This window comes from Schistocerca serialis, chromosome 9, assembly GCF_023864345.2.
Source record: "Schistocerca serialis cubense isolate TAMUIC-IGC-003099 chromosome 9, iqSchSeri2.2, whole genome shotgun sequence".
Lineage (NCBI taxonomy): Eukaryota > Metazoa > Arthropoda > Insecta > Orthoptera > Acrididae > Schistocerca > Schistocerca serialis.
Genome location: NC_064646.1, coordinates 469,633,999 through 469,922,356, shown reverse-complemented (window position 1 = coordinate 469,922,356; position 288,358 = coordinate 469,633,999). Strand labels below are relative to the sequence as shown.

The 288,358-nt window shown below is 40.3% G+C and overlaps 3 protein-coding genes across 6 annotated transcripts; all 3 read left to right on the top strand.

Moving 5' to 3' along the window:
* The first annotated feature begins 13,136 nt into the window (after window positions 1-13,136).
* Window positions 13,137-73,368, top strand: LOC126418884 (uncharacterized). The gene is made up of 2 exons (XM_050085891.1): window positions 13,137-13,514; window positions 73,181-73,368. The coding sequence occupies exon 1, from the start codon at window positions 13,141-13,143 to the stop codon at window positions 13,504-13,506; it is 366 nt and encodes a 121-aa protein (XP_049941848.1). The 5' UTR covers window positions 13,137-13,140; the 3' UTR covers window positions 13,507-13,514; window positions 73,181-73,368.
* On the top strand, window positions 38,661-69,916 carry LOC126419716 (mucin-7-like). Its single transcript, XM_050086897.1, has 2 exons — window positions 38,661-39,023; window positions 69,605-69,916. Exons 1-2 carry the CDS (start codon window positions 38,661-38,663, stop codon window positions 69,914-69,916), a joined length of 675 nt encoding a protein of 224 aa, XP_049942854.1.
* A 62,081-nt stretch (window positions 73,369-135,449) lies between the features above and the next one.
* On the top strand, window positions 135,450-279,143 carry LOC126418510 (phosphorylase b kinase gamma catalytic chain, skeletal muscle/heart isoform). Of its 4 annotated transcripts, XM_050085307.1 has the most exons (12): window positions 135,484-135,520; window positions 135,683-135,780; window positions 135,891-136,066; window positions 160,732-160,852; window positions 187,758-187,921; window positions 189,979-190,069; window positions 219,002-219,031; window positions 219,117-219,223; window positions 235,902-235,999; window positions 237,250-237,321; window positions 248,984-249,142; window positions 275,413-279,143. In XM_050085307.1, exons 2-12 carry the CDS (start codon window positions 135,689-135,691, stop codon window positions 275,545-275,547), a joined length of 1,245 nt encoding a protein of 414 aa, XP_049941264.1. In that variant the 5' UTR covers window positions 135,484-135,520; window positions 135,683-135,688; the 3' UTR covers window positions 275,548-279,143. The 4 variants fall into 4 exon arrangements, with proteins under 4 accessions (XP_049941263.1, XP_049941262.1, XP_049941265.1 ...); XM_050085306.1 differs by lacking the exon at window positions 189,979-190,069 and adding an exon at window positions 198,691-198,781 and having other exon boundaries at window positions 135,450-135,780; XM_050085305.1 differs by having other exon boundaries at window positions 135,452-135,780.
* Window positions 279,144-288,358: the final 9,215 nt, after the last annotated feature.

Sequence of the window (288,358 nt, the reverse complement as noted above, 5' to 3'; positions counted from 1 at the left end):
GTGTCAATGATAGCAATGTGCGGCTTTGGGTTCTTCTCTCTCATAATGAAGGAAATTGTGGTGTTAATCTCACCGTGTGCGATAGAGCTCGGAGTGGGCGGCCGCGTACGAGAACCAACGACAGTCATAACAATCGAGCTGATGAGGTCATCAGAGAACATCTTCGGATAACACAGAGACAGCCCTCAGGCTAGCGTGGCATATAACGAGGGCGTGTACAGGCCACACCTGCAGAACAGTGGCACACGAAACTGTGCGCACGGTAGGTGCCTCGAATGCTCACTCCCGTCATAGAACGGAGAAGGCTCGACATCTGCCAACAATTTCTTTTGCTTTTGAGCCTGAGAGTGACTGGTTCCTTCACAACACTGTAACAGCTGATGAAAGTTGCATGCACCATTTTGACCCAGAAAATCAGAAAGCATCAATGGAGTTACGCCATAAAGTATGTCCGACGCCAAAAATACACTCCTGGAAATGGAAAAAAGAACACATTGACACCGGTGTGTCAGACCCACCATACTTGCTCCGGACACTGCGAGAGGGCTGTACAAGCAATGATCACACGCACGGCACAGCGGACACACCAGGAACCGCGGTGTTGGCCGTCGAATGGCGCTAGCTGCGCAGCATTTGTGCACCGCTGCCGTCAGTGTCAGCCAGTTTGCCGTGGCATACGGAGCTCCATCGCAGTCTTTAACACTGGTAGCATGCCGCGACAGCGTGGACGTGAACCGTATGTGCAGTTGACGGACTTTGAGCGAGGGCGTATAGTGGGCATGCGGGAGGCCGGGTGGACGTACCGCCGAATTGCTCAACACGTGGGGCGTGAGGTCTCCACAGTACATCGATGTTGTCGCCAGTGGTCGGCGGAAGGTGCACGTGCCCGTCGACCTGGGACCGGACCGCAGCGACGCACGGATGCACGCCAAGACCGTAGGACCCTACGCAGTGCCGTAGGGGACCGCACCGCCACTTCCCAGCAAATTAGGGACACTGTTGCTCCTGGGGTATCGGCGAGGACCATTCGCAACCGTCTCCATGAAGCTGGGCTACTGTCTCGCACACCGTTAGGCCGTCTTCCGCTCACGCCCCAACATCGTGCAGCCCGCCTCCAGTGGTGTCGCGACAGGCGTGAATGGAGGGACGAATGGAGACGTGTCGTCTTCAGCGATGAGAGTCGCTTCTGCCTTGGTGCCAATGATGGTCGTATGCGTGTTTGGCGCCGTGCAGGTGAGCGCCACAATCAGGACTGCATACGACCGAGGCACACAGGGCCAACACCCGGCATCATGGTGTGGGGAGCGATCTCCTACACTGGCCGTACACCACTGGTGATCGTCGAGGGGACACTGAATAGTGCACGGTACATCCAAACCGTCATCGAACCCATCGTTCTACCATTCCTAGACCGGCAAGGGAACTTGCTGTTCCAACAGGACAATGCACGTCCGCATGTATCCCGTGCCACCCAACGTGCTCTAGAAGGTGTAAGTCAACTACCCTGGCCAGCAAGATCTCCGGATCTGTCCCCCATTGAGCATGTTTGGGACTGGATGAAGCGTCGTCTCACGCGGTCTGCACGTCCAGCACGAACGCTGGTCCAACTGAGGCGCCAGGTGGAAGTGGCATGGCAAGCCGTTCCACAGGACTACATCCAGCATCTCTACGATCGTCTCCATGGGAGAATAGCAGCCTGCATTGCTGCGAAAGGTGGATATACACTGTACTAGTGCCGACATTGTGCATGCTCTGTTGCCTGCGTCTATGTGCCTGTGGTTCTGTCAGTGTGATCATGTGATGTATCTGACCCCAGGAATGTGTCAATAAAGTTTCCCTTTCCTGGGACAATGAATTCACGGTGTTCTTATTTCAGTTTCCAGGAGTGTAGTTCAACACCACGCCATCAGCAGACAAAGCCATGCTTACACAGTTCTGGGACGTTCAAGGAATGGTAAGTTTGAAATTCGTGCCTAAAGGCACCACCTTAAACTCTGCAAGGTACTGCGAGAGCCTCAGGAAACTGAGAGTTCCTCCACACACGGAGCACCCTGTCCTTCAGTATGACAATGCTACAACACGCTCCAGCGCTGCGACATTTGTAACAGTTTGATGCCTTTGGTTCATTGTCATCGGCCGTTCTCCATACAGTCCCGGCTCGCCCCGTCCGATTTTCATCTGTTTCCAAAACTTAAAGAAAACCTTCGAGGACTTCACATCCATAGTGCCGAACCGGGGCAGGCGGAGATGAGGTTGTGGCTCCGTCGACACAGTCAAACATTCTACAGCGACGGTGTCAACAAAGAGGTCTCTCGTTAGATTCAGATTTTTTACTTGCCGTTGACCACATGCAGTAGAACAGACTATTCAGTGGTTGCAAGTTACAGTTTCAATCACAGTATTAAAATTAATGTTCACATTACATATACAAATGAAGTATCTTATATACATCTATAGTCTTAACAATTAATATCGACATTGCCCATATCGCAGAACTCTTTTATACTGAAACAATGATTTTTTTGCTAGCCAGTCATAGAATTTGAATTTTTTAAATAGCAATGATCGATCAGCGAGAGGAAACTTGTTAAAAATTTTGAGGACATTCACTTTATGAGATTTTCCTGTTATTGCTGTCCTGTGCCTTAGAATGTCAATGTTTGCCTTATTTCTAGTATCATGATCGTGAATTGTTTCCCTGGTGACACACTCTTTAATGTCGTTCTTGACAAAGCGTGGAGATTCACCGTTGCTAGCATCCAAAGCCCGATAAAAAGAGGGTGGCAGTGCCCTTTCGAACCAGTCTTGTATATTACACTGGCAATTTTTTTTTTAGTTTCAAAATATTACTGATATGACGACAATGTCCCAATATGAGTAGACCATACGATGTATGTGACTGAAAGAGTGCAAAATATATCATACGGAGGTAATTATTACTGCTACATCTCTCAGTTTCCACATGAGGTAGAACACTCGTGAGATCTTTTTACGGACTCGGTTCATATGCTCTTCCCAACTGAGTTTGGCATCAATATATGTTTCCAAGAGTTTGACATATTTAATATGTACATTCTCAGACAGTCCTAAAATAAGCTTTTGTGTTTTGTCTGGATTACAAACAAATTCATTGCTTGTAAACCAGTTTGACGCAAAATCAAGAGGTTCTTGCGTAATCTTATCAAGAGTTGGCATGTCGTGATGGGAAGTCACTGAAGTTCTGTCATCAGCATTGTTAAATAACCGACTGTGATACACAAAGGGACAAGTCATGACAGCCACATTGAAAACCAAGCAACCAAGGACAGAAATGTGTGGAACACCTGTACCAATTTCTGCAAAAGGGGAATGTCTATTTCAAATTGAAACAAACTGTCTTCTGTTGTTTAGGTACAAAGCAATTACTCTTAATGTAGATTTTTGTACGCGATAGTACTCTAATTTTGTTAGCAATATGTTAAAAGGACTGCAGTCAAATGTTTTACTTGCATAGGCCACATAATACGAGTCACACTATCTTCCTATTTTCCAAAGCTGTTAATGTCCGATAGACAATTTCCATAACAGCTGCAGTGGTATTTTTATGCGGCCGAAATCCGTACTGATTGTTGCAAAGGACTCACTGAATGTACCTGAGTGATTCAAATACTTCTGAGGACGTTGTTGTTGTGGTCTGATGCAGCTCTCCATGCTACCCTATCCTGAAAGCCTCTTCATCTCGTTTCGTGTTATCGCGCAATAGGGGTGAGAGTGTCACTGATATGATACGCAAGTTAGGGTGGCAATCACGGAAACAAAGGCGGTTTTCTTTGCGGCGAGATCTATTTACGAAATTTCAATCACCAACTTTCTCTTCCGAATGCGAAAATACACTCCTGGAAATGGAAAAAAGAACACATTGACACCGGTGTGTCAGACCCACCATACTTGCTCCGGACACTGCGAGAGGGCTGTACAAGCAATGATCACACGCACGGCACGGCGGACACACCAGGAACCGCGGTGTTGGCCGTCGAATGGCGCTAGCTGCGCAGCATTTGTGCACCGCCGCCGTCAGTGTCAGCCAGTTTGCCGTGGCATACGGAGCTCCATCGCAGTCTTTAACACTGGTAGCATGCCGCGACAGCGTGGACGTGAACCGTATGTGCAGTTGACGGACTTTGAGCGAGGGCGTATAGTGGGCATGCGGGAGGCCGGGTGGACGTACCGCCGAATTGCTCAACACGTGGGGCGTGAGGTCTCCACAGTACATCGATGTTGTCGCCAGTGGTCGGCGGAAGGTGCACGTGTCCGTCGACCTGGGACCGGACCGCAGCGACGCACGGATGCACGCCAAGACCGTAGGATCCTACGCAGTGCCGTAGGGGACCGCACCGCCACTTCCCAGCAAATTAGGGACACTGTTGCTCCTGGGGTATCGGCGAGGACCATTCGCAACCGTCTCCATGAAGCTGGGCTACGGTCCCGCACACCGTCAGGCCGTCTCCCGCTCACGCCCCAACATCGTGCAGCCCGCCTCCAGTGGTGTCGCGACAGGCGTGAATGGAGGGACGAATGGAGACGTGTCGTCTTCAGCGATGAGAGTCGCTTCTGCCTTGGTGCCAATGATGGTCGTATGCGTGTTTGGCGCCGTGCAGGTGAGCGCCACAATCAGGACTGCATACGACCGAGGCACACAGGGCCAACACCCGGCATCATGGTGTGGGGAGCGATCTCCTACACTGGCCGTACACCACTGGTGATCGTCGAGGGGACACTGAATAGTGCACGGTACATCCAAACCGTCATCGAACCCATCGTTCTACCATTCCTAGACCGGCAAGGGAACTTGCTGTTCCAACAGGACAATGCACATCCGCATGTATCCCGTGCCACCCAACGTGCTCTAGAAGGTGTACGTCAACTACCCTGGCCAGCAAGATCTCCGGATCTGTCCCCCATTGAGCATGTTTGGGACTGGATGAAGCGTCGTCTGACGCGGTCTGCACGTCCAGCACGAACGCTGGTCCAACTGAGGCGCCAGGTGGAAATGGCATGGCAAGCCGTTCCACAGGACTACATCCAGCATCTCTACGATCGTCTATATGGGAGAATAGCAGCCTGCATTGCTGCGAAAGGTGGATATACACTGTACTAGTGCCGACATTGTGCATGCTCTGTTGCCTGTGTCTATGTGCCTGTGGTTCTGTCAGTGTGATCATGTGATGTATCTGACCCCAGGAATGTGTCAATAAAGTTTCCCCTTCCTGGGACAATGAATTCACGGTGTTCTTATTTCAATTTCCAGGAGTGTATTTTGTTGACAACCATAGGGAGATATGATCGTCATAATAAAATAAGAGAAATCAGAGCTCGAACAGAAAGATTTAGGTGTTCCTTTTTGCCACGCGTCGTTCGAGAGTGAAATGGTAGAAAAGTAGTATGAAAATGGTTCGATGAACCCTCTGCCAGGCACTTAAGTGTGAATTGCAAAGTAACCACGTAGATGTAGATGTAGGTGTAGATAACTACTGCAACCTACATCCCTCTAAATCTGCTTAGTGTATTCATCTCTTGGTCTCCCTCTACGAGTTTTACCCTTCGCACTTCCCTTCAATACAAAATTGGTGATCCCTTCATGCCTCAGAACGAGTCCTACCAACTGATCCCTTCTTGTAGTCAAGTTGCGTCACAAATTCCTCTTCTCCACAATTCTATTCAGTACCTCCACAGCATTCTTCTGTAGCACCACATTTCGAAAGCTTCTATTCTCTTCTTATCTAAACTAGTTATCTTCCATGTTTCACTTCCATAATGGCTACATTCCACACAAATACTTTCAGGAAACACTTCCTGGCACATAAATCTATATTCGATGTTAACAAATTTCTTTTCTTCAGAAACGCTTTCCTTGCCATAGCCACTCTACATTTTATATCCTCTCTACTTCGACAGTTATAAGTTATTTTGCTTCCCAAATAGCAAAACTAATTCAGTTCTGTAAGTGTCTCCTTTTCTAATCTGACTCCCTCAACATCACCTGATTTAGTTTGACTATATTACATTATCTTCAGTTTGCTTTTGTTGATGTTCATCTTACATTCTCCTTTCAAGACACTGTCCATTCCGTTCAGCTGCTCTTCCAGGTCCTTTGCTGCCTCTGACAGAATTACACTGTCGCCGGCAAACCTCAAACTTTTTGTTTCTTCTCCATGGGTTTAATTCCTATTCGGAATTTTTCTTTTGTTTCCTTCACTGCTTATTCAATGTACAGATTGAATAACATCGGGGATAGGCTACAGCCACTGCTTCCCTTTCATGCCCCTCGACTCTTATAACTGCCATCTGGTTTCTGTTCAAATTGTAAACAGCCTTTCGCTCCCTGTATTTAACCCCTGCCAGCTTCAGAATTTGAAAGAGAGTATTCCAGTCAACATTGCCAAAAGCTTCCTCTAAGTGTACAATTGCTAGAAATTTAGGTTTGCCTTTCCTTAACCTGTCTTCTAAGATTACGCGTAGGGTCAGTATTGCCTCGGGTGTTCAATTTCTACGGAATCCAAACTGATCTTCAAGAGGTCGGCTTCTACAAATTTTTCCATTTGTGTGTAAGGAATTCGTGTTAGTACTTTGCAGCCGTGACTTGTTAACCTTCTTCTTGAAGTCTGAGGGTATTTCGTCTGTCTCATACATCTTGCTCACCAGATGGGAGAGTTTGGTCATGGCTGCCTCTCCCAAGGCTATCAGTAATTCTAATGGAATATTGTCTACTCCGAGGACCTTGTTTCGATCTAGGTCTTTCAGTGCTCTGCCAGATTCTTCACGCAATATCATATCTCCCACTTCATCTTCATCTGCGTCCTCTTCCATTTTCATAATATTGTCCGCAAGTACATCGCTCTTGTATTGACCCTCTAATATACACTTCTGTTTTCCCTTCTCTGCTTAGGAGTGGTTTCCCATGTGATCTCTTGATATTCTTAAAGGTGGTTCTCTTTTCTCCAAAGGTCTCTTCAATTTTCGTATAGTCGGTATCTAGTGATACATGCTTCTACATCCTTCCTGCTTAGCCATTTTGCACTTCCTGTCGATCTCATTTTTGAGACGTTTGTATTCCTTTTCGCCTGCTTCATTTACTGCATATTTATATTTTCCCATTTCATCAAGTAAATTCAGTATTCTGTTATCCATAAATCTCCACTAGCCATGGATTTCTTCTGATGATACTATCGCAGTATATTCTGGTCGATAAGCCGGCTCGGGTGGCCGAGCGGTTCTAGGCGCTACAGTATTGAACCGCGCGACCGCTACAGTCGCAGGTTCGAATCCTGCCTCGGGCATGGATGTGTGTGATGTCCTTAGGTTAGTTAGGTTTAAGTAGTTCTAAGTTCTAGGGGACTGATGACCTCAGAAGTTAAGTCCCATAGTGCTCAGAGCCATTTGAACCATTTTTTTCTGTTCGGTAATTCTGGGGGAGATGTTTATCACCCTTTTTGACTACGGGGATAAATTTTGAGATTTAGAGTGAATCCGGAGAAACACTATACTCCAAAAATTTATTAAAAATAAAACTAACTGGCTTACTTTTCGAATGACGTGTTCGTTTAACTACATAATTAGATATCAAGTGGCAGTCAATACTTTTGGAGTTCGACAATTTGGAAACTGTTTCACGCTTCTCATGGGGCGTGATTTCATCCTAATGAATCGAAAGCCCTCCACACGTCTGAGGAACAAGGCGAGCCCTTGTAGCTGTGTCTGTGACCTTAATTTAGTCTCCGAGTTCTCTGACTGATGTGACAATGTAGTCTTACAATTCTCCTGGATAAAGCAGTTTGGCATACCCTGTCGGAAGAATTATCTTGTCTGATGATATGCAGCACTTTCTATGTACCTTCCACATGCTTATTTTTGGCTTATGTAAGATTACGGGAACCCCTTGAGTGCAAGGTTGCAATTTCAATCTTTAGTAACGCTCATTTAAAGTGTTGTTGTTTACAATTATGACAGGAAAAGTAATAGCTACTAATTACTCACAATGCTAATCACGAAGGCGACCGAAAATTAGTGCTTGTGAGGTGAAGAGGTCAACTTTTAATGGGATGTGTGTATTACACTTCAGAAAATGAACATCGTCGACATTCAAGAAGTGTTCGAAATAAACCATTAACTTGAACCATAAACACCGAATGAAAAATGGCACGCCACAGTGATCACAAAAGGTCACACATTCAAGATCGAAGGCGAACTCCCTGAGAGTTACAAACCGTACAGGACGTTCAACTAGGTATCCACTCTTAAAGGATGCGTACAGAATCATATCGGTGTATGGGATGATGACAGCTGATGGACTATGACGGAATTCAACCGATTGTGAAACAATCTGTCGTGGAGCTTATAGTGAAACTGGCTGTCCTTTAAGGTGAAGATGCAGATAATGCGATAATATGTTTTATAGGCACAGAACAAACAAACATCCAAGGACTGGACGTGGAACCATTTACCGCCTAGTGGTAGTTTCGTTGTCCTTCTTCCTCTCTCTGTAGATTCCCACGACAGTAGCTCGTGAATGTCAGACCAGCTTCTCCGTTTTCGAAGTATTCGTTCACAGGCTCTGTGTAATAATAATCTGCCCTTTCTCGAAGTCGCTTATCTCAATGGATTTCCCCATTTGCAGCCCACATGTTCGCTAGGTTGATCCCCCGTCCGTGTCTGCTCCTCTTCCACGCTTTTGTTCCGGCGTCACGTGTCCACAACGCCACCACAAGGCGGCATCCAGCGTAGCGGTGGGTAGCGGTGATAACCTTCTAGCAGGTCAGTGTGTACTATAACGCCAGACACTCTAGGAGCTCGGGAATGACCTCCTTTAAATAGAAACTAATGACCTCAACAGGGCCCGAATACAGCAAGGCATATTAAACAATTTTTTTTTAAATTTGAAACCTTAAAACAAAATTACAGCTAAAATAGTGAATTCACATCTCACACTTCATTTGTTGGAGGCGTAAAAGCGCTTCTACAATCGTCTCAGCGCCTCATAATCAAGTCAGCTTTGCGGAGAAACCTTGAGACAGCCGTATACACTACATGCTCAAACAGACTGGTTGTTACTCTACGTGAGCTACCATGTTACGTTAAACACGTATCATTCGGCCACTGCAGTAAAACCGCAACCTAGAATAATTTTAATTTCATGCTGATATTTAAAAGAAGTAATACACCGTGATGAATCACCCATTAAACATGCATTAACGGATAAGGCCACATTAGTCGGGTTGTAGAGCCGACATGGCAACCAAAGCCAGCCGTAATATGAAAATTCATCCCACTAATATACTTGGACTCAGGCTAGAATTTACGACATGAATTCATGACTCGTGACTCAGACATACATGAGAATTACAATTTGAACTTCCTCTGAACACCAAGCTGAGTTATCAAAATGCCATGAGGGAAAAAGATGGCAAGTGTGAATAAGTACAAAATTACAGCCAGGGCACTTGACATCAGTTGCAAGCCAGTAAGATAATGAAAATTCGTACTCACGGCATGTCAGAGCAAAGGTTCCAGTACACGATTTGAAAGTCTCACAGAAACAAAATTTAACCACAGGAAAGCCACTGCAATCTACCATCATGGAGACGAGAATAGCCACGAATCGAACGCAACAGGAAAACACCCGTCCGCCATGGTGGATACATACGCCTCTGACAGCCCGGTACCTGCCTCGTAACCAACTCCACTCTCCTCCAAGATGCCAAACGATGAATACAAAATTTCTTCTGGCCGCGGTGTTGAGAGATTTTTCCCCCTATTGCACCGACAGACCGGACGCCACCAGAAAAGTTGTTTTTGATTCAGCTCCACAGCACGTACTGCCGAGACCAAAGACAACCGAAACCCAGGTTCGCTACGGTCCCCCCGAACGGAGCCACATTTGTTTCAAAGCCCTGCGGTCAGAGAGGAGAAATGCATACCAGAGTCGATGTGGATCGGCTGTTACCTTTCTAATACTTTTACGTCTAAGATAAGCATTGTAATCCAAATGTATTAGTCTATTCTGACCTCCCATCCTGTAATTACTGATTTAAATTAATTATTTAAATTCTGTCTTTGATGATTTGAAAGACATATACTTCGTCCTTCGCAGCACTCTGACCAAACAAGGTTGGAAGTTCAGAAATGTTGATTGATCAAAATAATTAGTACTTAGCTGGTGAAATTCCTCTTCGTTTCTTCTCGTGGTTCATGTCTAGGTGTATTCTTTCTCGCTTTCGTGTAGAAAATTGACCAAATATTTGGATATCCAGGGGTTCGCAGGTTTGATCTTGCTGTACCTATTCTAATCAAAACAGCAAACATGTTTCAGTTTTCAGTTTTTTTGATATATTCTTGAAATTATTCCACAAGTTTTAAATGACACTTTTCCCCTGCGGTTCGGAATTATAAAAAGATACTTTTTAGCACTGTTATTTAGACACAATGGGTTACATTCGCCCAACTTTGACCACATGCCGCCGTACACAACTTCTCTCGGCAAACTACTCCCACAGCCACTAACTTACTCGTACTTTACCCACCTTTTGTAGTCCATAAGTTGTTAAACACAAAGATAACAACATACTGGTCAAGGATTATTAAATTTCTTAGTGCTTACATAGGTCTCTGACATTTACGTTCAAAATAGCCGAGACATATTTTTATAAGAAGTGTTTACAGAATTAATGACAATTAACAAAGGGTACTGCAAAATAAGCGAAAGAACATTTTGTGTCGGAAATTACACTTTGTACAGAGAACATGACGTAGTCAGACCAGTTTCATTACACTATTGGCAATTTATCTGGGCCGGCTGGAGTGGCCATTCGGTTGTAGGCGCTACAGTCTGGAACCGCGCGACCGCTACGGTCGCAGGTTCGAATCCTGCCTCGGGCATGGATGTATGTGATGTCCTTAGGTTAGTTAGGTTTAAGTAGTTCTAAGTTCTAGAGGACTGATGACCTCCGATGTTAAGTCCCATAGTGCTCAGAGCCATTTGAGGTATCGATTTATCTGGTAATAAATATTCGACCAGTCGCTTTTTACGATTTATTCAATCACGAATATATTTTCTGGTCACTGCAGGCTAATCAGCAAATGGATCTGACGATGAGACTGCAGGATCTCTCAAACATGTTCTTGGTTGAATAAATCGTAGAAAAGCGACTGGTTACATATTTATAACCAGATAACATGCCAATTTAAATTACATTCGGACTTCGTCAAGTACAGTGGATATAGTGTCATTACACTATGTTGAGGAATAAATGAGCTGATGTGAAGAGTAAAGGTGTAGAATGTTAATAACGTTTCTTTTGTTTAAGAATGTACAAGAGCTTTCACGTAAAAAATTAGGAGCCGTCACTCTTCAGCACGCCTCGCGCGCCCGCCCCGGATCGAATCCGCCCGGTGGATTAACGACGAGGGCCGGTGTGCCGGCCAGCCTGGATGTGGTTTTTAGGCGGTTTTCCACATCCCCCTAGGTGAACACCGGGCTGGTCCGCACGTCCCGCCTCAGTTACACGGCTCGCAGACATCTTAACAATTTTGCACTGTTCCATGGATTACACAAGTCGCAGCCGCGAGGGATTAGCCGAGCGGTCTGAGGCGCTGCAGTCATGGACTGTGCGGCTGGTCCCGGCGGAGGTTCGAGTCCTCCCTCGGGCATGGGTGTGTGTGTTTGTCCTTAGGATAATTTAGGTTAAGTAGTGTGTAAGCTTAGGGACTGATGACCTTAGCAGTTAAGTCCCATACGATTTCACACATAATAATATTACACTAGTCGCAGAGTTGGGGTACACTAATTCCTTCCCCGGGAGGGGGGGAGGGGGGTATGGGGTGGCGGCAGGAAGGGCATCCGGCCACCCCTTCAACTAATATCTACATCTACATCTAGATCCATACTCCGCTAGCCACCTGACGGTGTGTGGCGGAGGGTACCTTGAGTACCTCTATCGGTTCTCCCTTCTATTCCAGTCTCGTATTGTTCGTGGAAAGAAGGATTGTCGGTATGCCTCTGTGTGGTCTCTAATCTCTCTGATTCTATCCTCATGGTCTCTTCGCGAGATATACGTAGGAGGGAGCAATACACTGCTTCACTCCTCGGTGAAGGTATGTTCTCGAAACTTTAACAAAAGCCCGTACTGAGCTACTGAGCGTCTCTCTTGCCGAGTCTTCCACTGGAGTTTATCTATCATCTCCGTAACGCTTTCGCGATTACTAAATGATCCTGTAACGAAGCGCGCTGCTCTTCGTTGGATCTTCTCTATATCTTCTATCAACCCAATCTGGTACGGATCCCACACCGGTGAGCAGTATTCAAGCAGTGGGAGAACAACTGTACTGTAACCTACTTCCTTTGTTTTTGGACTGCATTTTCTTAGGATTTTTCCAATTAATCTGTCTGGCATCTGCTTTACCGACGATTAATTTTATACGGTCATTCCATTTTAAATCACTCCTAATGCGTACTCCCAGATAATTTATGGAATTAACTGCTTCCAGTTGCTGACCTGCTGTATTGTAGCTAAATGATAAATGATCTTCATTTCTATGTATTGGCAGCACATTACACTTGTCTATATCGAGATTCAATTGCCATTCCCTGCACCATGCGTCAATTCGCTGCAGATCCTCCTGCATTTCAGTACAATTTTCCATTGTTACAACCTCTCGATATACCACAGCATCATCCGCAAAAAGCCTCAGTGAACTCTGGTGTTACGCACAAGGTCATTTACATTTATTGTGAATAGCGACGGTCGTACGACACTCCCGTGCGGCACACCTGAAATCACTCTTACTTCGGAAGACTTCTCTCCATTGAGAATGACATGCTGCGTTCTGTTATTTAGGAACATTGCCACATCCGATTAACCGTGGTGACCGTGCGTCTCAGCGGGACAGACGGCACAAGCTAAAGAAAGACTCTTGAGCATGCCTCGCCGCCTGCTGTAGCCTCTTCGGCGACGCGACGTCAGACCGTAATCTCGGTTGTGTGCTTCCGTGCAGCAGGAAGCCCGCCCCACCAGCGCGGCAGGCAGCCTCCGCGGCGACTGACGCAACGCGCTGTGGCCAGGAACTGGCGGCGTGGCTGCCGCCGGCCGGGCAGTACCGGTTGCAGCCATGCCGCTCGTCCTCGTCCTCGCCTTCACCTGTGCGCTGCTCCTCTGGTCTCCGGTCCCCGGCGAGCTGTCCCCACAGCACCCAGCCGAGCAGACTGGCCCCTCCGAGCCCGGGGAGCGCGCCGCCAGAAACGGCCGAATCGTGTACGCCGGCGTGCCTGACTCGGCCGGCGCTCCAGCCGGCAGGCGCTCGGACAGCTGGTACAGAGTGGACGAGGCGGGGCTCCGGGGGGTCCACCTGCTGTACGACGGAGATTTCCTGATGCCTGCTGACGACGCAGACACACCGGGCGAGCCGCGGCGCTTCTCCGTGCCGGAGCAGTGGCTGACCGTGCCCGATATGGAGCAACCCCCGCCTGACGTCTGACCGCGGCGGTGAGTACCTATCCTGGGTCACACTGTGATGTAACAAAATAAAAGTGATGTTGTTATTCCATCGAAAAGTTTGAATTTGAGATTTCGCTTACTGTTTTATCAATCACAATTGGCGTAAGAATCGTGGATTGACCATTGTCATAAAATATTGCATTATGAGATGTGAATAGTTTTTACTTGCAGTTTCGCGTGGCTTGAAGCAGCCACAGCTAGCGTGCTATTGATTAAGAAATTGCATTATCGTCTTTCTAATTACTTCATGATCGTAGGTACGATCATACCCGATTGTGAAGTTATTGTTATGACAAAACAGTTTCCTAAGGGACCAGAAAGTTCTTAAGGGCGCAAAAACAACTGTAACATCACACAAAAGGGAAATTCAATATTAAAGCTGATGCAAGAAGACGATAAAACAGTTTTCTTTTTATCAATGTAGCACGCACATTCGGCTGCTGATCTTGGTGTCTGTAATCTTAGCAAAATGCATAGTTAAAATGAAAATAATACTGAGGAGATAATAGGAATAAGCACTGCTAAATGATTCAGTATTCCCAGAACAACTATTTATTATAACTAAAACATATATCGGTAGATTTTTATGTCCGTTTCATGTCCATTGAGCGCTCTTTTATACACCCATTGTCCTCTTTCAGTCGCTCGTGCGTCGTCACGATAAGTTATAACAGTTCTTCTTTCCACACTCCACTCAAACTTACACGGAACACGTTTTTATTTATTTAGTAAAAAATTAGATCAGACAGTCACAAATCTGCGTCCGTCTTACTTAAGAAAAATAGTACAAGTGTTTTAGCGCTCAAGGCTTCATTTGTTCTCCAGCGAGCAAAATAGTGAAGGATCGCATATCTATCCGTATTTTTCTGTTTATATTGCCGCCCAAAGACGACGAATTACATCATTTAGGAAATTCCACCATCGCTATGCAACGCCTTATTATAAAAAATGGTTCAAATGGCTCTGACCACTATGGGACTTAACATCTCAGGTCATCAGTCCCCTAGAACTTAGAACTACTTAAACCTAACTAACCTAAGGACATCACACACATCCATGCCCGAGGCAGGATTCGAAACTGCGACCGTAGCAGTCGCTCGGTTCCAGACTGTAGCGCCTAGAACCGCACGGTCACTCTGGCCGGCCGTCTGGTGTGCTCCAACTTAAACCCCGTGACTGTTGGCAAAACGTGGCGGGATTTCAAATCAGCTGTCTGACATCCTATGTCTGTATCGTATTTTACCCACATTTCTCAATTGACTGCCAAACGCTTCCAACAAAAATTACTTTTTTATTTGCGAAAAATTATGCCAGAACTACATTTGACCTGGGTTTGTGCACAGTACCATTTATAAAATCTAACAAATACATCGAACGCCACTCTGGTGGGCAGCGGGACGAAATTATTACAAACTATCAATTAAAGTAAAATGTCATTAAAATTCTTTTAAACAGTAAGAGTGGGCTCGTGTCAAAACTTTAAACATTAGATTCGCCGCGTTTTGATCTCTAGTCACTTATAAAAGAAAATGGTATAGGGGAATTATGTCAACAGTAGGTGCCAAAATTGTCGACTTTAGGAGCAGGTCCATTTTAGAGTATCAATTTTAGGTGCACTTCAAAGGTTCAGCTCCCACTATTTTTACAAAAGTTTTAACTATCACTTTAAAAAAAAACCGTAACGTGCTACAGTTCATTCTAATACAATATTTTACTAACTCGCAGTTATCACACACATTCTAACAACTTTCAGACTTACAGGCATTGGAAGCACAGATTTCAGAAGACGAGGCATCATCTAACGAAGCTTAGGCCTCTTCGATTTCATATGCTCCGGAAAATCAAAAAGTGTCGGGATAGCATCACTACTTAGCCAATTCCCTCCAGTCTTAGCCCTATAAAAACATCAGGATTAAAATTGACAGACACTGTAAATATAAATTATAAATATACATTGTAAATAATAACTAACCTATCAAAACACTTCTCCGCAAAGTGCTTCGAGCAAAGGCGCGTATGTGCAGATGGCTTAAAGTTTATCCGTTTCAGGTCCTGTATCCAAAGCTGCCTTCGGTTTTCATCCTTAGGGAAACTATGAGTAGGAACGAGAAACAGTTATACTTACTTCTGTAACCGAATTATCACAGATACTTTCCAAAATGTAATATGAGTCTGACTTTACAGGCATCACTCTCAACGCTTTAATTTACGTGATACTCTATTTCAAGTGTAAAAAACATATAAAAGTCACTTCAGCAGATTTCAATAAACACAACTGCACTATCATAGAAACACTTACACGTGAAATGTAATGCCATTTCCCCCGACAAAACGCTGAGCACAGCCATAAGCGCAACACGAAACAACCATGTTTCGCCAACATTCGCGTGTCTTCAGCCCAGAGATGTTGGAGCCACGAAAATGACGTCAGGGCCAGTCTATTATATTTATGGTCGAAGTTTGGCGCGCTGTTTGGATCGCTACCGCCCTCTGGCTCGAGGTGGAGCAAGTGTACGGTCGCGGGGGAGTAGGGACTGGGCGGTGACCGAGAGAGGTGGTGGCGCGAGCGGGGCCCTGCTGTTGGGGGTCGTCAACTGCTCGCCACGTGCTTTGGCCGACCTCTTGGCTGTCAGGGGCTAAGTCTGCCTTACCCGCATGGACGTGGCTTATGAAGCTTAGAAGCCGTGGTGCAGGAGATCAGCGCGTGGGACCGTATGTCTTCTTATCGGCCGTTGAAAGCACTGGCAGCGGTTGGCTCTGACGAGCATTTGGAAGTACCACGTGTTCCCGGCGCTGGGGTGGGGGGGAGAAGTTGAGTACTGTTTTTATGTAACAGAGTTTGTTATATATATATATATATATATATATATATATATATATATATATATATATATACGTATATAAGAGAAGGTTTTCCAAGTTCTAGTGAAGTGTATGAGTTTCTCCACCAGTGGTTTTGTTGGGATCGTCCCACCACAGTTTTCGTTTGCCTGTCCGCGGGAATGTGGTAATTGCTTCTTGGTGGGGCCGTTTTTCATTCACACCTCGATTGGATGATTTAGGGTCGGTGTCGCGGGTCTCTCTAGTTCGAAGTCTGTGCAGGCACAGCCGTTGCTACATCTTCTGGTTTTGGGGAGGAGGCGGTTTGTAATGGAAGTTTTGGAGCTGATCTGCCATGGCCCTGTAGACCACCAGTAACTATTCCAACTATTGTGATCTGGGCCCCTTTACACGTGTCACTCCCTCACCGAGCTAACGAAAAAAATTTTTTTAGGAACTGCATTTAATGTGAAGGTTTTTGTGCTGGCTTATTCACGTTCATCCTGTAACAAATATAAGTTATGTAACTGGCGGGAGACAACTATTTTTGCTCAGTACAAGCTAGGTACTTAAAGTTTTTTTGGAATTGTTCCCTTATTGATATAACAAGTTTACAATCTTCTTATTGTTAATGTCAAACCTTGAAATATCCTTTACATAGAGATATATATATATATATATATATATATATATATATATATATATATATATATATATATATACAAAGTTAAAATCACATTACTGGCAAGTCGTTAATTTCATACTTGGTAATCTCCTTTTCATAATGAAAATTGTTTTGAAATTATTTTTTTGAAACTTCCTGGCAGATTAAAACTGTGTGCCCGACCGAGACTCGAACTCGGGACCTCTTTGCCTTTCGCGGGCAAGTGCTCTACCATCCGAGCTACCGAAGCACGACTCACGCCCGGTCTCACAGCTTTACTTCTGCCAGTACCTCGTCTCCTACCTTCCAAACTTGCAAACTTCCGAGTTCGAGTCTCGGTCGGGCACACAGTTTTAATCTGCCAGGAAGTTTCATATCAGCGCACACTCCGCTGCAGAGTGAAAATCTCATTCTGGAAACATCCCCCAGGCTGTGGCTAAGCCATGTCTCCGCAGTATCCTTTCTTTCAGGAGTGCTAGTTCTGCAAGGTTCGCAGGAGAGCTTCTGTAAAGTTTGGAAGGCAGGAGACGAGGTACTGGCAGAAGTAAAGCTGTGAGACCGGGCGTAAGTCGTGCTTCGGTAGCTCGGATGGTAGAGCACTTGCCCGCGAAAGGCAAAGGTCCCGAGTTCGAGTCTCGGTCGGGCACACAGTTTTAATCTGCCAGGAAGTTTCATATCAGCGCACACTCCGCTGCAGAGTGAAAATCTCATTCTGGAATTATTTTTTTGTTTTTAAACAAATGCCACACTTAAAAATTTATTATTGAGAAAGTTTTAAAATAAAAAGGTATCTTTAGCAGTGTGTGTTATTTCACCAGCACCTCCTGGCCCCTACTTCCACGATAACGTTTTGGAATAACGTATGTACTTGAGCTGTTTGTGAACTGCCCTAATTGACGGTTCATAGATCCTCCCCAGTAGATTCTCAGAACAAAAGAACATTCTCTGAGAAAGTTCTCAGCTTCGTACGAACAAAAAATTCGAAGCTAATTCCTCTTCACTACCTCCCCTTCTTGTTGAGCAGGCTCTTCGTGTGTGTCATTTGCCGTGTCCGGCACACGACGGACGCGTAATGTTACATTTCATTCAGCTCTCTCAAACAGCCAAACTATTCAGTGTACAGTTAAGAGAAATAGCATACCGTGATTAATCGTCCATTAAGCATGTATTAACGAATAAGGCCACATTAGTCGGTTTGGATAATTTAGTGCCGACATGGCAAACCAAAGCTGACCCAAATATGAAATGTGATTCCACTCTAGTACTTGGACTCACGCTAGAATTTACGCCATTAGTTCCTGACCCGTGCCTCAGAGCTGGCATCAGTGTATTCCGGAAGAGTTGCACTGCGTTTCGATTTTACTTTTATGTGCAGCAACAAATTATTAAGACGATTACGGACGGTTTACGAAAACGAGTTTTCTTGCGATGTTACCGAATTTTCGATTTCCCGCAAACTTTTTTGTTGCTGAAGTTCGGTGAACACTTTACGCGAACATAATCTTAAGATTACATGATATTTTCGTCTTCTACAAACCGGAATTCTGTCAGAGTTTTCTAATGTGAGATAATTTTGGTTAAATACGGTGCATAATGGTCTGCTAGCGTGTCAAGTAAGTAAGCGGTCGCTCGTGCGCCTCGTTTCGAGAAATAGATCGCTAGGTTTGTAGTAGATCAGTTACTAATTTTTCCGATCCACCTGCTTATTTCTAACCTAACAAATGAGTACATGGCCCAGGATTTACTGAACCACCTTCGAGCTATTTCCCTACTCTTCCACTCTCGAATCGCGCGCGTGAAGACATGATGATGAACATCTCGAAATGTCAGTGTCATAGTTGTTTCGTGTGTACCTAAGTATACTCACACATTTCAAGAAACTTAGGTCTGCTAAATGGTAGCAAAGATGATTTAATTTTCACTCCATTTGAAAAATAGCCCCCTTTTCTTTCATGATATTCTGGAAGGAAGCTTGCCAGGCAAATAATATTTTTATCGTTAAACCTGCATAAACTTCTACAGTTTCTCTCTTCATTACTTCTTCGGGATACGTATATCCTTTTTGCCTTCAAAGCAACATAAATTCTGCCATTACTACCAAGAAGTCGGTAAAATTTAACCTCAGCAGAACTCACTCAGTTCGGAGTATGCTACAGAAGTCATTTCAAAAAATTTAGGATGTTCTTCGCTTTTGAGAAGCTCCTCTAGTTTTATTCATACGAAAGCGGAGACTGTTCTTTGTTTTGTGAAACTTGCCCATCCCTTTTACTCGCGCTGAGAACTTTCTGGGCGAAGCATATTCTCCGATTCGCTTTATTCATGAGAAAGTGAGAATGTTCTCCGAGATTTCGAGTATAAAGTACACTCTCCGTTTTATTCATACATCCTGTCTCCCACGACGCTCAGATCTGTTACTCTGCTTCGTTTATACAGCCAGATACAATGCGATTTGACACGGATTTTGGTAAACAAAGACATAATTTGATACAATAACAATACACAGAGCATTACAAAATTACTCACACATATTCCAGTATAGCGGAAGCTCGTTTATCCGGATAACACGGAAATTCAGAAAACTAGATCGCCAGTCATCCACCCGCAGAAATAAGATTTTCCAGTGTCCTTTTCATATAGTCAGCAGCGGAGTAATTGCTGACAGGTTTTCACCAGTCTGCATCTACATTTACGTGACTACTCTGCAATTCACAATTATGTGCATGGCCCAGGATTCACTGAACCACCTTCGAGCTTTTTCTCTACTATTCCACTCTCGAAACGCGCGCGGGAAAAACGAACACTTCCATCTTTCCGTGCGAGCTCTGATTTCTGTTACTTTATTGGGATGATCACTTCTCCCTATGTAGCTGGGCGCCAACAAAATACGTTTGCATTCGAAGGAGAAAGTTGACTGAAAACCCGTGAAAATATGTCGCCGCAGCGAAAAACTGCTTTGTCTTAATGACTGACAGCCAAAGCCACTTATCGTATCCGTGGCACTCTCTCCCTTATTTCGCAATAATACAAAAGAGCTGCCCTTCTTTGAAAGTTTTGGATGTCCTTAGTGCAGGCAGTCTCTTAAAACACACCTTCTACGAGTTCTGCCACAAAATGCAATCTTTCGGCACCTTTCCCCAAAACATTACGTATATGATCGTTCCGATTTCAGTAATTCATAACGGTAATCACTAAGTATTTGACTGCATGACAACCTCTAAAGTTATCTGATTTATAGTCTAGCCGAAATTCAACGGATTCCTTTTAGTACTCATGTGGATGACTTCACACTTCTCATTATTTACATTCAATTGCCATGTTTCACACGATACAGATATCTTCTCTAAATCATTTGGCAATTGGTTTTGATCATCTGATCACTTAGAAAACAGTAAATGACAGCATCATCTGCGCACTGTAAGAAGGCTGCTCATATTGTCTCCTAAATTGTTTATGTAGATCAGGAACAGCAGTGAGCCTGCACACTTCCTGTTGAAAGCCAGGACGCTTTTTTGCTTGATGACTTTCCGTCGAGTACTACGAACTGTGACCTTTCTGACAGATCATGAATCCAGAAGCACAACCGAGGCGATACTCCATAGGTATGCAATTTGATTTGAAGTAGCTTTCGAGGAATAGTACCAAAGCCCTCCTGAAAATCTAGAAATATGGAATCAATTTGAGATCCACTGTCGGTAGCAGTCATTACTTCGTGCGAATAAGGAGCTAGTTGTGTTTCGTAAGAACAATGTTTTCCGAATCCGTGCTGACTATTTGTCAACTAATCGTTTTGTCAGAGGTAATTCATAAGTTAGATAACAGTATATGCGCCAAAACCCTGCTGGAAATCGACGTTGTCGATTGGTTATCGAAACTGGTCTGTAATGCAGAAAATTACTCCTATTTTCTTTCTTGGATATTGGCGACACCTGTGCAACTTCCCGTATTTAGATATAGATCTTTCGTCGAGCCAGCGCTTGTACGTGATAGCTAAATATGGAGCTACTACATCAGCATACTTTAATTGCTATACTTGCTTTTATTGTGCGATTTAAGTTAGTTCATTATTCCGAGGATATCTTCTCGTAAATTATTCATGTTGGCAGCCGTTCTCCATTCGCATTCTAGACAATTCACTTCGTCGTCTTTGGAAAAGGAATTTCGGAAAACAGTGTTTAGTAACTCACCTTTAGTGGCCCTGTATCAGTAACATTGCTTTGCGTATTCTGTATTAATATGAAAAATCGTTTTGCTTTATCACCTTAAAAAATGTTACATTCCGTTCTTTTAAAGCGTATTTTACTTAATATACAGTTTCATAATGCTCATGCATCTTCCACGCTGCCGTAACGACAAGGAAATGCAGAATTATCCAGGAGTATTACTCCTACATAATTCTCACACCACTGCAAAGGGAAGTGATATAAATATTAGTGTCAGTGCTGTTGTTAAACAACTGAAACCCCTAAAATTTAACAAATTTTAAGACCCAATGGAAGCCTTATCACATTCGATATAAGATTTCCGAGTTAGCCCCCTTTTGACCATAATATATCACAGGCCCCTCGAACAAAAAATGATGCCAGTGGCTGGAGGCAACCACAGAGGACGACCATCTACAAGAAGTGAACGATTTCACCATTCACTGACAGCTGACATATTCCATGTCGACTTTTTCCCACTTTGTAGCCAACTGTTAAATTAGTATCAATGCTAGAAAGTTTCTTGTTTAGCTTCGTAGCTTTTTCCTCCAATATCAGGCCTGAAATCAGAACGGCGTTCTCCCTCCTTGTAGTAAACCACACGAAAAGTGAGTCACCTGGCCATTGATTCTTTGCTCTTGTGCTTGTCCCTCCGTTCTCTAAACTGCCCTTCCTCATAATTTTGAAACAAGAGTCTTCAATTTCTTTCCGCTTATTCTTCTATTATGACACTGTGAAGTTCCAACACCAAATTCAGCCACAATATTTTTCAACAATTGCCTTCTTCATCCGTCCTATGGAGTGCATCTAACCTTTTATCCATGGACACCACTATCTTCTTTCTCTTCGATGTCATTTAACACTCAGAACAAATGGTGTCACTACACTACTGTACAACTCAATGTTAACGTTTTAAGCGACAGCAAGCCAGGATCCGTCAAAGGCTGAGTTTAAATGTAATGACTGTCTTCATCAATCGTTGTCAGTATTACTTCCTGAGTATCCAACAATTTGCAGTTACTGTATTTATAAAACCGACCCAGATTAATGACGACTGGGTAAACGATGTTCCAACGCATGTACAGTAGAAATTAAATGTTGTAAGGCACAGAGTAGAAAAACCACAACATTTTATTCAATAGTAATAACATAAATCCAAGAAAAATAATAAAGGTGAGGAATACAATAACAGAATCAGAAAAAATTGGATGATTACAGACATTAACATTTACTTGTAAATGATGAGAAATCATTCTTTTCTTGTAAGATTCAACAGCTAAGAGTCCACACAGAATAAAGTGGCAGGCAGGCGCTGAAGGGAAAGTGCCGAGCACTGGAGGGGAAGTGCAGCTCTAAACTGAAGCTCTAAACTCACATTTTTTGTAAACATTAAGTAGAGCGCCTCCACGCCTACACTTGTATGGTGATCATTCAAAAAGATCTATTGAAACGTCCCCTTAGAAAAATTAATAAATTACTGTGCTGATAAACCTCTTACATTATTTGATTTTCAAACAGCTGAGCAGAACTGAACGTACTCAGACATTTCGCTCTTTAACTATTCTGATCAACACTAAACTGACACACGATATTTTTAGCGCAACGCAATCTGACTTTCAATAATCCCTACAAAAGAATGGCCCTGACTAATATTAACCTATTCACAAATCACTTACCTCACAAAAATCTTCGTTACTCGAATTACTACAATACAGCGAGCGCCACTACTGCCAGCTAAATAAAAGATTCAAACTACTGAAGGCACCAACTACTGATAGGCATAGTTAGCAAACGAAAGATTTTGATACCTTAATACCTTAATAGTGCTCAAAAGTCATAATATATATAGCAGTTCAGGACATCCAGTCTTACAAATTTACTGATTCTGATGGACACACGTCCAGATCATCCGCTCTCAAAACTCCGCCATTTCTCTCCCCACATCCACCACTGCTGGCGGCTCACCTCCAACTGCGCAACGCTACGCGCTGTTAACAGCCAACTGCCCAACACTACAACAGCAAATTCCAACAATGCAAACCAGCCACAGACTTCACACAGCACAGCCAGTGATTTTCATACAGAGCGTTAGGTGACGTTACCAACATAAAAACCTAAACAGCCTACTTACACTTTCATCTCTGCTTTGGCTGGTATACAAAAAGAATTCTGCTGAAAATGCAATAAAAGCAGTGATTTATCTTCGTATGACTGGTTAACAATCTATAACTTTCAGAAAAGCGACAAGAGTGGCGAATTTTGAGTAAAACCTACACGAATTTTCTATCATTTCCACGTTAAAATATACTTCTTTTGCTAGACCTCAGCAAAGGTTACACTGTGTCACCTCACTAACATGTTGTGCAGAAGCAGTTGTGAAGAAATTCTGAAACAGTGGTCTATCAAGTTTATTCAGTAATTAACTGAGGAAAAACAAGGGCAGTAGCTTATGAAAAAGCACACTCTCGATACAAAAATAAATGTGCAATGTCTTCACTTGCAGAGTTCCAAAATCCATAGCATTTCTCGTTTCACCAGCTATCGATGATTCTTAAAAATTACATCATTTCGTAAAAAAATCTGTATTTAGTGAAATAACGCCGTAGGTAATGAAGTTTTGCACAATAACTGTATGGCAAAATACTCTCCTCTTTATGTGCTAATATTTCCCAATGAGTCTTTTCAGTATCTCAAACTGTTTATGACATATAAGGAATGATGTGGATCTCTGCGACTCACCATCACAAATGAGTGTTCTACATCAGATCAGTTTTCTCGATACTGGTGACAGATAGAGACTTCCATACAAATCTAAAGAAAACTTCAGTATGTTAGCTAAATTTCATTCACAGCAACATATTATGTAATATGCGCCAACCGCAAAATCATAGCGATTCCTATTTTTCATTGCAATTTTTTTCGAATTTCGCTCAGTGTCTTACTTCTATGAAAATATAACAACAACTATGGCCATTAACGAAATGATGGGCACATCATCACGAAGCCCACGTATAAAGCTGTAAATACGGCAAAAATCAAATTGTTTTACAGAATAGTTTCTGTAAAATCGTTTGAGAAAGACTGCAGGGCATATGCCTCGATTCCATAATCGCCAGCCGGCCGGAAGGGGGCAAACACTTGGCGGGCTCTCCTCCCGAAGAAACGAATGCACTCGCCCAGCACCTTCGACGTAAATTGGTCAGCACGCGTCGGCCACCGTACCCTGCGCGGACTTTATTCATTGCATTTCACCCAAGTAATCATTTATCTACCAGAAGCAGTTTAACATTAAATACCTGGAAATTGTATCCTTGAACACAGTTATTTTCTTGACTTCTTTCTGAACCGTTTCGTACAGTCCAATAGGCAGGATGTTGGTACGTTTTTATGCAATGACTCTACTTACTTTTTTACATATGCATCCACATCTGTACTCCGCGAGCTACGTTACGGTGCGTGGTGGAGGATACTTTGTGTATCACTGTTACTTCCTTATTTTGCTCTTCCTGTCGCGAAAGATCCGTGACAATAACTATTGCTGATAAGCCTCCGTGAGAGCACAAACTTCTTAAATGTTACCTTAACGGTCTTTTCGCAAGATACGCGTAGGATGAAGCAATATATTTGTTCCCTCTTCTGGTACGCTCTCGGAACTTTAGCAGTGGGCCAGATTATGATACAGAACGCCTCTCTTGCAGCGTGTGCCCCTAGAGGTAACTGAGCATCTCCGTGACGCTTCCACCCTTATTAAATGAACCTGTAACGAAATGCACTGCTCTTCTTTGGATCTTCTTTATTTCCTCTGTCAACCCTAACTGGTGTGGGTCCTTTTGTGTATGGTCTACATTTCCTGAGGAGTCTTCCAATGAATCTTAGTCTGGCATCTGCCTAACATGCAATTAGTTTTATGCAGTCACTCAGTACGTGTACTCCTAGATATTTCAAGGTTGTGACTGCTTCAATTAGTTACATGTTCCATAGATGTTTTGAACGATTCTGAAACGAGCCACTTTACATGTATACATGATTAGCGTTAACGTTGATGACCACGTTATTTTTTAGTCTTACTCGTGTCACTAAAAATCCAGGTCCTTTTTTTTCTAATCGACAACTATTAAACAAAAATTCGTCGAGTTGTCCAGGAGAAATGATTTTAGGTTCGATTTAAAACTTGGTTTGCTACCTGTTAGACATTTTATGATACTGGGCAACACATCATAACTTTATGTTACTGCATATTGAACTCCCTTCTGAGCCATTGATAGCTTTAATTATGGGTAAAAAAATCATTTATTCTTCAAGTGTTGTACATATGGATATCATTATATATATATATATATATATATATATATATATATGGTGAATTTAAAATACCCAACATGAACACCCCATATTATCGTTACTGCACGCTTCTGCGCAATCTGTACTTTCTTTCTAAGTAATGAGTTACCCCAAAAAATTATTCCATAGCACATTACTGAGTAAAAATATCCAAAATATGTCAGTTCGTTTGTTTGTAAGACTAGCAATTATATAAAGAGGAAAAATAGGTGAACTGAATTGTTCGAGAAGCTCAGTAATATGCTTCTTCCATTTCATTTTTTCACCAAAATGTACACCCAAAAATTTGGTCCATTTACTGACTCCTTTTCATGTGCTACATCAGTTGTTGATATATTTATTCTGCAGTATTCAATATAGTGTGTTTTTTTGTTTAAGTAGTTGCCCATTTTCAGAGAACCACCTAAAATTGTTTGTAAAACTTCACTAAATACCGCGTCTGTTACTTTTTCTCTAATGGGATTTATTATGACATTAGCATCATCCGCAAAAAGTACCAAGTCTGCCTGTTAAATGTTAAGTGGATGGTCATTCACATATGTAAGGAATAGGAGTGAACCAAAACTGGAACCCTGTAGGACTCCCTTTCTGATTTCTGCACAGTCATTAAAATTTTCTACCTTTTCAACATTGACTGAATTATTCATCACAACTGTTTGCATTCTCTTTGTTAAATATAATTCATACCAGCAGCGTGTAAAGCTCTCAATCCCACAGAATTAAATTTATCTAACAGTGTATCTTGATTTACACAATCAACCACAGGGATCACAAAAAATACTAACTGGCGATATATTATTATTTAAGGCTTATAGTATTTGGTTGGTGAATGTGAAAACTTTATTCTCAGCTGACTAACCCTTTTTGAATGGAAACTGTGATATGCTGATTGAATTGTTCCTACTTAAAAGAAAGACTCTTCGTAAGTCCATTACTTTTTCGAATATTTTAAAAAAACATGTCAGTAAGAGACACCTTTCTTATAAAGAGGCTTGACAATGGCATATTTCAACACGTTTGGAGAAATTCTTTGTGCCAGTGATGCATTACATATGTTGTTGAGGATATTACTTATTAAGTTACAACAACGTTCCATAATTTTGTTTGAAATTCTGTCAACACCATGTGTGAGCTCTTGTTTCTTAGAATTTTTGTTATTCTATTAATTTCACTAACGGATCTTAGTGGTACATCTAGTTACATTCAGTTTTGAGAAATGATATGTTTCGTATCTTCTCTTGCTACTTCAACTGAACCAATTAATCCTACTTTTGCTGCTGCATTTAGAAAGATATTGTTATAAGTACTTGCAGCTTGTGAATTACCAATCACAACATTGTCACCCAGTGATTATTGTTCTGCAGTCGTGTACTCATCCAATAAGGGTTCTGTCTGCTTGTTTATGTGCAATAACTACTCAACTGCCAATCCCTGCAACAAGCGCCGATCCTCTGCAGGGTTTTACTGCATTTCACTCCATTTTCTTTTAGCGTTGCGACTTCTCTGTAAACAACAGCACCATCTGCGAAAAGCCTCATGGAAGTTCCGACGTCATCCACCAGCTCATGTATATATACACTATGTGATCAAATGTATTCGGACACCTGGTCGAAAATTACTTAGAAGTTCGTGGCGCCCTCCATCGGTAAGGCTGGAATTCGATATGGTGTTGGCCCACTATTAGCCTAGATGGCAGCTACCACTATCACAAGCATACGTTCAATCAGGTGCTGGAAGGGGTCTTGGGGAATGACAGCCCATTCTTCACTGAGTGCTGCGCTGAGGAGAGGTATCGATGTCGGTCGGTGAGGCCTGGCACGAAGTCGGTGTTCCAAAACATCCCAAAGGCGTATTATAGTATTCAGGTCAGGACTCTGTGCAGGCCAGTCCATTACAGGCATGTTATTGCCGTGTAACTACTCCGCCATAGACCATTCATTATGAACAGGTGCTCAATCGTGTTGAAAGATGCGATCACCATTCCAGAATTGCTCTTCAACAATGGGAAGCAAGAAGGTACTTAAAACATCAATTTAGGCCTGTGCTGTGATAGTGTCAAGGAGCTGTTTCCCCGCAAGTCGATGGATTCACTGCCTCCCAACTGGATGATGAAGAAGGACTCGGAAATCATCAGACCACGCAACGCTCTGCCACAACGTCAGTGTCCAGTACCGATGGTCACGTGCTCATTTCAGTTGAAGCTGCTGATGTCGTTTTAGATTAGATTAGTTTTTCGTTCCATAGATCCGTGCTGAGGAGATCCTCATGGATGTGGAACACGTTATTTTTTTAAGCTGAAATAACAATACTAATAGTATGAATATATACTATACATCATTTGTTTCTATTAAAAAATTCGTCAATGGAGTAGAAGGAGTTGGCCACTAGTAAGTCTTTCAGGCTCCTTTTAAACTGATCTTTATTTGTAACTAAATTTTTTATGTTTGCTGGCAAATTATTGAAGATGAGTGTTCCTGAGTAGTGGACTCCTTTTTGAACTAAACATTGGCACACGCACGTGTCGTCGGCTGCGGAGGCCAATAGTTAGGAGTGTTCAGTGCACTGTGTGTTTTGGCACACATGTACCTTATCCAGCATATAGTTCCGCCACAGTTTGCCGTTGGTTCTGTTTTAGCAGTTTGCCCAACCTACGATGTGTGACATCTGTAATGAAGGGTCGCCACCTAACCCCTCCTCCCACCCCCCACCCCCACCCCTCCCGTCTGAATGTGGTTTCGCCACGTGTTCGTGTTGATGACACTTACGACAGTACTCCTCGAAGACCCAACAAGTCGTGCAGTTTCCGAAATGCTCATGCCAAGCCTCCCGTTCGTCACAATCTGCCATCGGTCAAACTCAGATAGATAGCTCGCCTTCACCATTCTACACACGGACAGCACGCCCACTGATACTACATGCTCCATGCTTGTGGCCGACTAGCAGTCATTTCTGATCAGGTTGCGTTGCTATCGCCTGGACGAGTTTATATCGAATATACGTCGTACGTCATGATGTTCTGCTGATCAGTCAATACACAGTTTCTAACTTTAATACTTAACTTTTTGTATTAAATCTTGCACATAAGATTATATCTCTTAATGAATAAATTGTGACAACATTTTAAATTTATTAAATTATATCAATAATTATATGGAGTACTGAAAATTCAATTTTTGTTTTCCCTTGGTGCATTAGACAGGAAAGCAGCAAATGGGTCTGGGTACCATACACCAAGATTGTCTCCTGATTATAGATTACTTGGAGCATAGAGAAAAAAGATGATTAAAGATGTATTGGGGCTGCACCTGTTGTGTACGAATGCAGGGGGAAATGGCCACTGTCTGCAAACAGTTGGAAGCTGTGCTGGCCACGGTCCACAGGCTTCAGACTGCTGCCCTGGGCTGCAGTGGCTTTGTGGCACCTGAGTGGAATGCCTTGGCACCTACGAGGCCTGTGATTCCTGATGCTGCTGCGCCTTCCGATTTACAATCACGGCCAGTCGACAGTTGCCTGAAGGTGATTGGTGAACAGTGGCTTGTTCGTGAATCTCTGGACAGAAGGCAAAAGTGGATTCCAGTTGCATGGGTGTCCCTTTACATCTTAACAACAGGTTTGAGGTACTTCCAAAAGTACATCTGAGCCAGCACGAGACGCCTCGCCTGTTCACATGCCCTGTCCATTTTAGCTGACAGTCTATATTCATCCCCAAGAATTTGCTGTCCGTTACACAATCAAGTACCTCATTGTTTACTTTCAGTGTCTTTTTTACATTTAGAGTTACTTTATTCTTTAGCAACCATTTGCAGATGTCTCTGAGAGCTTAATTGGATTTTTCTATTAAGGGGCTCTGGAAAGGCTCAAAATCATGAAAAGTTCAATTTTTACTTTTTTGCGTTTTATGAATCTGCAGACTATTACCTTTTAATAGATATATAATTTATTCAATTCCAAAGACTACAACTATTTTTAAATTTTTTTTGAAATGTGTTCTACATGGGCGTGACCCACTGTGGCGCTGTTAAACTGCTGTCAAATGGTGTTATTATTAACGTCCGTGTTCATCAGGTACATTTTAGTGATGTGAGATAAAGTATGTGTTGTGGCTAACCTGTGATGGTTCAATATATATCGCTGGTGTGATTGTCGATTGTTTCATGTTTATTTACTCTGTCATTATCTCGAAAATATTCGTAATTAATTCTGTTTCTTGAGTCTCTGTTTTATTGAAGTATAATAATGAGTAAAAGTAAAGTTATTAGAAATCCTCTGAAGGCTTTTAAGAAAATGAGAAATGTTGGAAAGCCAAAGGTATGTGTTATTACTGTAAACAATAAAGACGATAACCAAGTGAGTGAACCTAACCTCTCAAGTACACCTGCCCATAGCAGTCAAAGTGGGAAAGAAAATACTTCACAGAAGAAGCTTGGTTCAATGAGTGAAAACTATGAATGTTTTATGGGCGAATCGGATGTGAATGAAATATTTAATATGTCGGTTCTCAAAGGAATTTTTTCAAACTGTGTAAGATGTATTCATTGTAGTGAAGTTGGTCTGGAACTCTCCATAATAAAGCACGTAGGACTTGCTAGTGAAATACAACTGAAATGTGATAAGTGTTCATACATGACCACCTTTTGGAACAGTGTTGCAGTAACTGCAACTGAAGAAAATGGTAGCAAAATCTACGAACACAACAACGAGCGATGCTTGCTTTAGACAAGGAACGCCTTCGGGCTGCAGACAGGGCTGTAAAGAGTCTAGAAATACAAGCAAGAGTAAACAGGAGGAGGAACAAGAGGAAGCTGGAGGAGGAGTTTGCAGAGGACGAAGATAATCCATCCTATGGACCTGGAATGCAACTAAAAAGTTAATCCAATCTTTGTCGCTCGATTCCCAAAACTTTTATTTTCTCATAATAATTACATGTTTTCTAAGGATCTTCCAAACATATTTGTTTCAAACTTTCAGTAAATGTTACACAGTACCTTCTGCATAATTTAACACAGCCTTTTTCCAAAAAAACTGTATATTTTTGAATATATAAATAAAAAATTGCAAAAAAATGTTGTGAATTTTCATTACAATTGAAAAAAAATCATCTTTAATAACTGAACTAAAATTTTGTAAAATCCCTGTGTTAAGTTGTAGCCCATATTCCAATAAATAATCTATAAAAAGTTCAACTTCCTACCTCAAATACTTTGTGAGGAAAGATGTAATTTATAAGCGTTATTTTAACATTGCAAGTATAGGGCATTCCAGAGCCCCTTAACAGTGTTGAGCTTTTGTCTGTAATCACTACAGTGCTGTCATCACAGCAAACAGTATTTTTTTCCCCATGCGTGACATTCTGTGGGAAATCAATTATATACCAGGTGATCAAAAAGTCAGTTTAAATTTGAAAACTGAATAAATCACGGAATAATGTTGATAGAGAGATATAAATTGACACACATGCTTGGAATGACATGGGGTTTGATAAGAACCAAAGAAATACAAACGTTCAAAAAATGTCCGACAGATGGCGCTTCATCTGATCAGAATAGCAATAATTAGCATAACAAAGTAAGACAAAGCAAAGATGATGTTCTTTACATGAAATGCTCAATATGTGCACCATCATTCCTCAACAATAGCTGTAGCCAAGGAATAATGTTGTGAACAGCACTGTAAAGCATGTCCGGAGTTATGGTGAGGCATTGGCGTCGGATGTTGTCATTCAGTATCCCTAGAGATGTCGGTCGATCACGATACACTTGCAACTTCAGGTAATCCCAAAGCCAGTAATCGCATGGACTGAGGTCTGGGGACCTGGGAGGCCAGGCATGATGAAAGTGGCAGCTGAGCACACGACCATCACCAAACGATGCGCGCAAGAGATCTTTCACGCGTCTAGCAATACTTTTTTTCTAATAGAACCCCATGTCATTCCAAGCATGTGTGTCAATTTTTACCTCTCTATCTACATTATTCCGTGGTTTATTAAATTTTCAAATTTATACTGACTTTTTGATCACCCTGTATATAAGGACGAGGATTGGGCCCAGTACACTTCCCCGAGGGACACCTATATTAGTATATATTGGATCAGATAAGTGTTTTACCTCCATATGTGAGATTTCAACTCTTTGCACCCTGTTTTCCAGGTATGATTTAAACCGTCACTTTGCTGTACCCCTTATTCCTAATAGTTCTAATTTGTGTAATAAAATTCTGTATTCAACTGTGTCAAAAGCCTTTGATAAATCCAACAACATGCCTGTTGCTGTCTAATGCTTCTAGTATGACTTTGGTAAACTGTGCTATAGCTGTCTGTGAACTTTTAGTGGGCCTGAAACCAAATTGTTCATTGCAGGGAAGGTTAAATTTCTCTAGGTAATTCATTAGTCTGTTTTCCATTGTGGTTTCTATTATTTTGAAAATACGAGATAACAAGGAAACTGGTCTGTGGTTTTCTACATTTTTTGCATCACCATTTTTTAGTACTGGTATTACTTTTGCTTGTTTCAGGTATTCAGGAAAGCAGCCAGATCTGAAAGATTCATTAATTATGTGGTGTCACCGCCAGACACCACACTTGCTAGGTGGTAGCCTTTAAATCGGCCATGGTCCGTTAGTATACGTCGGACCCGCGTGTCACCACTATCAGTGATTGCAGACCGAGCACCGCCACACGGCAGGTCTAGAGAGACTTCCTAGCACTCGCCCCAGTTGTACAGCTGACTTTGCTAGCGATGGTTCACTGACAAAATACGCTCTCATTTGCCGAGACGATAGTTAGCATAACCTTCAGCTACGTCATTTTCTACGACCTAGCAAGGCGACATTCTCAGTTGCTATTGATATTGTAAATAATGTAGAGACTAGAGCTACATTCAACATTAATGGATTAAAGTTAGGTATTCCACCATCTGCGTCCGTTTTTCTAAGTTCTAATTTCCTTGTCCTGTTCCAGACCTCACGCCAGCCTGCGTGAGCTTAAACGCGTGCCTTTCCGCTTCCTCTAACATTAGTGGGTTGGCTCTCCTGCCAATCCACAACAAATTATAATTGTTAATGGGATTTTTATGTTGTGTATATATTTCTTTAGCACACTGCCTGGGATCTCATCTAACCCTGTGGATTTTTTATTCTTTAGATGGTGTATCACCTGTGCCACCTCTCGCTCTGTTGCTGGAAAGAGCACCATTGAGTGTGGTAGCTAGTCCTGTTGGCACAGAACATATGTGTATGGAAATTTCTCTTGCAATTTCTTAGCAATCCCACCAAAGTATTCATTCACAAAGTTTGCTAGTTCCTTTGGGTTACTGGTTTCAACATCTTTGCTTTTAATCTGTTTCCAGATGTTTTTGTCCATCATTTTCTGCCTTCTGTTTAATTATGTTCCAGATTGCTTTACTTTTGTTATCTGCCTTCAGTAATGTTTTGCCCTTTGTAAGTTTTTGCTGCGAGCAATACTTTTCTATAAGTTCCCCTGTAATTTATGTAGAACTCTAAAAAAGCTGGGTCAGTCTGGCTGATTTTGATGGATGCGAGATACCTTAGGGTTTTGTAGGATTTTTTGATGATATCTCTGGTCACCCATTTATTTTTGTTTGTTGCTCCAATTGAATGCAATGTTTTGGGGAATGCTTTCTCAAATTTTAGTTTAAATATTGTCATGAATTTATTAAACATTTTGTTTCTCTATACACTTCCTACCACCCTTTATATTGTAACTAAGTTGATAAATGACATAGGTTTGATTCTGAGAAGACCCTCTTGCATGCATTCAATTTAGCAGACTTTTCTACACAAATATTTGCTTTTAATATCTGATAGAGATGATCTGATAGGCCTAGATTTTGAACAAGTGGCAGTGCTTTCTTTCTATGTCTGTTACTACATGATCTATTACTGAGGAAGATTGTATGGTCACTCTAGTTGGATAGTTAATGAGTGATGTTATGCCACAGCTGCAGAGAATGTTCAAGTAGGTACTACTAACATCTGATTTCATTCTGTTTATGTTCAAATCCCCACATATGAGAATGTTCATTTTTGGACAAGTTACCTTTTCTAAGCTCTGTTTCAGTTTTGAGAAAAAAATGTCCATATTACTGCTGGGGATCTATATATACAAAATACAATTAATTTTTTTGACAAGCTGTTTTCTGTTTCTTCAACTGCAGATAGTTCAAGATGTTTGTTTTCACTTAATGCTATAAGATCTTTTCTAATTTTAAATGTTATGCCTTTTTTCACATAAATACATATGGAAATTCTGTTATAAGAACAGGCCATGTCATAAAATGTTAATGCAAACTATATAATTTCATTTTCCTTACACCAGTGTTCAGTAATACACACAATGGTACTGTCTAGATTTTGCAATCCTAATCCTAGTTGTTGAACTTTATTCTTTAGGGACTGTGTATTTTGGTGAAATAGAGCTAAAAATTTGGTTCTATTTATCAAGGTGGTTTCCTCCTCTTTGTGCCTGATGTTAAAAGGTCTGTCAGGTGGGATGGAGGCACTATTTTTCACCTGCTTGTTACACTACACCTTTCACCTACAGCTATTTCCTCTTCTTCTGCTGGTGGTGTTTCTGTGTCTTCTACTGTTGGTGCTGTTCTTGTGAGTACAGGTGAGCATGCAGTTATTTCCTCTTCTTCTGTTGTTGGTGTTTCTATTTCTACTACTGTTGTTGTTGTTGTTCCTCTGGGTGCAGTTGGGCCTTCAGTGACAGCTTCCATGTCTTCTGGATTATCTGGTACATAAGGATTTTGCAGGCCTACAATTGTCTTAGCTAGGGATGGTTCTTTGCACACTTTTTCTTCTGATAGCACTGCAGTAGTGTTACAGCTCTCATTTATATGATTAAAACTCTCTAGAAACAATTTAATTCTCCAACTGAGTAATGTTTTGCCCTTTTTATTCACATGCATGCCATGTGCTGTGAAATGCTTTTCTTCCAGATCATTTATGCTGAGGAAAGAAGCATTTGGACTGGACTGACAGATCTGCCTGTAAGCCATGTTGGCCTTTTGGATCTCTTTTTTTACAATAGAGGATTCTACTAGGTCTTGTCTATGTGGTAGGCCTACCACAATCACCTTTTGATCATCTATTTTATGTTTCTCTTTGAACAAAAATGGTTCAAATGGCTCTGAGTACTATGGGACTTAACTTCTGAGGTCATCAGTCCCCCAGAACTTAGAACTACGTAAACCTAACTAACCTAAGGACATCAAACATATCCACGCCCGAGGCAGGATTCGAACCTGCGACTGTAGAGGTCATGCTCTCCTAGAATAGTGGTGCTGCATCTTTAGGATATATGAGTGTCATTTCCATTTTACTGAAGTTATTTTTAGACTGATCTCAGATACTCCATTGCACTGTTTCTGAACCTAATAACTCCAGGCTGCCAGTAACAGAAACTAAGTACTTGTTTAAGAGGTTCACAACACTACATGCACTTGTTACCAATTTCTCATTTGTTTTTAGAACTACCCATTCCTCTTCCTTCTTGGCCACATCTGTCTCTGTGTTCACTATGTCCCACATAGTTTTCATTTTGTCGCCTGATGTAATTATCTTTTTTTCATAATAAAGCTGCTTAGATTTCTGGATTACTTGCTTCAATATTTTGCAGTGTTCTTTGTAATGTACTACAACACTAACATCAGAGCTCTTCCTGGGTAGTAAATACAGTCTCCTTTTTGTTCCATGTGATGTCTTTATTCCTTGTGTAATCATTTATTTTTAGACTTTTGTTCGATTTGATTTACCTGCAGAGGAAAAGAGTTTTCAAAAGAGGAAATAACTTTATTAATGAATGCTTTGTATTTTCCATTTGAGTTAGAAGTGCTGTGAACATCTATCCAGTTCAAGTCTTTGAACAATACCCTAAAAATTTCTGACTGATTTATTACACTTCTGAGCTCAGATTTAATGGATTTTTTATCCTGATAAGTTTCAACATTTACACAAGATGCTACATGTCATGATCAAATAGATCATTTACTATGGGTTCTGTGAAATGAGTTTTTTCCCTAGATTTGTCTACAGAGACATTATCAATAGCACTTACAGAGCATTTAAATGCCCTGGTTGCAAAGTTCACATTAGGAATTAAATTGAATGACAGTCTGACTGCAATAATAGTTTGCTGACAGAGCTGTTCAATAAATTCACCTTAAAATCACTATTGTTGTTGTTATGGTCTTCAGTCCAGAGTCTGGTTTGATGCAGCTCTCCATGCTACCCTGTCCAGTGCAGCCTTCATCTCTAAGTAACTACAGCAACCTACGTCCTAAATCTGCTTAGTGTATTCATCCCTTGGTCTCCTCCTACGATTTTTACCCTCCATGCTTCCCTCCAATACTAAATTGGTGATCCCTTGATGCCTCAGAACATGCCCTACAAACTGATCCCTCCTTCTAGTCAAGTTGTGCCACAAATTCCTCTTCTCCACAACTCTATTCAGTACCTCCTTATTATTTATGTGATGCACCCATCTAATCTTCAGCATTATTCTGTAGCACCCCATTTTGAAAGCTTCTATTCTCTTCTTGTCTAATTTATTTATCGTCCATGTTTCACTTCCATATATGACTACACTCCATACAAATACTTTCAGAAAACACTTCCTGACACACAAATCTATACTTGATGTTAAGAAATTTCACTTCTGCAGAAATGCTTTCCTTGCCATTGCCAGCCTACATTTTATATCCTCTCTATGTTGACCAACAGTTATTTTGCTCCCAAAATAGCAAAACTCATCTACTTTAAATGTCTCATTTCCTAATCTAATTCTCTCAGCATCATCTGATTTAATGGGACTACATTCCATTATCCTCATTTTGTTTTTGTTGATGTTCATCTTAAAGACTCCTTTCAAGACACTGTCAATTCTGTTCAACTGCTCTACCAGGTCCTTTGCTGTCTCTGACAGAATTACTAGCAAGCACTATATCATTGTTTTTTACTGTCAGATGGGACAACAGGGCTTCCAGGCATTTTATGAAGAGATATTTACTATTACAAAGGACTTCTTATCAAACACTACTTTTGTTGCACAAGCTTGTAAGTGCTGCTCTGAGGAAAATTTATTAATATCAATATTCTTCAAATCAAAACAGTTTCTGACAAATGTGGCAACTCATCCTTTCTCCATATTTTCTCTATGGAAGAAAGAAGTGAACTTGAGTCCTGTAACATTTAACATACATATACCAGTGGTCACATAATGTTCAGAGAGGCACATTATGTCAACCGGCTTGCTCATCTCAAATTCTTCAACACAAATAAGCAACTCATTAAGCTTACCTCTTAGTCCTTGGATATTCTGATGTAACAAGTATAACTGATTTTGTGCTCTGGCTTGTCTACAACTGGATGAACTTAATTTTTTTTCAGTATTTACAGTTTCAATCAGAAGCTCTTTGCATGAATTGTGTAGATTAAAATTTGCTTCCTGGGTGCCTTTTTTATCAGCGTGAATGTTGTTTTCATCCTGCTTCAGAACATCTTTTGTTTCTACCCTCCGTACCCTAAAAAACTGCTGTTCTGTCACCTGTAACCACTGGTACTTTACCACCCCCTCCCCCCACCCCACTCCAACACACACACACACACACACACACACACACACACACACACACACACACACAGTTTTCCCTTCCCTTTCCTGTTGAGGTGAAGGCTATGTCCAGTATAGTCCCTCCTACAAACACACTGATATGAGACCCCATACCTGATCTATGCAATCATTCAAACTCTAAATTGACTCTCCTAGCAGAAGAATTTAAATGAAGCTGGTCATGGTGCCTCAGAACAGACACAAGCCCAACACCAATATGTCTTGTTGCTGAAGCTACCTTTACCAGGTCACCCTCAACTGAATAATTATAGGATCCCTGTCTAATCTGTTGCCCAGCCCATCCACTATTACCATAATGTCTTCCTTTGTGCAGCCTTTGCAAAGTGAACCTACATCATATATCACCTGACCCAGACTTGCACTAGGTTTAAAAAAGCTTTTGACGTGGTAACCTGATTATAGTTCATTCTGCAACAACTGGCCAACACTTCTACCATGTTAAATACCTAATAACAAAACTTTCTTCTTTTTCTTCTTCATAACTTTTTCTGACTTCTCAAACACTTTTTGAAAATTTGTTGTGTCCTGTCTACTCCTAAATCTACTTGTAACTCATCATTTTAACTGTGACAACAGATCAAACCTATTTTCCACACTGACAACAACACTGTCAGAGAAAGTCCTGTTCCTATTTCTTCTATAGCCTTATGCTACTTCCCACCTCTCTTTTCCCATCTCCTACATTAACCTTTCCAGATCTTGTTTTGCCTTTTGTAGTTCTGCCCAAAGGGCAGCAATCTTCTCCTCCTTTTCCGCTATCTTCCTATCTCTACAGCAGATCCTACACAACCAATGAGCCTTGTTTATTTTCCCAATTCTAATGCTGCTACAGTCACCCACATGAAAGAAACTGCAACAACCCTCACACCACACCCCGGAACTAACAATTCTATGGAAAGTCATACACTTCTCAATCATGGGAAACAAATTTTAGCAAAGACATGAGGGTATAACTTCCATGATACTAAGAATGAATGGCAGAAATTAAAAACTGTAATGGATGACAGAGACTGAAATCCAACAAATAATTGAGGCTGCAATATGTAAATTTTTTTGGAGATGAAGAGGCTGCCACAGGAGAATAATTTTTGGTGAGTCACATCAAACCAACCAAAAGACTGATGATTCAAAAACTGTTACCATTAGGCAATTACAGCAACAATGATTATTTCTAGTGAAGTACAAAGGGTAGCTAAAATCAGAAGAAAGATTTACATGTTCAGTAAGATATGAGGTAACAGTCATGTCATATCTCACACAGAAACTCAAAACATTTATGGCTGGGCATAAGTAGCTAAAATACATATGGGACAAGTCAAAAAGAACATTTGACCAAGCACTGGATAGGTATGTACCTAGATGTTTTTATTGTTAATATTAATAACATTGGACGCAGATTCCGCACTACTCATGGACTGCACTTAAATGGCCTTGGGAAGCAACTTGTTACATTAAAGCTAATGGAAATTATTAAGAGACTGCAACACTTACCAACATCATCAGCAGGGGTACCTGTATCATCACCACAGAAAGTATCTCCAGGAATGACTAATGCAGAATCAGATACAGTAACAGAAAATGCAGCAGAAGTACCTAAAGCTGCAATACTAACAGCAGTAGAATTGACAGCAGCATCAGAAGAACCACCATCAGTGACAGCAGAAGTAGCTCCTCTAGCAACAACACCATCTCCTTCACTACCAGCAGCAGCAGAAGAAACACCATCAGCAACGGCAGAAGCAGCTCCTCCAGCAGTAGAACCAGTTACTATAGCAGCAGCACCATCTCCCACACCAGCAGTAGCAGAACCAACTGCTTTACCAGTTACTTACTTGACTTTACTTTTTCGTGTCCGGAAACTACAATTTGTTTGCCCAATATTGGGCAATGTCCAATGCTTCTTCTTTAGCCAGCCATAGATCGTCGAGGGTGCATCTGTGCGGGCAGGCTGGGCATTGTAGGAGATGTTCCATGTCCTGTCGAGTGCCGCAGTCGTATTTGTCGTCATTTTCGTCCAACAAACCCCATTTGATCAGACTAGATTTCACAGGAGCCACCCCAGTTCTGATGCGGTTAAGCATTCTCCAGGTTTTCCAATCACCAGAAACGCCGCTTGGTGGGTCCTCTCTTAGTGGATAGTAGATGGGGGGCTCATCTAAGGCGCAACTTAGGAAACGGCGTCTGGATTTGAGTCTGCTGGGGCCACACTCTAGGCCAAATATTGAGTGACGAGCATCAAAGGTTTGTTTTAGCTTCTCAGTATGTTCATGGGCTTTCCTACGTGAGTCAGGGTTTGTGAAACCTGCGGCCCTGTAAAGATTTTCTATGGGGGTAGGTTTCATGCAGCCTGTCACTATCCTGCATGTTTCATTCAGGCTAATATCTACCTTTTTTGCGTGGGTGGATCTGCAACATACCGGGCAGGCATATTTGGCAGTTGAGAAGAACAAAGCTTGGGCTGAAGTTCTGACCACGGTAGGTTTGGCACCCCATTTGCTGTTGGACAGCTTTCTTATTAGGGAATTTCGTGCTTCTACTTTTTTGCGTGTTTTTTCGCAATGATATTTGTATGTCAATGTTCTGTCCAGTACGACGCCAAGGTAGGTGGGAGTATCTGTGTGTTCTAGTAATGTCCCATCCCAGGTAACATTGAGCCTGTACTTTGCCTGCCTCGAGTTCAGATGGAATGCACTCACTTGAGTTTTGGAGGGGTTGGGTTTTAGAGAATTCTTTTTGTAGTAGGTTGATATTATAGAAAGGGCGGTTTCTAGTTTCTCCTCGATGGCTTCAAACCTGTTGCCTTGAACTGTTATTGCCAGGTCGTCTGCATATACAAAAGTTTTGGTTTTGTCTGGAGTTGGTTGGTCATTTTTATATATGTATTTGTATTGTATTGTATTGTATTTATTGGTCCAGTAAATCTTACATGTACAGTACAGCACATCAGATATTGGACAGGTCAAAGTATATCTTATAATTAAAACACTTTAGAAACTAGAAAATTATGTTCACAAAATTTTACAGCACTTCATATACTGGGCAAGTCGATGTGTAAGTTATAATTAAACCACATTAGAAACTTGAAGTTTACGACTGAATACATGTATAAGCCAATATTAACGATTAAAGTATTTGCATGATCCTCACTTAAGCTCTAAGGATTTTTGAGGAACTCTTCTACACTATGAACTGACATGTACACTAGAGAATTACATTCACAGAATTTTACTTCATATACTGGGCAAGTCGCTATACAACTTATACTTGAACCCCATTATAAACTTGAGAATTACATCTGAATGTATTTATAGGCCAATATTAATGGTTACAGTATTTGCATAATCATCACTTAGACTCTCGAGGATTTTGGAGGAACTCTTCCACACTATAAAAGCAGTGTGTCAACAGATATTCTTTTAATGCTGCTTTAAAATTTTTTACATCTGTCATTACTTTAATTTCTCTTGGCAATTTATTGTAGATAATTTTTCCATGGTGTAATGTTCCTTTTTGGCACAAACTGGTTTTTGTATGGAGTACATGAAAGTCAGTTTTCTGTCTTGTATTATGATGATGAACATTTTCATTTTTGGGGAGGATACTAGGATTTGTTATTGTATATTTCTTTATAAACATTGCACTTTCAAATAGGAAAATACATGGAAGGATTGGCGCCAACACGCTCCCTTGGGCAAGCCCATTTTTCTGATTCCGCCATCGACTTTTTTTCCCCTCAAGCATTACGAAGAACTGTCTATTTTGGAGCAGGGATTCGATTATCTTGACTAGGTGGTAGTCTTTCAGGGTCTCGTAGATTTTATGCAGTAGTGTCCGGTGATGTACTGTATCATAGGCGGAACTTAGGTCGACTAGTGCCAGCCTGGTGATTAGTTTATTCTCAAACCCATCCTCGATATGTTCCGTCAATGCTAGAATTTGACTGGTACAGGACTTTCCAGGTCTAAAGCCTGCTTGGTGTGGAATTAGCTTCGAGTCAACGATCTTCTCTATTCTGTTGAGGATCAATCTTTCATAGAGCTTAAACAGATGGCAGAGAAGGGTTATGGGTCAATAGCTCTTCGGAGACTCTGGGTCCTTCCCAGGTTTAAGGAGAGCCACCACTTTTGACTTCCTCCACAGTTTCGGGATTTGAAAGGTTTCACGGCACACGTTAAAAAGTCCAAGTATCCAGTCCCTGGCGCCAAGGTCGAAGTTTTTAATCTGTTCCATGCAAATATCATCAAACCCAGCGGCTTTCCCATTCTTCATGGTATTTATGCCATTGTTCAACTCTCTCATGCTAAATGGTTTCTGGAAGTTGGTGTTTTCTGTTGGCAGTAGGCGTGTGATTTTAGTTTTCTGACGTTTGGAGTTGAACTTGCCGTTTAGAAGGAGTTGGTTGGCCACCTGGTTTGGAGTTACGTTGGCCGGGGGCTTGCTTAGCCTTGGGTCACCATCCAGTTTCTTAATCAGGCTCCAGGCTATTTTGCTACTGTGGGACTTATCCATTCTTTCTAGGGTTGCTATCCACTACTTCTCGCGGCCTCGCTGAGGGCTGACATTAAAGCTGTGCCACAGGTGATGGTTTCGTCACTGAATGGGTCTTCCGCGAACAATACTTGATACTTCTCCAGGATGTCCTTTGAGGCATTTGAGAGCCCTGGGATATAGTGTTGTCTGCAACCCCTAGGAATATATTGTCTAGATACCTTTCGCAGAGTCTCAACAAAGGTAAGGTAATTATTTGGTGTTGGGGTCAGACTGGCTAATTCCTCATCCAGCACTTGGGAATATTCTGACCACCTAGCCTTTTTAAAGTTGAATCTCCTACGGAAAGGTATTTTGGTTGTTTTGATTGTTGAGTAGACTTGGATTCCAATAGGTTGATGTTGTGTCTTTGGGATTGCATCATATACTCTTTTGCAGCAGGTGTCGTAGATGTTCCGGCTGACGAAGCAAATATCGGGATTGTAACCTCGCTTCCAAATTTAGCTGTTGAAGGAGCAGGGGAGCTTGGGGTCGTGGAGAAGTGAGAGGTTATTTGCCTCAGCCCATTGTTCTAGCAGCTGACCATTGGCGTCTGTCTCATCATAGCCCCAGGTGGTACTGTAACTGTTAAAGTCGCCCACAACGAAGTGTGTCCTTTGGTTGTTGAAGCTTTCTGGCGTTGAAGTGTATAAGTTCTGGCCGGGGGGTTTATATACGGAGCATATTGTAAATGATCCACTCTCTATCGCTAACACTTCAATGTTGTTGGTGGTTGTCTTACTCGTGGGAGAGAGCAGCATCTCGGGTCTGGTAAATATTGCACTCCCATACCTTCTGTGAGGTGCTTCTACTGCCAAGCGCATTCCTTTGATATTGGGTCTGTTTGCTGTTTCATCTCTATGCGTTTCCTGCAGGCACAGTACGTACCACTTTTCTGATCGGCATAGTTGCGATATTACATCCTCCTTATTCTTGGTGATTCCCTCGACGTTCAGGCTGACGATCATCAGGGTTGGCCCTGAAGAGGACCTGTTTTTGTTTTTGGCTTTTGATTGCATTGGTTTCCGGTGGTGGAAGGTTTTGCCGTTGTCCCATTGGGCAACGTTTCCGGGGAGCGCCGGCATTTTACTTTCTTCTATGTAGCATGTAAGTAAAATGCACACGTGGAGGCACCTTCCTTGCTCCCCTGCTTTACCAGTAATAGCAGGAACAACTCCTCCACCAGCAGCAACTAGACCAACTTCTCCACCAGCAGAAACAGAACCAACTCCTCCTCCATCTTCAGGGTTAGCAGAAAAGAATAGACCAGTCACAGTAAGTAAAGTGTCATCTGGAGGTCTCACGATGAAGTGGACCAAATGATTTGGGAAAACATGTTCGTATAAAACTTGTTGACAGTGAAGTGAAACAAATTCTAACCGTGTTTCAAGCAGACCCAAAAATTTACCAAAGAGAAATGAAGATTTTTTATGGATTATTCCAAGGAAGTCCGACAGCCACCTAACATAGATTCCAGGGCTGGAAAAACAATTTATGCACTTAAATGTCAGGTCTCTGAAAAATAAAGTTGATGAGCTTGGTATACTATTAAAAAGTAACAAAATGAGTTTATGTATAAACAAACATTGGTTAAAGAAAGAAGATATAAAACTGTATGTACTATCAGATTTCATATTAGCTACATACTACTACAGACCCAGTGAGTCTTATGGGGGTCATCCATATATGTTAGCAATGATCCAGACGTAAGGTTTGCTGTTCTTGAAGTTAGTGACTTACGCATTAAAGGTGTTTTTGAAGCAGCTGCTTTGATTATACATAGTGCACAGCTCATAACTGTTTCTTTATATCACACTCCTGAAAGTAATGTAGAACAATTTATAGAATGTTTAGAAAAACTTGCAATCAGTATACAAAAGTATACCAAATACAAAATATTAATTGGGATCTAAACATAGACATTAGGAAAATGACAGCCAGAAATGTTAACGTAGCATATATTTTAAGATCCCATAATCTCTTTTGTGCTAATGAAAGTTCTACAAGGCATTTCTCCTATCTTAACAATCAATAACAAATGTATACAAATGTGATTTTGAACAAGACTTATTTAATGTCGATTACCTGTCAGACCATAGAGGTATATGGGTGAAACTAATTACTGAAAAACTAAAAGACCAGGAACAAACTCTGTGTGAGAGACTATTTACAGATAGAAATATTAGTAAGTATAGAAAAGTCTATAGGTTGGAATACTGTTATACATTCCTCCCAAAATGTGGATGAAGCCTTCAGCACATTCCAAAAAAAAAAAAGAGACAGAAAGAGAGAGAATCGTGAAACCTAGCCACTCAACTTTACAGAAGTGGTTTTCACCTCAATTACAAAAACTGAGACTATTGGTAACTTCTTGCCACGATAGTAAAAAAGGGAGCAGTACTAAAGAAACATACAAAAACCTGAAAAGAAAATACAGATCTGAAATTAAAACAGCCAAGTGTAAGGCAAATGGTGATTTCATTTAAAAAATCACACAATAAATGTAAGGCTGCATGGAAAGTAATAAAAGCAGAGCTAGGTATGGATAAAAACTAAAGGCAACACAAATGCTGCTAACATCACTGCTGATGATTTCAATCATTTTTTTGTCAACTCTGCCAAACTTAGCCTCTCAGCTCAGGGTAACCAGAATGCCAGTTCTACACATACAACTATTTCTCACCACATATCTGGCAGAAATTTTCAAGAAAACATTACAAACATAGTCAGTTTGTAAATGGAGAGAAGTACAAGTAATTGATATAATTGAAGCAACATCTAAATTAGGATACCCCAGATCTGAAGATGTTTATGGCCTGTCTAACTTTGTAATTAAAAAAATTGTAGATCTCATATCATATCCTCTTTGCATACTGATAAACTGGATGCTCTCTAGTAGACACTTTCCAGAATGTCTCAAAAAGACAATTGTCATACCATTTTACAAAAAGGGTGACAAGTCCTGTATCAATAATTACAGACCAATTTCACTAGTGCCTATTCTCTCAAAAATAACAGAATATTGCATACTGCAGTAAATACGCATACACCTATCAGATAATAATATATTAAATGATTCTCAGAATGGATTTAGATCAAATTTATCAACAGTCAAAGCAGTTGAAAACCTTATCTCTTTTGTACTAAGCTCATACAATTCAGAATTATCTGCTGAAGCCATTCTAATTGACTTGAAGTGAGGCTCTTGACTCAGTTAACCACAAATTATTATTAGATAAACTGTGTTGCTATGGAATCAAACACTTGGAACTATCACTAATTGAATCATACCTCATCAATAGAAAACAAATTGTAAAGCATAATGCCCTAAAGTCACAGACTCTAAGTATAAAACGGGGTGTTCCTCAGGGCTCAGTGCTTGTCCCTCTACTATTTATATAATTTGTAAATGACTTTCCGAGTAACTTACCCTGTAAATCTGTTTTCTATGCTGACAAAACAACATTAGGTAATTCTGAAAATGATATAAACAAATTGAAGGAGGAAAGTGATGAATTTCTCAAAATATCTAATTTCTGGTTTAAAGCTGACGAGTTAACTATGAACCATTAAAAAACTGTCAAGATAATCTTAAGTCTATCAAACAGTAACACTGAGTTAAATTACTAGGAATACATGTTGACTCGAAATTAATGTGGGACACACATACAGATTATGTATGTCGAAAGCTATCTCGAGTTATCTACCTACTAGCCAAACTGCACACATGTGTTACACAAGATTTATTACTTCACTCATCCTATGCCTTCTTTCACTGCCATCTACAATATGGCATTCTTTTATGGGGTAACTCCCCAGGAACTAAAAAAATTTTCACTTCGCAAAAAAAGCAGTTAGACGTCTTTATGAAATAATTGACAACAAGACCTCATGTAGACGGTATTTTAAAGACTTAAAAATTCTCACAGTCCCATCTCTTTACATATATTGTTGCCTACCCTACACTATAAGGAAATCTGTTCATCAACACAATACTCGACAAACAAATATGATTGATATACCCACAACCAGGCTTTAAAAAAATCCAATCTAGCTATGAATACATAGGCATAAAGTTATTCAACACTTTACCTGTACACCCTCAATTAATTTCACTGGATATTTTCAAAACTAGAACCAAAATGTGGATGAAGAAAAATACTTTCTATGGATAGAAGAATTTCAGAATAGCTGTAAAGATGACCTAATTTATTGACAAATTAAGGCTTACTGTTATGTATAGATATGGGTGTAGAGGCAGCTATAAGCTAATAGGATACAACACTTCTATATGTTTTACCAAGTAATATTTTGTTATATGAAACATAATGTACAAATAACTATAATTCTTCTGATGACATCGACAGCATGTTAATGCTGAAAGACAAATAAAATAAATAAATAAAAGAACAGTTCATCATGGGAGTGACTCCCCATAGCCTACAGTCACTGCAAAATAACTTCTAAGGAAACAGTGACTACTGCAAAGAAATAAAAACAATGCATAGGGCTATGGAGAGTCAGATGTTGAATGAAACACATTTAGCTGTCAAGAGGCCAATATGTGAAGTCTTCAGTAACTACTGTAGCACAAGATTATCAAAAGATATCTCACAAACCCACAGGACCTCTGCTTGTCAATGTCAAGTAAGTGTGCATGCACTCTTGGATGACTGAGGAACTGAATTTGAAGGTTGCAAAACAAAAGTAGAAATGATTAATTCCATTGTCAAATGTTTCTTTACTATGGAATATGGACAATTACTGCTTCACTTTACTTCTCATAGCACTTCAAAGATGGATGATATGTGAGAGCTAATCAGCAAAGACTGAGATTGATTTTTTTCACAGATGTTTGTTACTCCATTACACTGTTAGCATGATCTTTTTCAAACTGCTCTTCCCCTACTTGAATGCACTTTCTAAAATGTCTCTGTTAGTGGTATGGTGATATATGGTGATAATCATAGCCCCTTAATTCAGCCAGGTAGGAAAACTGGGAAGTGCTGGACCAGTGGGGATTTTACATGCTTCATGCACCAGTAGGACACAAATTTATTCTATTCAGTTTCAGTCACATAGCAGTGAATTAGGATTTTTTTTATTAATCAAAAGGCCAAGCAATGAGACTCTAATTTAAAATTCAATGCCAATTTAAAACAAATTACAGAAAATTTAAAGTTAACTGTAACCCAACATGATTAATATTCTTTAAGGCAAGACATGCCCTATATAAGCCATAGAATGAAATAAGGGTAAAGTCATAATAAAGGTAGACATATATCAAAATTACAGTACCAGAACAGACTGGAAGGACCTTAATTACCAAACAGAATTGCTGAGAGTAAAACATCATTTGAACTTGATTGATTACAAAATACTAAAACCACACTTAAAACAATTTAATGCCAATATCTACATCAGATAATTTTAAACCCAGAAACACACAAGATTTAACACTTTTTTCAGTAATACAAGAATAAGTAATTTACAATAGATTAATGAATTTGTTTGGATCCCAACATACACCAAAATTTACTTAAGGTGAAGACCACAAACTAACTACAAGCTAACAGATACAAATTCAGAATTATTCTATGTATAAACTTGAACAGGAACATTAAGTATTGTGGCTGTAGTTGGAGGAAACAGTGCAAAAGACAGACAGCAGCATTGGGACCAATCCTGGGTAACACGTACTAGCAATGGAGTACAAAAGATTATTAATAACAGTTTCCAGCAGCACAGATGATTTAAATTAGACAGAATCCAACACATAGCCATGTATCAAATATGCAACTGTTATGGTAGAATTAATTAATGTGAACTATTACCAAAAGCCATGACAATTAACTGCTTTTCTTAATAACTTAACCAATAGATTTAAATAATCAGCTACAAATGTTTTAAAAAAATACTTTCAGCCATAAATCTGTAATATCACAATTTTTCCCTTTCTTCGCAAACCATGAAAGCAGCCACAAGTACACTTGCATGACATTCAAAGCTCATATGTACACACATTAGTCCATAGCTGTTAGGGGAGAACAAATGCATCCTGGAAGTGATTAAATTTACCTGAGCCACTTAAACAGAACAGACACACTATGTAGTTTCTTAGATAGCATAGGCCTTTAGCATTAGACTCAAGGAAACCAGAACAACCAAAAAAAATTATAAACAGGCCAATAAAATAGCAAAACTGACACACATTGTGACATGAAAAATTACAAATCCATGGTAACTAGTAATACTAAACATTTCACTGCACTTACAATTGAAAATTGCATGACCAACCATTTACTTTAAAAATCAGAAGTATTAGTGGGAGGCAGACAAGAGCAGGTAATGCATACACTGATGGAAACTGCCAAATAATTCCCGATTCAATCTTGTTGGGCAAAATTCATCAAAAGAACATAAATTAGCCTAGGCAAGTCCGTAGGATAAGACAACATCAGAGAAGGTGGGGTGGCTTTAATAGCTTCATGCTGAATGGTATTAACCACACATTTAAGCCGAAGGATAGAACTGTCCGACTTCTTCTGGGCCTTAGCATGGAAGATGATAAACGTTGATTTAAGGTTCCTCTTAACCCTCTTGGCAAATGATCCCTGTGAAGAATAAGTTGTAATTCTAACAAACTGAATGCCATTTTGAAAAGATTGTTGCTAGCCAAGCTCTTAGGTGGACCAAAAACAAAATATCTTAGATAGATGTTGACTGGTCAAACCAGCAGCGATTCCACAACTAGGAATCAACCAAGTAAAATGGGTAAATACATCTACTACCACAAGAATATAATGATACCCATTCCTGTAATGAGAGAGGGGACCTACATAATCAATATAATTTTTGTCCACAGGGCAATCTTCGTGAGTAGAATGCAGAAAACACCTCCGAGAATTGGTATTAGGGTTGGCTATTTTGCATTTTTCGCACTCCCCCACCAAATACCGAACATCCTTATACAAGTCATGTCATGTAACATGTTCCCTAATCTCAAAAAATTGTTTTATACAGTCCCAAGTAACTCCCTGTAATGGAGTTATGACAATAATGGAACACAGCAGGTATTAATTCACTAGGGCGATAAATCTTTAATCCCTTCCCTTGGCTATCCTTACAACAAACAATGCCATTGTTCAGAGCATAATCATTAACCTGCTCTCCCTTTTGCAAGCAGCAGTTAATAGGTCAAGTAACTGGGTCTTGGTCTTGCTTAAGTTTAAGATGAGCAAATAACTCTGGAACTTCCAAGAGTACGGCTCCCGTATGCCCGTCTTTATGAACAACGTCCCCTGTATCATTAGGGTCATGTTCTTCAATCATTCTGCTAAGTGCATCAGCAACTTATCAGTGGCTTTAATGTGCCTACTTGTGAACTTAAATGCAGGTACATGGACAGCTCAACAGACAATTCTTCCCATTTTTCTGGGCCAGCCCAGAACCCAGCTTAATACCTGATTATCTGTTTCAACTGAAACTTCCTATGCTCTAAATAAAATTTGAAGTTCTCTAGGGTGAAGAGAACAGTGAGCACTTCCCATCCATATACCAAATAAGGAATTCCTAAAATGGGATGGTTATACAGAGCTTCCTTAATGGCTTCAAAGGAAGGTTGTTGGCTTTTACAAGCAAAGACTTCTCCTTTCTTACATAACTTACTAAGCAAAATTTGGGTCAAGTTTCTGAAAAAAATTGGCCACACCAGTAAACCTGGCTATGTCCTTCTTATTCTTAGGTTTATAAGGTGGTGGAAAGTTATGCAGATTATGTATACATCATTAATCTATTCTGATTCCATCAGCCCAAAAAGGAAACCTGCAGTCTAGTTAGGTTGACATTATGTGGCTTGGCTGTAAGACCTGCCTCCCTAAAACAAAGTAACACTTTGCTGAATATGAACCACATGTACATCAAAGCTCACGCTGTAGACAACAACATCATGCAGGTAATTGCAGGTGTACTTAAATTTAGCGTCTCTGAGAACATTATCTAACAAGCGAGACAACACCTTGGCCCCAGTGGAAAGCCCAAATGGAACATGATTAAACTTGTAAAGATTCCAATTGGTACACAAGGAGTTACATGTTTGCAGTCTTCAGTTAAGGGTATCTGATAATAAACTTGGTTCAGATCTAAAACTTCTATATGCCCCTATTCTCTATGCTCCAATCTCTAATAGAATTGAAGTGCACGCAAAAGCTAGTGATTCCCTTGCTAAGCACCTGAGCAAACACAATGTTTACCATGCCGCTGTAGTTGGCAATGGCATATGATGATGGCAGCATGTTTATGTTGTGCGGACATATAAACCGCAATACTACTCTGGCATTGACTGTATCAGCAGTCAGAAACTGCCCTGAGGCTTTTTATGTGAAAAACTGTGTCTCTGCCTAGCTAAATTACTGGCAATGTCCACTCACTCTGGTTTAGCGATGTGTACATCTCTGCTCTTTTTAATTGTTCCACAGAATGTTACTAACTTGGGTTGAGATCCACAATCTCCAGTCCAGAGATGTTACGAGATTTTCAAACCCTGTGAATGCAAGTGTTCACTAAAAAGCTCATCAATCTAGGCCAATAGGACAGCAAGTGTTCATTCTACACATGGCTGTGGTCTGAAGAGACCACTCTCCCTTCTATCTATGGCTCTCTTCTCCCCAACAAGACCATACTGTGTATCATTTTTGTTTCCCCACTGTACCTTTTGTTCATACCCTATTACAAGTTGTAGTGGCCAATGCTGATTGTGGTACAACTTGCCTCATTTCTGAACCCAATGAGGCTTGAGGAGCTTATTGGGGGTGGAAACTATTTTCCTTCTGGCCTACAGCATTCATGTTTCACTCCTATCCTCTAACGGTCCACCCCTACATGAGCTGCCCATGTGCAACCTCATATTCTCCATACCTTCAACAAGTGATATGCAAGTATTTGTTAAAAATATTGGTGCTTTCCACTGTGGCCTGTTTTCTGCTTTTCTGCTTTGAAAAAGGAAACATAGTGACAATGTTTTTTGTGATTTTCAAAGACATCCCATTGTGATTCTGAAAGCATTCCTTTCTTAGAAGCTTTTCCAGGCATCAGGAGTGGTCTTTCTACATGTGTTCTGTCCAGTCATATCTGACCCACTGTTAACTTTATTTTGTGCAACTCAACATTTTTTGTAAATGCGAATTCCATGTATTGGTCCTATAAGAGCTGCCATGTGGACCCCTAGTATTCAAAGATGTTTCTTTCCATTCCATGCAGGTGTGAGTCAGAGAAGCTCACTTAATGGCCTATTGTTAGCTGTGCAGTGTCATAAACGACCAGCTTCGAGCTGTGCTAATGGTGCCTGTTTCCCCACTGCAAAGGGTCGGCTTTTTTATGGCCCCTGCCAAAATTTGTTGCATGTCCTACTTCTCTTAATGATTGGGAAATCCCCACATCCACTTCAGTTCAAAGTGATTGTGATACTATGTGACATGCAAAGTAGGGAATGCTTGCTAGTTTTGAGTTCATGTTGGCCGTGTATGAATGATTACTCTCTGTACTATGCAAATTATTATCACTTTACTTGATGTAGGGCATGCATGGTATCAAATCCCTTGGCTTGATCAGTAAATTATATTTCTATGTTTAAAATAGTATGTTGAGCAAAGATCAATACATACGCAGGGACAAAACTTGAAATAAAACATGTTAAGCCCATAATCGAGAACAGACCCAGTACAGCATATAAAATGCACCCCAAAAGTAAATTAACAGTGAGACTATCAACTACTAACAGATTAATGGGCCATGAAAACCCAGGACTCTAAGTTTCCCCCACATTTCACCTATCAGACGTAACATTTGCCCATTGACAGGACAACATCCTTGATCTGAAGCACACAAGGAGGACAGCTTGCAAATGGTATGAAACTTGAGATACAATTGATAATCAAGCAAGGAAAAGGTACTACCAGAGGCAAGAAGAGCAGGTGGTTTAGGGGTGTTACCCACACCCGTGTTCTTCCGGTACCAACTGCTTGGACATGGACCCCACTTGGTCGCACAATCATGGTGGTTTTGTTGCAGCATTCGTCAGCCAACTGCATTTATTCAATAGAGTCAATCACATGATCAAATACAGCCAGGGAGGTGGGTTCAGTGGAGAAGGTCTTCCAGTTTCATCCACCAAAGAATATTATGAACAGTGTCTAACTCTGTGACCGGAAGCTCTAAGGCAGACATGGTGGTGTGAAAACTCTCAATATAATCAGCTAAGTTCTCATCAATAGATTGCACATCCCAAAAATATTTATACTCAAGCTTTCCTTCAATTCAAGAAGGTAATTTAAGCTGTATCATTCTTTCCCTGACTGCACTTAATAAAGTTTCATTTGAGAATACCCCAGAAAAAATCCTAGTTAACAACCCCCAAGTTGACATGTTGTTGTTGTTGTGGTCTTCAGTCCTGAGACTGGTTTGATGCAGCTCTCCATGCTACTCTATCCTGTGCAAGCTTTTTCATCTCCCAGTACCTACTGCAACCTACATCCTTCTGAATCTGCTTAGTGTATTCATCTCTTGGTCTCCCTCTACGATTTTTACCCTCCACGCTGCCCTCCAATACTAAATTGGTGATCCCTTGATGCCTCAGAACATGTCCTACCAACCGATCCCTTCTTCTGGTCAAGTTGCGCCACAAACTTCTCTTCTCCCCAATCCTATTCAATACTTCCTCATTAGTTATGTGATCTACCCATCTAATCTTCAGCATTCTTCTGTAGCACCACATTTCGAAAGCTTCTATTCTCTTCTTGTCCAGAATATTTATCGTCCATGTTTCACTTCCATACATGGCTACACTCCATACAAATACTTTCAGAAATGACTTCCTGACACTTAAATCAATACTGGATGTTAACAAATTTCTCTTCTTCACAAACGCTTTCCTTGCCATTGCCAGCCTACATTTTATATCCTCTCTACTTTGACCATCATCAGTTATTTTGCTCCCCAAATAGCAAAACTCCTTTACTACTTTAAGTGCCTCATTTCCTAATCTAATTCCCTCAGCATCACCCGACGTAATTAGACTACATTCCATTATCCTTGTTTTGCTTTTGTTGATGTTCATCTTATATCCTCCTTTCAAGACACTGTCCATTCCATTCAACTGCTCTTCCAAGTCCTTTGCTGTCTCTGACAGAATTACAATGTCATCGGCGAACCTCAAGGTTTTTATTTCTTCTCCATGAATTTTAATACCTACTCCGAATTTTTCTTTTGTTTCCTTTACTGCTTGCTCAATATACAGATTGAACAACATCGGGGAGAGGCTACAACCCTGTCTTACTCCCTTCCCAACCACTGCTTCCCTTTCATGTCCCTCGACTCTTATAACTGCCATCTGGTTTCTGTACAAATTGTAAATAGCCTTTCGCTCCCTGTATTTTACCCCTGCCATCTTTAGAATTTGAAAGAGAGTATTCCAGTCAACATTGTCAAAAGCTTTCTCTAAGTCTACAAATGCTAGAAACGTAGGTTTGCCTTTCCTTAATCTTTCTTCTAAGATAAGTCGTAAGGTCAGTATTGCCTCACGTGTTCCAGTGTTTCTACGGAATCCAAACTGATCTTCCCCGAGGTTGGCTTCTACTAGTTTTTCCATTCGTCTGTAAAGAATTCGTGTTAGTATTTTGCAGCTGTGACTTATTAAGCTGATAGTTCGGTAATTTTCACATCTGTCAATACCTGCTTTCTTTGGGATTGGAATTATTATATTCTTCTTGAAGTCTGAGGGTATTTCGCCTGTCTCATACATCTTCCTCACCAGATGGTAGAGTTTTGTCAGGACTGGCTCTCCCACGGCCGTCAGTAGTTCCAATGGAATATTGTCTACTCCGGGGGCTTTGTTTCGACTCAGGTCTTTCAGTGCTCTGTCAAACTCTTCACGCAGTATCATATCTCCCATTTCATCTTCATCTACATCCTCTTCCATTTCCATAATATTGTCCTCAAGTACATCGCCCTTGTATAGACCCTCTATATACTCCTTCCACCTTTCTGCTTTCCCTTCTTTGCTCAGAACTGGGTTTCCATCTGAGCTCTTGATAGTCATACAAGTCGTTCTCTTATCTCCAAAGGTCTCTTTAATTTTCCTGTAGGCGGTATCTATCTTACCCCTAGTGAGATAGGCCTCTACATCCTTACATTTGTCCTCTAGCCATCCCTGCTTAGCCATTTTGCACTTCCTGTCGATCTCATTTTTGAGACGTTTGTATTCCTTTTTGCCTGTTTCACTTACTGCATTTTTATATTTTCTCCTTTCATCAATTAAATTCAATATTTCTTCTGTTACCCAAGGATTTCTACTAGCCCTCGTCTTTTTACCTATTTGATCCTCTGCTGCCTTCACTACTTCATCCCTCAAAGCTACCCATTCTTCTTCTACTGTATTTATTTCCCCCATTCCTGTCAATTGTTCCCTTATGCTCTCCCTGAATCTCTGTACAACCTCTGGTTCTTTTAGTTTATCCAGGTCCCATCTCCTTAAATTCCCACCTTTTTGCAGTTTCTTCAGTTTTAATCTACAGGTCATAACCAATAGATTGTGGTCAGAGTCCACATCTGCCCCTGGAAATGTCTTACAATTTAAAACCTGGTTCCTAAATCTCTGTCTTACCATTATATAATCTATCTGATACCTTTTAGTATCTCCAGGGTTCTTCCATGTATACAACCTTCTTTCATGATTCTTAAACCAAGTGTTAGTTATGATTATGTTGTGCTCTGTGCAAAATTCTACCAGGCGGCTTCCTCTTTCATTTCTGTCCCCCAATCCATATTCACCTACTATGTTTCCTTCTCTCCCTTTTCCTACACTCGAATTCCAGTCACCCATGACTATTAAATTTTCGTCTCCCTTCACAATCTGAATAATTTCTTTTATTTCATCATACATTTCTTCAATTTCTTCGTCATCTGCAGAGCTAGTTGGCATATAAACTTGTACTACTGTAGTAGGTGTGGGCTTCGTATCTATCTTGACCACAATAATGCGTTCACTATGCTGTTTGTAGTAGCTTACCCGCATTCCTATTTTCCTATTCGTTATTAAACCTACTCCTGCATTACCCCTATTTGATTTTGTGTTTATAACCCTGTAGTCACCTGACCAAAAGTCTTGTTCCTCCTGCCACCGAACTTCACTAATTCCCACTATATCTAACTTTAACCTATCCATTTCCCTTTTTAAATTTTCTAACCTACCTGCCCGATTAAGGGATCTGACATTCCACGCTCCGATCCGTAGAACGCCAGTTTTCTTTCTCCTGATAACGACATCCTCTTGAGTAGTCCCCGCCCGGAGATCCGAATGGGGGACTATTTTACCTCTGGAATATTTTACCCAAGAGGACGCCATCATCATGTAATCATACAGTAAAGCTGCATGCCCTCGGGAAAAATTACGGCTGTAGTTTCCCCTTGCTTTCAGCCGTTCGCAGTACCGGGACGGCAATGCCGTTTTGGTTATTGTTACAAGGCCAGCTCAGTCAATCATCCAGACTGTTGCCCTTGCAACTACTGAAAAGGCTGCTGCCCCTCTTCAGGAACCACACGTTTGTCTGGCCTCTCAACAGATACCCCTCCGTTGTGGTTGCACCTACGGTACGGCTATGTGTATCGCTGAGGCACGCAAGCCTCCCCACCAACGGCAAGGTCCATGGTTCATGGGAGGCAAGTTGACATATAATAACTAAATAATTATTTTTTTTTGTGAACCATCTAATGCATTTGCACAATATTCAAATCAGACACTTAACCGCAAAAAACTCTCAAGCTGGCTAAGTTGCTCTACCGAAAGTTCAGTGATCCTTCTGAATAGCCGAACCAAAAGATTCGGTAATTTAGAACATTCCTTACCAACAGACCCTGATCCTGAACAGCACTTCCTTCCTCTTCTAATCCAAGAACACAAACCTTAACTAGCAATTTTTTAATTTGGCTAAGCATTTGTTCCACTGAACTACCCTGCTTGGCTGTTAGCTCTAATTGTTTTAAGTCAAACATTCAGTTACTCCAGTGGGCCAGCTGCACTTCCACCCAACACCACTGTATATGGCTAGGCTGATTCTCATTAGGAAAGACAATATTTTGAGCAAGTTCTAAAAGTGCTGAAGATCAAAAAATAATAGCTGAATCCATCTCACCAATACTGTCAGGTGTAATGTTCACCAGGTGTTCAGTAGCAAGATGTAAACATACTGCTAATTCATTTAAGTTCCCGTGAGCTACCTGGCAACATACTTTTAACTCATATTTGAGTTGCTCGTGGCAAAGCAGAGCTATTCCAGGATGTGTGCGAGTGTCTGTAGTACAATATTATTTACCTGAAACAGTACAATGTTATTGTTATGGTCTTCAGTCCTGAGACTGGTTTGATACAGCTCTCCATGCTACTCTATCCCAGTACCTACTGCAACCTACATCCTTCTGAATCTGCTTAGTGTATTCATCTCTTGGTATCCCTCTACAATTTTTACCCTCCACGCTGGCCTACAATGCTAAATTTGTGATCCCTTGATGCCTCAGAACGTGTCCTATCAACCAGTCCCTTCTTCTTGTGCCACAAACTCCTCTTCTCCCCAATTCTATTCATACCGCCTCGTTAGTTATGTGATCCACCCATCTAATCTTCAGCATTCATCTGTAGCATCACATTTCCAAAGCTTCTATTCTCTTCTTGTCGAAACTATTTACCATCCATGTTTCACTTCCATACATGGCTACACTCCACACAAATACTTTCAGAAACCACTTCCTGACACTTAAATCTATACTCGATGTTAACAAATTTTCTTCTTCAGAAATGCTTTCCTTGCCATTGCCAGTCTACATTTTATATCCCCTCTACTTTGACCATCATCAGTTATTTTGCTCCCCAAATAGCAAAACTCCTTTACTACTTTAAGTGTCTCATTTCCTAATCTAATTCCCTCAGCATCACCTGACTTAATTCGACTACATTCCATTATCCTCCTTTTGCTTTTGTTGATGTTCATCTTATATCTTCCTTTCACGACACTGTCCATTCTGTTCAACTGCTCTTCCAAGTCCTTTGCTGTCTCTGACAGAATTACAATGTCATCGGGGAACCTCAAAGGTTTTATTTCTTCTCCATGGATCTTAATACCTACTCCGAATTTTTCTTTTGTTTCCTTTACTGCTTGCTCAATATCCAGATTGAATAACATCGGGGCTAAAAAGGGCCATCACAGAAGTTGAGAAGGAAAACATAGGTACAAAGAAGGTAGCTGCGAAGAAACCATGGGTAACAGAAGAAATACTTCAGTTGATTGATGAAAGGAGGAAGTACAAACATGTTCCGGGAAAATCAGGAATACCGAAATACAAGTCGCTGAGGAATGAAATAAATAGGAAGTGCAGGGAAGCTAAGATGAAATGGCTGCAGGAAAAATGTGAAGACATCGAAAAAGATATGATTGTCGGAAGGACAGACTCAGCATACAGGAAAATCAAAACAACCTTTGGTGACATTAAAAGCAACGGTGGTATCATTAAGAGTGCAACGGGAATTCCACTGTTAAATGCAGAGGAGAGAGCAAATAGGTGGAAAGAATACATTGAAAGCCTCTATGAGGGTGAAGATTTGTCTGATGTGATAGAAGAAGAAACAGGAGTCGATTTAGAAGAGATAGGGGATCCAGTATTAGAATCGGAATTTAAAAGAGCTTTGGAGGACTTACGGTCGAATAAGGCAGAAGGGATGGATAACATTCCATCAGAATTTCTAAAATCATTGGGGGAAGTGGCAACAAAATGACTATTCACGTTGGTGTGTAGAATATATGAGTCTGGCGATATACCATCTGACTTTCGGAAAAGCATCATCCACACAATTCCGAAGACGGCAAGCGCTGACAAGTGCGAGAACTATCGCACAATCAGCTTAACAGCTCTTGCATCGAAGCTGCTTACAAGAATAATATACAGAAGAATGGAAAAGAAAATTGAGAATGCGCTAGGTGACGATCAGTTTGGCTTTAGGAAAAGTAAAGGGACGAGAGAGGCAATTCTGATGTTACGGCTAATAATGGAAGCAAGGCTAACGAAAAATCAAGACACTTTCATAGGATTTGTCGACCTGAAAAAAGCATTCAACAATATAAAATGGTGCAAGCTGTTCGAGATTCTGAAAAAAGTAGGGGTAAGCTATAGGGAGAGACGGGTCATATACAATATGTACAACAACCAAGAAGGAATAATAAGAGTGGATGATCAAGAACGAAGTGCTCGTATTAAGAAGTGTGTAAGAGAAGGCTGTAGCCTTTCACCCCTACTCTTCAATCTGTACATCAGGGAAGCAATGATGGAAATAAAAGAAAGGTTCAGGAGTGGAATTAAAATACAAGGTGAAAGGATATCAATGATACGATTCGCTAATGACATTGCTATCCTGAGTGAAAGTGAAGAAGAATTAAATGATCTGCTGAATGGAATGAACAGTCTAATGAGTACACAGTATGGTTTGAGAGTAAATCGAAGGAAGACAAAGGTAATGAGAAGTAGTTGAAATGAAAACAGCGAGAAACTTAACATCAGGATTGATGGTCACGAAGACAATGAAGTTAAGGAATTCTGCTACCTAGGCAGTAAAATAACCAATGACGGATGGAGCAAGGAGGACATGAAAAGCAAACTCACTATGGCAAAAAAGGCATTTCTGGCCAAGAGAAGTCTACTAATATCAAATACCGGCCTTAATTTGAGGAAGAAATTTCTGAGGATGTACGTCTGGAGTACAGCACTGTATGGTAGTGAAACATGGACTGTGGGAAAACCAGAACAGAAGAGAATCGAAGCATTTGAGATGTGGTGCTATAGACGAATGTTGAAAATTGGGTGGACTGATAAGGTAAGGAATGAGGAGGTTCTACGCAGAATCAGAGAGGAAAGGAATATGTGGAAAACACTGATAAGGAGAAGGGACAGGATGATAGGACATCTGCTAAGACATGAGGGAATGACTTCCATGGTACTAGAGGGAGCTGTAGAGGGCAAAAACTGTAGAGGAAGACAGAGATTGGAATACATCAAGCAAATAACTGAGGACGTAGGTTGCAAGTGCTAACCTGAGATGAAGAGGTTAGCACAGGAAAGGAATTCATGGCGGGCCCCATCAAACCAGTCAGTAGACCGATGAAGAAAAAAAAAAAACACATCAGGTAGAGGCTACAACTCTGTCTCACTCCCTTCCCAACCACTGCTTCCCTCCCTTTCATGCCCCTCAACTCTTATAACTGCCATCTGGTTTCTGTTCACATTGTGAATAGCCTTTTGCTCCCTGTATTTTACCCCTGCCACCTTTAGAATTTGAAAGAGAGTATTCCAGTCAACATTGTCAAAAGCTTTTTCTAAGTCTACAAATGCTAGAAATGTAGGTTTGCCTTTCCTCAATCTTTCTTCTAAAATAAGTTGTAAGGTCAGTATTGCCTCACGTGTTCCAAACTGCTCTTCCGTGAGGTCAGCTTCTATCAGTTTTTCCATTCGTCTGTAAAGAATTCGCATTAGTATTTTGCAGCTGTGACTTATTAAACTGATAGTTTGGGAATTTTCACATCTGTCAACACCTGCTTTCTTTTGGATTGGAATTATTATATTCTTCTTGAAGTCTGAGGGTATTTTGCCTGTCTCATACATCTTGCTCACCAGATGGTAGAGTTTTGTCAGGACTGGTTTTCCCAAGGCCGTCAGTAGTAATAGAATGTTGTCTACTCCCAGGGCCTTGTTTTGACTCAGGTCTTTCAGTGCTCTGTCAAACTCCTCACGCAGTATCGTATCTCCCATTTCATCTTCATCTACATCCTCTTCCATTTCCATAATATTATCTTCAAGTACATCACCCTTGTATAGACCCCCTACTTACTCCTTCCACCTTTCTGCTCTCTCGTCTTTGCTTAGGACTGCATTTCCATCTGAGCTCTTGATATTCATACAAGTGTTTCTCTTTCCTCCAAAGGTCTCTTTAATTTTCCTGTAGGCAGTATCTATCTTACCACTAGTGAGATAAGCGTCTACATCCTTACATTTGTCCTCTAGCCATCCCTGCTTAGCCATTTTGCACTTCCTGTCGATCTCATTTTTGAGACGTTTGTATTCCATTTTGCCTGCTTCATTTACTGCATTTTTATATTTTCTCCTTTCATCAATTAAATTCAATATTTCTTCTGTTACCCAAGGATTTCTAGTAGCCCTCGTCTTTTTACCTACTTGGTCCTCTGCTGCCTTCACTACTTCATCCCTCAGAGCTACCCATTCTTCTTCTACTGTATTTCTTTCCCCCATTCCTGTCAACTGTTCACTTATGCTCTCCCTGAAACTCTGTACAAACCTCTCATTCTGTCAGTTTATCCAGGTCCCATCTCCTTAAATTCCCACCTTTTTGTAGTTTCTTCAGTTTTAATCTACAGTTCATAACCAATAGATTGTGGTCAGAGTCCACATCTGCCCCTGGAAATGTCTTACAATTTAAAACCTGGTTTCCTAAATCTCTGTCTTATCATTATATAATCTATCCGGTACCTTCTAGTATCTCCAGGATTCTTCCATGTATACAACCTTCTTTTATGATTCTTAAACCAAGTGTTAGCTATGATTAAGTTATGCTCTGTGCAAAATTGTACCAGACATTTCCCTCTTTCATTTCTTACCCCCAATCCATATTCACCTATTATGTTTCCTTCTCTCCCTTTTCATACTCTCGAATTCCAGTCATTCATGACTATTAAATTTTTGTCTCCCAACAGTACAATAATTAATACAAATTCTGAGAAAAGAAAAAGGCCATTGAATGGAGGTGCTTCAGCATAAAATTTTTGCACCAAGCACAACCACACTCTGTGCAAACCAGTTTATATGGTGATAATCATGACCTCTTAGCTCAACCAGGTTGGAAAACCAGGAAGAGGGAGAGGGTGTGTGAGGGAGAGGGTGTGTGTGGGAGAGGGTGTGTGAGGGAGAGGGTGTTTGAGTGAGAGGGTGTTTGAGGGAGAGGGTGTGTGAGGAAGTGGGTGTGTAAGGGAGAGGGAGAGGGTGTGTGAGGGAGAGGGAGAGGATGTGTGAGGGTGTGTGAGGGATAGGGAGAGGGTGTGTGAGGAAGAGGGTGTGTGAGGGAGAGGGGGAGGGAGAGGGGAAGGGAGAGGGAGAGAGTGTGTGAGTGAGAGATAGAGAGTGTGAGTGAGAGAGAGAGAGTGTGTGAGTGAGAGAGAGAGAGAGATCTATTTTTGGCAAAGACCTCATTGGCTGAAAGGATATTTGAGATAGTCTTTTTGTTGTGCCTATTCTGTGACTCAGTATCTCCACTATATGGTAACTAGCAACTCTCCTTTTCATAATATTGTAGCTTACACTCATTTGTATCCTATATATTTTAACATTTTCAGACCTGATTTTTTCTGGACAAAGGAAAATTTTTCTTTATGTGGTAATGCTCTTCAGTGATTTTTTAATTATCTTAGATGCAAGATTTATACAAAAATAAGTAGCCATTTTCAAAGCATACTTTGTACACTTGGCTTCATTTTATGGGCTGAAATAACTAATTATGAAGTATTCTCTATTGTAATAAATAATAAAATATACACTCCATAATTACCATACAAAATAAGAATAACAGTATTCAATTATGCAGCAGAATGTAGCAAACCAACCATATCAGTGTATTCTAGTGGTTAAAACTGCTGCACAGTGCTTCATTCAGTTACCGATATTTTCATAGTGATGCCTAACAGTTAGCAGGACTTGCACGGTATGAAGAGGCTGAACACTCACAAATGTATACCTTGGGTTTCCTCTGGAAGAAAATGCTTCTGTTGCAGCTAAGGCACAGTAAACATTAATGTACACAATTGTAGCTAGAGGATATGAAAGGGTTAAATGCTTATTGTGCCCTAACTATGTTCTTCACTCTAGATGTCTTTTGCTCTTTAGCCTCTCCCCTCCCCTGTGTCTCTCCTTATTTACAGTTTTGTTATTTACTTTGATTACTAATTACATAGCTGTAGACACTTCTTACTAAGTCTACTTTTGATAAGATTATACCTTCTCTAAGAGATCTGTACACTTATTCACACAACATTGTGGACATTCACCATATCATTTTAAATGTTTGTCCTATGTGTCTTGACAGCAGTCTATGCTCGATGGATTTAAATTATAGCCACTATGTTTTGTCATTTTATTTTATGGTATACAGTTTTTCCAAAAGAATTTTATGTATTATGGAAAATACTTCCGGTAATGCAGAGATTGTATTTGATGCCCATCATTGGTTTTGACATTTTTAAATACACATTTCAGCTCACTTTGTTATAATCCTCACTCTGGGGTCCTGCCCCCTCCTCCACCTCGCTCCTCCCCCCAACCACTTCCTCTCCATATTGCCTTTCTTTCCCCTAACCCTTTTCCTTACCCTCCCTCCCCTCTCCCTTCAGATTATCCAGAAGTCTATCTTTCAGTGGTACATTTTTTCAACTTTTTAAAATTCTGATTGTGGTTTATGCTCAAGTGTGGTGTCTTTGCCACAGTTTGGTTAGTGCTATGTAGGCTACAATGTAATTCTATGACAAAGTACTAACATTTTCATGCCGTATGGCAATTATATCTTACCCACTCTGGATCTGTAAGTTAGACTTTAGTATTACATTGTATTTTATTTGTGTAAATAAGCACACTTACAAAACATATGTATGTGCCACATATGTTGTACTGGTAGATAGGACAGCTTGGCTGTGGAAGTGGAAGGGTAGTAGACAACATAGACAGACAACAGTATTCACAATTACAAGCACCCAAGCTTTCATGATCTTCCTGCAATAAAGGCTCTTAACAAATCTCAATTAAGCAAGGACATAAACTTGGTTACAAACATATGTTAACCTTCAACCAGTGAATAACCCCAATAAAGAATTACCAGGCAATAAAACATAGATAAAGGACTGCTTTACAAGAATGCGTAAATTAAGTAAAATCATGAAAGCTAAATTACAAATTTTATGTTAAGCTTCAACAGGTGAATAACCCTAATAAAGAATTCTCATTTAAATAAAACATAGATATGAAAATGCCTTACCAAAATGCTTGAATTGTGTAAAATCATGCAAAGCTGAGTTACAACTTTTCTCACAAACTACTTAGGAATTTACAGCAAATAAACAAGTTTGATCTGTTTAACCAGAAGGTAACTCCCAAGTCCAAGCGACCGAAGCCACTCAGAGCGGACGACCACCCCAACACTGGTCATCAACCGACATCGTCACGGCCCAGTGGCCACCGTGCTAAAACAGACTAATGTTTCGGTAAGCGACCGACAGCAACACAGGAGTAACAGTGACTGAAAGTCGGCGTACGCCTTACAAAACACGGCACACCCTGAAGCGGGAGCAGGCACAGCTGACTAGCGGCCATACAACCGCGAGCAAACAAATCTCACGCTGCCCGTACTAATGCGACAAGATGCCACATGCAAAGCAGCAACCATGCCTACCCCTTGACCACAGAATGTGCCCTGTCTCCTTGTCTATGGTAATACAATTTATAGCACACAAGAAATGATTTAATAATGGCATTAGTTCAACGCAAGATCAGTTAACAGTTAGGTCCAGTGAAGATTTACCAACGGGTTTACCTTCAAACCAGTTTCCAGACCACAGGTGGAAATTAGTAAACTTGGCATAAGTTTCCACCAGACCAATAAACAAGAAATCAAATTAAACAAATGCCAAAAGTACAGTCATGATACGCAAGCCCTTCAAGACCTTGCTATCTTACTCACAGGTATCATCAACGGTGAAACATACACAAATGAATGACAAGAAATTCACCATTGAAAGCAAAAAAACAACACACCACAAAGGTTAAATTAATTAATTTGCAGATGAGCCAGTCACTGAAAGCTCAGTTCCACAAGATTAGGACTAACCTCACTCGGCAGCAATACATTTGTGTGCGTGATAACTAGGTTGCCCAAACAGGACTCCAAAACCCAAAACAACAGGTCACATGTTAGCTGTCTTGTTCTCAGATACTAGGCACCACCGGGCTAAGACAATCACGACAAAAAAAAATCTCTGAAATTACAGCTGCCTGCAGCAAAATAAATGAGTCAGGGTGCATGAACATAAAGCACAAGCCACTGTTCCAGCCGGAGCGTAACCTTTTCAATGTACATATGGACAGAACAACACATGTGGGCATAAAGGGAGCAGCAGATGCATACCAAGCAAACTATACTGCGCCAAAATACGACCCACGTCACGTCCACAAGCCGGAGCACTGCTCCCGGAGCTGGTGTCTGCTCGCTGGACTGCCACAACTCTCTGTCCCCCGGAAAGCGATGCTGACTGCCACCTTGCTGAACGCTCCCTTCTAGGCCGTGCACAACAACTCTTCTCTTGTTGCCTCAGAGTGCGGCCGCAATGTCCGTTCTCCCCTGCTGTCCACCCTGACTCCCGTACTCGCACTCACTCCCTCGTTAGGACCCGTTCCGACAGGAGGCGCTCGCGATCGCACATAGTGCCAACCTCAACCAGAGGAGTAATCGATAGCGCCTTGCACCCGAGAGCTGCGCCGCGGCTCATATGTTATGTAGTCATCTTGTACACTGACTGTTATTAACATTGTGATCTGCTATGAAAACAACCTTTCCTGAAATAAAAAAAATCACAACTCAAAAAAAATGTCACCTCTGCTAGATTTCCCAGTAGTTGCCAACTCCATTAGCATCATTTGTTAATTAACTGTAACAACACACAGATATGCACCCACTTCATTTACAGCTATTTTTGATGGACATTTTCCTGGTGTATATTGGTATATGCTGGTTGTGATATTCTATCAGTTTATGCTTTGTATTCATATTTAGTGTAAACATGTGTTTGTATATATTGTAATTTTGGCTTTTGTACTAAGGTTGGTTTGAGAATGGGCACTGCCTGAAACTAGTCACTGACTAATTAAATATCCATTTTAGTTGCAACTCAGGCTGTCTCTTTTGCATCACACCTTACTTTTCTTGAGCACTGTTTCAATGTTCTCAAATCAAATGTCCCAAAGCTTTGCCATTAGTGATGGGAAAAAAAATAAAATCACAGGATGCAAGATCAGAACTATATGGCAGAAGCAGTACACAGGTAATGTTGGATTGAACCAGGAACTGCATGACTTGATTTACGACACAAGGCCATCCACTGTCATAATAAAGTCACCATCTAGTCCAAGAAAGTTCTGGTCACTTCCTTGCAGCATGTTCCGTGAGTTTAGCCAATAGTGACGTATAGTATGCTGGTGTAACAGTAGTGTGAGGGGTGGGGGTGGGGGGGCGGGGGGGGGGGGGGGAGGGGGGAATTGCATGATGGTAAATCATTTCATAGCAGTCAAATAATGAGATCACCATCACTTTCCCTACAGATGGGACAACTTCTATCTTTTTTGATGTTGGAGAACCTGGCAATTTCCACAATGTGCTGACTTGTTTTCCTTCAATATCATAATGATGTAGTCATGACTCATTACTGGTGATAATTGATTCCAGAAATGCGTCCCGTCCATCAGCAAAGTGACACAGCAGCTCATAACTGTCTTCATTCACACAGCCTTTTGTTGGGAGTCAACAGATGTGGCACCCAGTGTGCACAAACATGGGTCATAGGGAGATGATCATGCACAGTCATAAAGACACTGCCATATGAAATTCTCAGCAATTCACTGAGGTTATGAAATGTTATCTGCTGATCCTCATGGACAATTACAGCTGTTGTTTTCATGTTGTGTTCAATCACAACAGAAGCTGAAACACCAGGCACACCTTGCTGAACACAGACAAGTCAGTCTTCTTTTAAGTTCTTGAAGCACCTAAACACTGCTGCAGCTTTTCGTATGTTTCAGTGACTGTGTGGTTTAAATAAACACAGAATTTTATTGTGTCATACTGCTCCTCTCATGTTACCTCCATTGTCTGGAATATGAAATGCAAAGAGCTTCTACAAAATAGAGCATTAGTACCAATCTACTGATACTTGAGCACTGCCACTTATGGACGTTATAAATTAAAACCCACTCTTTCAAATACTCGTGTTATAGATGAGAAAATATCATGGAAGCCACAGTCAGTCTCAGTCTTTGTTGATCAGAGCTTATAGATATTAGCATCAGTCATGTTGTGAAAGAACAAAAATCAATAAAATAAAACAAAGCTCCAGGGTCTGTTTAGAGTTCCTGTCAAATTGTGTCCAGAATTTGTGGCTGAGTTAGACCCAATTTTAACCCTACATCCCTTGAACAAAAAACTGTTCCCAGTGATTAGAAGAAATCCAAGTCACACTTGTCTACTAAAAGGATAGGAAACTGATTCACAAAACATAGCTCATTGATGTCCATCTGTTTTAGAATCCTACAATGGAAAATCCAGGATGGAATGCAACAATATTATGAGAAGGAAAGTTACTACTCACCATATAGTAGAGATGCTGAGATGCAGATAGGCACAACAAAAAGACTCTGACAATTATAGCTTTCAGCCATTAACGCCTTCGTGAACAAGACACACACACACACACACACACACACACACACACACACACACACACACTCAAGCAAATGCAACTCACACACACAACTGCAGTCTCCAGCAACTAAAATCACACTGCGAGCAGCAGCACCAGTGCATGATGGAAGTGGCAACTGGGTGGGAGTAAGGAGGAGGCTGGGGCAGGCAGGGGGAGGGATAGTATGGTGGGGGTGGTGGACAGTGAAGTGCTGCAGGTTAGATAAAGGGCAGGGGAGAGGTGGGGAGGGGGAAGTAGTGAAAAAGGAGAGAAATAAGAAGACTGGCTGTGGTGGTGGAATGATGGCTGTGTAGTGTTGGAATGATAACAGGGAAGGGGCTGGATGGGTGAGGACAATGACTGACGAAGGTTGAGGCCAGGGATGCAGGGATGTATTGCAGGGAAAGCTCATCCCTGCGCAGTTCAGAAAAGCTGGTGTTGGTGGGAAGGACCCATATGGCACAGGCTGTGAAGCAGTCATTGAAATGTAGGATGTTTGGCAGCTTGTTCAGCAACAGGGTGATCCACTTGTTCTTGGCCACAGTTTGTCGGTGGCCATTCATGTGGACAGAAAGCTTGTTGGTTGTCATGCCTACATAGAATACAGCACAATGGTTGCAGCTTAGCTTGTAGACCACATGACTGGTTTCACATGTAGCCCTGCCTTTGATGGGATAGGTGATGTTAGTGACTGGACTGGAGTAGGTGGTGGTGGGAGGATATATGGGACAGGTCTTGCATCTAGGTCTATTATAGGGGTACAAGCCACGATGTAAGGGATTGGGAGCAGGGGTTGTGTAAGGATGGGTGAGTATATTGTGTGAGTTCGGTGGACGGTGGAATATCACTGTGGGGGGGGTGGGCAGGAGAGTAGGCAGGACATTTCTCATTTCAGGGCACTGAAGCCTTCACTGACCATAATTATCCTCCCAACCTTGTACACAACAAAATCTCCCATGCCTTATCTTTCCAGTCTCCCACCACCCCACAAAGTCCCACTGTCTGGCCACAGAGGAGCATTCCCCTCATAACTCAGTACCACCCAGGACTGGGGCAACTGAATTATATTCTCCGCCGGCATTTCAGTTACTTCCCATTGTGCCCTGTGTCAAGATGTATGCAAGATTAATAGTCAAATGACAGCCTACTCACCACTCAAACTGACAAGCTGTCAACCCTGACATGATCACCTGCATAATATCACTGAATTATCGAGTGTTCACGAGGGAGATTTACAAAATGACTGGTACTTCAGCTACTACTAATCCCACCGTGTTGTGACTGGCTATAAGCTGCATGGCTACCACCTTTCTAGTCACACAGTCTGGCTTCATGGTTTGCACAGGTGAAGGCCAGTTCTTTCTATTCTAGAATTTTGGGAGACACTACCAAGAGTGTGCTGCTAGTAAGTTAGTTAGAGCAGCGGTACACCACAGAGGATCTCAGACCACAGTGCTCTATTAGTGCCATTACCTTGTGTTAGCCCAAAGAACACAAATAGGAAAATCAGAGATTTTAGAAAAGAAAATGTAGAAATGTTTGTCAATAAATTCAGCCTCATCTCATGGTCATTTACTGCTCAGTCCTCAGTAAAAGAAAATTTCATTAAGTTTCTGGAGGCCTTCTTGATGGTTTCAGTTAATGCTTTCCTTTCAATAAATGCTTTCCTGACACACTCATGAAGGGATCAAGGATAACAAGGAGTACTCAGATTTCAAGCATGAGAACAAGAGAACTACATATGAAGGCAAAAGTCAGTCCAGGCTCAGAACTCTTCAGCTATGTAAGGCAATATAAAAAAATCTTTGATAAAGTAGTCAGACATGCCAAAAAATTGGCACACTGATTATGGTGCCTTGGTGGCCAAGTCAGATCTACTGAAGCAGCAGATCAGCAAACCATTATCTTGTTGCGACTCAAGCAATGTCAGAGGCCAGCAACAATACCGCCAATGCTCACACAGCAGATCGTCAATGACCTCTTTTGAACTATGTCTGGTCAGTAAGGTATCTGTTGGTATCACCAAAAATTCAGTGAGCAAGCACACAGATGGACAAACCTGTGCAATTACCCAAATGCCGCTGGCAGGTGGAAGTAGATGCTTCCTCCTATTGTTGGTCAGTGTCTCCAAGCATGTTTGTTAGTGATTGGCAGTCTGGCTGGAAATATTTAATAGGCACTGGATCCTAATTGTGTATTTATCCACTGAGAATGTTGCACAAAAGACGACTGCCTATATCATTCTCTCTGGCCATGGTGAATAACTCAGTGAAACCAACATACGGTACTCTGCAACTAGAATTAATTTTGGGTTTGCATCGAGTTTTCACATGGGATTTCATCGTCATGGACATCACTGAACCCATTATTGGAGCAAACTTCCTTGCCTATTATACCCTACTGCTAGACATGAAGAACATGCACCTGGTTGATAACACCACTGGCCTGACTGCATCTGGTTTTCAACAAGATGCAGCTGTACATGCTGCCAAACTGGTTAAAGTCATGGACAAAGAGTACATTGAGTAGTTGCATGGATTTCCAGCCTTGACACAACCACCTGGCATGCCTAAGAAGGTGCTGCTGAACACCGTTCACTATATCAAGGCAAATGACAGGCTCCCCACATCTTGTAGACCATGACATTTGACTCTGAACTGGCTGGCAATTGCAAATGCAGAGTTTGACAGTACAGTCCATGAGGGAATCATATGCCCATCAAACAATCCCTGGTCACCCCTGTTATATCTAATCCTGAAGAAATGTGGTGTGTGGAGTTCGTGTGATGACCATAGAGCTCTTAACATGAGAATAATACCAGACAGATACTCTGTGCTGTTGTTGCATGATTACAATTATGTATTGAATGGTGTCAATATCTTCAGTGTAGTAGCCTATGCTAAAGCATATGTGCAGATACCCACAGTGGAACAGGATATCCCAAAGACTGCTGTGATTACTCCTTTTTTGCTGTTTGAGAACATGTTTATAATGTTTGGTCTCTGGAACATATACAAACCTGGCAAAGGTTTATTGACTCAGTGCTACAAGGTCTGTCATTTTGCTTAGCCTGCCTTGATGACATCCAGAATTTTTTGGACCCATCAAAGTAGTATCATCAACATTTAGTAGAAGTATTCAGATGGCTGGAATGACTCAGTGTGATCCTCAATGCAGTTAAATGTATCTTCAGCCAGACACAGGTGGATTTCCTGGGATACAGAATATCACCTGTGGGATTGCTACCACTACATGAGAAGGTGGAAGCTTTTTTGCAGATTGCACACTCAAGCACCACCAAACAATTGCCCTGGTTCCTGGACATGTTGAACTTCTTCCACCGCAACCTGCCACCCTCAACTGAGCAACAAGAGCCATTAACTGCAGTCCTCTTTGGCCCAATGAGTAAAGGCAACTCAGTCATAACAGGGGCTGATGGTATGAGCTTGGCATTTGAAGCAGCCAAGAAGAGCATCACAAACACTGCACTGTTCATGTACACCAACCCAAATGCATCCTTGCCACGGGTAGTTGATGCTAGTCAATTGGTTACTGGCATGGTGTTACAGCAACAGTGTGGTGATGTGTGACAGCCACTACTGTTCTTCTCACACAAGTTGTCACACTTGCAACAGAAATAGAATATTTTAGCCATGTATGAAGCTATTAAATACTTCAAATGCCATGTGGCATTCAAGCCTCAGCTGGAAGCCAGAGACATTATCATCTAAATTGATCACAAACTGTTGACATATGTCTTTCATCAGAACTACATGAGCTGTTCACTGAGGCAGCAAAACGAGCTCATGTTCACTCTCTGGTCTTAACAATGTGGTGGCCAAATGTCTCTCTTGGGTCGGCAGGATCTCCAGCATGATCAGCTACACTAATCTTGCCAAAGCACAACAAACAGACCTGGAACTACTAACAGCAACATCATCAGCACTAGACCTCAATTGACATTCCCACAACCAATGATGAACTACATTGTGACATGTCCACATACAAACCTCATCCTTTCCTACAAACCATATCCAGAAGAAACACATTCATGACTTTACACAAATTGAGTCATCTTGGTGTACAATCTATGACCCGTCTGGTGACAAATTATTATGTATGATCATGGATGCAAAAGACTGCCATGATTGGGTGAGAAGTTGTATTAAATATCAACACAGCAAGATTCACTGACACATACACACACCTGTAGCGAACTTTCCAAACATGACTGTCCACTTCAACCACATTGACACCATCATCATAGGGCCACTACCACTATCTAATGGCCAATGTTACATACTCACACTGATAGACCATTTCAACTGCTGGCCAGAAGTTGCATTGCTAGACAATATTTCAGTAGAAACATTGGTCTTTGCTTATGTGTCACACTGGATATCATAATTCAGCTGCTGCTACTCATCACAATGGACCATGGACAGCAATTTCAGTTTGATCTGTTCACCCAACTCACAAAATTTTGTGGCACAGCGCACCAGAATATGATGAACTACCACCCAGGCAGCAGGCAGATGACTGAGATATGGTACATTCATTTCAAGCAGCATTGATGTGCCATGACACCAAGTGTACTAAGACCCTTCCCATGATGCTACTAGGCCTCATGAACATTTATAAATTGGACTTAGATGCTTCATTGGTTGAGCTGGTGTATGACAAGAAGTTTCATCTACCAGGTGAATTTGTGGACTCGACACTTTGCCACTACTGGACCGAGATCAGCCCAACCTTTCCTATCAGCTCAGAGACAACATAACCTAGTTCTGCCACACATCAACCTTCCAGACAAGGAACAACCTCTACCTTTGTGAATGAGGACCTCCGTACCTGTCCCCATGTCATGCCACACACAGAGTGCATCAAAATGTCTCAACAGCTTCCATACACAAACCCACATTACACACATGCAATGAGGAAAAATATTTGACATTTTGATTAATGAGAAACTGACCACAGTTTCCACTGACAGGATCAAACTGGCACACATGTCTCAAGAAGCACTCCCATCAGAAGTTCCATGGCTCCAGTCTCATCCAACAGCTGTTCCATCACCAACATCACTGTCAACAGTGCCAACTCCAGCACGAGCGAATCTATCAGCAGTACACAAAACAAATTCTGGTTGACACATCCATTTTCCATCCCACTTTTTGGATAGTGCTCTGCTTTCACCAGGAGGACTGATGTAGTGACCTTCTGCTGGTACGGAGTGTTGTGTCACATACACCATGTGCATGTGTTTACAAACAATGTTCTGTCAAACATTACGAGCCAGACACAGGAGGCATTGTGTTTTATATATGTTTTTCTTTCATGTATTCTTTCATTTATGGTTTTAATGGTTTTGTACCTTCCATGCCTAGTTATTAGTGCATAGATATGGGATAATTTGTGTGTACGGTTTGTTGAGGATTAATGTGAAGTGGTGACTTGTATCCTTAGAAGCTACCATATTTCTTCACCATTTCTCCTGTGGCTGCATGTGGTAAAGTTTGTTAATGATTTCATGAATAAGTTTTTCATGTAGCCCAGTTTCCAGTTTCACTTTGTTGAGATACACACAGGATTAAATCACTGAACAACAGTCTACCCAGCTCATACTGAGAGATCTATTAAATAGAATGTACAGAGTATTGCTCACAGAATATGGATTGAGAGTAAATTGAAGAATGAAGAAACTAATGAGGAGTAACGGAAATGACATAAGTGACGGACTTAAAATCAAGGTAGGAACACTAAACAAAGAGAAGGAATCTTGCTACCTTGTGACAAAATAATGAATGATGGATGAAACAAAAGATATATGAAGCTACTAGAACACACAAGGTGGACATTCCTCATTAAAGGAAGCCTCAGATTGAAGAAGACATTTCTGGAAATATATGTCTGAAGAATGCCACCGTACGGAAGTGAATCTTGGACTATGGGAAAACCAGAAAAGTAAAGAACTGAAACAATTGAGAGGTAGTGTTACAAAAGCATTCTGGATGGATAACACAAGAAATGAGGAGTTTCTCTGCAGAATCAGGAAGAAAAGGAAAACATGGATGGCACTGACAAGGAGAAAGGACAGCATGACGGGACATGTGTTATTATATTCCATGGTGCTCGTACTAGAAGGAATTTTAGGGGAAGACAGAGATTTGAATACATTCAAAAAACAATCAATGATGTAGCCAAGAACACCTTTACTTTATAGAAAAATAATTAGAAGCACCTATATATACTGTACATGCACTTTAAGTTATTACCGTCACTGTAAATGCCCTAGATTTTGAATTGCAGAATTTGCACCAAGTGAGCTGGGAACTTCCCATCAAACTGTTCATTAACTTTGTTATCAACTCCATAATTTTAGCTTCCATATTTTCTGCCTTATTGAAATGCATGTAATAATTCTAGTTTTAAGAACACTGATTGTTCATCTATACATAGTGTTCTTTAGCTCTCATTGTGAAGGTAAACCTTCAGGGACATGCACTGAAACCAAGTTCTTAAATCACTGGTAATCTTGCAAAAACTGAAGCCACAATTAAAGTCATGTCCCTGTTAGGAGCCACTACATATGATTAATTTGGAAACAATAATATTTTTTGAAGATTGTTCAACTACTTTTAGTGACCTAGTATGTACTTCATTTTTCCCCACTTTGAAATTTTCATCCCAACTTGTACAGAATTCCCTTAATACAAAACTGCTGAGACATTCAACCTTAATCTCACCTTCGTTTACTACCCACTGTGGATGCTCCATGTATCTATTTCTCAAGTGTACTCATTTTTGTGAGTTTCTGTACCTGAAAGTTAATTCTTTGGTCTTCTTTGTTGCAGCACAGTGATACATAATCAACATATGTGAAGAGGTAGCATGACACAGAGCCAATGTATCCAAGGTGACAACATGACAACTGTAAAAAGAAGAACAAAAGGGTTTAGAGATATATGAAACATAAAGAACATAAAAAGCTGTACTAACATTTTCCTTGATCCAATAAAAAAAATTGTTAAATATTACAAAAATTTACAGTTTTTCAGCCATGCAAAAATCCCTCTCCTAAACTTTTAACATTTTCTTCTTAATTAAGACTCACCAGTTAAAGATGAAATTTTCATTAAATGTACACAATAAATGTGGTACTATCAGCCAGAGATTTCATTAAAATACCCCAATACAGTGTCACCTAACATTTAAGCTCAAATAGGCAATTTTTCAGTAACTGTCCATTTCACAGAAATATAAAAGATGTTTCATAGTTAATTCTATGCTATGTATATTTATTAAACTATTAATATGAATACGACTAAAGCAGACAACTTCACATTTCCACCACTACTTGTGTTCACACTTCCTGTTAATTAGAGTATACAGCATTTACATCTAGATCTACACCTATACTCTGCAAACCACTGTGAAGTTCATGTCAGATGATATATCCCATTGTATCAGTTATTAGGGTTTCTTCCTGTTCCATTCATGTATAGGAAGAATGAGTGTTTGAATGCCTCTGATCTTATCCTCATGACCCCTATGTGGAGCTGTAGTATATGCCTAGTATAATCATGTAAACCTGGTTCTTGAAACTTTGTTGACAGACTTTCTCAGGATAGTTTACATTTATCTTCAAAAGTCTTCCAGTTCAGCTGCTTTACTATCTCTGTGACACTCTCCCACAGATCAGACCTGTGGCCATTCATACTGCCCTTCTCTGTATACAATTGATATCCTCTGTTAGTCCTATTTGATATAGATCTCACATACCTGAGCAACATTCTAGATCTGGTTGCATGAGTGATTTGTAAGCAATTGCCATTGTAAAATAATCTACCAATAAACCAAAGTATACCACCTGCTTAACCCTCAACTGAACCTTTGTGATCATTCCATTTCATATCCCTACAAAAGGTTACATCAGGTATTTGTAAGAGTTGGCTGATTCCAACAGTGCCTAACTGATATTATAGTCATAGGATGCTGTGTTTTTTTGTTTTGTGAAGTGCACCATTTTACATTTCTGACCATATAAAGCAAGTAGGCAATCTTTGCACCACTTTGAAATCTTATCATGATCTGACTAAATATTTATGCTGCTTCTTGTAGACAGTACTTCATTATAGATAACTGCATTGTCTGCAAAAATTCTCAGGTTGCTATTAATATTGTCTGCAAGGTCATTAATGTATGACCCAAACAGCAAGGGTCCACACACAATTCCCTGGGGCACACCTGAAGTTACTTCTACATCTAACAATGACTCTCCATTCAAGATAACATGCTGCATTGTCCCTATCAAAAAGTCCTCAATCCAGACACAAATTTCACTTGATACTGCATACGAACATACTATTTCCAATAAGCATAGGTGTCGTACTGAGTCAAATACTTTTCAGAAATCAAGAAATACTGCATCTGACTGCCTTGATTCAAAGCTTTCAGTATATCATGTGAGAAAATTATGAGTTGGGTTTCATATGATCAGTGTTTTCGCAATCTATACTGGCTGGCATTAAGGAAGTCATTCCGTTCAAGATACCTCTATGTTTGAGCTCCAAATATCTTCTGAGATTCTACAACAAATCAATGTCAAGGATATTGGATGGTAGTTTTGTGGATCATTTCTCCAGGTGTGACCTGTGCTTTTTTCCATGAACTGGACATGTGTTTTTTTATTTTTATTTTTGTGAGGGATCTACAATAGATCATAGCACTAGATATAGCACTGTCATTTTAGAGACAGGCAAATGAAGGTCAAGAAGAAATTGCTTCAGTAAAGTGAAGTGACATTCTACTTTCTCACATGCAGTGCCAGTCATATGGTACTTGCTTTTCCCAAATGGAAGATGTTTTTCTCTGTCATTATTTCCTCAAATTGTTTGAGATAGTCTGTAAACTACATTTTTACTATGAGCCCATGTATTACTGATATGATTCCAGAAAATTCACTTTGTGGTGTCTACAATGTTATTTTATTTATATACTTACAGGCACTGTCTTCACTTATTGCTCAAACACAGGCTGCCCAAAGGGTCATTCCACATGCAATAATTCAAGGTTTCGTAACCCTCTATCTCATATTTTCATAAAACTTTGCACATTTGCTTATACTTATAACATAGGAAGTTCTGCAAAAATTTTCTGGTCTCAGATTATAACTTTATTTTATATTGAATTTTAAATGTAGTGGTATTCTGATAACTGGGCTCTGCAAGAATATCAGAATATCAGAAGCACATACTTAACAGACACATAATTTTTTGATTTCAGAAAAATTGCAAGGATGTGGAAAAATACTTATATCACATATCTGTAACCTGCTGGGAACCTCATTTTGATCTTAAATAAAGCCCTAGATTGTAAGCTTTCTAATAAAATAAAAATTTTCATGCACCTTCTACTAATTGACACACACATTTGGACACAAAATACCTTTTGCTGTGATCAAAAAGGGTCATTTCAAGTAAGTCCACCCACTTCCAGTCTCACTGGGCAAAGGTGGCAAATTAGCATATTTAAGTATAACTCATTCTAGGCAGACAGGTTAATTTTAAGAGTGAAAATTTATTTCCTTTCATTTGATTAATTTAGTAATTTTTAAAGACTGTTATAATACATTGGATTTGTGTGTTCAGACAATCACATGCTCATGGTGATAAAGTGTTCATAGACAACAGTAGCTTGTTTGAAACCCTTATAGGCATGAAAAAAATGAAACAATTGCTGAAATTCATTGTTGAGAATAACTGGCATGTAACTATTAGTGTATCTGGCCTCAGTTTCCCTTTGTATTTCTGTGAGACAGGTCATACCTGTTTGTGGTGCGGTCCTTATCATTCTGCTCATATAAAGTATGTTTTAAGTGAATTAGTGTTCAGTTAATTGCAATCAAAAATGAGAATTCATACACTGTTGGAAATTTACAGAAAACACCGTATCATTTGACAACCTGTACCCTAGTAAAAACTCTACAAAAAATAAAAGAGCTGAGTGAAGACCAACAAGATATTGCTGTGATCCAATACAAGCTTTCGACAATATCAATAAAGTGCTACTATATGTAGACATCATAGATACTATTATATAAAAGTTTTTGAAAGTCATCAAAGAACTTGTTGTGACCTTTCAAAAAACACGTACAAACATTTTAAAATCTTTGAGCTCAGTTTGCTTGTCTTTGTCAAAAACATTAAGTGCTAGAAGAATGTATGTAAAATAGGCCAAAAACTGTGTACAACATGTCATAAGATTTCTGAATAGAAAACTGACATCAATGATAAAAATTAAAGTGACACAGATGACATATAGGTGACATTTCATGAATCAGTGCTAAAAAGTCAAAGTACTGAGGATGCAAATAAAACGTTACATGATTTGGGGTGCTCTCCCTCAAAACTTCACTCCAAATCTCAGGAAGGCTTCATATGGTTAAAGAAAGATAGAAAAAGTGAAGCATGTTTTGGAAAGAAAAGTGTGAGGGGCATTAGATTGCTGCATTGAGGATTCTGACCATAGAGAAGAGAAATTTGATGATGGAATTGTTAAAAAAGCCAAAGATTTTGATGCCATAATATTGTTAATGAAAGAAAAGGTGACTAGTGTAATGGTACTAGAAAAAATTCAAATTTTAACTTTACCTCCACCCTCTTGGCCAAAAGAAAACATAATGTCAGAATTCAGTGTTAGTGAATATGTGGTTTGACAAGCAAGGAAACTGAAAACAAAAACAGGTATTTAATCAATTCCTAACCCGAAAATGGGGAAAGTTATTGCTGATGAAGTGGTAATGATTGTCACTGATATCTACCAAAATGATGAATATACTAAAATGTTACCAGGAGCAAAAAAAAAAGTTAGCATTTAGAAGAATGTTTATATGCAAAAAACACTCATCCTTTACAACTTCAGAGAAATGCACTCTTGTTTTAAATGGGAGAATCCAAACATTAACATTGGTCTTTTGTTCACTAAGCCTGAAGTGGTGTATTTTAGCTGATGCTGCCAGCACTCATTCAGTGTGTGTGTGTGTGTGTGTGTGTGTGTGTGTGTGTGTCGGTGTGTGTGTTATCCACCAAAATGTAAAACTGCTTTTGGATGCAGAACACATTGAAGAAACATACAAAGAACTTATAAAATTTCTTGTATGTGGCTCTGAAAACTGCGACTGCATGTTTAATCACTGTGATAAACATCCCAGTGATGACAAATTGTCAGAATTATTAAAACAGAAATAAACTTACAAAGATGCTGATGATAAAATTGAGTTCAGCGGGTGGATAATCACAGATCATCAGGCAGAGCTGGTAAAACAGTCTGCAACTGTTGATAAATACATAGACTTGTTGGTAATTAAATTACAGGTACTTAAACCACACTCATTTAAATCTAAGTGTCAGTCAAAATCTTTGAAAAAATTGAAAGAAAATCTAACCCCAGAAAAACCAATTCTATTAATGGACTTTGCTGAAAACTACACTTTTGTAGTTCAGAATGAAATTCAGAGTTACCACTGACAAGAAGCAGCTGTACAATCCATCCTGTGTGTGTTTATGTGGTAAATACTCCACAAGTAAATTGGCAATACTGAACCACTGCTTTATAAGTGATGGTACAGAACATGATGTAGGATTTGTAAATGCTGTCCAGAAAGAAATGGTTAAGTGGCTGGCAGAGCATTACTCACAAGTGAAGAAAGTGTGTTATTTCACTGATGAATGTGCTGCTCAATATAAGAATAGAGAAAGGTTTAAAAATTTGTGTGAGCACAAAACTGATTTTTCTATTGATGCTGAGCATTCCTTTTTTGCTATTATTCATGGTAAATATGTGTGCAATCATTTGGGAGGAACTATCAAATGTATATTGAGACGAGCTACTCTTCAACTACCAGATGATTCACAAATAACAGCTGCATCTGGTGTTTATGATTTCTGCAAAGCTAATACTGACATATGTTTTTTCACTTCTTAGACAAAGTCAATGAAGACTTCCTATGCAGGAATCCCAACAAGAGATTTTCGACAACCTGCACAATACCAGGTTCCAGGAATTTTCACAATTACAAACCTCCTTCTTGTGATTCCTTAGAGATCAGGAGAGTAGCTTCTTCTGAAAAGCCCTCTTTGATTTTTTCATTAAATGAAAATACTCCACAATGAACATGCACTCATCCTCAATAAAATTCTTTTGTAGCAGCTGTATATTATGCCAGATGGTACTTTGCCTTCATCAGAAATGTCTGTGGTGAAGAAGGAGACATTGAACTATTTTTTCTCCACCCACCTGGACCAGCAGTGTCATTCTTTTGGCGTGTGAAGAAAGATTGTTTTGTGCCTTTGGAAAACATTTTACGTGTTGTTGGTGTATTTAAATCAACATCATTAGGCAGAAAGAATTACTTTAATAAATGTGCTTTCATCATTCATCCAAGCCTCATGCCTCAGTAGTGTGTTAACATTTTGCGGTGTGCAGTTGCAGCTGTAGTAGTTATAAAGCTAAGTACGGACAAAGTACTGACATTACAAAACAAGTACTGACAAAGTTATTTGCGCACTGTTATACAGTAATCAAATTTAATAGTTTTCACTGATGTTTTGTGCTGTTTATGGCAAAATAATGATTTAATAAACTTCTGGAAATGTTTGCTCACTGTATTTTTCTGAGTTTTCTTTGCATTGAAATTATTTAGTAAGTTTTGTGCTTTACTTTTCAGCCAACATTTCACATTGTTTCTTATGAAATATTTCAGTAAAATTTTCATTCAGTGATTTAACTTCATTGAGTGTTCCAGTGGCTACTTGAATTTTTGGTTTTAGTTAATAATTTTGTTAAGTTTTGTTGGTATTGATATTAGTTGTGGTCGTAGCTGTGTTGGAAAAGTACCTGAGCTTCAAACACTGATAGAAAGCACTGAAGCTGAAATCGTTATAGGAACAGAAAGCTGGCTAAAACCGGAGATAAATTCTGCCAAAATTTTTACGGAGGCACAAACCATGTTCAGAAAGAATAGATTAAATAAAGTAGGTGGTGGTGTGTTTGTGTCTGTTGATAGTAGTTTATCTTGTTGTGAAGTTGAAATAGATAGTTCCTGCAAATTACTATGGGTAAAGGTTATACTCAACAGCCATTGTTGTTGTGATCTTCAGTCCTGAGACTGGTTTTATGCAGCTCTCCATGCTAATCTATTCTGTGCAAGCTTCTAAATCTCCCAGTACTTACTGCAACCAACACCCTTCTGAATGTGCTTAGGGTATTCATCTCTTGGTCTCCCTCTACGATTTTTACCCTCCACACTGCCCTCCAATGCTAAATTGGTGATCCCTTGATGCCTCAAAACATGTCCTACCAACCGATTCCTTCTTCTAGTCAAGTTGTGCCACAAACTCCTCTTCTCCCCAATTCTGTTCAATAACTCCTGGTTAGATATGTGATCTACCCATCTAATCTTCAGCATTCTTCTGTAGCACCACATTTTGAAAGCTTCTATTCTCTTCTTGTCCAAACTATTTATCACCCATGTTTCACTTCCATACATGGCTAAACTCCATACAAATACATTCAGAAACGACTTCCTGACATTTAAATCTATACTCGATGTTAACAAATTTCTCTTCTTCAGAAACGCTTTCCTTGCCATTGCCAGTCTACATTTTATATCTTCTCTACTTTGACCATCATCAGTTATTTTGCTCCCCAAATAGCAGAACTCCTTTACTACTTTAAGTGTCTCATTTTTTAATCTAATTCCCTCAGCATCACCCGACTTAATTTGACTACATTCCATTATCCTCCATTTGCTTTTGTTGATGTTCATTTTATATCCTCCTTTAAGACACTATCCATTCTGTTCAGCTGCTCTTCCAGGTCCTTTGCTCTCTCTGAGAGAATTGCAATGTCATGGGGGAACCTCAAAGTTTTTACTTCTTCTCCATGGATTTTAATATCTACTCTGAATTTTTCTATTGTTTCCTTTACTGCTTGCTCAATATACAGATTGAATAACATTGGGGAAGGCTACAACCCCGTCTCACTTCCTTCCCACTCACTGCTTCCCTTTCATGCCCCTCGACTCTTTATAACTGCCATCTTATTTCTGTACAAATTGTAAATAGGCTTTCGCTCCCTGTATTTTACCCCTGCCACCATTAGAGTTTTAAAGAGAGTATTCCAGTCAACATTGTCAAAAGCTTTCTCTAAGTCTACAAATGCTAGAAATGTAGGTTTGCCTTTCCTTAATCTTTCTTCTAAGATAAGTCGTAAGGTCAGTATTGCGTCACGTGTTCCAATATTTCTACGGAATCCAAATTGATCTTCCCCATGATTGGCTTCTACCAGTTTTTCCGTTCTAATGTAAAGAATTCATGTTAGTATTTTACATCTGTGACTTATTAAACTGATAGTTCAGTAATTTACACATCTGTCAACCCCTGCTTTCTTTGGGATTGGAATTATTATATTCTTCTTGAAGTCTGAGGGTATTTCACCTGTCTCATACATCTTGCTCACCAGATGGTAGAGTTTTGTCAGGACTGGCTCTCCCATGGCTGTCAGTAGTTCTAATGGAATGTTGTCTACTCCCGGGGCCTTCTTTTGTCTCAGGTCTTTCAGTGCTCTGTCAAACTCTTCACGCAGCATAGTATCTCACATTTCATCTTCATCTACATCCTCTTCCATTTCCACAATATTATCCTCAAGTACATCACCCTTGTATAGACCCCCTACTTACTCCTTCCACCTTTCTGCTCTCTCTTCTTTGCTTAGGACTGCATTTCCATCTGAGCTCTTGATATTCATACAAGTGGTTCTCTTTTCTCCAAAGGTCTCTTTAATTTTCCTGTAGGCAGTATCTGTCTTACCCCTAGTGAGATAAGCGTCTACATCCTTACATTTGTCGTCTAGCCATCCCTGCTTAGTCATTTTACACTTCCTGCCGATCTCATTTTTGAGACGTTTGTATTCCATTTTGCCTGCTTCATTTACTGCATTTTTATATTTTCTCCTTTCATCAATTAAATTCAATATTTCTTCTGTTACCCAAGGATTTCTAGTAGCCCTCGTCTTTTTACCTACTTGATCCTCTGCTGCCTTCACTACTTCATCCCTCAGAGCTACCCATTCTTCTTCTACTGTATTTCTTTCCCCCATTCCTGTCAACTGTTCCCTTATGCTCTCCCTGAAACTCTGTACAAACCTCTTGTTCTGTCAGTTTATCCAGGTCCCATCTCCTTAAATTCCCACCTTTTTGCAGTTTCTTCAGTTTTAATGTATATTGTGGTCAGAGTCCACATCTGCCCCTGGAAATGTCTTACAATTTAAAACCTGGTTTCCTAAATCTCTGACTTACCATTATATATTCTATCTGATACCTTTTAGTATCTCCAGGATTCTTCCATGTATACAACCTTCTTTTATGATTCTTGAACCAAGTGTTAGCTATGATTAAGTTATGCTCTGTGCAAAATTCCACCACATGTCTTCCTCTTTCATTTCTTACCCCCAACCCATATTCACCTTCTATGTTTCCATCCCTCCCTTTTCCTACTCTCGAATTCCAGCCACCCACGACTATTAAATTTTCATCTCCCTTTGCTACCTGAATAGTTTCTTTTATCTCATCATAAATTTCGTCAATTTCAGCCATACCAAAATAATATTGGCTCCTTCTACTGACCCCCTGACTCAGATGATATAATAGCTGAATGGTTCAAAGAAAACTTGAATCTTGTTATAAATAAGTACCCCACTCATACAGTTACAATTGGTGGAGACTTCAATCTACCCTCAATTTGTTGGCGAAAATACATGTTCAATGCCGGTGGAAACAGAAAACATCTTCCAAAATTGTACTAAATGCTTTCTCTGAGAATTACTTTGAACAATTAGTTCATGAGCCCACACAAATTGTAAATAGTTGTGAAAACACACTTGATCTCTTAGCCACAAATAATCCTGACCTAATAGAGAGTGTCATGGCGGATACAGGGATTAGCTAACACAAGGTCATTGTAGTGAGGCTCAAAACCATATCAACCAAAACCACTAAAAATAAATGCAAAATATATCTATTTAAAACAGCAGATAAAAATTCGTGTGATGCCTTTCTAAGAGAGAGTCTCCATTAATTCCAAGTTAATTATGTAAGTGTAGACCAGATATGGTTCAAATTCAAAGATACAGTATCGACAGCAATAGATAGATTCATACCACATAAGTTAATAAGAGACGGGACTGATCCACCATGGTATACAAAACATGTCAGAACACTGTTGCAGAAGCAACAAAAAAAGCATGCCACATTCAGAAGAACGCAAAATCCCCAAGTTTCAAGGAAGCTCAGAATTTAGTGTGGACCTCAATGCAAGATGCTATTAATAGTTTCCACAATGAAACATTGTCTCAAAATATGGTAGAAAGCCCAAAGAGATTCTGGTCATATGTAAACTACAACAGTGGCAAAAAGCAGTCAATTCTGTCACTGCACGATAGCAATGGAAATGTTACCGATGATGGTGCCACTAAAGCAGAGTTACTAAATACAGTTTTCTGTAACTCCTTCATGAAAGAAAATGAAGTAAACATTCTAGGATTCGAAACCAGAACAGGTGTTAGAATGAGTGACATAAAAGTAGATCTCTTAGGTGTTGCAAAACAGCTCAAATCACTTAAGAAAGGCAAGTCTTCCGGTCCAGATGGCATATCAATCAGGTTCCTTTCAGGGTATGCAGACACAATAGTGCCTTTCTTAGCAATCATATGCAACTTCTCACTTGGCAAAAGATCTGTTCCTAAAGACTGGAAAGTAGCACAGGTTACACCAATATTCAAGAAAGTAAACAGGAGTAACCCATTGAATTACAGACCCATATCACTGACCTCAATTTGCAGTAGGATTTTGGAGCATATACCGTACTTGAACATTATGAATCAGAAGTGATATCTGGCGTTCCACAAAGTAGTGTCATAGGCCCTCTGCTGTTCCTGATTCACATAAATGATCTAGGTGATAATCTGAGCAGCCCCCTTAGGTTGTTTGTAGATGACTCTGTGATTTAATATCTAGTAAAATCATCAGACAATCAATTCCAATTACAAAATGATCTAAAGAGAATTTATGTATGGTGCAAAAAGTGGCAATTGGCACTAAACAAAGAAAAGTGTGAGGTCATCCACATGGGTACTAAAATAAATACAGTAAATATTGGGTATATGATAAATCACACAAATCTAAGGGCTGCCAATTCAACTAAATACCTAGGAATTACAATTACGAGTAACTTAAATTGGAAAGACCACATAGATAATATTGTGGGGAAGGTGAAACAAAGACTTCGCTTTGTGGGCAGAACACTTAGAGGATATGACAAACCCACTAAAGAGACAGCCTACATTACACTTGTCTGACCACTGCTGGAATATTGCTGCATGGTATGGGATCCTTACCAGGTAGGACATTGATGGAGGACATCGAAAAAGTGCAAAGAAGGGCAGTTTCTTTCATGTTATTGTGCAATAGGGGTGAGAGTGTCACTGATAGATATGCGAGTTGGGGTGGGAGTCACTGAAACAAAGGCAGTTTTCTTTGCGGCGAGATCTATTTACGAAATTTCAATCACCAACTTTCTCTTCCGAATGCAAAAATATTTTGTTGATCACACCTACATAGGGAGAAATGATCATCATAATAAAATAATAGAAATCAGAGCTCGAACGGAAAGATTTAGGTGTTCCTTTTCCCCATGCGCTATTCAAGAGTGGAATGGTAGAGAAGTAGTATGAAAATGGTTCGATGAACCCTCTGCCAGGCACTTAAGTGTGAAATGCAGAGTAACCATGTAGATGTAGGTAGTAATATTAATACAAGTAGTTGCTTTCTTAAATTTTGAGACCACTATTGTTACTTCTGTAAATAGTTCTACTGGTGAAACTCAACTTAAGTAACGTAGACGTATAGTTTGTTTTCAGTAACTGTAAAATTTTACCATGAGTGAGAAGTAAGTGCTCTGTTGTAGGTTTGTGAGCAGTGGGTTACAGTGTGGGACTTGTTCAAAGTATTTTCATTTAGGAGAATGCAGTGGGGAAGCCAGTGGACATTCTAGTGAGATCTCTCCTGGGAATGCAAAATCTGTAGTAGGAATAAGTTGATACAGGAGTAGGAGTGTAAGATCTGTGCCCCTCAGGTGCGGTTACAACACACAAAGGAGGGACTAGATAGATTGAGGAGGGTGAAGGATGCTGGGGAATGGGAACTGACAGCTGGCAAGAAGGCAGCTAGGAGGTGGAGGTATTCAGATAGTCATACTTTGCATATAAGCAACAGATTTGACCAACTGTCAGAGTTGAGTGGGGAGGAGCTTGTTGTAGTTGTTGGTGTAGGGAACATGCAGCAGTCCTCAGCAGTTAGGAGACCCAGGTCAGTTGCAGAAAGAAGAAGGTTCTGCTGCTAGGTAGTTTGCACAGTAGAGGTGTTGGCCACCAGTTGCAGGAAGTGTTGGGGAGTGAGTACCAGGTCACCAGCATTGTGAAGCCTAGTGCAAGGTTGGCTCAGGTGACTGACAGCATAGGGGATTTATGTAGGAATTTTACAAAGGAGGAGCAGGTGGTGATAGTGGGTGGAGCAAGGAACAGTCTTGATAGGGACAGGGAATATGATGTTGGTGGTGACCTGGTAAAGATAGCTAGTCAAACTGGTGGCACTAACGTGCATTTCATGCAACTGTTTCAGCATCATGATTGTCCTTATCTTAATGCGGCTGATAGGTGCTTTAACATGGAGCTGGAGAAGGCACTAATGGCAGAGGGCATGAGTCACATTTCAGTCATGCCAGTTGAGTCTATCAGTAGATAAGGTTTCACTAGGCATGCACTGCACCTCAATAGGTTTGGGAAGGGGAGGTTATCAAAGCTTGTAGGTGACAGTGTAGTGGGTGGTGGTGTGATCACTCATGGAAAAATTACTGCAGCAGTTGGTGTTAGCACTGCACCTTTTTAGATTGAAGTCAGCTGATAGGTATACCCGCTTAAAGGAAGTCTCTCTAACTGTTCATAGACCTATCACAGAACTGCAATGAACAGATATTTGAATGATGTGCAGGGGCAGATGAATTTAGTGAAACTAAACTTCTAGTTGTTATTGTTTGTAGGTCCCCTAACTCTGACTTCAGAGCATTTCTGCTCAAGCTAAAGAGGGTTCTTGATTCACTTTGTAGGAAGCACCAGAAATTAGTTATATGTGGTGACTTCAATATAAATTTTGTATTTGATGGTGCAAGGAAAAGGATGTTGGTAGATCTTCTAAATTTGTATGATCTGATGCATACTGTGTTTTTTCCAACTAGGGTGCAGGGGAACAGTAGCACAGCCATAGACAATATATTTATTCAGTCTTCATTACTAGATGGGCATTCTGTTAGTTAAAGGGTGAATGGCCTTTCAGACCATGATGCACAAATTTTAACACAAAAACGGTTTTGTACTCAAACAAATGTCACATGTAATCACAAACTGTGTAGGAAAGTTAATCCAACAGCAATAGAGAGTTTTTTAAACCTTTTCAAGGAACAGGAGTGGCAGGATGTTTATAGTGCTGATAACATAGATGATAAGTATAATGCTTTCCTTAACACATTTCTCATGCTCTTTGAGAGTTGCTTTACATCAGAACATTCTAAACGGGGTACTAGCAGTAAAAGGTAGCCCAGGTGGCTGACTAGTCGGATAAGGATATCATTAGAACAAAGTGGGAATTATATCAAAATGTTAGAAGTAGTCACAATCAAGCTACAGTAGCCCATTACAAACAGTATTGTAAGGTGCTTAAAAATGTTGTTAGGAAGGCAAAGAGTATGTGGTATGCACATATAATAGCTAATTCGCAGAATGAAATTAAACCATGTGGTCAGTTGTGAAAGAAGTGTCTGGTCAGCAGCACAAGGTAAATGATATAAAGTCAGTTGGTAGTAAAAATATTTCTTTTACTTGTAAATCAAATGTATGACAATGTTTAACAATCATTTTCTGAGCGTTGCTGGTGAATTAAATAAAAATTTAGTTTACAGGAAATCATATAATTCTCTTGGCAAATGCCTTCCTGTGATACAGGCTAAGGGGAGATTAAGTTAATAATTAAATCACTGAAGACTAAGGACTCTCATGGTTATGATGGAGTGCCTAGCAGAATATTAAAGTACTGAGCTGCACATGTTAGCTCTGTATTTAGCCATATTTGAAATTTTAACTTTAGGAATGGTCAGTTCACTGAACAATTAAAGCACTCAGTGTAAAGCCACTTTATAAAAAGGGAGAAAGGGATAATGTAGACAACTTTAGACCTATTTCTATGCCATCATTGTTTGCTAACGTTATTGAAAAGGCTGTGTATGTAAGAATAATTGATCATTTTATATCACACAATTTGCTATCAAATGTACAGTTTGGCTTTAGAAGTCATTTTACAACTGAAAATACTATATTCTCTTTTCTCTGTGAGGTTCTGGATGGGTTAAACAATAGGTTTTGAACACTAGGCATACTTTTTGATTTAACTAAGGCGTTTGATTGTGTTGATCACAAAATATTGCTCCAGAAGTTGGACCATTATGGAATACGGGGAGTAGCTCACAATTGGTTCACCTCTTACCTTAGAAACAGGCAGCAAAAGGTCATTATTCACAATGTTGAGAATGGCTGTGATGTGGGGTCTGAGTGGGGTACGGTCAAGTGGGGGAGAGGGGGCTGGTGCCCTGGGGATCAGTGTTGGGGCCACTCCTGTTCCTTATTTATATAAATGATATGCCCTCTAGTATTATGGGCAACTCTAAAATATTTCTTTTCACTGATGACACTAGCTTGGTAGTAAAGGATGTTTGGTGCAACACTGGCTTGGTTTCAAATAGTGCAGTCCATGACATAAGTTCACGGCTTGTAGAAAATAAATTAATGCTAAATCACAGTATGCCTCCGTTTTTACAGTTTCTAACACACAATTCAACAAAACCTGACATTTTAATTTCACAGAATGGGCATATGATTAGTGAAACTGAGCAGTTCAAATTTCCAGCTGTTCAGGTATATAGTAAACTGTTGTGGAAAGCCCACATTCAGGATCTTGTTCAGAGTCTTAATGCTGCTATATTTACTATTCAAATGGTATCTGAAGTGAGTGATCATTCAGCATGAAAATTAGTCTACTTTGTGTATTTTCATTCGCTTATGTCATGTGGTATTATATTTTGGGTAACTCTTCCCATCCTTAAAGGATATTTTTGGCTCAGAAATTGGTGGTTTGGGCAATAAATGGTGTAAGTTCACAAACCTCTTGTTGACCCCTGTTCGTAAGCCTGGGTATTTTGACATTGGCCTCTCAATGCAAATATTTCTTACTGTCATTTCGTGTTAACAGTATTATCTTATTCCCAAGAATAAGCAGCTTTCACTCAGTTAATACTCGGCAGAAATCAAACCTGCATTTGGACTGAACTTCCTTAACTCTGGTGCAGAAAGGTGTGCAGTATACAGCTGCATCCATCTTCAATAAGCTACCACTAGAATTCAAAAATCTTAGCTGTAATGCACATGCTTTCAAATCAAAACTTAAGAGTTTCCTCATGGATCACTCCTTCTATTCTGTCGAGGAGTTCCTTGAAAATTAAGCTGATTCTTGTTGTATTGTTTATCATGTTTACTTAAACTTACGGCTTTTTTTCTGGGTTCATGAACATTTTATTTTTATCTCTTATTATTTTCCTTTTGTAATTTCATGTACTGATATGTTCCATGGCCTTGGAGATTTGCTCCTCAATTTGGTGTTACAGAACTTGATGTGTAAATAAGTAAATAAATAAATAAATATGAAGTTAACAGAATATAATTTGTCACAGTGGATTAAAAACAGAGATGCTCTTGAGAAGTTTCATTGATAATTTCAGCGAGCTTCACTGCTGGACATATACATTTTAAATTAACATTAGTGTGGTTAGAATAATTGTTGAAACTTCCTGGCAGATTAAAACTGTGTGCCCGACCGAGGCTCGAACTCGGGACCTTTGCCTTCCGCGGGCAAGTGCTCTACCATCTGAGCTACCGAAGCACGACTCACGTCCGGTACTCACAGCTTTATTTCTGCCAGTATCTCGTCTCCTACCTTCCAAACTTTACAGAAGCTCTCCTGCGAACGTGCTTCGGTAGCTCAGATGGTAGAGCACTTGCCTGCGAAAGGCAAAGGTCCCGAGTTCGAGCCTCGGTCGGGCACACAGTTTTAATCTGCCAGGAAGTTTCATATCAGCGCACACTCCGCTGCAGAGTGAAAATCTCATTCTAGAATAATTGTTGTTTAAACATGCTAATTTGACATCCTAAGTAAAGTTAACCCATGTAATGAAAATGTTTTAATTAAATTTGTAACTTTTGGTTCAGTACTTTCATGAGGCAGCGTTACTATAGGCTGTCAGTTTACATAATCTGATTTGAATGATCTTCTGAACGATGATGTGGTATATGTTAAGTGAACATCCAACGTCTGTCAAAGCTCAGGGTGCTTCTTCTTTTTTTCTTTTTTAAAAATAATATCATTGTTTTGATATAAATCTTGTATCAGCTGCTAGAAAGTGTTTTACCACAAGAGCTTAAGTTGATTTTCTATATTCCCGTAAGTCAAGGACAGTTATTAACTTTTTTTTCCAATAAAGATACATACCTTCTGTGACATCTGGGGAAACATGACAGTGATGTGTCAAAAGTAAGATACTTTTTGTTCTTATTATTATGGTTACTACTATTTTTGTTTGAAGTAATGCACTCCAAATGACAAACTTCAGTTGTGGCATTTATGTTTGTAAAACATTTTTCCATTTTTTCCCCTCAAACTAGATGAAGTATGTGGGGAAATTCTGCATTGTCTATTGCTATGCAGAAAGTAGCAAGCAGAAAAAGTTTCATGAAAATCTGAAGCAGTGGGTGTCAGGTATGGATTTTATTATATTGTATTGTATTGTATTGAACTGGGGACCTAGAAATGACAGAGAGGCTTCAACCCCACCATAGCCTCAGTGGTCAACAACCGCACAACAGGCTACAACAGTCCACTCATCCCACTGCTGCCCCACACCGAACCCAGGGCTAATGTACAGTTCGGCCCCCAGTGGACCCCTCTGGGAACATCTCACACCAGACGAGTGTAACCCCAATGTTTGTGTGGTAGAGTAATTATGGTGTACGCATACGTGGAGAAAGTGTTTGCGCAGCAATCACCGACATAGCGTAACTGAGGTGGAATAAGGGGAACCAGCCCGCATTTGCCGAGGCAGATGGAAACCCACCTTAAAAACCATCCACAGACTGGCTGGCACACCTGGCCTTGATACTAATCTGCCAGGCGGATTTGTGCCAGGGACTGGCATGCCTTCCCACCTGGAAAGCAGTGTGTTAGACTGCATGGCTAACGGGTGGTCTTTGGATGATCTTACTTAGATTTTTTTTCATCAAAACACAAGGTATTGTGATTTCAAATTTATTTGTGTGTCCATTCATAGAAAACCCACTAATAATTTTATTTTATTAAAATGCGTATTGTCTTGGGAATTATTTAAGACCAATTATAAGTTCCTGCTAGGTTGGAGAAATGTGGTATAAGTAATTTTCAATGTGTCTGTACTTTTTCCAGAAACTGGAATGTGACACATGTTAAATGTTTTTGTAGGGTGCTTTGTGACTTTACTGCTTAAATATTAATGTCTATAAAGTACGCGCTTCTCTTAACTTACAAAAAAAATTCCAAATCGAGGGTTTCACAAACAACTGAGTTTTGGACATTTGTGTAGGTAAGTACCATTTTGCATTGACATTCTTGCAGAGCCCAGTTATCAAAATATCACTACATTTAAAATTCTATATAAAAAAAGTTGTAGTTTGAGAGCAAAAAGATTTTGCACAAATTGTTATGTCATAGGTATAAGCAAATGTGCAAAGTTTCATGAAAATCTGAGATGATGCGTGATTTGATGTGGAATGACCTTACTTTCATTTGTCCAAGTAGCATTTATATGTAACTGTAATCAAGCACATAATTTTTTATCTTTATTGTTTGTACCTATTCTCATGAAGTTAAGAGAGGAGGTGTAAAATATGTCCACAGCCCAAAGCAAATCCTTGTATTTGTCTATGGAGAATAAAACAAATAAACACCATCCAAACAGGCCTTGAAGGCCCAATAGTACCAACCGGCCACCGTGTCATTCTCAGCCCTTAAGCATCACTGGATGCGGATAGAGAGGGTCATGTAGTCAGCACACAACTCTCCCAGTGACCCTATGGAAAATAAATAAACAAATAAGTATGCTTTACATGGTTTATTGTATTGTATGTTGTTTAAGTTTCTTTTTTGCACTGAATAATATTATAATTGTTTATGAGAGAGGATTGAGAGAGCAGTCATGCTCACAGAGTTTCAATGAAGTCCACAATATATGACATTGTCCCCAGAACTGGCCAGGGCTCTCTGGTTCCAAGCCAAATAGGACACTTGACCAAGAGACTTCAAAAGTACTGTTACAAGATGGGTTGTGACTTCTTGGCCTTGAGAACTGAAGGTACCCACTAAATTCACTAAATTGGTCATGGGCGCACTACCCTTAGAGGCTGCTACCCAGGCAGCAGGCTGTGTGTGAGTTACACGAGGTTTTTTTTAGCTTAGATGACTCTCCATCCAGTTCAGACAATGATACCTCTAATGTATTAGTGTAAGAGTCAAAGATATGATGCCACACAAGTAAAAATTAAAATCCTAGTTATCAACAGCTAAAGAAATCACAACAAAGACGCAGAGTTTGACGTTATCTTAAAAAGTATATGAGCTCATAATACTATGTACAGAGACCTGGTTGAAGCTCCAACTGGCAGCAGTGAGAAAGTTAGGCTCCATCTAAGGGTTCCTTCTATTGACCATCTGCCTCAACCTCAAATATATCTGAAAACTAGAAAAACTTACAAATTGGTACCTGCTATACACAACATTACCCTATTATTTTGTCATATTATAAGAGATTTTAAGCATCCAGTAACTCACTGGAATGAATACAGCTTTGTAAGTGGAGCGTCTAATAAGATATCCTGTAAAATAATACTAAATTATTCCTCAATAAAATACTTGGAACAAACTATTTGGAAAACTGCTAATTATGGAAATAAATTAGAACTAATTGCAACAAATGGACCTGACTGCTTTGAGGATTGACAATTTGAGGCAGGGTAAATAGTTTTCTGTCTTAGATCTGAGGAGTGAGTATCATCAGATAGAGGCACGCCCAGAGGACCCTCAGAAAACAGTGTTCTCCATCCCCTGGGGCCATTTTCAGAATCACAGAATGTCATTTGGGTTGAAAAATGCTACATCAGCATTTCACCATTTGTTGGATGAAATGCTGAGGGCTTTGAAATCTTGCCAGTGCATGGTGTACCTAGATGATGAATCATTTTTGTGAAGGATATGGCAGAGCATATGCCAAGTTTGTGAGAGGTTTTTAGAAGATTATAAGCAGCAAATTTAACATTAAATGTGGAAAAATGTTGCTTTGCATCAGAAGAAGTTACTTATTTAGGGCATGTTATTAGCAGTGAAATGGATCTGTATGTATAGGAATTTCTGATTCTTATTATACTGAGGAGTTACAGTATATTTTGGGTCTAGGGAATTATTACAGAAAATTCATAAAAAGGTCTGTAGATATAGCTGGACCACTTACATGACAGTTAAAGAAGGGGGCAAAGTTCAAATGGACAGTGGAATGCTGAGATGAGTTTGAAGAGTTAAAGAGTTCATTGACATCAAGTACAGTACTAATTTTTCTGGACTACAAGATAGAGTTTATTTTGTCAATTGATGCTTCAGCCAGGCTACAGGGTGAGTTCTCAGTCAAGTAGTAAATGGAGAGGATCAGCTGGTAGCATACACCTGTACACAGTTGAACAGAGCAAAGAAAAATTACTCTAAAACAGAAAAACAGATGCTTAGACTGATATATGGAACCATGTATTTCAGGTCTTACGTGTATGGAAAGAGATTTAAAGTAGTCAGACCATGCAGCCCTTAAATGGTTGTTGAGGCTTAAAGACAGGCTGGCTATGTGGGTAACAGGTTAAGTGAATTTGGGTATGGTACACACAAGCTTGGTACGAGAGACGCAAATGTGGGTAGTTTAAGCCAAACAGTGCAGTGATACAGACAATGGCAAGCAACACAACAGGCAGATCTGGAATGTAAATAGTATGAGCAGCAGCCATACTCGCTGTGTGGGATGGCTTACTGGATACGACAACAAGGTCGGCACTGCCTGTGGTAGTGCCAGTGCCAGCAAAGCAGCAAAGCTGAAAGAGGAAGAGCTGAAGAAAGTGCGTGACCATTTATTGTTAGGATGGGGGGGGGGGGGGGGGTTGTATAACAATGAACAGGTGAGTATCAGAATGCTACTGGTGGAAGTCTTGAAAAGAAGATATGGATCAGCCTGTAAGCGATTATAAGCAATGTGTGCAATGGGTAAAAATGAGCCATAAGTTAATACCATTGCAGAGGTTACCAGGTGCAATGGGACCTTCTAAAATGGTTGGGATGGACATCATTGGGCCATTCAATAAGACCACTTTGAGTGGATTAGCATTAGTCATTTTTCTAGACTGAGGAAATGACTGCAATCTCTAACCAACAGGCAGCAATGGTAGCACAAAAATTGGTCAACAGCTGGGTGCTCAAATTTGGAGTGCCAGAAACTATGATCACTGATCAAGGGACAAGCTTTATGTTTGATTTGTTAATGCAGTTGTGTACTATGCTAAATGTTAAGATGCTAAGGATGAGTCCATTCCATCCTCAGGCTAATGGCAGGATGAAGAGTGTACATTTCACAATCAAAATGATGTAGAGTCATGCATGGGTGTACACCATAATGATTAGGATGCACATTTATCTTTCACTGTGAGTGGATATAATTCAAAAGTCCATTCTGTGACAGGGTTATCACCATATGAGGTAGTTGGAGATAGATTGTGGGAGGTGCATGCTGTCATTGTTTGACAAAATAAGGCCAAGAAATGGCAGGGACAGAGAGTCCATTAAGGATTTTACTAAAAAGGTGAGGGAAATTTGGAAGCATCTTCAGGGAGCAAACACCAGAGCCCTGAACAAAAACAGTTGTGGGGGTGTCATGTAGGCAGATTACCACAGTATAAAACTGGTCAGTGGGTAATGTACCAAACTCGTACATTCCAAAGGGTAAGACCAAGAAACCTGTAACTCATTATCAAGGGCCAAATCAGATAGTTCAGACAACATTGCTGATAAACAACAAGCTTCAGTTTCCTACTCATTCAACTATTGTGCAAGTGGGGCATCTGAAGACATTTCGAGGTGCTCCCTATATGTTGATACAGTTGTCATCATCCTTTGAGGGTAGGAGTTTGGACAGTAAGAAGAAGGGGAAGTGTGGAAACCTTGCATGACCTGTACAGGAAATTCCATATTGATTAGAGTGGGCATCACGTATCTTGGCGGGTGGTGGGGGAGTTTTGCGCAGCCAACTGACAGGTGTGGCAGTATAGCCACACTATGCGTTACTGCTCCGTTCGACTGTCGGCTACTGACCGTCGCACACTGAATTACGCGTGCATGCAGGAAAGGTGATGAGCGCAATAATACCTATACACCTTTGTGAGAAAGGCATTGTCAAAGAATTGTCTGCCTTTAAAATATGGAGTTGTATAAAATGTGTAAAAATAAAAAAGCTATTAACATTGGCAAGAATAATAGACAGTCTTGCATTGTTTATTGTGTCTGTTGATCAACAGAAAAATACTGTGTTGAGTAACTGGGAAAACTGCTGCACATTAATTTATCTTTCCTATTCTAACTCAGAAAATACAATCTTTTTGTGCTGCCTTGAAAAATAAAATTTGAAAAGCAGAAGGAACCTTGTGAAAAAATGTATACCTACTGATACTCAAATGATTTTTATAATACACGTAAAATGTTTTGCAATGTGTGTGAGTACTGGGAAAAATTGCAGCTCATACTGAAGTATTTCTGTCTCCCTTTCAAACCCAGAGAATACGTTCACCATGTGATGGCTTGCCATCTGTAGTCAAAATTATTTATTTGGATTGCAGGGGAAATATTCACACATGTGCAATTTTTACATGCCAGTTTTTTAAGTGACCTAAGCAACCATCTGATCAGTCTACATGTAGAGAATCTTTTTGGCTCATAGCTTAAACAATCATATTTCATAAAATATAAAAAGAGCCGTCATACGTTAAAAATCATTAAAAGAACCAAAGGCACTTTTGTTTCTAGTCACCTCACTTACAACAAATAATTTATAGTTGTTGATACTGTGTCTATTGTACATTGTTATTGTCATACATAATATAAAACAAGTTTCCATGTGCTGTTTGTTGGGACTAATTTTCGGGAAAGCAAAGATAATTTCTTTTTCAAAAATGAAGACAGCAGTCCGACTAGCAGAAATACAAATGAAATTTTACATATTTTGATGGATAATTCAATAAGAAAATTGACGAGTCTAATCACTGAAGACAACCTTTTTTTATAATTACTTTACCAGCCAGGCAAATCTATACTCAAGTTACACAATATAGGCTTATGATTTACAATGTATGTTTAAATGCTTACCACAGCATTGTAGTACTGTCACAGGTATCCCAAAACATCGTCTTCATCCTCGCTGTCTGATAAAGATGAATCCGAAATGTGAAGATTAATTATGAAAGGTTCCATCAGCAAGTCTCTGTTGATTTCCTTTTGAAAATATTCTTCCTGGAGTGTTTCCAAATGTCTGACACAGTTTGCCCATGCAGATATGCTTATTTTGTCCACTGATTCATGTGTGAGTCTTTCCACATCAGCAATTTGGAAGGTGCTGTTTCTTTCTGAGATATGGGCTTTAACTTGCACCCATAACAGCTCAATGGGATTGTAGTGGCAGTGATATGGTGGTTACTCTGATTACTCAGTGACCATGCTGTCTTGCCAGTTCATCTATCTCGTAAGTGTGGTACTTAGGCTTGTATGCATTTACGAGCATGAGTAACTCTGCCCTGGTCTGGAGCGCTGTGTGAGGAATTCCATTAGCTGACAACCATGAAATAATTTCATCCTTCCTGGTATTTGGAGTAGGAGTCTTATTCACTTGTACAGAGTGCATGCTTGCATTGTCCATGACAGTAACAGAACTCTCTGTCATGTACAGAAGTAGCTGGTGCACAAACCACCGCTTGAAGACAGCATAGGTCATTTCAGAGTGATAGTCATCTGATTCCTTCATCTTCGATGCTTTAAATAATAATTTACTCTCTGGTATGAGGCCTGTCTCTGCAGAACAAGGGGAAGCACAATAAGGCATCTCCCTTTTCCCACAGGAACCTTCTTTTCACCAACATTGTCAATTGTCTTCCAGCACATTGGTCTTGAATGGTTCTGGTGAACGTATGTTTCATTGAGATAAGAAATACCTGATTTTCCTGCATGTTTTATCTCTTGCATTTCTCTCAAGAACACAGTTCTTGCTGCTACAATGTCGCTTCTCTTTAAGAGCAGTTTTCTTCTGTCATTGCTCTTTCTGTATTTAAATCCCATCTCCCTCAATATTATGAGCATGGTAGATTTGCTGTCATTGAAACTTTCGGTTTCTTTCATGTAGGAACAAAATTTATATGCCATAGTATATTCACATTGGCTATACATGTTGAATAATTTGTGCCATAACACATTCTTGCTGAAATCATCGAGATCACTTACGAATGTCTTTCGATTTCAGCACTTACCAGGCGACTTAAAAATAGGCGATTCGTTCCCCTCAGTAGATACTTTGGCTTCACTGGTGATCCATTGTACAGTTCTCAAACTGATACCACATGCCTCAGCTGTTCACTCTTGGCACTTGGCAACACTGGGCAATGCTTTTTTGTCAGCTGCGGCTGCCGCTTCCAGCTCCCGTCTAAAGAACTGGTACATGCAGAATATTATTTCTCTCGCCTGCCTGTGTAATACTGGATGAGATTTGCTGTTGCCACCCATATTACCACAATGCCTTGCAATAACTTCTGAAAAAGCACCATACACAATGCTAAAACCAGACGTAAACTTACTCCGCACAGAATGGCATTAAATCTGGCACTCGCTATGGCTGACTGACTCCTATTGGTTGGCAGGTCATGTGGCTTCCTTGCTACTGTGCATCCAGTCCTCACCCACCAAGTTACATGACTCCCACTGGCGGGAATAGTTTACATTTGGGTGAGAGTGTATGTGTTATTTAGAGGCATAAGGAGGCTGAGGCTGGGGGTAGTTCTCGTGATATATGTAAGATTACATTTTTATGGTCATTTGTAAGTTAGGTGTTTTAGGATTGAGTTATCTTCTGTATGTGTATGTAACAGCAGAGCTCTTGAAGGGGGGAGGGAGGTGATGTGAGTTCCCTGTTCCAAAGTTGCCATGGTTTGAAGTAAAACATGAGTGGAGTCTTTACCTTAGCAGTGTTGCACCTCTTCAGCAGGAGTGGAGTGGGGGACACTGCTAGTACTACCATTGGAAACTGGCATACTTTTTACAAGACAAGAGAATGCTGTGCTCACAAGCCATCATCAGACACTGAGCGAATGAGTTAGCACAGTACATAGCACACTGGGCTTGCATTCAGAAGGACGACAGTTCAAACCCGCGTCCGGCCACCAAGATCTAGATTTTCTGTGATTTCCCTAAATCGCTCCAAGCAAATGCCAGCATGGTTGCTTTGAAAGGGCATGGCTGATTTCCTTCCATGACCTTGAGACAATCTGAGCTTGTGCTCAGTCTCTAATGACCTCAATGTCATTGGGATATTAAAACCAATCTTCCTTACTTCCTTCTGCCTTCATTGGGCACTGACACTGACTATGAACTTCAGGGAAATTAGTTCAAGTAAGAGCACAGAACTTATTGCAGAAGATTGTGGTGGTCACACAGTGTCACTAAGCAAACTTGAACATTGTCAGAAGGAGAGGGTTACCCTTTCCCTGACCTGGGCGATGTATACGGGTACGGGCACTTGTGAGGTGCAGTTGCAGTTAGATAAAGCAGAAACCTGGAGCCACAATCTTGTTGCAGTTGAGTTTGTATAAGGTCCTTTCTGTAAACAGTACCAAAGTGGAAGTAGCAAACTGCTACGAGCAAGCTAAGTTCGTGGAAGCTGCAAGTTTAGATCTGCATGGGAGTGGAAGACTTATTAACTGGCCAGACTGTGACATAACAGTGCATACATTTCACCTGTTAGCCTCTGTTACAAAGGAAGAAAAAACTGAACATAATACAGCCATAGTTGATCTGGCTGGAGAAATCACTAGCAATCCTTCCAGTGAAAAATGTGTCCTACTTGTACAAAAAATTGGATTCTAGACCGATCCTGTCCTTAAACTGGCTAGTAGACACATGAGAGGAGCTTGTTTCAATAGAGAAAATGTTTTCATGTGTTCAGTAACATGGGGAGGAGCAACAGGACATGATCAAGACCATACACATCACAACCATGGGCACCTTGTTGACACTGTTCCTCTCACTCAGCAATGCATTTCTGAGCTAGCACTATGCTGTTGTGAGTGGGCAGTGCCAGTGACACATACGTCCACTGAATTCCTCTAGGTGGCCATGATTACTGGGTTAGTGTTGAAGCTGTTTTGCACAGCATTCATGTACCTCAGGTGGAGGGTTGCTCACCAGTGTGATCCTCCAGTACATACAAGAGAAGGTACAACAAGTGCAAAAGTTGTAGATGCAGTTGATTGTGATTCAAAGGACAAAAAACTTTGAATAACGTTGAAGTGGTCGAATGTTATGGTATGAGACATAATTAGGGCCCAAGAAAGGGTATTCACATAATTGTCAGTTAATGTTTTGGAGGGGCTAATGGTCTAAGGACCATTGTGGCCAATGCACTGGAAAATGTAGGAGGAATGTGCCCTACTTTCAGAGCTTTGTTGCCTATTAAGAGGAAAAACTGTAAAATAACCTATGTCATAGCTCTGTGGTGAAGTTTCGCATTAGAGACTGGTCACAGGATCAGATCTGGGATCCGTGTCTTCCTGAAGAGAGGAAGTATGTAAAACCATCACTAAATTTTGGACATTACTGAATTAAAGTAATTCTGTTGCAACCCTGTGTGAGGCAAGCAGGCAGGCACAGATGTGCTGATATGCAATTACACAAGCAAGTCTGTTTGTACTCTGCACAGTGGTTGGGTTGTGCCATGCAGTCATAGTGGCATTGCAGAAAGGCCACACAATGACAGGTTGGCCTACGGTATATTTCCACACTGTCGGGACACAGAGGTGTCGATCTGTAGGTGCATAGAAGTAGTGTAACATCACAACAGTGGTGATACTAAATGCTCTAAATACCCTCTGTTTCTACAACAGTTATGCGCAGTCTGGCAGCACTCTCCACAATATGGGGTCCAGGTCAGTCACCGACAAGCTACGGGCCAGCCAGCAAGTGATGCCAGTCTGGGCAGGCAACTCCACCAGACTAGCTCACGATTCTAAGTCATCCCATGGATTAAAGTGACAATGGGAAGCCATACCGCAGGTGGCACAGCAACACTTAACTTCTGCCTCAGAGGACAGTGCTTCACAGCTAGGGCAGTAGTTCCGTCATCCATCTGAACCAGGGCAAGCTTCTAACCCACTGCTCACTCAGGGCCACATAGTGCCAGCTCAGGCTTGCATTGCTTAGTGAGGTAAACACTGTCAGCACAGCAGGACACGGATGTCAAATGGCCATCCCACTGCCACTACCTTCCATCGTCGTTGGTATCACTGGAGGACCACGAGCCTACAGAGGGCATCACAGCACTCTGGTATCAAATCTGAGAAGAATAAAATATGTTGTATGTTGCAGTGGAGTTTTCCTAGCCACCCCTGATTGGCACCATCACCTCTGGAGTCCACCATTCCACCACTTCTATACCATAGCAGCCACACTCACCGTGGGTTGCTATACAGGGGTCAGACTTAATAGTGGTGTCATCTTATTGAATCACATAATAATTTTGTTTAACTGTAGGTTAAATGTCAAATGAACTATTTGGTTGATACGATGTATAATCACGGTATAGTTTACCGAGTTTCATGTAAATTTCCCAGGTTTGTAATTTTCCTAATTTCTTAATTTCTTGGTTATTATCTTATGCTTTATCTGGATCAGAAACATTAAGGCAACAAAAGTGTCATATCAGAACTAGGAATTAAACAAAATGAAAAATTCAAATAACAAAAGTATTCCAGGCCATAGAAAACTGTAGTTACAAATAATTTATTAGTTAATGCCTTTTCAGAAAAACTAAAGAGTTTACTGGAAAGAGTTTTTGTATGAGCTGTTTTATTTTGGAAATTAACAGTTATTAGCTAATAGCACTTTCACGATCACATGACATGGGAATGTTGTCAATTACCGATTGCTCTCACAAGCAAAGGTTTTATGTAACACTAAATGAATCATTTTGATTAGCATAGCTTAAATGAACTATCAAATATTAACCATTAATGGAATATGGCCTAAATAAGAATTTGAATATTTTATGTAGATGTGGCATATTAACTACCAGCAAATTATAAGAAACAAAAAAAATTGTTTACAGAGTAGAATGGTAGTAAATGAAGTGATTCTGTCTTGTTACATTTCAGGCAGACACTCATAGATGATGCAGAAACTGAAACTAGCAAAGCAAATGAAGATAAAGTGAATACCATTTTTTAATGTCCCTTTGCAAAGAAAGACACAAAAGTATTGCTCCTGATTAAGTCAAATATTCACATTTTAGTCCAAGCTGCTATCGATGGCAGTCGTGTTTGTGAGGTGTACTTGCTTGTGTGAACCAAGTGGTGTGTTTCCTTTTCTGATGAAGACTTGGCTGAAAGCTAATATGTAAATGTCTTTTGTGCTTGTCCTGTCATCTTTATGGTGGGTAGCAATCTACCTTTTCCTTGTATTGCTGGTATTCCAACCTGGAGTTTCCATTGCTTGATTCTGACCTGTAAAGATAAGTGATATAGATATCAGTATCAGCAGCTTTGAGAAACAACTGAAATCATTAAAACTGAACAAGGCTCAAGTGCCCAATGGAGCCCCAGTCATATTCTGTACACAACTCCCATTTTGACCATAATATACTGAAGATCTTTCAAACAAAGAACTGTGCCTAGTTTTTGGAAGACAGTACAATTCACATGCATGTACAAGAAAGGTAGCAGAAGTGATCCACAAAACTATTGTCCAGTTTCATTGTTGCCTGTCTATTGCAGTTCATATCCTGAGCTCATACATAATTAGGTATCTCGAACAGACTCATCTCTTCCATGCCAACCAGAACAGTTTCTAAAAACATCAGTCAAGCAAAACCTAAATTGCATTGTCCTTACATGACATCCTGAAAGCTGTAAATTGAGGCAATCAAGAGGACTGTTTTTTCTTGACTTCCAAAATGTATCTGACATGGTGTCACAGTAATATTTACTGACAAAAGTACAGTCATATGAGGTAAATACATGTGTAAATGCCAAACAGAATTTGTGGCTGTACTGAGGATTTGTTGGTAGGGAGGACATAGCATGTTGTCTTGGACAGAGGGACATCAACAGATCTAGAAGTAAATTCATGTGTTCACCAGGGAGGTGTATTGCAACATTCCAAAGGGGAGCGGGAGAGGGGGGGGGGGGGGCAAAGGATATGTAGCTACTTTCAGCTAACCAGCAAGAATTGGGCGAGTGCACAACATAAGAAAATTGTTAGAGGACTCATCTACATATGGATTTGGTTGTACACTGTTACATTATGCTCATACATAAGTGTCTTAAGTTTGCCAGGTGACCTTAAGACACAGTCAGTGGATAATACTTGTATATAACATGTATAATTGTTATTCAGTGATTCAAGGTAACAATCCCTCATGATACTAATGTAGGCTTACCACATGTTTGAATGTTTATAGATGTTTTATTATTTCTAGCAAAGTGAGCAGAGCAGTTGCAGGCAATCTCAAAGCATTGTAAAGTGCATTCAAATCTCCTTGCAAAAAATGGTTCACTAAGAAAATTTGGTCACAAAACTTTCTCACATTCACAGTTTATAACTCTCTAAATCACCCACCAGTACACTGAAAACAATTAATTTCTAAACAACTAAATACGTAAATGTGCCTAACTCAAACATATCCAAACACATGTGACATTCTGCCCACATAATTGACGTTATCCCAACAACTTCCACCAGCAAAAGACCACAATCCTCTGCCCTTAGTTGTATCACATGACACCACTTGCTCAAGAAAATAGATGTTCTTTTGATCACCCTATATACACTATGTGATCAAAAGTATCTGGACAAATGGCTAAAAATGACTTACAAGTTTGTAGCACCCTCCATAGGTAATGCTGGAATTCAATATTGTGTTGGCCCACCCTTAGCCTTGATGACAGCTTCCACTCTCATGGGCATACATTCAGTCAGGTGCTGGAAGGTTTCTTGGGGAATGGCAGCCCATTCTTCACAGAGTGCTGCACTGAGGAAAGGTATCGATGTAAGTCGATGAGGCCTGGCATGAAGTCAGCGTTCCAATAAATCCCAAAGGTGTTCTATAGGATGCAGGTCAGGACTCTGTGCAGGCCAGTCCATTAAGGGATGTTATTGTCATGTAACCACTCCATCACAGGCCATGAATTAGGAACAGGAGTTCGATCATGTTGAAAGATGTAATTGCCATCCCCAAATTGCTCTTCAACAGTGGGAAGGAAGAAAGTGCTTGAAACATCAATGTAGGCTCATGCTGTGATAGTGTCATGCAAAATAACAAGGGACACAAGCCCCCTCCATGAAAAACATGACCACACCACAACACCTCTGCCTCCGAATTTTTTTATTGGCACTGCACATGCCGGCAGATGATGTTCACTGAGCATTCGCCATACCCACACCCTGCCATCAGATTGCCACATTGTGCACTGTGATTCATCACTCCACACAATGTTTTTCCACTGTTCAATTGTCCAATGTTTACACTCCTTACACCAAGTGAGGCATTGTTTGGCATTTACCGGCATGATGTATGGCTTATGAGCAGATGCTTGACCATGAAATCCAAGTTTTCTCACCTCCTGCCTAACTGTCATAGTACTTGCGGTGGATCCTGATGCAGTTTGTAATTCCTGTATGATGGTCTGGATAGATGTCTGCCTGTTACACATTACGGCCCTCTTCAACTGGCGTGGGCCTTATTCTTAAGCAAGTGCTAGTATTTCATTCATTGCAAGACCACCTACCACCTCCCAAGATGCTTTTGCAGATGCTGCTCCTGTCTACCTGCAGTGTCTGACAGAGAGTTTGATGGATATGAGACAGACTGCTTTCAAATGCAGTGTATTCTTGAAGATTTGCCTATTGCTACTCATGCAATAGACCAGTCTATGGAGTGAGAGCTACTATTTTGTAAGGTATAATCTATTTAATGCGGGTGGGTGTGGCATTTGCCAAAAGGATCAGACTAAGTTTTTTAATTTTTTTTCACTGCGTTGTGCACCCAGTGGGCCTGTCATCCAGTTACTGCACTGGTCACACTGGGAACTGTGCCATCACATTCATTGGCCAGATATTAGCCAGTACCACATGTGCTCAGGATCAGGCTGCTGTAATACAACAGTTCTCACCTTGAGCAAAGCCTGAGCACCCCTGAGGGTGAGTACGTACTCATGAGCAATGAGTTGGTCAGAGTTGGTTGCTCTCTCAAATTTTCCATATGTAGCTCAGATGGCTCTATCACTACAAACAGTATGGTGCAGGCCCCGAACAATATTTTTACTGATGAGGAAGCACTCCACATAATAGCTTGTATTAACTGCTACACTTTATCTTCTCAATGCAAAAAGCATGCCTAATCTAAAAGGACGCAAAATCTTCAAGATTGGTAATCTTTTACAGAAGCTCAAAATTTAGTGTGGACATCAATGCAAGTTGCTTATAATAGTTTTCACAATGAAACTCTATCTCAAAAGCTGCCACAAAATCTAAAGAGATTCTGGTCATATATAAAGTATGCTAGCAGCAAGACAGCCAATGCCTCTCTGCATGATAGCAATGAAAATACTATTGATGACAGTGCTGTGAAAGCAGAGTTACTAAACACAGCCTTTCAAAATTCCTTCATCAAAGAACATGAAGTAAATATTCCAGAACTTGAACCAAGGACAGCTGCTGACATAAGTAATTTAGAAGTAGATATCCTTGGAGTAGTGAAGCAGTGTAAATCTCTTAATAAAAGCAAGTCCTCTGGTCCAGACTGTACACCAGTTAGATTCCTTTCAGAGTATGCTGATGCAATAGTTCCATACTTAACAATCATATACAACCGTTTGCTTGATGAAAGATCTGTACCCGAAGACTAGATAGTTGCACAAGTGACACCAGTATTCAAGAAAAGTAGTAGCAGTAATCCATTACATTACAGGCCCATATCTTTAATGTCAATATGCAATAGGATTTGGAACATATATTGTGTCTGGCCATTATGAATTACCTTGAAGAGAACAGTCTGCTGACATATAGTCAATGCAGATTTAGAAAACACTGTTCTTATAAAACACAAGTAGCTCTTTACACACATGAAGTGTTGAGTGCTATTGACAAGGGATTTCAAATTGATTCTGTATTTCTAGATTTCCAAAAGGCTTTTGAAATTGTATCACACAAGTGGCTTATAATGAATGTTATGGAATATCATCTCAGTTATGTGACTGGATTCATGATTTCCTGTCAGAGAGGTCACAGTTTGTTATAACTGATGGAAAGTCATTGAGTAAAACAGAAGTGATTTCTGGCATTCTCCAAGGTAGTTTTATAGGCCCTCTGCTGTTCCTTATCTATATAAACAATTTAGGAGACAATCTGAGCAGCCGCTATAGGTTGTTTTCAGATGATGCTGCCATTTATCAGCTAGTAATGTCATCAGATGATTTAGAAAAGATATCTGAATGGTACAAAAACTGACAATTGATCCTAAATAATGAAAAGTATGAGGTCATCCACATGAGTGCAAAAAAGGAATCTGTTAAACTTCAGTTATATGATAAATCAGTCTAATATAAAGGACATAAATTCAACTAAATACCCAGGAATTACAATTATAAACAATTCAAATTGGAAAGAACACATAGAAAATGTTGAGGGAAGGCAAATCAAAGACTGTGTTTTATTGGCAGAACACTTAGAAAATGTGACAGATCTAATAAAGAGATTGCCTACACTACCCTCGTCCGTCCTCTTTTGGAGTACTGCTACATGGTCTAGGATCCTTAACAGATAAGATTAATGGAGCATATTGAGAAACTTCAAAGATAAGCAACATGTTTTGTACTATTGCAAAATAGGGGAGAGAATGTCACATACGTGATACAGGATTTGGGATGGACACCATTAAAACAAAGGCATTTTTCGTTGCTGCAGAACGTTCTCACAAAGTTTCAATTACCAACTTTCTCCTCCAAATGCAAAAATATTTTATTGACACCAACCTCCATATGGACAAATGATCATCATATAAAAATAAGGGAAATCAGAGCTTGCACGAAAAGATATAGATTTTCATTTTCTCTGCACACTGTTTGAGAATGGAATAATAGTGAATTATTGTGAAGGTGGTTTGATGAACCCTCTGCCAGGCACTTAATTGTGATTTGCAGAGTATCCATGTAAATGTAGATGAATCTTTGAGGACTTCTGCAAATGTAATGATATTCAGAACCTGCCCACTGCTCTGCTCCACCCAACATCTGCTTCCAAAATTAAGTTACTGGTGAAGACATTCAAAACTCAGATCATAAAGGCAGTACTAATGACAACAGCTGAGGAAGCTCTGGCTGGCCTCCGCACAATGTGCGAGTACATCCCTGCACGCCTGCCAAGCTGCTGGATGGGTGCAGGCATGGCATTCTTTCCAAACGCTGCATCCGACCCAGAGCCCATATCTGTATTTGCTGCCTCACACATCTGAGCTCATATGCTTGCCGTACCTCATACTGAACACAGGATGGACTTGCTGACCTGTGGGTGTGCCAGATGTCTGAAGATGCAGCCAAACTGAATTGGTTGATCCATTACTATAATAAGCTAGAGTCGTGACAATGACAGGATTCCACACACACTCAAATGTCAACACACATCTCCAGTATCGTCTTCAGCACCCACCGTGCAAGGTCACTGTCAGTGATATCTAATAATCTCAAGTGAACACCTAATATAGATTAGAGACAGTCATCAACTGCCCTGCATATTGCTCCCATAGAAACTGTTAAGACAAAATTAGATTAATTATAGTGCATACAGAGGCATTTATGCAGACATTCTTCCCACATTCAATGTGCAACTGGAACAGTACAAAGTGTTTTCTCTCATGAACTGTACAATGGTTTGCTGAATACACATGTAAATATAACTTTAGATATGTCAGTGAGAAGTCCTGGGCAAGTCTATTATCAAAGAATAATAAGTATCAAAACTTGGCAACTTGTTTATCCAAATGTGGCAGCAGAATTCAGATGCCAGGTTCACAGACTATAGCCAAAAGAGAATCTGCAATCTGTAAATGGAGAATGGAAGACTTTAAAAACAGGCAATGGTAGGAAAAGCAGATAAATTATGTACACATCAAATTAATAGTAGAAACCTAAACAAATGAGGTGGAGCAGACGTTAAAAGTTCTGCTTTCAGTAAACGGATCCTGGCTTCCCGTACTGCAGCAAATGGCCATCGCAGGTAGAAAGAGGAGAACCACACTGGAAATGACCATGGAGAAGCCCTCGGATGTTGGCGCGCCAGGTACATATAGTCTGCGCCCGTGAGCTTGGCTCCAGTTCACCACTGGCAATGGAGGGTCAAGCTTTGACAATGCCAGCCACTCGTGCTGGTGAAAGTAAAATCATTAGATAAATTTCAGTTGAAGAACCCGAGACAGAAGCCAATAGGCAGTTTGTCATTATTCCAAGTGTAAAACATAGGCACTGACACAACTGAAGTTTAGTGCTCAGTGTACTTCCATACTGTTCAAGCTGTCACAATCTGTGCTTTGTTTTATGAATTATACTCTAGTGTCAAATAAATATTTCTGTTCCTCTGTGTCATATATGTGTAGTTATAAAAAACAGATAAAGTGAAGTTTGAAGTGACTGCTGCTAGTGGCACTGGTAAAATACCAGTTACAGCCAACTGAAAGTACAGTGTGGGTCTAAAGTCTTTGTACAATTAACGATATTTATTTTACAAAAGCTGTATAACTTAGAAATCTGTGGTTTGTGACAAATTAAAGAATAAATCACCATGCTTGTGTTGTTGTTGCTGCTGTGGTCTTCAGTCCAGAGACTGGTTCAATGCAGCTCTCCATGCTTCTCTTTCCTGTGCAAGCTTCTTCATCTCCAAGTACCTACTGCAGCCTACATCCTTCTGAAACTGCTTAATGTCACTAATTCCCACTATACCTCCATTTACCTTTTTAAATTTTCTAACCTACCTGAACAATTAAGGGATCTGACATTCCACACTCTGATCCGCAGAATGCCAGTTTTGTTTCTCCTGATAATGACATCCTCCTGAGTAGCGCCGCCTGAGATCCGAATGGGAGACTATTTTACTCCGGAATATTTTACCCAAGAGGACGCCACCATTATTTAACCATACAGTGAAGCTGCATGCCCTTGTGAAAAATTACAGCTGTAGTTTCCCCTTGCTTTTATCCATTCACATTACCAGCACAGCAAGGCTGTTTTGATTAATGTTACAAGGGCAGATCAGTCAGTCACCCAGACTTTTGCCGCTGCAACTGCTGATAAGGCTGCTGTCCCTCTTCAGGAACCACACATCAGTCTGGCCTCAGGCCAATAAACTTCAACATGAGCACCATTTGTCACTTGAAGCATGTGTTGTCAATATTCAGTTTCACAGCATACATTTGTTGTTGTAACACCAGCAGCAGCATCTGTCATCCTTCTTCTTAATGTATCCAGAACAAGTACTTGTACCTTATTCCTTATGAAGCCCCACAAAAATAAATCTGAACACATTATGCCTGGTGATCTCGGAGGCCAGGCAGTGGGACCATCACTTTCAATCAATGTCAGGAAAAGCTGCTCAGTAAGTTCCATCATCTGGTTGTAGTAAGTGTCTTCTGGACTTTATATGCATGCAGGTACTATCTGTTGTGTAGAATTCTTCACAGTGTGCTCTTAGGAATCTCTAAATCATGAGATGTGTTTCAAATAGATTTGGAAGGGCTTCATAAGAATGACTGTTGCACTTTGTTCACTGACCGAAGGTCACACTGTTTGCAGAATATCTAACATACTGCCAGTCTGTTTAAACTCCATGCCCCATACAACAGTACTTCTTCTATCAGGTGCTTCTGTTCCTTATAGTCCTTGAAATTGGAAGTTTTATCTTGTGATACCACAGAACCCCATTGTGCCTTCTCCTAATATCATGCCATTTTATAAAAGCAGCAATTGTAGTGCTCTATACTCAGCTTCTAACTGCAACAAAGATATGCAAACAGACCTGATGATTTATTCTTCCACTTTTCACAAACCACACATTTGTAAGTTTCCTAGTTTTTGTAATATAACTATTGATAATTGCACAAAGACTTTAGGCCCACCCTGTATATAGGGTGCAAAAAAAGTGCTGCAGTTTATAATAGCCCTTGGCCCACACTAGCTGGTAAGAGTCATGAATTGATCAGCTGATCAGTTCAGTGACCTGCCTGTGGTTATTAGTTTAAAGTTAATAGATGTCATGAGGTTGTGTGTTTTGCCCGTGTGAGTGAAATATTTATTCCTCGACTTAGTGTTGCTCCATGGCAAGAGAAAAAAAGTAAGAAAATCAGAATGTGACGGGACTTTGTAATGAGACAGGATAACGAGAGGACATGTATGAAATGTGTGCAATGATACAGTCATTGTTAGCTGACATATTGCATAATTTCAAACAATGGAAAATTCAGGATGGAATGTAACAATATTGCGAGAAGGAAAGTTGCCACTCACCATATGGCGGACATGCTGAGTCGCAGATAGGCACAACAAAAAGATTTTCACACTTAAAGCTTTCGCACGCAGACATGCGCACAACACACACACACACACACACTCACACACACATACACACTCTCTCTCTCTCTCTCTCTCTCTCTCTCTCTCTCTCTCTCTCTCTCTCTCTCCCACAAATGCAACTCACACACACGCAACTGCACTCTCCAGCTTGAGTGTAGTTTCAGTTGCCTGAGACTGCAGTTTTATGTGTGAGTTGCGTATGTGTGTGTGTGGGGGGGTGGGGGGGGGGGGCAGGATGCGCTCGCATACGTGTGTCTATTGTTGAGAAAAGCCATTGGCTGAAAGCTTTAAGTGTGAAAATCTTTTTGTTGTGCCTATCTGCAACCCAGCATCTCTGCTATATGATAAGCGGCAACTTTCCTTCTCATAATACTGTACAATTAGTGTTTTTTGAGATTCACAAGCGATATGTAACATTAATGTGGAGTTTAGTAATGGCTATAATACAGTCTGTTGCACTTCAAAAGTAACTGCACATACTTAATTTTGGTCAAAGGATTCTGTGATGAACTGTTATTTACTACAAGCTTATATAGGACTTTGCACATTTGGTGGTCAATGTTTGCTGTAGAACCTGCTACAGTAACATGGACAAATGCATAGAGAAAGTTTTCTCTGCTAAAATGAACTCTTTTCACTCACAGATGATCATTGAATAACCAAATGCGAATGGCAGTGTTCCAATTTGAGAAGATCATATGGAAGTTTTCTTTCTCTTACATTTCAAGAATTTTACAGGCAACTGTTGGAGTCAGCGGCTGTTTGTACACAATGAGAGTAACTTGTATACTTGTACGAAATTATGTACACTGTGGGAGCAGTCGATGCCACTTAGGATATTGTCCTTCACAGACATACAAACAGAGACATTACACACACTAGTTCAGTAACAACAAGTTTAATATTACCAGCTTCAAACATTAATTTCTTCTTTTGAGCAGTAATATTATAAAATTTGCAACTGTGACAGGACCTACAAGGAGTGGAACATAGACACTGTCAACTATTTTATGATCAAAAACAAATTAATGCATGATCATTCAGCTATATGAATTTATGGTAGCTATTGTGATTTGTTGTGATAAATGTGTATTTTATGTTATGTATATATACTAATGTTGTGCTTTGTATAAGTTCATGTATGACTGATGGTATCATTCTATATGAGCTACATCCGACATCAGACAGCCACAACAACATGGACCCATCACATATGAACTTCGTGTGGTTCTGCAATGCAGTAAAGGCAAGCACAAGAATCATGTGGTAACTCATTGCACATGTTAGTCTGGTCTTTGTAGATAATGGCTGGGATAGGAATAGTTGTAGATTTAGTTATTATATGTTTTAGTATATGCAGAGTGATAAGTGATTTTTTTTTATGTGTTCACAATTGTGGAGAGACATTCTGGGATATAGAATCTGATGTGTATTTTTGTGGGGTAAAGCTGAATTGTGTCCAGAGTAAAGTAATTAAAAGAATAGTGAACAATTGAATTCTTGTGGTTAAAACCAGATAACAGTTTAAAATGCAGAGGGAACAGGAAGCGAATGTGCAGTTCAGTGGTGGTGAACAAAACCCACGGCAAACGGTAGATGCTGGCCAAGGAGAAGCCAAAGATCCTACGGCTGAGCCCTTAAATGAAATGAAACTTTTTATGACTACTGTAGCTAGTTTAGCTGCAGAAAAGTCTCACATGTCTGCTATTCAAGCGAATATTTCAACAACAATTGAAAATTTAGCTTCAGAACAGTCTTACATATCTGATACGCAAGCAAATATTTCAACAACAGTTGAGAATTTATCTTTGGAACAGTCTCACATATCTGCTACACAAGCAAATATTTCAACAACAGTTGAAAATTTAGCTTCAGAACAGTCCAACATGTCTGATACTCAGACAAAACTGTTTGCTGAGCAAGTGAACATGTCAGCTGCGCATGCAGATATTTCTGCAAATGTAGAAACCATAGCTGTGGAACAGGCAAATATGATGACTAAAGTAACAAATCTGACCACCTCTGTGAGCAGTTCAGTTACAGAACAGGCAGAGTTAGCCGAGAAAGTAAAGGGTACAACCAATAAAGTGAACAAACTGCCCACAAGGGAGGATTTTGTTAAAGTGTTAGCTGATGTCAGTACCCTGACAAATGAACAGACAGAAATCAGGAAAGAAATAAATAGTATGAAGCAAACCCACAAACAATTTCCAATCAAAATAAGCAGAGTAAACAGTCAAAATGAAACCATGTGGGGAAGACAACAAATGGTAGAAGTAGAGGTACAAAATCTGCCCACAACAGTAAAGATATTAGGATCTGGATGTCGAGGTCAAATGGAACAAAAGTTGCAAGAAAAAAACACAGCAGTTTAAGCAACAATTAGACGAGTGGGTAGTGGATAAGGAACAGCAGGTGATATTGCCTGTTAATAAAAGTATCAAGGAAGCTGTAGAGAATATAGTGAGTGAAGGCCTACCGTTACTTCGCCAAATAGATCTAGAGTTGAAGGAGGTTCACGAGCAGATAGGATTGAGTTCTAAAGTTGGAAAGGAGAAGTTACACAGAATTTGCAAATGTGCACTCAGAGGATAGAAGAACTGTGGGGGGCAGCTACTGAAGAAATAAAGGAAGCCAGCCCAGGGCTAAAGGTAGAAATCAGGGCTCGATGTATAGTTATGGGAGTGGGGGGGATGACCAGTACCCAGATACAAGCCCAAATGAACAAATGTATGGAAATATGTTAGCTACGAGTGATTATACCAGATCTGTCATGGAAGAGAAAATGTTAAAACACGCAATTCCAAATATTTTTTCCGGAAAAGAAGATATTAAATCCTGTCATATTTGTCAGATGATTCAGAGGAGTGTTACTACAGGCTCAGTCTGATCGACAGAAAATCGAATATGTATCATGATACATCCAAGGCGATGGTAGTCTGTGGGTGACTCACATAATAGACAAGTGTCACACCTACGAAGGATTGGAGAAGCCATTCCTCAATAGATATCAGTCAAGAGGTATTCAGAAGAGATTGAAGAAGAAAGTACATAACCCAGAACCTTTCTCTTGCTGAAACAGGAACTTAGGAGATGCTTTGAAAAATATTTGAATAAATCAAGATATTGGGATCAACCGATAGATCACAAAAGTGTGATAATGATCATTAAAGCTCGGCTTCTGATGGAGATCAGGGAAAAACTGCTGCATGTTTCAGAAAATAATCTGGAAGAATTCATGTCTGCAGTAGATTCAATTGACAGGACAAATGGATAATTTTCATCAAACCAATACAAATAATGGTTACAACAATGGAGAAAACTGTATGGAACAGCAGAATAATGGAAGAAATTATGAGCCAAACAGAAACAGACAGAGGCGATTTGAAAGGAGGTACAATCCTGTAAATGATAACCATAGAAATCAAGGACAAAGTAATCAAACCATATACAAGGTGAGGCCAAGGCCAACAAATAATCAAGCCCGGTGAGAACAACCATCAGTCATAGTCAAAGCAACTGATGACAACAACGAACTGGCTAGACCGAGCAATTTAAACTGAAGCTGACCGGATTACACCCCAGAGGTTTGGTCGATAAAAGAGTACTGGGGAGCAAGCAATCACCTGTAAACTGTTTTAGATACAATGACGAAATGAGGATCATTGAGGAGTTAATGGAAGCCATAATCCTGAGGAACAAGTTTCTAATAAAGTGCCAATATCAGCAATCCATGCCGAAATATTAGATATACCTATCAGAGTAATCTTGGAGATCAGAGCTTCAATAAATGTGATCTCCAACTAATTATTTAAACAGCTATCCCAGAGGACAGATTTACCGATATTGCCAATACGAAACTGTAAGATCATTAGAGCCTTAGGTACCCGCTCACAACCAGCCCTGGTACAAACTTTGCTAGATGTAAGAATAGGAAATACACTGATTAGAAGCATCTTCCTAGTAATTCAAAAACTAATAGAAGATTTTATCATATGATTGGAGGCTATGGGGGAGAAGGACTTAAAAATAGTCTTCTTGTCCAGTAATGTCAGTTTTTGTGATAATGGGGAAATGGCACAAGTTAATCTGATCATGGAAGGGTGGAGCATTGGAAATTAGTGTCCTGGGCATGGTATTAAGCTCATTAGAAAAGAAAGGTGATATAAACATACAGAAGAAGTAAAGGAAAGCAAGATACTTGGGATAGCAGTATGGAAGGAAAGGCAAGGGAAGCTGATGGACTGGAAGACGAACAAAATGATTAGTTGGTAGAGCTTTTGGAGAAATATATCCATGTTTTTGAAGAAAGGCCAGGAATTATTGAGGGATTTACGTGCAATTTGGAGGTGTTTCCTCATGAGAAGTATTGTAATAAATCATATCAAATTCCTTGGAGATTGAAGTAATCAGTAAGTGAAGAAATAAACAGGATGATAAACTTGGACCAGATAGAACCATCAGCCAGTACATATTGCAGTCCGCTGTTAGTTGTACCCAAACCAGGTGGAAAAGGAAGATTAGTATTGGGTGCAAGAGTCATCAATACAAAGCAAGCTCGATTGAGTGGGTTTTTTGTGAGCTACATTGATTTATGAGGACATACTGTCTGAACAGACAAACACCGTGGGTAGAATATATGGAAGAGTTTGAAGACATTGTAAATAATTTACTGCATACCTCAACGGGTTTCACACCAGACAAATTGATGTTTCAAAAGGAAGAAAGGAATGAGTGGGTGAACAGTCTACCAAAGGTGCCACATAGTAAGCCCACTTGGGAAGAAAAGATTAAGTTGGCTTTAGTGAACATGGCCAAAAATGCCAGAAAGAGAAAGGTAAAATACGACAATAAGTTAAGGAAGATAGAGTGTTGTTGCACACTTATCTATAGGCATCTTTATTGAAGAAGAGGGACAAGAAATGGCAATTGTTATTTGTTGGACTGTTTGAAACAATAAGGATTCCACATCCTGGGGCATATCTGTTGGCCTACCCAGTGACAGGAAAGGTGAAGGGACTCTATCCTCACCATGATATTAAAGAGTACTACGCAAAGTGAAAAGTAGAATTAGTCCAGTCTCTACTAAAGATTGTATATATTAAGGAGATTTTATTTCATAGAGTTTTTATGTGTAGGTGGGTTTAGTTAAGTAAGTGTACTGATATTTGTTTTCAGCGGAACCACAGAAAGAGAGCTGATGCTGATTATATACTTTTATTTGTGTATGAATAACTTTTGTGTTTATTTCAAGAATGAATTTTAATTTTGTATGTGTTCATGTTCTCAATTAAGTATAAAGTGTAATGTAGTTCATGAGTGATAGTGTCAGTACTTACTGGAAGCAAATATTTTATGGAAATGAGTCCAAGTAGCTCTGGACATTGAACTTCACACATTTGTAGTGAAGTATGTTAAAGTAGAATAATTTTTGTGGAGATACTAGACAACAAACAGCAGAGGTGTGCATGTCATCTTGTGGTTGGCTTTACTACAGTTAGGTGGACTTTTGCTATATAACCAAATTTTCAGTGTCATATAAAAGGTAAACTAATGGTGACTGGGCTGAGTTATGTTAGATTTGGATGCTAGCGAGAAATTACCATGTATTGGTGGTTAAATGTTTGTATTACTTGAGCAAAATGGACTTCCAATGAAGCAAGCAAAGTAATATGACATTGTAAATAAGGGAACATATGACTGATTACATTATGTATGAAGTTATCAAAATATAAGTGCAGTGTAATTGTGTGTGCCCACGGACAACCTGTGACTGTTGATAGGGTACAATCAGTGCACCATAATTAGGAATATTATGAGAATTCATATCATGTTGAGATTGATCCATGGTGTAATTCAATGAAAATAGGATATAAAACCAGTGACAATTAACAGAAGTACTAGAAATGTGAAAGAATGGTGAAAAGTGAACAAAGAAAAGCTCGATCCGAGTCTATCATGCCAGTGCAGAAACATGTTAGCATGCCAGTCTACCAACAATTTCAGGGCCAAGAATAAATTCAGAGTATGGGGTCAGAAGGCTCAGACTTGTCATTCTGTTTCATGCCCACCACATCCCATTCCTGATCCTGATACAAGCCCGTAACCCCCTGGTCTTCTACGAGAGACAACCCAATCCTGATTCATCGACTATGCATCCCAGTAGCAGTCATGGGGGAGAGAGTCATCATTCAAGACCAGCCTGCCCTGCAGCACCCAGCTTCCCTGCGAGATCGACCAACATCTCATAGCTTCTCTGCAGTAACTAATTTTGAAAAACTGAACATGAAGATTGTAATTTAAATTTACAAATTTCAGTCAAAAGTACCAAAATGCAAAATGGAATTTGGAAACCATGCTGACTGACCTCACTCCTGGTTTTCCATGGTTTCCCTTGGAGGCTTTGCCCAGATGGGGAGGTCCAAAACATAAAATGGCCAAGGCCCTACCAACTGCCTATTGTCAACAGTGATTGGTAAGCACAGTACAACCTGGAATAAAGATAGTTATGTACAGCTAATACAGAGTGGGTTCGCAAAAAGTTGTAAACAAAATTTTGCTCACAGGGGAAGCCATATAATATCCCTTGGCCTGTACTAGCCGGTAGGAGTCATGAATCAATCAGCTGATTGGTTCAACAACCTTCCTATTGTTATTGATTTAAACTTAATATACATTGCAAGGTGGGGTGTTTCGCCTACACGAGCGAAATATTTACTCCTTGACTTAGTATTGCTCCATGGTGGGCAAAGAAAAGTAAGAAAATTGGAATATGATGTGACTATGTTACAAGACAGGATAATGAGAGGACATGTACAAAGTGTGTGCAATGAAACAGTCATTGTTAGCCACCATACTGTATAATTTGTGTTTTTTGAGATTCACAAGCAATATGTAATATTAATGTTACTAAAGTAACAACCACAATAAAGTATGTTGCATTTCAAAGGTAAACGCACATATTTAATTTTGATCTAAGGATTCTGTGATGAACTGTTATGTACTACAAGCTTGTATAGGACTTTGAACATTTGGTGGTTGATGTTTGCTGTAGAACCTGCTTCAGTAACATGGGCTGCTAAAACGAACTCATTTCACTCACAGACAATCATCAAGTGACCAAATGTGAATGGCAGTGTTCCAATCTGAGAAGACTTGACAAGATCCTATAGAAGTTTTCTTCCTCTTACATTTCAAGAACTTTACAGGCAACCATCGGAGTTGGCAGCTGCTTCTACACCACGAGAGTTACTTGTATACATGAACACAATTATGTACGCTGTGGGAGTTTGTCCTTCACAGACATACAAACTGTGACATTACACACACTAGGTCAACAACAATGAGTTTAATATTAGCAGCTTAAAACATTAATTTCTTCTTTTGAACAGTAATATTTTAACTTGGTGGTTGGTATTCGATTCCTCATGTCAGTCCAAGACAAAAGTGTGTCTAGCAAAACCTAGTCCCACCAATAGATTTAAAAGAAATGCTATTTAAAAAGCAAGACACTGGCAAAGTTGTAACTGCATGCAGTGTGACCAAGAATGGGTAGCATGAACTACGCACTGTGCCAGAGCTACACCATTAGCTAAGTGTGATGAAGCTACGCCATGGGGATGATATGCAGACTCACCAATGTTCAAGTCACATTTGTGCTAGACCTTTCTTTTTCAGTTAAAGTATCAAATTGTATCAAATTTATACTTTTTCAATGCAGTATATTGTGTGTTTCTTTCTGTTATTGTTACCTTTATTTAAATATTAAGACATAACATGAAATTCTTACAGATGTAAACAATCACATTGTTTTTCCATGAAACAAATAAAGTCAGTAGAAAATAATAGCGGATACAGTAATGTCATCTGTGTCCAATGAGGAATAATAAACACAATAGGTACGCTACATTATATTGCATATATTACTATGCACAATAATTCCATTCCGTATGTCTGATGTCCAGGATTATCTTCACAGAGCCAGTATGCACATGTGCGAGCAATGTTTGCTTTAGAGATGTTCAAAATGACCACCTTGCATTTGCAAGCACTTCACCACTTACTGGATCATACTTTTCTGGACCACATCCAACATACCTGCGTGCACCATTGGCAAAATGGCATGCAAGCTATTAAGTCGTGTTCATCCATGAGTGGAGTGCTATAAACTTCTTCATTTAAGTGTTCCCATAAATAAAAACCTAGTGGATTAAGGTCTGAGGAATATGAAAGCCAGAACATTGTACCTCCAGAGCCAATCCATTTCCCTGGAAATGTTTCAATTAAATAGCTATGCACATACATTCCAAAACGTGGCAATGCACCATCATTCTGAAACCATTATTGTTGCCAAACACCAAGAGACACATTTTTTATTACATCTGTCAAAGAATGGTAAAGAAATTTAGGATACAGGGGTACATTCAACTTTTCCAGCCATAGATAGAGGCCTAAAGCACTCCTCACACAATTCCAAGCCACAAGTTTATGCCAAAGTGTGACTGAAAGCCTTGTTTATATGGATGACATGTGGGTTGTGTTCCAACCAACAATGGCTATTGTGGAGGTTGAAAATATTGACATGAGTGAAGCTAGATTTGTCACTCCATATCAAATTATTTATAAAATTTTTATTATATTCCACTTGGTACAAAAGCCATTCACAAAACTGTATTCATCGAATCGGGTCTTCCGGTGACTGGTGTTAACGTGTAATGATATGGGTGCAGTTCATCATCATGCAACAGTTCACAGTCTTTGAAATATCTGTAACTGCCTTGCAATATCAGAGGTACTTCGCTGAGGTAATTGGTGAACGATTTCAAGAATCATGTCTGCTGTCTGTGGAGTGCGTCTAGTCATTCGTTCGTTGACTTCTGTCCTTTACTTGTGGATGAAGATTATTAGTTACTCAAATGTGTTGCTCCAAACAATGAAAAACGGTCTTATAAGGCTGGCACCTTTGACGGCACCGTGAAGCATATGCATAACCATAAGCAGCAGCTTGGTTATTGGATGCACCCAGCACCAAAAGCATATTGACATATGCATCATTTATCTACTCCATCAGGAAGTTGCTCTGCATGAGCTTGAGATTACTAGTTGTGATTGTGCTCTGTGTGGTTAGTAGACACATGCATGCAGTTTAATGAATACCATGGTCATGTGATAAGCTACTGTCATATGACGAAATGATGTCCTACTTATAAATGACAATAACAGGGAATGGACACGTAAAAAATAAAAAAGGAACATGATGGGGATTTGAACCATAGCCCCATGGTGGATATGGGTTAGATGCCCCCGTCAGTCTACTCTGTGAGCTGCTCGTACAATGACTGGTGTGGTAGCGCATGGTGATACATGCTCCTCTGTACATTCTGATGTGCTGCATGATGTGACTGTGTTGCCAGCTCCTCTTTTCCATACATGTGTTTTCAAAATGCATCTCATCTGATTTTGATACATAATTTTTTGTTTGGGATGAGGAATTGCATACTGACCTCCAAGTGCAACATTTTTTCTTGACCCTATATCTATATAAAATTACAGAAAATAAAAAAAAACATAGTGTATGTTAGAGGATGTAGAATGGAATAACTTTTATTTATTTCTAAAATATGGCATAAAATCTACTTCTGCATCTGTACTCGACACGGGCGCCACCTAAACTATGAAGGGAGAAAGTTTGTTTGCGATCGTGTCAATGAAATAATTAAAGAAAGACTCACATGGAATAAAACGATCTACGAAAGTAGCGGTTTGAGTAATACCTGGAATGTACATCATTTTTTAGTATAAAAGTCTGTGAACCGGTGGGTAATAAACCTCCTGTACTTGAACTAGCTGCTAAAAGCGACATTCGAATGAGAGAGTGTTCTCAGACAATAAACAATAAAGATAAATCTGTTACTGTGATGCAAACGAACATTCGCTGCATTAGGAACAAAGTATTACAATTAGAACATTTGTGCAGTATTGAAAACGTTGATGTTGTTTGTATCTCAGAACATTGGCTGACAGACGATCAAGTACAATATTTTGTTCCTCAGGGGTATGCTGTTGGAGACATTATGTGTAGAAGTGAAAGAAAGAATGGAGGTGCCCTAATATTTGTTAAAGATAGTATAATGTTTACTAAAATAGATGTTAGCTCTTACTGTGCAGAACTAGATGGAGAATTTAGCTGTATAAGACTAAACGTAGAGAATACCATAATTGTTAGCTTATATAGATCACCAGGAGGAAATGTAAATACATTTTTCGAAAGATTTGAGCTGCTTATGAGGAAAATACTAAAATCTAACATAAAACTAATTATCTGTGGCGATTTCAACATTGAAATGGCCAACAGTGATGAACATGTTACTAGAACGTTTTTTAATATCTTAAGATCACTAAATTTACAATGTACAAATTACACACCAACACAGGATAAGGCGTGCTTAGATAATATTATAGTAAATTTTTCTAGAGATATGTACGACGTCAGACTTGCCAGTGGAGCCCTAGCTGATCATGAACCATTGATTTTAACATTCTCCTGTGATCAGTTGCCTAAATCAGACAAATCAATCAGAATCAAGTCTAATGCCACATGGGTAAGAGGGCAGAAAGATGAATATATTAATTTATTTATTGACAGAATATCTTATGTTAACTGGGACTTTGTATACAACACACAACCTGGAAAGGGTGCTGGTGAAATGGTGTTTAACAAATTCCTGGAAATACTCATAGAGTTATGGTACTCCTGCTCACCATTAATCAAAAGTAACCCTAAACATAAACAGAAAAACAAACAGCTAAAATGGTATACAGATGAGCTAGCTCTCACTAGGGAGGAGATGCTCAGACTGTACAGAATATATAAAAATTCTTGTAAAGAAGGACCTGAGCTAGATAATACTTCTTATAGAGCTTATCTAAAATGTAAAAAAATCTACAAAGACAAACTGTCCTTGGCCAAAAAACAAGCATGTGAACATTACATTGAAAGTGCTCCCAACAAATGTAAAGCAGCATGGGATATCATCAACCAATATAATTCACAAACCCATACACAAGATGCAATGCTGGTCCCAGAAGAAGTAAATAATTACTTCCTAACCTCAGTGAGTGAGCTGAAAAACAAAATCAAGCAAAATGGCACTTGTGCACTAGATCATCTTTGTGCTGTGCCCCATAGTATGTATACTTTCCACTGGAATGTTGTCACCCCAGAGGATATTGTAAAAGCTGTGGCAAGGTTCACCAACTCCAAAAGCATGGACTGTTATTGGTTTTCTAATTATCTAATGAAAAAAATAATACACCTTATCTGTCAACCTCTTTCTTTTATTTTTAATATTTGTTTAGAATCTGGAGTTTTCCCAGATGCACTCAAAACTGCTAAAGTAATACCGGTCTTTAAAAAGGGAGATAAGCATCTGCCCCAAAACTATCGACCAGTTTCTATTGTCCCAATTTTTTCTAAAGTTTTTGAATATGTAATGTACAGTCAACTAAATAACTATTTTGATAAGCATGATCTCCTCTCCAACAGACAATTTGCATATCAGCATGGTAAAAACACCACTACTGCTGTCACTGAAGTTGTTAACCAGGTGTTAACTGCATTCGAAAATAAGGATCTAGTGTCAGTCGTACTGTGCGATCTTAGCAAAGCCTTCGACTGCATACCATCTAACACCCTACTTGCAAAACTGGAATTTTATGGCATACACAAACCATCTTTGGATGTAATCGAATCATACTTAAGTAACAGGAGACAGTATGTATCAATTAAAAATAGATGCTCCTCACTGAAGGAAGTTCGGACCGGAGTGCCTCAGGGCTCGGTCCTAGGTCCTTTTCTGTTTATCATTGCAATTAATGACTTACCTTACCATGTAGGAGCAAGTTCAGTTGTGTGTTATGCAGATGATACAACGTTGCTCAATACACACCATGACACAACAGAACTGCATCAGGCAACACAGGAAAAACTAGAACTAGTAATGGATTGGTTTTCTTCTAATGAACTCCTGTGTAATCCTGATAAAACACAAGAGCTAATTCTGGGTTTAACTACAGATGTTGAAAGCAAATCAATAAAATTATTAGGATTCCACATTGACTCAAAATTAAACTGGGAGGAACACATTAGCCATATCTGCAAGAGAATAGCAAGAGTGTGTTATCTCATCTGGAGACTGACAGATATAGTCACTGATGAGTATCTAAAGGTGGTATATTTTGGCCTCTTTCAGTCACACATTTCCTACGGCATATTGTTATGGGGACATTCTTGCTTTGTCAGTGAAATTCTGAAAATTCAAAAAAAAGTAATTAGAATAATAAGCAAAGCTAAGCCCAAGGAACACTGCCATCCCCTCTTTATCAAGCACATGATATTAACTGTGGTGAATCTATACATCTACACAGCCCTGCTTTATGTCAAAAGCAACTTAAATGAGTTCGAGACCAGAGAGAACATACATCCCCACAACACCAGAGGCAAACTGGACTTTGACATACCAAGACACAGACTCACAAAGACTGCAAACTCACACAAAATAATGAGTTTAAAACTCTTCAATAAACTTCCAGCATCTGCTCGGTCACTGACCAATAATATTTTCAAACGTAAGGTTTATGACTGGCTTCTCAAACACCCATTTTATAAGATAACAGAATATTTTGAAATAAGCATTGACATTAGTATATAAGAATATTCCTAAAAGAAAAGGAATTAAATTGTAAAAACTTTACTGTAAAGTTGTTGTTAATTGTATATTTAATGTTCAGACCTATTCCGCTGTAAGTGGTCAATGGTGAATAAACTGAATACTGAATACTGCAAATCAATGGAGTTTACAACAGATGCATTTCATTGTACCAGTTACAAGGGCCTTATCCTGTTCCACTCACGTATGAATTGCAGGAAGTGATTGCTTAAATGCCTCTGCATGTGCTGCAGTTAGTCTCACCTGTATATTTAAAAACAGATACCAAACTTAGCATGTGCAAAAACTATACATCAGCTCACCTCACTTACAATAAAAGAATTCCACCTATTATGTAAAATAAAAGTCAAAATCATAAAAACAATTTAAAACACACTTGAAGGCTGTATCTATACTGTTGGATCACAAAGGCATTACAAGAAATATGGTACATCACATGGCAGTGCCACACAACTTCATACATAATACCATACAGTGTAGGACATCATATCAAATAAATATGATTTAAATTAAGCTGGAAACAATGAGATATAAATGTAAGATGACTTGGATAAAAATTTAAGAAAGTAAATAGTGGTATAAAGATTTAATGGAGTTCGAGTCTCGGTCAGGCACACAGTTTTAATCTGCCAGGAGGTTTCATATCAGTGCACACTCCGCTGCAGAGTGAAAATCTCATTCTGCAAACATCCCCCAGGCTATGGCTAAGCCATGTCTCCGCAATATCCTTTCTTTCAGGAGTGCTAGTTCTGCAAGGTTCACAGGAGAGCTTCTGTAAAGTTTGGAAGGTAGGAGACGAGATACTGGCAGAAGTAAAGCTGTGAGGACTGGGCGTGAGTCGTGCTTCAGTAGCTCAGATGGTAGGGCACTAGCCTGCGAAAGGCAAAGGTCCCGAGTTCGAGTCTCGGTCGGGCACACAGTTTTAATCTGCCAGGAAGTTTCATATCAGCGCACACTCCGCTGCAGAGTGAAAATCTCATCAGAAGTCTTATGAGCTCAGGCTGAGAGCAAGAGACAGAAGTGGCGGACATGGCTGAGGCATAGGTAGTCTGTTGGCTTGTGTTGACACTGGCAGGACACACAGTTGCTACTGTGGTCAACCACAGTTTTCATAACAAAGGTAGAGGCAAATTACAATTAATTATGTCTAGGTGGCACACAGAAGTGTTCTGCGACATAAATCTCAAAGACATCAAAATAGCTGCTACAGGTGAATGGGGGAGTTCATGTGGAATTTTTTAGTTGCCATATATTTAAATTTATTTCAAATTATTGAGTAGAGCACCTTTTTCATTATTGACATAGAATTTTTAAATTGGTTTTGAATTCCATTTGAACAATGAGAATGAAATAGCGCTCTTCTCCTCATACTGAAAGAAACTGAAATATGTGCTAACTGAAAAGGCAACCATATGAAATCCCTAAATGAACAATGCAAGTTCTGCCACAGAACTTATTTTGACATCTTTAGAGATTTGCTGTGACAGAGCAGTTCTGGGTTACATGCAAAATAAATAACAGAGTAACAAGTGCCTTTCTCATGTACATAATTCTAGGAATCAATTGACTTGGATTTTCAGATCTAATTTTAAGGTGATTTAATCCTTTTGTCAAGACCATACATGTTGTATTCACTGTTGCTAGAATTTTTATAACATTTGAGTCAGTTGTCAATTTGTGGTGGTTTTCCCAATTCTGGACACACAAAAAACATATCATCTCAATAATGCCATCATTCATCACATCAAAGAACCTACTGGTCACTGCAGAACTTTTTGTATTTTAGTACCAGTCAGCCCACATACACTTTTTTCTACTTGGCTGCAGACTGTAGTCAATCAAAATGTTCTGTTCATTTATTTATACCTCATATTCTCTTATTTAAGCTAATGGCACAAGTCTTCTTTCTCAACTTTTTCTTTTAACTTTATTGTTACCTTCTTTTCTTCCCCTCCCAGTAGAGCAGACATCCTGACAGTGGTACTTCAGCCATAAATACTTTTTATAAAACATGAATTTAAAGTAGGCTACTAGCACCATATGTTATTTTTTTAAAAAATTATAATATTTACAAGTTTTTAAATGTTTATAAGGAATGGTTTGACACTGATAACAGCTGTACTGAAATACAGTCATCTACAAAGTCTATCCTTATGGGACAGGTAAATATGAGTAGATTTTGTAATTTTAGAAAGAGAATTTGTCAAAATTGCTTTGAGGAATGATGTGATGTGTGTCTAGGTTTAAGGTCAATGGGGGTGAATCAATCTGTAAAATATTAACTTTTTATGGTTATACGGAAAATGGTCTCTGCTCAAATAATTGTATACTCTCACATATTCAGACTTCTTTATTAAATCATTGTGTGTGTGTGTTTTATTGAATGTAGGTAATCAGTAAGGTATTGTTGTGATTTGGTTTACTTTCACTCATTGCCATATGAAAGCAGATTAAGGACAATTAATTTATTAAGCTTCCATTCATCAGTGAATGTATGTGTAAATGACATGGTGAAAATAGTAAAATCTTACAAAACTTCGGAGAGTCAAGATATCTATGGGATGTACTGTAATGACCTAAAGAAAATTATTGGAGAAACAGCACAGCCATTAGCAACAGCTATAAACAACTGCCTATCAGCAGGAGTTTTCCCAGATTGATTGAAACTTGCAAGGACAGTACCAGTTTACAAAACAGGAAACCCAGATAATGTGTCAAGTTTTAGGTCAATATCATTCCTATACTAGCAAAAGTGATTGAATCCATCATGAAAGATCAGATATTAACTTATTTTGAAGAAAACAATCTCTTCAAAGATGCACAACATGGGTTCCAGAAGGGAAAGTCCTGTACCACTGCAGCATTAGACTTATTAAGAAAAGTAATGCAGGCATTCAAAGAGAGAGAGTTTGTGGCACTCACACTGTGCGATCTAAGCAAAGCTTTCAATTGTATCCCCAACAAGATCTTGCTCAAAAAACTAAAATGCTATGGTGTGGGAGGTAGAAACCTAGCTACACTTCAGTCTTACTTGGAAAACAGAAGGCAAATGGAGTCAATGCAAGGAGCAACATCCCAGGAACAGAAGGTAGAACACGGCATGCCACACGGTTCAGTCATAGCCCCACTCCTCTTTCTCATTTTTGTATACGATCTAAGTGAAGTTGGTGAGACACTACAATTTGCAGACAACTCCATTCTTATTTCCAAAGTGGAAAATTCTGCCCAAGCAGTCATGAAGCCTGATGTACAGTTCGAAAATGCTAAAAAATGGTTCATCACCAACAAGATGAAAGTAAATGAAGAAAAAAACCCAGTATATGATATTCAGCCTTAGAAAAAACACATACTCTGATCATGGAGAATCTGTGAAACTGTTAGGCTTCACAATAGACCACAAACTCTCATGGAATGGACACACTCTCTCATGTAATATACCTCCTATGAAGATTTAAAAAAGTGATTACAGACCAGTTTCTGATAACTGTCTACTATTCTTTGTTCCATAGCCACATTTTGTATGGATTACAGCTATGGGGTCACTTGGTAGGCTGCAAGGATGTGCTGCTACTGCAAAAGAAGGCAGTAAGAATTATTACATCGAGCAGCAGAGCAGGAACACCGCAGACCGTTATTCAGAACATTGGGAATAACGACTGTTTATAGCCATTATGTATTATCATGCCTCATCCACATAAGGGAAAACCTAGACAGCTACACAAGAGTCATAACACCCATAAACATAATACCTACAGCAAAGAAGATATAAATCTACCAACCTGCTGACTGTCCAAAACAAGAGACAGTTTTTCGGTGATCGCTGTGAGGATGTTCAACAAACTACCTGTTGAATGGCAGACCCTGCCGCTGGACAACTTCATGAAACAAATTTCTGAAAGCCTTAAACAATGCCCGCTATACTCGGTCCAAGAATTCTTTGACTGTGAAGAAAGCAAATGGACACAGTGAATATGACATAGTCTATATACATTACTTGTATAAAATTTAGATGTCATTCTGTAATTCATTATATTGTAAATTACTTGATTGTAACTTTCACACAGTCTGTTCAGCCATGGCTGTTCAACGATGAAGACCTGGTAATAAATGGTAAACAGTAATCTTTGATACAAGATATAGCTTACATTGTACAGATAACATCAGAAGTCCACTGAGGCTTTTTACAGATGATGCTGTAGTATATCGAGAGGTTGTAACAATGGAAAATTGTACTGAAATGCAGGAGGATCTGCAATGATTTGACGCATGGTGCAGGGAATGGCAATTGAATCTCAATGTAGACAAGTGTAATGTGCTGCGAATACATAGAAAGAAAGATCCTTTATCATTTAGCTACAATATAGCAGGTCAGCAACTGGAAGCAGTTAATTCCATAAATTATCTGGGAGTAGGCATTAGGAGTGATTTAAAATGGAATGATCATATAAAGTTGATCATCGGTAAAGCAGATGCCAGGCTGAGATTCATTGGAAGAATCCTAAGGAGGTGCAATCCGAAAACAAAAGAAGTAGGTTACAGTACACTTGTTCCTCCACTGCTTGAATATTGCTCACCAGTGTGGGATCTGTACCAGATAGGGTTGATAGAAGAGATAGAGAAGATCCAACGGAGAACAGCGTGCTTCATTACAGGATCATTTAGTAATTGCGAAAGTGTTACGGAGATGATAGATAAACTCCAGTGGAAGGCTCTTCAGGAGAGACGCTCAGTAGCTCGGTATGGGCTTTTGTTGAAGTTTTGAGAACATACCTTCACCGAGGGGTCAAGCAGTATATTCCTCCTTCCTATGTATGTCTCGCTAAGAGACCATGAGGATTAAATCAGAGAGATTAGAGCCCACACAGAAGCATACCGACAATCCTTCTTTCCACGAACAATACGAGGCTGGAATAGAAGGGAGAACCAATAGAGGTACTCAAAGTACCCTCCGCCACACACCGTCAGGTGGCTTGCAGAGTATGGATGTAGATGTAGATAAACAATGAAATGGGGGGGGGAGGTGGGGGGGGGAAGCTCCATCGTGCATGAAGTACATGTTTTGAGGTTCATGTAAAGGCACATGTTCTATCAGATTAGAAAGAGTATTCTCAAAAAAGCATGATAAGTTTTCAGCATTTAGCCTGGGTGTAAAAACATGAGACCATAACAAATAGCCACTAAACATGCCGGTCCAAACATTGACATAAAATCTTTGTTGATGACATGAATGCACAATTTTGTGCTGATTGTGAAAGCTTACAATCTGATCACATTGAAATGAAGCTTCATCCATGAACAGCACATGTATACTAAAGTAAAGGCTGATACATTTTTGAATGAGGCATTTGCAGAAGCAAACCTGTGAAGGAATATCAACTGCTAATAATGTGTGCACTCACTGGAATTACCAAAAAGTCCAATCCCACCTGCTTACCTTCATCTGTGACATTATCAATATGGTGGCTACCCATGTTTTGAGCCTATTCAGTTGGTGAATACATGATCACTCATTACACCCATGAACAAACATAATGTGAAATGCTCGCCCGGTTAGCCATACGATCTAACGCACTGCTTTCCGGGCATGAAGGCCTTGGCATGAATCCACCTGTCAGATTAGTGTCAAGGGCTGGTGTGCCGGCCAGTCTGTGGATGGTTTTTAAGGCGGTTTTCCATCTGCCTCGGCGAATGTGGGCTTTTCCCCTTATTCTGCCTCCGTTACACTATGTCGGTGAATGCTGTGCAAACACTTTCTCTACGTACTCGTACATCATAAATACTCTACCACACAGACATTGAGGTTACACTCATCTGGTGTGAGACATTCCCAGGGGGGGGGGGGGTGTTCCACTGGGGGCCGAACCACACAATAACCCTGAGTTCGATGTAGGGCGGTGGTGGGGTGAGTGGACTGCTGTAGCCTGTTGTGGGGTTGTGTACCACTGTACCACTGTGGGCTACAGCGGGGACGAAGATTCTCCATTGTTTCTAGGTCTCCAGATCAATACAATACAACATGTAAAAAATTTCACTCCAGCAATAAAATGAAGTTAACGGGAGAACTATGGGAAGTTGGGGCTTTAGCCAGGGACAAACTAAATATACAAAAATAAGAATAATGACATCATTCCAGAACAAATATTAACCAAAAAAACAATGCACACAGAGTTCTCAACAATCAAATGAACAAAAAATGTAAAAATATAATAGAGGAAAACATTCCACGTGGGAAAAATTATATATAAAAACAAAGATGAGGTGACTTACCGAACGAAAGCGCTGGCAGGTCGATAGACACACAAACAAACACAAACATACACACAAAATTCAAGCTTTCGCAACAAACTGTTACCTCATCAGGACACCAGGTGTCTGTATGTGTGGATGGATGTGTGCGTGTGTGCGAGTGTATACCTGTCCTTTTTTCCCCCTAAGGTAAGTCTTTCCGCTCCCGGGATTGGAATGACTCCTTACCCTCTCCCTTAAAACCCACTTCCTTTCGTCTTCCCCTCTCCTTCCCTCTTTCCTGATGAGGCAACAGTTTGTTGTGAAAGCTTGAATTTTGTGTGTATGTTTGTGTTTGTTTGTGTGTCTATGGACCTGCCAGCACTTTCGTTCGGTAAGTCACCTCATCTTTGTTTTTATATATAAAAAAATGTAAAAAAATACACAACTGGAATTGAATATTTCACATACACTATACAGGTCAAACAGCAACCCATTCAAAAAGCAAAAACTCAAAACCACAAAATTCACTCAACCAATACAGCTCAAACAAAGGCAGCACCACTGAACACCCCCACACAGCCAGAAACACTGGTACCACAACTTTTGCTTAACTAGAAACCATGATACCACTATCCCTGACAACCTAACAACACCAGAGTCACATTTACAGCATCATTTCTTTTACTCCACTGCAGAATATTTAAATTTATGAAGTGTTTTATATAAATACTTATATATAAAGTGTATTATTGTAACCTTAACTAAGTATGCCTGGTTTGATTTGATTTGATTTGATTTTTTATTGGTCCATTTTTATCATATAGCACAAATTGTACAACTGATACTGGACAGGTCAAAGATAAATTACAATAATACATAGTATTAGCAATTAAAATTAGGTACCTACTACAATTAATTTTATTACTTATTCAGAAATTCTCTGACAGAATAGAAACAGTGCTTTATTCGAAATGCCTTTAGTTTAGCTTTAAATATTGGATGAGTAGTATTTTTTATTTCCTCTGGTATCTTATTGTGTAGTTAATTATGCTCCTCTGATAGGTGGTTGTTCTGTGATATTTTTGATGTAAATTTGATTCCCTTCTGGTACTATAGTTGTGTACACTTTTGTTCTGTAGCAGTTTGCCTGTTTTCAGGAGGTAGTCCCTAGTGAACAAGATAGTTTCTCATAAATGAATAAACTTGGAACATTTAGAACACCAAGCTCCATTTTTTTAAGGCCACAAATTATTCTTAAAGCTCTTTTTTGCATTCTAAAAACCTTTACACTGTGAGTTGAGTATCCCCAGAAAATGATACCATATCGGATTAGTGAGTGGAACTGTGCATAGTATGCCTGCAGGACTGTTGTTTTGCTTGTTGTAGCCTTTAAAATTCTTAGGCCATAGCACACAGATGATAGTTTTCTACACAAGTTGTTTATATGTGTGTCCCACTTTAAGTCTTGCTGAACCCAAAGACCCAAGAATTTTGTGACACTTACATTTTCTAGGGGATCATTTTTTAATTGGGCTTGAATAGATATTTGATTAGTTGGAGGAATTAAATGAAAATCGACACACACAGTTTTTTCAGTATTTATAATGAGTTTGTTTTTTGTGAACCATTCAGAAAGTCTTTTCATAGAACTTTCTGCTGTGGACCGCAAAGTTTCTGGGCTGGATCCAGTGAGCAATATGCTGGTGTCATTGGCAAACAGGATAGTTTTTGTGGGACTCATATATTCAACTAAGTTGTCCACATAAATCAAGAAGAGTAGTGGACCTAAGATTGAGCCCTGTGGTACACCATATTTTATTGGTAATTCTCTAGAAAGAAAGGAGTTGTTTCTTATTTTATTCATTTTGTTGAATTCATACTGAAGTGATACTTTCTGCCTGTGGTTTTTCAGGTATGAACACAACCAGCTATGTGCTACACCTCTTACTCCTCGTCTTTCTAATTTTTCGAGCAGAATGTTATGGTCCAGAACGTCGAAGGCTTTTGATAGATCTAGAAAAATACCTGCAGCTAATTTATGTTGATCAAGGGATTTTAAAATGTAGTCTAAGAATTCGAAAATCGCTGTCTGTGTAGATTTAGACTTTCTAAAACCATGTTGTTGTACCGTAAGAGGTGCATATTTATTTATGAAACTTAAAAGCCTGTCATAGAAGGGTTTTTCTAGAATTTTTGAGAAGGAACTTAATTGTGACACAGGTCGGTAGTTTGATATTTTTTCAGAAGAACCTTTTTTTAGCAGTGGTGAAACTTTTGCTACTTTAAAAATATCTGGGAATACACCAGTTTTTAAAGAGAGGTTGAAAATTTTTCCCAAGGGGTTTGCTATGTGGTGAGCACATGCTTTTAATATGAAATCAGGTACTTCATAAAGACCACTTGACATTTTATTTCTTAATGATTTAATTTTACTTATAATTTCATTGAGGTTTGTTTCATACACATACATAGAAGCAGTCGAGATCACTGACTTGCTGGAGAAACTTGGGACTGGTGCTTGACAGTGTAATTGAATGAGGTCTTCAGCTAGTGAGGTGAAGTATTCATTGAATTTTTCCACAACTGAATTTGGTTCTGTGACTTTTGAGCCTTCTAGTGTTAATGATACATTCTTTTTCTTTGGCACTGAACCAGAAGTTTCTTTCTTTATAACTCTCCAAGTGGATCTCATTTTGTTAGATGAGTTTCTTATCAAATTGTCATTCCACATAATTTTTGCCTCTTTGACTACTCCACCATAGATTCTTTTGTAGGCTTTTGAATAATCTGCGAATTCTTGGGTTACTCTATATTTCTTACAAGAGTACTGCAGAAATCTGTTTCTCTCACTGGAAATTTTTATGCCTTTAGTTATCCATTGCTTATTATTGTTAGGTTTTACTGTTTTTACTACTTTTGGAAATGCTACATTAAAATATTGAAGAAAGATGCTCTGAAAACTCACGTACATGCTATCAACATTGTTCTGAGTGGCGATGCTTTCCCAGTTTTCCTTCACCAGTAAGAGATTAAAAATTCTAATGTTATCTTCAGAAAAGATTCTTTTTTCAACTACTTTTCCGGAACTACTACTACTTGTTGGCATTTCTATATACAGCAGCTGTGCCTCATGACCACTATAACCCATGCAAAGTACACTGCTTGTGAATTTGTAAGTTGTTTCTGAGATGAATATTTGGTCAATACCTAATGTAATTTGTGCATTCTGTTAACCTTGTTGGACAGTGTGTTGTGGGGATCATATTGAATGTGTTTGTCATATTTATCAAAGCATATCTGCTGCTGCTGTCTTTTGAAAAATCAATGTTGAAATCCCCGCAAAGCACTATCTTCATATTTAGTGTACTGATCCTGTTCAGCAGAACCTCTAGTTTGTTCATGAAGACTGACAGGTTTCCACTTGGTGCTCTATATATGTTAATAACTATGAAATTAGGCTCTGGCAGTTTGGTAATGGAAATGACTTTCAGCTGTATACTTATAACCTGACTTATCCAATGACTTATGCATAAGCTGCTTTGTAGACAACAGGACCAATAAATACAATACAATACAACACCACAATCCAGTACACAACCAAACATAAATCTATAAGTATCCTCTAAATGATGCCAAACTGATCGAAAGTAAATTACAAAACCCTGATTTCAAAGAAAATTACTTCTAAAAACAAAGTACACTAGAAGAATGACAAAAAACATCTCTCTCTCTCTCTCTCTCTCTCTCTCTCTCTCTCTCTCTCTCTCTCTCTCTCTCTCTCTCTCACACACACACACACACACACACACACTCAACACACAACAAAACAAGCATTCCAAAGACCCACACCACACAAACCATACCCCATAAACACTATTCAACCACAAATGCCCATAAACCACAAAACAAAACACAAACACACCAACCTAATTACCCCCCCCCCCCCCCCGCCCGCCATAAAAACTTCTTCCTATGATAAGAGCCCAAACCACAGGCAACACAAACCCCTTCCTCCCTCCCCTACCCTAACCACACAAAATTAACTAACTGTCTTTGGCCTATACCCACCAATTTCATAAAACATTTAAAATGGTAATAATTGTTAGGAACATTTTTCCTCCAACAAGACTCATCAAGATGAGTTTGCAGAGCCAAAATGTGTCACTTCCTCATCTCTTTAACAGGTTTAACAGCCCCCCCCCCCTGCCCCCCTCCTCCCACACACACATGCACAAAAGCCCGTATAGTGTTAATGTAAGCCCCTGTTGAATAATCCATAATTTCTACACTATGATTAACAGTCAAATGCCAAAAATCCCTATGACCCATACCCTTATAAGAAAAACAGTCAGACGTAACAGTAGACTCCTCTACAATACACTACCCCATTAATATCACCAAAACCAAAACCTGCTGGGTCTGTCTGCCTACAACACAAAAAACAATGCCAGAACACCCAGTGAAAGGAATAACTACACCCCACATGCTAGCCTCATGAACACACAATCAAAGAGGGTAACAGTAGAACAAACAGTAACACAAGGCCAACCTAGATTGCTTGGACCAGAAACTTCTCCAGATTGATCTTCAAACCTTATCTCAGTGACACCTTCCTGGTCCTAGAAGGAGGAACTCTAGATGACTTTATCAACTTCAAACACAGGCAGCAAGAAAACCATGCAACAGTAGAAATTTTATGACGCCAGCCATACATGGAACTGAGCAAAAATGCAGAAACACAAAAACAAATTACCATATCTAACACAGTGTAGGAAATCTGTTGGCATTTAAACATTTTCCAGTCATCGTGAGATGACAATGATGGAGGTCGGTAGAAACCACACACCCTTCTCTTCAAAGTAGACTGCAAAGGCTCAATAATATTGAGATATGGTGACTGTGTTGGCCAGGCAGGATGCGACAGTTTGTCTTCACACTCACAAAACTAGACCTGAATGATATGAGCTGTGAATAGCTGTGTCCTCTCTGATCCCAGCATTACCATTCAAGAATAGATTTTGTACTATGGAATGGATGTGATCAGAGAAAACTTACACATAATCCTTGGAAGTAATACAACTTAGCAGTGTGTCCATGGAGCTCATGGAATATCATCACATGGCTGCCCAAATCATCACCAGACCCCTACTATGCTACACTTGGTCAAAAGTTCAAAACAATGAGCAATAAGATTCATCCCACCAAATTACTTTCTTCCACTGCTCTATACTGCAGGTTTTATCGTTGGGCACCACATTTCCTGTTACAAGCATTTGCATCACTGATGAGTGGTTTTGAAATTACAGTTCACTCAGCAGTTCCGTGCTTATGGAGTTCCCTTCAAGATGTTTTGGCACTGAAAGGGTCACTAGTATGACATTCAGTTGTGTAATTACTTTTGCAACTGTCATCCTCTTATTTTCATCACAATCCTTCTCAGAGACTACCTGTCACAATCACTCAATGGACACTTTCGTCTGCATTGTGATTTGGTAGCTTATGTTTCTCTGCTTCATTATTATTTCTTTATTACTAGAACTGTGTCATTTACTAGTCATGACTGGACAGACTGCATCAAGATTACACACGTATGAGGTTTCACAATTTTTCATATAATATATATAAGAAAATTGTTCACAATAAGGACATATACATAACAGATGAAAACAACATTATTTTGTCTAATCAGTTTGGTCAGTGTTGAAAAATTCTTCAGTAGAGCACAATGAATGTTGCTTTAAGTTCTGTGTAGTTTTCCTTTTGAGTAGTCCTAGTGGCAGACACTGTGTTCCTCAATGCAGTGTGTTGAACATATTTAGAGTAACCACTGGAAAACTATCTTGTGTTCCAGACAGTCAACAGATTGGTATTTCAATGTTCTTCTTCTTTTGTGTGTCATAATTATGTATTTCTTGCCTCACACAGAAAGCCTCTAGGTTTTCTTTTACACTGACGAGACATAACCCCACATAACTGGCTAAAAATGGCCAATATTACTATCTGAGTGCATACATACTTGCAGTGCTCCAGTCTTTTGCTTGATGTGAGACACTGATACCTTTATTTCTGTAGCATTGACAAGTCCTTACAACCTGAAGAGCATCCCCCTGACAACAGGCCATAATCAATGTGGCTACGAAATACTGCATAATACACTGTTATAAAGTACAGATCAGTTAATATGCCCTTTAGTCTCTTCAGAAGTTATAGTTTGCTCTGAGTCATGAATCCCAGCAGCTTAACCACCTCCACAATATCATGGCATCCAACATCACTGAGGCTGCATATCAGATGATGTATTTTTCTTCATTCATTTTCATTTTATTTTTGATGAAGCACTCTTTGACACTTTCAAAGAGCATATCTGTTGCTGCTTTACAAGGAACTTGTGCAGCAGTTTTTTCCTTTGTTAAAAATAATGGTGTAATCACTAAACAGTAACATGCTGTTACATCCTGTATTATTGCCATAAATTAGAAACAGGAGAGGACCTATAAGGGTACTCTAGGGTACATCATGCTCCAATTTTTGTTCTTGAAGATATTTATTCATAGAATGATACTATCTGTTTCAGTTTTCAAGGTAAGATTGAAGAGCTGCCAGAACAACACCTCCAGTACCATAACACTTTAGCTTATTATCAGTATCTTGTGTGACATGCAGTCAAATACACCTCATTGAGATCACAGAGCGTCAGTGTCGCACTTTCTCTGACCTCAAGTCTCTGCCTTATTTTGATAATTAAGCCCAGCACTGGTGTGCTGTAACCGTTGACATTCCCTTGTGAAGGCCATGCTGTGTGTCCTAGAAGAGTTTATTATCTTCACAGTACAATATTAGGGGGAAAAAAAAGAAAAAAAAACAAGCCACGAATGAATTACGCAAATGTAATGGAAATCAGTAGATCTGATGTACATCTACATACAAACAAATGATTACTGTCTCTAAAAAATTGGTCATTTATTCAAGAGAAAGAGGTTTACAAATTGAGCAACTCAATAACGTGTTGGCTCACTTCTGCCCCTTGTGCAAGCAGTTATTCAGTTCGACATTGATTGATAAGAGTTATTGGACGTCCTATTGAGGGATATCATGCCACATTCTGGCCAAATGGCGTGATAGACTGTCAAAATCCCGAGACAGTTGGAGAGCCCTTCCCATAATGTTCCAAATGTCCTCAATTGGGGAGAGATCCGGCGACCTTGCTGGCCAAGGTAGGGTTTTGCAAGCATGAAGCCAAGCAATAGAAACTCTCACAGTGTGCGGGAGGGCATTTTCTTGCTAAAATGTAAGCTCAGGATGACTTGCCATGAAGGGCAATAAAACAGGGTGTAAAGTATTGTCAATGTGCTGCTGTGCCAACCAAACGGATCCTGCTGCGAAAAGATATGCCACCCCAGAGCATCATTTCCTTGCTGTAGGGTCGTATGGTTGGGGACAACCAGGTTAAAACCTGCCCGGGGCGTCTCCAGACATATTTTGATATCTCACTGACTAGGGTAGAATTGTCATAAGAGATGATACTTGCTCCACATTGAGCCCCAATGACCAGCATTTGGCGAATCCGGACTGACGAAAGCTGTTTGTAATACATGAAAATTCGTGCCGGACTGGGATTCGAATCCGGATTTTCTGCTTATCACGAGCAGTAACTTGGGCTATCCGATCCCCACTCGAGGACCAACCCAAACCTCCATATGTCACGAAGCTCCATAACCCCCGCACATTACGTGATTCCTGCGCAGCGGAAGGACAAGTATTATATAGTCATTTTAGCCCGTCGAGGCATGGATACATCACTGATGGTTACAATGTCTGTGTTTATACGGAATCTGTATCTGCACATTACACTGTATAAACACAGACATTGCAACGATATTTAATGTGTTTGCGCTTCGGCACATTGCTAATCGACTATCGCGAATTGTGAGGTGGTGTATCTGTGGTCATGAGAGCTTTGGATGAATACTAGCGTTAAGTTTGACCTGTAGTTATTTATGTCTTGTGGCGAGAGGAGGTAATAGTTAAGAGAAACGAAACGTTTGTGCGGTAATGATAGTAGTATGCCATTTTCCCGATGTTTTTAATGGATAATTATCTTTGTATTGTTGTGTTATAAAATCAGCTGATATTTATTCGACGTGTAAGTGATGTTTTATGTTTGTCGACGTCCCGAATTTTTGTGGTTTGACGTGTGAAACTAATTCGTAGACAGAAATGGCGAAGGAAGAGATAGACGATCTCCTTCCTGACAAAGATGCTGCCAAAGGTTTTTACGCGAAATACGAACCAAAAGAAATTCTTGGAAAGTAAGCAGCTTATTAATTTATGTAGCGTTTTTTGTTGTGACAGAAGAGCAACAGATCTTGAGATTAGTATCATAATGTGGAACCTAAGTCCTGTGATGTTTGTCTTATAGAGGCATCAGTTCTACAGTCAGAAGATGCATAGAAAAGGAAACTGGCATTGAATATGCGGCGAAAATAATCGACCTTAGCAGTGATTCGCATGATGGAGCAGATGGAAAAACTATGCTGGAAGCTACGTTGGAAGAAATACACATTTTAAGAATGGTTTCTGGACATCCATATATCAGTATGACCAGACTTTGCCCTCTTTGCATGCTAGAGATAAGTAGGCAGTAGCAACTTGACGTTATAGCTTTACTCTTAAAGTGTTACCAATGCGAAACGTGTTTTGCTTTAGTCTTCATTCCATTTTTCTGCAGCTCTCCACACCATTCCATCCAATGCAAATCTCTTCATCTCTGCACAACTTCTGCAACTTAATCCATGTAAACCTGCTTACTATATTCCAGCCTTAGTCTCCCTCTGCAATTTGTACTCCTCATACTTCCCTCCATTACCAAACTGTTGATTCCTTAATGCCCCAGAATACATCCTACACACCATTCATCCAGCGCATGGGCAAAATACTTTCTGCCTTCCCTCATGCTTTTCAGAGTAGGAGTTCTATGTCACCCCCACAATGTATAAGAAATTGCTATATCATTTAATATAACACAACACTGAATGCAGCACAGTGGCTTCTATTTCACTAATTTAAAGTTCCTTCATAAATATTAGTTTGCTGTGACTGGAGAAAAAGAACTCGCTGACAAGAGTCTTGAGACTTTCCCCAGTTTTGAAAACTAGCAGGTCTCAGAGCCCAAGCAAAAATGTGTGTTTGTAAGTGATAATAAGTTGCTGTACAATGCCATTGGACTCATAATTAAAAGTTCATTTAATAACACTCAAGATACTAAATGTCAGGTCAACTGAACCTAGTGGTACTGTAGGTTTCACCCCTTTTGACGTAATGATGATGTGGCTTATGACATCATACACACACAAACAGGAAGAGAACAGAACACTAACAATCTTTGTTTGTTTATTCTTTTTTTGGGGTATAGATTCTGGAGACAGAATTATCTCTAGTGGATCCCGATGTATAGGTCAATACAATTTGGTTGTGATTCGACAGAGTTAACAAATGTGAATACAAAATCTTAATTTTTGTGATGTACTTGTCTGTATTGTAGATGGGGGCTTGGATTAGGGTAAGAGGTGACATTTTAGTTGAGTTGGGGATGTGCTATCAAAGGCTTCATTTAAGTGGTGCAGTTGCTTGTGTACCTTTGTGTACAATTTATGTGATGTCGCTGCTTGCATCACAATCCTTCTGACAATCTGATGGTGGTAGTAAGTCAAACACTGGTCATTGTGAATTACGTAGTAATGTGCAATCAAGATGGACATTTACGGATAAAGTGCCAAATTTGATTGAGGACTCATAAACTTTCTCTTCCATTGATTAATCTGAATAGCCACACAGTGAAAATTTTGACAAATATCTGTATGTTCTTTTAGTGTTATCAACAAAATGTTTGTAATCAGGTTGTTTGTGCACTATGCCGATAACGGGCATAAAGGGTTTTATATCTTTGTATGTAAGAATCATTTCCTTTATTGGCTCATTAGCGTGCACTCTTGCCACAGTAGACTTGCACCACTGCATTGTGACATGTAATTTAGCCTATACCGGATTCCAGTTCAGCATCGGTTGTTTCACTAGACCACTCACAAAGTCATCAATTATAGTAACAAAAAGACAACATATTTTTTAATTTCAAAGGATATTTTCCTTAAAAACTAATTTTAAGTCTCTCAGCCTCTCTTAAAGTGAAAACGGTCACATATGCAGATGAGGGTGATAGAACATAAACGAAAAACATTATTTGTACTAACTTGAACTTTCCATTATACGCTGATAAGCATAAACATTATGATATAGAATGTCACCTACTAGGGACTTTATGGGCACGTGACATGGGAAGGATAATTGTATATGAGCCAGAGCAGATACAAATGGGGAATCCTTGTAGAGCAGTACAAGCCATAGGTGAGGAAACCCACCGACTTAAGCAACAAGCAACATTGAGAAGAGCCACACTGCTGTGCCCCATGGCTTGGGAATGAGTGTCTTGGAAAGAGAGAGAGAGAGAGAGAGTGTGTGTGTGTGTGTGTGTGTCTGTGTGTGTCTGTGTGTGTGTGTGTGTGTGTGTGTGTGTGTGTGTGTGTGTGTTTTCTATTAGAAGAAGGCCTTTTGGCCAAAAGCTCAGGTGTATAGCAATCTTTTTGTTGCGCCTGTCTGCAACTCGTGTCCACCATATGGTGAGTAGCTGTGTATCCTTTTCATAATATTGTCATTATTCGCTTCTGGATTTTTTATTGTTTGAATTTCTTGTTACCACCAGGCAGATGGTTATGTCCAGATATGCTGTCATCTAGGTAAATAGACCTTTGGTAGGAACGGAAAGCACCATGACAACTGCAATTACATGAATATCACTGTAGACTGCCTGCATTCCTTCATGCTTGATATCTTCCCCAATGGTAATTGCATCTTCCAGCAGGATAATTGTTCATGCCATGAGGCCAGAATTGTGATTCAATGGTTTGAGAAGCATGATGGAGTACTCATGTTGATGGCTCGGCCACCAAATTCACCTCATATGGACACAATGGAATGCTATTGGGCACCAGCTCCATACCCACAAATTTGCCATAATTTAATGGAATTACTTGACTTGAATATGGACATCACATGCCACATTCCTCTGGAAAGTTACAAAGGACTTGTCGAATCCATGCCATGCCAAATTGCTGCTGTATTATGTTTCAAAAGTGGGCCAACATGCTATTAAGTAGTCAGTCATAATATAAGCGCAGAAGTTTCAGGAGTGAAAGTTAATGGTGAAAATCTAAATTATTGTAAAATATAAATGTGATACATTAAGCAATGAAGACTTGCCCTGTTTATAGTATGTTCTGTTTAAGATATGTTATGGGTGATAGGGAATGAGGCACTTATTCATTATCTTCAATAATTACAGAATGAATATTTCATTCTGCATGAGATGTGCATAATTCCTAATAGATTATGTTAGAAACTATTGGGGTTTAAGAGTTTTAGCAAGAAATTAGAAAATCATACCTTAATTCAATGAGAAGGAAATTAAAGTGCGTTCATAAATTTAATATGACTTATTCGTATTTACAAGAAGTTATTTTCAAGGCATTCAAGCTATATCATAGACATAATAATGACTGAGCTTCAAACATAGTTTGTGAAACATTAGATGTCTGTATTAAGAATTTTTCCATTGCACGAATTTTAAAAATAGATATGACTAAGAATTAGAAAATACAAACAGAATTAAATTGCATAAATTTGGGGATGAAAATTAACCTCAGTCTTGATTGAACAGTGTATTTTGTGTGGGCGATACCTCATAGCTTGTAATAACTTGAGAAGTTATACATCAACTCTGCCAAGAGCTGCTGATAAAATATTTTTGAGGACACATGAGCTACAATAACTGTTAAACAATCAAAACTATGATCACAAAAAGTATTAGAACACATTGATACATTTTCACGTAAAATTACGTATAACAGCATAATGGCAGTGTTCTTACTGTGTTGTGATTTTTTTTTATGGTGTTCCTACATAAATGAAACACTCAAATATAATACATTTGTGCACTATGACCTACCATCAGCAGTAAAATACATCATGTAGTCAATACATTTACATTGTGTTAGTTCTAACACAATGTAAATACAGATAACTGTGACACTTTTTTGAATCTGTTATTTATTCCACGAACCAGTTTTTGAACTTTTTCATGTTCATCTTCCGATGGTGTACAGGAGATTACATAGCTATTTCGGAGCATAATTCTGGGTGCTGGCTCTGTGACGAGAAGATGGAACTTGCTTTAATGCACTCCATGAGTATTGTTTATATGCCGATTTGGATCCAGAATTTAATTTTGTGCTTACTGCAACAGCATGGGTGGCCTTTGTTGTTAATATCCACCTGCCTGCTTCCTTTGTGATGGTCGATTGGTAGCACATCACTCACTTTTACAGTATATGTATGCATATACTCTGTAATAACGAAATTTATCCAGAATGTGCTGTACAGCTGATACTTGTTACAGAAAACTTCACACAAATATACTTTGCTTATAGATATTGTACGTTTTTGTTTTCATGTGTTAAAAGTTGATGTATTGACAAATACTTCAATCAGAACTGTCATTATCAGGTTCTACCTTCTTGTGTAGATGTACTCTACATACTGATGATTGCACAGCTGATTTCTGTTTACAGGCTGATGCGAAGATAATAAAATATAGTATGCTGAGAGTCTATTGTTATCAGTCTTTATGCCAATACCCTAGTAACTTTTTTTTCTTTTTTTTTCCCCTCCCTCCATATTAGTAAGCTATTACAGATATTTTAAAAAGTGTAGTCAATTCGTATCAGTGCTACACTGTGTGCTACTATTGGTTCCAAGTAGTAGCTAAGTAATGAGAGCTGAATCATCAGTTAACATAATACATTACACTTCTTGTAATGAAACTTATTCTCCTTCATATTGTCAGTCAACATCAGATAGGTATATATTCCCATAAGGAATATAGGATGAAGGTTTTATAGTAGTAAATATTACAGCTTGAATGTAGCTCTGCTTATTTCCTCATGAGCTCGTAAGTTCATTTGCACCCAACATGTACCTTTCAGTAGCATTGTGAAAACTGATTATAGCTCAGAGTTTATCTAGAACACAAATGTCGCATATATACTGTTGTCATACAGCTCAGCTTGCTTATATTTTCCTATTACTGGAAAAGAGGTTCATTATATCCCATTTTCATTACAGGCATTGTAAATGCTAAGTGTGTAAAACCAAGTAGGCTTATATACGCTGTTTTCCTACACCAAAAGACACACATGTAGAACTGTATTTAAGTGCACTTCATTAATGTTAATGCAGGTGTGTATCCTAATGTAATAATCCACACAATACCCCATTATATATGAAATATGGCTCATACATTTTCTAAATGACTGTTACAAATGTGGATGTACAGTATAGATAGAAAGTAATTTGCATGTTCTGTATATCGCAATTTTGACCTCTTGCTATGATGTGGAATGAGTTTTACAAATAGTATACTTTCTCAGTGAAAAATATGACAGTTCATTAGTGCATACCAAATTAGTGCACAATGGAAATTATTCTGTGGAATGGAAGTCGTCATCAAGCAAATATTATTTCTGTGTTGGAAGTTGATTTTATTGTCTATTAAATGCTTTATATCATGGGGTAGGCACTTGAATACTTCACTCTGTTCTGTGCCACACAAAGCTGTAATGTTTATCACTTAAGGTATTGAGGTATTGTATGACTTTATAAATATTACTGTTTCCAGAATGAGATTTTCACTCTGCAATGGAGTGTGCGCTGATATGAAGCTTCCTGGCAGATTAAAACTGTGTGCCGGACCGAGACTCTATTCTCTATTCTCCTCTTGTATAAACTATTTATCATCCATGTTTCACTTCCATACATGGCTACACTCCGTACAAATCTTCCAGAAGAGACTTCCTGACACTTAAATCTATACTAAATTTTAAGAAATTTCTCTTCTTCAGAAATGCTTTCGTTGCTGTAGCCAGACTACATTTTATATCCTCCGCACTTCAACATTCATCAGTTATTTTGCTTCCCAAATAGCAAAACTTGTTTACTACTTTAAGTGTGTCATTTCCTAATCTAATTCCCTCAGCATCACCTGATTTAATTCTACTACATCCCATTATCCTCATTTTGCTTTTGTTGATGTTCATCTTATATCCTCCTTTCAAGGCACTGTCCATTCTGTTCAGCTGCTATTACAGCTCCTTTGTTGTCTCTGACAGAATTACAATGTCGTTGGCAAACCTCAAAGTCTTTATTTCTTCTCCATGGATTTTAATTCCCACTCCAGATTTTTCTTTTGTTTCCTTTACTGCTTGCTCAATATACCAATTAAATAACATCGGTGATAAGCTTCGACCCTGTCTCACTCCATTTTGTGCCCCTCGATTCTTATAACTGCCATCTGGTTTCTGTACAACTTGTAAATAGCCTTTCGCTCCCTGTATTTTACCCCTGCCGCCTTCAGAATTTGAAACAGAGTAATCCAGTCAACACTGTCAAAAGCTTTCTCTAAGTCCACAGATGCTGGAAATGTAGATTTGCCTTTCCTTAATTGGTCTTCTAAAATAAGTCATAGGGTCAGTATTGCCTCACATGTTCAAATTTCTGAGGAATCCAAACTGATCTTCCCCAAAGTCGACTTCTACCAGTTTTTCCATTCGTCTGTAAAGAATTTGAGTTAGTATTTTGCAACTGTGACTTATTAAACTGATAGTTCGGTAATTTTCACACCTGTCAGCACCTCCTTTCTTTGGGGTTGGAATTATTATATTATTCTTGAAGTCTGAGGGTATTTCGCCTCTCTTGTACATCTTACTCACCAGATGGAAGAGTTTTGTCATGGCTGGCTCTCTCAAGGCTATCAATACTTCTAATGTGATGTTATCTACTCCTTAGGCTTTGTTTCGGCTTAGGTCTTTCAGTGCTCTTTCAAATTCTTCATGCAGTGTCATATCTCCCATTTCATCTTTATCTACATCCTCTTCAATTTTCATCAAGTACATCAGCCTTGTATAGACCCTCTATATACTCCTTCCACCTTTCTGCTTTCCCTTCTTTGCTTAGGACTGATCTTCCATCGGAGCTCTTGATATTCATATGTGGGGGTTCTCTTTTCTCCAAAGGTCTCTCTAAGTTTCTTGTAGGCAGTGTCTATCTTAATCCTAGTGATATTTGCTTCTACATCCTTACATTTGTCTTCTAGACATCCCTGCTTAGCCGTTTTGCACTTACTGTCGATCTTATTTTTGAGACATTTGTATATTCATTTCCACCTGCTTCATTTACTGCATTTTTTATATTTTCTCTTTTCACCAATTAAATTCAATCTCTCTTCTGTTACAACTGGATTTGTACTAGCCCTCTTCTTGTTACATTATTGATCCTCTGCTGCCCCTCCCCCCCTCCGCACTCGCCCCCTGCGGGTCCGGGGGTTATAATAGGCCCGAGGTATTCCTGTCTGTTATAAGAGGTGGCTAAAAGGAGTCTCATACATTTCAGCCTTTATGTGGTGGTCCTCTGTAGGGTTTGATGTGCATTTTTCAAAATTTTCCTGAAGAGTGAGCCGATTGGGGAAGGGCGCCTTACATGGTGCATAGTGTCTATCATGCGCTGAGCCCTCTCGCATCCTTCATCAACGTGGATCTGCACCTCCTCTCATTCTCCAGCTATTGGGTGAGGTCACCCTCCTGGGGTGTGTTTTCCTCTATCCTCTGTGCAGTAACACTTTCTGTGCTGTCGACGATAATTGACTTCTTATCTCATTTACTCCTGATATCCAGCACGGTAGCCAGTACATTGTGGTAGGGCTGCCGTGTACCCTGTTGGTTGTAGCCCCCTGACGACATAGGGATCACTTTGCTGATGCCTGCGCCGTTAACTCCCCATGTATGGCAAGGAGTAGATCCCTGTAACCCTGGGCCATCGGGACTCCTGGCAATGGCCATTCTGCCAGGTGGCCTTTGCTGCAGCTGGGTGGCGCCCTTGGGGAGGGCCCCTGGCTGGAGTGGGTAACATCAGGGCGAATGACATGCTATGAACTGTAGTACGTCATCTCTTGCTGGTGGTCAAACACCAGCAGTCTCTAAGCGGTCAAGATCTAACTTCAGTGCTAAGGAAGGCAGTGAAGCTTATTCACGCAAGTACCTTGTATGAACAAGAGTTGATGGGGAATTTTTCTAGTCAATGAAACCTCAGTTTTTTGTGGAGCACTTAGAGGACAAGCTTGGGGAGGTGGAGGGCTTGTCCAAAATGCAGCAAGGGTTGGTCTTGGTCAAAAGAGCATCCTCTGCCCAGTCACAGGCACTACTCACCTGTGACAAGCTGGTGGATGTTTGTTTCCATCACACCCTATAAGAGCTTATATATGGTCCAGGGTATCATATTTCACAGGAATCTTCTTTTGCAGTCTGATGACGAGCTGTGCGCCAATTTAGAGCAGCGATGTGTCCGTTTCGTCCAGCGCGTCCACTAGGGTCAGAGGGATAATCAGGTTGCCAGTGGTGCCTTCATCTTGGCCTTCGAGGGTGACACATCATTACCCGAGAAGGTCAAGGTGATTGTCTACCGGTGTGACATAAATCCATATATCCCTCCCGCGATGCAGCGCTTTAAGTGCTGGAAGTTTGGCTGTATGTCTTCCTGCTGTACTTCCAGCATCACCTGTCGGGATTGTGGAAGTCCTTCACATCCCAATATTCCCAGTGCCCCACTTCCCATCTGTGTCAACTGTGGAGAGCACCATTCGCCTTGCTTGCCAGACTGCAGGATTCTCCAGAAAGAAAGAAAAATAATGTAATACAAGACCCTGGACTGACTGACCTACACTGAGGCTAAGAGAAAATATGTGCATATGACGTCAACCTACACTGCTATGACAACAGTTCTACCATCTTTCATTCCGCCGCGTACAATTGGCTCTCAGAGCCCCCTTTGATGGTGGGGGGCACTTCCCTCCCAGTTGCTCCTGCACAACCTACTTCAGGAGCAACACCCCCAACCATCAGGGACATCAGTCCCCACGTCTCAGCTGGAGAAGTGTAAGTCTTCTTCGGCTCGTCTTGCCAGGAAGGGATCCCTTGGGTCACTCCCTTCCCAGGTTCCTACCAGTGGCAAAGCTGACACCCGCCAGTGGCCGAAGCAACCACAGGCAGCTGGTCGTAGGGCTTTTCAGTCCTCCTCAGTCCCTGAGACTGAATTAGTGAAGCCTTCCTAGCTGGAAAAACCTAAGAAGCAGCGACAGAAACCTAAATAGAAAAAGACCATAAGAACCAAGGCACTGCGGTGGCACATCACCACTACCTATAAGCTCTGTGTCCGAGGATGTTGTGGAGATTCTGGTGTCCGCTGAGGACCAAGATCTCACTGGGCCCTCAGACACAATGTATGTCGATCGCACAGGTACTCATCTGGTGGCAGCTGGTGACCCTGGGGCGTAGACTGACTCATTGAGTGTTTCATGCCTTCCCAGTTTCTTGGTCGCGTAATCCTCCAGTGGAATTGCGGCAGTTTTTTCCACCACCTGTCTGAGCTATGGTAACCGTTAAGCTTTTCACCTGCTTTCTGTGTTACCCTCCAGGAAACCTGGTTTCCGGCAATGCGGACCCCTGCCCTCCGTGGCTATAAGGGATATTACAGGAACCATAGTGACTATAATAGAGTGTCAGATGGAGTTTGCATCTATGTCCTGAACTCAGTATGTAGTGAACCTGTGCCCCTTCAAACCCCTCTTGAAGCTGTGGCTGTCAGGATACAGACGGCCAGGAAATAACTGTCTGCAATGTATATCTTCCTCCAGATGGTGCAGTACCCCTGAACGTATTGGCTGTACTGATTGATCAACTCCCTAAACCTTTCCTACTTTTGGGAGATTTTAACGTGCAAAACCCCTTGTGGGGTTGCGCCATGCTTGCTGGCCGAGGTAGGGAGTTCGAAAATTTACTGTCACAATTCGACCTCTGTCTCTTAAATACAGGTGCCCCTACACATTTCAATGTGGCACGTAGCACATATTCAGCCATTGCTCTCTCGGTTTGCAGTCTTGGCCTTCTCCCATCTATCCACTAGAGAGCACATGACGACCTGTGCGGTAGTGACCACTTCCCCATCTACCTGTCACTTCCGCGGCATCATGCCTACAGATGCCTACCCAGTTGGGCTTTAAACAAAGCAGACTGGGAAGTCTTCACCTCTGCTGTCACTGTTGAATCTCCCCCACATGGTGCTATCGATGTTGTTGTTAAGCAGCTCAGTACAATGATCATTTCTGTGGCGGAAAACGCAATCCCTTGTTCTTTAGGGTGCCCCCGGCGAAAGACAGTCCCTTGGTGGTTGCCGGAAGTTGCGAGCTCTACAGCGACATATGCAGCACCCTCTCCTAAAGCAACTAATAGCCTTTAACCGGCCCTGTGCCCACATTCGCCAGCTTATAAAACGACTGAAACAAGAGTTGGATGAGGTACGTGTCGACCATTGGGTGCCATACGTCACCTTCCCAAGTGTGGACAAAGATCAGACGTCTTTTTAGGTACCAGACCCCAACAGGTGTCCTTGGCATTAACATCAATGGCGTGTTATCTAATGAGGCAAAAGCAGTTGCCGAGCACTGTGCTCGAGTCTCTGTGTCAGAGAACTACCCCCCAGCCTTTCACACTCTCGAGCGGTGGATGGAAAGCAAATTCCTCTCGTTCACTATCCACCACAGTGAACCCTATAACGCCCCATTTACGGAGTGGGAACTCCTCAGCACCCTTGCACATTGCCCCGGCACAGCTCCTGGGCCGGATAGGACTCACAGTCAGATGATTAAACATTTCTCGTCTCACAACAAGCGACATCTCCTCATCATCTTCAACCTGATCTGGTGCGATGGTGTCTTTCCATCGTAATGGCGGGAGAGCACATCATTCCGGTGCTCAAACCTGGTCAAAACCTGCTTGATGTGGGTAGCTACTGGCCCATCAGCCTCACCAACTTTCTTTGTAAGCTGCTGGAACGTGTGATGGTTTGGCGGTTGGGTAGGGCCCTGGAGTCACGTGGCCTACTGGCTTGTTGTCAGGGTGGCTTCCGCAAGGGTTGCTCTACCTCTGATAATCTTGCGTCCCTCGAGTCTGCCATCTGAACAAACTTTTCCAGACATCAACATCTGGTTGCTGTCGTTTTTGACTTAAGTAAAACATACAATTCGACCTGGTGACATCATATCCTTGCCATATTGTATGAGTGGGGTCTTCAGGGCCACTTCCGATTTTTATCCAAAATTTCCTGTCGCTCCATACTTTCCGTGTCCCAGTTGGTGCCTCCCATAGTTCCCTCCCGTATTCAGGAGAATGGCGTTCTGCAGGGCACTGTATTGAGTGTGTCTCTGTTTTTAGTGGCTATTAACGGTGTAGTAGCAGCTGTAGGGCCGTCGATCTCACCTTCTCTGTATGCAGATGACTTCTGCATTTCGTACTGCTCCTCCAGTACTGGTGTTGCTGAGCGGCTCCTACAGGGAGCCATTCACAAGGCACAGTCGTGGGCTCTAGCCCACGGCTTCCAGTTTTCAGCTGCAAAGTCGTGTGTCATGCATTTCTGTCGAAGTCGCACCGTTCATCTAGAAACAAAACTTTACGTTAATGACGATCCACTCACTGTAGTGGAGACATATTGATTCTTAGGACTGGTTTTAGACACCTGGTTGACTTCGCTTCCTCACCTTCGTCAGCCTAAGCGGAAGAGCTGGCAGCACCTCAGTGTCCTCTGCTGCCTGAGCAACACCGACTGGGGTGCAGATCGCTCTACACTGCTGCAGCTGTACAGAGCCCTTGTTCAGTACCGCCTTGACTACAGGAGTATGATTTACGGTTCAGCGGCGCCCTCAGCATTGCGTTTATTCGACCCAGCGCACCACTGTGGCGTTCACCTAGTGACGGAAGCTTTTGGAATGAGCCCAGTGGAAGTCGGAGTCCCTCCATTGAAGGTTAGACATGCACAACTGTTCACCAGTTACATTGCACATGTTCATAGTTCTCCTGCACATCCGAATTACCGTCTCCTTTACCCAACCATGGCAGTTCATCTCCCGCATCGGCGGTCCAGGTCAGGGCTTACAATTGCGGTTTGCGTCCGGTCCTTCTGTCTAAACCGGAGTCATTCCCGTTACCATCTCTCCTCGCAGCCCATTCACATACACCTCCGTGGTATACACCTAGGCTGCAGAGTCTTCTGGACCTTCAGCATGGCCCTAAGGACTCCGTTAACCCGGCGGCTCTCCACTATCACTTCCTCTCGATTCTCGACATGTACCGGGGCTATGAAGTGGTTTACATCGACGGCTCGATGGCTGATGGTCATGTAGGCTTTGCTGCATATGTTCATGAAGGACGTATTGAACAGCACTCCTTGCCAGATGGCTGTAGTGTTTTCACTGCAAGGCTACCGGCCATATCTCGTGCTCTTGAGAACATTTGCTCATGCCATGGCGAGTCGTTTCTCCTCTGTACTGATGCCTTGAATAGTCTTCAAGCTATTGACCAGTGTTACCCTTGCCATCCTTAGGTAGGATCCATTCAGGAGTCCATCTATGCCCTGGAACGGTCCCGTCATTCAGTGGTGTTTGGAATCCCAGGCAATGAACTTGCCAACAGGCTATGCGAAAACTGCTTCTGGAGATGGGCGTCTCCTAAACTGACCTGCATTCTGTTTAAGCCGCAGCGTTTTTCGGCTTTGGGAGACTGAATGGCGAAACAGTATGGACAACAAATTGTGTGTCATTAAGGAGACTACGAATGTGTGGAAGTCTTCCAAGCAGTCCTCTCACAGGGAATCAGTTGTCCTCTGCGGCTCTGCATTGGCCATATATGGCTAACGCATGGTTACCTCCTCCATCACAAGGACCCACCTCGGTGTCACTGTGGTTCACAAATGACGGTCGTCCACCTCTTACTGCACTGCCCACTTTTAGCCACTCTGCGGCGGACTTTTAACTATTCCAGCACCCTACCTTCGGTGTTGGGCGACAATGCCTCAACAGTAGCTTTAATTATACGTCTTGTTTGTGAGGGTGGGTTTTATCATTTGATCTAAGTTTTAGCGCATGTCCTTTGTCCCTCTGTGTCCTCCACCCTAGTCCTTTTAGTGTTGCAGTTTTAATGTGTTTTGCAGAGTGGCTGGCTTCTCTGTTTTATTCTCATGGTCAGCCAGCCATGGTAATCTGCCCTCTTGTTTTGATCTCTTCTACATGTTTCTTGTGTGTCTGTAGTTTTCTTGTCTGATTTTGTCCATTTTAGAGTTTGTTGCCCTTCTGTCATTCTTGCGGTGTTCTCCTTTCTTTGAGCTGTGTTTTGTATGTCTCGATTATTTTACTCCCACCCTTGTGGAATTATTTTAATCAAAATGAGGATCCAATGACCTAGCTGTTTAGTCCCCCCCCCCCCCCTCCCCTCTTTTAAACCAACCAACCAATCTCTGTTGCCTTCACTATTTCATCTCTCAAAGCTACTCATTCCTCTTCTACTTTATATCTTTCCCCTTTTCTTGTCAATTGTTCCCTAATGCTCTCTTTGAAAGTCTCTACAGCCTCTGGTTACTTCAGTTTATCCAGGTGTCATCTCCTTAAATTCTCACCTTTTTGCAATTTCTTCAGTTTTAATCTACAATTCATAACCAGTAAATTGTTGTCAGAGTCCACATCTGCCCCCTGGAAACGTCTTACAATTTAAAACCTGGTTCGTAAATATCTGTCTTACCATTATATAATCTACCTGAAACCATCCAGTGTCTCCAGGCCTCTTCCACAAACACAACCTTCTTTCATGATTCTTAAATCAAGTTGACTGTGATTAAGTTCTGCGCTGTGCAAAATTCTACCAGGCAGCTTCCTCTTTCATTCCTTACGCGCAGTCCATATTCACCTACTTCTTTTCCTTTTCCTACTATCGAATTCCAGTCCCCCATGAATATTAAATTTTCATCTCCCTTATCTATCTTAATTTCTTTTATCTCATCATACATTTCTTCAATCTCTTCATCTGCAGAGCTAGTTGTCATATAAACTTGTACTACTGATTGAATATAATAGAGGGAAACATTCCACGTGGGAAAAATGTATCTAAAAACACAGATGATGTGACTTACCGAACGAAAGTGCTGGCAGGTCGATAGGCACACAAACAAACACAAACATACACACAAAATTCAAGCTTTCGCAACAAACTGTTGCCTCTTGCAGTAGTGGTTTATCCACGTTCGTATTTTTTATTCATTATCAACCTACTCCTGCATTATCCTTCTTTAATTTTATATTCACTTGATCAGAAGTCCTGTTCCTCCTGCCACCGAACTTCACTAATTCCCACTACATTTAACTTTAACTTATCCATTTCTCTTTTTAATTTTTCTAACTACCTGCCCAATTAAGCGATCTGACATTCCACGTTCTGATTCATAGAACTCCAGTTTTGTTTCTGCTGATAATGACATTATCCTGAGTAGTCCCTGCCAGTAGATCCGAATGGTGGACTACTTTACCCAAGAGGACGCCATATTCATTTAAACATACAGTAAAGCTGCATGTCCTCGGAAGAAATTATGACTGCAGTTCCCTTTGCTTTAAGGCGTTCACAGTACTAGCACAGCAAGGCCGTTTTGTTTATTTATTGATTTATTCATTTATTTACACATCAAGTTCCGTAGGACCAAATTGAGAAGCAAATCTCCAAGGTCATGGAACGTGTCAGTACAAGAAATTACAAGATAAAAGTAATAATAGATAAAAATAAAATGTTTATGAACCCGAAAAAAGTCAATCCATAACTTTAAGTAAATGCCATCAACAATGCAACAAGAATAAGCTTAATTTTCAAGGAACTCCTTGACAAAATAGGAGCAGCTCAATTTTCAAGGAACTCTTCAACAGAATAGAAGGAGTGACCCATGACTAAACTCTTCAGTTTCGATTTGAAAGCGCGTGGATTACAGCTGTGATTTTTTAATTAGAGTGGTAGCTTATTGGAAATGGAGGCAGCAGTATACTGTACACATTTCTGCACAACAGGTAAGGAAGTCCAATCCAGATGCAGGTTTGATTTCTGCTGAGTATTAACTGAGTGAAAGCTTCTTATTCTTGGGAATAAGCTAATATTGTTAACAAGAAATGACAGTTATATATATATTTTGAGAGACCAGTGTCAAAATACCCAGACAGCAGGGGTCAACAAGAGCTTCGCGAACTTACACCACTTACTGCCCGAACCGTCCATTTCTGAGCCAAAAATATCCTTTTAGAATGGGAAGATTTACCCCAAAATATAATACCATATGACATAAGCGAATGAAAATAAGCAAAGTAGATTAATTTTTGTATTGAACGATCACTCACTTCAGATACCATTTGAATAGTAAAGATGGCAGCATTAAGTCTTTGAACAAGATTCCTGAATGTGAGCTATCCAGGGCAGTTTACTATCTATCTGAACACCTAGAAATTAGAACTGTTCAATTACACTAATCATGTGCCCATTCTGTGAAATTAAAATGTCAGGTTTTGTTGAACTGTGTGTTAGAAACTGTAAGAACTGAATCTTACTGTGGTTTAGCATTAGTTTATTTTCTCAAGCCATGAACTTAGGTCATTAACTGCACTACTTGAAACTGAGCCAGTGTTGCATACAACATCCATCACTACCAACAGAAAAATTTTATAGTTACTCGTAATGCTAGAGGGCATATCATTTATATAAATAAGAAACAGGAATGGCCCTAGCACTGATCCCTGGGGCACCCCCCACTTGGCCATACCCCACTCAGACCCCCACATCACAGCCATTCTCAACATTGTGAATAATGACCTTTTGCTGTCTGTTGCTAAAGTAAGAGGCAAACCAATTGTGAGCTACTCCCCGTATTCCATAATGGTCCAACTTCTGGAGCAATATTTTGTGATCAACACAATCAAACGCCTTAGTTAAATAAAAAAATATGCCTAGTGGTCAAATCCGTTTGCTTATCCCATCCAGTACATCACAGAGAATAGAGAATATAGCATTTTCAGTTGTTAAATGCCTTCTAAAGCCAAACTGTACATTTGATAGCAATTCATGTGGTATAAAATGATGAATTATCCTTACATACACAGCCTTTTCAATAACTTAAGCAAACACTGATGGCATAGAAATAGGTCCAAAATTATCTACATTATCCCTTTCTCCCTTTTTATAAAGCGGCTTTACTACTGAGTGCTTTAATTGTTCAGGAAACTGACCATCCCTGAAGGAAAAATTACGAATATGGCTAAATACAGGGCTAATTTGTGCATCACAGTACTTTAATATTCTGCTAGGTACTCCATCATAACCATGAGAGTCCTTAGTCTTCAGTGATTTAATTATTGACTCAATCTTCCCCTTGTTTGTATCACAGAGGAGTATTTCAGATATCAATCTCAGAAAGGCGTTTGCCACGAGAGTTACATGATTCCCTGTAGAAACTAAATTTTTATTTAACTCACTAGCAGTGCTCAGAAAATGATTGTTAATTATTGTACATGTATCTAATTTATCAGTAACAAAAATATTTTTTGTACGAAATGACTTTATATCATCGATCTTGTGCTGCTGACCAAACACTTCTTTCTCAATTGACCATATGGTTTTAATTTTATCCTGTGAATTAGCTATTCTATTTGCATACCACACACTCTTTGCCTTCCTAATAACACCTTATAATACTGTTTGCAATGGGCTACTGTAGTTGTATTGTGACTACTTCTAATATTTTGATATACTTCCCACTTTGTTCCACATGATATCCTTATCCCACTAGTTAGCCATCTGGGCTGCCTATTACTGCTAGTACCCCGTTTAGTGTGTTGTAATGGAAAGAGCATGCTCTCAAAGAGCATGATAAATGCATTAAGGAAAGCATTATATTTATCATCTATGTTATCGGCACTACAAACATCCTGCCACTCTTGTTCCTTGACAAGGTTTAAAAAACTTCCGATTGCTATTGGATTAACTTTCCTACATAGTTTATAATTATATGTGACATTTGTTTGAGTACAAAAGTGCTGAAGTGTTAAAATATGTGCATCATGGCCTGAAAGGCCATTCACCCTTTTACTAACAGAATGCTTGTCTCGTAGTGAAGAATGAATGAAAATATTGTCTATGGCTGTGCTATTGTTCCCCTGCACCCTAGTTGAAAAAAAACCACAGTATGCATCAGATCATATGAATTTAGATTTACCAACATCCTTTTTCCTGCACCATCATACGCAAAATTTATATTGAAGCCACCACATATAACTAATTTCTGGTACTTCCTACAAAGTGGATCGAGAACCCCCTCTAGCTTGACTAGAAATGCTCTTAAGTCAGAGTTATGGGACCTATAAACAACAATTATTAGAAGTTTAGTTTCACTAAATTCAACTGCCCCTGCACAACATTTAAATATCTGTTCAGTGCAGTGCCGTGATACGTTTACTGACTGAAATAGAATACTGTTTTTTACGTACATAGCCACTCCCCCACCCCACAAGGAACTCCTTGAAAAACAGCCAGGTAATCTATTTGAAGGACATCATCTTTACGCCAGTGACTGTTATAAGTCACTGGTGTAAAGATGATGTCCTTCAAAAAGTTTTTTATGACTGTGAATCCCAGCTACAACAAGAGCCAGCTAATTTGTATCCTGCTAAAGGAAGCCTCATAATTGTTAAAGCATTTAACTCAGTGTGCTCCCTGCCGCCGTTGGATAAGCAGCTGCAGCAGCAAGTCATATACTCCTAGCTCACTCATTTGCTACATAGTTTAATTCTTAATTTCTTTGCATGTTTTTGGTACTTGCATTGTCTAATTCATAAATTTCTGGCATATTGTAGTATTTGAGAGTTGTAGCATCACGTTTTAGTACCTGAATAGTGTAAAATCGCGTAGTCTCCTTCCGCCGCCGAGCAGTGTGTCAGCAGTGGGCAAGTAGCAGCATTGCTGCATTTACTAGGCAATCTTGTATTTTAATAACCGTTTAAATTTTGTGTCGATTTGTTTGCGCTCTCTGTAGATTAGTTCAGACGTTCTTTGCACAACAGTTTTTAGCATGGATAGGGACTGCAACTGCTGTGTTCGGATGCAGGCTGAGTTGGCATCCCTTCGCTCCCAGCTTCAGGCAGTGTTGGCTTCGGTCACACAGCTTGAGGCTGTTGCCAATGGGCATCACTGTGGGGTTCCGGATGGGGGTTTGTCGGGGACGGCCAGCTCGTCCCATGCATCCCCCGATCGGACTACGACTGTGGTTGCCCGGGATACTGCCCGCATTGAGGCTGATCCCTCACCTGTGGCAGAGTGGGAGGTCGTCTCAAGGTGTGGCAGGAGGCAAAAGACATTCCGGAGGGCTGAACGGAAGGCCTCTCCAGTTTGTCTGACGAACCGGTTTCAGGCTCTGTCTCAGGCTGATACTGATCTTCGGCCTGACATGGCTGCTTGTCCTGTTCCAGAGGTTGCCCCTCAGTCTGCAAGATCCGGGCGGTCGCAGAGGGTGGGCTTACTGGTAGTTGGGAGCTCCAACGTCAGGTGCGTGATGGGGCCCCTTAGGGATACGGCAGCAAGAGAGGGGAAGAAAACCAATGTGCACTCCTTGTGCATACCGGGGGGAGTCATTCCAGATGTGGAAAGGGTCCTTCCGGATGCCATGAAGCGTACAGGGTGCACCCATCTGCAGGTGGTCGCTCATGTCGGCACCAATGATGTGTGTCGCTATGGATCCGAGGAAATCCTCTGTGGCTTCCAGCAGCTATCTGATTTGGTGAAGACTGCCAGTCTCGCTAGCGGGATGAAAGCAGAGCTCACCATCTGCAGCATCGTCTACAGGACTGACTGCGGACCTTTGGTACAGAGCCGAGTGGAGGGTCTGAATCAGAGGCTGAGACGGTTCTGCGACCGTGTGGGCTGCAGATTCCTCGACTTGCGCCATAGGGTGGTGGAGTTTCCGGTTCCGCTGGATAGGTCAGGAGTCCACTACACAAAACAAGCGGCTACACGGGTAGCAGGAGTTGTGTGGCGTGGGCTGGGCGGTTTTTTAGGTTAGATGGCCTTCGGCAAGTACAGAAAGGGCAACAGCCTCAACGGGTGCAGGGCAAAGTCAGGACATGCGGGGACCAAGCAGCAATCAGTACTGTAATTGTAAACTGTCGAAGCTGCGTTGGTAAAGTACCGGAACTTCAAGCGCTGATAGAAAGCACCGAAGCTGAAATCGTTATAGGTACAGAAAGCTGGTTGAAGCCAGAGATAAATTCTGCCGAAATATTTACAAAGGTACAGACGGTGTTTAGAAAGAATAGATTGCATGCAACCGGTGGTGGAGTGTTCGTCGCTGTTAGTAGTAGTTTATCCTGTAGTGAAATAGAAATGGATAGTTCCTGTGAATTATTATGGGTGGAGGTTACACTCAACAACCGAGCTAGGTTAATAATTGGCTCCTTTTACCAACCTCCCGACTGAGCAGCATTAGTGGCAGAACAACTGAGAGAAAATTTGGAATACATTTCACATAAATTTTATCAGCATGTTATAGTGTTAGGTGGAGATTTCAATTTACCAGATATAGACTGGGACACTCAGATGTTTAGGACGGGTGGTAGGGACAGAGCATCGAGTGACATTATACTGAGTGCACTATCCGAAAATTACCTTGAGCAATTAAACAGAGAGCCGACTCGTGGAGATAACATCTTAGACCTACTGATAACAAACAGACCCGAACTTTTCGACTCTGTATGTACAGAACAGGGAATCAGTGATCATAAGGCCGTTGCAGCATCCTTGAATATGGAAGTTAGTAGGAATATAAAAAAAGGGAGGAAGGTTTATCTGTTTAGCAAGAGTAATAGAAGGCAGATTTCAGACTACCTAACAGATCAAAACGAAAATTTCTGTTCTGACACTGACAATTTTGAGTGTTTATGGAAAAAGTTCAGTGCAATCGTAAAATGCATTGTAGACAGGTACGTGCCGAGTAAAACTGTGAGGGACGGGAAAAACCCACCGTGGTACAACAACAAAGTTAGGAAACTACTGCAAAAGCAAAGAGAGCTTCACTCTAATTTTAAACGCAGTCAAAACCTCTCAGACAAACAGAAGCTAAACGATGTCAAAGTTAGCGTAAGGAGGGCTATGCGTGAAGCGTTCAGTGAATTCGAAAGTAAAATTATATGTACCGACTTGACAGAAAATCCTAGGAAGTTAAATCAGTAAGTGGCTCGAAACAGCATATCCAGACACTCCGGGATGATGATGGCATTGAAACAGAGGATGACACGCATAAAGCTGAAATACTAAACACCTTTTTCCAAAGCTGTTTCACAGAGGAAGACCGCACTGCAGTTCCTTCTCTAAATCCTCGCACAAACGAAAAAATGGCTGACATCGAAATAATAAGTGTCCAAGGAATAGAAAAGCAACTGGAATCACTCAACAGAGGAAAGTCCACTGGACCTGACGGGATACCAATTCGATTCTACACAGAGTACGCGAAAGAACTTGCCCCCCTTCTAACAGCCGTGTACCGCAAGTCTCTAGAGGAACGGAGGGTTCCAAATGATTGGAAAAGAGCACAGTTAGTCCCAGTCTTCAAGAAGGGTCGTCGAGCAGATGCGCAAAACTATAGACCTATATCTCTGACGTCGATCTGTTGTAGAATTTTAGAACATGTTTTTTGCTCGAGTATCATGTCGTTTTTGGAAACCCAGAATCTACTATGTAGGAATCAACATGGATTCCGGAAACAGCGATCGTGTGAGACCCAACTCGCTTTATTTGTTCATGAGACCCAGAAAATATTAGATACCGGCTCCCGGGTAGATTCTATTTTCCTTGACTTCCGGAAGGCGTTCGATACAGTTCCGCATTGTCGCCTGATAAACAAAGTAAGAGCCTACGGAATATCAGACCAGCTGTGTGGCTGGATTGAAGAGTTTTTAGCAAACAGAACACAGCATTTTGTTATCAATGGAGAGACGTCTACAGACGTTAAAGTAACCTCTGGCGTGCCACAGGGGAGTGTTATGAGACCATTGCTTTTCACAATATATATAAATGACCTAGTAGATAGTGTCAGAAGTCCCATGCGGCTTTTCGCGGATGATGCTGTAGTATACAGAGAAGTTGCAGCATTAGAAAATTGTAGCGAAATGCAGGAAGATCTGCAGCGGATAGGCACTTGGTGCAGGGAGTGGCAACTGACCCTTAACATTGACAAATGTAATGTATTGCGAATACATAGAAAGAAGGATCCTTTATTGTATGATTATATGATAGCGGAACAAACACTGGTAGCAGTTACTTCTGTAAAATATCTGGGAGTATGCGTGCGGAACGATTTGAAGTGGAATGATCATATAAAATTAATTGTTGGTAAGGCGGGTTCCGGGTTGAGATTCATTGGGAGAGTCCTTAGAAAATGTAGTCCATCAACATAGGAGGTGGCTTACAAAACACTCGTTCGACCTATACTTGAGTATTGCTCATCAGTGTGGGATCCGTACCAGATCGGGTTGACGGAGGAGATAGAGAAGATCCAAAGAAGAGCGACGCGTTTCGTCACAGGGTTATTTGGTAAGCGTGATAACGTTATGGAGATGTTTAGCAAACTCAAGTGGCAGACTCTGCAAGAGAGGCGCTCTGCATCGCGGTGTAGCTTGCTCGCCAGGTTTCGAGAGGGTGCATTTCTGGATGAGGTATCGAATATATTGCTTCCCCCTACTTATACCTCCCGGGGAGATCACAAATGTAAAATTAGAGAGATTAGAGCGCGCACGGAGGCTTTCAGACAGTCGTTCTTCCCGCGAACCATACGCGACTGGAACAGGAAAGGGAGGTAATGACAGTGGCACGTGAAGTGCCCTCCGCCACACACCGTTGGGTGGCTTGCGGAGTATAAATGTAGATGTAGATGAAGTGGTGCTCTGACATACCAATAATTTCAGAGTCAGCATCTATAAGCATTTCACTAACGTTATCTCTAATACGTCTTATATTTTGATGAAATATGCTAATTCCTTCTCTACTTGGAAACATGATGTCCTCTAAAGGTGAGCGCTTTGTTAGAGAGACTTCCTTTAAGCAAGTATGCCTATCAGCTGACTCCAGTCTAAAAAAGGTGCCGCTCTAACACCAACTACTACAGGAATTTTTCCACGAGTGATCCCAACACCACCTACTACAGTGCCAACTATAAGCTTTGTCAGCCTCACCTTCCCATACCTATTGAGGTGCAGGCTGTGCCTAGTGAAACCCGATCAACTGATAGATCCAACTGGCACCACGGGCATGTGACGCATGCCCTCGCCAGCCTGATGTTAATGCTCTTAACAGTCACTTTAAGATGAGGCCAATCATGACTTTGAAACAGTTGCATGAAATGCACATTAGTGCCACCAGAATGAGTAGCTATCTTCACCAGGTCTTCACTATCATCGTATTCCCTGTCCCTATCAAGACTGTTCCCTGCTCCACCCACTATCACTACCTGACCCTCCTTCATAAAATTCATACAAAACTCCCCTATGCTGTCAGTCACCTGAGCCAACCCTGCCCTAGGCTTCACAATGCTGGTGACCTGGTACTCACTCCCCAACACTTCCTGCAACTGCTGGACCACACCTCTACCATGCGAACTACCTAGCAGGAGAACCTACTGTAGCTCCTTTAATGTGGTGTGTTTCAACCATCAGACCACCTTCCTCTCCTTTGGCCTAAGATCAGGATCAAATGTGTCTACAGATACCAGACACCTGAAGGGGTACATGGTATTACCTTGAATGGCACTGTCTACAGTGATCCAGATGCCTTTGCTGAACATTTTGATCTGCTTTATGCTCAAGCCCCAACGTCTGATAATTATGAACCTGCCTTTCATGTCCTAAAACAGTGGTTGGAGCAAAGCAATTGTATTTTACTATATGCCACCTGGAGTCAATATAGTTCTCCATTCGGCAAGTGGGAATTTGTCAGTGTCCTAGCCCACTGCCCTGATGTAGTCCCAGGGCTGTGCACCCACAAGCAAATCATCGAGAACTTACCAGTGGACTGTCAGTGTCATATCTGTACCATCCTTAACTGCATCTGGAATGAGGGCGACTTCCCATCTCAGTGGCGAGAAAGCATCATTGCTCCACTGCTGAAACTGGTAAGCACCCTCTAGAGATTGACAGTTAATGCCCAAGTAAGTCTCACGAGTGTTCTCTGTAAGTTGCTTGAATGCGTGGTGCTCCTTGAATCTTGGGATCTTCTAGCTCCACCTCAGGGGGATTTTCATCATTATCAATAATCTTGTGTACCTGGAGTCTGCCTTCTGAACAGCTTCTGCCCGATGTCAACACCTTATAGCGATCTTCTTCAACCTGCAAAAGGCTTATGACACCACACAGCGACATCGTGTCCTTGGACTGATGACCATAGCTGTTAAGTCCCATAGTGCTCAGAGCCATCGTGTCCTTAGTACCTTACACATATGGGGTCCCCGGGATCCACTCCAGATTTTCATCCAGAACATCCTGTCACACTGTATGTTCCAGGTTCAAGTTGATGTTTTCCCCAATATCCCCATATCAAAGAGAATGGGGTCCCACAGGGCTTTACACTGAGTGTCCCTCTCTTTCTAGTAGCTATCAGTGGTCTAGCAGTAGCTGTGGGGTCCTCAATATGACCCTCTACTGTTGCACCTTTAATGTGGGTGTTGCTTGAAGTCGACTGCAAGGCGCCTTAAGAAAAACTGCAGGCATAGGCCCTCACCCAAGGCGTTTGGTTTTCAGCCACCAAGACTCACGTCATGCACTCTGTCGACATCGTACCACCCACAAGTTGAACTTTACGTTGATGACCAACTATTCAATGTGACAGGATCTTACTGCTTTTTAGGATTTGTCTTAAGAGTCTCGGTTCACATGGATTCGCCATCTCCGCCAGCATAAGTGAAAGTACTGTTTGCACCTTAATACACTTTGATGCCTGAGTAACTCCAGCTGCGGCGCAGATCACACTACCCTTCTGCATCTTTGCAAATCCCTGATACAACCCTGTCTCAATTATTGGAGTCTTAACATATGGCTCGGCATTGCCCTCAGAACTGCGGATACTGGATCCGATAACAACACTGCAGTGTCCAATTTGTAACAGGAACCTTTCAAAGTAGCCCTGTGAGCAGCTTACTCGAGGAGGCTGGGGTCCCTCCACTGCGGATCAGGTGCCAATAACAGCTTGTCAGCTCCCGTAAGCAACCAAACTACCATCTTCTCTTTCCAAACATGGAAGTCCATCTCCCACAATGGCAGCCCAGTTCAGGGATTTATCCGTGTTCACAGCTCCCCTAAAACATGGACATTATGGAAACAGAGACATTCATCTAGTTGCTCTCCAAAGCACTAAAAGAGTGAACAACTGACTTCAAGTCATTACTGCTCAGAAATAAAGCATCATGACGTAACAATCAGGAAAGCCATGCTCGAAGATTCTTTGAGCACTGACTGTTAGGGAAATCACAGTTTTGCACATAAGTTCTATGGCCAGTGACCGGAATGTGTTAAAAATGTAACACAAAATTGACTCTTAACACTCCTGAACTAGTGCAGTAAAATAGATGTCCCATACGTGTTCTCTCTGTTGTTACACGGGATTCCTGAATATGATCAGAAGATTGAAATCAGTAGTCCATAAATAATTATTTTATCAGCAGCTCTTGGTGTTGAAATATGGCCTCTGTCACTTCCATTTACACAAATTAATTTAGGATCCTATTAAAGAAAAACAGAGAATTTACTCTCGAGAAGACATATTGGTGCAGGTCATTAAACAACCAATAAAGGTGGCACAGTTGTTAACACTCTGGGGCTCTGTTTGGATAATGATGGGTTAAATTTCTCTCCTGCTCATTTTCCTTGGTTTCATAAAGTTGCTTAAGGCTAAAGCTGAGATTGTTTTTTTTTTTTTTTTTTAATGCTGCAGCACTTCAGTAGAATGTCTGTAGTTTATTGGTGTAAATTGGAAAAAGCTAATCTGATCAGGTCCAGCTAACCTGATTTGGACAAAGGCAGAGAAATATTGATATCTTCTGTACATGTTTACTTTTGTTATTCATGCTAAAGTCTCAAAAATTGTCATCATTTATTTTATTCATTACTGTTTGAAATCCATTGTTTTGGTATGAAAGTGATTATCTGTATTCATCCACAGTTGAGCTGCACGATGTTTTTGAATCCAGCACCTTCATTTTTTTGGTGTTCGAACTGTGTAAGAATGGTGAACTATTTGATTATCTTACTTCAGTGGTGGCACTCTCGGAGAAGAAGACAAGGTATGTATAAGTATTTTTAATGTTAATTATCCTTGATAAATAATTCCCTTTTAGTGCTGGCATATTCATGTGATGTATCATATCCTATTAGAAGAAAAGTAAACCTATTCCACTCATATCGTCTTTACATTAACTCTAACTGATACAAAAACAATAATCTGTAGAGTAAAGACATAAAATAATCTTGCCAAAAGTCAGACACTGTGCAAGTGAAGTGTGATGGATGAAGTCTTCAAAGCAAAGATTTTTCCTTTATTTTTACAGAGTGTCACGAGAGAAATTCTTCTCCAAACCTATTAACATTGAGCATCATATTGTGATACTTATTCTGCATTAGAGACCAACTCTTGGACAGTCATGTGACATATTTCTTTGGTCTTCATTGAATGGTTCAATAACAGATGGCTAGGTTAAGTCGCTTACTACTAGCCCTGCACGACTACTAAATAAAATTTGTAATATTGCATGTGATCTGTAGGTGCTTAATAGTCTGGTAGATGTTGGTCTCATTGGCATTAACACCACCAGAGAAATGACAGTGGTATCAACCTGCACTTATGCAAAGTGCAGTGCATTGCTTGTATGTGGTACCCATATTTTTGCCTTTCTCCAGCAGTGCTCTATCAGTTGTGCCTTGTGAACATGTCTCACTTAACAACTTAAAATTTCAACTTTTCAGCTAACCATTAACACCTCTCCTTCCCACAGTGAACCCACTCGTCAACCTATTGTAGCATTCAGACCCCTGCCTTTCTGAACTTTCCCCATCAGCCTCATTAGTCTCCAACAAAACCAAGAACCTAAATGAACCCAAAACACTCTTGTCAACTTATCCACCAGAAACCTCTAGCTGCAGAAGTTTGAGTCACATTCAAATTCAAAGACCCCACCTTAAATCCTAAATCATTCTGGACGAGTGAAAGATCTACACACCTTCTCCTGATCACTTCAGTGGAAAAATGTTACTACCAACCCCTCCGACCAAAGCCAATTTAATCTCAACAGTGAACCTTGCCTTTCCCATCTCGTATCATCCTCTAGTTACCTTCCAGAAATTCCGTACTTCCAACTCGGCTTTGCCATCCTTCCCCAGATCTCAAGAATACTAACCTCTTATCGGAAGAAAGAACAGCCACCCACAACCTCAAGGCAGACATTGATTTAATCATCCCCTCTGCAGACAATGATTCCACCACTGTTGTAATGAATTGCAGATATTGCCTGACAGAAGGTATCCACCAACTGTCTGATTCTGCTTGCAAGCATTACCACAATAATTCCATCCCAAAAGTCCAGCATAACCTCCAGTGCTTACTCAAATCCTTATGCTTATTCCAGAATATTTCCCTCAAATATATCTTCTTCCTCATCCCAGTGAGGCCCCACATGCTCACTTTTGACATTTTTCTCCAAAACCATAAATCCAACGATCTTGGACACCCCATTGTAGTTGGTTAGTGTGGTCCAACTGAAACAATCTCCTTTCTTGGTAACCTACTTTCCAACCAATTGCCCATAGCTTAGCCTGTCATATTAAAGATACAAATCATTTCCTTCACCAATCCTCGACCATTCCGACCCCATTACTGCACGGATCTGTACTCGTCACAGTTGATGCTACCCCTCTATACACCAATATCTCCCATGCCCATGGCCTTCTTGCTATCAAACATTACTACTTCCAGCATCCTTCAGACTCCAAACATATCACCTCATTCCTTATACATATAATTAATAGCGTACTCATAATTACTACTTCTTCGAGGGGAAGATATATAAACAAGTCTGTGACATAGCAGTGGGCATGGCAGCCCGCTGCATCAGTCTAGCCTCCCAAAATCCCAAATCCCTTGCCTAGTTCAGGTTCATTGATGATGTCTGAACCCAGGAACAAGACAACCTATCCTCATTCCTCCATGGCCTCAACACCTTCTCTCCTATAGCTTCACCTGGTCCTCTACAGTCCAACATACAATTTTCCTGGAAGTTGACCTCATTTTGTCAGATGACGACAATTAACAATTAGCAGTACCTTATTTTGACAGCCATCATCATTTCCATACAAAAAAATCACTCCCATAAAGTCTGGCCACCTATAGATGGTGCACCTGCATTGAGAATTCCCTTGCCCAGTATGCAGTAAGATTTCAAGAAGCCTTCACAGACAGATGCTATCATCCAAATACAGTCCACAGACAGATTTTCCACACCATACTCTCACCCTCCCCTAATCCTGCCACCACCACCACCACCACCATCACCACCACCACCACAAACCAGCTGCAAAAGAGCACTCCCTGCATCACTCCCGGACTGAAACAGCTTATCTGTATCCCTCACTGGGACTTCAGCTATCAGTCATTGTGCCTGGAAATGAGGAACATCCTACCCACAATCCTTCCCATTCCTCTTAATGGGGTATTCCACCACCTATCAGATCCACACAGTATCTGGATTCATTCCTGTGTCACTCCTTCTCCCAACCCCTTGCTACATGTGACACATCTCTGTGGAAGACTAAGATGCAAGACCTGTCTGATTCACCCTCCTAGCACATCCTCCTCCAGTCTCGTCATGGCTTATCCTACCCCATCAGAGGCAGGACAACCTGCGGAAAGCAATCATGTCATACCAGCTCTGCTGCAAGTGTTGCACAGCATTTTATGTGGCCATGGCCATGAACCTGCTACCCTCTCAACCAAATAGCCACAGCCGAACTGTGGCAGAGAGCAAGCAGTGGAACATGCTGCTGAGCACAGTGTGCTGGAGTACAATAGGTGCTTCACAACCCATACCATCAGGATCCTTCCCCCAGCACTATAGATGGGAGTTGCCCTTGCAGCACATTCTCCATTCCTGCAATCCTCCTGGCCTCAGTCTCTTCTAATCATCTGCCCACACCCATCTCCACCATGCCACAGTAACCTAAATTGGCTCATCCTACACTCACACACTCTTCCGCACTGTCTCCCCTCCCTCTGGTCTGTCAGTGCCTTGTAGTCCACTCCTCCGTGTTACAGTCATTATGTGCTTGCTGCCTACCTACCTACCTGTGTGTGTGTGTGTGTGTGTGTGTGTGTGTGTGTGTGTGTGTGTGTGTGTGTTTGTTGCATTCCTATTCTGTGCTTCAGCTGCCTCTCGCTTCCTCATTCCTATGTCACACACTTGCTTCCTTCCTCTGAGCTGCCAGTCATCCTTCCCCAGCTCTTCCTCCTTTTCCCTGCCTAGCCCCCTTCACCCATTCCACCCGACACAACCCCTAATCCTAGTCTGCTGTTTGTGTCATCTCTATCTCACCCGTCAACAGTTATTTTGTTGCATAAATAGCCAACCTCATCTGCTATTTTTGGTGTGTCAGTTCCTTCTTTAATTTTCTCAGCATCGTGGAATTTCACTGTATTCCATTGCCTTTGCTTTGCTTTTGTTGATTTTCAGCTTATATCCTCTTTGCAAAACACACTCCATTTTGTTCACCTGCTCTTCCAATTCTTAGACAGAATTATGATATCTGAAAACCTCAAAGTTTTTATTTCTTCTACCTAAACTTTCATTCCCTTTCCAAATTTTTCCTTGTTTTCTTTACTGCTTACTCTAGGTACAGATTGAATAACAACGAGAATACGCTACAAACCTGTCTTTTTCTCTTCTCAACTAGTGCTTCCATTTTATGTACTTAGCCTCCTATAACTGCTGCCTGGTTTCTGTATATGTGAATAAACTTTTGCTGTGTGTATTTTATCTTTGATAACTTCAGAATTTTTAAGTTTGCACTCCAGCCAACATAGTCAAAAGCTTTCTCCATGTTTACAAATACACACATCAAAAACAGTTTTGCATCACCCCAGTTCCCAGAACTCCTGAAGACAGATGTTGACAGTGGATATTGTATCACAGACACAGTCCCTTTGAATGTTCAGAGATGTCACTAATCCCACCCAAAGATGTAAACAACCATGCGTGAGTAGCACCTATTAGACGGAGGGGGTCAGACAGCTGATCAATTCGTCATTCCACCAGGAAGGAGGTACACGGCTCGTGTTGTCTGTAGATAAACCATGCCTAGACGGTCAATACCGTGGTTCGATCGTGTCCGCATTGACAATTTGTGCCAGGAAGAGCTCTCAACAAGTGAAGTGTCCAGGCATCTTGGAGTGAACCAAAGCGACGTTGTTCAGACATTGAGGAGATACAGGGAGACACGAACTGTCGATAACATGCCTCGCTCAGGCCACCCAAGGACTACTACTACTGCAGTGGATGACTGCTACCCACAGATTATGTCTCGGAGGAATCCAGACAGCAACCCCACCATGTTGAATAATGCTTTACATGCAGCCACAGGACATCTTGTTACAACTCAAACTGTGTGCAATAGGCTGCATGATGTGCAGCTTCACTCCCAATGTCCATGGCAAAGGTCCATCTTTGCAACTACGACACCATGCAGCATGGTACAGATGAGCCCAACAACATGCCAAATGAACTGCTCAGGACTGACTTCACATTCTCTTCACCAATGAGTGTCACATATGCCTTCAACCAGACAATCATCAGAGATGTGTTTGGAGGCTACCCGGTCAGGCAGAACGCCTTAGACGCACTGCCCAGCAAGTGCAGCAAGGTGGAGGTTCCCTGCTGTTTTGGGGTGGCGTTATGTGGGGCCAACATACGCCGCTGGTAGTCATGGAAGGCTCAGTAATGGCTGTAAGATACGTGAATGCCATCCTCTGACCGATAGTGCAATCATATCAGCAGCATATTGCCAAGGCATTCGTCTTTATGGACGACAATTCATGCCCCCATTGTGTACATCTTGTGATGACTTCCTTCAGGATAACAACATTGCTCAACTAGAGTGACCAGCATGTTCTCCAGACATGAACCCTATCAAACATGCATGGGATAGACTGAAAAGGGCTGTTTATGGACGAAGTGACCCACCAAACACTCATAGGGATCTATGCCGAATAGCCCTTGAGGAGTGGGACAGTCTGAACCAACAGTGCCTAGATGAACTTGTGGATAGTATGCCACAACGAATACAGGCATGCATCAATGCAAGAGGATGTGCTACTGGGTATTATAGGTACCGGTGTGTACAGCTACCTCTGAAGGTCTCACTGTATGGTGGTACAACATCCATTGTGTGGTTTCTGTGAGCAATAAAAAGGGTGAAAATGATGTTTATGTTGACCTCTATTCCAATTTTCTGTACAGGTTCCGGAACTCTCAGCACCGAAGTGATGCAAAACGTTTTTTGATGTATCTTCTAATATACATTTTAGAGTCAGTATTGCGTTATATGTACCTACATTTCTCCAGAACCTGTGGTACTTTAAGTCTGAAGGTGTTGCACCTGTATCGTATAACTTGCATACTACGTAGAATAGTTTTTTCGGGATCTTTTTCATGGATATAAATAATTCTGAGGTAATTTCATCTATGACAGTGGACTTGGATCAGTTTATATCTTTCAGAGCATCATCAAATTCTTCTTGCAGAGTTGTATCTCCCATACTTCCTCTTATCTTTCTTTAATATTGTCTTAAATTTCATTTCTATTGTTTAGCTCTTCTGTATATTCCTTCCACCTTTCAGTCTTCCCTTTTGTACTTAATACTGCCTTGCCATCTGAGCTGTCTCTCTTTTCTCCAGAAGTTTTTTTCCCCAATAGTTGGTATCTATCTTTCCCATAGTCGTGCTTCTGCAACTTTGCATTTATACTCTAGCGATTCCTCCTTCCCCAGTTTGCACTTTGTCATTCTCATTTTGTAGATTCTGTATACCTGTTTTACTAATTTATCTGGTGCATTTTTATATGATCTCCTCTCATCAATATCAGTATCTCATGCATTATTCAAGGACTTCTGCTGGGCCTTGCTTTTTTTTTCTCTGTTTGATCCTCTGTTGCCCTTACTATTTCACCTCTCATAGCCACCCATTTGCCTTCAGTTATATTCCTTTTACCTGTTTGAGTCAGTTGTTGGCTAATACTCCCACTAAAGCAAACAACCACCACTGGTTGGGAGACCTTAACTTTTCCCGGTGAATTGAATGTTCAGATAACCTACAGGTTTGCTACCGGGTGACGTCTTCGAACACCGCTGATATTTCGACAGGAGCACACCCTGCCATTCTCAAGGCACAAATGCAAGGAAGAAGAAATGTACAAGCAAATTTAATACCTCGGTTCACAGAGGAGAAACGAGGAAGACACCACACACAGAACAAGTGTCAACACAAACAAAGATAACCAACATCAGAAATATTGATAGTTACTATTAATCAACAGGTGAGGTAGCACTAATTCTGTCCCTCTTGGGATTGGGTGGACGGTGCCTCTTGGTCGCAGTCCGACTGGGAATTTCGATGTGAAACTGCTTGTCATTCGGCGAAGTTTGAACATTTCCATGGCTCAGTGTGTAATTCTAATTCTCTACGTTCTGTGATCAATCTCACGGAGAAAACGTTTGATGACGCAGCGTTGTCTGTGCTAGGGAAAGGTTTGCCAGTCATTGATTTTATTAGTTCTATCAAACAGGCTGTTCATAAACTACCTTCCGAGACTGCGGAAGAGGTTAGGTTGGAAGCTTGTCGTGTGTTGACTGGGCCCTGTCCACCCAAGTGTAACATTACAGCAGCTGAGGCGGCAGCTTTACATTCACTTAGAATGGATCCTGATATTGTTATTTTACCTGCGGACAAGGGAAACACCACCGTTTTGTTGAACAAGCACGAATACATTCAAAAGATGCAGTGTCTACTTTCTGATACGGCGTATCGCAAAATCAGTGCTGACCCTACTAATAGTGTTGAGAGAAAGACAAATAACCTCCTGAAGAAAAGTTCTTTGTCACAGGAGACTATCAAGAGTCTTAATTCTTACTGTGCTGTACCACCTAGATTATATGGCCTCCCTTAGGTCCATAAAGAGGCTGTCCCGTTGAGGCCTATTATGTTTCTAATATTGGTGCTCCGACATATCGTGTAGCTAAACATCTTGCTAGTTTGTTTAGCCCACTAGTAGGAAGGTGTGAACACCACATTAAGAACTCTGCAGATTTCTTACGTCAATTTTGATGTGGTTTCTCTTTTCACTCACGTTCCTCTCTCTGATTCGTTGCAGCTAATTAAGGTTAAGTTTGGTGTCGAGTTAACAAATTTGTTTTGACATGTGCTAACTTCCACTTACTTTTTATTCAATGGTCAGTACTACGAACAGACTGATGGAGTTGCAATGGGAAGCCCGTTGTCAATTGTGGCAAATTTGTTTATGGAGGACTTTGAGGAACGTGCATTGGAGTCAGTGACCTTGAAACCTGCGTGTTTTTTCAGATATGTAGATGATACTTCTGTTGTTTGACCTCGTGGCAGTGAGAAATTAAACCGGTTTTTGGAACATCTGAATTCAATCCACCCGACTATTCAGTTCATTATGGAGGTGGAAAAGAATGCATGCCTTCCCTTCCTTGATGTGTTGGTCAAAAGGAAGACTGATGGTACATTGCTACATTCTGTTTATAGAAAGCCAACCCACACTGACTTGTATCTGCGAGCTGATAGTTGTCACCATCCAGCTCAGTGTGGAGTACTTCGCACCTTGGTTCACAGGGCCCACGTTATCTCAGACCCTGAAAGTTTGGCAGCTGAGCTATCACACCTCGAAATCACCTTTCGTCAGAATGGTTATAGTGAGAGGCAGATCAAATGTGCGTTGCGCCATCAGCCTTCTGTGCAACGGGTGACTGACGATAGCAACGAAGTGGTACCTTAGTCTACAGCCTTTTTGCCTTACGCAGGAAGTATTTCCAACAGGATTGGCCGTATTTTGTGGAAATATGATGTGAAATGTGTTTTTCAACCACCTTCTAAGATTAAAGCCCTGTTGGCATCCGTAAAAGGTGATCCTGGTTTGTGTAAGGCTGGTGTCTATCGTATTCCTTGCAGTTGTGCCATGTCATATATTGGTCAGACAATCAGGACTGTGGAAGACCGGTGTATTGAACATGAGTGTCACACACGCTTACAACAGCCAAGCAAATCCGCTATTGCGGAACATTGCCTTGACACGGGTCATCCTATGGAATACAATACGGAGATTCTGGCTTGCACGTCCAGCTATTGGGATAGTGTTATTAAGGATGCTGTTGAAATCAGACTATCAAGCAACCTTATTAACAGAAATGGTGGATTTTGTGTAAATGCTGCTTGGAATCTGGCTCTGTCTCTCATAAAAAAAAAAAAAAAACAGAGGGACAGAATTAGTGCTACCGCACCTGTTGATTAATAGTAACTATCAATATTTCTGATGTAAGTTATCTTTGTTTGTGTTGACACTTGTTCTGTGTGTGGTGTCTTCCTTGTTTCTCCTCTGTGAACCGAGGTATTAAATTTGCTTGCACATTTCTTCTTCCTTGCATTTGTGCCTTGAGAATGGCAGGGTGTGCTCCTGTCGACATATCTGCAGTGTTCGACGACGTCACCCGGCAGCAAACCCGTAAGTTATTTGAACAACCACTGGTTGTTTTCAGTTTACTCAATCCCCATTTCATTATGTTCCTACATTTATGTAATTTCTGCAGTTTTAATTTGAAGCTCATAGCAAATTAATTATAGTCAGTCCACATTTGCCGCTGAGAGTGTTTTACAGTTTAAAATCTGGTTTCTAAATAGCTTTCTTACAATTATACGGGGTTACCCGTAAGTACCTAATGGGTTTCAGAAGACGGCTGTTCAAAAACTACAAGACATACAGGGAATGGACACACAGCAGTATTTAACTTTCATTACAGTGCTCAGTATGGGCACTGATCGTGACTTGGCATCCATCAATACGTGTGTGCTTCAAGTTGCTGGCATGAATCACTCGGGAAGGTGCGACAGGAGCCCACTATTGGAATCTGTTCATTCAGTTGTCTATCTGCGGGTCTGAATTAATTCAGTGCGATAGTACAGAGGTGATGATTTGTCTACATGTTCTGACACTCCTGCTCCCTAGTGCAACATCTCCTAGCATGTGACTAGAATAGACCTGCATTTATTTCTTGCATGTCATAATAGGCAATTAAATGAAGTTGTATACCTAATCGAGTTGTTACACTAATATCACGGGTACTATTGGAACACCTGTCAGTTTTAGCTCATTTCACAACCTTCCACTCAACCTTTTTGGGCTATTACTTTGGTCTCCTATTAGGGTTTAACCTCCACCTTTCAAGGAAGTACGGGTCATTTTTGGAAGAACATCTTATGTGGTGCATGATCTGTCTACTGAGCACTGGGATTTTATGCACGTACTGTTACAGTAGATTTATGTTCACACCTGAAATCCAGTGCGGTAGCCAATCAATTGTGTTGGAGGGAGGGAGATTGTCATACATCCCACGGTTCTAATCCCCTGACAATGCTTGCATCACGCTGCTGATGCCTGAGCTGTAAGCTCTCCACATATGCCAGGGAGCTGGTATGTATTCAATCTGGGGCACGTGGACTCTGGGCAACACTGACTACGTCAAGTGGCTTTTGCTGGGGGGGGGGGGGGGGGGGGGGGCTAGTGCAGACGATCTGTTGTGAAGCAGATAGGATATAATGTGGCATTTGGCATTTAGAATTGCATCGCAGCATTGGTCAACTTGTGCCTCATCGTCACCTGTAAAGTAGATTTGTAGAAATTTTTGTTCAGCTTCGGAGAATGATAGAAGTGAACCAACACCATGATGTATTTGTCCTTGAAATTTGAAAGTAGGCATGTACTGATCTCGGAAAACTTTGTCGGCTCCAAAAGACACCATTGGAAACACTGAATTATATTTGCTAATGTTCTGCAAAAAGTGTTTGGAATCAGGTGAGTTTCCCAAATGCAATAACAACAGTGGATCAAGTGGTGGATGCAGTGTCAGCAGTTTAACTTTGCCATTTGGTCATCACATTCCTGGTGTTTCATTGTCGAACTTAAGTGAACCACAATGCCCACACGTCTTACCCATTTGACCGAAATTTATGTTGAGATACAAATGATAATTGTAGTTAACATCAAATTAAAATTAAGCAAGATTCATATAAACATGTACTGTTCATCCAGATCAAGTAGCATGTAAACATTCTCATTAGATTGTTGGAGCATGTTGATCTTCTGATTGTGATGCATGTGAATAAGCAATCCATAAACGATCTGCTTCATTTCTTGCTGCATGTTGGTCATGTGATTATGATGCACGTGATGAGGCAACACGTAAACATTCTCTTTCGATTCTTGCCACTTGCTGATGATGTGATTCTGATGCAATGGTCTGCTTCATTGCTTGCTTGTCATCCTTATTTGTTTGAAAAGTTTAAATTCACTTATTTCTACATACTGCACCGGTAGATCTACTAAAGTAATGAACATTTGGGAGGCCAATGTATTGTTCGTCGATTCACAGAAGAAGAAGAAAAAAAGAAAAAAAAAAAAAACGAAAAATTACTGTTTGCACTGGAAAATTTCAGTTAGATATAAGTAATGTTTATCAGCATTGAAATGAGTTAGACACAATAAAACACCAATCTATTTGTTTCTGTCACATTCAAACATCTCACTACTTAAGTGCTCTTTCAAATACATTTGCCAGTGCAACACTTGTGCCACCTCCTGTAAGTTGATTGCACTTTGTCTGTAACCTTTGTGCATGTGCAAGCAATAACTTGACAAAATTTTATCACAATCACATGAATGGTATGGCAGTGCATGAAATATGAACAAACAAACATTGATTTAATTTCGTGTGAGGTGGATTTGGTGGGAGGACAGGGACTCTATCGCTGTGGCGTGTGCCCCGAGTGGCCTCCAGCTACTTGCTGCCTCTGCACTATCGTGCATTTTTAATTTTCGTATTCGTATTTTATTTATTTAGCAGTTTAAGCTAATTGACTCTCTAGCATGTTCAGTCTTCATCTTTTCACACCATTTTAATGCGGCTGACTATGGTGACGCTACTTGGAGCATCATTGAGTGATTGGCTATAGTTTTTAGCTGCCTGGGTTTTATCTGACTTTTAATCATCTGATTCAAGCTGCTGTTACACAAATTTTCATCCACAGTGAATGTCAAACATCCTGGAACTGTCAGTTCTCCTTTTCTCGTTCATCATTTTACATGAATGTCCTGTGCATAAGGGACTGGAAACAAAGATGTTTAGTCCCTTTAAACCAATTATCATAATCATCATCATCATCATCATCATCATCATTGTCACCGCCATTGCCATCATAGTAAAACTATACCACAGTGCATATTACAAATCAAAACTTGGAAAGATGCTCTGTCCAGTGATATGTGTAATTCTTCTGTATGCCTTGTAGATTTCTCACATTTGTCTTCTGAAACGCCGGAGGTAGTTGTAGCCCCGTAGCACAGGTGAGCAACTGGTAGCCCATGGTCCACATCCTGCCTGCAGTTAGTTTCAATCTGGCCTGCATAGGATATTCTATTATAAATATGTTCACTATTCTGTTCATATTAGCTTCCTATTTTATTACTCATTATGAAACCTAGACGTGAATTACCCCTTTTTATTTTTGTGTTGATAACACCTGAGAAGGAGTCCTATCCTTCCTGGTACTGTGCCAGATGGTTATAATTAAACTTTTCCTATTTAAAATGTTATAACACGGAAACTAATTATTGTATGAGTACCAAATTTGGTAGCATTAATGTCAGGGGAGTGGGGGAAGAGAAATAATGCAGAATCAGTTCAATTGAAACACGTGTTATGTGCTGCTATGGTACATCATACCGTTACTTCTACAAAAGGGGCTCAGTATGGCTCCCATCAGTACCAGAAGAGTCTGAAAGTGCAGGATCGCATTCTGCACAGCAGATCAAAGCACATCCATAGGTATGCTGGCTACCTTTCTTAATATGCTGTGTTTTAGATCAGCACATGTTCCCCTGGTAAACCCTGTCCTTCAGGTAGGAGGGACTGAGATCAGGTTATCGTGCCGGCTAAGCATTTGGAAACAATCAGCTGATAATTCGATCGTTTCCAAATGTGTTTCAAAGAAGCAGGTGAACTTCATGAGTGATGCGTGGTGGGGTCCCATCATACACAGAAACTGTTGTGTTCAATGCATCTCTGTCCTGTAGGGCGGGTATGACATCGTGGCAAAACATATTGCAGTAACTCTGGCCAGTTTCACTGCGTGGCTTTGGTCCTTGAGTGACAACCTGTTCAAAAAGAATAGGCCATTGATGAATGTAACCGTGAAGCCACACCATACGACGACATGTTCACCATACTGAGGAACTTCATGCGCAGTGATTGGAGGTGGAGATCCCCACACTTGGCAATTCTGTGTGTCCACTTCACCCGTCAGAGAAAAAGAGCTTCGTCTGTCTATAGGATGGTCCAGGGCCATCCCTTGTCAACTTGAACCTTGCGAGAAAGTCAGAGCAAAGTCAACACATCGTTGTGCATCCTGTAGTGTAAGCTCTGTTTGATATGGATTGTGTATGGATACCATTTGAGAATGGTTTGAAGCACCTTCCGTACAGTGGACTACGGATGTTCAGCTGTCATGACAGAGCATGCCCACTGCCTGACAATCGGGAATTGCATGCAGCATTGTCTGCCATAGCAATAGAGATTTCATCAACCACTTCTGGTGCAACCACTTGTCGACCTCTTCCCGGAGCGACATCCAGTTCTCCATTTGATTCAAACTACTTCTTCATGCTCCGTACAGCAGGTGGAGAAAGAGGATTCTCCCGTAATCCTTTCAGTCGGTGATATTCTCAAAGTGCAGCTTCAACATTACTGTTGTTTTGATATTAGAGCTTCAACCCACTATGCCCCCTGCTCCTTTTGTCCAAGCTCATGTTGACACGTCAACAAGTGCACTGCGACTGGTCAGGTGTGTGAAACTAAGAATCACGATGACTAATTGTGGCACTTGGTGGCCATATTTGGGAACTGGACAGTGACACTGTGACACATGGAAGTCTTGCATTCCGTGCTCTGACATTAATGCTACCAGGTTTGGTGCTCGTATTGTAATTGGTTTCCGTGTTATAACATGTTAAATAGGAAAAGTTCAATTATAACCACCTGGTATTTCACTAATTTCTTCCATATCTAATTTCAACTTACCCATTTCTTTTTTACAAGTTCTGTAACCTAAGGGAGCTAACATTCCATGCTGCAATCTATAAAAAGCCATTTTGTTTTTTCTGATGACAATGTCCACCTGATCAGGCCATGCCAAGATATCAGATTGGGATACTATTTTATTTTCAGAATATTTTACTCAAAAGGATGCCCTCTGCATTAAATCGTACAGTAGAGCTGCATGCTCGTGGGAAAATGTAGTAACTGCAGTTTCTCCTGTCTTTCAGTCATTTGCAGTACTTAAGTAGCAGTGCTAGATCAGTCAGTCATCCCAGTTATTGCCCTTGGAACTACTGAAGAGGCTGCAGGAACGACATGTTATGTTGGCCTCTCCACAAATATCCATCTGATGTTGTGTCTACTCTACAATTATCTATGTTGTTCATACATGCAAACCACCCCTCTGTCATGAGGTTCGCAGTTAGTGTAGGTTATTAGGAGATAGTAACCATTTATAGATAATAGATTGTAGTTTCAGGTGGTGCTGCGTCATGTCACAGTGATAACAACAGAATTTTTCTTTAGAGATAAAGTCAAGAGTTTGGTAGACATTTACAAGAAATTTACAGTTCTCGTTTGTTGTTCAGTGCTAACAACAGTGGGCTGCCATGTACTGAAGTACTGACCACATAATGCAGGGTGTTTCAAAATGAATATACAGATTTTATCTCTTTGTAGCATTTATTATATTCAACTTGCAACTATAAATTGTACATCAAATGAAAGAGCAACTCAAACAGTTTTGTTTGTATATCTTTGCCCAAAGGGAAGAGTATGGAGTAACCGAGAGTAACTGAAGAACGCATTGAACGAGTGAGTCTTTCATGTAGAGACCCGAGAAACCCCTTTGGAAGGCTAGTTGTGAATTAGCAATTCCAGTGAGTCCGTGTGGAAATTTTTAACGAGATGCTTAAACTACATCCTTATTGTTTTCAGTTATTACAAGTTCTAAAGCCTACATACTATAGTTTACGTGTCAACTTTTCAAACAAAATGTTGCTGCATGACGAAGATCTTCTGGATCATGTCTGTCGTCTTCAGTGATGTATTGACACTTTGCCTAAGTGGAGTTGAGGAAACGTACTCCAATGTTTGCAACTGGGTGACCGTGAGTCTGTGTCCATAATAATAGCCTTTTCCCTTCTTGTGAGTAACACTCTTTACTTTATCCAATGGAGTAATCGTGTTCAACATGTGCTTTTTGAACCATAAGTCTTAATTTGTCTTAACAGTTGTACCTCTGTAAAGCACTGATCAAATAACAAAACATTGTAATCTGGTAGTTACTGTCTGTAATAATATCATTATTTATTAACTAGCCAGTATTGTTTATGTTGTTGTTGTTGTTGTTGTTGTTGTTGTGGTCTTCAGTCCTGAGACTGGTTTGATGCAGCTCTCCATGCTACTCTATGCTGTGCCAGCATCTTCATCTCCCAGTACCTACTGCAACCTACATCCTTCTGAATCTGCTTAGTGTATTCATCTCTTGGTCTCCCTCTACGATTTTTACCCTCCACGCTGCCCTCCAGTACTAAATTGGTGATCCCTTGATGCCTCAGAACATGTCCTACCGACCGATCCCTTCTTCTGGTCAAGTTGTGCCACAAACTTCTCTTCTCCCCAATCCTATTCAATACTTCCTCATTAGTTATGTGATCTACCCATCTAATTTTCAGCATTCTTCTGTAGCACCACATTTCGAAAGCTTCTATTCTCTTCTTCTCCAAACTATTTATCGTCCATGTTTCACTTCCATACAGGGCTACACTCCATACAAATACTTTCAGAAATGACTTCCTGACACTTAAATCTATACTCAATGTTAACAAATTTCTCTTCTTCAGAAACGCTTTCCTTGGCGTTGCCAGTCACATTTGATATCCTCTCTACTTCGACCATCATCAGTTATTTTGCTCCCCAACATTAGTTATTTTGCTCCCCAACATCAGTTATTTTGCTCCCCAAATAGCAAAACTCCTTTACTACTTTAAGTGTCTCATTTCCTAATCTAATTCCCTCAGCATCACCCGACTTAATTCGACTACATTCCATTATCCTCGTTTTGCTTTTGTTGATGTTCATCTTATATCCTCCTTTCAAGACGCTATCCATTCCATTCAACTGCTCTTCCAAGTCCTTTGCTGTCTCTGACAGAATTACAATGTCATCGACGAACCTCAAAGTTTTTATTTCTTCTCCGTGGATTTTAATACCTACTCCGAATTTTTCTTTTGTTTCCTTTACTGCTTGCTCAATATACAGATTGAACAACATCGGGGAGAGGCTACAACCCTGTCTTACGCCCTTCCCAACCACTGCTTCCCTTTCATGTCCCTCGACTCTTATAACTGCCATCTGGTTTCTGTACAAATTGTAAATAGCCTTTCGCTCCCTGTATTTTACCCCTGCCACCTTTAGAATTTGAAAGAGAGTATTCCAATCAACATTGTCAAAAGCTTTCTCTAAGTCTACAAATGCTAGAAACGTAGGTTTGCCTTTCCTTAATCTTTCTTCTAAGATAAGTCGTAAGGTCAGTATTGCCTCACGTGTTCCAGTATTTCTATGGAATCCAAACTGATCTTCCCCGAGGTCGGTTTCTACTAGTTTTTCCATTCGTCTGTAAAGAATTCGTGTTAGTATTTTGCAGCTGTGGCTTACTAAACTGATTGTTCGGTAATTTTCACATCTATCAACACCTGCTTTCTTTGGTATTGGAATTAGTATATTCTTCTTGAAGTCTGAGGGTATTTCGCATGTTTCATACATCCTGCTCACCAGATGGTAGAGTTTTGTCAGGACTGGCTCTCCCAAGGCCGTCAGTAGTTCCAATGGAATGTTATCTACTCCGGGGGCCTTGTTTCGACTCAGGTCTTTCAGTGCTCTGTCAAACTCTTCACGCAGTATCGTATCTCCCATTTCATCTTCATCTACATCCTCTTCCATTTCCATAATATTGTCCTCAAGTACATCGCCCTTGTATAGACCCTCTATATACTCCTTCCACCTTTCTGCTTTCCCTTCTTTGCTTAGAACTGGGTTTCCATCTGAGCTCTTGATGTTCATACAAATGGTTCTCTTATCTCCAAAGGTCTCTTTAATTTTCCTGTAGGCAGTGTCTATCTTACCCCTAGTGAGATAAGCCTCTACGTCCTTACATTTGTCTTCTAGCCATCCCTGCTTAGCCATTTTGCACTTCCTGTCGATCTCATTTTTGAGACGTTTGTATTCCCTTTTGCCTGCTTCATTTACTGCATTTTTATATTTTCTCATTTCATCAATTAAATTCAATATTTCTTCTGTAACCCGAGGATTTCTACTAGCCCTCGTCTTTTTACCTACTTGATCCTCTGCTGCCTTCACTACTTCATCCCTCAAAGCTACCCATTCTTCTTCTACTGTATTTCTTTCTCCCATTCCTGTCAATTGTTCCCTTATGCTCTCCCTGAAACTCTGTACAACCTCTGGTTCTTTTAGTTTATCCAGGTCCCATCTCCTTAAGTTCCCACCTTTTTGCAGTTTCTTCAGTTTTAATCTACAGGTCATAACCAATAGATTGTGGTCAGAGTCCACATCTGCCCCTGGAAATGTCTTACAATTTAAAACCTGGTTCCTAAATCTCTGTCTTACCATTATATAATCTATCTGATACCTTTTAGTATCTCCAGGGTTCTTCCATGTATACAACCTTCTTTCATGATTCTTAAACCAAGTGTTAGCTATGATTAAGTTGTGCTCTGTGCAGAATTCTACCAGGTGGCTTCCTCTTTCATTTCTTAGTCCCAATCCATATTCACCTACTAAGTTACCTTCCCTCCCTTTTCCTACTGCCGAATTCCAGTCACCCATGACTATTAAATTTTCGTCACCCTTCACTATCTGAATAATTTCTTTTATTTCATCATACATTTCTTCAATTTCTTCGTCATCTGCAGAGCTAGTTGGCATATAAACTTGTACTACTGTAGTAGGTGTGGGCTTCGTATCTATCTTGGCCACAATAATGTGTTCACTTTGCTGTTTGTAGTAGCTTACCCGCATTGCTATTTTCCTATTCATTATTAAACCTACTCCTGCATTACCCCTATTTGATTTTGTGTTTATAACCCTGTAGACACCTGACCAGAAGTCTTGTTCCTCCTGCCACCGAACTTCACTAATTCCCACTATACCTAACTTTAACCTATCCATTTCCCTTTTTAAATTTTCTAACCTACCTGCCCGATTAAGTGATCGGACATTCCACACTCCGATCCGTAGAATGCCAGTTTTCTTTCTCCTGATAACGTCGTCCTCTTGAGTAGTCCCTGCCCAGAGAACCGAATGGGGGACTATTTTACCTCCGGAATATTTTACCCAAGAGGACGCCATCATCATTTAATTATACAGTAAAGCTGCATGCCCTCGGGAAAAATTACGGCCGTAGTTTCCCCTTGCTTTCAGCCATTCGCAGTACCAGCACAGCAAGGCCGTTTTGGTTATTGTTACAGGGCCAGATCAGTCAATCATCCAGACTTGCCCTTGCAACTACTGAAAAGGCTGCTGCCCCTCTTCAGGAACCACACGTTTGTCTGGCCTCTCAACAGATACCCCTCCGTTATGGTTGCACCTACGGTATGGCTATCTGTATCGCTGAGGCACGCAAGCCTCCCCACCAACGGCAAGGTCCATGGTTCATGGGGGGATGGTATTGTTTATATGGACAGTATTATCTAGCGTCCAAAGGGAATAGTGACATAGAGTGGCTATTTATTGCTCCACTGTCGTCATTTGACAGTATTTGGCTGCGTTCACAGTATTCTGTTTCTCCCAGCAGTGCCCATGTGTGTAACAAACTTCACCATTGAAACTGTCAAGTTAAAATGGTTTCATCACTCATTACCGTACACTACCCCCCAGGATTAAGGCAGCACTGTTTGATTTTCTCAACAAGAGGATTATATTCACATCATGAGAAAGTAATACAAATTGGTTTCATTATTTTTTGTGGAGTTTTCCTGATACTAACAATAAGTTCCGTTGATACACTTCTCTTGCAACAGCACATTGCACAGGAAGAGTGGCTTTTGCAGCCACGGCAGGTTGGTGTGCCGTGATACAGTGTGGTGGAAGTGCAATGTGTTGCCTCTGAGAATTTTATCATACATGTAGACACTGCTGGTATAAACATAAAACTGGAATCCAGCTAAACATCACCAACTAATAACTGTAAAAGTATTACATAATGACACTGTGATACTATTTGCTTTGCATGGTGGATAATGTTTTCAGTGCAAATAATTCTTACTAATCAACACTGCTCTTGTTATGGACAACAGTACAATGGTTCGTGCTTGAGTGATGCTTTGTGCTATATTTTAAGGTTGCATTTTGTACCACACTTCCACTTCATATGGAATATTATTGTAAAACAATCTTTCCTAAAGAATACTTTAGTTATACATTTTGATGTTTTTGATTGTACAATGGCCAGAAGGCGGTACTTCGTAATAAAACCGACAGCCATTTCACAAAATAAAAGTGCTGTTTTGTTATGTATTATTTATTTGTTAGGCATTTACAAAGACATTCATTGTATAATGTGTTAACTAAAATATTCTGATAGCTCTGCACCAAGTTGCGATATTGTTTGTATATGTTCTTATAATACTATGCAATATCAAAAATATTCCTTGAGCCACTATTTGACTGAGTCAGTGTGTGCGTATACCCTTCAGATGCCATGCACGTCATGCACCAGTAAATGGTCCATTAATTGGATTTCCCCCGCACTCACATTCAGGACTGTCCAGTAGGCCCCGTTTATTCATTAGTTGCTTACTGCTACCAACACATGCCTCACAGACTTCAGAGTCATCAACAATTTTCTCCGGAGGTTGAATCTATCGATCTTCTTCTTGAGGTCATCCACAGAGTTTTGGTTCTAATGTCCACTTACAGCCCATAGTTCTTTAAAAACTGTCTTCGAGTTGCAGCCTTGCAATTCTTCACAAATTTTTCATAAACGTGACTTGGATTTAAGTCTGTAGGTGCTAGATCTTGGTATATAGAGAATTCTGGGTTTCCTAGGATTTTTCTGTATTATCTGTGATTACACAATTTTGAGCGGTTCTGTGTTTGTTAGAATGGCAAGCCAGGCACATGGGGCAGCCCTGAATGTTCAGAGATTGTTCACATTGTCTCCTTCAGTTAGACTTCCACTTTAACTATGCATGTACGTCTCATCCAGACTGGTGTACAGTATTCAGCCACTACTTAGATCAGTGTGCTCACTTCACACCCCCATGTCATTCCAGGTACTATATCATTTCAACATAGACCGAGCAGGGTAGCGGAGCGGTTAGCACACTGTACTTGCATTTGGGAGGATAACAGTTCAAACCTGTGTCTTGTGATTTAGGTTATCCATGATTTTCGTAAATCGCTCAAGGCACGGCCAATTACCTTCTCCATTCTTCCTTAATCTGAGCTCGTGCTCTGTCTGTAATGACCTCATTATCAATGGGACGTTAAACACTAATCTCCTCCTCATTTCAACATAGAACACTGTATGAGAATTGTGGTGTCACCGCCAGACACCACACTTGCTAGGTGGTAGCTTTAAATCGGCCGCGGTCCATTAGTACATGTTGGACCCGCGTGTCGCCACTGTGTGATCGCAGACCGAGCGCCACCACAAGGCAGGTCTCGAGATACGGACTAGCACTCGCCCCAGTTGTACGGACGACATTGCTAGCGACTACACTGACGAAGCATCGCTCATTAGCCGAGCAGATAGTTAGAATAGCCTTCAGCTAAGTCCATGGCTACGACCTAGCAAGGCGCCATTAGCCTTACATAGCAATTGATAATTATCGTCTAAAGCATGTCTCAACAAGAATGATGTATACAACAAGGATGGATTAAAGTTAAGTATTCTAAAAGCAACGTACTTTTCTTTATAGCAATTCATTGAGCATCCTGTTTCAGACTTCAAGATATTCTGCGTGAGCTTATAGCGTGCATATCGGCCCCCTCAAAATAACACTGTGTCGGCACTTCTGTCGACACATCAAGAATGAAAGGAGAAATCCTTGTAAAAAAAAAATTTATCAGAGAAAGAGTATTGCTGTTGTCGAAAGCAAATTATCTCAACTCTCAAAATATACTTAGTCAATTTACTTCAGTTTCTTGCACAGTTGAAATAAATAAAAATGTAAACGTTCATTTGTTCAAAATCTGCTCTGAAATTTTGACACGATGTCAGATTCTAATACAGGCATATTTTTAGGTAACTAATTCTTTAGTATAATATACAAAGGGAAAACATTGTTACCAAAAATTTGAAAATGTGCCTATTTGATTTACTTCAAATTTTTACACTGTACTCTAATAAATGTTTAAGTGCATATAAATTGTATCATGTATAGTGAAATGTTGTTAGCCGACAGAAAAGTTGTATTTATGTCTTATTGGTTTATACAGAATCTGAATTTACAGTAACAATAAACAAGAATAAACGTCAGAGAGAGGGGGGAAGAGGAGATGATAAGACGATGGGGGGAGGGACATAGAAAATGTGGAGGAGGAGATGGACAGAGGGTGGCAGCAGGAGGAGATGGAAAAAGAAGGGAGAAAGGAGGATATACACAAAGAAAGGGAGAGGGGAAGGTGACAGGCAGGGCAGAGAAGAAGATTTGGATGGACATTCCATTGCCATACATGTTAGAAATGTGTCTTCTTTCATTTCCATTTAAACAAACTGAGCCACTGCAAAGCATGGCCAGGTGTAGCTAGTACACTAATATATTTTCAGACAGGCATAAGCTATTTATATTTTTGAACAACAATGTACAGGTCTCTGTTAAAATCAACTGTGAGAAAAAGAAAATGCTCTGCAGTACTGTGCTGTGAAAATGCAGTTTAGTTTTCTTTCTCGCAGTCAGGTTTAACTATGATATCAGGGCATTTAAACCATTACACAAATTGTTTCAAAAAAATTGACAGTTCTATCACTTAATGATGTGGCCTCTTTGAGTCAGCTTGTAACAAAGCACCCCAGTAAGATCTTCTATTTCTTCTGATTCTGAGCTTCCCATTGCCAATTGAATCCCACCGTCTTCCTTATCTCTCTCTCCCGTCTGTCTGGTGGTCTTCCTCTAGGTCTTTTTTGGTAAACTGGGCTCCAGTCTAGGACTTGTTTAGACCATCTACCTTCTTTTGTTCGAGCAACATGACCAGCCCGCTGTCGGCTCAATGTATTCCCTCTTTCCATTCTGTTGGTGACCTTCGATGTTTGTCTTATTTCATCTGCTCTCTTCCTGTCTTTTTTTTTTTTTTTTTTTTTTTTTTTTCGTGTAACCCGACATTGATCTTTCCATTCCTCTTTGGGCTACTGTTAGCTTCCTAACAACTCATTTAATGTCCATGTTTCGCAGCCATAAGTTATTACTGGCAATACGCATTGGTCAAAAATAGATTTCTTCAGCTCAACCAACATCTTAGATTTCAAAATTGAAGAGTGCCTCCCATAAGCCTGGCAGCCCAATTTAATTTGCTGTAATATTTCTGGTTTTAAATCTCCTTTCATGTTTATCAGTTGACCCAGATAGATATATTCTGTGACTCTTTGGGGTTGTGTACTTACAACTGATATACTTCCCTCAGGTGTCCATTCATTGATCATTATCAATGTTCATTTTTAGTTCAACTTCAGAGCACACTAATGCAAGTTCGTTAAATAATACTTGAAGTTCTTCTATGCCATTTCTAAATAGGACAATATTATCTGCAAACCTCAAGTTGTTCAGTCTTTTACTCGCGAACTTGAATTCCCTTTCCTACCCAATTGAAATTAGACATGGCTTTTTCTCTAAGACTGCTGAAAATGGTTGCTTTACAGCCTTTTCAATGGGAAATTCATCAGTGTCTTTGGCAACACTCACAAAGGCTATGGAGGTTCCGTAAATGTTATGTAGGATTTTAATATAGCCCTGTGTTACTCCTTGTTCTTTCAGAGCCGCAAACATAGCTGGGTGACTGATTTAATCAAAGGCCTTTTCAAAGTATATAAAAGCAAGGCAAAAGGAGTAGATGGTTCTCATTTGTTCTACTAATTATTTCCCGTAGCGTAAAGATATGATCAGCTGTGCTAAATCCTGATCAGAAACCGGCTTGCTCAATGGGTTGAGCCTGGTCGAGTGTAGTGCTCAACCTGGTAGTCAAGATCCTAGTGAAAACTTTGTACGCTATGGAGAGTAAGCTGATAGAGTGATAGTTCTTTATATCTTTGGTACTACCTTCCTTACGTATTAGAATTATTTTGGCTTTATTCCAGTCTCTTGGTAATGTTCCACAGTGCAAACAACCTGAAAATATCTTAGCTGAATGCTTTATGGATTCCTCATCTATCAGTTTTAGAACATCGACTGGGAGGTCATCACTACCTGGAGCAGTCCCTTTTTTCATATTGTGTATTGCATGTTTGAGTTCTGATGGGAATATTTCTGGAATTTGGGCAGCAGAAACATCCAATTCGTCAAGGATCAAGGTATCATCATTGATTTTACTGTATAGGTTAGTATAGAAATTTTCAATATATTAAAGTATTTTTTTCTTGTCTGTAATTCGGCCTTGATCTGTGATTCCTTCCGATCATAAGCATTCGCTTAGCTTTCTTTAAACTAGATTTATTCTCAAGACTGGAGCGTGTCTTCTTCATACTTCTTAATGTCATCTTTCATGCTCTTTCTCAGAGCTTTGCACAGCTGTGCATATTCTATCTTATCTTTGTCTGTATCAACTTCCATTCTTCTTCTCTTGTCCATCAAACCTGTTGTTTTATTTGTGAGTTTCTTGGGTTGGTTTTGAGATTTACATAAGCCATCCACTTCTATAGCTGTCGTGATTAGTACCTTTGATACTTCTTCTGCTTCACATTCTTTTAATTTTCTCTGAATTCTTCCTTGAAATTCCTGTTTCTATTCTTCAAGATTTTTTACATTTAAAATTGTACTTTTTCGTTTAACTAGTTTTAATCTTTCATATTTTGTATTAAATTCAGATCTTTCTCTTACCAGTCGGTGATCACTGCTTGTCTTGAACCTGTTTAACACAGTGAGATCTAGGATGTTTTGAGGCCTATTGGTGAGAATGAAGTCTATCTTGTTTTTCACTTCAAAGTTAGGACTCAAAGTCCATTTGCGACTTGGGTGCTTCTTGGGAAACATATTCATAATAGGTGTTTTCATGCATTCTGCAAATTGTGCCAATCTCTCACCTCTATCATTTCTTTCATCTATTCTATACTTGTCAACAACTGAATCACCTTCTTTGTATGTTCCAACTTTGTCATTAAAGCCTCCAATAATGAATTTATAAAAATAATCTCTGGCTTTCTCAAAGGTTTCCTTCAGACATTTGTAGAAAAATTCTCTCTCTTCATCTGAGTAGATGTAGGTGCATATGCTTGAACTATTTGGATCTTATACCTGTCTCATATTCTTAGGACCAAGCATGCATTTCTACTTGAAGTTCCATCTAATACTGTTATCTTGTCGACAATGGTTTTGGTTACTAAAAATCCAACTCCATGTAATTTTGCATTTGGTTCTCCCCAGTAATATAAGAGATTCCCTGAATTCAAGTGAAGGCTTCTCTTTTTTCACAAAAAAATTGTATATAATTTAAACAAAATATGTGTGTGCAAGGATGTGCTGTTCATTTTACTCCTGCAGTTGGATTTAACAGAAAACAGGAAAGTTGTATCTATGGTTTATTGGCTTAGAATACTGCTACGGACTACTGTCCACACAGATCCAGCAGCTGGTGCGATCTCTCTCACACTCTATATACCAATCAAATTATCCATTTGTTTTAAGTGACTTCAGTTACCAATCAAGATTTCCTTTGCAACACCAACCTACATAGCGAGAGTAGTGAGAGAGGGTGGGGAAGGACATGGGAATGAAGACGGGGGGGGGGGGGGGGGGGGGAGGGGGACAGAGACAGGTGTGAGGAGGAGGCGAACGATGGAGAGGGAGGAGGAGGTGATTAACAAAGAAAGGGGGAGGAGGAGATGGATAGTTCCGGGGGGAATGGATATTAGAATGTACAACCAACCCTCATACATACTTGGCAATAGCAAAGCATTATGGGGTTCATTAGTATCTGATATTTATGGCAGTCACGGTTTATCCCAACTGCTTTACAACTGCCGATAACATTGCATCCCCAGTTCCCTCTGGAAAGGTGATCTTTGTATTAGAGGGCCTGTGACTGACTTTGATTTTGCTAGTTTGTAATAGCCCTCGAGATCTGTTAAGCCTTTAAGCTGCTTCCCGAATCTGTGCTGTAGCTGAAAAACTCTGGGCTTGTTTCTCACTCACAAGCATTCTGATTGATTCATAACCTTTCTGCAGGTAATACCACCATACTCGTGAACAAATATGACAAACTGTTGACCAGAAAAGCAGCCACAATGTCACGGGAACACTGTGGCATGTCCCTTACTTTGATTATGGCACACAAAACATTCACTGTGTATACACTGGTCAGCCAGGACCTACATAATAGCCGTTATGTCTGCCTTTGGCACGGATAACAGCATTGTGACGTGGAAGCGATCGGGCTTTGGTGGGTCGCTGGAGGGAGATGGCACTGTATCTGCACACACGACTCACCTAATTACCATAAATTTGAGAGAGGGTGTCAGTGATCTCTAATGCCACATTCAGTCAAATCCCGAGTGTGTTCGATCGGGTTCAGATCTGGCTAGTAGAGGGGCCACCGTGTGAATTGAAACTCGACATTCCTCAAACCACTACGTCATGCTCCAGGACTTGTGACACAGTGCATTATCTTGTTGAAAAATGCCAGTGCTGTTGGGAAATGTGATCATCATGAAGGGGTGTATATGGTCTGCAACAAGTGTATGGTAGTCCTTGGCCATAACATAGCCTTGCACAAGCTCCACTGGACCCATTGATGCCCATGTCAATATTCCCCAGAGCCTAATGGAGAAGCCACCAACTCATCTCTATTATGCAGTACAGGTGTCGAGGAACTGTTCTCCTGGAAGTTGACGGATTCGTGCGCTCCCATTGGCACGATGAAGAAACTATCAGGATTTTTCAAATCGTGCAATGCTCTGCCACTGTGCCAACGTCCAATGCCAATGGTCACATGCCCATTTTAGTCATATTTGCCATTGTGATTGTGGTAACGTTGGCATGTTCATGTGTTGTCAGCTTTGAAGGCCCCCTGTTAGGAATGTTCAGTGCACTGTGTATTCGGACACACTTGTACTCTGCCCAGCATTAAAGTTTGATATTAGTTATGCCAAGGTTCGCCACCTGTCGTGTTTTACCAATCTGCCCATCCTACAAAGTCCGACATCTGCAATGAACGGTGGCTTCGCAACCCCACAATATCCGGACGTGGTTTCATCTCGGCTTTGCCCCATGTTGAAGACACCAAAGCACTCGTCGAACACGTGACAAGTTGTGCAGTTTATGAAATGTTTGTGCCGAGCTTCTGGGCCGCGACAATCTGCCATCAGTCAGGCTCAGATAGATCATGCACCTTGCCTGTTCTACACACGTACAGCACGCTCACTGATACTACGTGCACCATGCATGTGTCTGACTGGCAGCCACTCCTCGGCAGGTGACGCTGCTATCGCCTCGACGGGTTTATATCGATAGTCGGTGATCGTAGTGTTCTGGCTGATCAGTGTACAGTTAGACGGTTTGTATTTGCAGCACAAGAAATAAATTCACAGATCTGGTATTAATCAATAATTAACAGCTAAAGAAAAATGAAACACAAAGGAAGTTTCTTGACTTGAGTGAATGCTCAAATAAGTGAGTTCCAAAAGTACCAGTCACAGGCCGTGTGTGCGTCTTGGAGCTGCTGCTGGCCTGACTACTGGTGTGACCCTCTAATGAGCTGCTAGTAAGCTGTCTGGTTTGAATTATCGCCTCACACTGACTCGAGTACTGCTGCCGTGATTTATATTTTGCGAGTAGGTGTTGGTATGTGTAGCCATAGCACCCTCTGAATTCTCCATGCATTGAAAACCTAGTCCATTATAGTTCATAAGACTATCTTTAATAGCATGGGAAAGATATATTACAAGGCAATGGTTAAAGTAAGAGTTCCTGCTATGTGGTGTCCCCCCCCCCACCCCCCCCACCCCCCACCCCACACACACACACACATACACACCCACAATATAAATGTTGAAACTTCCTGGTAGATTAAAACTGTGTGCCCGACCGAGACTCGAACTCGGGACCATTGCCTTTCGCGGGCAAGTGCTCTACCAACTGAGCTACCGAAGCACGACTCACGCCTGGTACTCACAGCTTTACTTCTGCCAGTATCTCGCCTCCTACCTTCCAAACTTTACAGAAGCTCTCCTGCGAGCCTTGCAGAACTAGCACTCCTGGCAGAAGTAAAGCTGTGAGTACCGGGCGTGAGTCATGCTTCAGTAGCTCAGTTGGTAGAGCACTTGCCCGCGAAAGGCAAAGGTCCCGAGTTCGAGTCTCGGTCGGGCACACAGTTTTAATCTGCCAGGAAGTTTCATATCAGCGCACACTCCGCTGCAGAGTAAAAATCTCATTCTGAATATAAATGTTGTCTCTTGACAGATCGTATGCACAGATGATGATGGTGAAGAAGAACTTTAACTGTTTACAATGAGTAATCTATTTAAGTAATAATCGCTATGTTCCTTTGATGTATGGCTTTCTCACATTTCTCAGTGTGAGCACTTTATCTTTCAGGTATATTATGCGGCAATTATTTGAAGCTTTGCAGTATGTACATGGTAAAAATATAGTTCACAGAGATTTGAAGCCAGAAAACATTTTACTGGACGACAACTTTAATATTAAATTGACAGACTTTGGTTTTGCAAGGGTTGTAAAACCAGGTGAAAAGTTATTTGGTAAGTAAGGAATGCAGATTTTGTGTTTTATTATTATTATTATTATTATTATTATTATTACTACTACTATTACTACTACTACTACTACTGCTATTACTACTGTGTATCAAATTGTAATAAGAGCTTAATTGACACATAAATTGTTCTTGTAGTAAAAAGGGAACTTGTATCCATGATCAGGCAGCTAGTATCTGGTTTTTCCCTACTGTAAATATAAAGATCTGATTTTGTTTTGTTTCACTTAATATGGAATGTTGCTCATGTAGAAAGAGATATGGCATTACAAAATAGTACATGTTCTGAATAATAAATAAAGGAGGTCAAGTAAAATTTTCTTTTTGGAGTTAATGGCATATACATCTACATCTATACGATTATTCTGCAGTTCACAATTAAGTGCCTGCAGAGGGATGGAAAAGGGAGAATGTAGTCTTAGTTATCATTTAACAAAACATTAAATGCTAGTTTTATGCTAGACATGCTACATGGCAGGTACAAACATCAGAAATCTACACATCTAGATTCAGGTAGCAGTTCATAAATGAAAGAGTGAAAGAAAGAAAAAATACGAAAAAAGAACACTGCTCCCTTAATTGTTATTCCAGGATTATACTAAATAAGTCTATTGAAGTTCTTGATAACTTACACATTGTGAAATGTAATATCTGCATTATGCTAAAAGACTTAGCTCCCAAGTGAGCTGTAAAGTGATCAGTTTTTAAAAAGGAAAGGTAAATTTTTTTCTGTTTCTAATTTGATCATGTCACACAAATATCATTATTGTCATATATTAGGAAGTTAGTATGGAGCACTAATGCTGTTTATCTGAGATCTTTTTACTGCTCATATGGAAAACATAAAAACTGAAAATCTAAAAAAAGACAGAAAACTGAAGATTTGCTGCTGCAGGAAATTAATTCTATGAGCAATGTGCGGCACGTGCCAGTTGGAAACTTCACAATGGGAGCCTTACCTGTTTAGATCAGAATCTACAATTAGAAAGTCCATTTTCTATACAGATTGCAGTCTTTAATTGAAATTTCACCCATGCTAAACTTTTAAGAAATGAACACCAGGGTGAAGGGACTGGCAGTAATTTTGTTGAAAAGATCATTGTACTCTTCTAATGTTATCAAAGTTCTTCTGTAGTATTCTACGTTTCATACACAGGCGGTGTTTTTACTGGTTAGATTTTGATGCTATAAAAATACTGAGTGCAATGTTCCAAATTTTTATTCTATTTGAGGATGGAATCTCTCTAGTTAGTACAGGAGTTCATAAATAGATTGCAATCTAAAAAAATAGTGGCCATAATACTAAGCAACTCTCAGAATAATATAGGAAAGCAATATGTAATCAGATATTCTGTTTTGCTCATTTACCCTCAGACAAGAATATTAAGTAATATGATAAGAATTGGTTGATGTGTGTTAAACAAATGTTTGTAAGCCAGTTTAATAGCACAAGGTAAAACTTACATCATGTTATATAATTCCTCTGCTGTCAGCAGAGTATGATTAGTTGGTAGAGTTGACACAGTGTTGTGAACAGTATTTTTTAATTGAGAAGTGATATCTTGTACAATATGATTGTTAAGGAAATTTCGATTTTTTTTTTCAAGTGTCAAAAACATGTTGAGTAGCAATTTATTAACACTGAATGAATACCTTTATTGAAATCTGGTATTTTATTTATGCAACCACAAATTCTGTTTCCAATCCTGGTTGAAAGTAGCGGTTTTGATTCACAAAACAGCAACTAATTCATCCTTGAAATATTCACAAATGTTTGCAATTAAAAATAAAGATGTAAGTATTACTATGTCAGTTCCATGTTTTCATAAAATGTAATCTAGAAGAAAGGGAGTAGAAGGTGTATTTTTTTGTAGTTCGCCTCAATCTATTGTAGGGTATGTGGCAGAATATTTTTTAATTCATTTTTAAATGGAGATCATCACTGCTTCAGTAGTGAAGTAGCAGAGACTTGGTAGGAGTAATTTATTTAGCCTTGCCTCCAATTGTATATATCGTTGACTGTGAGGCACTCTTGTGGTACAGACCTGTGTGGTACGCCAGGCTACCTGGCGCCAGAGGTGCTAAAGTGCAACATGTTCGAGACTGCAGAGGGTTACTCGTACGACGTGGACATGTAAGTTGTGTCTGCATTGTTCCTGACTGTAACATTTTGTTTGCTTCACTTGCTTCCATTTCAATCTTTATAAACTGCCATTTGGTACATTGAAGTCTTCTATATCTGTCCTTCCTATCTTTTAACACCATTTAATGTACTTATTAGTTTGCAAAGTGCAGTGCTGTGTTTTTACATTACCGAATATTTCCCACATTCTCTTTGTATAAACCTAGTTGCTCTGCTGCTGTTACAAACAGTTTGATGCATTCAGATTGCATTTTTGCTTTGTTTTGTAAGTTTATCCAGTTGCTTGCATACCGATTAATTCTTAGAAGTTAAACTAATGTGTATTTTTGTTCTCTCTTCAACTTTGTGTTGTGGATATGTTTTCCCTTTCTTGCTCTATTGCCCAATTGTAACATTGGATCACAGTATCTCTAGGTGTGCACATTTACGTTTCTGAAGCTAATTAAATTTCCATTAGTTCTGACAGCATGTGTTGATGTTGGATTGCATTTAATGTTATGTCGATTTTATTTTTAATGCAAACTGTCAGATAATCTTTGCCTTACTACATTAAGTCTCTCGTTTATGTGTGTATGTGTACTGAACCAGAAGAAAACTGGATATGCAGTTTCAGAAAGTTGAAGTATCATATCTATTGCTGTGTCCTGCTACTTTTACCACAAAGTACAGTAACATAGTTCCAGTATTGGAACAATAAACACAAGTGAGAGAAAGCAACCACTCCCTTATAGCCATTTGATCCACCAGTGTCCGCCTGCCCATCAGGCTGGTTGGAGAGGAAACAAGGCAACTGGTGGGAGACAGGGGAAGGAGGGTTAAGATGTGCAATGTAGAACCAGGAGGAGGTAGGGATGGTAATGGTAGGCAGAACAGATGGTTCTCTGTGGCTGTAACAACAATAGTTCTGGAAAATAAAAAATAACGCGCACAAATCAGAGTGTGGGGGGAGGAGGGGTTGGAGTAATTGCAATGTTTGAGCTTAGGACAGATGATATTGAACATGTAAGATATGCTGCAGGAAAAGTTCTTACCTATACAGTTCACAGTAACAGGTTAATTAAGAAAGGGGGGTGGGGGGGAATTGAGAGATATCCATATGGCATTAATACTGAAGCAGCCATTGAACTCATATGTGCTGTGATGTGCTGCACTTTCAACAACTAGGTGCTAGAGCTTTCACAGGAAGCATCCCTGGCTGAACCACAGTAGAAGGTGGTAGATGAATATGTAGGATAGGTTTTGCACCATGATTGTCTAGGAGGGGAGAGGTAATGTGCAGGATTGCTCTTGATATGGACTAAGATATTGTGTATATTGAGTGGGTGACAATACTACTTTGGTTGAAAGGAGTAGAAATTTAATTGAATATATCTCGTAGCAGGTCACAGTGAAAGATATACAGAACTTTAGTGAAGGAAGTGGTAGAGTTGTTTGAAGATTGGGTGATACTGTGTGTTTAGTGGAATATAGTCTTCAGCAAATGTCTTGTCAATGGTTGCAGCTTTGTTGGTGTTGTAAAAAGAGTTGGGATAGGTATTTCTGTTTCTGGACAGGAAGAAAAGTAACAAATTGACTTCTTTCAATTATTTAATTTGTAAAGCTGTGGTTGCAGTTGTGAGTGATAAAATTCTTTCAGTGGTTTGACCAAAAAATTATTTTCACTGTAGGATGTCCCTTTCTTTGATGAATTTTCAAAGATGTTTTCCACCTATATTGAATGCTGTTTACATGTGCTTGTTCATGGAACAAGGACAGTGTTGTTGATTATGCATTGTTTTGTGACAGTATAATCAATAATACTATAGACTGCAATAATGTGTGTGTCTTGTAAATTATCATCATGTTGATGGCCACATACTAGTATTATTGTGACAAAAGAAATTCTCTGTGTTATCAAGTTCGATATTACTTCATTGCCCCCAAAATTTTCTGTACCTTGTTTGATTACATTCCAGATTTTGTGCAGTGTTCAGCCAAAAACCTGAAAAAGAAAGAAAAACAAAACTGTCTCAGTACTGACAGTCACTTTTAAACAATTCCGCAGAAGTCTCTTGATGGATTTTGGTTTCTGTTAAAGATGGATGTGTTCAGCATTCATCAGTCTCTAGTTCACCTAATATTTTATTACCCATATTTTACAATAATTGAAATGGCAGGTCTTGTAAATTGAAACATTTCTCATTTATCAACTTGAAAAATTATTAGATGTGCACACATTTAGCATATTATGCTATCCCGTATGTGTCCAAGTATATTACTTTGCAGCATTTTGGAGTAGTAATCACATATTTACATTAAATAATACTTACTTCATCTCTGCTATTAAATACAGTTAGTCTTCTTTTCTGCAGCTGCTTTATAGTTATATTCTGCTTCATATTCTGCACTATTGATTCCATTTATCTTGCGTGCTATAGAATTACGCGAACCCTAAAAGCCTGTGAAATAAATTTAGAAACATGTGCATGCATTTTTAAAGCTGTATTTTTACACTGGTGTGAGATATCTCACCTTACACTTCACAACTCTGTTAAAGATAACTTCTGTCATGGTAGTAATTCATACATTGTTTCTGCTTCCTTTTGAAATAATTGTGCAGTCTGGTATCCTCAAGTATGTTTTTGTATTTTGTGTATGTTGAATAACCAGCAGTTGTATAGTTCTGTGTGAAAAGTGTCCACAATTCTTGTTAAATTGTTCATTTAAGTTGACACTCCTTCATTAAATGATTATGTATTGCAGGAAAGATGGTGTTTTTTTTTTTTTTAAATGAAAGGAAACTAACACATTAGAAAAGTGTACTTGGGAAGAATTTGGAAAAGAAAGTACCATTATGGAATTGAAGTCTAACAAAATTAATTATAATACAGATAAAACGTGGCATCTTCCATAATCTGCAGTGCATTAAATACTGTGATACCACCCCGGCATTTGTGTCCTTGCACAAAAATTTTGTTTTTCATTGAAGGAAAAAAAAATATTGGTGCTACAGGATGAACAAAGCATCCCACTCTTCATGTCCCTGACACACAGCCAGGCATATTCAGTAAACTCAGTGGTGAAGCAACAGTGTTGCTAGAAATCAGAAGAGTGTTTGAACAGCTGAGATTCTTCTGACCATTATTATAATCTGATATTTTTATTGTGCTGTCAAGTAGCATTCTAAAAGGGAGTTTGTTTTTTAGTTATCTCCTATACTCTGACTTTGTTTAAAATTGTAGCCCTTTTTGTATGTGGATGGGGAAGGCAAGGTGCTACAAATTAGTGCGTGACTCTAAAATGCTATATTTTTATCAGCACTGATCATAAATGCATGACTAACCTGTAACTCAGGAGTTGATGTGAAGTTTTCACAACAACATTAAACACCCCTGATGTGAATCCCATGTATAACAGACCTTCATACCGCAGGTCTTATTTTCATTAAACCTTTTGTAGTAGGTGTGACATCGTGATCATAGTTGTAGTAATTTACCTTCTAGATTCTGGGAAAATCACTGGAAATAGAAAGATTTAAACATTCTTTGATGCAGCAGTTCAGAAAGAATTCTCTTATTTGTGTAGGTGTTTAAATTGTTCTTTCAGTTGACATAAATGTAGAAAGAAATCATCCAGTGCTGTTGCACACTTCCAGTGATAAACACTTTTGTAATCATTTTATTTTATTTCGTATAAGAGCAGGAACTTACGCGACTGTCAACATACCGGTACATATACTTGAACCAGTATATGTAATGTAAATGTTCAGATTTAGAACCACTGGTTTATTTGTGTTACCTCTTTATCAAAACCAACTTAAAAAGTAAAATGCAGTAGCTTCACATTTAAAAAAAAAAAGACATGCACTTAAATTAAAAATTAATATAGTAGGTTGTATACTCTAAAGTCCTTCAGGATAGCGATATGGTTATGGAAGTGTGCTGAGTGCAGCCCATGTTGATCACATGTTGTTGCAGTTGACTTCTGATATCACATCTGCAAGCTGATGTCCTTGCCATCCTCTTCTTTACCTCAGGAATATAATGAGGATGCCACAAGAGCAATGCAGTGTGTTCCTGTGTGAGCCATGACGGTATAAGAGATGTGTTGTAATACTCTTAAATCTTCTTTGCCCGGAATTTCGTCACCAGCTCTGATTAATTTCAGCATATCTCCACCTTTGTGTTTGGATAAGTGTCGCCATCCTGCTTTCAACTTTTGCCTGCTTACTAGTTTGACGGCATTTAAAGATCTGCTTCTGGTCCTTCTGCATGTTGTCGTTAGGGATGGCGGTCATTGCTGAAACAACCAGTTTTCACTTATATTGGTTTTTCTCTATGCCAGTTTAAGGTGAGTGTTAAAATCACTCAAAGTAACTGGTTTCTGAAATAACTGATTTTTGGTTTTTTATTCCTATTATTTCCAGTAATAAGCATAGAAATCAGACAAAGAGTGAAAAATTTTGACTTTCTCAGTCAAAATATTAAATCAAATAGACAAATAAAAGAAACTTAGTCTATCCGCCATTTGCCCCTTTTCTCCAAAAGTGATAATTGGCTGGATACTACAAAAAATCACCATTAGTCTGCTGTTGATTCTATTTTTTTGAAACTTGCTCAAAAAATCATTTAATCATGAATCATACCACTGATTGGACATTACAAATAGTCACTGTGAAAGGGTAAAAACTGAGGTCAAACAACTTTGTTTTTTTGTGTTAATTTGTTTGTTCTCGAGGGCTACAAGCTGATCAAGGCATATTATGTAGACTCAGGCAGCAGATCAGCTACTTTATATTTTTGTTGTATACTATGAACAGATTTTTGTTAAGTTTTTAATTTATAGCTGCTACCCGTATTTCCATCCTCTTTTATTATTTCATAGAAATGGCAGATAAATCTCTAATCTTTTAATGCAAATGAAACATTGTTCTTCATTGCTACATCACTCCATATTTCCATACAACAGTTGGTGCCATTCCGCAATACAATGGGTATCTGGTGACAACAGTGAGAGACTGCCACGTAGACCGGGTGATGGCAAGTCTTGAACAATGCACGTACACGTGTACCTTAAGCCACAACACACAGCAATGGGGATATTATTATCTCGACAGTGCTGTACCAATTCTTACACCGTATGGTTGTTGCTTGTTTCTGTCAGCATTGTTATTAAAATAGCACTGATCAGTTTTCCCATTTTCTGTAATAACACAGTATTTCAAACCAATGCAAATTTTATGAATATAAATTACTTTTTAAGAAAATGTTTAAGAAAAACTAAAAATTTTAGCACTGCTGTTATCGCTAATTGATATTTCGTTTTTTTTAGTTGGTTATAGTAAAAATAAAAACCACCTGTTGTAAAGTAGACCAAACAAACACCAAAAAATACCAGTTATTCAGAACCAAAATACCAGTTTCAGTTTTAACTGGTGGATTTTTCCCTATCTAGTGCCCTTTGTCTGTCGTAAGTGTCTGCTGTGGTTAACTTGTCTCCTGTTTCATCTCCAGAACTGCTGCAGTGAGCTTTTACCAAATATGTCATAGCTCCCCCTCCCCGATTCCTAGTCATGAACAGAAATATCTGGAACAAAAGTCTGTGATAGGGGCACTATATCAATCTTATTCAGCAGTCCCATAGACTTTAAAGTCTTGAACTTCTAGTTGATAGTTGTAGAAGCCAACCCTTTTAATGTTGAAGTACTTGAGACGCAAGTCTTTGTCCCATCTCCATCTGCTCCATTCCCACCAATGCCAACTATTCAGGGATCAACAGACAGTAGCTGTCTGCATGCTTATTACTTGTAATTGAGAATGATATGCATTTGGAGTCATAGTTATCCAAAATGTTAGAGTGGCAGTGCATGTTCCTCCAGTCTAGCACCTAGGAAGGTGGCAGGTGCAGTGATTAGCATACTGGACTCACATTCAGGACGCCTATGGTTCAAGCCCTCTTCTAGCCATCTAGATTTATGTTTTCCACTATTTCCCTAAATCACTCCAGGCAAATGCCGGGATGGTTTCTTTGAAAGGGCACGGCCGATTTCCTTCACTATCCTCGACACAATTCGAGCTTGTGCTCTGTCTCTAATGACCTCAATGTTGATGGGACATTAAACCCAGTCTTCGTTCCTTCCGTCCTTCCTGTGTAGCACGTGGATCAGAGGATGGGCATGTGAGAGTGTCAAAACTCATTCTCTGGAAAAGTAAAAAATATTTTTTTGATAATTACAGCAATAATTATCATCTCCAGATAATAAAAATCTTACACTTTATGAGAAGTAAGCTATTTTTCAGGTGCTCATTAAATATAAAAATTTGGATTCGTCCATTTTGTCCATTGATTTAACTTACAGTGGATGCAGGAACAACTGAGTTTCTTCCTCCTTCCTTCAAACCAGGCAGTCTTGGCCGTAGTGTATTGTTTTCCTTAAACTTCGTGAAGATACTATCCTTAGTATGAGATACCTTGTAATTGCAAATTTCCTTTAGATAAAATACAAATTCTTACTTGCCTTTTCTTTTTATTTCCTCAGTCTGATCCGAAACTGACTAATTATCAGTGGTGCCCTTGTATTTTTATTGATTTTGTTTTTAGAAAATGCTACAATGCATTTGATAAGTTGGACATAAAATCAAAAGTATTACATATGTTTGAGACCAATGGGTGCAACAAAATTGAAGAAGAGGCAAAGAAGAGGAAAGAGAAATTGTGTTAGTCTCTAATGAGGTTTTGTATGTCAAAAGCAAGAGATGTAAAGTAGTTGCCAAAAAACATACATGACTGTGTTTGGAGCTTATACATTGATACTGTGTGAAATGTCGCATTTCTTGAGCAAGAGAACTTTAACTTGTTTCTTCTAATCCAATGAACAGTCTTAAATGATTTAGGAAAATGGAAACTGGTAATTCTCCTTTGCTTTATTACGAGGGCCGTTCAGAAAGTAACCTCCGGTTGATTTAAAAAAATACACCAAGTTAAATAAAAATATTTTAATATATACATCTTACAACTACATCTTTGCACTATTTTTCTACATAGTCTCCATAGCGATTGAGGCACTTATCGTATCTCTTCACAAGCTTTGAAATTCCTTCTGCATAAAAATCACCCGCTTGTGCCTGGAGCCAGCCTGTGACCGCATCTTTGAGCTCTTCGTCGTCATCAAACCGCTGTGACCCGAGCCATTTCTTCAAATGCATGAAGAGGTGATAATCACTTAGCGCCAGGTCTGGGCTGTAAGGTGGATGGTTGATAACGTCCCACTTGAAGGACTCAAGAAGGGCCGTTGTTCTGCGAGCAGAGTGAGGACGGGCGTTATCGTGCAAAAAAACGATACCGGAAGTCAGCATACCACGGCGTTTGTTCTGTATAGCCCGTCGTAACTTTTTTATTGTTTCACAGTACACGTCTCAATTAATGGTCGTACCACGTTCCATGAATTCAACCAACAACACCCCTTTGGCATCCCAAAACACCGTTGCCATCAGTTTTCTGGCAGAAAAATCTTGTGAGGCTTTTCTTGGTTTGGTAGGCGAATTTGAATGTACCCACATCTTTGATTGTTCTTTTGTCTCAGGGTTCACGTACTTAATCCAGGTTTCATCACCGGTCACGATTCTGTTTAACAATGGTTCTCCTTCGTCCTCATAACGTGACAGAAAGTCTAATGCAGAGGCCATTCTTTGAGTTTTGTGGTGGTCGGTAAGAATTTTGGGCACCCATCGTGCACAGAACTTACGGTAACCCAATCTTGCTGTCACTATCTCGTACAAGAGAGTCTTAGAAATCTGTGGAAAACCAGTAGACAACTCCGACATTGAGAAACGTCGATTTTCACGAACTTTTGCATCAGCTGTCTGAAAGAGTTCGTCAGTCACCAATGATGGTCTACCACTCCTCTCTTCATCATGAACGTTTTCTCGTCCACTTTTAAATAAACGTACCCATTCATGGACAACTCCTTCACTCATAACTCTTGGTCCGTACACGGCACAAAGCTCACGATGAATAGCTGCTGCAGAATATCCTTTGGCTGTAAAAAACCTTATGACAGCACGCACTTCACATTTGGCGGGGTTTTCTATTGCAGCACACATTTCAAACTGCCACAAAAACTAAACTAGCGCAGGTACGACGTTCACTCGACCACGGCTTGATGCCGACTGACCTGTTGAGTGCGTGAATGCACAGATGGCGTCACTACTCCCCCCACAACCCGCACTGTGACCAATCAGAGGTTATTTTCTGAACCGCCCTCGTATATTCTTATTCTTGTACCAGATGCTACAGGAAAGAAACTAAAATGCTAGTAATTATGCTGCCTGTGTATTTCCACTGTCAACTAGTCATTTAATGGTTATATCAAGTTTCATAGTGTGATGGCAATTAATTTCTCACTTTTAATTCTTTATATCATCTTATTAGAAGCAATGAGGAAAATTTATTCTGAGGTGTTGCAGAAGTCAAAATGACTAAATTGGTATTCTTAATTATCAGATGGCACCACCAGTGTTTGTTGTTCTCTGTTAAATGAGCAGCACAATCAGTATAAAATTATTGCTTGTATCCTTCCTGTAATAATGAACTGCCTGACTCCCTTAGTCTATGTTCCTGTTGCATGTATATAGATATATGTGGAACACCTGGCTACTTGGCTCCCGAGCTGCTGAACTCGGCTATGTATCCTGACGCTGATGGCTATGGACAGGCTGTCGACATGTGAGTCGTGCACAGAATCTCACCATAAAACATAAACACAATATTGGATACAATCACCCTTGTGTTTTCTTTGATTTGGTTTCCAAGAACAGTGAAGTATTTTCAGATTAAAAGGTAAACAAAGTCACATTCCTACACTACTAATTTATAGAAAGGACCAGTTTATAAAAATCATTCTTTATCGAAGCAATTATTTAAAATGTTTAGAGTACTTATCAGAAAATTTCCAAGTAATATGTGCTCTAAGGCATTGCAATTACTTAATTTAATTAACTATTACAACTATCTTCCTCGGCAAACCCTGGGGTTTCATTATCTACTTGTGCATTGCTGTGTTTCTGTCCACAAGAGAGAAAGAGAATTTACAGTTATGATCCTTTCAGAATTCCCCTCCTGAAGATTTAATGGGACAAAGTGCTCTCAGGCATTCATTGACTCGATAGTTAAGGAAACCATGCAAAGTGGGATGGTGAATTAATCGTGTGATAAATTAAGAACATACGTGGGCACATATGGTTGATTTGCTTTCTGTTGGAGCAGTAATTGGGAATGGGGGGGGGGGGGGGGATGTTTACACTCAAGTGGAAGACAATGAGATGTGATAATGTGCATAGTGGCAGTTATAAGTAGCTTGTGTATTTTGTATGTCTTTTTCACCCATGGTATACACTGTTTTAATCCAGGACAGAAAGGAGGTCAGCTAACAGTGCATCTATCATCAGTGCTTCAAATACAAAATAACACTAAAATCGGACATTGGAAAAGCACACCAACCAAGTACCATGTCACAGTTGTGCAAAATGCCAGTTGTGCAATTACATACTGTTATATGTTTTTATAGCACTGTTGACAGATGCACTGTTAGCTGAAATCTAGATCTGCACTCAAACACAGATGAGATAATGACCGATGCAGACCTTTTTTTTCTGTCTTGGATTACATCAGCCATGAGGCACAATAATTGCCAGGGAATCAAACCTGACGCTGTTTTAAAATACCTACCAATATCGTCACTGGCCAGAAGTAAAGGTTTGTCAGTGCTTGTTGACTAAAAGTGACATATCTATGGTACCATCTCACTCTTACTATTCCAGTGTCTCCCACGAAACTGTACGCATATCACTCCTGAAACAGCTCATTTGGCACATGGCTACAGCATCTTACATTGTACCGAGATAGTTACTTTATTCTTGGTGTGAATAGTGTTACTGTACCTGATGCTTTCTGTGACAAAAGACGTACACATAAATAAGCAACTGTATTATATATGTTAAAATGTGTTTTAATTCTATGAAAAGGATAAGACTGTTACTCACCATACAGAGGAGATTTTGAGTTGCAGATAGGCCCAATAGAAAGACATACACATTTGAACTTTTGGCCAAAAGGCCTTCTTCTGAAGTTGAAAAACACACACACACACACACACACACACACACACACACACACACACACAAACACTGAGGCTGGACTGTGAGAACTGCACCTGATGGGAGAAGCAATCTGTAAGTGGTGGGATAAAGAGAAGAGGAGGCTAGAGCGTGGAGGGGAGAAGTAGAAGAAGAAGGATAGTGGTAGGGGAGAAAGTAGTAATGCTGCTTGTGGGAGCAAACAGGGATGTGATGGTGGCAGGGTAGGTTTGCTAGGTGCAGGTGAAAGGTTTGGAGGTTTCGGGGAGTGGGAAGGGTAGCGGAAAAGGAGTAGAAGTAGAGAAGAGAAAAATATTACTAGTGGCACTTGTAGAATAGAACATTGTGTAGTGCTGTAGTGGGAGCAAGGGTGGGGATAGGTGGATAAAGAACAGCGACTAGGGAAAGTTGATCTTGGGGGGGGGGGGGGGGGGTTGCTTTGGGAATGTGGGATATACTGCAGGGAGAGTTGCTACCTGCACAATTAAGAAAAGCTGGCTTTGGTAGGAAAGATTCAAATGGCACAGGCTGTGAAGCAGTCATTAAAATGAAGCACACTGACTCTTGGCGACAGTTTGTCGGTGGCTGCTTGTGCAGACAGCCAGCGTGTTGGTCATCATGCCTGTGTAGAATCCAGCTCAGTGGTTGCAGCTTAGATTGTAGATCACATGAAAGCTTTCACAGGTAGCACAACCTTTGATGAAATAGGTGATGCCAGTGACCAGACTGGAGTAGGAGATGGTGGGAGGATGTATGGGATAGTTCTTGCATCTAGGTCTGTTGTAGGGGTATGGGATGGCTAGATGGGTTGAGGAGGACCAGGTGAAGTGAATAGGAGAAAAGGTGTTTAGGTTCTGGGGGAATGTGGATAGGGTGTCTTCATTCTCAGTCCATATCATGAAGATGTCATCAGTGAAACTGAACAAGGTGAGGGGTTTGGTATTTTGGGTGGTTAGGGAGGATTCCTCTAGACGGTCCTTGAATATTTTGGCATAGGATGGTGCCATGCTGGTGCCCATTGTTGTGCCACAGGTTTGTTTGTGCGTACATGTGTGTGTGTGTGTGTGTGTGCGGGGGGGAGGGGGGGGTCGTGGTGTGTGTGTGTGTGTGTGTGTGTGTGTGTGTGTGTGTGTGTGTGTGGGTGGGTGGGTGGGTGGGTGGGTGGGTGGGTGGGTGGGTGGGTGGGCGGGTGGGTGGGTGGGTGCGTGCATGGGTATGTGGGCGCGCACACGCGCTCTATGTAGTGAGTAGCAGTCTGCCCTTTTCGTAGCACTGTTGTTATTGCATCCAGGATTTTCTGTTGTTTTAACTTACTGTTTTGTGGTTAAAGGTGATTAAATGTTTCTATACAAAAATACAAGCTCTTAAATTATAATTTTGAAATTTCTACATATTTTGGTGTGCTGGCAGGTTTTTTATATGTTATTGAGGTGACTGAAAATCCTGTTTTTGAAACTTCCAATCACATGATCAGTTTTCTAATCAGTGGGTCATTGTAACAGCATGTATTTGCTTTTAAAAACTGTGATCAAAACCAGTTCTCCCAGAATTATCAGGAATAACATGGTTGAATGAATGCGCAGAGATTTCTGAAATTCATTTTTGGGACAGGTGGATATTAATTGTTGAATGAATATAAACTATTATGCACTGTTACACAGCACTCACGTTGTTTTTATTTGTTAAATAAAAATTGTGATTAGTTACAAAGTTCAAAAAATTTTCTTTATGGTTCTTGTATCAAGTGGAAGTTTATTTTAGAATTGTCTCAAGTATTTTTTCCTTTTCATATCTTTACCTCTTTTCTGCCAGTCTTCTTCTTGGTTTGTGTGGTACTCTTGTTTATCATCTATTTATTATTTGGACCACTGTCTGAGAATTCCACTTCATCTTTGTCTCCCCTCATCGAGGTGAATGATCTCTCCTTCTTTTTGACCTTCACCAATCTACCCTCCTTTCCTCCCTAAGAAAGGAGTTCAGTGTTGCAAAGCCTAAAGATATAGTTTAATATAATTAGGTAGTTAAAAAAATCTACGTACCAAGCGGCGGCAGGACACAATCAGAAAGAAGGTATTACGTGTGCAAACTTTTGGAGACGGTGGCTCCTTCTTCTGGCTGAAGGGTAGAAGGGGAAAGAAGATCAGTAAGAACCCCAGGTCAGATGAGACTTACCAGACAGGATGATAGACATCTCATTCGGTAAGTTTCCCCTGACTCAGGGTTCTGTGTGACTTTTCCAAACTCTACCCTGTCTCTTAAACCTCTCCAGTCCTTTTTCTTCATCCCTTTTCCTTCACCTTCAACCCTTCTGCCAGAAGGAGCCACCGGTTCTGGTAGCTTGCATATGTAATGCCTTTTCTTTAAATCTGTGTTCTCCTGTTGCCATTTGGTGAGTAGATTTTTTATCTATCCAGTTACATTATACTGTCAAAAATTTGTTATTTACATTGTTAAAGATATCAGTGATATTAGTTTGTTATTTAATGTGTGTCTGTGAGCAGTACTTAGTGGTTATTGGCCAGCCATTGTTTCTTTGTTGTCGCCATATCAATGGAGAGGACAGTGATAATTATACTGAAACGTGAATTTACTTTCAAAATTTTTTCTTAAGAATTTACTTTATTTATAGTGATTCATCAAGTACATTAACACATTTAATCACACTATGTGAGCGTGGAAGTAGTTGCCAGTAGGTAGCTGATGAAAACAAATCAAATTAGCTGATGAAAACAAATCAAATTCTTTCAACAAATGGAAATTTTATTCCTAAAACTTTTTTAAACAGATTTAAAATTATAATCAAAAAGCACCCTCTAAATATCAAGTTACAATTTATTCAGAGGCAGAAAGAACAAATTTTTTGACAGTATGAGCTTTCAGGCTGAGAACCTTACCTCTCCCTTTTAACACGGCCGTAGTCACGACTGCTCACAACCACCTCTGAAAGACTACACTGGTGCAAATTTGCAACGCACCAGATTACTGTAAACTAAAAATTTTAACAACTCACACAAGCACATAAACTATGCACCCCGTAGGAGGGATGGAAATGGTACAAAACACTAACATTAAAAAATTAACTTGCCACCGAAGGTGCAACTTGATTTTTATAAAAAACTTATACGGTGGAAGGGTGGCAACTTTATATACTAAAATAACCATTTAAATAAAAACCCATGAAATGAAATGCAGTCTTACATAAAACATACAAGGTTAGCAAAACATGCTCTACATTACACATATACCGCCTCTCAAGGTTATAGGCAAGATAAAAACATATTTCAGGAATTCAGCCGTTACACTTCAAGCAATAAATTCGTTAACACCGAATCCGACAAACATGACAGAGGCAGCTGTAACGTACGGCAGACCGACAGGCAGACAGACAGTAACTGCCTAACAAATGCGGACGAGAGACAGACGAGCAAGCTGGGGATGAGAGACTGACCAAGAAAACAACTAGAATTCAACAAGTAAATGAAACAACATATCACGAATCACTTAACTTCTAATAAACTGTGATGTCTGGCGAAGACCTGGCGCAGCACCCCCAAACCACTCTCCCAAACCGTCCACTGCCAGCCGCTTCAACGGACGCAGGAAGGCACGCCAATCTCCCATCTCACGGCGTCACAGCTCGCACCAGCCAGACCGATGTTGTGGGTTGGCTCTTGTTGCTCTCGTGTCGGCCGCAAAGCCACTACCCCTTGGTATACGGCGCGGCCCACTGGACTGACGTGGCGACCTCACATGCGCCGACGCTCGAGACGGACAAGTCATCTTGTGTCTCAGTGCACAACCAACCAACCGATAGATCCAACCGCCAGTGACCGTTGCCTGAACAAACTCAAGCAGACTGGCAGCCTAACACATACTAGCACCCCGGACTGACCGCCCCTCACTGAGCCGGCTGAGCAACTGACTCACTTGTGAGCTCATAGCACCCCTTAAATGCATGTGAACAGGCAACCATTTTCCACCAGAGGGAGACACTAAAGCTGTGACTGCCACAGCGGCGCCACCGCCAGAAATGGAGGACGACTGCTTCACACAACGCACTGTGGCGCGATCTTCAAAACAGCAGTTTTTTTCCACGGCTCATATACAATTAATGAAACTGCCTGATATTGATACTCTCCCGTAGTACTGGCCTGTTGCTCTATTGAAATTGTACAGCCTTGTGAAAGACTGTTATTATGGTTTGTTTTCCATTTGTTGCATCATCGAACAAAATAACATGTCTAATAAGGCTGTAGGATACTTGATGTTTTGTTTTTCATTTGCTCTGTGACCTCTAAGTTACAGTGATTTCAAGCCAATTTGTCATTGTCAATATTATTTTATTTCACTCATTGTTTCTCTTTCACTTCCAGTGTGTGAGAAGTAACACTATCTGTTCATAAAAAAAATGTGCGTATTAGTACAAAATGATTGACACATATCTGTAGAACTGCGTGGGGCAGTTAAATATACCTGGTGTCGGTTCTTCTTTTTCTATTTGTTTATTTTTCCAATTGCGATAAGTTAAAAGGTACTTTAAAAAGTAGTTCAGATTTTTTTAGTCTCAAGATTCTTATAAATTTCTAGAGCTGCTATTTAGGATAGCTTCACTCTGTTTTCCATAGATATCCTTATCTGCTTAATTTATTGGTGACAATATTGATGCAGGAAAAATTAAAAATTTAATAATTATTATTCTTTCTTCTGCATTTGGCAATCTATGGATTGCATGGAACTTAAGACTTCTTAGCTTTTCTTTTGTCTTTTTCCTCTCTTCCCAGAACCACTTCATTCTTTCTCTCTTCCTCGGAAATGTATTGTATGGACCTTTTTTTTAGTAGTCTCTCTTCAAGTGATGTCTTGTTCATATTTTTTGACCTCTCCTACCCACTTAGAGATGGACTTCAATTATGTGATGTAATTGAAGATCTTGTTGCTTTGTTTGTTTTTGTCTATTCGTGCCTTGTTTCCCTAAAATTTCAACCGTAATTTCCATTTGGTGTCCATGATCTCTCCAGTGTATTGTACAGCTCCTCATTTTTCCTATTCTTTCAGTTCCAACAGTAGTCCTCCAGGGCTCTAGAATTTTCCACGGACTCTCATGGTGTCCTTTTCAAAGTTCTTCCAACTGTCTTATTATTATTATTATTATTATTATTATTATTATGTGCAATGGAATCTTATTGGACCATTCAGAGCTATTATGTTTCAGTCTTCAGAGTTTCCAAGCAGTATCCATTTTTTGTCTGGAGACTTTTGTTTTGTCACCTGGTGGTGACTTCAGTCTCTGACAGTACTTCCCATGTGCTAATTTTTTAGCTATGTAAGTTTTTGTTGAAAATGTCTGATGAACATGCACAAGCCTTTTCTAAACTCTTGTTGGTCTGCTGGTCTGTTGGTCTGCTATGTGAATCACAATTTTGTGAGTGAGTCTTGTCTGCAATCTGTTGGTGTGCCCATAAAATTTCACTCTTCTTTGTCTAATGCCTGACATGAGATTAGATAGTTTCACAGTTGTTCTCAGGATTGTAGTCTGTATTTATCTTCAGTTCTTTTTGGGCTGAGTATCTTGCTTAGAATTCTGCATTCTTCTTTTCCTAGTATCTTCTAGATAACCTTTTCTGGGGAGTGTAAGTGTTTTGCTATTGCACAAGACTTCAGGCTTCATAACTGTGTTTTAGTGCCTGATTTCCATGCATATGGTGCATATAGACATACATTTTTTGTTGTAGATGTCACCATAAGCTGTCCTAAATTTCTGCATCTGAATTTTGTGTGTCTTTTTCTTTCCCTCTATACATTCAAGGATTTTGCCTAAATACTTGAATCGTGAAACACTCTCAATTTCTCCATATTATATGATCAGTTTTTGAGTAGAATGTTTTGAGCAGATGAATTTGGTTTTTTTGGATGGATATTTTGAGCCAACTCTTTTAGTCCATTCTGTGAAAGTTTGTCTATTTAATTTCTGTTGTTTCACTGTCTGCAGATTGTATCTGAAAGCTAGACAAGAAATTTGGATGTCTTTCTTTAGGTTGTTGTTATGGGTTGCTTTTGGGGGCGGAGACCAAACAGTGAGGTCATCAGTCTCATTGGATTAGGGAAGGACGGGGAAGGAAGTCGGCCGTGCCCTTTCAAAGGAACCATCCCGGCGTTAGCCTGGAATGATTTAGGGAAATCACGGAAAACCTAAATCAGGATGGCCGGATGCAGGATTGAACCATTGTCCTCCCAAATGTGAGTCCAGTGTGCTAACCACTGCGCCACCTCGCTCAGTCCTTCTTTAGGTCTTCCAAGTCATATAGGTTTTCAGTAGTTTTTGTTTCTATTTTCTTTTTCCCAATCTTGTTTATCTTTGTCCGAAAGCAGATTAAGGAAGATAGGAGACAGTCCATTGCCCTGTCAATAATCAGTTCTGATCAGAAATGGTTCTGACAACTCATCCATGAATTTTACTTTGTAAGTTGTGTTGGTGAGTATTCTTTTGATCAGATTCAAGGTTTCCAGGCCGAATCCATATTCTTCAAGGATGATAGAGATTTCCGATGTACTGAATCGTATGCCTTGTGCATTAAGGACCATATGATAAGGCTGTTCCTTAGTGATGTGTATTTTAATGTTGTTTTTTAAACAGAATATTTGTTCGTGGAGGTATGTACCATCTATGCAACTCACATATGTTGATCACCAAATGGAAAGTGAAATTGAAATATGCAATGTGACAAATGTGGATGAAAGAATGCCAGAAATCGACCAGCTGGAGTATGAAGACTAACAAATACATCTCTAGGGCCACACACGTGTGAACAGCACTGGAAATTACCACAGATGATGCTTCCCAAATAAAAGAAGTGAAACGTGTATGGTAATAAACAAACTGCCTTCATTTAGTTGCATGGATGGTACATACCTCCACGAATTTAGAGCAACTAAGGGAATGGAAAACAGATAAAAATGACGAGAATATTTGTTCTATACAACTTTGACGAGTGCTGAATTTGGCTTGGTACTCACCAGTTTTCTGGTCAAATTGCTTCTGAACTCTTTGGAGGAGACATGCTGACAGAATTGTACATTGACGTGCCGAGGAAATTGGTATAGGCATGCGTATTCAAATACAGAGATATGTAAACAGGCAGAATAAGTCACTGCAGTCGGCAATGCCTATATAAGATGACAAGGGTCTGGTGCAGTTATGCGATTGGTTACTGCTGCTACAAAGGCAGGTTATCAAGATTTAACTGAGTTTGAATGTGCTGTTATAGTCGACGCACGAGCTATGGGACACAGCATCACTGAGGTAGCGATGAAGTGAGGATTTTCCCATATGACCATTTCACGGGTGTACCATGAGTGTCAGGAGTCCGGTAAAACATCAAATCTCCAACTTCACTGCAGCCTGAAAAAGATTGTGCAAGAACAGGGCCAATGACAACTGAAAAGAGTCATTCAACATGACAGAAGTGCAGTCCTTCCACAAATTGCTGCAGATTTCATTCCTGGGCCATCAACAAGTGTCAGCATGCAAACCATTCAACAAAACATCATTGATATGGGCTTTCGGAACTGAAGGCCCACTTGTGTACACTTGATGACTGCACATCACAAAGCTTTATGCCTCATCTGGGCCTGTCCACACCAACACTGGACTGTTAAATGACTGGAAACATGTTGCCTGGTTGGACGAGTTTAGTTTCAAATGCTATCAAGCAGATGCACGTGCACAGGTATGGAGAGAAACTCATAAATTCATGGACCCAGCATGTCAGCAGGGGACTGTTCAAGCTGGTGGAGACTGTGTAAAGCTTTGGGGCATGTGCAGTTGGAGTTATATGGGGTGCCTGATACATCTATTTATGACTCTGACAGGTGACACAAACTTAAGCATCTTGTCTGATCACTCACATCCATTCATGGCCATGCATTCCGATGGACTTGGCCAATTCCATCAGGGCAGTGTGACACCCCACATGTCCAGAATTGCTACAGAGTGGCTCCAAGAACATTCTTCTGAGTTTAAAGGCTTCCACTCCCCAGACATGAACATTGTTGAGCATGTCTGGGATGCCTTGCAACACGCTGTTCAGAAGAAATTTCCAACCCCCATACTCTTAAAGATTTAGGGACAGTTGTGCAGGATTCATGGTGTCAATTTCCTCCAGCACTAGTTCAGACATTAGTCGAGTCCATGCAACATGCCATGTTGGATTGTGGCACTTCTGCATGCTTCCAGGGGCCCTACATGATATTAGGCAGGTGTACCAGTTTCTTTGGCTCTTCAGCGTATATGGGTCCTTCATGTCTTCCCTTAATATGTGATTATTGGAGGAATTTTAAGATTTTTTATGTAGTGAGATTTTCTTAATGTTTTTGCCATTAGACATACCAATGCCCAATTAAAAGTCTTGTTAAATATTTTGTTAAAAAAAACTCTTTTTATTAGTATCTATATGTCCTCTGCCATTTTCCAAGGGCCTCCATAATCTTATTATGGGCAGTTTTTATTTATAAGTGAGCAAGTCACTGTGTGCCACTAGTTTGTGTTCTGTATTAATTTTGATGGCTAGAGCTCTATGATCCGAGAGAGAGTTTTCACCATCTATTTAAATTTGTAACAACATGATCGGTATGCAAGTCTGTGAGCCAAGTGTTATTCTGATTAGTGACCAATTTATATGGACATGGTTATATGGCACTGTTACACGCCGGAATACCTAAGATAATTTACATTATAGCATACAGAATCTATGTTAACATCTGCTATTAGTACATTCTGTTTTTTATATGTTGAGAGTTAATACAGAAGTTCTTCTAAATGTCGAAGTAATTAATCTACATGACTGTTCGGTGGCATGTACAAGCTAACTATTATTAAACTCTTTTTGTCTAGCTTTATAGCAAAATGACTAAGCAGTCATGGCTAGAGTACAAATATGAGGAGATTAAAACATCTAGGGGAAATATAGATACAACCTATAGGAAAGTTAGAGAGAGCTCTTCGTAGAAAATAGAAGCAACTATATGAATATCAAGAGCTCAGATGGAAAACAATATAAAGCAAAGAAGGGAAAGCTGAAATGTGGAAAGAATATATAGAGGAGCTGTATAAGGGAAATGAGGGTAAGGTCATAGATATGGAAGAGGACATAGACTGAGATGAGATTGGAGGTATGATATTGAGAAGATCAAATAACTTACGGGTTTGCTGCCAGGTGACGTCGTCGACCACCGCCAATATTTCGACAGGAGCACACCCTGCCATTCTCAAGGCACAACTGCAAGGAAGAAGAAATGTGCAAGCAAATTTAATACCTCGGTTCACAGAGGAGAAACAAGGAAGATACCACACACACAACAAGTAACCACAGAGTCAACACACAACCACAGATAACCAACATCAGAAATATCGATAGTGACTATTAATCAACAGATGAGGTAGCACTAATTCTGTCCCTCTGGTTTTTGTTTTTTTTTATGAGAGACAGAGCCCGATTCCAAGCAGCATTTAAACAAAATCCACCATCGCTGCTTACAAGGTTGCCTGATAGTTTGATTTCAACAGCTTCCTCAATAACACTATCCCAATAGCTGGACGTGCAAGCCAGAATCTTTGTATTGTATTCCATAGGATGACCGGTGTCAAGGCAATGTTCTGCAATAGCGCTTTTGCTTTGCTATTGTAAGCATGTGTGACGCTTATGTTCAATACACCGTTCTTCCACAGTCCTGATAGTCTGACCAATATATGACATAGCATAACTGCAAGGAATACGATAGACACCAGCCTTACGCAAACCAGGATCACCTTTTACGGAAGCCAACAGGGCCTTAATCTTAGAAGGTGGTCGAAAAACACATTTCACATAATATTTCTGCAAAATATGGCCAATCCTGTTGGAAATCCTTCCTGCGTAAGGCAAAAGGACTGTAGACTTAGATGCCACTTCGTTGCTATCGTCACTCACCCATTGCACATAAGGCTGACAGCACAACGCACATTTGATCTGCCTCTCACTATAACCATTCTGACGAAAGGTGACTTCGAGAAGTGATAGCTTAGCTGCCAAACTTTCAGGGTCTGAGATAACGTGGACCCTGTGAACCAAGGTATAAAGTACTCCTTCACGCTGAGCTGGATGGTGACAGCTATCAGCTCGCAGATACAAGTCAGTGTGAGTAGGCTTCCTATAAACAGAATGTCGCAATGTACCATCAGTCTTCCTTCTGACCAACACATCAAGGAAGGGAAGGCATGCATTCTTTTCCACCTCCATAGTGAACTGAATATTCAGGTGGATTGAATTCAGGTATTCCAAAAACCGGTTTAAATTCTCACTACCATGAGGTCAAACAACAGAAGTATCATCTACACATCTGAAAAAACACGCAGGTTTCAAGGTCACTGACTCCAATGCATGTTCCTCAAAGTCCTCCATAAACAAATTTGCCACAATTGATAACGGGCTTCCCATTGCAACTCCATCAGTCTATTTGTAGTACTGACCATTGAATAAAAAGTAAGTGGAAGTCAGCACATGTCAAAACAAATTTGTTAACTCGACACCAAACTTAACCTTAATTAGCTGCAACGAATCAGAGAGAGGCACGCAATTGAAAAGAGAAACCACATCAAAACTGACTAAAATATCAGAGTCATTCAAACGCAATCCCTGCCATTGACATAAGAAATCTGCAGAGTTCTTAATGTGGTGTTCACACCTTCCTACTAGTGGGCTCAACAAACTAACAAGATGTTTAGCTGCACAATATGTTGGAGCACCAATAGTAGAAACAGTAGGTCTCAATGGGACAGCCTCTTTATGGACCTTAGGGAGACCATATACTGTAGGTGGTACAGCACAGTAAGAATTAATACTCTGGATAGTCTCCTGTGACAAAGAACTTTTCTTCAGGAGATTATTAGTCTTTCTCTCAACATTCTTAGTAGGGTCAGCACCGATTTTGTGATACACCGAATCAGAAAGTAGACACTGTATCTTTCAAATGTAATCGTGCTTGTCCAACAAAACGGTGGCATTTCCCTTGTCCGCAGGTAAAATATCAATATCAGAATCCATTCTGAGTGAACGTAAAGCAGCCGCCTCAGCTGCTGTAATGGACGGACCCCAGTCAGTACATGACAAGCTTCCCTCTTAACCTCTTACGGAGCCTCGGAAGGTAGTTTATAAACAGCCTGTTCAATAGAACTAATAAAATCGATGACTGGCAAACTCTTAGGTGTCGGTGCAAAATTCAAACCTTTCCCCAGCAGAGACAAAGCTGCGTCGTCAAACGTTTTCTCCGTGAGATTGATCACAGAACATTGAGAATTAAAATTAGAATTAGACACTGAGCCAAGGAAACGTTCAAACTTCACCGAATGACAAGCAATTACAGATTGAAATTCCCAGTCAGACTGCGACCAAGAGGCACCATCCACCCAATCCCAAGAAGATTCAGAAACATTAGACACCATCATTAAATGAAGCTGAAATAATTCATTAGAAACAAAATCTAATTGACGGTGAGTATAGTGGATCCCCTCATGAACAAGAGCTCAAACCAGCACTTTGCTTGATGCGATTGGCGGCAGGAGAATTAATATGATGCACAACCTTAGCAATTGTTGGAACCACACTGTGATTTCGACACTTCAATAAAAACGATAATGCCCATTCCAACCTTACTACTCTACTGCTGCGAAGTTTATCCAACCTCCGCAAGCAACGATACATTTCCTCCCCGTAGAGGTAAACAATGTGAGACGTCACCCGGCAGCAAACCCGTAAGTTATTTGAACATTCAATTTGCCGGGAAAAGTTAAGGTCTCACATTGTGAGAAGATTTTGACAGAGCACTGAAAGACCAAAGTTGAAACAAGGCCTTTGGAGTAGATGACATTCTGCCAGAACTACTGATATCCTTGGGAGAGCCAGCTATGACAAAACTATTCCACCTGTTGAGCATGACATTTGAGATAGGCATGATACCTTTAGATTACGAGAAGAATGTAATAATTCAAATTCCAAAGAAAGATTGTGCTGACAGGTGTGGATATTACTGAATCAGTTTAATAAGACATAATTGGAAAATACTAATGTGAAAATTTGTAGAAACTGACCTTGGAGAAAATGAGTTTGGATTCTGGAGAAACGTGGGAAGATGCGAGGCGATACTGGGCCTATGAATTCTAATAGAAGAGAGGTCAACTAAAAGCAGATCTATGTTTATAGCATTTGTAGACTTGAGGAGAGCTTTTTAGAATGTTGACTAGAATACATTTGGAAATTCTGAAGGTGTCAGAGAGAAAATACAGGGAGTGAAAGGCTATTTACAATTTGCAGCCTATCTCATGAGACAGGCTTGTAGCCTATCTCCAGTGTTATTCAATCTGTACAGTGAACAGGCAGTGAAGGAAATTTAAAAAATGGAAAAGAAATTAAAGTTCTGGGAGAAGAAACAAAAACCTATGTTTGCAGATGGAATTGTAATTTTGTCAGAGACAGCGAAGGACTTGGATGAGAAGTTAAATGAAGTGGATAGTGTCTTGATAGGAGGTTATAAGTTGAATGTCAACAAAAGCAAAATAAGGGTAAATCAGGCTATGCCAAGGGAATTGGACAAGGAAACAAGACACTAAAAGTAGTACATTAGTTTTGATATTTGGGCAGTAAAATAACTGATGAGGGCCAAAGTAGAGAGAATGTGAAATGTGTGATGGCAATGGCAAGAGAAACATTTCTAAAGAAGACAAGAGTAACATCAAATATAGATTTAAGTATGTTATGTAAATTGAAGGTGGTGGGGAGGGGAAGGGGCAGTTGATGCCAGATGCATCGGGTCTTTACACGGAATCTGTGGCAACAGGCGAATGTGTATGCCAGACCAGGATTCAAACCTGGGAGCAGTTGCATTAACCACTATGCCACCTGTACTCAGTGTTTATCGTAACTGTGCAGATTCTCTCAGCTGACCCAGATTCCCGCCAAGTGCCACCTATCCACAGTCTCTGTTCGTGTCCTCCATGCTCGTTACTCAGAGATACCCACAGGAGTTTGGACATACTTTTGCATCCACACTTAAAGTGGTGGATTCATCGCCATTCGAGGTGAATCAATTATATGAATCCATTGTGTATGTTCTTTTGGACATGTGCTACAAAAGTATGCTGAAAATTAGGTGGGTACATTGTGTAATTAATGAGGAGGTACTGAAAAGGATTGAGGAAAAAAAAAAATTTGTGGCACAACTTCACTAAAAGAAGGGGTTGCTTCACAGTACACATTCTGAGACATCAAGGAATCACCAGTTTTGTATTGGAGGGAATGCTGTGTGGGGATGGGATGGGTTAAAAGGAGACAGAGATTAATAAAATAATCAGATTCAAAAAGAATTTGGGTTGCAGAGATGACGAGGCTTGCAGAGGACAGAGTAGCATAGAGAGCTACATCAAACGAGTCTTCAAACTGAAGGCGGCGGCAGCAGCAGCAGCAGCAGCAGCAGCTACAACAACAACAACAAGTTTGTTGCTGATTCAGAGGCCACCTCCACAGCGAGTTAATAAACATGATCAGTACTTTCACACTGAACATCATTTCCAACATAAATGTCTACACCACCAACCTTGTGTATCTTTCTATCATACTCACTCTCAATTCAAATACTAACAAAGAGATAGAGGGGCTGGCCAGTACTTACCTCAGCTCAGTACAGCCGATAGATACACATAAAACAGAACCGAAAATTTACGTTCCTAGCTTTTGGAACAAATGTTCCTTCATCGGGGAGGAGGGAGGGGAAAGAAAGGGAAGAAGGGAAAGGAGATTCAGTTACTCACAACCCAGGTTATGAAGCAACAGGGAAAGGAAAATAGGGAGGGTAGCAAGGATGGAGGCATGGTTGTCAGAGGGAAGCCAAAGATTGATAATGTGTTCCAAACTTGTGTGAGGCTGAGCATTATCATGTTGAACCAATCACCTGGGTCATTATGGCTCTGAAGTTGCCAGATGTGCTTCTTGGGTTTGGTTATGTTCACAAATGCTTTAGAATTAATGGTACTCCCTCTTGACATCACGAATGAGCATATCACCTAGCTGCATCTTGACAGGTATGACAGCCATGGATAGCCTCCCCAAATGCTGCAAGTCTTGGAACTCCGTCAAACTGCCTTCTTCTAATGGCCTTACCCTCTTTGCCCAGCCCATAACCATACTTTTGTTTGCTGTAGATTCTCCATAAATGACACACAAGCATTGTGAATATTTCACACAGTTTGTTTCTTTGCAGTGAGGAATCCAATGACAACACGCTGCTTTTGACGTACATCACTTAACAGATGTCATTTTGAAACACTGCTGCAGCTATGGTGTATGTCAAAGGAAATGGAAAATTTGTGTGTGCAATCCAGAAGCTTCTATAAATGTATACCAACAGTTTCAACATTATGAAAATGAAAGTCGCTACTCACTATATAGCAGAGATGCTGAGTCGCAGATTGGCACAACAAAAATACTCTCACAATTAAAGCTTTAGGCCATTAAGGCCTTGTAAACAGTAGACGACACACACACACATACACACACACACACACACACACACACACACACACACACACACACAAATGCAACGACTGTGTGTATGTGTGTCTGTCGTCTATTGTTGATGAAGGCCTTAAAGGCCAAAAGCTTTAATTGTGAGAGTATTTTTGTTGTGCCTACCTGCGACTCAGCATCTGTGCTGTATGATGAGTAGCAACTTTCCTTTTCATAATATTGTTATGTTCCGTCCTGGGTTTTCCATTGTGTGATTTATACCTAAAGTATCGCATTCATAGCACTGTTCTTTGGTGAGGAAAAGAAATGTGGTGTATTACTTTCTGGACAAACTCATATTTTATTTGCAAATGAACTGGACTTTCTGTTATTGTGTGTGTGTGTGTGTGTGTGTGTGTGTGTGTGTGTGTGTGTGTAACTCCACTGTATGTTGAGTAACAGTCTATCTTTTCATAATATTGTCATTATTCCATCGTGGATAACCCATTGTTTGAAAAATAAATGTGTAGGCATTAGGAATAAAGACTTAGAATTTTAATAACATTTGTCTTATGTAAAAAGCGTTTTGACATAAAAAATTCAGAGATATTACTTTCCAGCTCACCCTCATACATATAGTAGCTAATAATTTGGCAGTTTTGTGGTTTACACCGAGACATTGCTATTCACTGGGAATCCTCAACATTACTTATTGTCAAAAGGGATGATTTAGGATGGCTGTGAGGTTATTTTCACCATGACTTGTGTAGGTTATGTTAAATTATATTTATTGTTTGTTACAGAAGTGGTGGGAGTATATGTATAACATATAAAATATCCTAAAAACAGAAAGTCCTTGTGTATTTATATTTGTCTGAGACAGGCAAATAAAGTGTCGAAGATCATCCTATGGATCGGGGTGATTTCATACATACATTTTTTAAATCTCCATCCAAAGTTACAAACCATATGGAGGAATTCAGAAGAAATTGATGTTTTTTTTATATATATATTCTACATTCTTCCTTTCTAGTGACTTCAACACATTCTAAGGATGTCTATGATTATGAATGAGCGATAAGGATTGCGGTAATAAGTTCTATGTATTGAAGGTCAGTTCTTATTTCCCAACAAATTAAATTGCAAATTTTTAAAGTTCTAAATTGAAATATAAAAAAACAGAAGCAAAACAAAGAAACTCTACCAAAAGATCAAAATCAATTTTCTTGCTCAACATTAAGAATTAAATTGCAAACACTGACCATAAAATTACGGTTGCCAAGGAGTCTGAAGCATATCTTCTCTAAAAATAAACATCATTCTTTTCTCAACTGGTGTAGGAAATACTTGCAAAACTTGTTCTTTTTGTATTGTGCCTTCATTAGGGACATAGGAAACACAAATACTTTCCTGCTGCTGTTGTGTGGATGCAAGAATTCCACACATACTTCCCTTGCACCAACATTTGAGGCTACTCGAACATGCATACTTATATGCTCCTTTCCAGATGTGTATTTATATTCCACAACAACAAAAGCCTCTTTGTTTTCTCAGCAGTAAACATTTCTCTACTGCTGGAAGTACTATTACTTGCTTTTGCACTGTTTTCATTTTCGTAGAAGTGACATCCCATAATTGATTTTCCAAGAGAAATGCCCATTTTGCAGCAGTGGAGACTGTCAGGGTTATTTGGAGGCTAACCAACTTCTTTGAGCATTTGTTCCAAACTGGAAATCCATGCCTCTCCTTTCTCTGCTGGCCCTCGTCATTATCACACAATTTCCATAAGTATAATCTGAATATAATGGGATTAGGCCTGTGGTATGAGATCCACTCTTTATGCTTTTTGAGTTGCTGGAAATTTAGTCAATGCCTGCTTCAGAAGAGGTGGAAAAGTTTCCTTTGAAATGGTCTCGTGAGTGTACTTCTTCCATTCAGTTAATATAGCTCACCACTCTATTTTCTTCATTTGTCTGAAGTAGCTGGAAGAGGTGGATGCTATTAGGGGGAAGAAGAGCGAATAAAATACTATTCTGCTCACACTCTTTGATAACGAAAAAAGGCATGTGAATGGATAAATTGTTCCCAATCATTACTGTTGGCTCATTTTACTTCTTTACATAGAGCAAAGTGATTGTAAAGAACCAGTGTTCAGATATGTGTAGATAAAACTATCCACTCTTATTCCTATTGAAATGGGTTTCATGTTGCCCACCTTGCCACATGTTCCACAAATGCTCATATTCATAAGGAACGTATGAAGGAAGCGGTTCACCATTCGTACTTGCTGCTATCATTATCGAAACACAAAATTTTGATGAATCCATACTTTTTTCAGTTTTTCAGCATGTTTACTCCCTTGTTTTGTAATTATATGCTGGTGCCCGGATCATCTGACATAGTTTCACCTTAGTTGAATATGTTGCTAGTTCCCCCCCCCCCCCCCCCTTCTGCAGAAGCTGTTTTAATATTTTCACTTAGGTGAATGGAGAGATCTTCTGAATGCCACTTAAGGAATAAATGTTCCCATTCTTCTCCTATGAAATTGTTAGAAAAGTTCTACTTTTTTATGCCACATTTATCAAACTAGCCTTTCACTAAGAATACTGTGTCCAATTTAGTAAAAGGAAATCCCCAATATGCAGCACCCAAGATACCTTGCCTTAACATTTCTTCTTCCTCATTGCTTGCCCTACCAATTTTTTTGGATGTATTTCCCGCACTTTATTTTGTAGGGTTGATCTAGGTCTACCATATAAAACACATGCTTTTCTATATGATAATTTGCCACACTGAATATCATGAACAGCTATATGTAAGGGTCTGGGCCATAATTAGGCCATGCTTTAGCACCTTCCTTGCTTTTATACATTTGCCGCATTGTCTGAAATCACCCAACACAATACACAGTTTTGTAACAACCATCATTATTTTATAACTTTATTCAAAAAAACATGACAGATTTATAGAGCATTTGTGTCAATGCCATAAGCTACTGATATTGTTGATAACTTCATTGTATTTAAGCTTAGTGTTGCACAATCTAGCTCCAAAAGTCCCCACCCCTGTCTGCATACCAGGCATCCTGCATAAGACAAGATGGCAACTTTAGTGTAACAAAATTCTTTAATTATAACAATGAAAACAATCAAATTTTGACAAAATAATGTAAGGGGATTCATAAAAAAGCTACTCACCAAGCGGTAGCAAAAACACACATAAAAGGTTATAACTAGGCAAGGTTTCGGAGCCAGTGACTTGTTCATCAGTCAGAAAGGTTGAAGGGGAAGGAAGATGGGTGCAGGAAAAGGACTGGAGAGGTCTAGGAAAAGCGGTAGATTTTGGGAAAGTCACCCAGAACCACGAGTCAGGGAGACTTACCAGATGGGATGAGAAGGAAAGACTGATCAAATTTTATTACTATTCAGCCTCAGTTCATGCAAACAGTACCTTGACCAGTTGTGACTAGGTAGTAAGACACCATCAGATGTTTTAATTAAAGAGAAAACTAAATAAGAAGTCAGACTAACATCTCTATAAAACTATATGCACTTGCAAATGTTACATAGTATTTTGTCAACTGAACAAGCCAGGAGAGGGGTGCTCAATGTCAACATAACTGGGCTCTGACTGCTGAAACTGAAGGCTTAAATAATGCTATAAAATTGATAACTCTTAAAAATCATGAATACAAGATTAAAAAATATTCACAAAAATTTATTGTGAGAATGAGTCTTCTCAGAGTGCAAACTGGTAAAAAAATACATGTGTTAATCCTTTTCAACTGCATCACTAGTATTGTGATTCCTAATACTGCTCATTACAAACTCCCCTTGCTCGGTTGGCTGATTATGTGGTAGATAATGTTTCTTCTCTAAAACTTACATTATGACTCTTATCATCAAATAAATCAATAGCTGAAATCTAGAATGAATTAGATATTTTAAGGGTAGCATGTCCATGTGAACAAAGAAGACATGCTGTAGTCAGTGGGAATCAGCTGATTTCTGTCAGTTTAAACATTCAGTCGCTTCACAATTGGTTTGGGAAAGTGTGACTCTCGCTTCCCATTACTCTGGAGTGGTGTTTCAACCAGATAATAGACAATTTTTGGTGATTTGACGAGGCAAGTGTGTTGCCTTCGAAAATATAAACAAAGAAATGTTCTTTTAATAACTGTTCCAAATACAGAATCTCTGTAGTCAGAAATAATGATAATTTTCAACCAAAAGTATAGATCTGCTTTATTTTCTATGCTAAATTTATGCTTTTTGTTTCAGCTGGGCATGTGGTGTCATCATGTTTACACTGTAAGTCTTCAGTTATTTAATCATGTGAATGTATACAATATTTTACTCTGACATTCTCATCACATTATTCACATATACTTTGCAGGTTAGTTGGCTGCCCACCATTCTGGCATCGGAAACAGATGGTAATGCTCCGCAAAATTATGGAAGGGGACTTTTCTTTCACGTCTCCAGAATGGGCTGATATAACAGGTAAGCTTCACAAATTTATACTCTTGAGACATTTGATATTTCCTGCTTTGCTGTGGACTTGTAGTAACTATTGTTAACTCTCGTTAATTCAGTATTTTCTTATTCTTTGGCTGCTCCTACTGTTTTACCTTTATATGATTTAAATGTTTTTATTGTTGTTAGTCCAAAGACGGGTTTGTTGCTGCACTCGCCACTAGTTTGTTTTGTCCAAGTCTTTCCATATTAGAATTCCATTCCATATTAGCATTGCTGTTGCAACCTACAGTTTTGGTCCCACCCCCCACCCTCTCACTGAATACCATATTAACTATTTCTTGATGCTTCAGTGTCTTCTATCAACCTATCCCTTCTTTTTGTGAAGTTGTGCTGTAAAGCTCTTTTCTCTCCCATTTGATTCAGTACTTTTTCATTAATTAATCAACCCACCTTATCTTCAGCATTCTTCCATAGCAACACATTTCAAAAGCCTTTGTCTTCTTGGCTGTAGTATATCTTTAGGTCTCTTAAACTTGGAGTAACAGGAAATAAAAACAGTAAAGAGAAGGTATAATGTTTTAGTTGGAAGGAAAATCACTTCAAATTTAATACTAGTGTACACAGAAGGTTTGTGAGCTCAAAAGGATTTTTGTTTCCGGGGGAGGGGAGGGGGAAAAATTAATTGCATGAAAGACAGTTTAGGAAAATCACTAAAGAATTATTTAGGAAAAGGAGATAAAATCAATGATCTCCTCATTATAAGAAAAGAAAATATAGCTGTGGTACAATACAGAAAACTTCTAAGTAGTAGTATTAAAGTGTTGCAGCACTTCTGCGTGCTCGCAGGGGGCCTACACAATATTAAGCAGGTGTACCAGTTTCTTCGGCTCTTCAGTGTGTATTCTCATGAAATTTCAACATTCCAGCTGCAATACCAGGTGAGAAAAAAATTATTTTGCATTTCTTTCTGAGCCTCCGTTGTGTTTTGGCCACTTGATTATCACTCTTTCGTTAGCCTCTGCTTTGTTGCTCGTTCATTGCCGGTTGCATTCTGTTTTCTGCCCTGTTTATATCTTTCCTGTATTTGTTTCAATATTTTCTGGAAACCCAAGTATTCTTGAATGTTTTTAAAGTCAGCCACCAGGTCCTGTGGTTCTATTTCTACACCATTAAACCAGACTCCATTCACACAATTGTGTTGGTTTCCTCAATGAGTTATAGAGTTACAAGAGCAAAAATATCTCCAATATGAGCATAGTATACTTTACAATGTCGAGCTGGAAAAGTCGCTTGACTTCGGAATAGAGTTGTTGTTTGAACTTATCCGAAGATTCAACTTCAGCATAGTACATGTGACCCCATTTTTACACTTTTATTTGTTCTGAAACTGTGATTTACTGGTACTGTTAGGGACACTGAGAAAAATAGTAAGTAGGAACTACTACTTTTCATAGGAAAGTACCATAAAGATGTAATTATAATAATCATATCAGTGAGACGCAATCCTATCTATTGAAGACATATTCAATAGCCTTCCTCTCTCCTTTTATATATTGAAAAATATCAAGGCACATTATAATGAAGGCTCACTACTATAGGGTTAATTGCAGTGGTTGTCTGATCACGTACTTACGAGAGAGATGAGGCACAGATGAATTCAGTAGTTGGAGTATGCTTAGTTAAAAGCAGTGTCCACCTGCATATGAGGTTTATACATAACAGTTTAAGTCATTTCCATAACATTTCCTTGTTTTTGTGTTTAGTTTCAAATAGTCACAATAGGAATCCATACTATTTGTACGAGGGAGGAGGATAGAGAAAGGGGGAGAGGATGGTATCAATAAGAATTCTGTCTGCTGAATATAAATTGTAATAATGATGAAGAGAAATCGGATAACACACACACAGTGTAATTATTTTAGTGGTATTCTCTTCAGATTATTATCTTCACCATTTCACATGTGTAAAATATAAGATATTATCCACCTCTTTTGAATTTGCAGCTCCTGTATTTTTTCCATGTTTGCAGTTAAAGTTGTTGGAGATAGGTTGTGCCTTTTATGCCAAAACACTGTTTCTTCTTGTTACCCAAACATGTTTCGGCGCATCTGTGGGTTTTGTTTAATGAACAACTGTAAAAAGTGAACATATTTTGTGTTATAACTGGTGTAACTGTCTGTAGGCCTCTTTTTTAGATCAGTTATGATCTAAAATAGGTTCACTTTTTACAGTCCTTCAATAAACAAAACCCATTGATGACAGCACAGTGGTGCCAAAACATGTATGGGTAACAAGAAAAAAGTGTGTTTTGCATAGAAGGTGGAGCCAATATCCAATAATTATCTACCTCCTTCATTAGTGTTATTCTGTAAACCCTAACTTGGCTGCTGGCACATTTACCTTTTACTCAACAGATGACACTGTAGGACTAAACTAAATGTTTGGAGGCACAGCTTAACAGTCAGAAATTGTTGCAAACTTTATCTTTGTGAGGGTGTGTGTGTACAAGGAAATGAAATGTCCTTTTGTAATTTACTTGGCTTTACTTTACATTTTATTAACTTTTTGATTGATAATACTTTTCTGTAATACACTTTGACATAAAATGTGTCAGGTAAAGATGTGGAAACATCGTATCTTCTTGTTTGCTTGCCTGTAAATAAAGAGAGAAATAAATTGGGAAAATATAATGACCAAGCATATAATATAAATTGTTAATATAATATGATTGTTAATTTTATACATGTCACAACTGCAAATTAGGAGTTTTTTGGGCCAATTTCTATGGCATTGGCATACTATGAAATAGTTTTGCTGTGCTGCAGCAGCATAATTTATTAGAATGGAACAGACTTGGCAATAATGATTAGATGCAGTATAAAAACTGAAAAATGCCTGTGACTCTTCCTTATTTTCCATTGCAGAAATCAAAATTTTAAAAAAAAATGTTTCATATAAGCTGTAATGATTGTTGTTGACAAGGGAAATAGCCATGCTTTTCCCTCTTCAGAGGTTGGAGCCAAATTTGTTCCAGACATCAAATGCAAATAAACAATTAACAAATGTAGTGCTTTCCATAGACTGTATTGAGGTGAAGAACCTTCACGTATGTAGAACAAGCCAAGATGTACACAAAAAATAACTTAAACTGTATACTACCAAAAATAACCAGTTTTTTTTTAAATTTAATTGGAAAGATAAAAATTCAACTCGACAAGCAGTGGCAGGAGAAATCTCATATAAATGGCTAAGGAAATGTGCAAGCCTTGAGATTCACTGGCTCCTTCTTCCGGCAGAAGGGTCGAAGGGGAGGCAAGAGGGATGAAGCAAAAGGACTGGCGAAGTGTGGTAAATTGGTAGAGTTACAGAAAAGTCGCCCAGAACTGTGTGTAAGGGGAGACTTACCAGATGGGGTGAGAAGTCATTCCTTCTCATCCCATTTGGTAATTCTCTCCTGACCTGATGTTTTAGGCGACTTTCCCATAACTATCCCAATTCTTCTGCTAGAAGAAGGGGTCACTGGCTCCAAAAGCATGCATATTTCCTTAACTTTTTGTGTTTTTCTCATGCCACTGCATGATGAGTAGATTTTTATCCATAAATCTCACACTGTGGTGACAGTCATGGGGTAGTGATATGCACATACATATATGGCAGTAGTACCATGTACACAAGGTATAAAAGAGCAGTGCACCATCCACAGTCTGAAGAGTGTGCCAAAAATACCACATTTTAGGCATTATTTTTCACCACGGACAATTCAGTGGCCAACAGCCATCATTTAATGACCGAGAGCAGTGGCGTTTGCATACAGTTGTCAGTGCTAACAGGCAAGCAGAACTGTGTGAAATAACCATAGAAACCAGTGCGAAAGATATGACAAATGTATCTGTTAGGACAGCGTAGTGAAGCTTGACATTAATGGTCTACGGCAGCAGATGACCAGTGCTTTTTCCAACAGCATGACGTCGCCTTCAGCACCTTTGCTGGAGTCACGACCATCTCAGTTGGACCCTATACGACTGGAAAACCATGACTCGGTCAGATAAAACCCGATTTCAGTTGGTAAGAGCTGATCGTAGGATTCAAATGTAGCACAGACTCCATGAAGCCATGGGCCAAAGTTATCAAGCAAGGCGTTGTGCATGCTGCTGGTGGCTCCATAATGGTGTGCACTGTATTTGCATGGACTGGACTGAGTGTTCTGGTGTTCGCTACTTGGAGACCAGTTGCAGCTATTCGTGGATGTCATTTTCCCAAACAACGATGGAATTTTTATGGATGACAACACGGCATGTCATGAGGCCACAATTGGTTTGAAGTACATTCTGGGCAGTTCGAGCAAATGATTCGGCCACCCAGATTGACCGACATGAATGCCATTGAACATTTACGGGACATAATCGAGAGGTCAATTTGTGTACAAAATCCTGCACCAGCAACTCTTATGCAATTATGGGTGGCTATAGAGGCAGCGTGTCTATGTATTTCTGCAGATGACTTCCAGCAACTTATTGAGGCCGTGCAACATCCAGCTGCTGGACTATACAGGCGAAAGGAGGTCCAACACGATATTAGGAGATATCCCGTAACTTGTCTCATCTCAGTGTATATTAATCCGTATATTGGATTTAAAAAACACTATTATTATACTGCTTAATGCTATCCATGCTTATGAAAAAGAAATCTATTGCTTTGAAAAAATCTGTTACCTCCTAAGATATACTAGATAGCTGCCATTTATCTTCTATTTACAGCATAATATTTACTTCATTACACTACTCTTTTTCAAAGAAAAAAGTTGCCTACATCATTAAATACTGATTCCTGCCTACAGTACATTACTCAGGATGTGTACACACTGGGAAATATGGGGAAACACAGAACTTTTTTTCAACTGCAAAAAAGTGGTACTTTATTAGAATTCTGGGAATTTTTATTGTTTTATTTTTCCATTAAATTTTTCTTATTTTGAGTGATAAGAACTGATACTTCATCAAAGAATTTTACTTTAAGCCTTGATTGCAGAATAATACTGCAGTAGTAAAACATAAACAAGAGAATAACATCAAAATAAAACTTTAAATTCGAAGAAAATGTTGCGTTTACAGCAACAAAACACAGGTCCACACACAGACCTGCCAACAGCAAAATATGTCAAAGGCTTTAGGACAACAAACTGCTTTGATGAGCGTGACGTCACAATTGTGTATATTTCTAATGGACTGCATGAAAATATTGTGTATAGTTGTTGGAGAAGCGTTACTTTCAAAGTAACTTTCTTTTATGCAAGATCAGTTATATTGTGCGTGAGAATGTGTGATGAATTTCTTAAATCTTGGAGCATTTGACTCTCATTCAAAACTTAACACTTTAAGGACCAGCCACTTCGAAAAATTTCGGACTCACAAGACTAACTATTTGTGCCATTATTTAAAATTTTATGGTGCATTTCTGTTTGATATATCTCAAAAGGCAAAACGCACTAAAAAGACCAACAGAAGATATGAAAGCTTAGCTTTTGTTGTAAGTATACTGTTCGTATATTAATTTAAACCATTAACTTTTTCTATTTGTGTGTTCACATTACTTAACAGTGATGTCTACTGGCTGATTGTATCATGTGTCCTATGCTCTGAATATCTGCTGTCATTGGCTGGTGACATCACGTGATCACACATTTATACTTGTGTAATAAGAAAATAGGCATTGTACGTGTTGCCACACGACAAACTTCTTTCCAAGATATGTAAGTTTTTGCTGGGTTTCGTTTCTTAAAGTGCTAGGAAGTTCTACAACAGTTCATAAAATCATTACCTTTCAAGTCATTGATAAGTTTTATAGCTCCAAAGGAAAGTACACTGTCACTTCATCCGGAAAAAAGCATACTTTCACACAGGAAAAAGTGTATTTCTAACCGGGAAATTCAAGAATTTTTTTCTTGTCCATTTATAAAACCCCGTTACTATTTCTCACATAGCATTACATCTGTACTCTGCAAAAGGTTCTTCCACTACTTCCCTTTACCACTTACTGGGGCTTCTTACCATTCAAGTTGTGTGTGGCATGCAGGAAGAATGATAGCTTAAATGTCTCTGTGTGCACTGTAATTAATTTAATCTTCTCCTCGTGGTCCTTAATACAACGTATGTCCAGAAATTAAGTTCCATTTGGTTATATAAAACAAACGTGTACAGATACAGAAAAAACATTTATTGTACAAAAATCTACAACTGTTAAACTACTTTTCTACATAGCTTCCAAAATTTTATAGGCACTTGTCATAGCGTGGCACAAGTTTTTGTATGTCTTCTTCATAGAAGGTTGCTGCCTGTGTATTCAAACATGGGGTAACATATTCTTTCAGCTTGTCATTATCATTGAAGTCTTGACCACCAAAGACAGATTTTACATGTAAGAAGAGATGAAAGTCGCAAGGACCGAGGTCCGGGCTGTATGGAGGATGATCAAACACATCCCAGTGAAAAGTTGTTTGGTCACATTCGCCGTGTGAGATTGGGCATTATTGTGGAAAAAAACAACACCTTTTGACAGTAATCCTCGGCACTTGTTCTGTATTGCGCGGCGCAATTTCTTAATGTTCTCACAGTAACCATGTGCAGTCAGCAAAATGCCTTTTCTGTCCCAAAAAACGGTCCACATGACTTTTCAAGATGTGAAGATTTGCTTAGGCTTAATCTTCATTGTGGATGAAGTGTGCCTCCATTCCATTGATTACCGTTTTGTTTCAGAGGTGTCGTACGATACCAAAGTTTCATCCCCCATGACTATCCGAGAAAGAAAACCATCACCTTCTTCATCAGTAACCACAGACGGGCGTCCACTTCGTTCTTAATCATGCACTTGATCACATCCTTCATTGAACAGTCTGACCCATCTCCTAACCATTGAATCACTCATAGCATTTTGTCCGTAAACCTTGCAGACTTGCCGATGAATTTCCTGTGGTTTAACTTTCCTTGGATTTAGAAAATGAATCGCAGATCTGACTTCACATGCGGCGGCATTTTCAATCACGGCTGACATTATAAAGAAGCACTACAAAGCACACATCAGCAGCAGAGATCTGAAAATGGCATACTTAAATCCCCAGTTAATGCTAATTCTTGAAACCTTGTACTTTGGTTTTCGCAGGATAGTTTATATCTATATTCGAGCATCAGCCAGTTCAGTACCTCTTTGACTACATCTAGTATCTCCAACAAACCTACTACAAATTTTTACAGCCAAGTATTTGTATGAGTTGTCTCATTCCAAGTGCAACTCACTGATACGGCGTGTTCAGTAAGTCTCTCCGCAGTGCCGTATGATTGATAGCAGCGCGTGACGTATGATTGTTTGCCTGCCTGGGTTACTTCCCTTCAGGTGGACTCTGCCAACATTCCACTGTTTCGTTTATCTCAGTAAAAATGAATATTCAATAAAACAATAACTTGTATTTCACCGAGTTTCATTTCGGTATATTCACTGCGCCATACGGCACGCGCAGCTAACAATTGTATGGCACTGCAGAGAGACTTTTTGAACACCCCTTATTTACTTCTTTTGTGAAGTGCATAATTTTACATTTCTGGAAATTTAAAGTGAGTTGCACCACTTTGAAATATTATCAAACTGTGGCATAATACTTGCGTAGGTTTTTCAGATAGTACGAGGGTTGAATGAAAAGTAATGCCTCCATCCTCGTTAATTGGGTTTGGATGGGAATATTTTAATAAACACAGAAATAATCCTTAGAATGTGATCTTTAATTACCCCTATTCACTTTTCCACATAATCACCAGCCTATTGGGTACATTTCTGCCAACAATGAACAAGTTTTCTGAAGCTGTCACAGAAAAAGTCGACTCTCTATTTCCGTAACTACAGTTTCACAGTTCTCTCAACCTCTTCATCAGAAGCATAATGATGTCCCCACAGATCATCTTTCATTATCGGGAACAGATGGAAGTCAGACGGTGCTAAATCTGGACTGTATGGAGGATGCCGTATGGTGGTGAGATTCAGTCTCTGAAGTCTCAGTGGTTGCTGTCAAAGGATGTCCAAATCGTTGTTTGTCATGAAGGTCAGATGTTCCCCCCTCAACATCTTTAAACTTACCCAACAACACACAGTACTCACATCAACACAATCACCGAAAACTGCTTTCATTCTCTGATGAATCTCCTTTGGGGCAACACCTTCTGCTGTCAAGAATTCAGTGACTGCATGTTGCTTAGATTGCATTGACCAACCGTCTGCGCAGCATTCCATACTTTTCACAGTAACAACACAACCGTTCAATGCCTGCCAACTGGAGCTGTAGAGATGAGGCTATGGAACAAGCGAGTACCTGCCGCGTACTAATGCTGCTAACTGCTGTAGAGTTAAGAAGGTGGAGGCATTACTTTTCAGTCAGCCCTCGTACTTCATTAGAGATAACTGCATCACCTGCAAAAAGTCTAAGGTTAATGTTGTGTGCCAGGTCATCTTATTATTAGAACGAACACTGCAGCTTGCCTTGCATCTAATAAAAGTTTTAGTTCCTGAATCTAGATATTCAGTTAATTTCTTAGCAGAGCAGCTCACTAGCATGCTTGTAATTTTGAACTGGATGGGTTTCCTGACTTCTTACTTTATTTTAGCTGGAAACTTGTTTGAATACCTTTACATAAGAATACTTATCACATCTTTGAACCCTAAAAAACTGGTGATGTCTGTATGAAATTATTTTTGCCTCTTATATTTTGTTTGTGGAAATCAAAATTCAGTTTAAATTGATTTTTATTGTCAGCATAAAATGTAATCCAGAAGTAAATATATTGGGACGTGATGTGAAAGACTTGAGAGGTCCTTAGGCTTCTGTGAGATATTGTACAAAGTACAGTTATCTACTTTACGCAGTATTCTTACTGTTTGCTTCTGCCAAATAAACTCTATTTACTGTTGGTGTGCTGACTCAGAAGATAATTCCATAAGATAGCAAGGAGTGAACTACACAAATATGCCTATACTCTTGTTATTAGGTCAGCATGTGCTGAATTGATATTTTAATTAGTTTATCTGTCAATTCCATTTTAACTTGGAGGAAATTATATGCTGTGTGTTTCATTTAGTGTATGATCCTTAATGTCTACATCTGGGTGCTATCAGGTATTTCTTCCTTGTTTAAAAACTGCATAGCGTGAGTCTTTGTGAGATTTGATCTAAGCTGTGTCCTGGTAAGACTGAGTAGATTTCTGATTAGTACACTCTTTTTGGAACCACCCTTTAAAGTAATTAGAAAATCATTTATGTAAGTTAAGAACAATAGTGGGACTAGTACCAATCCTTGTCTCATTCCATATGTTGTGTTTCCCCATGGCTGCATGTCTTGAACACAACCTGTAAATTAGACACTGCTTTCTGTTACGAAGTTAAAACACTGTCTGTACAAGGGGATGCCATTAATGGTATGACACTTTTGTTTCCTGAGTAGAATTTTATGGTCCACACAATCAAATTTTTGGTAAAGTCACAAAATATACCAACAGTATAATTTTTCGTGTTTAGCCATGCCAGGACTTCATTTGTGGGTCTTCTCTAGCTTTCTGTCTATGGAATGATTTATAAACCCCAAACTGGGAGACAGTTAAGTGCTCAGTTAAATGAGCCAGAATTCAATCATAGAATGCTTACTGAATCACTTTTGAAAACAGGCGGAAGTGGAATAGGTCAGTAATGAAAGGTTGTTTGCAGATCTGTAGTTAATAAATGGTTGTTACAACAGTACATTTAAATGTCTGATGAAGTATGCTCTGAGTCATTGATTGGTTATAAAGATAGTTTGAGCATAATCCTGTCAAGTCGGCACAGGATTTTAATATTCTGCTAGAAACTTCATCATAGCATAACCAGCTGAATCACTACATTTTAGTGACCTGATGAATTTTGTGTACTCCATAGGGGTTGTATTTCTGAAAATATTGTAAGTTGGTGGTACATGCAAAGTCATCACAAAGAAATCTTGTGCATCTGTGTTTGGTTGTTTGTTTGTGGGTCCTACCTTCTCTCCCAGTGTGCAGAAGTAATGAATAATTCGGAAGTGTTACCATGTTTTACCTTTTTAATTTTACATTCCTGGTGGTAATGGAGTTCCAGGTGCTGGCTACAGCTTGTCCTCTGAGTTAGGTAGAGCTCTATCTTCTTCGTACATGATAATTTAATCCCAGGAGTTATTCACCTCTTATTCTTGCTTCTGTTCCGTTTTTCCCTTATTTGGTGTAGTGCAAAGCACGATTCGTATTGCTGTTGGAATATGTTTCAGAAAAAGTTTTCCATCTAGATTGTCACCTTTTTAAATTTCTCCATGGTATTGTCCCCATAATTCTCTCTAAATATTGTTACGAAGCTATAGTTTATAAATCTACGCTACAGTACTTTTCTTTTATGGTGCGTACCAACCTGATCAGTATATTTTATTGTTAGTATTTGACCATCTTGCAAAATCTGCAGAGTACTTTGCGGTCGAATATCTTCAGTCCCAAAATCACATGACCTGGGTAGCAGTGTATCTCACAGAGATGAATCCTATTCCTCTCATTCAAATGCTCACTCCAAAGATATTCCTACTCTAATGTTTCCACCAGAGTGCTAATTTTGAGAAATCCTTTTACATTTTCATTTGTCACCTCCTCCTGGAAATCTGACCTCTTTATGTGAGACTCAATTTGATCTTTTAATTGCAAAACTAAGAACAAATTCTGTCAATTTCTTTTTGTTGAAATCATTTTAGTTAATTTCATGTGTGTGGGAAAGGGGGGGGGGGGGGGGGGAGCCAGTGGTCTGTGGCTTTGAAATTATGTTGTCATTGTTATTTTTCCCAAGTGTTCCTACTTGAGTCCTAAGATTTGTGTTGATGTTTTTATTCATTGTATAGCACCTTTGTTCATACAGTAGTGTAGTAGTGTGGCATTCATGGATTTGACTTTCTGTTGAAGAGCCCCTTGGTTAGCTGGAAAGCCTTTCCAGTTTCTTCATGTGTAATAAAAGGTTACCCCTTCTGCAATGTTTGGTTCTGAATATTCTGAACGTTTCAAACAATGGAAATTTCAGGTTGCATTATCTACCGTATTATGAAAATGGTAGAGTGCTGCTCACAGTAAAGATGACACATTGAGTAGCAGACTGGTACAAAGAAAAGAATGTCACACAGAGAGCACTGGCCCTCAACCATCGTCCTGCTTGTGGCGAGGTTCTACTATCCCCTTCATTTTTAGCACACTATTTGTTTGACGTAAATGATGGGGAGTGTGTCTAAGGGAATTACCTTTCTGCAATGACCTGTTAAAAAGAATCTTTATCAATGGAGAACGCATCTTCACTTGACATGGAACTGCTTGTGACTTAATAAAAAGTATTTGACAGCCAGTGCAAATAATTTCATCCAAAATCTTTCAGAAAGGAAACACATACACATTCACACAAGGAAGTGCATCTCTCTCTCTCTCTCTCTCTCACACACACACACACACACACACACACACACGCGCGCGAGCGACCACTATCTCTGGCTGCTCCAGCCAGAATGCCACTGCATCAAATGGAAGCAGCAATTGAGTGGGACAGGCGGGAAGGGAGAGGGATAGCAGGATATGGATGTGGGGAGAGGAGTGAGTGTTGCCAGGTGGAGCTTGGATGCACCATAAGGTGACAGGCCAAGGCTGCCAGGTGTAACATTAAGTGGCAGTGGTGTAGGAGGGGGGGGGTAAGAGGGAACAGAAAAAGGAGAAGAGCTGAGAGGGGGGGAGGAGAGAGAGAGCAGCATACAGTGAGTATGAGAAGACTTGAATTGGGCGGAGGTGATAGGACAGAGGGGATGGAGAGAATGGAAACTGTTGGGTGGAGACTGTGGGGATAGTACGTTACCCTGAGTTGTTGGATGATTAGGGGAGCTGAGACTAGGAACTCGAATCTGCACAGTTAAGAAAAGCTCTGGAAGTGGAGGCCCAAGATGTAAAGCAGCCATTGAAATCGAGCATGTTATGTTCAGCTGCATGACTTGCCACAGGATGGTCCACTTTGCTCTTGGCCACAGTTTGGCAGTTATTTCATCCTAGTAGACAGCTGGTTGGTAGTCATACCAATATAAAAAGCTGTGCAATAATTTCACAGTGCTGATACGTGACATGGCTGCTTTCACAGATGGCCCAATCCCTGATGGGGTAGGTTAAGCTCGTGACAGGACTGAAATAGGAAGTGCTGTGTTGGTGGTTTTGGCAGGTCGTGCAACTGGGTTTTCCACAGGAATATGATTCATGTGGCAAGGGGTGGTATTGGGAGTGGCATAGGGATGGATGTTGTGGACATCACGCGGGCAATGTTTGGCTGATGTTTGGAGGGTGATCGAGGATTGGGGGGGTGTGGGGATACGGCATGGGAAATTTGTTGTTGGTCTAGGTCTGGGCAATAGTGTCTATCTGTGTAGGCCTCTGAGACCTTTGGCATACTGGGCAAGGGAGTTCTTATCATTGCAGATACATCGTGGCCAGGCTGTATGGGAGGGATTTTTTTGGTGTGAAAGGGATGATAGTTGTCAAAATGCAAGTACTGAGGGTGGTTGGTGAGTTGAATGTGGACAGAGGTATGGGTGGAGCCATCAGAGAGGAGATGGTCAGCCTCCAGGAAGGTGCTGTCCTGAGTTGAGGAGGACCAGGTGAAGCAGATGGAAGAGTTGTTGATGCTGTGAAGGAATGAGTATAAGGTGCCATGGCCATGAGTCCAGAGCTAGATGTTTCAATTTTCTAATTCTCTTCAATTTTCCTTAGTCTGCTTGTAGCTCACATGTTGGCTGTTGAACTGGATTTTTTTGTCCAACTGAGATTTGTAACTTCACCCTTTCAACTTTTACCCGAAGCTGGCTGATTTGCTTAGTGGTTGAATCGGGAAAATAACTTGACTTTTGAACTCCACTAAGCATTGGAGTCAATCAGTTGAGACATAGATCTTGAGCATCAGCTGTGTTTCCTATTTAACATATGTCCTACACATGAATGTCCTTTCTTCTTAGTACTCTCCCACATGTGAAAAGAAAAAAGGGAAATTTGGGTTGACATTCTATTGATCATGTCGTTAGAGGTGGAATGCAGAGGAAATCAGTTGTATTTTAAAAGAAATCATCCCAGCATTGGCCTCAAGCATTTTAGGGAAACCACAGATGATTTGATTCTGAATGGCGAAATGGAGATTTGGATTTGCATCCTCAAGTGTGAGCCCAGAGTCTCACCCACTATTCTGCCTTACTCAGCCCCAGTTGTGGACCTAGTTGCTTCTCTACTCTCGAGAGAATTTGATAGAATTTCATGGAAAATAAGCTAGAGGTAAATGGCTCTGTAGTTTCTTATCTTTCTTACAGAGTGGGAGGAATTAAGAGCACATACTCAACCATTTGGAAGATCTTGGTTTTTCACATCTTTTAAATGAGGTCCATAAGCCTTGTTTTCTCATATATTTTAAATAAGGCCCATAAGGCTATCAGCAATTTGTCTCCAGCGTACTCTCTTGTACTGTTAATTCTTTATCCTGTGCATTGTTGTTGAGGAGTAAGTTGATCCTTTTTGGCTGAAGATGACTCGGAATGGCCACCTGCATTTTCTTAAAGTACTTTGTTGTCCAATGTGTGCTGGTAGGTGTTGAGAGTGGCTTAAAATAATTTGTCAGGATTTCACAGTTTTCATAACCACTGTGATCTGCTCAGTGCCACTCTCTGAACTGTCACATTGGCGGTAGATGGTAGACTAGGCAAGGTTGTATTTTCAGTAATAAAGTAGTTCAGTTCTCCCCACCGCTCTCTGAGCCTTGATATTATATTCTGTCCAATCTCAGTCAACTGCATGGTGACGGTTGTGTTTGCAGCATTCCCCCCCTCCCCCCCCCCCTCCCTCTCATACCCTCACATTTGTTTTGCAGTTTCAGCCAGAGCTTTTCACAGTTGCTTCCTCTTTTTCAAAGTGATGGATTCCATTTCATGAATGTGCACTGATTTTCCTGCTGTCTTTAGGAAGATGGCTGACTTTGATTAATGATGACACAAATCTAAGTTGATATTTTTCTGATCCTTCATACCCTCTCTTACAATAGCACTGTTGTCAATTTGGAACTCAACATGGTTGGTTGAAATTAAAGTAAGAAGAAATCTATAAATCCTGAAAAAGTGTTTTGAAACCATTCAAAATTCAGTTTGAAAACATTATTAACTCCACAAGTTTCTCTCTGTTATGCTTTAAAAATTATTCAACTCACTGCAGAACAAAGTTTTAGTAAAACTTCCTCTCTCTTTTCAAGCAATGTTCTGAAATCCTTCAGCAGAATGACTGTGTGTTTCTCTGGAGATCCTTAAAAACATATTTTCCTGGAATCTTTGTGATAAGTTTAAATGTTACTTATCCAACTGACAGATTTCTTTCTTCATATCTTTTCTTGGAATTTCTTATTTAGTGCACAATGCAACCACCCTTACAACAGGTCAGTATGCAAAAATATTTACTTTAGTAAACTGCAAAACTACAAGGAGGCAGATTGACTGGCCTAAATTTACCATCAGAAGGCAAACTCCTGTACCCTAACATACCCAGCTAAGAGCATATATCGAATCTGTTGGTTGCATCCTCATGGAGAAAAAAAGGGGTAGATTGGAAAGATGGAGCAGATCATTCCCGACCTCAAGAGGAGAGGCTGTTTTAAGGGTAAGGCTGAGGATTGGTGAGTTTAGCATTAGGAAGGGATTAGTGGAACAGTGAGTCATAACTGGATACTGAAACTTTTAGGAATGGTATCAAGGTGTGAATAGAACAGTTAGAAAAGTACAAGGACTGTTGTTTGGCTAGAGACGGGGCAAACTTGTGGAAGGAGTGTAAGTATTGTGATTTGGGTTTAGAAAACAAGATGATTTTGGTGAAGAAATGCGAGAAGGAAGACTAGTGAAGAGAAAACGGACTAGATTAAGTTGAAAAGTCTCAGTATAGGATGTAGACAAATTGGCCAGTTGGCCTCTGGGAGACATGCAGAAAATAACTGATAGTAAAATAAGTTTACAGCAGGAGGTTGTCATTGAATACACTGAAAGTTTGCTGAAAAGGAAACAATAGAAAACCATCAAATGAGAAAAACAATGGCCAAACAAGAAAGGGAGATTGCCAGGTGGAGATAGTGAAAGAAGATGATAAAAAGTGAAAGTACATCACGAAAGAGAAGAAAAACCAAATGGACAAAGGAAAAGATCATCAAACAGAGCAAAAAATACAAGGACCCAGCAAAGATATCATTGACAGTGAACCTGATATATGTTAAATTTGAGTAAAGTGAATAAAGGTTTTCTCAGCAACTCTCGGTGGTTCATAAAAATGGCTTCCTTCAGATATCGTTCCTCCCTCCCTCCATACACAAACCTCCACATTTTCTCACCCCTTTTGCTGCTTTGATCTTTCTGTTACATCTTCTGATTTAGATTAATGTGGACAATGTATCCCTAACTTGGCTTGTAACTGAAATAGAGATTTAATTATACTACACACCCATCAGTAAGTTTGATGCTATACATGGTAAACATAATGCCAAACTGAGCAATGCTGCATTTTACAATGCAGCTGAAAAATCATCATTTTGGAAACAGCAAATAAAATAAATGCAGTCGTTCAATCATACATCACAGTGCTTGCATGCTACATTAACCATGTCATAGAAACAGTAATAGAAGGTATATTTATTTACCTGTTAATGATAATGGCCCTGCCGTGGAAATGTGACATGGCTTTCAGGTTGCTTGTGAAAGAATTTAAATAGGTGGTTCAGGTTCAGAGAAACACATAAAGCTGTTTAAAACAAAAATTTGATTATCTATGCTGGTGCAGTTACTATTAATGAATATAAACTTCCTGTAAACTTCACTGCATCAATTTTGGTAAGGATGGTTGTGGCTGAATGTAAAAAGTTCTCTAGAGTAAATAAGACAACTTACCAAATAGTGGAAGCTTTGTTTTGGTAAGGATGGTTGTGGCTGAATGTAAAAAGTTCTCTAGAGTAAATGAGACAACTTACCAAATAGTGGCAGCTTTGTTTACGGCCACAAGTTAGAGTACACATATATATGCGCAAGCTTATCCACCTCACCAAAACGCGCGCATGCACCCTTTCCCCCCCCCCGCCCCCCCCCCCCCCCCCCCCACACACACACACACACACACACACACACACACACACACGTATGGCTTTGTCACATTATACATATTTAAAAAGTTTCAAAATGTTACACAGTGTTGTTATATAGATATTTTATACTTTAGGATTTAAGGAGACCATTCGGCAAAAAGCAGAATTGACTTGTCAATAGGCACACACAAAAGAAGGAAAACTTGCTAGCTTTCAGAGTTATCCTTTCATGAGCTAGGTTGTGTGTGCGTGTCTGTGTGCATGTGCGTGGGTGTGGGTGTGTACATACTCTAGCTCGTCAAAACTCCAAAAACTAGCATGTTTTCCTTCTTTTGTGTGTGGCTATCGACAACTCAACACTTCTGCTTTTTGGTGCCCAGTGGTCTCCTTTATATTCTGCAAGAACTTTCCCACAACATTTATAATAGATATTTTGTAGTTACACTTCTACTTCTACTTTTTATATCTATGTCATATTTACAAATAACGTGGTGAAATTATTTGTTTTATCTTCCAGAGCCCCCAAAGGATTTAATACGGAAATTGCTTGTAGTTGACCCAAATGAAAGAATCAGTATTAAAGAAGCCCTTAACCATCCCTTCTTCCAAATTATGGTAAGAATACAACAGATTTTTTTCTCTAGTGAGTTTTAAGTGAACATAATGTTAACAGACTTGTTACTTATGTTGGTATCGGAAACACACACTGTTTGTTCATGAGTAAGTAATGTCCCTGTTTGGTGTAAAGAACTGACACGGTACATCAAAGGTACTGCCTCATAAAAATGTCTTCGGAAATTAATTAAAGATGTGTTGTTCCATAAGTACAGTTGTCTTAGCTTTACACAGTCAGCAAAAAACATTAGAATGTAGGAACAAGCAGGGCACTATTTTAAATTTACTGAAGGACCAATGCCAGGGCCATATGAACTGCTGAGATAGATACATTGTAATCAATCTGTTTTTGGCATTTGGCTGAAAAAAGCCAACACTGGTCTCTTACTCACAGAAAAATAAGTTTAATAGTGAGGACATCCGTAACAGAGACACAGTTCTTCATCCACTTTTTTTAAAGAGAGAATAATGTGTGTTTAGCTCATAGATTTTGCCATTGTTAACAATAAGTGGTTCTGATGACTTAATTTATTAGTTCCAATTCCTTGGGGCATTTTCTATGCTTTCTACAAAAAAAATGTTAATATTGTGTAAGTTAATAAGTGGTGATTCCAAAATTAACCTTAGTTTGCAGATAACTTGAAACTGGGAGGTCTGTGAGATAAGTACACTTCGTATACTATAAGAACACATCTTAATTTTCATTAAAAACTAACAAACAAAATATACAGCAAATAGAGAGCAAAATTGTTTCACAGCATTTGACTAGTATCTTCATTTCAACTGTGAAGAATCCTGCCAGTTAAAGTATACTCAGTTGTACTGCATCATGTGTGTTTCTGTGAATACTCTTATGGTTGCTACAGTTATTTATTATAATACTTGTAATGGTACATTTTGTTTGCCACCTTTTGATGGTTGACATTAATTGCAGAACTAGGCAAACCTTACAATCACCAGTTACCTTTAGCAACTGCTGGCATAAAAAATAAAATAAAATAAAATTCCTTTACTTACTTGATGGATAGTATTTGTATTGTTCTGTCATCATACTTGTTAAAGTATCTAGTAATATGCCCTCTCATTTATTAGTGTGTGGTGTCGGAAATAAATATTGAGACAGTAACACCTCCTGTGTTATATTTAGTATTCAGATGGGTAAAACAATCCAGTGGATAACAACATTACAAACTGAATTAAATTAAATTTAGTTCATATGTTAAAGAGTGTAAAAACTTTTTGTTTTACAGTTTTGGGACCAAGATAACTCTGTGAAAGGTGGGACTTCCAGGAGATTTAGTCGAATATGTCAGATCACACTGGTAAAAATAAAATAAAGTGATATGTGTTGTAGTGTTTGGGTAGTTCTCTAACTCTGTAAAGTTTTTGTATTTTTATTGTGGCTCATCTTTTCATAGTTTGTTTTGTGAGTGATGTGAATGCCATGTAAGCAACATAGCGTTATTCTTATCACCGGGAGTTGTGGCTGATGTCACTTTCTGGTCTCTAGTATATAGGGCAGTAGATTTTAACACTAGTACAAATGTTTAGAAACACTACAAAAATTAGTAAAACATGAATAAAGATAAATGAAAGAGAGTGTACTTTTATAAATGACTGACCTTTGTTAAGGTAAAATGGAACATCAGATACACATTGTCATTATGAAAATTGCAATGTTGAACTGGGTTCATGTGACTGAAATGAGCTTTACACTTCAGATTAGGCGCATGACAGTATAAAGGTAATTAAGGTTACAGGATTTTACACAATGTATTACTTTGTGTATTCAGTATGTCCTGGGAACCCTACACGCTGTGATCAGAGGCTCTAAATCTCATGGCAGGGGGCTTATATAGTGTCCTGGAGATATACTACTATCCTTTTGTGCTTCTTATATATGAGAACACAATACACACAATACATCAACACAATAGTGATTGCTGGAGGATTGTTTCCAACACAGAGAGAGGGGAGAGGGCAGGAGCAGTTGCTCTGATCACCTGTATTCTGATGACATTCACCGGGTGAACATGAAGGCAAGCGAAGCAGTGATATCTGTTTTTCTACAAAGAAGGTTCTTGCATTTCTCACTACATATAGCTGAGCATTGTCCTGGTGATGAAATATGACAGATGAAGCTGGCCGAAGGACTTATTGTACCTCGAGCTTTGATGAATCATTTCTGGGGTAGTGGTTGTAGTTGAGATTGCACCTAGTTTGTAGAAATTGATAAAATTTGTGGTATCTGATGAAATTGATAAAATTTGTGGTATCTGATGGTGCCCTAAACAATCAGACAAGGTAATTTTCTCCTTTACTGCTTGATATTCATTGCTACATTGCAGTTACCATAACAGAACACAACCATCTCTGTGGGGCAAGTTGAAGGTGCACTTTTCTGAACAGACAACATTTGGTCACTGATCATGCCATTAACTGTGTTTGTAAGCCTGTTGCAATCTCAAAGCATTTGTGGTTTCTGACAGTGGAAATTGAGGCAACAGCATGCATATTAACTGCCCGTTCCGCAGCAGGTTGTGCCAGAGCATTAACACAGATAAGCACACATGCAATATAATGTTCCAGTGTCAAGCCAACACTGTAGATGAAGCTGTATGCTACATTATGGTTGTGTAGACAAGACAGCTGTCATCCCTTGATGTGATCACATTGCACAGTCCAGTACCCCTTTCTTATGGCATCCTGCCATCTTTAGTGCACTTCCACAGAAGCAATACTCTCTTAGCAACATATAATGTAATGTCACATTATGACAGACTCCTCAGAGATTGACCATTCTGTCCTTTTTAAACTTTCACGTGCTCAAGTGGGCTGCAATCTAGATGATGTCCAATTGCTGCATCCTGCATGGTGAGTGAAAGGAGACAGAGCATAATGAGATTTACTTCCAGGTTTCCTCAGCATTCACTGGTTCTTATACTGCATGAATTTAGCGTAACATGCATCTTTATGATTAGACAAAAAGAGAAAAGGAGGGAAGACTAAAGTGTAATGTATTAGTAATGACAGTCATTAGAGGTGGATTTCAAGCTCCAAATGGATAAAGGAAGGACATCTTCAATGTCCTCTTCAAAGAAACTGTCCCAACATTTAACTTAAGCAATTTAGCGAAACCACAAAAAATCTGAATTGGAATGGCCAGACAAGGATATGTACCACATTCATACAGAATACAAGTCCATGTCTTGAGTGCTAGACTACTAGACCACTTACATCCAGTAACTCAAGAGACAATCCTGCTAAGACTACATCTCCCAGCAGTCTTATCACTTACTGTTGATAAGTTTTACACATTCTCAGGGTCTGCATTCATTCAATACATTCCTTTTTCTGTTGCAATTTTCAGCACCCATCTCTCTAGAAAATCACTCAAAGTAATAATATAAGTTTCTGTATGCCGAGCATTACTTTATTCATGTTTGCTTTGTTCTCGTGAGAATCCTCGTATATTTACATAGAAATGTGATTAATGAATTTAGTTGGTAGCCTGTAGCTAGGCACTAACAACATTGCAATAATAATTGCTTCACTGATCATAATTTAGAGGGACTGTATTGCATTTTTACTACCATTATTATGTATAAAAATTCAGCCTGGCCCATGTTTATGCTCACGAAACTCAAAAAGTAGTTGGTCGATTGCTTTGAAATTTTGACACAATGTTGCATGTGAATACTCCAGTGTTTATGTGCCAATTTTTTAAATTTAGATAGTATATAAATAAATATGTATTATGTAGAGGGGGAAATGTCGTTACCAAAAGTCTTGAAAAGTTCTTGAGTAATTTACTTCAAATTTTAAACAACACACTATTAAACATTCAGATGAACACAACTATACATATTTTTAGTTAACAATGTACAGATTTTCTGTTTAAACTGACTGCAAGAAAGAAAATGCTCTGCTGTAAATATGTGTGTTTCTGTTCATCATAGACAGTTTTAACTATGGTAGTGGGGCGTTAAAATCATTAGGCAAATTGTTTATATAATGTGATTTTTGTTAGCTAGCTGCAATATAAGCAAATTATTTTATAGTATTGAAGGCAAATAAAACAGGTGATAATTATTATGATATACGTTTTGATTATAAAGTGTGTTCAAGGTCTATTTAAAAACTGCTAAATATACCGGTAGGCAGTGTTGTTCACTTAGGAGACAGGAAGATATTTATGCCAAATGATTTTGAAAAGGTCTGTGATGCTATATCAACAGTGAAGTAGGTATCAGTATTTACATCTAAATCAGGAAGATAATTGCTTAGTTGTGTGGGAGATGATATATGCATATCATCGTTGGCGCTGTCTGTATTATGAATGCACAAGTAATTGTCATAGAAATCATTGGTTTGATATCCACTACTGAAAAAGAAATTCTCTCTGGATCTCTTCATGCATTGTAGTCTTCAGCTGTAAGGATTCATGATGCAGCCGTGTGCTTCACCTTGCCTTAGGCAGCTGTCTTTATCTTTTCTTACATCTTGTAACTAGCCAGGAACTTCCCTGGTCCCTTTCCCATCTATTTACCTGATTGGATGTCCCACACACCCGCAATTCATTTTCATTAAATGTTTCATGACATCTTCCACTCCAATCTGTTCTCTGATCCATTTTCCCCATTCTTCACAGTGATTGCCAATGTCATTTGAAGACACTATATAATTTACAAAAATAACTCATAGGATTTTTACTATTCGTTTATTTCCTTAGCTATCCATCCAGTTGTTGGCTTCTGTTAACACGTTTTCCTCCTTCCAGTTTAAGGATCTGAAAATTTTGCATAAGGCTGCTAAGAGCAATTTTGTTGATACAAAATCCACTTGCCAGATTTCTCGTATTGTTCTGAATTTCCCAACATCTTGAAGTCTAATGGAAGTTGTGCCATTGACGCAATGTTTGATGTATTAACACAGGTTGAATACATTGTTTCTCTAGAGTTGCTTGTACAAATTTTGTTGGAAATACGACAAAAACTTCTCAAAAGCTTTGAATAAGGGGTAATCCATACTCATTGCTTCATTTGTAACTTTGTTCACTATGTGCATTGTGATCAATTATATTAAAGCATTTCTAAAGCCAATTGGTCCCTTTGAGTTGTTTACAGTTATGTCACCCTGTACAGTTTCTTTCTTGTGTACAGCATGAATTTTAGTCTTTCAAGGCATTTTCAGAATACTGCAAATCACATCTTCTTGATGAGTAACACACGTCTATCAGTACAGCTCTAACAGCTGCTAGAAGCAGTAGGTCTCCACATAATTTCAAAATGATGCTTGATGACATCAGCCAAAACTTGTTACATTACAGTTCTATGTGTTGTTGCCAGTGTTGTTACTTACAGAGCTGCGAGAAATCTGACAGCTATTTATCAAAATCCTATACCTTAGAGTGTGGAGATACAGTATGTCGCTTAACTCAAGTGGAAATGTTGTGCTGCCACACCTTCGCTGTCTGGTATAGCTCTCGTAATCCCAGGCAACATAAATGAGAACAACTTGCCGCAGTTTGTGGGTGAGATAAATACGAACAGGACACCAATATTTTAAGTCGATTTCCTATATGTTGTCCAACTGTGTAAGACATCTGCAATGTCTGACAGGACAGGTTGCTGATTTGTTTGGATATGAAGAAAGGTGATAAGGATTTGCAAAACTGATAAGAAAAAGATTTTGAAGTAATAAGAAAGAGAGGTGTATTCTGAAATCAGTATGAAAGAGGATACTATTAAACTGATGTTACACAACTATAAAACAACATGTGCATGGCTGATGCAGGTGACCTGCTGTCATATTGCAAGATACGAGCGCCAAGCATATTGCTATATTCTGTTCAAAGTAATGAGCAGACACCTGTTACTATTGCATGGAAGTGACTGCCTATAGCAAGACACAACCATGAATTGTGACGAGGCGGCTGCTGCTGGTTAGTCACAGAGCTCGTAACAGAATGGGGTGGACATGGCGGCAAACAGACTTTTTACGGGTTGACAAGTACAACGCTCCTCCTCCTCCTCCTCCTCCGTCCATCACCTCCTCCCCCTATTTCTCTCTCCATCTCCTCCTACCACCCTCTGTGTCTGTCTCCTCCTTCCCAGTCTCTTATTTCCTCAAACCACTTCATCCCTCTCCTCTCCCCCCCCCCCCCCCCCTCTCCCGACCACCACCACCGCCACCACCACCAGCACTTCTGACCTAGAGCCTTGTTTATTGTTATTGCAAAGTAAATTTAAAAAGGGAAATGGATAGGTTAAAGTTAGATATAGTGGGAATTAGTGAAGTTCGGTGGCTGGAGGAACAAGACTTATGGTCAGGTGACTACAGGGTTATAAACACAAAATCAAATAGGGGTAATGCAGGAGTAGGTTTAATAATGAATAGGAAAATAGGAATGCGGGTAAGCTACTACAAACAGCAAAGTGAACGCATTATTGTGGCCAAGATAGATACGAAGCCCACACCTACTACAATAGTACAAGTTTATATGCCAACTAGCTCTGCAGATGACGAAGAAATTGAAGAAATGTATGATGAAATAAAAGAAATTATTCAGATTGTGAAGGGAGACGAAAATTTAATAGTCATGGGTGACTGGAATTCGAGTGTAGGAAAAGGGAGAGAAGGAAACATAGTAGGTGAATATGGATTGGGGGACAGAAATGAAAGAGGACGCCGCCTGGTAGAATTTTGCACAGAGCACAACTTAATCATAACTAACACTTGGTTTAAGAATCATGAAAGAAGGTTGTATACATGGAAGAACCCTGGAGATACTAAAAGGTATCAGATAGATTATATAATGGTAAGACAGAGATTTAGGAACCACGTTTTAAATTGTAAGACATTTCCAGGGGCAGATGTGGACTCTGACCACAATCTATTGGTTATGACCTGTAGATTAAAACTGAAGAAACTGCAAAAAGGTGGGAACTTAAGGAGATGGGACCTGGATAAACTAAAAGAACCAGAGGTTGTACAGAGATTCAGGGAGAGCATAAGGGAGCAATTGACAGGAATGGGGGAAATAAATACAGTAGAAGAAGAATGGGTAGCTTTGAGGGATGAAGTAGTGAAGGCAGCAGAGGATCAAGTAGGTAAAAAGACGAGGGCTAGTGGAAATCCTTGGGTAACAGAAGAAATATTGAATTTAATTGATGAAAGGAGAAAATATAAAAATGCAGTAAGTGAAACAGGCAAAAAGGAATACAAACGTCTCAAAAATGAGATCGACAGGAAGTGCAAAATGGCTAAGCAGGGATGGCTAGAGGACAAATGTAAGGATGTAGAGGCCTATCTCACTAGGGGTAAGATAGATACCGCCTACAGGAAAATTAAAGAGATCTTTGGAGATAAGAGAACGACTTGTATGAATATCAAGAGCTCAGATGGAAACCCAGTTCTAAGCAAAGAAGGGAAAGCAGAAAGGTGGAAGGAGTATATAGAGGGTCTATACAAGGGCGATGTACTTGAGGACAATATTATGGAAATGGAAGAGGATGTAGATGAAGATGAAATAGGAGATACGATACTGCGTGAAGAGTTTGACAGAGCACTGAAAGACCTGAGTCGAAACAAGGCCCCCGGAGTAGACAATATTCCATTGGAACTACTGACGGCTGTGGGAGAGCCAGTCCTGACAAAACTCTACCATTTGGTGAGCAAGATGTATGAAACAGGCGAAATACCCTCAGACTTCAAGAAGAATATACTAATTCCAATCCCAAAGAAAGCAGGTGTTGACAGATGTGAAAATTACCGAACTATCAGCTTAATAAATCACAGCTGCAAAATATTAACACGAATTCTTTACAGACGAATGGAAAAACTAGTAGAAGCCAACCTCGGGGAAGATCAGTTTGGATTCCGTAGAAACACTGGAACACGTGAGGCAATACTGACCTTACGACTTACCTTAGAAGAAATATTAAGGAAAGGCAAACCTACGTTTCTAGCATTTGTAGACTTAGAGAAAGCTTTTGACAATGTTGACTGGAATACTCTCTTTCAAATTCTAAAGGTGGCAGGGGTAAAATACAGGGAGCGAAAGGCTATTTACAATTTGTACAGAAACCAGATGGCAGTTATAAGAGTCGAGGGACATGAAAGGGAAGCAGTGGTTGGGAAGGGAGTAAGTCAGGGTTGTAGCCTCTCCCCGATGTTGTTCAATCTGTATATTGAGCAAGCAGTAAAGGAAACAAAAGAAAAATTCAGAGTAGGTATTAAAATTCATGGAGAAGAAATAAAAACTTTGAGGTTCGCCGATGACATTGTAATTCTGTCAGAGACAGCAAAGGACTTGGAAGAGCAGTTGAATGGAATGGACAGTGTCTTGAAAGGAGGATATAAGATGAACATCAACAAAAGCAAAATAAGGATAATGGAATGTAGTCTAATTAAGTCGGGTGATGCTGAGGGAATTAGATTAGGAAATGAGGCACTTAAAGTAGTAAAGGAGTTTTGCTATTTGGGGAGCAAAATAACTGATGATGGTCGAAGTAGAGAGGATATAAAATGTAGACTGGCAATGGCAAGGAAAGCGTTTCTGAAGAAGAGAAATTTGTTAACATCCAGTATTGATTTAAGTGTCAGGAAGTCATTTCTGAAAGTATTCGTATGGAGTGTAGCCATGTATGGAAGTGAAACATGGACGATAAATAGTTTGGACAAGAAGAGAATAGAAGCTTTCGAAATGTGGTGCTACAGAAGAATGCTGAAGATTAGATGGGTAGATCACATAACTAATGAGGAAGTATTGAATAGGATTGGGGAGAAGAGAAGTTTGTGGCACAACTTGACCAGAAGAAGGGATCGGTTGGTAGGACATGTTCTGAGGCATCAAGTGATCACCAATTTAGTATTGGAGGTCAGCGTGGAGGGTAAAAATCGTAGAGAGAGACCAAGAGATGAATACACTAAGCAGATTCAGAAGGATGTAGGTTGCAGTAGGTACTGGGAGATGAAAAAGCTTGCACAGGATAGAGTAGCATGGAGAGCTGCATCAAACCAGTCTCAGGACTGAAGACCACAACAACAACAACAACAACAACAACACGCTATTTTAGTATTTCAATCGTAAGTCGATTAGCTAGAAATACATCTTTCCTATTTTCTGTGAAATCCGACTGTGAGGAAGAAAAGCGTATAGCACGTTGTTCTGGTATTAGCTACCACGAAGGTCGAATGCCCAGCAGAGGAACTGAACTTAGATGACAGTAAGGGGGCACAGTGGCCACACTTTGCTGTACTCACATGGTAAGTGCGCCATCTCCTCAGGTCACATGAACACAGTGGCCAATAGTGTTCACGTGGCTGGTATAGAGGCAACCATCCAGTGCACAGCTGGTCAGTTCAGTGCTTGCACTTGATATTGTTGGATCTTTCTTTGCTTTACTAGGACGGTTTTGGTAACTACCCTGCTTGGTCACATCTTGGATTTGTCTCCGCTGCTCTGGGTCGTGTCATCATCAGTGGCGGTATGGCAATGGCTTAGCTTAACAATTTGTCATCATCTAGGTTGTTGGTTCTTGTCGCAGTCTTTCGTTTGTCCACAGTGTGTCTCTTGCATTTCACTCGCCTACTGTTAGTCTAGGTTACTCCTCTGTAGGCAGCTCTTCTGGCTGGTGGCTTTTTCTGTGTCTCGATTTCTTCCAGGGTTACAACATGCATATTGGTATCTGGCTGCTCATAGATATAGCAGTTGTATATACAACATTTGTTTAAAATATATATAATGAGAAAGACATTATATATATATATGATATCAATATAATAGAGGGAAACATTCCACGCGGGAAAAATATATCTAAAAACAAAGATGATGTGACTTACCATACGAAAGCGCTGGCAGGTCGATAGAAACACACACACACACAAAATTCTAGCTTTCGCAACAAACTGTTGCCTCATCAGGAAAGAGGGAAGGAGAGGGAAAGACGAAAGGATGTGGGTTTTAAGGGAGAGGGTAAGGAGTCATTCCAATCCCGGGAGCGGAAAGACTTACCTTAGGGGGAAAAAGGACGGGTATACACTCGCGCGTGCGCGTGCGCGCGCGCACACACACACACACACACACACACACACACACACACACACACACACACACACACACACACATATCCATCCACACATATACAGACACAAGTCTGCTCGGATTCCACATTACCACTGTAGCCCCCCTTTTTCCAGTTGGATAACCAATTAGGGACATGCAAGTTGCCTGAGCGATATCTAGTTGACTGCAGGCATTTCAGAACAGCTGTGTAGTGGGAAAATGTAAAGTCCTGTGATTTACAATTATTTATGGATAGAGTAAAACATAGCATGGGGTGCAGCACTACTTCATTTATATAAAAAAAGGTTTTGCAGCAGATGACTCAGCTTTCTGCTTTCTTTGAGTGAAATCTAGATGCAAACACGATTCTCTGTGTGGTAAGGCCTAATATATTATTTGTTTGGACACTTCTAAATTATACAGAAGACTAGTAAACAAATCACCACTGATGAAAAAGAGATTTAGGCTTTTTAAAGCTATTAAAGACATGGGCGTGATCTTCTTGAATGGAATTCAAAAATTTCTTGTAGAGGAAATACAAGATTTCAAAATGTTTCTATAGATGGTTGAGGGGTGCATTTCGAAGTCATACAATTTCTGCTGCCTCAGATTACCAGCAGCAAATCACACTCCTAATTCACTCCAAGGTCTTTGAACATCAGCCAGTTACTTGCTCATGTATCATAATAAATAACAAAAAGATAACCATCTCATCATAATGTGAAGCGAGACTTAACAATATGAAATGAACAAATATTTTTAACCAGTAGTTTACTTGCAATTGTTTGAGAACAAATGCATAGCATAAAAACAAGCAAATCCAAAATATGTGAAGTTTTATTTTTTTTATGCTTCAAGAAAAAAGTTTCTGAAAAAGTACTTCAGCAACGTTGCTTCGTTGCTTCATTTACATTCAGAACATTGTTTCAGCAGCATAGCAGATGCCTCAGCATTTAGCTTCTAGCTTTCCTTGAATCAAACTTATATGTGGACAAAGGTCTTTGCATGGCACGGCTGAGAAGTCTGTCATAATGTGTCCACAACAAAGAATTGTGGCAGTGAGTCTCAACAGTGCATTACGGCGCATACTGAGGCTCACAAGAGGAGTATTGTAACACAATCTAAACATGTAGATCATGCATGTTTTTTCTTATTTCGAAAGGGCTCAAGTTTCCAGAAAACTCATAAAACTGACACAGATATGCACCCAGGAGACAACATGCATGGTGAAAGTAAGTGGACACACATCGAAGAAGTTCAAGGTGAGGACTGGAGTGCGACAAGGAGACTGCCTCTCCCCTCTCCTGTTTAACCTGGTACTGGAGAGAGCCCTGAGAGAGGTAGCAAGCCTAGAGACAGGAATACAGCTGGGAAGAAGGATCAACACCCTGACCTATGTGAATGATGTAGTTTTTATAGCAAATGGCAAGAACATTAATGGAAGAGGCAATGAGAGCAGGCCTGAAGTTGAATATGGATAAGACAAAATACCTCCTAGTTAGCAGAGAGAATGATGACAGACCCCTGAAGGTGGAGGACAAAGACTTTGAAAGGGTAAAAGACTAAATATCTCAGTGAAAGGTACGAGATAGACCAGGAAATTACTGCACGAATACAAGCAGGAAACAGGTCAAGGTTTGCTCTGGGAAAGCTGTTAAAGTCCCAGCTTCTATCGAGATCCTCAAAGACCAAGATCTACAAGACAATAATGCAACCTGTAGTCTTATATGGAGCAGAGACCTGGACCATCACCCAAAAGGTGGAAAGAAAACTCCTGACATTTGAGAATGCCATCCTCAGACAAATTTTTGGGCCAGTGAAGGATGGAGATGAATGGAGGAAAAGAAAGAACTGTGAATTGCAGGAGCTATACAAGTCGATGGACATCGTGGCGGTGATCAGAGAAAGAAGGCGGAAGTGGTATGGACATGAAATGCATCGAGAAGGAGGCAAAAGACCGTGGGGAAGACCACGACTCCAGTGCATTGATCAGGTCAGAGAGGATATGAGTACGCTGAGCCTGTCTAAAGAAGAATACATGGACCGATTAGAATATAATGTAAAATGTTTAAGTAAATCAATCAAGTACTTTTTGTAATGTTTGCTAACAACATTTCCCCTTTTTATATATGTATTAAAATACATGTATAAATATATGCATTTATTCAAATGCAACATTGTGTTAAAATTTCAAATCAGTCTACTGACTACTTCTCAAGTTTTGCAAGCACAGACATATGCAGGCTGAATTTTCATATAAAAAGATGTGTCCCTTGAACAAGAAGATGCTCATTTAAAACTTGAACCCTTTTAAAAGGTTGCTGCCATCTTTAATAAGCTATTGAGTCCTCTCAAAATGATTGCAGCCAAAATCTGTTTCATTATTTTGGTTCCTCATTATGTCAAGAATGAATATCATAAAGCTTGTTGAAGCTACTTTTTGATTGTAACCCTAAATAAAATTCATATATAAATTATAAATACAATGATGGGTTGTGCAGCACCAGACAGCCCTGAATCTGTGACCTGATCTATTGCTTATTGATTTCTACTCGACTCTTCCATTGTTTTCGGTCTCACGTGGCCACACATACACACAGCTGGGAGGGTTTGTAATGTGGTGTTTAAGTGTTATCTGGACAGTTTACAGCAAGTGTGTAGATGTGCGGCAGACACCAGAATAGTAGTGACCAGGTGGCGATTTCACTGGATTAAAGAAGCATTCTCCTCATCCTTTCAAATTCTTTGTAATGATTAAATGCACTTTGCTTTTCAAACGTTAGTGTTTTGTTAAAAGTCAACAATCATATTTTAATCATGTTTTCTTTTTCTTCTTCTCATGGTGTTATGATGGTAGTAGAACCTCAAGGTAATTATTGCTAATTTTATTACTCACACAAAACTGTACCTTGCAGGAACATAAAGAACAGAAATTTGATGCCCGCAAGATGTTCAAATTTGGAATCCTCTGTGTTCGAGCCATCGTACGAATTCAACGACTTCGCTTTACACCTGAGCCATTATCAATGGAAGTAGCAAGAGTTGACCCGTACAGGATAAAAGTACTTCGCAAGGTAAGGGACCTGATGCTCTTAAATTAACACTATATTAAGTCATATTTGAAGGTGAGTCAAATGAAAAATAGAAAAGAAAATAACAAAGTCAGTTGTTGTGTCAAAAGGAAAATTATCTGAGAGAATTCTTGGCCAGAACTTACTTACAGAAGAAATATCAGTACTGATGATAAAACATGTAAAGTACACACTTTATCGTAGCAGTCAGAACTAATAGTTCCCTCCCATGGTAAGAGGGGGAGGGGGGGGGGGGGGGGAGATAGGTTGGGAAAGGCTTAACCCCTCAACATAAAATCTGAGTTATCTCATTTTTATTGTTTTGATAGACACTTAAAATCCTGCATATACTCGAACAACTTAAGAACAGGCCATTGAGAAAATAAAACTTCACTTATATCCATATCATTACTGATACTTAGGTGTTCGGCAACTAGAGAGCATCTGTTCCTACATTTGTAACCTGCTTGTCATGTTTTGGTTGAGGTTATTGCCACTAGACATTGTGTTTACTAAGTACAATCTTGGATACCCAAAAATAAAATGTGCACTTGCAGGCTCCGTTCTGTACTTTCCTTCAGCCACTGGTCTTGAAAAAGGATGGCAATAGTGATCTTGAGTTTGGCATTGAATATAGTGGTTCCTAATGACTTGTTGATGGGATACTAACAGTAATCTCCTCCTCCGCCTCCTCCACAGAAAGCTGTTACGGAACACATGGTTAGACTTGATAGCTACACAGAAACTAAAAAATGACTTCAAGTTTCAGGACATTTTAGTCAAAGTCCTGCACGTTAGTGTACTTGGGATTTTATTAATGGTGACATTCAAAAATTTGCAAATCTGCAACACATTTAGATACAATCTCGGGCACAATCAGTGCAAGTTTAACAGTACCAAAAAAGTGTCAGAAGTCCAATTAAAAACAATTTGTTTGGTATTCTGCATAACCACTTGTGCACAGCATGGCCTCTCTCTTCATCAGTGGAACTTCTTACTGGCCAGCACTCCCTCTAGTGGTTCATATATATGAAAATAGGTTGGAGGAAAGATCTGATGAATGTAAACAGACTAAAACTATTGGTGAGTGTGGTGGATCCAGAAGACATTAAAACTTCAGGTTCGTGATTGTGGCAACTGTTGCTCTGACTGTACGTGGTTGTGCATTGAAATGTTGCAACACAGCAACTGCAGACAATGATCTGCATCATTTTCGTTTGATGACACAGCAAAGGCATATTTTTAGTAAGTTTAAGTATGGAGCACTATTGATGTCTGTAGTGACATGTAGTGCACTAAGGAGCCATCATTTTGTCACAGAAAGACAGTCAACAGAACCTTCCTTGCTGATGGCTTTGTGTGGAACTTCTTCAATTTGGGAAATGAGAAATGGCACCCTTCCTTATTTTCTATATTCATTTGTTTTTTGTGGTAATAGAACTAGATTTCATTCCTAGTGACAATTCTCATAAAAAAGGATCCACTTTTTGTTAAATGCACTACAGGAATGCTTCACATGCCTCAACAGCTTGCTATAGGATATTCATCCTGCAGACAGTTGTTAAATAGGTACACATAATGTATAATAATATAATATATAATCAGCATTACACATAGCCATATTGTTGGTGGAACCACTACTGAGAGGTATCTGTTGAGAGGCCAGACAAACGTGTGGTTCCTGAAGAGGGGCAGCAGCCTTTTCAGTAGTTGCAGGGGCAACTGTCTGGATGATTGACTGATCTGGCCTTGTAACATCAACCAAAACGGCCTTCTGTGCTGGTACTGCAAACAGCTGAAAGCAAGAGGAAACTACAGCCGTAATTTTTCCCGAGGGCATGCAGCCCTAGTGGATGGTTAAATGATGACAGCATGCTCATGGGTAAAATATTCCGGAGGTAAATAATTCCCCATTCGGAACTCCGGGCGGGGACTACTCAGGACGACGTTGTTAATCAGGAGAAAGAAAACTGGTGTTCTAGAGAGAGGAGCATGGAACATCAGATCCCTTAATCGAGCAAATAGGTTAGAAAATTTAAAAAGTAAAATGGGTAGGTTAAAGTTAAATATAATAAGAATTTGTGAAGTTCAGTGGCTGAAGGAACAGGACTTCTGGTCAGGTGAATACAGGGTTATAAATACAAAATCAAATAGGGGTAATGCAGGAGTAGATTTACTAATGAATAAAAAAATAAGAACACAGATAAGCTACTGTGAACAGCATAGTGAATGCATTATTGTAGCCTAGATAAGACACAAAGCCCACTTGTACAATAATACAAGTTTATATGCCAACTAGCACCGCAGATGAGGAGGAGATTGAGGAAATGTACGAGTGAAGAGAAATTAAACAGATAGTTAAGGGAGACAAAAATTAATAGTCATGGGGGACTGGAATTCCATAGTAGGAAAAGGTAGACAAGGAAAACTAGTAAGTGAATATGGACTGAGGGAAAGGAATTAAACAGGAAGCCGCCTGGTAGAACTCTGCACGGAGCATAATTTAATCATGACTAACACTTGGTTTAAGAATCATCAGAGAAGGTTGTATATGTGGAAGAGACCTGGAGACACTGGAAGGTAATGGTAAGACAGAGATTTTGGAACCAGGTTGTAAGTTATAAGACATTTTCAAGGGCAGATGCGGACTCTGACCACTATTTATTGATTATGAGCTGCAGATTAAAACTGAAGAAACTGCAAAAAGGTAGGATTTTAAGGAGATGGGACCTGGATAAACTGAAAGAACCAGAGGCTGTAGAGTGTTTCAGAGGGATCATTAGGGAACAATTGACAAGCACAGGGAAAAGGAATACAGTAGAAGAAGAATGGGTAGCTTTGAGAGATGAAATAGTGAAGGCAGCAGAGGATAAAGTAGGTAAAAAGATGAGGGCTGGTAGAGATCCTTGGGTAACACAAGATATATTGAATTTAATCAATGAAAAGAGAAAATATAAAATTGCAATAAATGGAACAGGCAAAACGGAATACAAATGTCTAAGAAATGAGATCGACAGGAAGTGCAAAAGGACTAAGCAGGGATGGCTTGAGGACATGTGTAAGGATATAGAAGCATATATCACTAGGGGTAAGATAGATACTGCCTACAAGAAAATCAGAGATCTTTTTAGAAAAGAGAACCACCTGTATGAATATCAGATGGCAAACCAGTCCTAAGCAAAAAAAGGGAAAGCAGAAAAGTGGAACAAGTATATAGGGGGTGTATACAAGGGTGATGTACTTGAGGGCAATATTATGGAAATGGAAGAGGATGTAGAGGAAGATGAGAAGGGGGATGTGATACTGGGTGAAGAATTTGACAAAGCACTGAAAGACTTAAGTCGAAACCAGGTCCAGGATCAGACAACATTGTGTTAAAGCTACTGATAGGCTTGGGAGAGCCAGCCATGACAAAACTCTACCATCTGGTGAGCAAGATGTATGCGACAGGAGGAATACCCTCAGACTACAAAAAGAACATGACAATTCAAGTTCCAAAGGAAGCAGTTGGTGACAGGTTTGAATATTAGTGAATTGTAACTTCCATAAGTCGTGGTTGCAAAATGCTAACACACATTCGTTACAGACGAATGGAAAAACTGGTAGAAGCCGACCTTGGAGATGATCAGTTTGGATTCCGGAGAAATGAAGGAACACGTGAGGCAGTACTGACCCTACGGCTTCTCATAGAAGCTAGGTTACGGAAAAGCAAACTTACGTTATAGTATTTATAGACTTGAAGAAAGCTTTCACAATGTTGACTGGAATACTCTCTCTATAATTCAAAAGGTGGCAAGGGTAAAATACAATGAATGAAAGGCTATTTACAATTTGTACAGAAACCAGATGGCTGTTATAAGAGTCATGGGGCACGAAAGGGAAGCAGTAGTTGAGAAGGGAGTGAGGTAGGATTGTAGCCTATCCCCGATGTCATTCAATCTGTATGTTGAGCAAGCAGTAAAGGGAACAAAAGAAAAATTTGGAGTAGAAATTAAAGTCCAGGAAGAAGAAATAAAAACTTTGATGTATGCTGATGACATTGTTACTCTGTCAGACACAGCAAGAAACTTTGAATGGACAGTGTCTTGAAAGGAGGATATAAGATGAACTCAACAAAAGCAAAATGAGGATGGTGGAATACAGTTTGAATTAAATCAGATGATGCGGTGGGAATTAGAGTAGGAAGTGAGACACTTAAAGTAGTAGATGAGTTTTGCTGTTTGGGAAGCAAAATAACTGAAGATGGTTGAAGTAGGGAGGATATAAAATGTGGACTGGTAATGGCAAGAAAAGCGTATCTGAGGAAAAGAAATTTGTTAACATCAAGTATAGATTTAAGTGTAAGGAAGTCCTTTGTGAAAGTATATGTATGGAGTGTAGCCATGAATGGAAGTGAAACATGGACAATAAATAGTTTAGACAAGATGATAATAGAAGCCTTTTAAATGTGGTGCTACAGAAGAATGCTGAAGGTCGGATGGGTAGATCAAATGACTAATGAGGAGGTACTGCATGGAATTGGGTAGAAGATAAATTTGTTGCACAACATGACTAGAAGAAGGGATCGATTAGTAGGACACATACTGAGGCATCAAGGGATCACCAGTTTAGTATTGGAGGGAAGCTTGGGGGATAAAAGTCATTGGGGGAGACCAAGAAATGAATACAGTAAGCAAATTCGGAAGGATGTAGGTTGCATTAGTTATTCGGAGGTGAAGAGACTTGCACAGGTTAGAGTAGCATGGAGAGCTGCATCAAATCAGGTTTTGGACTGAAGATCACAACAGCAGCAACAATGTATAATGCAGTGGGCAGAACAAAGACCAATGCTGACAGTTCCTGAAACGTTATCCAATGTCACTGGTGTGATGTGTATCACCCAGATGAATGGCATCATCCATGAATTCCATGCCATTCATTGGCTTTTATCTCCATTTGTAGACTTGCTGCTGTAGCAAACATGCTATGCTTTACTGAACTATCATTTTAGAAGGAATTTTAAAATCTCTAAATGATTAATGGAAAATATCATAAAAAGATGTGAAACAAATGCTAACAAAGAGATAGAGGGGCTGGCCAGTACTTACCTCAGCTCAGCTCAGCACAGCCAATAGATAGTTTTGTGTATCTATCGGCTGTATTTTAAAATCTCTCTCTGTTATGACTTTCTATCAAATATTAAAATAGTTTTTTATCCTCTTCTTCACCAAGGACAGGCATGGAGAGCATGAGTCCCCAAGCCATTACAGTATTTCTTTTCCTTTGCTGCAATTCTAATCTTTTACTATTACTCTCCTCTGGAATGGTCAGTAGGAGATGGCTAATCTATTGGGCACTGTTTGTAGCTACATATGTTATGATGATGATTATTATTATTATTATTATTATTATTATTATTATTATTATTATTATTATTTCCTGCCAGCTGACTCGTGTTCAGTCCCCATTTACCAATCTGATTTTGATTCTCTCAAAATTTTACAGTAGTGCAGGCCAAGCTATAAGTGCCACCCACATTCCTTCCATTGCGCCGTCCTGTCTGAGGCATCTTTCTGTTATGTGTTTCAAATTAGACATCCAAAACCAAACATGGTAGCAATCCATTGTGGGCAAATGTCAGGTACCCATACCATTGTAGCTTGCTGACAACACAGGGAATACACTGTTGGAGCTGAAACCTCCCCTTGCATGCCAGATGAAGACAATCAAACTTTCTGATACTGGTGGCCACAAGATGCCAGAAGTATCATGAGAGAAGATAGTTTTAATGCAGAAATGTTTGGCCCAAAGACCTCTCCTGGCCATTTCCAATAGAAATATCAATCTTATACCAAAATAGTCTGAGTCACCAGTGTCTAGATTTTCTGTCAATTGCATATAAACTATTCATCATGTCCGCTTTATCGACACATCCCATGTTCGAATTATAAGATTTCACTATCTGTGGGCAAAGTATTTTTGTAATTGTGCCATCCTTTTCTTTCCTACCAACTTCTTTCAAAGTTACAGGTGAGTCAATTGTTGATAGTAACGTGACAACACATTTATCTTTCCATTTCATGCATGCATTCCCATCAGAACGAACTGACCACTCACTTTCTCCTCTTCACAACTCATTGTCCAGTTTCAGTGGAGGAAGTCCTTTTCTGTGGGCTCTAATGGTACTACAGGCTAGGATAACATCAAGTTTTAGTGTCTGCAAATGTGGAATACTAGTAAAAAAAATTGTCAAAATGTGTGATATCCTTTGCCTTCTAAGCCTTTACACAAATTTCTTACAATCCTCTCTCCCAAATGTTTCTCCACTGCACCATCTGATTTCCCAGTATATACCTCAAAGTCACAGATATATCCCATTTTGTCAGCTCTGACCCATGTTTTATACCCCCTCTTGATGAGCTTTTGAGGCAGATACTGTTTGAATGATATTCGCCCTTTGAATTTCACCACACATTCATCAACAGATTGCTCCTTAGTTGGAGCATAACATTCTTTGAACCTTGTCAGTAATTGATTTATTAGTGGTCTAATTTTATACAATTCGTCATAACATTTATTCCCTTTTTGTGGCATAAGGGCATTGTCATTTACATGTATATGAGATAAAATCTAGCTGAATCTTTTCAATGACATAAGCAAGAAATGTACTGATCTGAGTTCGTTGTGTGATGACCAGCAATCACGATATGTGCAAGGTTGTTTGATACCCATTAGAATATTTATAGCCAAAAACACCTTGAGTTCATCTTTTTCAAGAGGTCTTTAATTCTTACCTTTCTGAGTCGCATAAAGATTAGTCTGGAATACTGTGTGTGCCAGCATATTGTCCCCAAATAGATATAAAAAGAAATCAACTGGCAGCATACCTTCACCTTCAGTTTTCCTTTGACACCAACTTCCTCTAAAAAATCAACAGAATGCATCGTACTATTATCCCGTGCCCATATAAAATGCACAGACCTTATTAGTGGCACGTTATCTTCAGAACCAAAACTGAATCACTGTCATTTTCAGAACTGTTATCACTTTCACTTTCAGAAACAACATTAGATATCACTGGTCTTGGCACTTGTGAATCAAGATCACTATCTCCAGCCAAAACATCACTTTCATTATCACTGGTACTGTCAGTCTCAGAGTCCACATCCGAAGGAATTTCTTCTAAAAGACACACCAGACCTTCCTCATCCTTTAATTTGCGAGAAAACATTTCGCGAAACTGAAATAAAAAAAATGATAAGCTTCTAATACTACCCCTTCAGCCGCAGTGGTTTCAAACGAAACCACCAGAGTAAATACGGAAAAAGCACATGATTTTCATTATTGTTGCAATACATATAGCATGTACTTACATAAGAAAGTATTATGAATTTGTCCCATGTGTGAAACTTACATTTAAAAGACAAATTCAATCACCAATCAAGAAAAAGAGAACCAGCACACCAAAAGCAAAATGGCGCTTATACTTGAATCGCTAACTGCAACCACGTGAGAAATATTGACGTAGTTCAAATGTTCATCGCTAGATGGCAGCACCATCTACATCCAGAAGCGTGGCTAAGAATGTAGCCACTATGCTCTTGCCACAAAATCAAAATATCACGTGTGGCTTCAAAGGAAACCACATCGTCACAAAGGGTTAAGAGGAAGGTGGGGACATTCTATATCCATAAAGGCCTGGAAGGACGTGCTGGGAGCCTGAAGTCTATTAAGCGGCTACAGAATGGTTCCCTACTGGTCGAGACTAACAGGGCAAAGCAGGTGGAACTACTTACGAAGACTGAATAATTGGGTGAATAGAATGTAACTGTTGAACTGCATAACTCCCTTAACTCTAGCAAGGGTGTGGTCACATGCTGTGACATTATGGATATCGACAGCCAAACTTAAACAGGAATTGGCATTACAGGGGATAGTGAACGTAGCGCAAAGGATGTGTAGGAATAATGGAGAAATTGAGAAGACTGCTACCTTCATTGTTATCTTTAATTCTCTAACATTGCCTGACCACATCATGACAGGTTTCCTCCAACTTAGGGTTAGACCTTATGTACCTAACCCTATGCGGTGCTACAAATGCCAGCATTTTGGTCATATAATGCCGAGTTGCTGGGGTGAAGCAACCTGTGGGAAATGTGGAAAGGCAGCCCATGAAGTTGGAATTGACTGTCCATCTCCAGCAGTCTGTGCTAACTGCTCTGGGAGCCACCCAGTCTGGAGCTGAGATTGCCCAGTTTTTCCACAGGAATGAAAAATTCACCAAGCGGATCCTCTGTGCTGAAGCCAAAAACAAATATAAGGTGACGAAAGCTCCCGTCTTTACCACTTCTTTTGCTTTCATGGCGCAGAAACCTGTTTGTAAGGTCAACACCTCGACGCAGACATCGTCTAGTGTACAACCATTCACAACCAGCACCTGTACTTGCAAGTGTACATGCCAAGGCAAAATGAGTAAGGATAAAGCAATCCAAGCTGCTGCCCCAGAAAAGACCAGCAACAGTTCGGTAGTGAGTGTCAAGGAGGCACACGACAAGCAGGGTGCCTCTCAATGCCCCTTTTCCCCTCTCATACTTGAAGAGACAGGATGCAGGGAAAGTTTCACAACATTCGGGTCAAAAGCTGTCCCGAGCACCTTCAGGTGTCCTTTCACATCTCACTGATGAGAAGGACATCATGGAGTTAGACATCTTGGATCCAGGCAGCCCATCCACTCTCCCTCTCTTTATAAGTGCTTCACCTCTGTGGTGCAAAGATAGGGGTAAATTAAAACCAAATCGATGAAGTGGCTCTTGTCCTACAGTGGAACTTGCAGGGGTTTAGGATGCATGTGGAGGAAATCCATCTCTTATCTCAGGGCAGACCACTGTGTCTGTGTCTCCAGGAGACTCATTTCTATCAATTGTACACCCCTTTGTTACGAGGTTATGTACTCCACAAAAAGGACAACCTGAATGGAGAGGGAGCTAGAGGAGGCATAGATATTTTCATCAGTACTACCACTTCTCACCTCTCTCACTTGCAATGACTTTACGAGCAGTTGCTGTATCAGTGCACGTTGGAGATGGGCAAACTCATTCATCCATGGGAACTAGTTCACTGGTGATGGCTCCTTTTTGGGAACTGTTCCCTTTTACTCATTCACTGTTCATTGGTGCATGGTATATGGTTCTTAAGAAAAATTGAAAATTAGTAGCCTAGTTGACTGAAGAGGAAGGCGCCCAGAGGGGGCACTTGGCTCCCCTCTGGAGTACAGAGTTTTTATTAATTACAGAATTCTCACACATTTGTAAAAGCAGTTTTCGTGATAAAAATCTCTCATTTAGGCAACTGTAGCATAATGTGGCTGACCACAGTGAAATAATATAAGATGGTGCATGAAAAACTGGACCCGAGTACAGACTGCTCGACAATTACGCACAATTTATTGACCGCTATGAGCACAGTAGATAAACATGTAATAATTAGATAGTAAAGAAATAACAAATAAGCTAACACAAACAACTACTTCGAAACAATAGATGACGATTGGTGAACGACAATGAGCAGTCTACTACTCGGGGCCGATTTTTCTTGCACTACCTTGTACCACTGAAATAATATTGTAGAAGTTATCGTACTCTCTTTACAAAATATGACACGAGACACTTGACTACGGAGTGCGAGCTTCACTCGGTTGTAAGTCTGTGTGCCTTCCATAACAATGAGCATGTTGCTTTACCGTGGATAAAAAAAACGGCAGAAAATGGCCACTCATGTGTGCCGTGCTGACTTCCTTTGCATGTGTAGTAACAAAAAAATTGCCTTTTTATAAACGTCTTCTGCTGTTTATCAAAATAGTGAAGTAAGCCTATATTCCCTTCTGTTACCTGAAAAGATGTCTGTATTACATACCACGTAATTTTATATAATTATAAAATACATTTTAATTACTGGTCATGTATGCTGAATAGAATAGGAAGAGAACCAGAAGTCCACAGTTGAAAAAAGGTTTGAAACAGATCTAGAATGGGCATCTGCAGCGAATGAAATGAACAACAACTCGATGCTAAGCTAACTAGAAACAGTCGGCAGTGGAACTGTGACGAGTGGCCACGCAAAGAAGCAAAGAAGGAAAAGTCCGGCTGAGGGAGACCGAGACAGAGATAGGAATGGGACTGAGGCTGGAACGAGACCGGCTGTTGTGCTGTTGCGGGAACGAGACTGACTGTTTTCCATTCCCGGGAACTATAAGTAGAAACCCACGACTGAAGTGAACTATGAAAGTCCGTTCCTTAGAATTCGTTCCTCACACCTTCCGTTCGTATTGGTGAACCATTCCTTTGGACCCATTAGTTTGCGAACAACACGTCTCTAGTGCACGTGCGTCATCCATTGACAATATGTTTCCTTTACATGCCCCCACATGATGCACTTGATGAAGAGCCCCTAACCGACCTTGTTACACAGCTACCCTGCCCCTTCATCCTCTGTGGTGATTTTAATGAACACGGTGTGCTTTGGGGCTCTGCAACAAGCTGCCCCAGTGGTGGAGCAATTGAGAGGCTTCTTGTGTCTTCATATGCATACTTGCTAAATGCAGGACAGAACACTCACTTCTGCACAGCAACTAGGTTATTCTCTGCCATTGATCTCTCGCTTTGCTCTCCAGCTCTTGCTCACACTGTTCAATGGGAGGTGGTCAATGACTTGCACTGATCACTTCCTGATCTGGATTCACCTGATGGATAGGGTAGAACCCAAAAGGAAACCACCGCGATGGGTGCTCAGAAGAGCTGACTGTACACTTTATAGCCAATTGGTCCAGTTTGAACATGAGCGAATGTCAAGGCATGGGTGGATCGTATTACCAAAATGATCCACCACACCGTTGCACCATCCGTTTCACAGTCCACGGCACAACAGAAGAGGCAACCTGTTCCTTGGTGGAGTGCCGAATGCCTCTCTGCAATCAGGACCAGGTGTGCGGCTCTGTGTAGCTTCAAGTGTCGGCCAGCTGCAGAGCCTTTCGGGTGGCGAGGGCAGAGTGTCGCCGAATTATTCGAGAGGGCAAGAAGAGGCCGTGGCAACAGTTCCTGAACACCATTAATTGTTTCACCAAAAGTTCCGTTGAATGGGAGACCATCAGGAGAATTTCTGGGATAGGAGGCAGGTGCTCCATGGCTGCTGTAATGAAGAACAGCACTCTCTAAACCAATCCATAAGGCATTTTCTAGACTATGGCAGTGTATTTTGCCACAGTTACTGCAACAGGCAGTCAGGATGCAGGTTTCCAGCGCCATAGAGCAGTTGCTGAGAGGTGTAGTTCGGACTTCTGGTCCGATGAAGATTACAACTACCCATATTCCATGTGGGAGCTGGATTCTGCATTGTCTGTGGCTCCTGACACATCCCCTGGTTGCAACAGGATTCATTACAGTATGCCGTGGCACCTCACAAGACGAAACAAAGATATCGTCCTCGCACTTTTTATTGCCATTTAGGCATCACGTCGCTTTCCCAACTCATGGCCCGAGGTAATTTTAATTCGTCTTTTAAAACCTGGGAAAGATGGCACATGCCTGAGTAGTTACCATAGCATTGCCCTCATTAACTGCATGGGGAAGATTTTGGAGCAGACGGTCAGCTGCTGCCTTGTCTGGATATTGGAATATAGGCAACTCCTTAGTCGCTTTCAGTGTGGGTTCAGGAGGTATCGCTCCATCTTTGATAACCTTGCTCTCCTGGAGGCAGCTGTACAACAGGGTATTGTATGCCAGCATCACCTTCTAGGTATATTTTTTGACGTCGAGAAGGCCTACAATACTATTTGGAGGCACCTTATCCTGGAGCAGCTTCACGAATTGCGTTTTTGTGGTTGTCTTCCCAGTTTTATTCAGTCCTTTCTCTTGCCATGATATTTTAGATATGAGTTGGTGATGTCCTGTCTGATTGCTTTGATCAGGAGAATGGTGTCGTTTCAAATTATCGTTTTAAGTGTGACCATCTTTGCTGTAGCTATTAATAGCATTACGTCCATAGTGAAAAATCGTGTCCAGTGTTCTTTGTCTGTGGATGACTTCTGTGCGTTTTGCTCTTCGGGCTCTTCACCACATCAGTTGCAACTAACTCTTCGACGTTTGGACAAATGGGTGCAGAAGAGTGGTTTTAAGTTTTCCACCAAGAAGTCTGTTGTGTTCTTTTTAACCATTCTCATTCAATTTTAAACTTTCCTGAGTTGTTTACAGACATGGTGAGGTTTCTGGGCCTCATATTTGACTCTTAAGTGTTGGTGGTTACCACATCTTAAAGACCTGAAAAAACAATCACTTAAGTATTTTAAAATGCCTTAGCCACAGTACATGGAGAGCAGACAGGACTTCTCTGCTCCGGTTTTATAGAGCATTTATGTGATCTTGGCTCGATTATGGGTGCACAGTGTATGGGACTGCGAGACCTTCTTATTTTAGACGTGGTGCATCGTGAAGGGATTCGGTTGGCCACTGGGGCATTCAGAACAAGCCCCATACCAAGCCTCTGTACAGAGGCTGATGAACCGCCACTTCATGTCAGCGATGGCTACGTACGGTGTGCCAGGCATATAAAACAGTCCACACCACACATACCTGCATATCATACTGTTGCTCAGAAAGGCTTTTTCGTAACCGGCAACAGGCAAGAGGCCCTATGGGATTCGTGCACAGGATTGCCTTCTAGAGACGGGTTTCTTCATGTTTTGCATCATGATGGGAGCAGATTTCCACTCGGCTTCTCTGGAGGCCCAGACTTGATGAATTTTAAGGAAGATTGTAAGTCTCTGTTTATTAACATTTTAGATATGTGTCATTGTTTCACAGTAGTGTCCACTGGTGGCTCCAAACAAGGGAATTCCCTTGGCTGCTCTGTCATGTTCCCCAACCACATCCTGATGAGTATACTGTTTTCTCAGTAGATTTCCACACGATCCTGAAGGCACTGAAGCAGATGCGGCATATTCGGGGCAAACAGTTTCTCATTTGCTCCAATTCCCATAGTGCCTTACAATTGTTACAGAACCTGTACACAGCTGTGGAGTTGGTCTGGCTGATATATGACCAACTGTACTTGCTCCAACAGCAAGGTAAGCAAGTGTCACTCTGGTGGGTGCCAGGTCATGTAGGGATATAGGGAAATGAACAGGCCAATCAGACTGCCAAGGAAGCCTGCAAAGGACAGGATGTGGCAAAGTATCCTACACCCTTGCAAGCTGTCGTTTCTGCCCTACACAGGAAGTGCATGCAGTTGTGGGAGGAGAAATGGCTAGTGATGACAGCCAATAAGCTGAAGTTGGTGAAGTCAGCAACCCAGCCATGGTGATCCTCCTGGGATGAAATGACCCTCACGAGTCATAGAATTGGGCACTGCCCTCTCACACATAGCTTTTTACTATGGCAAGAGGATCCCCCATTTTGTGATGCTTGTGGCATGCACATCTCTATCCACCATATTTTAATTAAGTGCATTTTATATTGTGATGCAGGGTCAGAAGCAAATATTGGTGGGTATCTGCCCTCTATTTTATCTGATGATGAGATGAGTGTGACTAAGATTTTAAAGTTTGGTGATGTCTCTGGACTCTGGCCTAAACTTTTAGGCTGGAAGTTTTAGTGTGTTGCAGAGTGACTGGCTTCTCTTATTTTTTTTTATTCTTGTGGTCAGCCATCTGCTGGCTGGCTTCTCCTTTTTTTATTCTTGTGGTCAGCCAGTCATGGCCATCTGCTAAATTGTTCTGACTCCTTATACCACTTTCTTCATGTGTTAATATTTTACTACTGATGCAATACTTCATTCAATGGTTGTGTGTAGGTATGCACATAGTTTTCCAACTTCTGTTACTCGTGTTTTACGTGCTGTTTTATCTTCCTGATTTGTGTATTTTACTGACACTCATCTCAATCTCTCTTCACGCAAGCACTAAAGACCTTGCTGTCGTGCGCCCATGTATCCATGTACATGTGATTGTGTACACTGTGATTGTGGATGTGGGACTCACCTAAAAACACTACCCTGCTTGATAGGTGCCCTGGTGTCACTGCTGGCTTGGTTGTCTGTTGATCAGAATACCACTCTCCATGAAAAACATGATCATAACAACATCTGTTGATAGTTTGTGTGATTATATCGTGAATTAGACATGGGTCGGAGAAATAGCAGTTTGTTTCCATAATTTTATACACTAGTGTATATGGACATTGCTGGTGAAAGTGTGGAAAATTAATTGAATGTAGTTTCTAACTACACACTAAGTTAATATGACTAAGTCAAAGAGAAGAATCTTGGTGCATTGGATCTCTACTCATTGCTTAATCTCTGTACCTGGGTAGGCAAGACATTATAAAGTGATAGTTCCTGTCAGATACTTTCATAGATTTACAATTGACCACTCAGTGTTCAGAGACAAGGGTTACCCCTGTCCTACATGGCAACATTTTCTAAAGTTAAGTGAAAAGTAATTACATTTTGCAAATTTCACAAACAAGTTAACTGAAAAGTACATAAGTGAGCTTTTCACTTCAAAAAAAACTTTATTGCATTCTCCTCTGTTCTAATCAGTGCTAATGGAAATTCATTAACTGTTACATGTTCAACAAGTGAAGAATATCTCTCCTTCCACTCCAACATGCAAATAATGACACAGTTTCTGAAAATAGTCTTTGGAGACACTGCCTATAATTAGGGCATATTTCACTGGGAAACATGGTTGTCAGCTACAACAGACAAAACATGTTAATATATGGGTGTAAGTTCTGGGTATATGTGGCTGGGAGGCAGTTCCTTCAAGAAGTCCACAAATTTCGGGTACATCACTACCTAATATTAGGACACAGAAGAAAAATAATGCATTCTACTTTAAACATGGGCTGTGCTGGATATTCTGCTTATTAATAATTTTTATCAATCCATGGTTCATTTCTCACAGAAAAAAAAATGCCTATGTGTAGTACTGCAAGACACTGGCAACCAACTGATTGCAGGGGGCTTCTGAAGCAACACACTAGATGAAAACAGTGAGAAATATCTCTTTGCAAGCCATATCACTACCTGGACTGTAAAACATTTCTCCACTTGTAACCTCTACTATAGGAGTCACTAGATAAGAGAGGCAGTGAAATAATTCATTCTTTAGTTTTAAGAACTTTGTCACAGTTGTTAATAAATAAATAAAGTGAGCTACAATAGGTGGGGGAAGAGCCTGGAAATTGATATCCTCTGTTCATTTTTCATTACATACAATACCAGTGTCTTAGGCCTTGCAGTGAGAGACTGTTTTTAGGCCAAAATGCATTTATGTTTTAATATAGTCACCTTACAGGGCAGCGCACTTTGTCCAAAATTTGTCTGATGAGTAGTAAAATTCCATCTCTAAAGTGTGATTCTGGAAGGTCTGCAAAATACCTATCTACAGCTGCCATAACATCTTCACTGGACACAAAATGTTTTCCAACCACAAATTTCTTTCGTTTTAAGTTTGTACTCTTGAATGAAGTGCACATTGCACGACTTCTAAACAGCCATAAAAGTGGAATATTCCATTATTGACTCTCAACTTAAAATCATTGCACAAAATGTATGAACGCAATAAAAACAAAATTTAATAAATACTAGTGCCATCCCCATGTCAGGCAGCAAAGTTTTTATCTCGGCTGCCTGTTGCTGAACATAATATGCTCTCATTCTTTAACTTGAGAAGCCTTGGAGATGTATTCTGAAACTTATGATTAAAAATGAGTAGGATAAACAGCTGAATAAAATGTCAGCAGCAGCCTGATGATGCCCCAAACATTTGTTATTTATTTATCATCCAGTGATTCTGGCCCTGGTTTCAATTCTCCCTTAGAGCATTTTCTGTTCCTATTTATTGATCTTTATAACCCACTGACATAGAACATGGGCTAGAAATTTGCAGCAAAATCAGAAAAGGATGGTTGTTAGACTCATACATACTGAGAGAATCTGTGAGTTATAATCAATTGACCTGTCTTCAAATGCTATGAAACAAATGACCTTTGATTATAAATGAGGTACCTGCAAAAAAATGAAGAGTTAATTAAAACTGGCACTGCAAGAGGAGAAAGCTACCTTCAGATGCTACTAATTGTAAGCTGAGAAAGTATTCCAATTAGATTCTGCCATGGCTACTATCATGTCACCTGACTTTACAAGAACTAGAACTACTGCATTGCCCAAGCGGACAAATGCAAATTATTGTACGAATCAGAGAACACCAGCCATCTGTTCTGTGTGTCAAAAATATTCTTGTCAATAGATAAAGATACGATTAAAAATAACGTAGACTGGAACTTAGCCAATGATCAATTTGGCTTCACTGCAGGGAAGAGAACAAGAGAAGCAATATTGGCACTATGCCAAATTCTGGAAAGAAGATTTATAAGTAAACAGGAAAACATATATAGCACTGAAACTTCATGGCAGATTATAACTGTGTGCCAGACCAAGACTCGAACTCAGTCCGGCACGCAGTTTTAATCTGCCAGGAGGTTTCATATCAGTGCACACTCCACTGCAGAGTGAAAATCTCTTTCTGGAGATATATAGCATTCATTCACCCACAAAAGGCATCTGATATGGTTGATTGCAAGTTATCATTTAAAAAGCCATGCACAAAGTAGGACTTGACTGGAAGAACAGACAGTTAATTTTGAGTGTACACAAAAGTCAACTGGATGTTAACAGTAACCAGACGGAAGGAAAAAAAATCAAAGGAGAATAAGACGGGGGTGTCTTCTATCAGCTTATTTATTTAATATGTTCATCAGGGAGGAAATAACAACAATGAAAGGAAAGATAAAAGGGATAAAGATTGATGGTATTCACATTCACCGTATTGCATTTGCTGATGACATTGTGATAGTGTCAAACTTAAAGAAAACTGACTAAAATGCTTAAAGGCTTAAAAATCAAGAGACAGTGAAAAGAAAACTGAAAATAAATATCTAGAAGGCAAATGTCATGTTTGTGCACAGGAAAGGTGGTGGAGGTAAGACTAACATAAAAATAGGCAGTGGGCAACTTGAGGAAGTAACCAAATTTCACTGCCTCAGTAGCATTGTGGAGGTAATCAAGATGCCTTGAGGAAATCAAGAGATGAATAACACTGACTAAAAGTGCCTTTCAAAATAAGAAGCTTCTATTGAGCAAGCACATCAGCTTGCACTGGACGTAAGCAAATCAGGAGAAAGCTCATCTTGAAGCTGCAGATATGTGGTTCTGGAGGAGAATTACAAGAACTATCTTTACATTTTTCTACAAGATATTTTAGAAGGCAAAATAATAGGGAATGAGAGGTGACAGAGAAAATCCTATAAAAAAAAAAGTGATGTGTGAGATGGTATATTCTTCATACATGTAAATGAAGAGGACTGCTGAAGAGAGGAAGCTGCAGAAGCAAGTACAGTGGGGTCATTTATAAACACAAAAAAGTCAAAGGGCTTCTACTAGGGTGAACATGCTGAACAGAAAGGGCTAAACAAGGAATTACAAGAAAAATGAAATTTGTTTACAAGGGGTGCTATAAATGCACCACTGAAGTGGTATGTAGAATCTGAAGCTTTAAAATTACAAATTGCGTTGGTTTAAGAAATGCATTGTCACCTAAGGATCATTTAAAAAGTCAAGAGCAACAAAAAACTATTTACTGATAATGTTGTCACCTTATAAAGAAATAAGAGATCTGCAATTAGTGCAGACTTACACAAGTATAAGATATGTGTGCACAAGACAGACTGAGCTGCTGAGATCTGGGACTGTACCATGTGGAAGCCTGAGATGATACCTATCACAGTGGCCGAACTTGTAATCACAAAACACTAATATCTCACTGTGTAAAACACATTACCTACAAACTACCGTAAGAAAGATAAGCAGTTCTTCGTACTTTAAATTAAGTATAACTATGAACCTTTAGCACGGCAATGGAAGTTAAAGAGAGGCCAAGTATGAAACTGAATGTCAGTGAAAAACAGAACAAACCAACAGATTAATGTTAGTGAAATGATACAGGAAAGGTTGACCCAAGTCACAAAATGTTAATATGTTGTTTTATCATGTTATGCAAAATAATAATTACAATAATACGATATTACCTATTTGATCATACATCTGCTGAAGATTATTTCTGGCCCATCCACCACAGGATACGAGGAAAAAAGTGCAGAATTCTTAACTAGTGTGTTTATTTTCTGTTTAATTTTTACTATAATATCAGGACTATAGAATTAGCATTGCTTAAAGTATTCTCAACAGCAAGAGCAAAATGTTTCAGTTTAAACATATGAAGGTTCAACTATCTAAACTATAAATGTGTAACAAAAAAAATGATAAATGGCGTAAGAAGACTAGTAAGTTAGTATGCATGTACCCAACAGTGTGTCAGATGTCCACTATATGGCAAGATTTTTGCCGCTACACAGATATACCAGCACAGTGGCAGTATCCTCCCCAACTGATCCCTCACCTGTGGTAGAGTGGGAGGTCGTCTCAAGGTGTGGCAGGGGACGAAAGACATTCCGGAGGGCTGAACGGAAGGCCTCTCCAGTTTGTCTGACGAACCGGTTTCAGGCTCTGTCTCAGGCTGATACTGATCTTCGGCCTGACATGGCTGCTTGTCCTGTTCCAGAGGTTGCCCCTCAGTCTGCAAGATCCGGGCGGTCGAAGAGGGTGGGCTTACTGGTAGTTGGGAGCTCCAACGTCAGGCCCGTAATGGGGCCCCTTAGGGAAATGGCAGCAAGAGAGGGGAAGAAAACCAATGTGCACTCCGTGTGCATACCGGGGGGAGTCATTCCAGATGTGGAAAGGGTCCTTCCAGATGCCATGAAGGGTACAGGGTGCACCCATCTGCAGGTGGTCGCTCATGTCGGCACCAATGATGTGTGTCGCTATGGATCAGAGGAAATCCTCTCTGGCTTCCGACAGCTATCTGATTTGGTGAAGACTGCCAGTCTCGCTAGCGGGATGAAAGCAGAGCTCACCATCTGAAGCATCGTCGACGGGACTGACTGCGGACCTTTGGTACAGAGCCGAGTGGAGGGTCTGAATCAGAGGCTGAGACGGTTCTGCGACCGTGTGGGCTGCAGATTCCTCGACTTGCGCCATAGGGTGGTGGGGTTTCGGGTTCCGGTAGATAGGTCAGGAGTCCACTACACGCAACAAGCGGCTATACGGGTAGCAGGGGTTGTGTGGCGTGGGCTGGGCGGTTTTTTAGGTTAGATGGTCTTGGGCAAGTACAGAAAGGGCAACAGCCTCAACGGGTGCGGGGCAAAGTCAGGACATGCGGGGACCAAGCAGCAATCGGTATTGTAATTGTCAACTGTCGAAGCTGCGTTGGTAAAGTACCAGAACTTCAAGCGCTGATAGAAAGCACCGAAGCTGAAATCGTTATAGGTACAGAAAGCTGGCTTAAGCCAGAAATAAATTCTGCCGAAATTTTTACAAAGGTACAGACGGTGTTTAGAAAGGATATATTGCATGCAACCGGTGGTGGAGTGTTCGTCGCTGTTGGTAGTAGTTTATCCTGTAGTGAAGTAGAAGTGGATAGTTCCTGTGAATTATTATGGGTGGAGGTTACACTCAACAACCGAGCTAGGTTAATAATTGGCTCCTTTTACCGACCTCCCGACTCAGCGGCATTAGTGGCAGAACAACTGAGAGAAAATTTGGAATACATTTCACATAAATTTTCTCAGCATGTTATAGTCTTAGGTGGAGATTTCAATTTACCAGATATAGACTGGGACACTCAGATGTTTAGGACGGGTGGTAGGGACAGAGCATAGAGTGACATTATACTGAGTGCACTATCCGAAAATTACCTCGAGCAATTAAACAGAGAACCGACTCGTGGAGATAACATCTTGGACCTACTGATAACAAACAGACCCGAACTTTTCGACTCTGTATGTACAGAACAGGGAATCAGTGATCATAAGGCCGTTGCAGCATCCCTGAATATGGAAGTTAATAGGAATATAAAAAAAGGGAGGAAGGTTTATCTGTTTAGCAAGAGTAATAGAAGGCAGATTTCAGACTACCTAACAGATCAAAACGAAAATTTCTGTTCCGACAATGACAGTGTTGAGTGTTTATGGAAAAAGTTCAAGGCAATCGTAAAATGCGTTTTAGACAGGTACGTGCCGAGTAAAACTGTGAGGGACGGGAAAAACCCACCGTGGTACAACAACAAAGTTAGGAAACTACTGCGAAAGCAAAGAGAGCTTCACTCCAAGTTTAAACGCAGCCAAAACCTCTCAGACAAACAGAAGCTAAACGATGTCAAAGTTAGGGTAAGGAGGGCTATGCGTGAAGCGTTCAGTGAATTCGAAAGTAAAATTATATGTACCAACTTGACAGAAAATCCTAGGAAGTTCTGGTCTTAGGTTAAGTCAGTAAGTGGCTCGAAACAGCATATCCAGACACTCCGGGATGATGATGGCATTGAAACAGAGGATGACACGCGTAAAGCCGAAATACTAAACACCTTTTTCCAAAGCTGTTTCACAGAGGAAGACCGCACTGCAGTTCCTTCTCTAAATCCTCGCACAAACGAAAAAATGGCTGACATCGAAATAAGTGTCCAAGGAATAGAAAAGCAACTGGAATCACTCAACAGAGGAAAGTCCACTGGACCTGATGGGATACCAATTCGATTCTACACAGAGTACGTGAAAGAACTTGCCCCCCTTCTAACAGCCGTGTACCGCAAGTCTCTAGAGGAACGGAGGGTTCCAAATGATTGGAAAAGAGCATAGGTAGTCCCAGTCTTCAAGAAGGGTCGTCGAGCAGATGCGCAAAACTATATACCTATATCTCTGACGTCGATCTGTTGTAGAATTTTAGAACATGTTTTTTGCTCGAGTATCATGTCGTTTTTGGAAACCCAGAATCTACTATGTAGGAATCAACATGGATTCCGGAAACAGCGATCGTGTGAGACCCAACTCGCTTTATTTGTTCATGAGACCCAGAAAATATTAGATACAGGCTCCCAGGTAGATGCTATTTTTCTTGACTTCCGGAAGGCGTTCAATACAGTTCCGCACTGTCGCCTGATAAACAAAGTAAGAGCCTACGGAATATCAGACCAGCTGTGTGGCTGGATTGAAGAGTTTTTAGCAAACAGAACACAGCATGTTGTTATCAATGGAGAGACATCTACAGACGTTAAAGTAACCTCTGGCATGCCACAGGGGAGTGTTATGGGACCATTGCTTTTCACAATATATATAAATGACCTAGTAGATAGTGTCGGAAGTTCCATGCGGCTTTTCGCGGATGATGCTGTAGTATACAGAGAAGTTGCAGCATTAGAAAATTGTAGCGAAATGCAGGAAGATCTGCAGCGGATAGGCACTTGGTGCAGGGAGTGACATCTGTCCCTTAACATAGACAAATGTAATATATTGCGAATACATAGAAAGAAGGATCCTTTATTGTATGATTATATGATAGCGGAACAAACACTGGTAGCAGTTACTTCTGTAAAATATCTGGGAGTATGCGTGCGGAACGATTTGAAGTGGAATGATCATATAAAATTAATTGTTGGTAAGGCAGGTACCAGGTTGAGATTCATTGGGAGAGTGCTTAGAAAATGTAGTCTATCAACAAAGGAGGTGGCTTACAAAACACTCGTTCGACCTATACTTGAGTATTGCTCATCAGTGTGGGATCCGTACCAGATCGGTTTGATGGAGGAGATAGAGAAGATCCAAAGAAGAGCGGCGCGTTTCGTCACAGGGTTATTTGGTAACCGTGATAGCGTTACGGAGATGTTTAATAAACTCAAGTGGCAGACTCTGCAAGAGAGGCACTCTGCATCGCGGTGTAGATTGCTCGCCAGGTTTCGAGAGGGTGCGTTTCTGGATGAGGTATCAAATATATTGCTTCCCCCTACTTATACCTCCCGAGGAGATCACGAATGTAAAATTAGAGAGATTAGAGCGCGCACGGAGGCTTTCAGACAGTCGTTCTTCCCGCGAACCATACGCGACTGGAACAGGAAAGGGAGGTAATGACAGTGGCACGTAAAGTGCCCTCCGCCACACACCGTTGGGTGGCTTGCGGAGTATAAATGTAGATGTAGATGTAGAACTGACACTAGGAACGAAAAACTGGTTGCAGATTAGGAACTTTCTCTGAGGCAAAGTGTAATTAGGGCTTGGATAAAGGCCATTAATTCTGGTGTATAGCACTGCACTCATATGGTTGGCAGTGCTGTTTGTGACTGTCAAAACATGTGAAAGCATAGCCAGTCTTTGGATTGTGAGTCAAGACTAACTTTTGAACCAGTAAATTCATCACAAACTGAGAGGAGCAAATTATGAATCTACTATTTCCTTTGGTCCAAATGATAGTTCCAGGTGGATCTCTAAGAATGTGAGGTATGAACCACAGGTGGAGGTGGAGAGGGTGCCTGTGAAGACACTCTGGCAAAAGAGGGTTCAATGGAGAAGGGAAGATATCAGAATAAAGGACCACAGACACTAGTCGTGAGCCGAACCCCACAATGGTGCAGTGGTGGAGCCAGGGATCCATAATCAAGATTCCCACAATACATTAGAGACAAAATGAGAGCTTTGTACAGACACAAGAGGGGGCAACAGTACACAAGCCAGGATATGTGAGTGAGATAAATGAAGGTCGTGAGTTTCAGCTGGCACTTCTTTATAAACTGGCAAATTTGGGGTACTCACATCAACATATAAAAGATGCATAAATTGAGATTATTCTACCATGTTGAGTTGTTCATTGTGAATGTCATGTTCTGGATGTGGATGAGCAGTTCAGTGTTGGCAGAAGTGTATTAAACATGTTTTGCAACTGGAAGCCGGCCGCGGTGGTCTAGCGGTTCTAGGCGCGCAGTCCGGAACCGCGCGACTGCTACGGTCGCAGGTTTGAATCCTGCCTCGGGCATGGATGTGTGTGATGTCCTTAGGTTAGTTAGGTTTTAGTAGTTCTAAGTTCTAGGGGACTGATGACCACAGATGTTAAGTCCCATAGTGCTCAGAGACATTTTGCAACTGGAAAACTGGAAGGCACAAGTGCAGGCTAGGATTGTGCTTTCCGGTATTCATCAAAAGTTATAGTTGAAGAACTGAAGTTAATTCAAAAGCTGTTAACATATGGGGACTGAGAGACCGTAGGCCCATAGCCTCTGTAAGCCCGTCTATCTCTATTAGAAAAATGGTTCACTCAGCACAGAACCCTGCGGGATGTGCATCTGCGGTGTAAGTAGGGTACTGTAGACTGGGGCGACTAAGTCAAAAACAACCGAAAAAATGTAAAATTCTGGGTAAATTCAGAAGGCGGACCTTAATATTCCTCTCGTACAGTGAGTTAGGGACATGATAACGTGAGATGCTGGTGATGGGGGGAAAAGTGTCCATGTAGTAGATTCCATGTGAATTAAGTGGTCAGTTGTGGACTGATCATTCTGAAATCTGCATTGGGGTTTGGACAAAAGGCCCCCTTCATTCGAGAGACAGGCAGAGTTGCCGGTTCACCATTTGTTTGAGCACCTTACATGGAACATTCCTGAGATGAAGGGATTTGTAGCTGTTTGTTTCATAAGGGTTTTTGCTCGGTTTCAAGACTGGGACAATTGGGATTTTGCTCCAATGGGTTAGAAACACCCTCACGTCAGATACGATTAAATATTACAAGAATGTGATGTCAGAAATCCACAGAGAGGTGATGTAGCAGTTAATTGTGGATTTTATCAGGTACCAGTGCAGTGTCTTGGCCAAGGGGTGGAGTGCTGGGGACTTTGCATTCACTGAAAGGCGCAGCATATAGTTTCGGACGTGAAGGACAGGTTGTTACTCTTACTGCTGTCAGATGCAGATGCTCAAGCAAAGTGTACTGAGAAGTGTTCTGTAGTAACAGTAGTATCAGTATGAACATTGCCATCTAAAAGTATTGAGAAATGCTGGTTGCTAGCTAGCACCTGTAAATGTAATGCAACTTAGCCCATACCTGTGAAGAAGAGGCACAAATCCTTACAGTGGGGACATATCTTTTCCAATATTCCTTCTTCTAGTATTTTGGGAGATGACATTCCCAAACATGAAACCTTTTAAAAATAATAAAGTTTTCCACTGTTGGAGTACCACCCTGTAATCTTTTTTTGCCTTGTTTATTTCCTATGCACCATGAGACTGATTTCTGGTGATGAGTTCTGAGATAAGGGGGATATTTAATTCTGTTACTATTAGTAGTGCAGTAGTATCATGTAGCATGCCATCAATATTTCCTTGTAGAGTAGAAGCTCATGGTAAGACAATTTTTAAAGCATTCCAATCATCTTTCTTGAGTGCCTATTGTGGTGGGCACTCAATCTAATAATGGTTTAATAGGAACGTGATTGGGAATTCATAATTCCCACGTGGGTCACTATGTACCCCTCCTCTGAAAAGGAGGCCAGAGCTACAGATCAAGGGATCAACGGAAGAATAGGTTCAGTGTGGCACACTATAATGAAGTGCCATTGCTCAATAAACTTAAGTCAAAATCGATGATAACTTCTTCCATTAGACTGACGTGTTCTGGTGTACTAACACTGCCCAACAATTGGTTGTTGATACTGAAGTCACCTGGGGGAAGGAAAGGCAGTGTTAGCTGATAGATGAGGTTAGCTACCTCTTGATTTGTCACCTCACTAATTTGGAGTCCGATATTACAGAAAGTAAAACCCATAGTTGTCCGTATGCGAATAGCCACAGGCTCTAACGCCTTACTGGATGGTACTCTAAAAATGATGGCAAGTACCAGCCTACAGACACCACCTCATGCTCGTTTTGGATCGATATGAAATACGTAGGGTAAGGACATACAGTTCAGGGAATGGAGAGTTCTCCCAAGTGCAACACATGTGTTGGATAGATTGATATGAGTTGTTTGAGTTCCACTAGTGGTCAAGTTCCCCATTATGACTCCACTGGATGATGGCTGCATGTGTACCCTGGGGTGGTTGAAGAAGGTAAAAAGATAGGTCATGAAACATCATGGCATATTAAAGCTGTTTGCTGGACTGGTACTCGAACCTGGTACCATTTCCTTTTGTGAGCAAGTGCTCCACTGACTGAGCTATCCAAGCATGGCACTCACAATCCACCCTCACAACTCAGCTTCCACTAATACCTCATCTCCTACCTTCCAAACTTCACAGGAGTGCTGCTGCATGCTCGGATAGCTCGGTGAGCAGAGCACTTGCCTGTGAAAGGCAATAGTTCCAAATTCTAGTTGGAGACTGGCACAGTTTTAATCTGTCAGAAAGGCTCAAATCACCAAACACAGTGCTAGAGCATGAAATTTTATTCTGGGAAGATTGGTCATGTTCCAGTTTCTGCTTGTACTTGCACCACCTGCTGACTATGTACGGCAGCAACACCATTTTATTACTGCCTCATAAATATCGGTAAATATCCTTCCACTCAGATATTGCTACAGTTCTGTAATCAGTTAACAGTCACATAGCATTGGCATAGAACTGTACACTGTTCCTGTGGCCTGCAACTGTTCTTATGTGCTGTACTCAGTATTAATGACATCAAAACAATTGATCCATGTTAAAATTCTACACAATTTTTCACTAGCATGAGGCATTCTTTAAATTTTCATGGTAAGTATTGATAATCTGACTGCAAATCAAATTTTTTACAATAACTGGTTCGTTTGCATCAAAAAATTAGTCTTTCGCTTTCAATGTAAAAATGAAGTTTCAAGTATTCATTTATTTTTGCAGTGAATATGTGTGATGCTACTGCAGTCATGGTCACTTATTACCAGATAGGTAGCCTATCACTACAGTTTTTAATATACACATCAAGTTTTGAGATAATTTTGCCACCAGAGATAAGGTTTCATGACAGTTGATTTAACCTTACTTTATTTGTTTCTTATTGCCCTTTTATTTGTATTTGATCTGTTGTACAGCTGAGAAGTAGAACCTCCTTTACTTTTTCTTGATTTGTATTGGACTTGCCTCTTTCCATTCTAGATAGCTCATGTGTTGCAGTTAGTTAAAGCGAAATTTTCAGTGTATTACTGCATTGGTAGTGTCAGAGGCTATGTCCAAACTCAAGTTTAATACTGCACAGCTGCTGATATTTGTTAGCAATGTGGTATGTAGGTATATGTAGGATTCTGGGGTCGGAGGAGATGGCTGATGGTAAATAATGTCAGTTTATATGTATGTATTTACTATAATGGTACACTAGGCTACACATTGTACTTTGTTACAGGTGATCGATGCATGTGCCTTCAGAGTATATGGCCATTGGGTGAAGAAAGGTGAAGGTCAGAACAGGGCTGCCTTGTTCGAGAATATGCCAAAGGTAGAACTGAAACAGATATATGTGAACAACCTTAGTCGGTAATGGAATCCTTCCTTAGAATTATTAAATTAATGACAAATTCATATTGTGAGGAGGAAGTGTAGGAAGGTAGGTAGGGCACTCTTAGAATGAAAATAAAAGAATGCTGTTTTGTAAGTAAAACATGAGATCTTAAAACCTACAATAAGTTCTACCATGGACTGTTCTATCATTGTTACAATTTTGTACTAAGGTGTTCAGCTGTACGGATTTTAAGTAATTCTGATCTGAAGTCAGAATAATGTCTTCCTATCTTACACTGTGTGCCAATGTTTAGTATGCATAAATATTTGTACTGAAAAATGACTGCCCATGAAATATTTGACTTTCTTTTAACAAATGCAGTTGCCCACCAGTAAAACAATTGGTCTTGGTGAAATGTGCTTAGATAAAAAGAAAAGAAATTGTGCTTTCCTTTTGCTGATGAATCTGTATGTTCAGTACATTGGGTCAGTCTCTCTAATGAAGGTAGATTATTCAGCTTAAAACAAATGGAAAAAGAAAATATTTGGCACAGAAGAGGAGCATCTACTTATGAGTTGACAAATGGAGCAAGGAAATCAATCCAAATTATTAACCATGTTAGGTACTTGTATATATTATTATCTACTCTTACATTTCATATCTCTCTTCCACCTGAATGAGGTTGCATTAAAACACAGAAAGGTGTAGATTTAACCTTGTTTTATTCGTTCTTTCTGCCCATTTTTTGTACTTCAACAGTTGTACAGCTGATAAGTAGAACCACCTCTTTTGTATTAGGGCCTATACCTTATGCAACACAGGCATATCTGAAATATGTATCATAAGTACTCATAGTAAGTACAGTCATTTCTTCTAATAAATAAGATGACATGAGCTTCTCTCTTATTTGTAGCTGAAGATGCTGTGTTTCATTTTCTTATTTATTATTCAGTTGCCAGAATTATTTACGAAATTGTTAAGGTTGATTCACAGCGGATGTCTGTGAACCATCCTGTAATAGAATGTCAGCATCAACTATTTGTATGTTCACAATTGACCAAACATCAATAGGACACAATGCTCAGGCCAGTGCTGTACAGTAAAAATGGATTATAGGGAATCTCCTGTCGTACAAGAAGTCTAAATATAGTGCCAGCTGCAATGAACTAGCAGTGGTAAGTCTATTTTATTAATGACCAAAGGAAAATTCACAATGGATTTTCTTGAGAGAGGTCATAACATAGAATTTACACAGCTAGTTGAGAACTGAAAGAATAAGAAGAGTGTTCTCCATACATTTCAAATGGAATTTAGTTGCTCAAGAAAATACATACATGCATGCAAACAGACGAAAAAATTTATTCTATACACCACACTTTGTTTCTAATTACAAAATATAACATAAAAGACTATATTTCTTGCTCAGTGCAGCTGACTTTCTCACTGTTGAAACAATTTTTATCAAGAAAAACCCATTTATTTATTTTTGTTTTTATTTCTGAACAACGCAAGCTTTCTCACAGACCCAGTTTTTTTTAAAACTTGAATCTTTTTTTCCTTTTTGGATATTGAGTCTCATAACACACTCAAAGGAAAATAATAGTCTTCATGCGACCTTCACAGTGTACCACATAACCAATTACAAATACCCCAAAACATAAAATCCACCACTACAACACCGGTGAACATGGTGAGAATACTTTAATCCTAGTGTTAACAGACGTCAGTATCCAAACTTTCTTCCTGAGGAATCTTGACAGTGACGTTCTTTTCCAACCCACTTTGTTTCATTGACAGTCTTGTGTGAATGCTTCCGTTTGAAATTCATTGTGAACCAATCGGTGTGCTACTCAGTAAAAAAGAGCTCATTATACATATTAAATTAATTCTAAAATGACATTAAGCTTAACCAATCGCTTGAAAGTCACATAGTGGGACTAATACTTCACTGAGGGGAGACAAGTTGTCACACCATTTTATAGCTGTTACACACTGTGTAACACGTATACACACAATTCTCATTAATAATGAGAACAATGGCTTAGAAAATTGTGGTCAGTGACAATTTCACCATGCCCACCAAAATTGAGAAGATGAACCTGGTGCCTATACATATAGTACAAAACTGCAGTGATTAGCAGTTGGGCTTATTCCAAATGTACTGATTACCCAGACATGTGCATTAAAAATATTTGCCCATACTATGGGAGTGGATTACCTCAGCTTGAACCAAGGAAAAGATGTTGTGTAAACATGTGTCCAGATGTTCAGTTTTTTATTGTAATAGAACTTGTATAAAGGTGTATAGTATATTTTCAATTTTCTACTCATATGAATGGATCGGTGTTATCGATGTGTATAACGTGATTGAAATGCTTTCAATTCACTTCTGTGCACACATGAACTCAGCAGTGTAGAGTCGTGCCTTTTCAGAGATTTTGGAAGGTTTTTGTGGTACTTACAGTATTTCATCATATGAAGTATCTGTAACCTAAAATAATTTTTTTGGGAGATCCTATGGATAAAAATCCAAAGGTCTTAACCACTTATTCACACAACATTGACCCACCCCTCTCGAACACTGAAACCAAAATGTGCTCTGTGCTCTGTACTCATTATGCTCAAACGAAACAATTCTGCAGAAGGTCTTGACTTCTTCATCATAAGATTAATTTATTGGTATAACAATAATGGAAATTCCTGGATGGAAAATATGTAAAATAAGAGAAAGGCAACCACTTTTCCATAGAGGACTGGTGGTGACTTATTGGTAACATCACATAATTGTTTTATAGACAGACAAACATTTCCAGACATGTTCCTATAACTTTTTTTTCCTTTTTGTGTAAAAAACCAAAATTTGCCCAAGTATTTTTGTTACACTTTATATATGATAAATTTACTGAAGGCTTCATGGTTAATTTCATGCCCACAGTGACCTTACAACACACCCTAACAAAAGACAGGAAGAAGCTGGTATTCTCATAGTTTGTGGCATTTTCTGTGTAATTTTATTGATAAGTGTTTGTTATAGAATGTATGAGGTCCCTGCAGGTGCATAGTTGATGGATAAAGAGTAAGAAATTAAGCTGAACAGAAACACACACACACACACACACACACACACCTGAATAGTGGTGTATAGTGAGGTATAGTGAAATAGGTTGAATCATCCTGTTTATATTGGTATCAAGTCAGTGCAGTGCTCTGACTTTATTTACACACATTGGAGAAACAATAAATTTTGGATGAAAATTAAATATATGTCTCACTTGTAGAGTCAGGCATTCCACAGTGTGTTCATAAATAAACAATTCTGTAGTATGAGAACTTATAAAGCTCAGTGCAGCTGTCACGTGTTGCTGTGAAGTAGTTTGATGCCTTGTCTGGTAATCAGTGTAGCCTAAATTTTTATTTGTTTCAGTAAATTACTTTTGTGGTATGTTGTTGCAGTATTCATTTGGAAGAAATTATATGCTCGATAATAAAATTTTCTATTGTGACAGACGACAGTGGGGCATAATTGATGTAAATTTGGTTGTATAGCTACATAATTATCTTTGTTTTCATAAATGCGAACAGCCAATGTATCAATGAACTTTTCACTTTGTCATTAAAAACATTTATGCACAGTATGTTGTTTATGAATTAGTTCTACTATATAATCACACTCTCCTTATGTTCCTTAGTCTTTTTCAAATTCCTTTTGAAACCCTGTTCCATATCATTGTACTCTATTTCTACTTTATAAGTAATGTGGACACTTGGGTTATGTGGCATGAGTTGGCATCATTGAATGATGCGGTAAATCGTTTGCCTACTCTGGACAAATGGTTGTCTCTTATACTTACACAATGATTCTGAAGTTTGGGGGGGGGGGGGGGGGGGGACTAATATGCAAACATTGGGTGTGTTTACATTGCAGAGAATCCATCAGCGAACTTAACAGTTATCTGCCAATTCCTGTGAGTTATTTGGACGAATGCTTTACTAGAAGACTGCGACAAACTAGTACCAATCACAGCATAAGTCAAGCCATATTACTTTCATTTGAAATGTACAACAATTTCAGAGCTTTGATAGAACTATAATACTGGCTGATTTATGAGTCCACAATACATTTTGTCTCTCATAAATGACTGGATCATCCATGGAACTTCCCGAATTATTTGTTTTATGAAAAGGAATTTTCATAACACACACACAATTGCCCAATAATTACAAATGATGAGATCTGCACGATAATTTTGGGATACGAGAGATTGGTGTGGCCATACAAAGCTGTGCTCTAGAAAATACTCCTTACAAAATACACTTTTAGCTTATACTAGAAATGCAATTGTGCAAAATAATTTTTATTTGTAGCAAGCACTTTAGAGAAGCAGCCTTCTTTTTTCTGCAGTGGTTCTGGCACGTTTAGTTTACTACAAATATTCTTTTCTCTAAAGTTACGTTCGGTTGCCGTTACATTTACTCGGCCTGTTTTCATCGTGGAACTCGATCTCAAAGGTGAAGGGAAATGTTTTTTCAGTTACATAAACATTTCTATTATGTCTACATATACTTAAGAGTGGGCCATTTATTTTTGTCTCGAAAGAAACAGTGTACGTTCACAAATGTACTTGCAAACCAGTGCCAGCGCACATTAATGAAATTATGGGATTATTGTTTTTTTATTCTGTCGTGCACTTTCTACTGTACAACGTAAATGACGCCGTTCTGAGGTCTCCGATGACAGTGCCGGCTATATTTGAAGTGCATCGATTGCGTGTCTTTGTTTGTGTAGCGGATGCGGCAACGCCGCGCTACCATGTGACAGCCGCGGAACGTGACAGCAGAAGCTTTTTCCCCTCGCTTCCCGGGCTCAATGACACGGCTCTCGCGAGGGGTGGGGAGAGGGGGTAGGTGTTTGCTCTGGTGGGGGGCCAACTCTCTCTCTCTCTCTCTCTCTCTCTCTCTCTCTCTCTCTCTCTCTCTAAGCGTGACTTGCTCGGACTGCGATTGCCGTTCGCCTCGATGGCTTCGCTAGTGAAACCCGATTTGTCTGGGCGCCGATTCACGAACGTTCTTCCGCCGAGAGCAGCACATTACTCGAAGCTGCGAGCCGGCCGAGTGTCGGACAAAAGGCAGGAGGTAGGGGGTTCTGCCCCGCTGCCGTTCGAGCCGGCGTGCCCGGCCGCGTAGAGTGGTGGGGGAAGGAGGGGCGACAGGAGAGGGGCGCCGGGAAATGTGCGCCAGCGAACACGCCCTGCCGCTGTTACGTCACGCCGAGCTGCGCTATTGGTCGGTTCCCGGGCCCGGACACGTGAACCGTATCAGGCAGGCGGCATGGCAGTAGTTTGATGCGCAGTGAGGAGGGACGACCGCCGAGCAGCTCTCACCGTGCCAGCGACGGCGAGGCAGGGCAAAAAAGCAAAACGGATCTGCATGCGGATCGATTTCGCTGCGACCTCGAACTGTGCGCTCGCGCGCGTTTGTGACTGCGCTGGCGCGGTGGTTGATAACTTACGGTTTCCACCCGCCTGTCCAGTACGGAACGTGTAACGATTGTAGTCGAATGTGTTTGTAGCCGGGTGTCTGATATTGTGCACGTGTGACAGACGTAGTAGAAGTGATTTAAGGAGGGACTCGAACGATCGTGTTCCCGGAGTTTTGTGGCGGTGGCAGTTTTTGGCGCGCCCCGTCCGTTTAACGTAGAGAAAGGGGGCGATGGCAGTCCGGGTCGGCGGCTGCGTGCCTCGTGCGCGGCCGGCGGTGGCGCGTCGCCCTTTGTGACGTCACGGGCCGCCCTGCAGATCATTGGCAGTCGCCGTTGGCAACGCGCGGCGCGGCAGTCGCGGTCCCGGGCCGGCACTGCCGGCTGGGCGCTGGCACAGGCGGAGCGCGCGCCCGGGCGGCGACTGCGCCTGCGCGGGGCGAGCGTGCGCGCGGCCGGCCGCGAGGCAGGCGCCGTGTATCGGCGTGGCAGCGGCAGCACGCGGTGTCGGGGGCGTCATGGTCTCCGCCCCGGCGCCACCGGGCCAGCAGCAGCAGCGCGCCAGCCGGACAGTCGCGTGAGCGCGAGCGGTCGGCACGCGGGTGCGCGCCGCGCGGCCAGCCATGAGCCTCGAGACGCTCATCGAGGCCGCGCGCTACGTCGAGCTGCAGGAGGCGCGATCGAAGCAGCTGCAGCAACTACAACAACAACACCAACATCACCATGTCAGCGAGCCGACTGCCGCGACGCTTTTCCTCGACCGTGGTGAGTAGGCGTCAGAGTGTGGCACGCTTCCGGCAGGCGGCGCCGTGTTATCGGCCGGTCCCCCACAAGTGCGTGCGGCGCTCCCCTTCCCTCCCCTCCCCCCCCCCCTGTGCCCCCACTAAACGCCTTTCCCACCACCGCGGCGGCCGGCGATGCAGCGACGGACGAGGCGCCACACCTGTTTTCTTACCTGGCGACAGCAGTAGCCCTTCTGCCGCCCGCCTCTGTGTGCGACGTGCCGCTGACCCGGTGTGCCGGGCTGTGCTGTTGTCGGGGGGAGTGCCTGCAGCGCGAATAAAGTTTGTGACGATGTGCCTTATCGATTACCAAAACTGGGCTCGAGGGGCGCCCCTGCGGCTGTGGCCGGGCATAGATTCGGCAACGCGTGATGGTGAACAGGTGCTTACAAAAAAGAAAATGAGGGGAGGAGGAAAGCGAAACAACTGTCCCCACTCCCCGCTATCCCCTCCAGGCACCACCCGGGCACAGCTATGGCTTCCTGTGGGTGGCACGCTGCAGCAAGCTGTCCACTCACTCGCATTTATGCCGACAAATCCTTAAGGTGCTGTTTACAACCTAGAGACCACTTCTTCGGATTCTCCTTCACGATTGCCGGTAGACTGTGTTTAGTAGCAGCTGATTTCGTACAGTATACCGACAGATGAGTATAATCCACCATATCACTGATGCAAAATCGAGATGACGCTTTGCATTGTGCTTCCTTATCGGTTTTATTAAATGCCTGGAAGCTCTGCTGGCTACAGTGGAATAAATATGTATCTTTAACCACGTATTGAACTAGGATACTTTGAAACACAGTTAATACTTAATGAACTTGTGATTGCAGACGAAAAAGCAAATAAGTACGCCACACTGCTTGCACTCTTCTCCGTATTTCCAATTTTCATCTTGTCATGTTTTTCCATGAGCGTCGTGGCAAGCACGCATTGTTGTACGCGAGCTTGCTTACTGCTGAATCTTACCTCTGCGTCGCCGGACTATTTAAGTAGTGGGGGCAAGCACGTGGTCGGCTTCCCGTGTGCGACTTGGAAAATGGAGTGCGCTCCAAATAACATACAGTATCCTGGTACAGATGCAACAAACGATTAATTTTTACGCGGTCACTTGCTCAGTGGTAGCGAATGTATACACACTGTAGCCATAAACGTTTATTTTGTGTTTTGGCATTCCGTAAGCCTACTACAAAAAGCTTGGTAGGTTCTCAGTTTTCGACATATGCTGTTCATTTAGCAGACACAACCTAAAGCAAAGGGGCATTCACGTGATTTCGATACTTGAATTAAATTTCCCGGTCTCGTGAGAGTTTACCCTTCCCTCGTCTCGTGCTACATTTTATTCCATGAAGAACTGCATTACTTGGGACAGTGCTGTTCCATGTCACAACCGATATCGTAGACCAATGAAGTGTATTTACGTTCATCTTCGTCGTCCGATAATGTGTTCATTAAAGTGAAATAAGTATGTAAGGAACGTATGATCAGAAAATGTTTGTAAATTATTCACGTTAAGCAGTCGCATCTTTTGGTTACTTAAAAATACTTATTCCGGAGTCTACGATTTTCTGTACCAAACTATTTCGTGCATTTTAGTAAGTCTGGAGAAATGTAACTCTTCGCTCACAGCGCGTAGATATTCAAAGTTTTTCATTCTCCCTCTACCTAAGCATCGGGACCGATTACCAGAGCTTGGAGTAATCACCACTCTTACACTTGAGTCTGTTTCTAACAATTTACAACTGTACACTCCCACTGGTTCGTAGATATAAAATCGAGCCGTAATATCCTCTGATTTCCTTGACTTTTGTTGTTTCTCTTGTATAGTATTGAACTTCGCTGCCAAAACATAAAAAAACTCAAGCAACACAGCGATGAACGACGATAAGAGATGTCGTTAGGTAATGTGTTCATGATTGTAAACTCGCCCTTACACTTCACTTCAACCAAGAGCGAGCCGAATTCATAGTACGTTAGTACATTACGTATGCCAGTATTACAACCGAGTCACTTGTATTATAAATGAGCAGAATCGCAGATTTTATATCTTGCCTCATGAATAGAACTAACGCTATTTTGATTTATTTTGCTAGAGCTGCGATCTTTGTATGCAATATGATTATTCATTGATAATTTCGCAGTTCTGTCTGTATGTTTGGCCTCATTACATTGCTCATGTGTGGAAACATATGTACATGGAAACACAGGCATGTGCTCTGCGAAATAAGAAATTTTTCATCTGAGGTCTAAACTGAGAGACTGGCTTTCCGACAATATGTATCACATGTGTACAGCGGAGTTGATGGAAAGATTAACACTGGACTGTGGACTGTCTTAAGCACACTTGTTGGTAAGCTCAGGCGCTCTGCAGAAGTACTTGCGGTCAGCATTATTCTTGCAGTCGACAGCTTCTGTCGCGATGGTTTTTGGAAACTTCAACATTTAAGTAGAAAGTGGGTGTTCAAGGTATACCCTCGCCCCTCTTTCACCGAGTCGACAGGCGAACCGGTTCATCCAGCAACTTAGGAGAAGGCATACAGGGTTGCCTGGTGTTAAATTACTAAAAGCTTACCACTTTTCACACACAAAGAAGCAAGGAAGACATTTATAATATAATGCACCCAAAATTACTCGGTCTTACATCAGACGAAATCCACACTTTTCATTGCCCTGCGGCCTCCTATTCATATTCTAGTGCTGCCGCATGTTTCGTTACTCGTCAGCCCTGCAGGATTTAACCTGCCGCTTCGAACCAAAATATAAGTTCACATTAAACGAAGAGAAAATGAAAACGCTGTTGTGCTGTGTTCGTGTTTTAGTGCACGGCTGAATTCTTAAATTCAAAATTGGTGACAGATGTTTAACCAAGAAACTGTATGGCTGTTAAACCTACTCCCTAGTCTAAGCTCAGGATCAGCATAGGTTGAGAACTGCGCAAAGTGAGGGAATGGAGAGAAAAAGACACACGATAATTTTTTATCCTATTGTCCCCCTGAACGTTATCGTTTCACCTTAAAAGGCGACAGCTTTCCACTACCTCCGTAGCAGCAGCGGACCCAACAGAGACAAGGGTTAACTGGTAATGATTTTGACAGATACGTAAATTTAGCAGAGGCGTCAGTTTGGTTATTGTATGACTTTCCGTATCAGTGGATCATTACATTAAGAATTTGAACGGAGTGAAGTTGATACAGCTACGATTCGGAATTTAGTGAGAGTTGCCTCTAAAGTGTAAAGCAGGAGTGCTGGCCGGTTATTGACGTACTCATTCAGATACTGTTAGTTGTAAATTTAATTTTCATTGGCTGCGGAATTCCGATAGCGGCATGAAAATAACTCAGCAGGACATGATTAAGTTTACACGTGCTTAAACTGGGAAAACTGACCCATCACACCAGTGCAACGACGAACTTCTTGTCTCTGGTGCAAATATAATTCTACATTTAATGTAACAATCTATACACCAAGTCTTGAAGTACGACTGAAAATTATTTATAATGATTCCAAAATAATATGTAATTAACCATAGAGAAAAAAAAATGACACAAACCAACAGTGAAGTAAAAAATCCTGTTTTTGAGACAGTTGACAATAACTGGATGGTCAGCAAAAAAGGTATCGAAAATGGACCATAGCGCTTGTGTGGTATAATAAACACGCGTTGTATCTGAAAGAGGAAGTTGACAAACTATGTATTATCAATTTTGATATCGAATTTAAATGTGAAAACCATCAATAAACTAACGGTTGTTCAGGGATCAGTTGAAGATGTTTTGGGAGTTACAAAGTGGACTGAAGCAGCACCGTCGTGCTTGCAGGGAGTGGAAGAACGTCGCAGCGTACTTTCTGGTGGCACGCTGTCCCTGCATATTGACTGGTGCTTTCGTTTGTTAGTACTCCTCGCACGCATCATTCATTCGCAGTGTGATGTGAATGAAATCACGTTTCATGCGAATAAATCACTGGGTAGTATAATCCTGAAACTTCATTTTTCGTAAAAAAAAAAAATAATGTAGCGTACTTTTTTTTACTCTTGTTTGGATTCAAAACGCCTCGTTTATTATGGCATTTTTTGAAATCAAATCCGCCAGTAGAATACTAACATAATGCTTGCTGGGATTGAAGTCCAGTTCCCTGTTAGAAAAACAGAAGTATTCGCAGAAATAGTATTTCACTCTATCAATAAAGTTGCAGAAATTCCTCCGCAGTAACACGTTTAAAAATTGGAAATTTGTGGTAAGGTCTTATGGGACCAAACTGCTGAGGTCATCGGTCCCTAAGCTTAAACACTATTTAATGTAACTTAAACCAACTTACGCGTCCACATCTCGTGGTCGTGCGGTAGCGTTCTCGCTTCCCACGCCCGGGTTCGATTCCCGACGGGGTCAGGGATTTTCTCTGCCTCGTGATGGCTGGGTGTTGTGTGCTGTCCTTAGGTTAGTTAGGTTTAAGTAGTTCTAAGTTTAGGGACTGATGACCATAGATGTTAAGTCCCATAGTGCTCAGAGCCATTTGAACCATTTTTTGAACCAACTTACGCGAAGGACGACACACAAACCCATTTACACGTTTAACCTTATGGTCAGTAGTATATTCATTTTATGCGCTTCGCCTTCTTTGATGTAGATGCTCGAAACCCACTTCTCTGGGCTTTATGCCTCTCCTGCAATAATTTGCACACAACTTTGTAAAGCTATATTGATTACTGGCTGACAGACCTGGCATCGCAAGGGTATTCAGTTTGCCAAAAATTATTGGAAACGGAAACAAGTGGATTTTTTTGTAGTGTATTTCTTTTCCTTGTATTCGTGGAAACACCTTTGAAGTTATGAAACAGTCGTACAAAGAAATATGCATAACGTACTAATGTACAACTGCTCCGCGTGTCTACAACGCGATTTTGCGAACGTCTCTGTGGCAACTCCTCATAGTCCTATAGACAGCCATTTTCGCCTACAGCCGTTTGCGCCATCACAGTTGAAACTGGCAAAAGGACAGTCAAGTGTCAGGGATTTCCCAAGTTAACTATACTGTAGGACTGTCTTAGTAGTAAAGAACAGAGGTGTTAAAACTTTGTGCATGATGCGGCATTTTTTCACACATCTCAATGTTCATGACGTAAAATCTCTCTATTGGCCGTACAATGATTTACACACACCAAAAAATAAAGTTTTGCATCACCACGGTCGCGAGAGTTCCGCAACCTGTGCAGAAAATTGGAATATAGATCAACATAAACATCATTTCCGCCCCTTGTATTGCTCATGAAAACCACACATTGCATGCTGTACCACCATACAGCGAGACCTTCAGCGGTGGTCCAGATTGCTGTAAACACCTGTATGTCTGTTACCCAGTAACACGTCCTCTTGCATTGATGCATGCCTGTACTCGTCGTTGCATACTATCAACAAGTTCATCAAGGCACTGTTGACCCAGATTTTCACACTCCTCAACGGCGATTCGGCGTAGATCCCTCAGAGTGGTTGGTCGGTCACGTCGTACAGAAACAGCTCCTTTCTACCCCAGGCATGTCGATAGGATTCATGTCTGGAGAACATGGTGGCCACTCTAGTCGGGCGATGTCGTTAAGAAAGTCATTCATAAGACGTGCACAATGGGGGCGCGAATTGTCGTCCATGAAGAGTCGAGCCTCTCCAATATGCTGCCGATATGGTTGCACTATCGGTCGGAGGATGGCATTCACGTATCGCACAGCCGTTACGGCGCCTTCCATGACCACCAGCGGCGTACGTCGGCCCCCACACAATGCCACCCCAAAACAGCAGGGAACTTCCACCTTGCTGCACTCGCTGGGCAATGGTCTAAGGCGTTCAGCCTGATCGGGTTGCCTCCAAACACGTCTCCGACAATTGTCTGGTTGAAAGAATATGCGACACTCATTGGTGAAGAGTGTCTGATGCCAATCGTGGGCGGTTCATTCGGCATGTTGTTGGGCCCATCTGTACCGCGCTGCAATGGTGTCGTGGTTGCAAAGACGGAAGTTGCGCATCATGCAGCCTATTTTGCACAGTTTGAGTCGTAACAAGACGTCCTGTGTCTGCACGGAAAGCATTATTCAACATGGTGGCATTGCTGTCAGGGTTCCTTCGAGCCATAATCCGTAGGTAGCGCTCATCCACTACATTAGTAGCCCTTGGGCGACCTGAGCGGAGCATATCATCGTCAGTTCCCGTCTGTATCTCCATGTCCGAACAACATCGCTTTGGCTCACTCCAAGACGCCTGGACACTTCCCTTGTTGAGAGCCCATCCTGGCTCAAGGAACAGTGCGGACGCGATCGAACCGCGGCATTGACCGTTTAGGCATGGTTGAACTACAGACAATGAGGTCCTACATCTTTTCACGTCACAACAACATTGGAGCTGCCATACTGTATGGTGTTAAATGTGGTATTTTGTGGGTTTCTCGTGGATTACGCGGTATGAATGTAAGCTGTTTCAAAGCATCACAAATTCAGGATCTCTTCGAAAAAGTGTTGGTTTAGCTAAGATTTGTGATAATAAAATGACTGTAAAACACATATTGGTAGGTTAAGTGTGAGTTCTAGGACAGTGCCTGCCGCCCCCCCCCC

Excerpts from the sequence above, each read along its gene's own strand:
- LOC126418884 (XM_050085891.1), top strand. The coding sequence starts at position 13,141 with ATGCCGCTCGTCCTCGTCCTCGCCTTCACCTGTGCGCTGCTCCTCTGG.
- LOC126419716 (XM_050086897.1), top strand. The coding sequence starts at position 38,661 with ATGGAAATTATTAAGAGACTGCAACACTTACCAACATCATCAGCAGGG. Across the intron at positions 39,024-69,604 it reads CAGAACCAACTGCTTTACCA|ATTGCACACTCAAGCACCAC; the intron begins GTTACTTACTTG and ends GCTTTTTTGCAG.
- LOC126418510 (XM_050085306.1), top strand. The coding sequence starts at position 135,689 with ATGGCGAAGGAAGAGATAGACGATCTCCTTCCTGACAAAGATGCTGCC. Across the intron at positions 198,782-219,001 it reads TATGGACAGGCTGTCGACAT|CTGGGCATGTGGTGTCATCA; the intron begins GTGAGTCGTGCA and ends TTTTTGTTTCAG. Across the intron at positions 219,032-219,116 it reads GGTGTCATCATGTTTACACT|GTTAGTTGGCTGCCCACCAT; the intron begins GTAAGTCTTCAG and ends TATACTTTGCAG.